We start from the raw sequence: 288358 nt of genomic DNA, 5'->3' as shown, positions 1-288358 counted from the left end.
AGCTAAAGTTTGAAACGTGACAACGAGCAAACTTTTTCAGTTTGTGCTGTTGTTTAAGAGCCTGTGATATTGGCTCTAAGACATGTCTGTAACAATAGTGAATCCTGGTCATGTTTTACCAGTGCTCATCTACCAACTCCAACCTCACCAAGCATAGCTAACGTAACCTGGCTCTTCATTGTATTGATAGATGCACGTGAATTGGAATGAACTTCATCACAAACAGCTTAGCCCATGTTTTAGCCTTTAGCTCTTGTTTTAACTTCTTGCCCCGGTTATAGCCTTCTTAAGCTCTAAGGTTGTGTTTTAGCCTCTGGCTCCTGTTCTAGCCTTTAGCTTGTGTTTTAGCCTTTAGCTCAGGTCCCCAGCTGTTAAAGACAAGCCTGCAGCTTTGTAAATCGTTTGGCCTCTAAGATAAGACCCAGACACTTACAGACTTTGAGTTCTTAACTGATTTAATGTTGTGGGATACCACACAGATTAGAATAGTTAAGACAACCTGCTGCTGCATCCTCAATGTATTTTAGTTTGCTCTGCAGTCTCTCACAAACGTCTTGTTTTTGGATGTGCCCGTGAGGTGCAGCAGTTGTTGGGAGCCTCCGTGTAGTACAGCAGGATGATATCCTCCACCTGTTGACCTGCTGTCAAATACCTGAGCGCTTTGGAGGAGGATTAAACATTCAGAGATGAACCCTCCCTTTTTCCCTCCCTCCCTGTGCAGCTCTGAGTTTAACTCGTCCCTCTGCTCGTGCTCTTCTGTTTGTGCTGAGGCAGACAATTTGAGATTTCCCTCTGAGACTTTTCCTCAGGCTATCAGACTGTGTAAACATCAGTCTGAGGTGATTAATTATGCCAGAGAGAAAGAATGAGAGGGACACAGAGGGAGACAGAGGATGGGAGAGAATGAGGGGGTAGGAGGAAATGAAAGGGAGAAAAGGAGATCATATAGATTAGACTCTGGAGTCTCCTTGACCCAGCTTCCCAGTGGTACCTGCTTGTCTTTACAATGGGAAAGGTATAAATATTTCAAGTCAAATAGAAAGCGGTATAAACTGAGCTTTCATCTTTTATTCATCAAAGCTCAAGGATGTGAATGCATATCCTCGAGTCTGGATGCCTGCAGGGCCAAAAGCTCTGACAGTATGTACACTGTGGTGTTTGTGTTGGTGTGAATACACACACAGACACACACACGCACACACAGGCACTCAGCACTGTATGGGGAAAAGTTCTCTATCAATACCAAAATATGAGTTAGTCTGAAGAGAAAAAGAAGAAAATACTTAACTTTACCTGAGTCCTGACACTCCTTCAGTTATTGTTATGGCAACAATGTCCCTGACAGGTTCATTGACTGGATATAGAGTTGACAGCGTGGCTCCGCCATTTACCATTGTACGGTTCTGAAGACAAAATACCCCTGACTATGAGGGACTCTGAGTGGAGCCGGGTGACAAAATAATGATTTTTTCTTTTTTTTTTTTTTTTTTTTTTTTTTACTTTCGAGAGTCTAATCTCTTCTAGGCTCTCCCCTTACATATATTACAACCACAGAAAAAAAAAAAAAAAAAAAAAAATATATATATATATATATATATATATATATAAGAATGGCAGCTGTTAGTAATCCTTAAATGTGACATAAAGCCTTGTTTTTAACCTCTTATAGCAAATGAAAACCAAACTTCCTGGAGAAAAGAGGGCCTGAATACAAGGCAGCCTAGTAATATCTTCAAATCACCACAACAACTGGATGTGAGAAACATTTCTGCTAGGGGTATTAATTTTTTAAAGTTTGACCAAAGCCCATCTGGAATGGCTGGGGAGATAGATTTTTTGACCTATACTGCAGCCAGCCACCAGGGGGAGCAGTTTTTGTGACAACCTCATCTCGAGCGGAGCAAGATGACGTCCATTTGTTTTTACAGTCTATGGTTAGGTTGCATGGTGTGGCTGTCAAGCTGGTGAGGAGGGGGCGGGCCTTCCTGCCTTGTCGAACAGCCAGTGACTGGGAAGCACTGGCTTGATGAGCTGAGTGGGAGGAATGTTTGCACAGTGAGAAGTGACTGTCTGGCCTTCCCTTTTCCATTGTTGCGTGTTGAATGTTAAAAATGATGAACTGTCATCTGGCGGTGAAACGTATTCGCTGGAACCAAGCAGAGTAAGCTGGCCAAGAGATTGACACCTCGCCGCACTGGAAGAAGACTGCACAGGTGGGGTCTGACTCCTCCACCTTAGCTGGCAGCCACAATGATAATGCCATGGTCAGCAAAGGCCTGGAAGCCCTAGACTTAATTTATGAACCCAAATTTGTGTTTGCCGTGACAGTTATCATGAGCTGTGTTTTTACCAGGAAGAGTGGAAGGGTGACGGTCCAAGTGCAACTTAAGTGCTCACATACTAACCCAAACCACCTGACTCTTTGGCACCAAACTTAACTTTCTATTATCGTTTGCTTATTCCAAAATGTGACTTTTGTTTTTGTACTTTAACTTCTCTGAAAGAGAAAACGCTAACGCAGCACAGCCTCACCCTCAGAGTTGCTTGCTTTCCATTATCTCTGAGACAGGGCCACAAATGAGGGTAAGAGAAAGTGAAAATACTCCAAGGAAACAGGCAGGCTTGGTGTTGGGAGACAAAGAAGAAAGGATGAGACTGATGGAGGGTGAGCTAACTGAGAATCCAGACTGGATAAGATCCCTGTCAACCAAATAAAGTCAGTCCCAGCTATTTCCTCCACCGGTGTGGCAGGGTCTAGTAAATGAGCACAGTTTTCATAATGTAAGATTTTTTTGTATTTATTTTTTTTAATAAGAAACATAATCATAAAAAAGAGAGACTTAATGGACATTCATTTTATGGTGCTATTGGGCATTTTATATTATTTATTATTTTTTTTTTTTTTTTTATGATTGTTTTTTTAAGGTTTTCCTTTTTTGTGGTAGGGGCTTTTCCATGCCAAAGGACAGGAAAGTGGATAGAGCAGGAAACAGAGTGGGAGGGCAAACCTCATGGAGTGCAAACCAGACAGCTTGGCCATCAGTGTCCTATGCTATTGGTTGTTTTATTCTAAAGGTCTATCCAGATGTTGTATAATTACTACAGAGTAAACTTGTCCTTTAGCCTTGCACATGTTAATGTTTGTTATAAAGAGACAGAGGTCTTCATATTTTGAAGATTAGGGCTACAAACCCAGCCCTGAGTGTGAATGCAATGAAGCCATATGTTCCTTTGCAGCATAAGAGAGGAATCGACATGCTGAGATCATCTTAATTTGAACATGGGTAGATGAGTTTGTGTCGAAGCCAGAGAAAAGGCCGAGCAGCGGGGTCCTCTGTGTCTGATTGCTGTCTTGGATCAGCGGCACAGCGTGGGCCGGCCTGCCCGCTCTCTGCTGCCAGTGATGAACACAAGGTGCCACTTACCTGCTCCTATCTGAGCGGCTCGCCATCAGCCTGAAGAGCACTCTGACTTTTGGTCTGTCAAAGAGAGAAAAGCTCTCCTCCTCAGGCAGGCTTCAAGCACTAACCTGAAGAGATAAGAGAAGAGAGTGATGGACGGATGTGTGGTCGGGTGGACAGAGATTACACTGAGGAATGGATGGATGGATGGATGGATGGGTGGGTAAAGAGGGAGGTGGATGTTTACCTGAGTGGATGGCAGGATGAAGGATGGACTGGCTGCTTGGCTGATGGGAAAAGAGATGGGTGGAGGATTGGATGAAGCGGCACAGATCTGCTGCTGTGAGTTCAGATTTAAGACTTTGCCTGTGAGGAAAAACAAAAGCTTAACCTTAAAAGCTTTAGCTCATCTAAAGTACAGCATGGAGTTCAAAACAACTGATGCAACACCGCCTGTGTCTTTAGCTGAGAACTCTTCTTCTGAATCTGGGAGAGTCAAACTCTCTCATCTGCCAGTGAGCCAGTGAACGTCTCAAAGTAAGCATGATGAATGCTCAAGTCCATGCATTCTTATCACAAACTTTTATACTCAGACAAAAAACTGCTTCTCAAATGTAGAAATAAATGCCATCCACTATGTTGTGCATAAAGAAGGATAGCCTGTGAATAGTTTGACTTCTGCAGTGAAGGTACACCCACAAGGTCAGCAAAAATAATCAGCTCAAAGACAAAAACAGCACTTCAAAGTCAAATTAAAGGCATCGAACTCAGAATAACCATCCGGAGGAGAGTAAAGGCCTCACAACCTTCCATGCAGACAACAGAGATACTGTAAACACTGCTCACAACGCCCACGCTCCAACAGACAGCTTCAATACTCATCCTCTGCTCCTTTCCCCTGCCATGAAAAACACATGTACAGTTATTTAACCGCAACAACATCAAATAGCAGGAAAAGTTCTGCTCAGTCTGAATGTTCTTTTGAATTTTCCTCCGTCTATCTGGACCAGAACAAGAGTGGGTGCAAAGAAAAACAAAACTGTGGATGTTTCCTCGCTTTTAAGTCTGTGTACATCCAAAGACACTGCTGTGCATCATGTTTATATTAGATAACGGTCTTATTATTTACTGTATTGTGCTTTCAGTGGCAGCTCCAATCTATTTTAAAGCTCTTCCTCTGGCTTACAGTGACAAGAACGGCTCCTGCCTACCTGAGGTCCCTTATACGGGTCTACACTCCTTCTCCCTTGCTATGCTCTGCCTGTGAAAGACGCCTGATGCTCACAGCCCAGCACGGCTCTAAAGCCTTAGTTAGACCCTTCTCCTCTGTTGTTTCCAAATGGTGGAATGAATTTTGTAACTCCATACAATCTGCAGCATCTCTTTCTACTTTTAAGAGATGTCTGGAGACTTATGTGTTCAGAAAACACTTAGACTCTTAATCTGACCCTTCTCCTCTTTGTCCTCAGGGGTAGAATGAGTCAGAAGGTCTCAGCCCCAGCACTCAATGAATACTTAGCACTGATTAATGAATGTTGTTAAAGGTTGAGCCATATTGTTGACGCTGATCTCAACTGTGATTAGCTGTGGCTACAATATTTAAGATGATAAAGATGATTGTTTTGTTTTTTTAAATCAATTTTCTTTATTTACGAGGATAAACAAAAAAAATTAAATGCTGTTTTTCTCTACCAATAGTATAATTAAAAAGATAAAAATAAAAAAACTAAGTATGAGAGAAAAGTATAGAAATTTGAAAATGAAAATATAGGGATATAAAAAAAGAAATAATTAAAAAAGATAAGGCAAGAAAAACAACTTATACACAGTGCAGACCGTGCCATGTCGTGACAGCCTGAGATATGAGATGTTAATGGACAGTAGTGAAAATGCTTTTCAAGGCGCAACAGATTAAAGTTTTTTTGTGTGTGTGTGCAAAAACAACTGACACAGAGTCCTTTTATGGGTGTATTCTGGGAATATACTCTCCTAGCACCGGAAAGCGGCACCCACCTGTGGTCAACGTCTCACTAAGGTTTCCTCCATACTGAATTCATGCTCGTGTTGCATGTTGCCTTTGACAAAAACGTATGCTAGATAAAAATGGAGAACTGTAGAACTGTAATTCCACTTGCTCCAAATCTACCCAAATATCTGCCCTGCAAGTTTGTGGCCAACAATACTTTTACTAGCAGTCAACAGGTTTGTGGACCAGGAGAGGATCACCATTGGGATGGGAATCCAAAGAATCCTGTCTGGAGGTCCTGATAATGTTTCAGACTACATGCTGTTGACAAAATAGAGATCGGTTGTGAGTCTGACGTTACAGTTAACTCTGTGTCATCATAACCCAAATATAAGCATTATGAGAAACAAGAGCAGAATGCTTTTCTTCAGAAGTTGCACTTTCTTCCTGTTCTTTAAATGTTGAAACAGAGGTTAAATAAGGTCATCACAGCACATCATCAGAGGCACACTGCGCTTCCTCACACTCAGACACACATATAAACCTTGGTACCTTCTGCTTCCTCTCTTCATATATTTTAAGTGCATTATTTAACACCTCAGGAAATTGTGCATCCAGCAGAGCCCCATCTTAACTTCCTCAGCCTCTTAAAGCTGAGTAATAATCCTGCACCGGTCTCCTGATTTGTTCTGCTGGAGTCTGAGTTTGTGCGTGGTCTCCATTGTTCGGTGATTAAACTGCTGTGGAAGAAAAACAATGCACAAAGGAGCTGTTTTGCATTTTCACTGTAACACTCCTACAGCACCAGGTAGAGAAACCAGCTCCCAGAGGTTTGAACCAGTTTGTATCTTTATGCAGGAACAGAGCCAGCATGCGCAGAGACTGAGGGGTTGATGCTGTAATATTTTATCTTCAGAGAGGAAAGGGTCAACAGAAGTTTCTCACCAAGTCTTTGAGGAGCTCAGATCCTAAACAGAACAAAAGTTACAGTCTGTAACAGTGAGCACAGTGAGCTGCAATAATGAATTGGACTCTTTATGCACTGCTGATCAATATCTGAACAAAGTGTCAGCGTTTCAAAGACACACTCTCTCTGTCTCTCAGCTTTCACTTGAACTTTCACTTTTTCATCCCTTCTCTCAGAAAATGTTTATTCTTTGGAATCTCACCAAAGATTGACACGATTGTCTTCTAACCTTGGAGCAGAGGAACATAATGTTCAATAAAAATTCATGTTGGCAGCATTTTATCACCATCAAACGGGTCATGCTTCCCACTTTTTTATGTGAATATGTCAGCTCTTGTGTTTTCAATTTTCTTCCAACTCATCTCCCTTCTTATCGGAGATGTGTGACCTTGGAGGTGGCCTGCAGCGATTGATTTCCTTCCTTATGTGTCATGTTTTACAGTCCACCCTGAGGGGACCAGATGGAATCACTGAGGAGCTTCAGGATCTGGAATAAGACAGATATGGATTTTTATGAAGGAAGAGTAGTATGGATGCAAAAAACTATGACCTTCATCTCCATAAATGATATCTGTTACTTGTCTTATTTCTTCCATCAGTCAGACACGGCCAGCTGAGGGTTGAAAACCAAAGCCAAAAACAAAACAAAACCAACAACTATAAACCTCCTCAGTAATGAGGAGCTCCATCATTCCTGTTGATCTCTTCACACTTGATGCAAGTGTTCCCAGGAGGCCAGTGGGAACGTTACTCCAAGTGGTGAAGATGGCTTCATGGAGGGCATCCTCTGTCTGGAATTGATGTCCATTTTTGTAAACTTTCCTCTGCATCCATCCCCAAATGTTCTCAGTGTGATTTAGATTAAGGGAGCACGCAGGATGGTCCCAGAGACTGAGGTTATTCTTCTGGACAGTGGAGTGGCGTGGGGATTTTTTTTGAGGAAGCCAAGTGAGACAAAGCCTCATATCTGTATGATTTTTAGGGAGTGGGGTACATAAAAGACTATGTTACAGTTTGTATATTGCTATTCCATGTAACAGAATGACCTGTTAGAGCGCCCAGAGAGCACTCATTTTACTTACTTGGACACCAACACACGCCCTTTCACTCTCCCACCCTCAGTCACTCATTCACACACATACACTGGCCTCTTGACTTAGCTTAAATATCTTATTAATTTACTCAACCGCCCACTCAAATACACAACCGGCCGCTTCATGCACACTGATAATGTGCTTATCTCCCTGATTTTATTTGGTGGCTTGATGATGACGATACTGTGATTTGATTGGTTTGAGGCCAAAGACGGGGTGGCTTCCCTTGACACAGTCTTGGCCAATCACAGGTGAGCAGTGTCATGACCGTAGCCTCATCTGATTGGTTAATCATTCTTGTTTTGTTTTTTTTTTCACCAAGGGACGCCAACTGGGCTTGGCTTTCTTGCAGACAACAGTGTGCAATATTTTATTTTCACCACGCATTTGCCACATAACCTTTATGAGGGCTGTTTTACACATCGTAAAATGCTCAATAAGTGGAGGAGAGAAATGAGGAAGAGATGACAGTGGCGAAACACAGAAGAACTATTGAAAATGTTAAAAAGGAGTATTTTCATTAATTCACAGCTATAGTCAGAAAAAAGAGAGGAAGCATGGCTTCCCTTGGCCTCTGGGAGAAAACGCCACTGCTTCTGGAAAAAGTCCTTTGTCAGGCAGCCGTTGTGAACTGCAGCATTGTCTTCTTGATAAACCCAGTCATTACCACACAAACCAGGGACCTCAGTCATGAAGGTGGCCCTTAGCAACATCTCTACATAGCCAGCCATTGTTTGATGCCTCTGCACAACCTGAAGCGCCATTGTTTTATTAAAAGAAAAAGCCCCCAGATCATGATAGCGCCCCATCCAATGTGCTGCACAGAAAACATCACCAGTGGGATCTCCTTGTCATGCCAGTAACGTTGGTAGCTATCAGGACTGTCAAGGTTCAATTTTTCCTGCTCAGATAATACAACTTTCTTCCACCTTTCAATGTCCCATGTTTGGAGCTCTCTAAAAAAGTCCAAAGAAGTGAATTTGTGTTGTTGAAGAAGACAAAGTCTTTGAAGTTGTTTTTTGTTCTCAAAGCCCTTCTCTCTCAGATGTCATCTGATGGTTGATTGGCTGCACTCAGCACCAGTAACAGCCTTAGGCCCCATTTACATGACAACGCTTCATCTGCAAACGTTAAAATGCTGTGAAAACACAGAGAAAAAAATCTGCGTTTACACAGAAACGCTTATGGACTGAAAACGCTGTAGTAAGCATTCCAGGCCTGTAGGTGGTGCTATAACTGTCTTGTCCAGAAGCCACTTTTGGGAGATCTCCACCAAAGTCGAGTTGAGCTGGTCATCTGGTGTACTGGGGAATACTAAGTTAAAAAGTGGAGCAAAAGATGCAGATTTTGTTGAAAGACAGTTAGCAGATACAGCAGATTGAGCAGCACAAGCACAACACGGTAGTTCACGACGATCGTAACAACGGTACTGTTGTCCTGTTGTATGCGAGAGCACGCGAGGCGAGTGTGACAACAGTGTTTCCACTAAAAACGCCAGCTTACCGTTTACACAGCAACGGTGTCGGGGGCATTTCAGAAAAATCCCACTCTGGAGGCCGTTTTTAAAAGTTTGCATTTTAGGTTGGCTGAAACGCCATTTCTGTGTTTCACCCTAAAACCTTTGTTGCGTAAACAGCCCCTAAATTTGTGTCAGGGAATGTCCCTTGTCTTGACGGACACCCAATCAGATTCTCCAATGTAATGGGTCTAAAGCTTGACTTTTTTCCCCCATAACCCTCAGGATCTTTGAGGAAATTGTAAATGGCTGTCTTTTTGCGTCTAACCTCAGCAGCGATGGTGCATTGTGAGAGGCCTTGCTTATGCAGCTCAACAATCTGACCACATTCAAAGAGAGAAATAGGTACAGTGCCATAAATCAACATGACAACATGCAGATAGTCAATAATTAGTCAGATACTGACTGTACATTGAAGGAAATGAAAATGGATTTCATTAAATAGTTAGTGAAAAAAACAATGAAGAGTGAGAATGAAAAATCGCTCCTCAGGTTGTACTCACAGAAGGCTCAGAGGAGAGGACTGACCAATGTTAAAGCTCCTAATGTGGCTCATGAAGGAGCAGCCTGTTTAATAAAAGGGTAAAGCAGGATGGATAAAAGTCAAATTAAACAAATTAAAGACCTTGTTTAAGTCAAATTAAGGATTGAACAAGTGAGGGGGAACTGTGGAGCCCATACGAGCTCACACAGGACCACAGCAGACAAATCTAAGAAGGAGTGGAGCAATAAGAGACTTAAAGGGAATCAATAAGGTGAGAAAACACACGGGGCAAATGTACAGCCTGCAGCCGAGGCTACAGCCATAACTTTTGATTAAGATAGCTATTAAAACCAAGGGAAAGTTATAAAAGGCCAAGATGAATTCCCTGAGGTTTGGTACATATGGCTGAGCTCAGGTTGCACCTGCTGTGACCCACAATGGACGTCTGTCTGCAGTGTGCTTCTACTGTCAGGATCTTCTGTAGGTAGATACAATATTAAATCAGTGTACTCTGAAATTAGCCAGACCTTTAAAACTAGTCATTGGAATCATGGACACACAAGTCCTGTATTTCTGATTGTTGTGAATCCTTCTAAATTATTCTTAGGGTCAAGCGCACACTGAAAGGTATGAAACTTCTTTCACAGGACGAATGCATTTTTGGATGAATTCATCTTTCTGTCGGCAAAGGAGAATGTATTTTTTTTGTAACCTGAAGAGATGTTATCAGCAGATCTTTCTTGGCTTCTTGGGAATTGCATAAGAATTGCAAATGAAGCAGAATTGGAGCCAATTTCTGAGCCACACAACTGACTCTGAAGCTGAGCTGCAATTCAACTTATTCTGCAGCTTTTTCTGCACAAACTCCTCAACAGTATGAGCTCCAGAAGGTTTCTTTTGTTGGATCCAACAACATGGTCTAACCAATGGCAGTGGTGATTTTCTTCATAGAACATTTTATTACAGGGAGGATAGAAAATAGCAAAAGAAAACGGTTCAGAAATCACACAGAAAGAGTATGAAGAGTCAAGTCCAGAAGGAAAGTTTTTCTGCCAATGGACGTATTTAATGCTTACACTCTGAATATTCAGTAAGTCTAGAAAATAAATACATTTTCAGTTTCTTATCAGAGAGAAAGGCTGCAGAAACTGAAGCTCCTTCATTGGATTTTGGTTTGGTTTGGTTTTAGGGTCTGATCAGGTGATATTCTGTCAGTAAGTCAGAGATACACTGAACCCTGGGTCCTCATGCACTTCACTGAGCCTTGGTTCCTTCCATCAGTTTTCTGTCTTTTGACCACTTTTGGTAAGTTGGACCATCACGGACTTTGAGCACCCATCAAGGGCTGATTTGGAGATGCTGTGACCCAGAAAAAACAACAGTCACAGGTTGTCACTTTCCAAGTCAAAGACACTGGTCGCATTCTTGCTAACGTTGCCAACTCAGCAACTTTAGCCCAGTTTCCACTCAGTAATTCAGTTTGGTTTGTTTCTGTACGGCATGCATTTTGTGGCATTTCCTGTGACTAGAAGTGGAATAAGTCCCAAAATTCCTGTCCTGTACTGTCCCACTTTTTGGTACCTTTCTGTTGGAGACCACTTGTTGGAAATGGGGCTTTTGTGGCTACATTTGATGAGTTTTAAGACCCCTCTAGCAGCTCTTCAACTGACTTTTCCTTGAGTTTGGAGACTGATGTGATGCCCTGTCTGTTATAAAGTTATACAAATACTAACGGTCAAAGTATTGTTAAAGAGTAATTCATATCTTTGTTGTTGTAAGCCATTATAGACAAAAATAAAATTTATTTTATTAATTATATAAATATTTTTCAAATCAATCAGCCGATTAATTGTCAGATCGTTTTTTTTTTTTTTTTTGTCTATGAAATATCAGAATTGGCCTCAAAAGGCATTTAATTCTATTCCTCCATACACACATTGACCCTTTGCTGAATACTTGACTTGAATGCATCATCACAACGAATGTCATGAAACACCATGGTTTGTAGAGACCTGAAGAGTCCCTGTAGATGTCGGCCTGGATAAAATGATTGGCAGTTTTTAAACACACCCTGGGAACACCACACCAGCTCCCCTTTTAAATCTTTTCCTTGAAATGTTAAATCTCTGCATGGAAGGAGATGGATTTAAGATTCAATCCATTTCACGTTCCAGCCCACCTATTCCTCGCTGATTTCCTCCTTAAACCCTCACTGCTGAGATCTGCAAGTTTACACAAAGGAAACACACTCGTCTATTTCATGCTTTATGCCTCTGTGAGGAGAATATCAATCCTCTGCTGATGCACAGGTGCTCACACTGTTATCTCTGTTTGGAGCTGCTAAACAGGAGAGCGCAGATATAGACGCTCATACCAGCAAATTGTTTCACACTTTCAGCAGATCTACAGGAGCACAACCAGCACAATGTGAATTTAATTACTGCACATGTGAAAGTATGTAATTAGTGGGATCGAAGAGATTGAAATCTGCTTAAAGTCTTAATCTGTAGGAGAAGAACGGTTTAAATACAGAAGGCAGGACTAATTGCATTGAGTCCATTAATTTTTAATCATTTGTTGGCAGATGCTACTGAGATGTTAAGAGATAAAGCAGCTCACACGTAAATACAGTCAGCTGAGTGGAGTCAGAAAACGAAGTGAGACTAATTACAGGAACTGTGTAGTGTGTGCAAAACTCTGCAATGTGGGAATCATGGAAGAATTTGATTTTCAGATACACTGTGGATCAAAAGTTTTAGAACAGCCACATTTTCATCCAGTTGCTTTTTATTTAAATTTAAGCAGTTTAAGTCCAATGAAGAGCTTCAAATAATACAAAAGCAAGAGCTGAACAGCCAGAGGATAAGATAAAAGGTAAGGTAACCCAAAACTAACAGAAAAATCACATTTCACAATTAAATGTGAGAACTCGAGAGTGAAATGGGGCAAATATTAGTTTGGTTTCACAATATAATTTGTCTTAGGTAAAGACCAGAAATGCCGCCTTGAGAATTTCACAAAAAGAATTAGACAAAAATAATTTTAGCCACCCATGTTTTCAAGAGATCTTTTAATTGGACACACACACACACACACACACACACACACACACACACACACACACACACACACACACACACACACACTAATGTTTAATTATACTAAAGCAGCCACAGAATAACTTCAGAAATATCTATCATTGTTACTCCAGATGATGTATTTTTCTGCCATTTGCTGAACGTCTATATATGATGTCTATAGCACCTTCCTAAAGGGAAAAAAAACAACAAAAACAAAAACAACAAAAACAAAAACAAAAACAAAACAATGATCATCTTTGCTGGGGATGGAACAAGCATCCCTCCAGTTGCAAAGAACCAAACACTAACAAATGTGTTTTACATTTTTCACTTTAAACCTGTGCTTAGTAAACTGAAGCAACAGGAAAATTAACTGCAGCAGGATTATAAATCGCCGTTTTAGAATGGAAAATAGGAAATGTTAACAAACAAAATATTAATTTATTCAATGATGTTTTAAATAGACATTCAAAAATGACGCTGAAAATCCAAAATTGGTCTTGGACTGACTGTCGCATTATAGGCTTGATCTGCTCGTTAATTAGACGTCTAACATAGGGGATGCTTCCAAAACAACCAAACCCTTGAATTTACAAAAAAGAATAAACCAAAACCAGTATTTGATAGAGAATATAAGAAGCTCATTAATTAATAAAGCAAATAAAAGTTAAACAAAATAAAGAATAACTAACTAAGTCAAATATATGGAGATACAAAATCATTCAAAGGTACAAATTTAACTCAAAATATGTTTCCCTGTGAACCCAAGGCAAACTAAATAAATCAAAGACTGTAAGAGGGGGAGATGTTCCTCTCCCTTAAAGCAGTGCGCTGGTCCAGATAGCAGAGGATGTTTATTTCTAACAAACACGGTTCCCTCAGTTTCTCTTTAAACACCGCTGCAGAAACCCAGCAGCAAGGAAATCCGACCCTTGTATATTCTGGACATAATCACATCTATGGTCTGGTGCTCCTGTAAAGCCCCAGGCACTGCTCTGGCACAAAATCATTCCCCTCCGGGCTCTTTGCCATCTTCTTATTATTTAAGATACAGCACAAACACTTCAGCTGGGCATCCAGGCGGGAGCTATTCAATGAGCCACGCAGTCTATTTTGTCTCTGTCAATAAAAACCCAGCGCCTGTGACGTGTGACTGCAGAGTGGTAAGGAATGAATAGTAAAGAAATCAATCATTCAGATAAAATTACATAGCAGGAGAGGAGCTCTAAGGTCTTATTAGGACTGACCGACTAAATCTGAAAATTAGCGAGTAGAGGATTCATCCAGATCAATTTCTTTTGGAAAGGCTGTGGAACAGAAAAGCTAAACAACAGCAAATATAACAAAAGCACCATTAGTGTGCTTTTTGTGGAAAAACTGTTTTCTTTTTACAATTTTTATTTCAAAGCTGCTTGCGCGACACAAAGCTTTTCATTCATTTAGTTTCTATTTCTTCAAAATAAATGCAGCTGGATCATCTCTTATTATAATCACAGATTTGTGGCCTCTGATGAATTTCTCTGAATGATTGTTGAACACTGGAGTAAAACTCAGTTGGAGTTGCTGTTTTATGACAAACATTGTGTTATATAAGCTTACAGAGGCTTAGATCTATCACCTGCTTTGTGTTTAAAAACCGCAATGAAATGTTCTTCATTCATCTTTTTGCCGAGCTGCTTGCTTTTATTACTGCATTATTCAGTCTTTGCAGGATGATAAACGATCATGTGGATTACAGCTGATTTTCCCAGCTCACTTTTCAAGAATAAAGGAGAATAAAACCTTAAAGATACTGTGCGGATATTTTTTTCTATAGTACATGAAAGCGGTTGAACTTAACATTAACACTATTTTAATAACCAGAATTTCTGTATTGCAATTTTTGATGCCCATAACTTCTGCAACAGGGAAGATATTGCAGAATTTAGGCTTGTTAGGGGGCGAAGCTATAGGCAGAATGTGGTGCAGAAGCTGAACCCCTCCAACATATGGACCAGTGATGAGGTCCTCATGTGAGGTGACCTCATCACTTCAGCAAGATCTGGTGAAGATTTGGTGCTTCTTACCCAAGCAGGGCCCAAATCAAAAAGCGGCTTATGATCCCAAAGTGACGCCTGCCAATCGCTCAGCAATGCCTACAAATCACCAAGTGACACCTGCCAATGCATCGGCAGCACCTGCCAATCACTTAGTGACACCTACCAATTGCTGTGACACTGGCCAATAGCTCAGCAGCACAGCTATGTGGAAGTCTGAAAATCTGCCTGTGCCAATTACCTGTGTTTATGAGTTCTGACCAATCAGAATCAGGTATTTAACAGCTGGATAATTAAGCAAGGTGGTTAGAATTTAAGCATCCGTTACAAATGTACACTGCATCATAAAGCTGTGTTGATGCGCAGGTTTTACTGGTACAAATAAAGACCTTATAAACTGGATTAAGTAGGGATTTACTGTATCAGCTGATTTGAGAGCTTAATCCACATAAAATATAAGATGTTAGTCATGAAATGAACTCCCATTCGAAGCAAGTTTGGAAATAAGTGCACGCTGAAAAGTGTGATGGCACAGGAAGTGCTGATGCAGAGTCCTGCCAGCTCAACAAGCAGCTCACTGTCCCCCCACAGCTGGAGTCCAGCCTGACAGATAAGCCGTCCTGTCAGCCCTGTATCCATATTTTTACAGGAAACAGGATGTCAGGAGCCTGGTAATGCTTTAAAAAAGTAAGTCTGTGTCAGAGGGTTTGCATGATGGGAACAGCTGTGAAAGAAGAAGTCTAGATATACCTTCCTAGGAGGGACAAACCTGAGGAGAGTTATACAACACACTCCTGTATTGGAACACTTTTACCCCCCAAATTACACTAAAAAATGCAAAAAATAGGGAGCCTTAACGTAAGTTAACTCACTAAATTAATGAGAAAATATCCTAAAACTAGTGAAACCATCTGTCCATGCAGCAAGATAATTTTACCTGATTACGTAAAAGAGACGAAAAATGTAATGAAACCGACAAAGAAGAGAGAGCTGCTGCAAAAGGCAGCCATAGCCAACAGGGCAGCGCCTAGCAACCAGGGAGCCATGTATGGGGAGCCAGTGAGGGGAGGCTTTAAAGAGGGGTGATTCTGACACTGAGGATGTCCTAATATGCACCCTGCACACTTCCGTCCTGCAGAAAACTAAACTGCCTAAAGCTGCAGAACTTTTAGGGTGAAAAACTTTGAGAATCAAACCTGAGGATGGAGCAGATTTTGAGAACGTTTCACAAATCCACCTCTCTGCGTGATTTCTCTTTCAGCTTTGAGTCACAGTCCTGACAGTAAAGTTTCGAGACATCAATAAAAGCTTCACATGCAAACAACAACATGCCAATACCCCTGTCAGACAGCGTAAACAGCAGTTCTCCGGACCTGGTCTCTCTTTCATTCTCCTTGCCTGCCTGTCTTCCTCTCCTCCAGAGTCTTGTTATCCTGGTCTTTGGTCAGTGGAGGATGTCAGAGAGCCAGTGTGTGTGAGAATAGATCGCCCATCAACACTGACTTCAAAACAAACTAACAAGCAGCACAATCAAGCCCCAGTGAGATCTCAAACCCCGCCATGCTCTCCGTGTTCAGATAGAAACAGCAGCCATGCAGCGCTTCATGGACTAATGAGCCTGAGGAGCCATAAAGCAGCGTGTTAGCTCATAAGTAAGCAGCTCTTAATTTTAAATACTCATCCTGAGCATGTAGGAAATGACTGAAGTCTTATCTAATAGCCGTTGCGATTATGAGGATCAGACAGAAGCAGCCTTGGTGGAGCCGTATCTTTAGTGGTTTTTTTATTCCTTTCCTTTAAATGTGAAGCCTTTGAACTCGGGGCTAACAAAGAGCAAGGGCTGCATGAAGCTCCACACACAACAGAAACATCCACACCTTCATTAAAGCCTGAGCACCATCACTGAGAGCATTGAAGGAAAGTCTAAATAATGAGGATTCAGAGGGAGCCTACAGGAGCACAGTGTGCAACTGTTTGTGTGTCTCATTTAAAAATATGTATTTGTGTGCGTGTGTGGGTGCGTAACTGTGATAAATGTAAATATAAGTGAGGGCGTGAGTGTGTGTAAAGTTAGAAGGCAACATTAGGAAGCAGACAGGGTGAAATTGGCGTCAGGCACAAAGCTGGTCAGCCTCTTGAAGGGCCATTAAAGTGACATGGAGGAAATTGCAGCGACTCACTGGAATGAATCGTGGCTTTCTGCCTCTAAGTGCGGCAGCGGCAGCTGTGTTTCTCTGTCTGCAGCTTGGAGTTGATATTGTTATTTATCTGCAGAGAAACTTTTATGACCATCTGGAGCTTGAAAATCATTCAAACACACCGGGCATCAAGCAAGAGCTACTCGAAGGAACACATCTGTTGTTGTGCGGCGTGGGAATGATTTAAGAGGACGGGTGGTTCGTCAATTTTCATGTCGGTACAGTTTTCTCTGAGAGCTCAGAGAAATGGTGTTAAGGAAGAAAAAAGAAGGCTCACTCACCTGTTTGACAGCTCTGTCTGAGTTCACTCCCAGGGCATCAGTATTTATTAAAACACAGCTTATGGAGAACACAGAGTCATATTTTAATAAAATGTTCCCTTAGGCACGATTAAGAGCCTTCACCTGACCTAAGCCCAACCTTTAAGGAATAAAAAAAAGGATTTTACTTTGCATAATAAAAATCCTTTGCATCTTTTCTACTTTTTTGCATCAACTTTCCATGACAGCTTTCTCTGAATAAGAACATTTCTGCACAGCATTAATTTTCTTCACAGCTTGAGAATTTCTGTGCAACTCTGCAGTTTCATGCCTTTCTACAGCATGAGCATTGGATTAACTGTCCAAGCTCTAAACTTGGGAGTACATGTCATCCATCTCTTTAAGTAGATGGGCATAAATAATTCTGTGGTTTAAGAAAAGATGCATGAACTTACAGGAACTCCTGTTTTCATTGCTAGAAAGTGGAAAACAAATCAACAAAGAGATAGTTGGCTTTGAAGAGTAATAACCCTTGTGTTGATCTTTACAGGGAATGTTTTCACACCTTCTTATTAAAAGACAAAATCTGTTGGTTCATAAAGAAGCTCTTTTAGTCAGAATGCACAGACAAAAATGATAAATTCCACCTAGGAAACCTGACAACATAATTTATATCTACACCATCGGCTGTAAACTAAAAAAAAAATGGATGTCAACTTGCTCAGTTCGAAAAGAGGTCGCCGCAAAAACTGCTCCCCCTGGTGGCTGGCTGCAGTATAGGTCAAAAAATCCGGCCCTCCAGTCATTCCAAATGGGCCGTGGTCAAACTTAAAAAAAATAATACTCCTCATAGAAATGTTTCTCACATCCTAAAGTTATAGTGATTTGAAGATACCATTTGGCTGCCTTGTATTGAAGTCCTCTTCCTTTCTGAAGAGTTTCGTTTTCAGTGGTTATAAGAGGTTAAATATTAGGTTTTACGTCTCGATTAACGATGATTGACAGCTGCCATTCCTGTGTATTTTTTGGGGGGACTATAAAATATGTTGGGAGGTAGAGTCAAGAAGTGATACAATTTTCAAAAGAAAAAAAATATATAATATTTTTCTATTTTGGACCTGCACAACTGCACAAGGCTGCGCCTGTGACAGAGGTATTGTGGCTTCAAAACTGTACAATGGTAAATGGTGGAGCCACGCTGCCCACTCTATATAAAGTCTGTGATCTACAATGAAAGAAAAAAATGATAAAATGAAAGAAAAAAAAACTTTCAGAGTAGATTTTACTTGCATATGGTTGTTTGTTTAGTTTTTTATTGTTATTGTTGTTGTTTTCCGAAGAGACAAACTCAATTCAATATTTTACATCAAATTTTACTCTCTTCATCAGCATTTTCTTCCCATAACTCCAGCTGTGTTGTTCTCTGTCACCAAACTTCAGAGAACTGCTCCTTTACATTTTAAGAAAATGGCTTTAGCAAAGTCATTTTTTGTTGTGACTGTTGATAGGAGACCCTGCTGAATGTTGAGATGTCACTGTTGGCATAGCATGACTGTATGTCCTCAACAGCATGGGCCGCCTGGCTATGCTGCATATGGCACAGACTGGCCAACTGTGCTCCATGTCATGGACTATGTAATCATTTTTTCATTTATGTTTCTTAAGTGAATATAGTATTGATGAGCTGTGCTCTGTTGGCCTATTAAAAAGTAAAGCGTAAAAGAGATACATTGAGTTCTTTCTTTTTTTTCATTTAATTTCAAAGGAACACTACAGGGACAGGGATTTAATTCAGTAAAGGAGCAGTTTTCTGAAGCATGATTACAGAGAATAATACAGTCTTAAATGTTAATGGAAATACTAATAAGCAAAAGAAATTTAATCAGGAGTTTCTGAGTAAACTGTCGTAAGTTTATGTAAATACCACTGCATGCATTTGGGTGCAGGTATTAATTTATCAGTTTTCTTCAAGTTTTTTAACCATTGCATGCTGCAGCCTCTTTGAATCTTGCAAATAGTAGAAACATGTGGTCCTCTTACTTTGTCTAAAGTATTTCATGTTCAACAGTTAAATCTTGTAGACTGTTCACCTGAAGCATTGTAAGAAAGATTTAAAGTTTGTGCTTGTGAAGTTTTAGCTCATTTTATTTATAATAAGTTTAGGAACCAGTGCAAATGTTGAGTCTATCTCACTAATGTGCAAAAATGGGATAAATACAATGAGACATATCAGTGGGACTTTGTGAGGGTCAGTGGCGGACACAAAGCTTGTAATCTATCTACACAAGAAAAGTTTGTGATCTCAGTTTGGTGCCCCCTGCAGCTGAACAAGTCCACAGCTTCCTGAGGAACTAAAACCAAACCGTTGCACTTCTTAATAATTGTTCATTCAGAAACTGTAAACGCTGTCACTCGATAATTCAAGCATGGATTCCACTAATATTGCAGGAGTCCTCTCCCGTACACACACAGCACTCCACTGACTGCGCAGCTCCACAGTGATTCTCCTCCTAAATCAGCTCATTTGAATGCAAAGCCAGAGTTTTCTTTCCAATTACACACTTGCACTGGAGCAAAGTAAATCTGGGGAAGGGTTTTTAGAAATTACAGTTATTAGATTATGACGAGCACAGTTCAGTTGAAAGGCTTAAGCCTCTGCAGCTCACATGGAGAAGAAGGAGTGCTCCATTCTGCACTTGCATTGCACTTGGAGCAGAACCTGTATAATCACAGTGTGCACATGCAGAAAGGGTTAGAATTACTGCTCTCTGTCCTCAGTGTGAGGAGCAACATGAGAGTCACAGGAATCATTTTTATTTAACGATTGATGATTCAGGATCCTCTTAGTGAATTTATGCAGCATCATTTCATGCATTTACAAAGTCCTTTCCCACCTTGAATTGATTTTCTATGAAACACTCATATTTAAATCTGTCTTTGCATTTCTTTTCTGTGGGAAGGGTATGGTAATGCAATGTTATTCCACCTCAGAGGAATGCTGTCCCTGCAGACGGCTGCAGCCATTACTCTTCACACTGTGCTTCATCCCTTGTGTGTTTTATTTCACAACATCTCGGTTGAATAAAACATTGTTTGAATAAAATTGTAGAATCATAAACATTTTTTTTTCCACTCTACACCTCAGAAACAAATGCATATAGATTTGGTTTTAAACAATTAGGCATAAACTTCAACCCATTAACTTAAGGCTCAATCATTTGGTTGGTAGAGCAAATGAGTGGTGAAAAATTATACATCCCTTCCTGATTTCTTTTTTTTTTCTTTTGCATGTTTGTCACACCTAAATGTTTACGAAAAAAAAAGTCAACACAAAATGCATTTTTAAATGAAGTTTTAAAGTGAAGAGGATTACTCCTATCGTCCACATGAAATCGCTGTTTTACTTTACTGTAAAACGATGCTTTCTGAAAACTCCAACCAGAGTGAAGATATTGGAAAACTCTGGATCAATGATTTCATGTGGACAAAAGTATTTTTTAAAATGAATGGGTTTACTTTTTATGAAAAATACCAAGCTTTGTGGGCTATGTGTGGACATGGCCTTTGTCAAACAGGTCCTATGCGGGTGATTTCTTGATTGAGAACAGGTGTGGCAGTAATCAGGCCCAGGTGTGGCAACAGAAATTTAACTCAGGTGTGATTACCATGGCAAATACTTCTTCACACAGGGCCGTGCAGTTTTTTGATTTTTTTCTCCTTTAACAATAAAAACATTCATTTAAAATGATTTTTTTGTTTACGTGTGTTGTCTCTGCCTTATATTTTAATGTATTTGATATGAAATATTTTGGTGTGACAAATGTGCAAAAAGACAGAAAGAAAGACATGAAAAAAGAAGGAACTCAGGAGAGAAATTATTTTTGAACTGAGTACAACTCTACATCTTGAAATATTTTTTTCTGAATTTTTTGTTTTTTTTTTTTATCTTAGTGCTTAGCTCAAACAAACTAAAAAATACAAAAAATAAAATAAAATAAAAAATAAACCTTAAATTTATTATTGTTTCTTGGATGGAATGTTAGAGGGTTACTCCTTGCATTTAAAAAGTGAAATTTAAATGGCTAAAATTAAGTTGTATTTTTCAGCATCATCCACTCAGAATTCTTTAATCCTTTGCATTGCACTAGAACAATAACCCATTTAGTATCCCTTGGTGTTTCAGTTTTTATATTCAGTATTTTGACCTTTTTTAATTGCTTTCTTTCCCTCCTCCAAACCTTCATTAATAAGTGTCAGCCCTTAGTTATTTTCCAATTCAAACACAAACATAAAAATAAATGAATGAAATAAACTTCAAACATTAGATGTTGGGAATAAAATATGACTAAACAGGGTGGAAAAATGCACCCACCCACACACACAGGGTTAAAAAAAATTATTCATTTGCTCAACTCTGCCACCTGCTAACCACCCTGCTGTGAGGCACTCTGGTGGAAAATAAGTTAATCTATTCATGAAACACAAGTTGAAGCTTTTTAAGCCAAACTAAGTTTCTTGACTATCTTATTTCATCCAAGGAAAGGACAAATATTCTGACCACATTTTACAGATTCAAACTAAGAGTCTTTCAATAATCTGGTGATGATATTCTTTTACTCATACGGTTAAATGTAGTAAGTCGTCAGGGATGTGACACGTTGACTTTTTAAAGAGGCAAACACATCACAAACTTAAAACTAAGAGTTTTGTTGTCTACTTTTTCTCAAACTATGCCTCATTAAGAGTCACAGACTGAGTTCCCTGGATTCCCACCCCATTGATCATCCTCTCCTGCTTCATGCTGGGCTGCAAAACCTCAAACCTGTTGACATCTGGTTTGGCTCTGCTCATTATTCTGGTTTGTTGTTGTAGTCAAGATAAACACCAACTGGTTTGGACACACTTTGTTAAACTTTGAAAGTAAGTGGGTGTTTTTAGGTGGTTTCATGACTTCCTGTCCTTCTTGATCTGCTTTTGGTAGATTGATGCACCGTAAACTCCAACTTACTAGAGCTGATAAGCAGCCAGAAACTCCACCAAGCAGACATGGGTCTGGTGTGACTTGGCAGTGATAATCTCTCATTTTCCCTCTGAAATATGTTTTAAAAAGAGGAAACCTCATATCAGGGGGTAAGCCTTGTGACTCCTAACCATAGGTGGCGAAACTTGGCTGTAAAGCCAGTGACTCCCTCATGAAGCAACCCATTACTCACAACTACATTTCCAGGAGGTTTAAAAATGGAGAGCTACATTAATTGTGCAGAAAAGGGCTGTGTACTTATGATGCCTTTTTATCTGTAAAGAAGACACTCACTCGATACCTCAAGAGTTGGGGAAAAAATGGGAAAATGAGACCTTTTTGGAATCAAACTTTGGTAAACTTCAAGTAAGATTTTTATGTAAATCTGATACTACTGTAAACCAATGAGAAACCTTTTGTTAACATTTTTTGGGGGTCAGTCCATATTTGTTGCCAATTAATTGTAAATAATGAACAGGCAGATATATAAAGGTCCACACAGAGACTTTAATGAGATCTTTAGCTACAGAGAGGTGCTCCACAGTCTCTCAAACTGCTTTCAGTGAGCTTAAACTGAGGGGATATCATCTGGAAGCTGGAGCTTTCCTTCCTTAATCTCAGCCTTTCTTGCAGCAGATGTCAAAGGTGCAGAAACAATCCCTCACCAGCTTCCCTTGGAGGGCCAGGATCCCTGTTTTCATGAGCAAGCTGTACAAGGAAGGTTCACATGTGGGATTACATTTCATAAAGCCATGTATGGGTTCAGAAGGGCGTGTGGAGAATATCATCCTGCACCTCAGCTTTAGCTGGTTCTAAAAAAAAAAGTTCTTGGTCTCTTGGGTTGAGAAAAGATGACTTTCACCTTCCTTGAACCACAGTGAGCTGGATGAACTGGACCGAGGCGAGGAGTGAGGATTTCAAACAAAGCAGTGTCTAAAACTGTGGGCTCTTTTTATCCACCTACCTGAGGAACGGCTCGAGTTATTAAAACTGAAAAGTGATTCAGTAAATCTCTCCCTGGATAATTTGCTCATCATCCTCCTGCATCCTTCATTCTCACAACGACATTTTTTAATTCAATTAACCCCAAACTGCAGAGGATCTTTGAGGGCACCTTAAGCTTCTCTTTCCAGGGCTGTGGATGAATACTCGGATGCTTTGGCACGGCACCAAAGACTAAAGCTGCTAATTTATTCTTTCAGCAAAATATTCCACTGCCCTCATGAACCGTATCACATCCGACCAATCTCTCAGAGCTCGGCAGGAGGATCTGAAGCTACTTTATGGGTATTATGAAAAGACTGATGAAGGTTACTCTGAAAGTGATGATGAGGAGGAATTTTCCCTCTATAAAGTGTGTTTAAAAGCTCTTTTCTCCTTCTCCTGGAGAATAATGAGTCTTCAGATTAAGAAGGATGCCATACTGCTGCACACTGCATGAGCCAAAAGAGCCATTTACTTCCTTCTACATCACTACATCACTGACGCAGCTGCATGCAGACTGTCCAGTGGATGTTTACAGAAAATGTAAATGATTATGTAGGAAGATTGACCTCTCACCTCAAACTAATCGATCTGATCTGAACAACAACAGTCGTCAGCTCTAACCCCAGAGTTTCTGACCACACTATTGTAAATCTCACCCTCATGTCTCTGGGTGAAATGAAAAGGTGAAAGCTGTTTTCAGTCCAAGATCAAAAGGGCAACACCACTGTAACATCGGGGGGCAGAGGCATAAAAACAAGCATTATATTGCTTTCCTCTTCCTCATGTGGCTGGTTTCAGAGGTAGTTGTAGCCCTTTCATCATCTCAGAAACATCGTGAGGGTACATATTTATATCAAATTGCACATTGTGTGTGTGTGTGTGTGTGTGTTTGTGTGTATTCTTAGACAGATGCTGAAATTATATCACCAGGTTTATTGGTTATCATAACTCTCTTTTTACTGGTTTGCCAAAAAAATCTGTAAAAAAAGCTGCTACTAAAGTTTTTAGGGGTAAATAGAAAACAAATCACATCACTAAGCTTCTTTTAAACCTTCTCTGGCTTTCTGTGTCTAGAATAAAAGTGTAAGTCTTTGTTCTTGTTTATAAAGCCGTGCATGGCCTTGCTGTCCTTGATTGCTTCCCTTTTAAATAAATGTTCCTCATGGAATTACTTCCTTTTAGGCTGCAGAACAAGCCACCAATGGCTGCTTGCAGCTGTTACACCGCATTTTTTCTGGAGTACACTGAAGAAACGTGTGAACAGGAAAAATGGTGGGAAACTGGTCTGAGTATCCATAAAGTGAGTCACTGACTGAGTGGAGACAAGGCTAGACCTGACTGAATGTCCCCCTTCTTGGTATGTAATGGTACGTTCCTCACAAGTGATCGGCTGCATGGCTGCCATGCCATCAATCAAAACACAGTTCTGCCTTGAGTAGGTATGAGTTGCTGAGGCCATGTACACACATAGCTGGGTATTTCCAAAAGCTAATATCCCCCCTCTCGTATGTTTTTGAAAATACTTTCATCCACACGCAGCAGGCAAACATGCCGAGGAGTGCGGCTTGATGCATGCTGTACCCATATTTGGCAGTATTTTTTGGATAGATAGATTCAATGCCACTCAATTGGAATGAACCGTGAAACCTGAGTTTTCCAGAATCTTCACTTGGGCCAGAGTTTTCAGAAAGCATAGTTTTTTGTTACGTTAAGCTGTGGTTTGGTGCTGATGACAGGCCTAAATGTATAAAAATATATGCAGTTTCCAAAACACCCGGCTACGTGTGTTTTGGAAATGGACATGGCCTGAGTGAGAGCTGAGCAATAAAACGAACAAGGAGGGGGCCAACTCCCATCAAGTGAGTCGGCTCCTCTGGTTCGCAATGAAGCACTGGCTCCAAGATCCACATCTTTGGGGCATGACACATCAGGGATGGCAACAACTCCAGGGATAGGAGATCTCTCAGGATCAAACATTAATTCAGAAGTTAAACAAACATGGAGGACAATCAGCATAACCCACAGCAAGAAAAAGAAAATGAACCTGAGTAAAAAACGCTGCAAGCTGCTCTTCCTCTTTAGTCCTGTTATCAGCTTAGTTCTCTGCAATGATCGTGAGCTGAAACATCCAGCTGGTGACACTTCACCATTAGCTCCTCATATTTGTTACTGTAGGTAGTCCAACCACGAATTTTCAATGCTTGCAACCTTAAACTGAAACTATATCACAACCGGGGGTCATTAAACCTCTCAAGACCCAGCTACCACATATGTGGACATTACATTTCTGTCTCTCAGACCCATGATACTTCATTTTTTTAAAAAAAGACCTATGAGCCACATTTAGGGACACTGCCCACATCATCCTTTGTTGTAATCAAAATATTAAACCCATTTCAGGGGAAGAAAAAAAAGTTAAGTTCAATAACACTACAACAAACAACTTATAACACAAATAATCAAGTTTAGTTATTATACTTTTTAGGTCTTACTTATCCCAAATAGCAAGGTGAATTAAAAATAGCACACTAGACAAAGACTCAGGTCTTAAGGGGTTAAAAGGGATTTTGACCCTACACACTTCAGGATTGTTTGGACAAATGAGTATGACAAGTATGACAAGCCACAAATCAGGACACACTTCAAACATGGGGTGGAGGATCAGGTCATAAATGTGGCCTCAAATCATCTAGGTTGTGGCAACCCTGTATAAGCCTGTCGAGATATTTTCCTAATATTTGGAAAAAAGGGCTGAAAATCCAGCAAAAATGTTGAAAAGATAAAATATTTTTGAAATTGAGCTTCAGCCAAATAGTTTCCTTTGACCCGATCATTTAATCTGAGAAGGTTTTAAAGGAGGCAGAGTATTTTACAATATTATAAGAAAAAGTTTACAGCTTCTTTATTCTCATACCTTTAAAAAAAAGAGACAGAAAGAGTCAGAAACCTGGCAGAGACCTGGCCTGAAGCTGTTTCTCCACGCTCACTTCTTCTGCCAAGTTTGCAGGAGAGCACAGATCAAACTGAAGAGCTGCTCCATGGAGCTCAATCCGATTCAGATAATCAAATCCCTGTTGTTTGCTCTTTTGTGAAACATAATTTCTGACTAACAGAAAAAAGTCCATGAATTATGCATGTGCTTCAAAGCCAGATAAGACGCCGTGTTAAGAGGAGTGAGGGGATGGAAATGAGTCGTAGGAGGCTCAGATATATAATGCCCTCCAGAGTTATTGGCACCCTTGGTGAGGATGAGACAAAAATCTGTAAATGTAATGAGCTAATCTTTACCAAGGCCACCAATAACTCTGGAGGGCACAATAAAAAACTGCAGTAACACACTGAATTGAAGCCGTGCCGTCATGGATATTATTCATTTGTGCAATGGGGATCGTTTGCAGGCATGCAGAGGAGAAAGAGAGAAGAGAGACAGAAGGACTAGTGTGAAGAGTAAAAGAATGTGTGTTTTTCACATCATTACCACCGTTTCAACTTTCTGTGGTGAAACATCAACCATCAGGCCAGAGACGGCTCCTGACTGGATTGATGAGGGTAGAGGAGGGAGAGCAGTGGATGAAGTTTTAGCGTCTGTTTTTCTAAGAGCAGCGGTAGCTGGTCTGCGCGGCTGAGGAGCACTGAGCAGCCCCGTCATAACTACAGTCCTTACCCATAATTCACATGTATTCACACATATAGTCTGGTTCTCGGGCACCTGCCAATTCAAACTGCAGCGCAGCGCCCAAAGCAGCTGGATACCCGAGATCACAAGACCTCAGGAGGACCACATATTTCTGCAGGAACCCCACCCATGACAACGTACTTCCATGGTGCTAAATGAGCATATTAAACTCATCTGGCCCTCCTAAAACTTCAGCATATTCACTCCATGCCTTCACCTTTCTGTTGGTGTCTTTATAGAAATGATGTGTTGTTTTGTATAGAATTATTACCGTTTTCATCTCCGAGAATAACTTTCCTTGTCCAGATGGTCAGATTCCATCTGGATCTGACTTGCTAAACACTTCTGGCCATGTGTCAGTGACAAAGTTTTGATAAACAAACAAACAACAACATTTACGATCAGGAGCCAGAGCAAATAGCTTTATTTTGAAATGACCGAATGCTCTGATCGTTCATGTGTCTGATTTTCTGTTTGGTACAATCTGCGCTGCAGAGATTGACACGTGCAGTGCATTTCAGCAAAAAAAGACTAGTAGCGAAACAGCCACGCTCAGCCATTGGTAATCGCAAAGCTGGCAGACTGTATGAATGCACTGATTGACTAGAGTGGTTTCTGTGCCTGGTGTAGGGTGTGGCGTGGCGTGTCACTCATGCTTTATGCATGAATTGGGGGTTCAGAAGAGAGTCTATGGTGAACAATGTGAAAGAGAAGTCGAAGACCGTAGGCTGGGGCTGGCTCCGGTGCAGGGTGCGGAAAGGGCACTTGCGATAGTAGAAGCTCCTGTGGGTTCACGTTCTTATCTGGACTTCTCGTGAGAACAAGCTAAACGTATTTACCTGTAAGACTGCACGCTCGTGTTGTCTAGTGCTTTTGGAATTGTTATTTCCTTCTACAATGAGTAATTACACAAAACTTTATTCCTCTAATGTTAAGTATTTTAAATAAAGTTACTTTTTTCTTTTCTCGTTTTATACTTATAATAAGTATGGGATGTGTCATATAAAATGAAATGACTTTCCACTTCAAGGATGAGTCTCTCGTTGTCCATTGTTGTCTTAAAAATGAATGAGGAGATGCTGTGCTACTCACTTTTGCGACCTCTGTCACCGGGTGTGATGTAATGTTTACATTTACTACTAGCCCGACTGTGCCGTCAAAGAAGAGTCAAGTTACATTTGTTTGTACACTGATTTTATTTTGAAAAACAACGGATCTTCATGCCATCCGGCAATTCACTTCTTGTATAGCACGTCATATTTCATTTAGCAGAAGCAGACTCTCTCTGGCGTTCGGAAAAAATTGACTTCTTACGGATTCTTTCTGTTGTGTCGTGCAGCTCCCGCAACTGAACTCGCACTGCACGGGGCTAATGTGAGCCTACAACAGTGATTTTAATGATACCTATTACATGCGGAAGCCACACCGGACCCGCACAGGATTTAGTGTGAGCCTGGGGTTAAACCTCAAATCTGTTGACTCCTGGTCTGGCTCCGCTCATTATGTCCACTTGTCATCATAGTCAAGCTAAATACGAACTGATTTTGACATGGTCTGTTTTATTTTGAAAGTCACTTGGTGTTTTTAGGTAGTTTCTGGTCACAACCAGTGCGAGTTGACACATTGATTTGAATGAAACCTATTTGATATGTTTGCCGCAACGAAACAGAGATGCACTGCAGACGCAATCGGTGTATTTTAGTGGTTACTCTCTGAAAGGCACACCTTGTACAAGCTTAACTTTTGTGGAGATGGTTCTAAGCTGTGGTTTGCATCATGTTTGTAAATTCAAACCCTGTCTGATGTCTTTTCCCTCATCTCTGTTTCTCCCTGTCATCCTCTTCCCTTTCATCCTCCTCTTCTGTCTCCTCCTCCTCTCCTCTCTTCTTTCCATTAGCAGAGCAGGAAATGGGCCCTTTGCTCCCTGGGGAAAGCCATTAAAACATAATAATGTGCCTTAACTCACCTCACCTTAAACGAGCCTCTGCCTCCAGCTCCTCTTCACAGGTGATTAATTATTGGTCAGGCGGAGAAGAAGAGGTAACAATGACCTTGTTAAGAAAGCTGGAGTTGAAGACTTATTTGTACTTCAAGTTGATAATAGAAATGTTTAACAGCTATTTCTAACAAATCACAGCTGTAGTCACTTTCTGTGGAGCAGCAAAGAAAACAACACATTCGTGTAAGGCAGGTAAGTATATCATTGAGAAAGGCCAAGTAGCAATTTGTACTGACAAGTCCTTCTTAAACAGTAATTATAACAAGTGCATTGTGGGAGCAGCGCTCTGCCGCAGTGGATACAGATGGTGTGTCTGCATATGCAAACAGCACCTCGTACCCCGCGGCCTCATAAACACACAAACACAGGCCTGCTAAGAAACACAAAGGTAATGAGTTAGCAGACGGAGCCCAAACCAGCTGCAGACACATCAAGGTGGAGGTAATGATGCCGAACGCTCAGGCGCCGCATCCCTGCCCCTCCACCCCACCCCACAAAGATTCATCAAGAAAACTAGACGTGGATGTAAAGGAGATGCAGGAGCTCATGCAGGCAGAACAGGGAGCAGCACAAGGTGGGAGCAGGAGATATTTGCTGAATCCAGTCCAAATACAGAAGGTTTCTGCAAGAAGTCACTTTTAATCCCTCCTCCTCCTCCATCTCACACCACCACTAAGCTCCTCCTCATCTTCCTTCTTCTCCCACCCCTCTTACCCGCACCATCACCACACTCCTCTCCCTACTTCTCCAACTAACACCACCTCCTTCTCCTCTTACTTTCCCTCTTCTTCCATCAACCAACACACCCACTACACCTTTTCCCCTTCTCAAACTTCTCCTTCTTCTCCCCCTCCTCAATCACACACCACCACCACATTCCTCCTCCTGCTTCCCTCTCTCTCCTCCTCCTCCATCAACCCCAACCACCACCAAACTTCTCCTAGGGTTTTGTATTTTCTTTTATGTCTCGAGTTTCTTGGTTGTTCTTTGTGATTCTTGTGTTAATCTTTATGATTCTTGTGTGTTCTGTGTTTCCTGTTTTTGGCTCTAGTTCTTGTTTCTTGTGGTTTGGGTTTGGTTCTGGACATAAGTCGGTCTTTTTGTTATGTTTATTCACTCACTGTTTATGTGTTTTGGATTTTTCTAGTCTCTGTCTTTAGTTTTCCAGTGTTGTTTTAGATCTCCCTCCTAGCCTTGAGTTCCTCTCCAGTTTAATGTCCCTCATGTGTTTTACCGATGTCTCGTTTCACACATGTGTTGGTTGTCCATGTGTGTGTCTAGGCCATGTCCACATGGTGTTTTTGAAACTGAGTATATTTTTGTACATTGTCGTCTACACAAAGCCGCAGTTTTACATCTTTGAAGACAATGTTTTCTGAAAACTCCGGCTAAAGTAAAGATTTTGGTTTTGTGTAGATGCGGGAAAACTGAGTTTTTGGTTCTCAAACATCAGCTGAATAACGGGGGTTCACCCTGATTGGATGGCATGGCACTTTTGAAAAACAGAAGTTCACAAAGTGCTTTGACAGCCGAAACACTAAAACAAGCCTGGTGTGAATGGACGACAGTATTTTTAAAAACGAATGAGGGGGGATATCAGTTTTTGAAACTACCCAGCTACTACCCTGATACGTGTCTACGGCCTTAGTCTCACTTTTTCTTGAACCTTTGTCAGTTCATTGTCTACTGTCGCCCTGTCTGCGTATCCTGCTGTGACTTCTTGGTTCTCAGAGAGTTTTGCTGTGTTTAGGATTTCTTAAGAGTCAGGGTTTTTTGAGTTTAGTTTAATAAACCTTTTAGTTTTAATCTGCTATTGGGCCCTTCTCTTGATTTTCTCTGTGGAACTTCTCCTCCTCTTCCTTCTCCTCCACCACACCACTCACCCCCTCCTTCCCTTCCTCCATCAAGCCACACCACCACACCGTTTCTACTCCCTTTTCCCTTACTCCTCATACATCTCCATCAACCTACACCACCGCCACACCTCTCTTCCTCTACCTTCTTTTCCTCCTTCTTCTCTCCTTCTCCATTAGCCCACACTGCCACTTTGCTCCTTTTCCACCTCCTCCTTCTTTCCTTTCTCTTCTTTTCTTCCTCTGTCATCATCCCCCAACACACCTTTTCTCCTCCTCTGTCTTCTCCTCCTACTCCATCAACCCCCCCACACCTTTCCTCCACCTCCTCCTCAGAGAAGGCAGGTTTCATTAAGATCGACATACTCTCCAGCTCCCTCCCAAACACACACCCTCCCCACTCGGTCTGCTCCTTTGTCTTCCTCCTCACCTAACGAAGCCTCATCATTAGCTGCAGCCTTGCAGACATCAGATGGAGCGGGCTTCGTTAGGGCTGGAGACTGGCATTTGCTGTCCAAGGGGCATCTCTGCGTTTCTCTTTCTGTATCTCATTCTATTTGATTTTTTGAACTACAGGCGGCTGAACCTCAGCTCACAGCATCCACTGATGAATGCATTCTGCCCAGAACATGGCAGCATACAGATGTAGCCATTATATTCACCGTTTCCAGAGCGCTGCTCACTCACTAAGCTGTTTCTGCATCTCTGCTCCAGAAGACTCTGATAAAGAAGAGTTTTTCTCTTTTCTGTCTTGAGTAAAAAAAGGAGAAGAAATGTCTCTGTCTTACTGTTTCAACATTATCACCTTTTATCTCTTGTTCATTTCATGACATTTAAACTCATAACTGGGGTTTCTCAGTGATACAGCCAGCTGCAGTCATCTCTGCACCATCATGCTCCCACACAAATTTCCAGAAAACTATAAACAGCAGCATAATTCCCAGCAGCTCTCAGCAGACGGTAAATATTTCACCCTAACTGCACGAGGCTGTTAGTGCTAGTGTTTGTGAATTAGGCCTTATTTGTAATGAGGCTCATTTGAATAAGTAAAGGCCTGTTCTTGCTCCAAATGCATGCATAAAGAGTAGTTTAGAAGAAGGCTCACACTGGCCAATGAGACATTCTTTGCTCTGCAGTAGTTTGACAGTCATGTATCTGTTAGTGCATGCACAATTTGTGCAAAAGTGGTAAAACGGCAGTACAACTATGGATGGGTTTGCAAGACTATCAAAACCATCAATAGCAATACCTTAACAACACCCTCATCCCAGCTCTTCTGAAAGACAAGCCCTCCCAGATCAGCGTCCCTGACTCCACCTGCTTGTCCAGACTTTATGACAGGAGGCAGCATGAGAAGCAGGGAAATCAGGTCTTTGACTGTATCGCTACTGGTTCCCCAAGGGGCAACATCTGGTTAGTAAGAATGAAGCCTATGCCGCAGTGCTGGAAGTCACTGTTCACTGAGAATCCGCTTGAGGCAGGCTGCAGAAAAAACGGAAGTCACGTACACACCCAGCCGTAACAACAGACTTTCGCGGCATTGAAAAGCATATTTACAGCCTTGTTCAAAAAATGGCTTGGGTCCAAAATGCTGATTTCTCTATCGGCACACACTGTATGGTGAGTGATTTTTTTTTTTTTTTTTTTCTGTCTCTGGATTGTTTGATTTTCCTATCAGAGGCACAGCTCAGATCACGTGACCAGCAGGCGCCCTGTAGCTGCTGGAGGAAAAACTAACAGCTGGCATTATAGCAAATGTGGCTGCGTTCGCGGATTGGCTTCATTTTACGATTAAAGAAACAGGGGGCTACATCCATGTTTAATACAGTCTATGAAATTCGAAATTTCTTCAACACTATTTATTCAATCAATGTTTGAACCACATATAAGTTTAAGTTCATAAGATCAATATTATATCCTGTAGGTTATTAGTTTGCATGTTTTCCTCCCACAGTCCAAAAACATGCTCATCAGGTTGCTTTGTCACTCTTAAAACCCCATTTCCTCCAAGCAGTCTGGTTTAGATCAGTACAGTTTGGTACGGGTTGCCTCAGTTAATCTTGGTCCTGTTCGCGTTTCCACGGACAACCGTGCCCCCCGCCCCCTGTGGTAGGCAGCTGGGCAGCTTGTAAGCTGGATGCTGACAGCTGCAACAGTAACATAACAGTGTGACGCCATAGCAGTACAACACAGTGTACCCCGCTAATAAATCCAACAAAGAAGGAAAACACAATCAAAGAGCAACAATGAAAGACATTGTGATTGCCATGTTGCTCTTTGGTAAAACGTGCAATCCAACTTTGTTTCAGAGAAGACTGTGAGCTGCCAGTAGAAATACAGCCGCTGTCACACGGTAGGCGACAATTCTTTCGGCCAATCAACAGACTGCAGTGTTATAGCTCCACCTTCCATGATCGGATCGATTTAGTCTGGCACCCCAATGGATCGTTGCCAAAAAGTGGGACGGCTCATCTCGGTTATTTGGGGGTCTGTCCTGGGATTAGTCAGTGGAAACACTGTAAAATGTGTGCCATGGTGAAATGAACTGAACTAAACCACTTGGTGGAAACCGGGTTTAATTGTCCGTAAGTGTAAGTGTGTGTGTGTGTAAAAGGTTGTCTGTCTATGTGTCTGCCCTGTGACTGACTGGCGACCAGTCCAGGGTGTACCCCGCTGCTCACCCCATGATAGCCGGGATAGGCTCCAGCCACCTACAACCCTGAACAGGATAAGGTGTTAAGAAAATGAATGAATAAATCAAATGAATTTAAAAAAATTAATAAAGAAATAAAATAGCATTGTGTTTGAAGCGTAGCAATATTGCTGAAAACACAGAGGGACACAAAGAAGGAAAAACCAGAACAACAGAAATTTTGTCAGTATTAGCAAATCTATTATTGAAAATAAGTTTACTGGTTTATATCTGTTTCTGAAGACTGCAGGTCACAAAGTGTCACTTCTCAGTGTCATTCACTCTGTTGCATACTGACTGCATGCTCTCTCATCTGTCAGCTCACACAGGCTCCATGTTTAGTCAGTCAGTCTACCAATTTCTGTCAATTCCCTGCAGTTATCGGCATTTAGCTTGACTGTAAATTTTCTGGAAGCTGAAGTTCCACGGCATTTCTCTGAGACGATTGCAGTTGAAAATCATGCTTTTCTCTGTGCATCGTTACTTCAGCATCCGTAAAAAATTTGCACATGATTTGGAGATCAGATCCAAAGTGATCCAATGTGGTTTCAATAGAGCAGATGTGAGAGTTGGAATTGAAGGTAAACAGCATTGTGCTGCTATTCTTATGAATTGTTATGTTTTGGGGTTTGACCTTGCACATCGGATTCCAGCTTCTTCCAGAGATGCCTTCATAGTGCAGGGAAAGCTCTCAGCAGATCTTTTTGTTCCTCTCCATTATGGATGAACTCTGAACAACTGTTTCTTAAACTGCAGGGGAAACCGGCCCACAAACAGCAGACATGTCTGAATTATTGCCAACATCTCCACAAATGTTCAGAGGTCTGGGATTGAAATGTCAACACATCTTCCAAACGAAGCACTGATGGTTTAATTAGCTCATTTCTAATTAATAACTTTATCCTTTTCTTGGTCTTTGAAGTTTGGAGCCAAATGAGACATCAGCCAACTTTTGCTATTCCCTCTTCGGCAGAGATGATCAATGTGGGATAGATGTGTGAGAAGAGGAAGATGTAGAGTGGCTACAGCTCCTCAGGTGATTTACCTCCTCTCCCTCTCCGTCTCCTCTCCTACATCTTTCCTTTCTGATCTTTCTTTGGTCCTATGGCTCATTATTACCTCTCTTTCTGTCCATCCCTGCCTTTCCTACAAATTATTTCCTATATCTCCTCATCTCCCCCTGTCCTCTCCTCCCTTCCTCTCCCACGTCTCCTCACCTTCATCTCTGTCATGCAGATGGTGAGGCTGCTGGTGGTGATAAGACTCTGCTGACGGGGGCTTTCAAAAAAAGAAAAAAAAAAGGGAGAAAGCAAGCAGAGGCATTAATAAAAGTGTCCTGAAACCAAAGTTTTCAGTGCAGGTTTTCTGACATAAAATTAGATCAGCAGGACGTCATGTTATTAAGCTGTCATCCTGTGCTAATCAATCTGCGTCTCTGAAATCGGCTTTTTAATAACGCACAATAAACAAATCTACAGTAGGAGCTTGCTGTTTCTATTTCTCTAGATTCTCCAGCTCAGGACAGTGAATATAACAAAATATAAACTTATTTCTAATGGAATTGTGAACTTCAGGTGTTGCCGTAGAGGTCTTTAAAATGCAGAGACACCATCAGCATGACCAATAGCAGCTGAAGAGGGCAAGAGGAGCAATTAGGTCTCATGGAAAAGATGCCTACAGAAGCATCTGCCGGTTTAATAGAGAGATTATTCCAGTCCTGGTCATGTTCAGCTTTACAATTACTCCCTCTGAGGCCATAGTATCCAGCCTTAGAGAATATATGATGTAAATATTACAGGCACTGTAGGAGGGAGCGTACACACATAGACCCAAACAGTCAATGTGTGCTTCTCTTTCTGAGCTAGCTTACTTCTTTGATGTTTCAGATTTAAAAAGTGACTCTGCTACAGAAATGGTTACATTTTGAGTGACTAACATGGAGTTTTACAAACCTGCTTTCCAAGAATCCTCCTTTATTTTAAGGTACGTTGTGTAGAAGTTAGCAACATGTTGCCAAACAGAAAAGGTGGAAATCAGATATGTTTATGTATATAATTTATTCATATTCATATGAAAGTCTATATAGTTGAATGTCTTGCTTATGGAGGTAGACATAATGAACATGTCTACAGCAGGGGGGCAGAGAGAGCAAAACACGGTACTCAATACGAATGTAACTACTGGTCAGATATATATATATATATATATATATATATATATATATATATATATATATATATATATATATATATATATATATATATATTCTCATTATTTTTTATCTGATGTATGATGTTTGAAAACAAATGGTAAACATCTTAGTATTTGCTACTGTTATGTGGTTACAGACTCAGACTGTCTCAACCCCACTCAGAAACAATACAAGGCGTGACATCACAACAGTGACACTTTTGGTTGGATGCTGTAAAGTAGAGCAGAACATGGCAGGATCTTTAAGCTGGGAGTACAATGTATCAGAGTAGAAGTATCGGATTGGGACTCAGTATCGGCAGATACTCAAAATTAAATGTCTCCGACCCGGATTCAAAACTACCTGATTGTGACATCCCTACCTGAAAGGCAGACAAAGAAGAAGAAGAGAGGGGGCAGTTGTTGTTGTTGAAGAAGAAGAAGAAAAAGAAGACTGCATCTTTGTTGTTTTGCACAAAAGATTTGGTATTAGAGTATTTTAGGCTGGAGAATCACAAACATGTTGAGATGAGGGGATAGAGGAAACAAACATGATTATGTACACTAACCAGAACAGCGGCTTGATCTAGTTGAAAGTTCTGGTAAAAACCCCAAACAGCACACAACTCATGATAAAAAATGAAAACCAGTAAAATGAGCATGAGGCAGAAACCGGCAGTGATCAAGTGACTAAAATGTGCCTCTTTGCTCAGTAAACTTTAATGTGTATTAATAGATTTATGGCAGAGAGGTTTGTTAGAAGCAGCAGGAGATGTTAAACAGGGCGCAGGCTCAGACTGTGCCGGCTTTGTTTACGCGATTAAACCCTGACGGGGAGCGTACAGGAAAGAGAGGCCGGTCGATTTAGCACAAAGTGTCTAATTTGCTGCAGGGTGAAAATAAGCAGCTTAAGAGCATATGAAGTCGCACTGTGTCGGATGGCTCTGTGTTTGTCAGCAGGCTGTAATTACTCTGTCTGGACTTTATTGCACCAACCATCCACAGAATGAAAAGAGGACTGATGGTAGAGGGCGGATGGGGTTTAAAAGACGGGTGGAGAGAGAAACATGATGTTCTGGTTTGGTGTTTACAAGATACAAAGAAAGGTCAGTTGTTTTTTTTTTTTTTTATACCTGTTGATGTAAAAGAAAAAGGATCAGCATGATGAGAGGATCAACAATGGCCCCTTTAGTTCAGATTTTTCCTGGTGGGGTTTGCAAAACGACACAGAAGCATTCACAGAAGCAGACTGAAATATTTTAGTTTGAATCCTGTTCTGTGGTCAAAAAGATAATCTGTTTTCACCCCCATAACTTTGTTGTATGAGGCCATCCACTGAAGCAATTGCACATGCAAACTTTAAACTTAAATTAATTGCAGCCAAGCCATAAAGCCGTCTGCTGGAGGAGACATAAACAGACGATTACTCGTGTTGTAAACAAGCCCCAAGGTGAGTTGTCTGAGTTTGGAGGAGAAAACAAAGTCAGACTGTAAAATTAATATCCAGATTGTTTGTTGTAAACATCCTGCTCTGCTGACCTAGAATCCAGCAGCACACAGTGTCCCTGTACGAAGAGGGATTATTAGCAGCATCCAGGTGCATTGCTCCACGTTTAACCTCTGAAAACAGAACTGATATTATCAGCTACACTTTCAGTTTATTCACAACTTTTCTCCTCTCTCTTCTCGAATCTATTCCTCATCAGTTTAAAATTTCACTATCAGCTGACGGTGCATCTTCAGCTGTCATTTGCTGGCTGTTTGTTCATGCACACTTTCTGAGGAGCTGTCAGGACAAAGTCTCTACAAGGTCTGGATGAACAAATTTGGTTGCTCCTTGGCAAGGCGTCCACACTCTCCGGAACGTGTTGCCAGAGCATGTCTGACACTTGCTTTCACAGCGAGGGACGTGCAACAGGCAGTTGGAAAAATCAGGACCTGAATGTCCTGTATGAATCATGAAGTGTCAGGAGGACGTGTGAGGAAGGGGAGCATTTAATTGTGGAGTGATCCCAGCTCTTAATATCTTAATATTTGCACATCTGGATATCGGAAAAATAATAAATACAGAACAACCCAACATTACACAAACAAATTACCACAACATGCACCCATCACACATTACCATAGCAGAGAAGGGGCCTAACTCGCGTGCCCTAAAGCACTAAAATAAGAAGTGAAAAAGAGAAAAACAAAATAAAGAAGAAAACTAAGAAAGGTTTCCTCAACTGAACAGCAAGGCTTTACAAAGCAAAGAGGAAAAATACTCTGCAGAGCAATTCACAGGTAGCTGAAGTATCATGAAGAAAACTCAACAGAGTCTCAGCGGCTACTATAATGTAACACTTAACAGTTGATGTATGAGAAGGTTTGGACGATAAGTTTGTGTTATGTATAAATACATCAATGTAAAAAAAAAAAAACATTCCTTGCAAACTAACTATAAAATACTGGCACCCCTGCTGCCAGTATTTTACTGATACTTTACAGCTGATACTTTACAGCAGAGTAAACAACACATGGACATCAAGATGCTGAGTGTTACTGCTGCCACGACTGTTGTTGTTGTTGTTGTTGTTGTTGTTGCTGTTACAGGACACTCCAGAATTTAGAAGAGCAGGGAAATCTGTGTGATGAGATATACACACGGCTTGAGAGCCAGCAGTTTCCTCAGACAAATCCTGAAGAGTGTCTGTAACCAAGTTCTACTCGTGACAGCAGTAACACTCGAGCATCCATGGGCATTGAGTCACAGCTCAGACATTTACACCACTGAGTATTTCCGACTCTATCTTGATGTCCAGTGTCCGTGGATGTTTCCTCTGTATTCCCTTCAGTCTCCATCTGTAGCAGCTCTTCTCCTGTGTGCTCCGGTTCATACAGGTATCCTTTTGGTTCCAAAGTGAATGGAACTTCATTGTCGCTGTCATAGTCACTCATTTTGAATTTCCTACACTGCCTCACAATCCTTAGAGTACAAACAAAAGAATTACGATACTTGATCAAACTTACACGAAGCTACAACCGGCGCCCTAAGCGTAGCTTGTTTACATTCCCTACAGCTGAAAGGAGGAGGGGGGACGGAGCGCACTAGCGCTGCGCGGAAGGATACATGACCAGTTAGTTAGGTCCGGATAAATGTTTATAATTCCGAAGACTTAATGCACTTAAAAATATTTTATGTAGCGTACTCTTTAACTGTGGTATTACTTTTTGATTTTGGTTCTTGTAGACGGAGAAAATACCCTTTGAATTTGGTACCGTCTTTCCCTGTTAGCGCCTATTTCCTCGTCACCATTGATTACAGTCTGTGTCTTACTGAGCGAGAGGAGACAACTTTCTATTGTATCTAATGTCCTTAGTGGTCACATAGAGCTCATACAACCACACTTCAAAAAAACTGAACTATCCCTTTAAGGCTTTAATTAGATCAATCAATTACACCACAAATTGATGCATTAAAAAAAAGTAATGTGATCAACCCAGTGCATCTTGAACAATTTTTTAAGACCCAAATAATGTTCTTTTCTATGACTATGTTAACACCAAAACTGACAAAGAAGAGTGGACACTTGTCTTTTATATCTCTCTTCCTGTTTTTGATCCAAAAAAACAGACAAAACATACTTTTTTGATCATGGTTAGCTCCATCCTTTGATTCTCTCCATGATCCCCTCCGTCATCTTTTCTCATGAGTGCACCGCTCTTTCTTTCTGAGCTACCTCGACACATCCTCAGTTCAAGCGTGAACTGCCTGAACTTTCTGACTTTCTACTGCTGGATCTCTCATCCAAAGAGTGCACTGCTCTCACCCACAGTAGTTTACGAGCATTATTTTGATTGACAAGCTGCGCCAGACATCAATGGCAGCAAACATGGACATTTCAATACTGGCTGGTTGAAAAAAATGTGGGTTTACAAATCCTCTGTTCCTCGGGCACTCGATTAGTCATGCACTACAACATTTTAATGTCCTAGAATTCAAATTCTTTATGGGGACCTCAAGCAGATATGAGATTAAAATGAGATTAAATAGATTAATTAATTACAAATCCTGTAATTAACTAGATTAAGTCTTTAATTGCCTGACAGCACTTATTACAGTACATGCACTTTAAAATAACAAGGATTTAATGGCCATCCCCGTTGCCAGTATTTTACAGCTTTTATGCAGTGAAATGTTCTACAGTTCATAGAAATTTTATAATGCAAGAGATGCTCTCTTTGTGCAGAAACTGGTAATTCTATCACAAAAATAACACCTTTAATAGATCCAGACCCTTAATGGAAGGAGTTAGAATTCTCCTGTGAAATGTAAAGTTAGTTTGACAGATTCGATTCAGGGAATGTTTTAGAAATCAGAAAGAACTACAGGTGATTCCTGGCAACCAGCTCAAACCACAAACCACAGACCTGAGAAGGAAGGGAAGCTTGGAGTTGTTGAGGTCATTAACTCTTTTCTGAATAAAGTCACTGAAAATATGGGCTGATATAAGTAAGAACACTAAAACACACAAAGAGAATACAGGAGTTCAAAGACAGATAGAAATATAGAGTTAAGAATTCATGAAAGTCTTCTTCTAAAAGTCTGTTTCTACTCCAAGCATGAAGCACTCCTCTCAAACTTTACTCAACATGCTGTTTCAGGCTAAAATGTGATTGTTGTGTACTCTGTAAATCAACTGTTCATGATCTTAACTCAAATATCTAAAGTGTATGAAGTACATATTGAATTCTATCCTCCAAATGTAAAATAAAAGCACATTTTTTCTGATGTCTGTAGTCCTGACGTGAAATCCCCAGCCTCCTCGTTCTTCTCCTTTCAGGCTTTGTCCCTGACACATAAAGAAATGTCTTTCCTTCCTTTATTTCCTGCAGCCATTCCCTCTATTCTCTCCTTTTGTGACCCGTGGTGCAAAATCAATCCAGCAGGCGTGTGGGGAAAAGAGGGACTGGCACAATGGCCCCATCATCACCTGTTGTCACATTGTCCTCCACGCTCTGCAGCAGATCGTTCTGTCCCGTGCATCCCTGGCGTCCTCGCTTCATTTCATTCAGCGCCGCTGTAGGAAGGAGCTCCTGGTTGCTCCCTGAGCTCTGGACCATTATGTAGTTTGGCACTGCAGAGCTTGTCACACCAGTCAGAGCCCTCAGTGGTGCACCAGGGTTAATTGGTTCTTGGCTCGACAGAGCACCTTCAGGCAAGGGAACAGGAAGAAGGGATGCAGTGAGGTTCTTCTTTGTCTCCTCTCCCTCTGTGAAACACACCAACAGGACACCAGACACACACTTTGTCAACCTAACCAGCAATCCTCAAGACACATTGTAGAGGAATACAATTCTTTATGCGTCATCAGCCTTAGATTAAACTGGAACTGCTAATCAAGGTCAGGAAAAGGACATTATTTTTTGTAAGGTCCTACCTTTGGAAATATTTGTGCATTCTGTAATTGGTGACTGCAAACTGCCTGAAGATGTGTGTGTCTTAATTGTTTGGATTGGGTCTGTCTACATCAACATGTTAATTGCAATGCAAACTTGTTCTAAAATTGCTGAATGTTCGTCTCATTTCCTAATCTTGTCTCTTTCTGCTCACTGCCCCTGCTTCCTGCTGACCCAGGATGGAACATAACCACACCTCCATGTTTCCAACCACGCAGTTTAATTTAAAACACCCAGACACTGCAGTTGAACAAATTAAAATATCATGAACTCTATGTCAAATGCAATTAAGATGTCATCAAAGTACTTTGAGTTTGAGCTTCCACAAATGAGCTCAGCATGCAGGTGCAGCTAACAGACTGATATCAGAGAGCAGCTGCACCACAAAGGCAGCAGAGCTTCATTCGGAGTGTCGCCACAGACCAGTGGATGAAATCAAATGAAAGAGGCTTCTGGTTCATTGACAGGGACTAATCAACACTTTCTGACCAACCATACCAAGTCGATATAAATTTTTTCATTTCTAAATATTTACAGAGCAGAGACACAATCACTTATGACACTCCCTGCTGTGTACAAAACAACAATGGCCGAGAGCAAAAGAAGCACGGCAGCATCAACTCCTCACATCTGTATTTAGTACCTAAAAGAGGAGCTACCTCAGTGATGTGGAGATGGTTTGGCTGACCAAAGATCAGACACGCAGCAAAACACATTACAAAATGTGCAGGAGAAGGAGACTATTACTGGGAAGGGTGGCAACACCACAAACAAGTTCCACCACCTGAAGCTGAAACTCATAGATAAATACAACCAGGCTATGAAGACACGTGAGGAGAACATGAAAGCTACGTTGTTATCAATGGATATTTTGCATCTGGGATAGATGTGTGGTGAAGCCAAACATCCAAACACAATATCAGCATTACCCCTGATTCACACATAAAGTGTGAGTGCGCAGCGCATTTCCATAGATTTTTGTGCACATGCCAATTCATACTGGATGCGTCTCCGGAGCGCCGCGAAGCACAGGGCAGCACAGCGCCCTTAGCAGCTGGATACCTGAGATCACAAGATCACAGGAGAACCACATGTTCCTGCAGGAATTCCACCCATGACAACATACTTTCATGGTAATTAATTACTATGTTAAGCTCATCTGGCCCTCCCAAAGTTTAAAACAAAAAAAAATAAAACATAGACTTGTGTCCCGACCAACTGAACAAATTGCAATATACCATTAAAGTATGTATGTATGTATATATATATATATATATATATATATATATATATATATATATATATATATATATATATATATATATATATATATATATATATATATATATATATATATCAGAAAATTTGACGCATATTTTTCTAAATACAGAAATATGATGGCAAAACAATGATGTGTATTCAATGTAGGTAGCAATGTAAGCAAATGTGAACTGGAAAATAATGTTTTCGTTGTACAAGCATTAAATTGGGCTTCTGCAAACACACTGGACGAAGGATTTTCTGGTTTCAAGATTTTTTAGTTTTGTTGAATGAACTACTTTTGTTTAAGGTCTGCACTTTGGTCCTCCTCCACTCTTGGATTTTTCTCTTTGGCCAAGCTTTTTGTAAGTCTTAAGCCCTTTGCACACTAGACGCGCATTTTTCACACAAATATTTTGCAATTCATTTATTTTTTCCAGTCCTACTGTTTTTCAATGCAAGCTTTCACACCAGCAACATTCTTTTGCTAAGCAAATTTGGGGCTTTTTCAGATCGAGGTCATTTTTTCAAAAGTTTCGCTTGTGATGAGTACACATCCAACCAATCAAAATGCTTGTTGTTGTCAAGTCCCATACCAAAATGTTCGACATTGTGTCCCAGCACCAGGTTCTTTAAGGCAAAAGACATAAAAACTACAAAGACAATGATTAAAAAGACATCTTTTGGAGAAGAGTAGCTGTAGAGGTTAAATATGAGGCCTCCAAATTTTCACAATTTTGTGCCGTTTATTCGCATAGCTGTTGGTGTGCAAAGGCCTTGAGTCAAACAATCCTTCCTAGGTCTCAATCAAGACCCCTTCGGTTGTTTTAACTTTTCTCTTCTTCATGAGTGTTGCTGAAAAGTGAACTGTAAGGTAAAACTAGAGTCACCCTGCTTTTGTAAAAAAGCATGTTATTTTTGCCTCGGTCTGATGGTGTATACACAAACAAAAGATGAAGAAGGGCAAACAAAAAATACATTTATAATGAAAAAGTTCACAGAAACTCGAAGAAAACAAAGTATAAAACATTCTCTTTGAGTTCTGAAAACCTGTGAAGCTGTTAACCTGACAGATACCAGCCCCAGTCCACTTCTTCTGAAGTGTCTTAAAGCTGTGATCAGTCTTGTTGCTAAAGCACATGTAGAGCAGATGGAAGTCCATTGACAGAGTGATGTTATTTATGTGACCTTCAAAGGATAAAGGCTCATGAGGATGACACCCAAGCTCTTCACTTTGGGGGAGGGAGGGACCGTGTTGTTAGTTCTTTAGAGAGCTCATCACTCAGCTTCATAACTGACAACCAGGTGGTGCCAAATACTTGATTTTGATTGCTCAAAACTTGATAAGAGAGGGTTAATTCAACGGCACAATTCACCCCTGGCTGTTGAGACTGCTGGCAAATAATTGACCTCCTCACCCTGCTCTGGTTTTAGTTTGCATATCCACCTGTTCATCATACTTCCCTTGACATAATCAACCATTAGTGCAGAAAACATCAGCAGAATTAAGAGAACAAAGTGAGTTTGAAGTTGTGATTGTGTCCACAGTAAGCAGATAAACTTCTCCCTGACTTTGAGCAGTTGAAAAGAAAGTTTATCGTCAAGTTTTTTTCTCTGAAAGTGGAAGTGGTCCACCCGGCTTCACATCCAGCTAATGAGCTTAACTCAAAGTCTAGACGGCAGAGGAGCTGAAAACTGGATGTACTAACAAAATTACCCATTCCCTCTATTTCCTTTTCATACTTTGCTTTTTCAGTGGTTCAGACTGCTAAACTTTGCACACTAAACCAAATCCCCTCCAGGTCAGGAAGGGTTGAAACAGCAACTGTCAATATTAGCTGCATTAAGCCAAACTGTGACCTGCAGTCACCTGTGAAAGGTGTTTGTAGCGTCAGAGCAGGAAAGGCAGAGTTGTACAGTCACCACATGGTAGAGTCAAGGTTACATCCGCAGTACGCAGCGACAGAAGGGCTTCCAGAATAATCCTCTGCAGCTCCTAGCTCCAACTTTAGATCTCTGAAAACAGACAGTGCCTGCAGTTAAAGAGCTCTGACAGCGAGGCGGAGAGGATGAGGAGCAGGGAGTGTCTGGCACGCCGATGGGACGATGCAGGGTTTTGGCGTCACACCTTGAAGAGAGGATGAAGGGTGGAGTTTGACATGTAGCGTGCTGAGACGGAGATGTGGAAGCAGAGTCACAGTGAGGACAGAGGGAGAGAGTGCAGAGCTGAGAGGCTGCTGCAAACTTGCTGAAAATCGGCTTAGCTGTAAAAAGTCTCTAAAACAGAAAATAGAATTGGCTTTCAAGCTGTAGAACTTTTTAATGTACAAATAAACTGAGTATGTGTCAAGTAAATAAAACTGGGTTGCGAGCTAGCACAGTATCCGCCTGGTGTTATTAAAGATAAGTCATCCTGACACGTGCTGGAGCTGGGATTATTTTATATGAACATCAGAAGAAACCACAATTGACTGTAACAATCCCAGCCAAGCTCTCAGAGAGCACTTAAGGCTTTAATGCTCTGCTTTATTGCAGGAGGTGCTTTGTAAGACGCAGGAGGAAATATGATGCACTCCATTAGCATATCAAATCCACAAATGAACACATGCCCTGTCAAGGTAAATGCACGAGCAGGATGTAGGCTATTAGCCATTTTCTACGGCTGATGTTGCAGCAGGAACTCACTGATAGATGAGTTTCTTTTAGATACAGCAGGCCCAGGTCTGAAGTGATCCATGATAACTCTCAGACAGACATGTGCATTGATAAAACATCTGGAAAAAATTAATAAATACATAAATATTAAACTTTCACAAAGTATTCTCAGTCATATATCAAGCACCTAGCTGGAACTCTTTTGTCATGGAGTAGATCGGCCTGCTGAGGTGTCATGGTTAAATGTTCGAGACTATTATCAGGTCTGTTTTCTTGGATCAGGTGTGTCTTATCTTCTTTTTGACAGTGTCCCACTGAAGCTCCAAGGAGTTCAGATCAGGCGAGTTTGCTCAAGCAAAGACAGAAAATTTTAAAACACAACAGACTGATATCAGCCACACAAATGGCACCCTAAGCTATGTCATTCCCCACTTTATCCCCTGTCCTGTCCTCTCGGAGACATAATAATCCCCAAAATATTACTTTAAAAGTAAATAGATTACTACAACAAGTAGTAGTGTACACAGGGGAGCAGTTGTTGAAAAGCCTTTTGCTAACGCGTTCTCCGGGAGCAAAAATACACACTTAAGTGGCCTCTTTGGGATCAAAAAGCAGGCCAAAGTACCCTCTTGAGAGCCAAATGTGTGCCTTGTTTGGGAGCAAAGTCTATGCCAAGTGCCCTCTTGGGAGCAAAATGTGAGTCAAAGTGCCCACATCAGAACCAAATGTGCACTAAAGTGCCCTCTTGGGATCCGAAATGTGTATCAAAATGCCCACTTTGAAGCCAAATGCTCACTCAAGAGCCCTGTTTAGACTGTTTAGATCCAAAATGTGTACAAAAGTACCCGCTTGGGAGCCAGATGCATGTAATTCCCTTTTTGGGGACCCAAAATGTGTGCAAAAATGACCTCTTGGGAGTCAAACACCCACTTAAGTGCACTCTTGGGATCCAAAATGCATGTCAAGCTGCCCTCTTGGTTCATTAAAACATGTTAAACATGTTTAAATTCCCCTTAAAAACACATGATGATTAATGCCTCATCAGTTGCGAGAATGTGCTGTAAGGGACTTTTTTTTTTTTTTTTGCCCCTGCCCTTTAAAAAGTCTACACACACCACTAAGCATGTGCAGCAAGAAGCAACACTGAGCCTGTGGAGTTACGTTTTACAGCAAGCCAGATTTCCAGTCCAGAGAGCTTGGATTCTGGCTGTTGGTGATCTCGGCCCGTGTGCATGTCAAGCCATTAGGGGGGAAAATGGACCATTGATACAAACAGCAAAAAAAAAAAAAATAGATTAGTGGCATGCATGAGCCAGGTTAACAGCCAAAAGAATATTAAATTTAGATTTAAGAGGTATATCCCAACATTACATCGCCTATTCGGCTGTTTAAGGATAGACATCGCACAATGAGTTACCGTTTGAGATGAAATGCGCAAAGACAGTGGACAATCCTTTGGGAAGGTAGCGATGTGTAGCCATACAGCAAATTTAGATTGAGAAGAAACCACATTTTTCAGTGAACAGATGAGATAAGGGAGACAATCAAAGTCTCAAATCGGCGATGCTCGCTGCTGCCAGTTTTACAAGTTTGATTCGCTCTTCGCTTTTATACGTCTGGGTCCTTCCAAAATATGTGTGCTGAAATGTTGATGTACCCTGGATTCCCACCCTAATGGTGATCCTCTCTTGGTTTATGCTGGGCTGTAAAACCTCAAGCATGTTGCCTCCTAGTCTGGCTCCACTCATTTTGTCTCTTTTGTAGTAGCAGTCAAGCTTAATACCAACTGGTTTGGACAGAGTGTGTTTTATTTTGAAAGTCACCGGCTGTTTTGATGTAGTTTCCATGCAGCACTTCCTGTATCGTCCTGTTTCTAAAGCTATTGGTGTATTCGTTTTAACAGGCTTTAGCACAAGTTCAACACACACATTTCACTCTGTGGGTGGCATTTCATTTATAGCATCAGAAAAAGTACGCACAGGTCATTAACTTAGGTCAGCATTTTATGAACTACTTTAATCTCTCTCTGAGACCGTGACAAGACATGTTCATAGAAGCACACTGCTCTTTGGTGTTACAGTCCCTGAACTCCTTTGACTTTCTTAGACCTGCCCATCAGTGTGTGCGTGTGCGTGTGTTCTGTGCAGGAATGTGGATGCATGCCTCACACCTTTCTTTGCCAACACAAAGCCCGGAGTTGTAATGTATATTTCATGCTTTGTTGGCCCTTGCTGCACGTCGAGCCTCAGCAGCCATCAAACATTTATACAGCAGAAGCACATTTACATATCAAGGGACCCTGCTCAGCCAAATCTAGCAGGAGCCACTACCTCTCCCTCTCTGTCCCGTTATCACCCTCTCCGTATGTTTCATGTCTAAGGCGGCCTTTTCAGTCCACGGCCTGAGCCCCCCTTACTCCCACCTTTTTTGTTCTAATCCTCCTTTGTTAAAAGCCTCTTTGTCTTTCCTCTTTGTCTTCCTCTTTCATGTTCATTATTCATCGCTCCTGTGATTGCTCTAAATAGGAGGCGAGGCTGAGCGAGGCAGTGTTCTCCCCGTGCGTGGTGAGTCAGGAACCTCGCTGCTAAACCTGCAAACACGCGTGAAAGACAAGCGAACAAAGAAAGGTGACTTCGCAGCCTTCCTCTGCAGAGAATATCTTTGTTTAAACATTTCTCTAAGAGCCTGAAGTACTTTTCCTCACCCATCCAAACCAGCTGCATTGACACACATCCACTTTTTATTAGATCATTCTTTTAGTTTCACTCTGGGGACTCTTGTGCGTCACATCTTCTGGAGTTTTTTGTGCAACTAAAAGTTTATCATCTCTTTTTTTACGGCCTAACAAATATGAAGGTACAATGTGGGGGTCTGAGTGTGCTGAAGATGTGGTTTTCCACTTCTCTGCATCCTTGTCTCTCCTCCCCTTCCTGACATCCTTTTCCCCTCCACATTTTCAGTCTATCTCTGTCTAAACTACTCCTGATGTTATGTCCTTCCTCTCTCCCACAGAGCCACTGCTGCTCTGTCTCTCTCTTTTTATCTGCTGGCCCTGCCCGCCTCTGTGTTGGTTGTATTTTCTGCTCCTCCTGTCCCTTTCATCCCTCCTTCTCACCATCCCTTCTCTGATTTACCTGCCTACTTTTGTATTCCTGTGTCTGTAGTTTCTGCTCCACACATTCTCTCTATCCTTTAGAGCCTCACTGTTTCACACTTCTTCTGCAACTTTACACCTTGTCAGCAGCTTGTACATTAAAACTGCAGGGACCAACACCTGAATGATGCACTGCCCTTCCTACATCTGTCCACAACCCCCCTTCTCTGCAGGTGTGGCTGTCTTATAGTTGCAGAATGCATGGAGGACATCACTTGCTTCAGGGTAGGACACAAACACAGGAGGTCTGTTTTCTACAAGCTCCCTGGTGGCATCAGACTGCAGAGGGTGACTCGTGACACTCTCCAGAGAAGAGTCACTCTAAATAACTGCAGACATGCATCATCTGGGAAAATACTCACAGAGGAGCACACAGAACAAAGACTTAACTACACTTCCATCACATTATCTGTTGTCATGTCTTCATAGCAATGGGGGGATTAATCAAAAACCCAGATCTGAGGACAATGCAGTGTTGTCTTGAGACTGCAATATCCTCCGAGCCAGCAGAGGGCAACATCACATACAATTCCCCTATGCGAGTTTCTGATCTTCTTTTATATCAAAGCAGAATTTGTTTCAGGGTGAGAAGAAACCTTAAATGTAGAAATATACTGCACAAAAAAATGAAATAAAATAAAATAAATAAATAAATAATGCAAAACCTTCCTAGCTTCTCCGGGATTTAGGTCATAGATTAAAATGCTACCTTTCCCTCCTTGGTGGTGGTGGTGAAAACCTGGCAGTACCAGAGGCCTCTGTGACGTTACACATACATGTTAAGTTCGATCCTTCATTTATAATGTTGTTTAACACCAAAAGTGTCTATTAGTATTAGTTTTTGGTGCAGCTTCACATGGAAAAATGACGTGTTTTTGCCCCCTTGGGCATGTCCTTTTCAAGTGGAAATACCCAGGCTGCTCCTAAACAGGAGCCCCTAGTGTCCAAATTACAAACATCCTGGAGTTTATATGATTCATCACACGGATGTCACTGAGAGCACCATGAATAGAAAAATTAGTAAAACAAAAAATTGTCGTGAACAGTCTTAAATACTTCATCTACTCTAATTTAGTTCTATGGCAGGCTTGTGGCTGAGGTACACTGCCCCCTGCAGTTTGGAAATAGATGCCATGGGGAGTGCTAAAAAGTTAATCATGAGACTATTAAAGGCTAAAAACAGATAACAATCCTTCTTTACACTTCCTTCTCTTGCTTCTTTTTTTTTTTTTTTTTTTTTTTTGCAGCCAATCACTGTTCTCAAAAATCTGATGTATTGCCCTGTCTCGTTTGTTCTGTTCTGCTAGAGAAACACAACTGTAAGTTGGCAGCCTTGTCCTTATGTATACATCAAATGTTCATTCTTACATCACAAAGCAATATGATTTTTTTCTCAGTTATTGATTAAAAACTAACTCAAAATAATTTATTCATATTAAATATTGTTTTCCTCGTCTCTTGTACTTCACACTGCACCTTAACACTGAGGATATTCCTACAAAGACACGTTGATGGCCATTTCTTCAAAGCATGTCTCTCGCCAAAGGTCATATTATGAAAAAAAAAAAAAAAAAAAAAAGACAATAACCAAGGGGATTTTGGTTATAATCTCTTAAGACCCAGCATCCACATATGTGGACATTACACTTCTGCCCCTTAGACCTATGATACTTTATTTTTTTCCAACTCCGACAGATTAGCCACATTTAGGGACACTGCCCACATCATCTTGTGGTGAAATCAAAACATTACCCATTTTAGTGAAAAAAAACCAACAAACAAACAAACAAAAAACATATTTAAGTACAATAACACTGCTAACAAACAACTAATGGAGAACTCATAACAAAAAAAATCCTGTACAAAGACCAAGTTTCGTTATCATACTTTTTAGGTCTTACTGATCCCAAATAGCAAGGTGAATTAAAAACTGCACACGAAACAAAAGCTCCGGTTTTAAGAGGTCAGGGAGCCCACATGGTTTGAAAAAGTTATTCTCATTAATCCTCTCACATTGCTCATTTGCTGATCAACCAAAGACCTTCAAGTCCATGAATACAGACGCTTCAGAAAAAGTGATATGGTGTGATACCTCTCAACAGTTTCTTACTTCTGTCTTAAAAAAAAAACAAGATAAAGTGCTCAGGAGTGATCTCTATCTGAAAAACCTCTCAGGTGAAGCTCTGAAGCTTGCCCCTGACCCTCCTATGACACACCTACAGTGAGTTTCTCTGCAGGCTGCAAACTTCCCTCATCTACTGCACAACATTTAGTCTGCAGCCCATCAGCCAGCAGCCAACAACCTAAAAACAAGTGTAGCTAGCTCGTGTGAGGCGAGTGCAGAGGTCCTGACAAACAGCAGCGAGCTGAATTTCCAGCAGGGAGAGTGACATGTTGTGGACTGCAGGGGCACACACTCAGCGGCATGGAGCTGCAGGGTCCTGCTCTCTACCTGTCAAGGCCAAATAGAGGTGAAAATGGAATTATTCAGCGTTGTGTCTGCAGACAGCTGGTGGCAGAATAAGAAGTGAGGCCGAGGAAATAACAGGGGAAGGTTTTAGGCTTCACTTTTAGGATTCACTGCCTCTCATCAGTCATTCTCCTACAGGTAAATCTACCCTGCACACTCCTCCAGTCACTTTTTGTCAAGTTGCTGCAGCACAAATAGCTCCTTCCTGTCTCATTCTACCTTTTCTTACTTGTCTGCCAGCTCGCCTCCTGCAGCCTTTCAAAGATGCTGCATTGCCTCTTACTCCTGTTATCTGGTCTTGTCTGATTGTTTAAGGATAACTTTTAAAAACCGCTATTCAATGAGTTTCCACAGTACAAACAAAACCCAACAGATTAAGCTGTAAAGCTTGCTGAAAAATCTTTAAACAAAGTTGAGATGACTTCAGCTCCCATATATTTAGTGGATGTCTTATTCCCCAAAGTGTCTGACTCAGGAAACCTCTAAACCTGTCTCCTCTCTGCTATGGTCTACAGCTGCTCCCTCCTCTGTCTCTTAAAATTCACACGCTCCCTCCACCTATATATTAATCCCTCTCACCAACACTTAAACTTAGAATCAATATGTGTCCCTCTGTGGGCTCTCTGAGGAGGATTAAAGCAGAATATTGAGTGTCATCAGTGAAAGAAGGATGTAAAAGCGTTTTATGTGTGAGACGGTGTTCTTCTTTAGTTTCCCAATAACATCTAAACCCTCGTTTTCCCTTTTGAAATCCACCCAAACATGTTGACTCAAGTTTAGATAAAAGAAAACCATGCATTGTGTTATTCTCATGATTTTTGATCAGTTGGGCTTAAGAACTTCTTCTTGACATATTTTACAAGTATCTGATTATTTGAAATCATATCTCAATGAAAGGAAGTTGTTTAACTCTGCTGTAAGAGCTAATAACCCTGAAGTGGCAGGGCTCCACTTTTGGGCCCCAATTGTTTAAGATTTCAATGCGTCCTTTGGGCCAAATTAAAAAAAATATATATATATATATATATATATATATATATATATATATATATATATATATATATATATATATATATATATATATATATATATATATATATATATATATATATAAATTTGCTTCAAGTGCATCGATCAGTGTTAAAATTATCATCAAAGGAGAACCAGGGGTTTTTGTTTTTAACCATCAACCGGCAGCTGGTCACAGACTGTTTTGACTTGATTGGATTACAAAGCCTTACTGATTTTTATGAAGATGAGGCTTTACCATATATCTCCAGATATTTGCAGAATTAGAGAAAAAATGATCATTGTCATTGCGTATCACAAGGAAGTAGTGTCTACAAAACTTGACCCACAGGTCCACCTTCTGGCCCAAATACACCAGATGCATCTCCGGTCCCACTCCACCCTGTCACAGCACGAGATCATAGGTTTGTATTCAAGTTCAATGTTACAACTTAGACTGGATCCGTTCCGTTGTGGTCCAGCAGCAGATATGGAACAATCCTATTTGTACTGGATGTCAGAGCAGTGACGTGTGAATTTAGCGTAGAGCAAGTACAGGAAGTACATAAATTTGTGCACTGAAACCATGTAAAAACATCCAATGACTTTATCTTCATAGTTGTCTGGAAGTCCTGCAAAGTGCTGAACTCATCACACAGCAGGTGTGAGCTGATGTATGCAGTCAACATGCATCAGAGGGGAGCCAGACCACATCTGTTGTACTTGAGCCATCATTCTGCTCACTTTGGGGTACCTCAGGGCACCATTCTGGGTCCTCTTAGATTTGGGTTCCTCATCTAAAGGTGAATTATTTCCATATACTAATGGATGAATGTAAAAAAAGACGCTTTCAGTGTAGAGGTGATATATTTCTTTGAGTATACAAATCTGTAGAGTGACATTTCCGAATGTTTAAAACCAAAGTTTATCAAACTAATGTCGAAGGATGTGACTGAAGGTTGCTCACTACTTCATATTCTTTACTCAGGGTTATTTTGTGTAAATTGACCACTCCTTCTTTGTCCTCTCAGAAATGATCTCGGCCTTGCACTCAAAGACTGGTTTTAAGCTTTATATTGAGCCGTCTATGGTTCCTCTCTGTGTCCTCCCTCACTTCATTCTTTAGTTCTTTAGTTATCTATCTACAGCTCTACTGAAGCGAGTCCTTTCCTGTAGTCTCTTCCTTAAAGATGAAGTGTTGAACAGAGTTTTGACAGGTAAGATTCTGCAGGTCTGGGCTCTGACACTTGGAGTCCCATAGCTTAATCATAAGGTTGTAATCTACATTCAGTCACTGCTGGGAGAACTACTCCACTACAGATACAGCTCCCTGGTGGCTGACGGCGTCAAAGAGCTTTTTGATTTAATAGCAGTGGAGATTTTAACAACTCCTTTGACTCCAGAGAGCTTGATGAGAAGCTCTTGAAGGGTCTGGTGTTAACTGATCCGTAACCACTTATATTTCACTCCTTTCATCCAGCAGGGACCTGGAATGTAAAGTACATCCCAAAGCACCCTGTGGGACTAGATTAGAGATTCATTGCCTGACAGTTAAAGCAACGGTCCAGCCCTGTTGTTTTTGTTCAATTTCACTCTTTCTGTCCCTCTCAAATCTCAAAAAAAATACAACTTGTCTGTATTATTCTGGACTCTTCTTTGCAGGTTATTTCAAATAAATGAAAATACATGGAAGTTATTTACGTCCTACCCATGTTTTATATTAAATGTCTGATTTTGCTTTTTTTGGAGCTGATTGCATCTAAAACCAGACACAGCAACCTAAAATTAAACCTCTTTTTACTTTTTAGCCACTTTAATGACACAGCACTTTAAAGTTCTGCTTCCTCTAGAGGCTAATTCATTAAACCAAAACCAATTAACATTCCTTGTTAAAGAGTGGCTCGTGCATTTGGAAGATTAAACATTTTTCTACACAGTACCCCGGTTTCTTTCCTTTTTTGCTATTCTATAATTAAAGCTTTGGTTTAATTGTTTTTTTTTGCTTTTTTTTTGAAGCTGCTGAAAAAAAAAACACGAAAATAAAACGACCAAACCTGGTCAAAGCACAGAAAACGCACAATATTCCCAACACCTGACGTGAACCCTGCAGAGATGACTAACCTCATCTTTCATCTGAGACAGGAGCTGTGGTGCAGAGGGACACCTGTCGTCGCTCAGGAGTGGAGACTTGAAGTGATGTGGATGCAAAGGGAGGAGGAAGAGGAAGACAAAAAGGAGGACAACAGAGAGAATAAGAGAGGGACACAGAGGAGAAGTCGTGAGACAGGAGAGAGGAAAAGTATGGTGGAGGAACAAAGGGAGAAGTTTGGGAGGAGAGATAAGAGATTTAAAGGGAATACAAATCACTAAAAGCCAAAAGTATCCTCAGTGACAGTTTGCTAGTCTCTGGCTCTTCTTTTCCAATCTGTACATGACAAGAGATTTCCAACAAGGGATTTGTTACATGTTCACTTTGGATGTTGTACCCTGGAAATTATTCAGTGCTGCAGACATGTGGATGCTGTCAAGAGAGACATCTGTCATTTAAGACAAGTTTCAGACCAGCAGGGGGTGGATTTACTCTCAGACAGTTAACCAGACTAACTCTGAAAGTAGCATTAGCTCCACAAGGAATGTTCTTGTTGGATTAAATCTTCAAAGAAAAATGCTGAAAATGTTCCTCTGTGTGTTTTGTGCTTACAGAGACTTTTGTGCATGCTTCCCCTGCAGGGTTCCATGTTGCTGATGTGACCTAATTATCATGTGCGGCCTTGGAATTACTCACCAACAACGCTGCGCTAACTGAAAGACTCACCCCATCACTGTCTGAAGCTCAATTCATAATGAAATGATTCATAACTTCATGAACTAAGCAGCAATTTCAAACACAATCATTTTCTATTCACTGTAAATCACTTTCTCCTGGATTTATAAAAGAAAGAATGACGCCAGGAACCATGCTGTGTCTTTGTCTGCTTGAGCGCAACAATTTCCAAAAGAGTTCATTTCAAAGCCTCGACGTGACAATAAGACATTAATGAGCAGACAAAATAATTACACTGAACTTCATGTTTGGTTTAATGGAGCTCTACGGAATTTCAGCTTTTATTCTGGTGAAATGGACTGCATCAAAACCAAAGCCTGAGTGGAAGGTAGGAGAGACATGCAAAGAATGACAGATGATTGAACTTAGACGCCTCAGTGGCACCGTGAAACATCCGATTGATGAGCACAGGTTTGGGGATGTGCTGCCACTGCCATAGATCCACAGCTGAAGCACTGGAAGCAAAGAACAAAGAACTTAAAAGAAAAAAAAAACTATGCTGGCATTAACAACAAAAGGAAAGTAAGATTAAAAGAACACAAAATGAAACTGGTCAACACAAAATTACACTGTAAAAAAATCACTGTAGTAGAACAGTGTAAAAATACTGGCGGAGGAGATGTTCAGTAATTCCCTGATACACTCAACAGAGGTCATAGAACCATATACCCCAATTTTTTTTGTACAGTCAAATAGCAGCAACCCTGCTGCCAGTATTTTACCATTATTTACTGTAAAGTCATTTTTGTTGTAATAGCGTTTTGTAACCATGAGCGAGGAGGGAATGCAGTGGATATAAGACCCTGTTGTACATTAAAATCTCACACTGCGGGGGGAGCAGGCTGTCTGCGGTCAACATGAGAAGCACCAGCTATTTGTGCTCCACATGGCATGGACTGGGTGTCTATGATCCCATTTATCCACTGCCCCACAAGTGGTACTTTGAGGTTAAGTGGACAAAAACAAAACTAAAAAAAAAAAAAGAAAAAACAGGATTCACTGCATCTTAAAACTGGCCAACACACTATCAAAATCACTGGATTCATGTTCCATGCCATTGAGAGCACAGACAACCGTTCATGCCACTGAGCAAAGATAGTGAAACCGTGCCATGTGGAGCACTGACAGCTGCACTGTCCCATTGATTGCGGGCAGCTGGTCTTTGTCTTGTGTAGAACAACCAGCTAGTCCATGTCATTTGAAACGCAGACGGCCAGTCAGTGCCACGTGGAGCAAAAACTGCATCAATGAACTGTCAGGGAAATTTTTTTAGTGGTGTATTTATACAAAGCAGGATTTTACCGTTTACATCATTGTTAATTCACGTTAATTTCTTCCATTGTACCAGCCATATAAAAACAGGATATGGAATCAGTTGTTCAAGAAAGACGTCTACTATGTAGAAGTGCATGCTAAAAAAAAAAGAAGCTGTGCATGCTTCTGCAACACCTTTTTAGTACAACTTCAAAACAAAGTTCTCCTTTCCTATTTTAGTCCCCCTCATTGTTATTTTAGCCTTCATGTGGATTAATCATAGCCTGTCACTACTACTTAAGTCTTACAAATTGCAGCTTTACTCTTGTAATTGAATAACTTTCTTTTTGTTCCCTTAGATTTGGGACTTTTCCCAAAATCTTATGACTTTTATCCTCTGGGGTATTTACATGTTCAATCTTGTAGATGTTGAACAATTTCCAGTGAATTTGTGAGAATGTTAGACTACTGCATTAATGTCATATTACATACATGTAGGACTTTAGTTTCTTTCGTTTAGAAGTATATTCTCATCATTTTTCAGGATATGCTCAACTTTTCTCTTCCCACTTTATTCTCATAAATTTCAGGAGTCCCTATCTAGAACCATTCAGATGGAGATTCTGCATTCAGCACAAGTGGAGAGGGCATCTTGAGAAGGTTTTAGTTTTTATCAGTGGGTCTGTTTGAAATTCCTCCAGAGTTGAAAACTTGTCAGACTCATCCATGACAAGAATCTAAGCTTTATTCTCCATTAAAACACAAAACTCTGCAGCCGCTTTGAGCCCACAGGGGCCGTGTGTTCACACTCCACAGACACATTTTGGGATGAATGTGTGTCTCACCTCGCAGCTGAAACATGAGAGAAGAGAACAGCGCTGGCAGCGCAGCGTCTCCCCGAGCGGGGATTAGACAGCTGTGGCTGCGAGAGAAACAACAACAAAGGCTGAATCTTGTTAGCTTATCTACTGTGGTGTGAAATTTGCCTTTGAGAACATCAGAAGATGCTATGTACAACAGATAACAGCCCGAGCATATCAGAACAATTACTCAGTAAATTACCCTTTGATGGATTTTACACACTTTGAAGGGAGTCAGAAGAGAAACATCTTTCACAGAAGAACCTCGGCAGTTTAACCAAAGTTTAATTGAATTTAAAGAATTAAAATTCCATCAGTAAATGTCAGAAAGCATCTGTGGTAAACTTTGGTCCATGGAGTTAATCTTTGTGGAAGGTCTTTAAAGACAGCTATGGCTCAATGATGGAGCAGGTTGGTGATCTGCCCCCAGTTCACACACTCTAAAGTGTCAGATGGAAAAAAAAAAAAAAGAAAGATAGCAATAAAAAACACTGAAGACAATCTCTCTTTGTTTTCCTTAGTTTGTTTTTTTTTTCTCACTTTTTTGTTTATTAGGCAGAGAGAAAGCAGTCACCACCAACTCCTCAGGTGAACTCTTAACAAATAAGGGGTGTTACGCCAGAAACACACCAAATATTCTGTCATATACATCAATATGTTGTGATGTCACAGGCTTTCTGTGCTCCAACTAAACTATTGCCCATTATGGTAGCATTGTAAAGTTAACTGGAAAAAAAAAAAACCTCAGTTTACCTTGTCTCCATTTTGAAATTGGCCAACTCACTGTAAAAATTATTGAGCACAGACAGCCTGTCTGTGCCCTGTGGAGAACAGAAGTACAGACCATCCCATGTAGAGCACAGACAGATGGCCCGTGACATGTGAAACACAGACAATCCGGGCCCCCATGCCTCATATTATTGTACAGCGGCATCTCATATCCAGGGCGTTCCCTCCTCACTCACAGTCAGTCACAAAATGCTATCACAACAAAATTGCTGTGAAATCGCAGAATACTGGCAGCAGGGCTGCTAGTAGGGACATTTTTTACACAACTGTATTTACACATAACAGGTTTGAAACATTGCAATTTCCTTTAAATTTTACAATAATTTGTTACAGTTTGCTTTTATTTGCCTCAAACCTCTCATTAAACCAGTCAAAACTTCTGCCTAACTTAGCATCACCGCTCCATCTCCATCATTTCAGATTCACAACCCTTTGCTCAACTTATGATGCCAACCTCACACTCAGAAGACTCATTCACTTCACCAAACTTTCTCCACCCCAACACATCACGAATCTCTGTCTACTTCTATCCTTCTTTGGATGTGATGAATGCATGAATCAGGGTTTCAGATGCAAAGTCCTTGACAAAGTTCTGTTACATTCAGACTCACTCCTTCACCCATAACCACATCAACCCTGTCCTCCAGAACCCTCATTGGCTCCTTGTTCTCTAATGCATCCAGTTCAAAGTTCTTCTCTCTGCAGTTTGTTCCTCAAACATATCCATAACTTCTCCAGCTAACCAAGTTAGAAACTAAAGCTCAGAATTGTTCTTTGTATGACTTTGAGCTCAGTTTTTTGCATGTATCAAAGAAGCACCAAGAAACCTTGGGTAGAGTCACACCCTTGTAGCTCTTGTGGTTCTGTACAAGAGTAAACAGGTCTTCACTCATTTCCCCCAGACTGTTCCTGACCTAAATACATCCACCCAGGTCCCCTGTGACCCTGGCCTGCTGCTGCCACACTGCCACAGCTGTAATTTTCCATTAGTGTGAGACAGCAGGGCCGTTTATAACAGCCGAGCCCTGTGGAGACGCAGGTTAGCTGTAATTATTCAGCTGATGGGGGACGAGAAGAGCTGGCCTGTCACACCTCTGACTCTCTGGACAGAGAGAACCACAAGCCAGGAGCACGTCACACTTACATCAGACTTTAAACACTCACCTTCTGTTCTTTAAAGCTTCACAAGCAAACCCTGGTATTTCATTCTGACTTATGTTGGCTGAATAATTTCACTTAAACATTGAGTAAAATGCTGTTCTCAATCCACGGTCTTCAGAAGTATTTCAGAGGCAGAGACTTTGGTGGTTTTACAAAGAGAATGTGAAATGAGAACAATGTCAGACACAGATAATTCCCTCCAACTCCGAGGATAAATATGCTACCAGACAAATTCTCGGTTAACCAAACAGTTTGAAAAGTCTGTTTAAAGTGCTGAACAAAAACAAACTTTATTCATGCTTTTTCTGCACAAGTACACAAACTGTCAGATGCTTGAGATAAGCCTCATTTTTAAAGCCAACATCGTGCTGTTACCTGGATGTGACTCACACAACCTCTAATCCTTCACACATCATTAAGTCAAAGAGGCCATGGTGTTAGGAGGAGGAGGAGTGTGAGTGATGCTGAGTGGACTGGTTTGATGCTAATGCATTAAAAACTGTGATGAGCTGAAAAGTCATTTGGTTGCATAACAAATTAAACACAGCAGGATTAAAGATGTGTTGACAATGTGACTTTCACTGACTGAACTCAGCCGAACACAAATTCTTCCTCCAAACCTCCAAAGTAAAGTTCTGTTAGTCTGAACAAACTTTAGCTCCTCAGCAGTCAGTCCGATCATTCTGTATGTCAGTGTGTGTGTGTGTGCGTCATGGGTATTTCAGGGATTAATTTTCAAACGCTGGTTTCAGACAGGACTTCCTTTGTCAAAAACTGTCAACATCTGTCAGCAGCTCCACTTTCCTCAGAATGAAGCCTCAGAGTGACAGACTTGGGTGGAAATGACAGACCCGTAAGAAGAGTTAGCAGAGCTGCCAAACACAAGTCAGGCTTTCTTAGAGACGAGCTGCTGGAAAGAGACAGAGAGAAACCTGAGCTCAGGAGAGTCAGGGAACACAATACAAGTTCCATAAAACTTGTTCTGTAACAGAGTGAAGCAGGTTCCACATAAAGTGTCCTAAAAGAAATCCTTGAGGAACTTTTCTGCACAACAGGCCTTGTGGTTTAAGTGTGCAATCATTTACAGAGGATATAGTCTGAGTACCAACCATTTCCAGTTCAGCTCCAAGGCCTCTGTCATGCTATGTTAGTTGTCAAGTTTGATTTGTTGATGCCTGTCTTTGAGTCTGGTGTTTGTCGGCTTTTATTTTGTTGTTCAGTCTGTTTGTGTTGTTTTGAGTTTTACTTCCTGTCTTGGTTGTTCATCCTGCCCTGATTGTTTCAAGCTGTGTTCCTTGCATTGTGTGTATTTAGTATTTGTGTCTGCCTAAGTCCTGTGCCAGTTCATTGTGTTATGTCTCTTCATGTGCTTTACCAAGATAATACGCAACATTTTGTGAAGTTTTTCTGTTCTGTAGTTCAGTATACCAGCCTTTGCTGTGATTTTGAGTTGGACTTTGCTTCCCTTTCTTTTTTTTCTTTTTTTTTTCAAATAAATCTCTGAGATTTTTGACACCTTTTCTGAGTCTGGCATTTGGGGTTTTACTCTGAGCTTGTCAGCCTCAACCATGCATGCTGCACATCTACTCCATATTTCTTGTTTCTCTTCAGCTATTTCATCGAATTAAAGAAATAAAAGTCCCCACACCAAATCATTACATGACGCTTTTGGCTAGTAGTTGGACAAAATCAATCTTTTCAATCAGCCTCAATCATTAGATTGTGAATGATTGTGGTGAATAATGGCCTAATATTGGCCTAATTGTCTGTGGGGAAAAAAGTCGGAGAAATGTGGGAACAGTGAGCTATTGGAACATTGGGCTGACCCCAAAAAGTTTTTTGATAGACTTCAGTCTGAACCCTTTTATATCTTCACTGCAAAAAAAGTCAGATCTTTTCAAGTGTTTTTGTCTTATTTTAAGTAAAAATGTTCTTGTTACACTTGTTATGAGCCTTCTAACTAATCTAACTAATCAGTCCAGATAAATGTCTTGTCCCAATTTGTTTTAAGACAAAAATGAGCTCTGAAAATCTAGAATAATGTCTAAATAGAAGTAATTTCTCCTATGTTCCATTGGCATTTTTTTTTTTACTTGTAGCAAGCAATTCAGATCTCATTTTTGTCTTTGAATAACTTGAAAGAAGACATTTTTCAGGACTGGTCAGGTGAATGTGGCTCATATTAAGTCTAAAAAGACATTTTCTACTAAAAATAAGACAAAAACACTTGATGAGATTTCAGTTTTTTGCAATGTAACATATCTTAGTCCCAGACTCAGAAAACTCTGCAAACTTACAGCCTGTTTAAAGTTCAAGTTTCTTCTAATTCAGCTCCTGATTTAAATTAAAAAAAGAAAATTCATGAAGCAGAAACCAAAGGTGCATCTGTTTGCTCTCTGTTTTGTCTTTTTTGTTAGATTTAGGCTCAAAATATGATAGCTAAAAACAACAACTGGAAGGTTTTCAGTATAAACTCACAACTTGCAAAACATCTTTCTTTGACCATCTTTTTTTGACAGTTGATGTTACTGATAATGCTTCATCCAGCATCCCAAACTTCTTCCTGTTTGATGCCGAGTTTAGATCAGATCATCATACTGATAATGAAAGCTAGACTTGTGTACTTCTGTTAATACCAAACATCATTAACTTTACCAAGCACAGACTAAAGCTGAGTTTGAAGGTCTCCACTCTAGGAAAACATTACATCAGAAAACTGACTTCAACAACGAGGCTCTCAAGACTGCTATGAGGTAAAGAGACATTTTCAAACAACTGTTTTATATATTTATAAAAATAAAAACTTCAGCTGCAAGCATGCTGTGTTTTACAGTCCAGAACTTATTTTCTTTCAGGAGTTATAAAAATGATCTCTTATCTCATGAGTAGGTGTGTTTTTCCCACCGCTCCTGGCAGCCAAACGTGCGTGTTTCCCACCTGTGCACAACAAACAGAGCTGATTCACAGACCCACTCTCACCTGCTGTTGTTTGTGTATTTTAGACATATTGTCTTCATAAATAAAAACATGTTGACTCGTCTTAATCATCCCTCATGTACTCCTCTTATGAGCTGCTGCAGCACCAAACAGCAGCTTGCATGGAAAGACAATTTCATTATTCACACATCTTAGTGAAGCAGCTCCTGAAATGTCACTGTGAAAAATGAGTTTTTTAAATGAAAATACACTTTAAACCTGTAAATAAAATTCTACCTGAGCCATAGAAATGGCTTTGCAGATTGATTGTTGATGCCATTTCGAGAAAATTGCTGTCAGAAATGTTTTCACCCAAATGATTTCAGAGATTGAGTCACTGTTGATGTTTTTACCTCAGAGGGAATCAGACCAAACAGACATTTCCTCTCTGCTCTGACTCTTTTTTGAAGGGTGAGTGAGCCTAATGTTACAAATGAGTCAGAATGTGAGGAATGGAGACTGTAAGTGTTCAGCCTGTTTCTTTCTGTCTGATCCAAAGCCAGTGATTTTATATTAGAAGACACTACCAAAGAATACATGCTCACTGGAATGCCAACTTACAATCTACATGTGAACAAACTCTTTATCCTAAAAACAGCACCGCACTCTTATTACACATGCTGCCATCAACGAATTAATGGTTTGAAGTTACAGGAAAAACTGTACAAATCCTTAGAAGACCACTGGGGAAAATAATACAGAAGGTGAAGGGATGAGTGACAACTTTCAGGGCTGGCAGTTTTTGAGCCACTTTTTGACTAAAGACAGCCCACTGAAGCCAGGAAGCTTTCAGAAATAAGTAAAAAAGAGAGGTTGAACCCTGAGGGATACCTCAACTCATCTATACTGACATAAAACTCTGTCAGACTTTCTTTTTGACAGCAAGAGCAAAAAGTGGTATCTGGCATACCACTTGCAGTTGAATGGATTATACCAGATCTTATTGCAAGATTCCAGTTTTTAACGTGGCCTTACAGTTAATCAGTGGTATAACAATTGTCTCAGACTGGCTTATTCTGTTTTCTGACTTTTGTGTTGTGTTTTTATTGACCATATAATTTCACCAGTCATGAAAATGAAGGTATGTATTCTATGGTTTAGGGGTATTGTTTACATGTTTGTGTCAGTAAACAGTCCTACAGCCAAACCTTTCCCTCAGCTGTCTTTTCTTGTATAGTTTAAGTGTTCTAAAGATGCAGCCTATTATCAATAGCCACGTATACATGGACCCAAATATTCCACTTGCATTCGGTTGATTTGCTCAAACGGAAAGAATTTAACATTTGTATACTCCTCATTCCGAAAGAAAAGTGCCAATCCGAATGGACATTTAATCGGTTTCACAGAGGTGGAGTATTCCTTTTCCCAAACCGGTTGAGGTATCATGTATCCACTTAAACAGAAAGTTGTCAGGGTACGTTCTTTCAGCGCATGCTCAGTTATGACGTAAGACGAAACTAGAGACATTCCTCAACTTTAAAAATGGCGGCGAGCCTTCAGCACTGGACTGCTGCAGAAAGTTTGTTTTTGATCCAAACTTTGAAAGAAATGAACATAATATCAAGACTGGACGGACGACAAACTGGCAATACGGAGTACTGTAACACCGTGATAAACGAACTGTCGTCCTTCAGCTTTGATAAATCTTGTGATGTTTACGTTTTTCTGCGCATGCCCCATTGACTATTCTGTTTGATTACAGCGGCACACCAGAGATTGGAAGAGATTGGATCGGAAAGATTCCATTCGGAAAGATGAAAAACTCCTCATGTAACCATGGCTACTGTGGCAGTTGGTATATGATTGTCATTGATCAGCTAACTTGGTTGGCATTAGCCTAGCCTAGCCTCAACGTCCAGTTTAAATGAACTGAATGCAGAGCTTGACAGATGCTTTGACAGGATCGGCACAAAAGGACCCAAACGCAAGACTCAACAAAAAGCTCTTTAATGAAAACTCCAAGCAAAGAACAAAAAATCACAGCAAAGCTGGCAACCAAAATCTTCAGAACAAAAAACTCAAAGGCAGTATCTTCAACGGATAAATCGCATATGTGGCTCAAACAAGGACATAAACATGAGACAACACAATCTGGCACAAGACAAGGGGAGACACAGACTCTTATACATGAGGTAATGGGGCACAGGTAACAATGAGGGGTGGAGCTCACAATCACAACGGCGGGAAAACATGAGGGCAGGAAGTGAAGTTACCTGAAACGAGAGGAGAACAGTGACTACAAAATAAAAGCTGACAAGGCAAAATAAAAGACAACACAGCAGTAAAAAGTGCAAACTTAACATTTCTGCTGAGACATTACATGCTTCTTCTCTGACTGCTGCTTCCCCTCTGGCTATATGCTATTAAATCATAATCACAATCCAAATCCACTTTATTTATATAGCACATTTTAAAAACAGACCAATGTCTCCAAAGTGCTGTACAAAAGCAAAAAGCATATAATAAATAAAGCATAAAAAATAAAATAAAAAAAGATTATGGTCAGTTATGTTATTTGCCTATAAGATTGTCAAATAGGGCAAAAGTAGTACACTGTTGCCTAGTTATTACGTTAACTGCTTAGTTATTACATTTTTAAAGGGCTTTTTTTGCATCAGGCCCATAACATGATAACCGGCCAATAATGTTATAAGTTATTGTATTATTGGTCAAAAGTTATTATGTTATAGGTTCAGGACTTTAATTACGTTATTGGTCAGGTATTACATGTTGGGCCTATTACATTTTAAAAAGGCCAAATGTATTACTCTATGGGTCGTTATTATGTTTTGGGCTTCTACAACGTGCTTATCAAAGCGCCGTAATGCAGTCGAGACTCTTAAAAACTACACATGTTGATCATATAGCGCACACTGGTACATGAGCCAGATAAACACTTAGCGGCAATTAGCCACACATGTTGTTGATGCTTCGTGGCTGTTCTTCCCTCTGGAAAGTGGGCAAGAACATGAATGAAGATAGGGAAACTCTCCGTCTTCCAGCTATGATTTCTGACCAATGAGAGAAAAAAGAAACGATCCCAACAGACTTTTGCTTTGTGAACACAAACGAACCAACCAATTGACAACCACTACAAATGTCTAGGACTGCAGCAAGATTTTAAAAGCCAGTCTGTGCTCTTCCTACCTTGGCTGGCTTCTGTCTTTATTATTATTCAGCCAAAAAGTCAATAACAGTTTCTGTCTTCCTCTGGATGCTTCCAAACTCTTACCTGTTCATCTCTCCAGATTAGCTCCAAAAATGTTGACCTGCGGTAGCTGTTTGCAAAAATAATTAATTAATTTGAATGATGAAGTATTCAAAAATTATTTCTCTAATCAAATGCATTCATAAGGGTTCTTCAAGCTTCAGCAGGTGCATCAGCATGAAACAATCAGCTTAATGTTTTCAAAGTGTTTGTTCACAAATTTCTTATTTTGGCACTGAATATTTTATCTTTCTGACAAATTAGTAAAAAAAAAAACAAAAAAAAAACAAAAGGAAAGCATGGGGTTTGAAACATGGGAATGTCCTTTCATTCTCTGCAGATTGGCGTTGAACATTTTGTAGCTGCATGGTGAGGAAAAGCGCTACATGTTGATGTGATCTGACAGTTTTTCATCTCCAAATTCTCAGTGGTATTGATTTAGGAAATGAGCTCATTCTGTTAGGAAAATAAAGTCTGTGTGCTTCCATCAAATCCATCTCCTTCATTTCTCTAATAAACTCACATGTCTGAGACAGAATCATCTAACGGAGAACATCAGGCTGGTTTGTACCTCATCACAGCTTCAGTCTGTTTACTGTTTGCTAATTATTTGTTAGAACAAGAGGAGACGGCAGTAGCTCAGCTCATATCCAGTGTTGATCTTCTATATAAACTCAGTGTGAGATGATATCACAGATGGGGGATTATTGATTTCATTATTTCTTGCATTAGTGCAGATAAAGTCCTGGTTGGCTGAGTGGTGAAGAGCAGCGGCAATGCTCTGTTTGTTTAGAACAAACAAACTGTTATTTGATTTTTGAGGAAATAGGTTCTGAGAAATGCTCTGTGCACGTCTGCAGAGGACACACAGAGAGGGAGAAATATCTGAGATGATGCAGAGAAGTAGAAAAGAAGAATGGATGGAAAGTCATCATAAATACACATTAATCCACAGCCAAGGAGCCACCTCTGAAAATAGGAGTGGATTGACTTCAGCAAATGCAACCCCCAAGGCCTCTAGTTCTCCAGTTGGTCCCTGACCTTCTGCAGTTCACTTTCTTTAAAGTGCCTCAAGTAAGGCGTAATACTCCTCCTAACCTTGTCGCCATGGTGCGAGTCCCTGACCCACCCAGAGGAGGGTCACAGGAGAGTTGGAGATGGAACCTTCAGCTTCACCTTTATGCTCCTGACGGGGAATTTGTCATCCTGCAGAGGAGCAGAGGGGGAGAGGGGCAGAGGTAACCACAGCACACAGGGAGGCAAAGTCACACAGTGGGGTGCAGAAAGGGAGTCATCCCATCCACTCTGTCCTTTCATTTCATCACTTTAATGGACAGATAAAGAATAAACCTGAATATAGACTTTGTTCAGAAGTCTGCACCTGCATCTTTGAGTGGATGAAAGGTATCAGCAAGAGGACATGGCTTTGTTCAGACTGTGAAATATAGACAAGAGAGTACTGATGAAGGTCCAGATATTTTCAATCTTCTGACAGTTTAAATTGAAGCGTTTATAGATGATAACTTGTCTGAATGAACGGACCTGGAAAGTCCATTCACCGCCTGGCTTTCCCTTAACACTGCACTTTGTGTATTCAGTATCTCTGGGAAAGTTGTGCGTAAACATCTGGTTGTGACAAAAGTCTTTGATATCTTTTTTCTTTTAAAGGGGTGTGTGTAGCCACTTTTTCCTGTATGGATCAGAACGGTTTGGTACGGGTCAGATAGGTTAAGTTTGATCCTGTTTGCTTTTCCACAGCTAACCATGCCTTTCTTGGTAGGCACCGTGTAGGCTGGATGCTGATAGTTGTGTCAGCCACATAACATCATGATGGCATAGCAGCACAACACAGTAGCTGTGCCCCAATTCAGGGGCTGCAGCCTACGGAGGCTGGATTTGAAGACCAAAGATTCATTGCGCATGAATGCTGAACATGTTGGACACGGCCGAACTCCAAAAGGAGTCCTGTTTTATCCAGATATGAAGGATTTCTGGCAAAAGCTATGTGATTGTGTTTCTAAACCATGAAAGAATATTTTGTTTTTCTGTGTAAAAATGTGTTGTTTGGGCTCTTTTCAAGTAATATACTGAGGAAAAACAGTTCTTTATAAATCTTTTTATTACTATATAAAAATATGTTCATAAATGTAAATTCTCTTGGGAAAAAATCTTACTTGGTGTTTTTTTTTTTTTTTTTTTTTTTTTTTTTACAGGGAATTCAAAAAAGACATTAAGTCATTTTAGCATCTTGTATTTTATACTTTTTTATTTATCATCTCCCCAGCACTTGATCAAATGTTGAAAATGTACGTTGTTGCTTTACTCTCATGTAAATGGTGGTTCTATACTATATCAATAGTGATAATAATAATAATGATAATAATAATAATAATAATAATAATAATAATAATAATAATAATAATAATAACGCAAAGTAATAAAAAGATAGTAAAAATCATCCTGTTTAAATGTGAGGTTTTGGTTTACGTGTGTTTAAAAGTAATGTAAGCCTAACAGGTGAGGGCGGCGCTGTGTGACGTCGAGGCTGACAAACAGGAAATGCTTCGTAGACCAGACCGTCTCAATTCAGTTTGGCCTTTGCGGTCTACACAGGCTACAAAGGCCGGGTCCTCCGAAGGCTACAGCCTCCGTAGGCTACAGCCCCTGAATTGGGACACAGCTAGTGTATCCCGCTGATAAATCCAGCAAAGAAAATGTGTTACAGTTTGGTTTTGACAGCAGTTTCACGTCGTTACATGAGGCAATTTACCTCCCAAAAAGAGTACTCTTCACAAGTTGACTGGACATTTAAACACGGTAGATATGTGTTGTTCTTTATTTCCGCTGTCACAAAGGAAGTGACGATTCTTTCAACCAGTCACTGACCTGTCCCGGTTTTGGTGACAGGAAACGCCACAAAATGCGTGCCATGAATGCCATGCCATACTGGGACAAACTGAACTGAACTACTTGGTGGAAATGGGGATTATGTGGCTTCTGTAAGGAATCTCGGGTAAAAACAAGGAGGACCCAAATGCAGATGCAACAAAAAAACTTTTATTTTAACTAAACTCAAAAACTGAAAAACTCGGGACAGAAGGCACAGCATACAGAGACCGCAAACAATGAACCAACAGAGAACAAAGGAAACACAGAGACTTTATAGACAGGGGAGTGATCAGCACAGGTGTGAAACACGACACAGGTGAAACACAGGAAGAGCAATCAGCAAGGAGGGAAACACAAGGAGAACCAAACCAAACACAGGGAAACTTAAGACAGCAACTAAATACATTAAAAACGCTGAAACACTAAAGATAACCACCAAAAGACATAGACATGATATGTCTTCTTGTCATGATGTGACAAGAACTAAATCAAAACCAACATTTACACAGGTGACACAGAAACACAGGAAAAACACAGAACCACAAAGAAACAAAGGAAACCCAGAAATACACAAACCAAATAAACCCAAACCACGACAGCTTCCTTGGCATTTGGGGCCAGGCTCAATTAGACACTGAAGGAACTGCAGTTTTTAGCACCTTAGCTTTATTTCTCAAAAACAGACAAGCTTTGTTAAGACGCACAAGGTTCATGGCAGCTTTATTTGAAAGATGTCCAGCTTCAGCTAACTCTAATATTCAGCGTTTCTGGTATTATCTGGCATTAAGAGGAAGGTAAAAAGAGCAAGAAGACAGGTTCTTCCATCAAGGTCAAGACCTCCTAAAGTATCATGTTTGATAAAAAAAACTTTTGAAATAGATGTTTTATTTATTTATTTATTTGTTTGTTTTAAGCGTGAAATTACAAGTGTTTTTTGTGGTTTTTCAAGAGGAACCAGAGCCAGAATCTTTCAACAAAAGTCCTGTGATATTACAGACATCAAATGCCTAATAGTACCTCTATTTTGTGTCATGACATAGCACAATCAGTTATCTTCTTGACCTCAGGCAGCACTTTTTCTTTTTCTACATTATGTTCAGAGCTGAAAACATTTCCACGTTGTGCAAAGCCGGCTTTTCAAAGAGAAAAGGAACTTATTTTTCAAGGCCCTCAACCTGTTGTATTTTCCGCTGTTTCACTGTTTTGCTTGTATATCGCTTACTGTAAAGTAATGTATGTCAGAGCATTCAGATAATTGTTCCAGTTTTGGCCCAGCTGATCCAAAGTCTGTTGCATTTATGTGCAGTGGGAAACTACAGCTTCTTAGATTTCCAGTTGGCTCATGAAAACAAAAGGAAAAAAACATTTAACACCCTTTTTTTGTCTCTGTTGATTAGATTCACATGTTAAACTCAGTCGTTAAGTGCTGCAGATCTGGACCCTGCTGAAAACCAGTTTGACATGTCTACTGTTAAAAAAAAGTGGAACAAATCTGTAACAGCTGCTGAATTATTTTGTGGACGTTTATTGGATTAAAGAAACTGATGAGCACTGCGTTATGAAGTAGGATTTCCAGCCTGGCATGCCTGTGATCATGAGTAAATAAAAAGAAGCATCTGATGTGTAATCCCAAAATCAAATTAGAAATAATTTCCCTCTCTTAAAATTAATGAGCTCTCGTTTAAGGGGGAGTTTTATTTGATCTTTTCAAGCGCTATTATGGCCTGTGGAGAGGATCAAAAGTTCCCTCGACTTCTGCAAATCCACTCTCTGAGAGCGCTCCAGATGCATGCAAATGTATTCGGAGTGGGAGTGAGGGGAATTGCTCCTTAATGTGATGTTATTAGGATGGGGCTCTGTCTGCGGTTTGGGGAACCCTGACCATTTGTTCCTAATCACTCCATCATTTCAGAGCACAACCTAATGGAAGGTGTTGTCTGAAGGCAGAAGGTGCATTTTGGGATAAAACAGGGTAATTCCACTTCACAATAATCACAGGGGTCCTATCAAGTTGATAACTGCATTTACAGCCAATGGCTTTCAGCACAGACTGGGCAATTTTCTCGCCTGCAATCGCCGGAAACCCATTTAACTCCAGGAGAGCAGGGAATTTGTGGGTGCTGGAAGGGAAATTTCCCAGGAGAGCTGCGACATATTGTGAAAATCAGTTGTATTGGAATGTTTCCAACAGATTGTCACTCTGAGGACAGCAAATTTGGGAGCAATATTGTGTGCACTCACATGAACAAATGTGCTCCAGGGTCGAGAGGGGCAGCTATTACAGCTCATCGCCAGTTTAAGGGATCCTGTGATTGGCTTCAGATGTTAGTGTTTAACAAAGCTCTTAGGCGGTTTCATGTTCAGATGGTGCGGTTATGAAGCAGGTTGATTGCTTCAACTTGTTGATAACTTCCAGTCATTTTCAGAGGTTGGCTAAGCTCTTACCATTCATAAAGTTAAGACTCCAAGGCATTACCAGCGTACCACTGAAACCTGGGCTTAAATCACAAACTAGAGAATCAAACTTGCAACTAAATCCACCAAATCTTTGGTCTTTAGTCTTAAATTTAGTCAGATAGAGCATCAACTTTTTTGTTCTGGTTAGCCAAAGGGATGAAGCAGGGTTTCATTGGTTGCAGCCGTTTCTAAAAGCCCTGGACAGCTTGAAGTGGAGAAACAGGGGACTGACTGCTCCACTGTCTAATGCATGACGACGGCAGAGATGGAGCCGTGGATTAGCTTCAGAAGGAGGTCATTGATTGAGGACTTTTAACATAGGTATATCAAACTGAACTAGGTTGCATTCCCCAGGACTTCCTCTATGTTTCAACGGTTGTTTTAAACTGGATATCCACTGGCAAGTTCAGCCAAAGGTCTCCAGTTCAAGGCCCATTTATGCTCGATGTTAAATATGCATTCAGATCCATACGGTGCCTTTTATCCATGCACTGCTTTCATTTTGTCTGTATTCCAGCACTTTTCCATAAAGTTTATGGATATGGACCTAACGGAGCAGTACCTCAAGAAACAGCAGATGCAGTGTAGCTCTGGTTTGACACAAAAAAGAAATAACAGGGTGCAGGCGCAGGGTGACAGCTATTCACTTTGCCTCACTCACTGTGCGACTTGTGCTGGATGTCGGGGCAATCCTACAAAACTAGTTATCGCTGAAAATGATGCCTGTTGTCAATTTGTCTCATTGGCGGAACTAGGGAAAGAATCCTCCATCCTCTAGTAGTGATGTATTCAATGGTGACGTATGGCGGTATGTAAGCAGTGATGGTAACATGTTTGAAAAGGAAGTATGCGTTTTCATACGTAAGGGAAGATAAACGGGTCTCTGGAACGTTCATTCCCCAGAACTAAATTTGGACCCTAGTTCCAGGGGAAAGTTCCTGTAGTCTATGCACTGATAGTTACAAAGACATTCATCTCCAAACTGCTCCAAGTTTTCTGTTATCTACAAATTTCAGAACCTCAGAGGCAAATCTTGTTCTCACCAGAGACCCCATACAAACACCTCCACCACTCTTGCTATGCTGTATTTTCTTTCCATCACATCTTTAATGTGACAAATGTCTTTTTGACAGGCAGGCGTAATTTAAATGATAAGCATTTCTCTCTCCAACAGCATTAATTCAGATATGTATCTGGCAAGCATAGCTGTGCAATCTAAGCCAGGCAGCTGGCCGCCAGCCAAAGTAAAGCACCCATTATTTTCCAATTAAACTCAAAGATATCTGTCAAATTCACACAGCAGGCATGTCGCGTCCAAGTCTTCCTGATGTGGATTTTGTAGAACTGTTGTACGCTTTAATTAAAATGTTTTTGTGATTTTTTTGGAGGCAAATAAAATGAGAGTTACTCTGAAGGGATAACTGTAAATATGTAGGACTCATTTCCAGGAGAGTGGTTTAGATTCATCCCCACGTTCATGAAAAACTAAGCAGGAAGTATTCCTGTTAAATGCAGAGCAGGTAATTGGTTATCTATATCAGTCTGTTTTATTTACACCAACAACTCTCAGTGATTTAATTCATGTAGTCGCTTCTTTCACTGCTACTAAGCCACAGAAAGTATTTCTTTGGACCTGCTGAAACAGATCAGTGGAGCTGCTTTTTTTTATGTGTTTTTTGTTTTTGTGTGTGTATCTCAGTCATTAAGGCAAGTGATAATGAGTTTCGGGGGCAGAGGCATTACAAAAGCATCCTTTTATCAATGATCCCAAGCTTTTTGTTTGTTTGTTCATCATGTGCAAAGCTGTCAGATTCATCTCAGGAGCTCAATTAAATCCAATCCACTTTAATTATATAGCACATTTTGAAGACAATCAAGTTTACTAAAGTGCTGCACAGTAAAATCAAAGAAGCCTCAAAGACTGCAGAGGTCAAAACTTGAAGAGGAAAGACATAAAAGCAGGCAAGAGCATCAATGAAACAATTAAAATGGATTCAAACTACAAAAAAATTATGGTATGTGAAATAACAGTAAAATACTGGCAGCAGGGTTGCCAGGTTGCTGTCTGTGCTCCACATGACATTAGAGATTTAAAACTGTGGTTTTAATTGAATGGTGTATTCATATCTGGATTGTTTGGGTCAGTTGTTCCGAAACAGTGAGCAGCCCCCCCGAAACCCCGGTTCGTTTGGGCATATGCTGGACAAAACAAGCGGGCCGAGATGGCCAAAAATAGGTGGTCTCGGCTTGCTTCCCAACTGCCTAGCCCTGTAGCGGTTCCTGTGCAGTGAGAACACAGATGCCCTAGCAACCAACACAACTGACCCATACTTGTGGCTCACACTGTAGTGATGGGGGCTGTACTCAACCTGGTAGACAACTGTACAGTCAAAACAGTAGAAGAAGAAGGAGTAGAAGAATCAACCACAGCAGAGGAAGAAGAGAAGACTGAAGAACTGAGGAAAATGAGTTGTGGGCTCATGTGAAAACTACTTATGGTGATCATATAGCCCACACTGGTACATAGGCCAGAAAAACTCTATGATGCTAATTAGCCACAAACACGCGGTGCTCCATGGCTGTTTTTCCCTGTGGAAAGCAGGCAAGAACATGAATGAATGAATGCTTGAAGAAAAGGAAACTCCTCTTCCGGGTGTGATTTCCAACCAACAAGAGAAAAAAATTGATCGCAACGCGTTTCCAGACTTTACAGACTGTAACAGACTTTTGCCTTGTGGACACAAACGAACCAAGTGACAACAGCTACAATTGTATCTTTTTTGCCCCTGAATTGGAGCAAAGCAAACGAGCAACAGGTGTGAATACACCATCAGGTTCCAGGTCCCTTAGAGGTGCTTTCCTGGGCTCCCCTTTGTCCCAAAATGATCAGCTTTGTTTTATTTCAGTTAGAATTTAAAATGTCTTTAAAATGTTTAAGAGAGCAGGTAAATCTGAGTGTTGTTTGCAAACAGATGGTAAGATATACCATGCTTTTTGATATAGGCCAAGAAGAAGGGGTAAAAGGAGAAAAGGATGGGACCGAGAATAGAACCTTGGGGAACTCCACAGACACGTGTATCATGAATCCAACTGATTTTGCATAAACAGGAAACGTGTGCTTTGTGAGAACATTTCTACACATTTCTTAGTGAATGAGTCCCATTGAGTCCTGCTGCAAGATTTCAACTCCTGCAGAAAAATCTGCATGTAAACCCTCACTTTCCTGTGCTTTATGCAGACTGATATCAACAGAAGCAGTGAGGGAAGAGAGGGAACGATGAATCAGAGCCGAGCTGCCGTCACATGATGTTTCTGTGTACTCTCTGGGTGATTCTGTAATCACTGTTTCTGAGGCGGCTCCAGGTAATGATGTCATTTATATAAATTATGATGAGACACAAGATAAGGTGGCGCTGGCTGTCAGGTGACAGCAGCAGAACATCAAACGTACTCCATCAGTCAGTTTACACATTTTGATTTGCAGAGGAGTGAATTAAGAAGATCTCCGTGATGCATGGCACTGAAAACACTCAGAGAATTTACGGCTGTTTTCCACGCAGTGCAGGAGGAACTCTGATGGCTCTGTAGAGAAATTACCTCCCATAAGTTAGAGAAGAATCTGTGCACCTGTCAGCGCCCAGACTGAGTTATTACTGTAGAGAAACAGAGTCAAAGCTCCCACTGAGTTCCTCCTCTGTCAGCTCAGAGATCAGACAGATTCATCACAATGAAAAGAATTGATCTTCCATTAATAACATTGATGATATCATTCATTAACCTGGGTGCTCTGCAGTCTGTCTTTGAGATACGGATGGCTTTAAAGAGAGGTGAGGTTTACTAAAGCAGCAAATCAATGTTTCCTTTGTCACTGTGACATTGAAGTAAGCATGCTTATGGAGGAGAAGTCTATTAACATGTACAATCTGAATGAAGACCTTTTTCTCATATTTATTACAGGTGTAGTTGTTGTGACGAAGCAGGAAACTGTTCTCAACATAGGAATGTCTTTAATGTCCCATATGAAGGTATTTTCAGTTTACAACAAGTCTGAGTTGAGTTTGAGATTTTGGATTTTGACCGTGACTACATGGACACACTCACTAGCACAGTAACCACCTGCAGCACTGCATTTCTATGTAGAAGAGACTCTAGAGCTGTACACTTTGACGTTATTTGACATGTCCCTGGTTTGAAGAAAGCCATCTCGTGTCACTCGTTGTCCTGAGCTGCTCTCCAAGTGCCTGATTTTATGAAAATCCCGCAGACTTTACCTTTAAAAAGACAAGTTTGAACACAAGTTCATTTATCGTTCTTTACGGTGTTGTTTTACTCACTTTTTGCCCCTCCTGTCTCTCTTACAGCATCTACAATAATTAAATGCAAATGGACATATTTGCAAATTAAGAGATGACAACATTTAGCAACTTTTGGGACAGCCAGTAGCTGCTTTCCACAGTGGGGACGCATTCTGCTGTTGTGTTTGTGTCATGATCGACTACTCCTGCTCCGTCTACGTATTCTTCTTCCTCACAGTGACTCAGAACTTGTCCTGTTTTATTTAAGCTGATACATGTTGATGTTTATCAAACAGATACTATTGCAAGAAAGGATGGAGAGGAGACAAGGGATGGGAAATGTGAGTGTGACAAGGGGAGGTGATCTTGGAAATGTTTTAAATGTAGGAGCCTGATACACGGGGCTTTCAGTTTGTAAAATTTTGACTTGTAATTAAGTTTTTGAGGAGGTGCATTTTAGCTTTAACAGCTTTGCACCAGATCCATGTCTGTTCTATCTAGAGATGGGTATCACATTAGTCTGTAGTACCTGCTGATTAATGCAAAATCAAACTGTACAATGTTAAGGTACTTAAATGCATTATTGTGACTGAAGTGTAGTGGAAGAGTAGGTGATTTTCCATGGTAGACATGAACAAAGCATTACAAGTTTCTATACAGAAAAATAAAACTGAAAAACTTTGAGATTTTATCATCAACCAATTATTATTTATTAACACACAAGCACACAAAAGTCCGGAAATTGGTACTGTTGGTTACTGTTTCATATGGAGGTAGATTCTGACCTCAAGCACTCCTAACGAGCCTCTCACTCAGCTCACCTGTTCTCAGTGCACCCAGCTGGTGCTCAATCAGCCGAGGTAGGTTTTAAAAGGAGGCTCTTTCCCTCATTTTGGTGTGTGACACCAAAGAGCCAACACCTTCAGTTGGTTTTCTTTTGGTTTGTGTGAAATGAGTGATGTGAGAGGGTGTGTGGTTGTGCGTGTTTGAGGAAAGTGATTTTGATACACAAGTTGGGATATTTAATCTCTTAGGATGAATTTTTCATTCAATGTTAACCCCCCACCAAGCAAACTCCACTATTGTTAAAAGCCTATATTTAAGTTTGTCTACTCTTTTGGTAGAATCAGTGGGTGGTTGCGGGGAGTCATACCTCCACTCCACCTTTTACAACCCAAAGGCTTTATTTGTTTGAAAAAGGTGCAGATTTTTCTTTTTGTTAGTTTCCTTGTCCTTGACCCCTGTCCTTCATGTGATGTGACTTGCAAAAATGTAACAGTTACTGACACCAATTGCCAGGTATTGAGTATTGGTACTGTATTGTTTCACATGTAAATGGTACCCATCCCTTGTTCTATCTCGGCTCTGTTACTATCTGACTGCAGGTTTTCTCCTCTATCTCCTAACTCTGGCTGCATGTTCAGTCCTGCTCATAGTAGGACCTTCAACTTGAGAGTCAATTAAATGAAGAGTGAGATTTTCTTTTACTCTTTGTGAGCAAATCGGTCAATATTTTTGGCTTTTTCCTCTGACATTTTTCTTGATTTGCCAGATTAATCTAGCTGACAATAAGTATTTTTCTTGCTAAAAAAAAATCAGACAAAGACACTACCCCAGCTCTGCTCTGTTGGGTGTTAGCTGTCTGTAAATTAGGATCTTCAGACAGCTGGAGTGACAGACCAGGGAGTTCTCTGGAATCCCACCCCAATTATGATCCTCTCCTGGTTCATGTTGGGCTGCAAAACCTCAAACCTGTTGACTACTGGTCTGGCTCGACTCATCATGTGGGTTCAGTACCAAGATAACGTCCATCTGTTTTGGACATGTTTTCTTTTATTTTGAAAGTCACTGGCTCTTTTAATGTGGTTTCCATGCCACATGTTTCCGACTTCCTGTCCCGCTCAATCTGCTCTTTGCAATTTGTAGCTGGATCTGGTGTGATTTGGCCTTTCAGAGGAGGAGGAGAATGTAGGGGGCCATGGTTGGGTCAATAATGTAATTAAAATAGTTTTCTTCCACGTTTACTGTGGGGAAGTGACCTGACTAAACTCCCTGTGAAAATCTTTTAAAGATTTAAGAATCCTGCCTCATCTAACCTCAAAAATCAGATTTAAAAAATCTCTCGTCCATGCCTGAGTCGTTGAAGCTCGTGTGTTTTTTTGTCAGTGGCTTGAATTATTCACACTGAGGGCCTTTGGTTTGGAAACAAAGGGATAAGGTCATACCGAGGTGCGTTTCTCTCTGGAAGTGAAGCCCCTGAGCAGCAGTGGCCATCTGGCTACCAAACCAGTCCACAGGCTATTGTCTGCATGAGAGGTATGACTCAGCAGGAAGGAGTCAAGCAGAGGTCAGCGGAGCCGCAGGCAAGGTTGCCTGCAGGAGAGGACAAGCTGGCATGGCTTTTAAACCACACACACACACACACACACACACACACACACACACACACACACACACACACACACACACACACACACACACACACCGAACATGCACACACACATACACGCAGCAGCAGATGGCTAAACGGTTCCCTCAAGCTTCTGTCGATTTATCTGAGGATTATTCTTATCGTTTTTAAAAAAGGTGATGATATTGATTTTCTGGGGTTTGGCTGAGAGTGTCTGACTGATGCTTATCTCAGTATGCAGCCCATCACCTGTCTGTCAGTGTCAGGCTGCAGGAGCAGCCAGTGCCAGGTAAAACCCTCACCAGCCGATAAATAAAGATTATCATCATCTTTAACCTCACAGGATTCAGACCAGATTCAAGCTTTGCTCAACGTCAACAACCTGAATACAACAACACATATGAAGCAGATTTTAATAAAAGAAAGAGAAAGATCTATAAGAAACTAAAGTCACACACAGGCACTGAGCAGTATTTCCATCTCCAGGGGAACTGTCTGATTGGTTGCTTCAAAAACATGCCAGGACTGCAGGGCAGGAACATAATCACCTGATGGCAAACACCCTGAGAAATCATGCTAACATCTGTCAAACACTGATAAAAAAAAAAATAATAATAATAAATAAGAGAAAAAATAAATGAATGAAAAATAGAGGTGTTTAAGTTACCATAGAAAAAAATACCCTCCAGGGAGTTCAGACTTTCTGGGAAAACTATTGGCTACAGTGTTTAACTAGTATGTTCATGTTTATATTTCTAAAATAAAATGATAAATGACATTTAAATACTTTATTTATTGATTCATAAATTTAATTTTGACATTCTAAGTCATGTTGGTGCCATAGCAACCTACATCATTGTTTAATACCACACACCAAATGTACTGTCATTTCCTTTTGGCTTTTGCTTCAGGTCCATCCAAAATGTGCATAAACATTTCCAAGAAATACCATTTTAGCTGATCCATGAAGAACTGAAGTTTCCAGACCTTTTAGTCAGAAAAACTTCCTCTCTTTGAGCAGATTCTGTGTGAAATGAACAGATGAAAGGAAACGTCCTTCTGCATTTCGTCCAGCCTGACTCACATTAGAGTTTTCACCTCACAGTTCTGCCTGTCAGTAAAGAGAACTCAAGTCTATCTGAACCTTCATTTTCTGCATGTTCGCCGTGTCCTGCACACATCCTGCGTGGCAAAGTGAGATTTTAATGACTTTTTAGTGTAATGCGTCTGTGATGGAGCGAGGACAGAGTTTCACAGAGGAGCAGACACCCACTGAAGCAGGCTGTTAGTCTGTAAAGAGAGAGCGCTTCATACTGGAGCTGCAGGCCTGGAGGAGGGAGATAGAGGCTTTAACTAACACCTGTCAAATAAATACTGTGCGTTTATCATTCCTCCCTCTGTTTACACATGTTCTATAATTATATATATTTAATTAACTCTCCTTTCCAAGCTTATCTTCATGTGAGATGCATTTACAAGGCTCTGTCCGGGACACTCACTCCATAAACAGCCCGGACTCAGAGCTGCTGTCTGTTTTAGTGTGGGGATGTGTTCGCTGCAGCAGTAAAGTATTGAACTGTGAGAAGTTGGTGTCACACAGAAACCGGAGATGCTAGTTAACCTGCCATGATGAACTGCCTCAATGCCATTTGTCCGGCAGCCGAGTGTGAAGCCCGGCCCGCCACTGGAGGCAGAAAAAAAAAAGAGGGGGGGAGAGAAAGTCAGTCAGACAGCACTAAATAGTGTAGAAGGTCAGATTTATTTCAAACATACATCACTATTACAAGCAGCCAACAAGAAAGTGGAGCTCTAACTGCCCTCAGCACTTTCTGTGACGGGAGGATTTCCACAAATTACAGCACAAAGTTCATCCTAGAGCCAATAAAGCTGTAATGTATGGATAAGAGAATGAACATAATGAACAAGAGGTTCTAATGCAGCATTAAAACCATAAAATACCACTTATACACACAGAGAGGAGGCTGAATCTCTCATTAGAATACAGGCTGAAAACAGCCCAAAGAGTGTTTACTGAGGGTTTAAGAAGAAATACAAAATAAGAACAAAATATCATGATGGGTGGAAAAAGGATTATATTTGCAGTTCAATCCTCACGTGAAACTAACTGCAGGTCATATGTCATGCAAATGTGCTAATGCCTTAAAACGCTAAAAATAGCGTCTGATTCAATGTCAGATTGGCTGCAGCTTGTCTACCGAACATTTCCTCTAAATGCTAAGACCAATCAGAGCTATAGATTACTGCATTTTCCAGATAAGCTTCATAGTTTGCAACATCTCTAAGCACATTATTTGCCCAACCAATGAATGAACTGAAGTGAACTGAAGTGTCTGGTGTGTTTCGTGTTCCAAAAGCCTCAATGGAGTACTGGCAAAAGTTCTCAGGGGTCACAAAAGCAGAAATCTCTCAAGCTTTATCAGTGAGGGAGACTTGAAAAAAAATTAAGAATTTGTTTGTTTCCACATCAGCTTTAAACCAACCCCTTCACATACTCCCTGAAGTTCAGATGAGCCAGCTCAAAGGACAAACCAGTGTGCAGGTGCAGCTAATAACCCATGTGGAAACCAATCTCTGTACGCAGTATAGGACTGCAGCACAGCTGGTTTCATTTGACCCCTGTCATCAGTGTGATTGATTTGGTACTTCAGGCACAGGGGCTTAATCTTTAACTCCTACTCCGCTGTTCACCTTGTGCCTTAAAGAGCACTGAAAAATGTATTTACTGATAGCATCAATCAGCTTTTCTCTCCAGAGTCTCAGAAATGTTCTGCTAATCCACCACTCACTGCTAAAGGCTTATTTACTGCCTGCATGACTGCAGAGTTTCAGCCTAGGAGTTTAATTGCTGTTTCACATCGGATCTAGAGGCATAACACTGTAAAAAGTAGAAAAAAATTCTTGCAGTGAAAGCAGTGCTCAATTTCAGCACCATGGACAGAGGCAATGTCTGCCACCACAACTGAACACCACAAGGCAAACCCACATGAGCTGAGACAGATCCTTAGGTTACTTTTCACTGAGGCCACAAACAAACCACCTGAACACAAGTTGAGTATTTTACACCAAGAAGAAAACAATCGAGAAATTGATTGTTGCTTGAACTCCTGCATATTTGTACACTTCAAATTCCCATTAGTAAGTCTCTGATTCCTGAAGTCAAAAGTTGCAAGCAGTGGCTTTGTTCAAGCTGAAGAATCTTTTCTTTGTCTTCTTTTTTTTTAATAACATTTCAGCATCTTAAACACATCTGAAAACCTGTCTAAATCTAATCTGGTGTAACCCCTTTTACAGCACAGGAGCCAACACAAGTGGCTTGACGTGCACCTCCTCCCAAACCAAGCCCCTGATTGGTCCACTGTGCAGGCTCGTGCTTCCTGTATTTACAATATTAGTTTCCATGTGTTTCTGAGGTTTTGTAATAACTCTCCTCCAGCTCTGTAAATATAGAAGGACATCAGCTTAATGTGACTGGCTACTGAAATACATCCTGGTCAACTAAATGATGCATGTACTCAACACTTACTCACATATACATATATACAATACATGGTAGTAATCTTCTGTTAGTACCAAAGTTGACATTCATACTTAACAATATTCTGCACACTCACACAATAAATATTAAAGCAGGCTACAGGTGATTAGACAACTTATTTCCAACACAACGGGTGCGGCAAAGACTTCTGATAACCTCAGAAAACTTCAACATAAAGTCACTTATTTGCATTGACAGAAGTCTGGTTTCTCTCATCCACATTATCCATCTGTGTTACTTTGTTTAGACACTGTACCATCACTTTTCCTCACCTGTAAATACAGAAGCACATCAGCTGAACGTGGCTGAATACTGCCATACAACTTAGTCTGCTGAGCGACGTCTGGGCATCCTTGCATCCCAAAGGCCCTCAAGCTGAAGATTTAACCACCAGTAAACCTACTCTTAACACTACAAATGCCTTTGTATATGAGGGGGTTACATTGTACATATACATGTTTCACATTACAGTGGGTCCCACATTGTGGTATTTGCTGTGTGATAAATATCACATGTATCAGCCTCAGTATAATACAGTACAATCAGGGTTACTGTAAGTGTATGGGAGCTTACAAATGTGTCAGCTGAGGTGGAGTCAATGCAAAACCTTGTACCAGGATTAACAAGTTTGCAAACTTGACAAGTTAAGAGTAAATTTTGTTATTTACAGGGTTCATTTAAAGACAACTCCTTAAAGTGTCAGCATAAAGCAAAAAACACATGTTACTATGTTCTGGTCACTGCACAGAGCTATTGATTACCAAATATAGCTGTATCGCTGTATTATCTTCGTAACATAATTAACATTGTTTGCTCCAGATGTAGCTTAAAAAAATGAATGACTTGAGTTTCATAAAGCAGCTTACCTTGGTTTCATTATTGCACCAGTCTGTAAAAAAACAGAGACCCTTTTAAAATCATGTTATGATGCTTCACATGTATACTGAAAGGTCTATTACACCATTGGGTCAGTCTCAGGCACATAATCAAAGGAATCTTACACCTCACTGCTGCAACACACCCTGGCACGTACAAAGCTGTATGGAACCATTCATGGTTGCTGGCAGCTCTGATTTAGAGCTACTCTTCTTGGATATAATGCATCAGATCCAGGTGGCTGGATGCTCCTGACTGCAGCTTCAGCACCACGGAGAGAGACGCTACCTGCCTCCAGTCTGCACCACACAGAGAAATGGATTTAAAACCTGTATTCAGGTTCTTTGTAAGCGTGATTTATGAGGCTTCTTCGTGTCATCTTCTACAGTCTGTGTATACTTCCAAACCTGCAGTTAAAGGTCTTTATTCATGGCACTTCATGCAGCTCTGACACACATTATTATTATTTTTACGGAATTACACAATCAGTTTTAAATACTTTACAAGTGTTTTGCAGTCTAGTGCACTGTAATGACACAGCCAAGCACAGCTAGAGTGCACAGAAAGAAAGAACCTCTCTGAGTACCTGCTTCATATGAGAGTGAAACTCAGGGTTGGTTCAGCTACGCTGTAACATGTTGTTCTAAATTTATGAGGACATTTCTACAGAGAAATCATGTTATTTTGAAATACTGTAAAATAATTTTACTGTAAATACCAGTAAAATATGAGCAATTTACCGTTATTCAAAGCAACGTAATTTTTGTTGTGACTGTTTTGGAACCGTTAGTGAGGAGGGAACCCTGTGGATTTTTCAGTTCACTATAAATTACCACAATGTCTGTACATGACTGGTATTCTTTAGACCAGTAGTATCAGAAACAGCAGCCAATCATGCGTTGGTTACATGGCATTTTAATGCATGTGGAAAAGTGTGAAACAGAATAAAAAACAATGTGAATGTCTCTGTGCATCTGTGTCTTACAGCAGCCGACAAATCCCCAACAGTGACAAATTAGAAAAACAAAGTTCGGCAACTCCAGGGACAAATACACATTTTCTGGGTGACAATTTGTCATTTAATTAGCGAGTGCACAATACCAGCAGGAGAGACACCCGCCTTGGCTGAGCCATCCATCATGAATGTGCCATCAGTATTGTATTACCACAATCATTGTCTGCAGGGAGACAATGGAAACACAATAGGCCACCTTGCATCTCTCCTTCTCGTGGAGGTAAAGGTTCTCCTGCTGCTTCCTGTTGCCATTTGGAGGACATCTATTATGGATATGTCACAGCATGGGGGGGCTGGGCTCCCACCAAGAACCTCCAGCAGGCAGACAGATATGAACTTTGTAGCTGCACTTTTCTCCCTCTCTGCTGTCACACTTCTTGTCTAATAAAGTAGAGGTGGCGTGAAAAACAACCTTTAATAACACAGGTGACCTTTTAATGGGAGAGTGTGAGATGGTGGGTGAAAATTGTCAGGCTCATGAGCTCAAGTAGCTCCTTCATTTACCTACAACGTGTTAGGCTCTAAAGATGTATGAGGAGTCTGAAGGTGAGGAGAGGAGTGTGATGGAACAGGTTTTTCTTTGACTGCAACTAAGAGTTGCCTGCTTTAGACTTTCCCTGAGAAACTTTCCACAGAGGGTGGGTGTTAAAACAGGTGGGTGACTGTCTTTCTCAATAATACTGCTCATTATTGTTTGTTCCTCAACTTCCTTTTTATTTTGCGCCATGTTGTTCTGAAGCATTGTGTAACTTAAAGAAACAAAGTTTATAATCAACCTTGCACCTGCTTATGATGTATCTGAAGGCATTTAGCATTTGTTTTAATTTTTACACATCCCTGAATCATGTAAGCGTTTCTATAGCTACTATTTAAGACTCTTAAAAAGCCTTTTGCCTGTGTTTTGGCCTTTATCCCATGGTTAACCTTAAGCCTGTTTTTTTTTTTAGCTTTAAGCCTGTGTTTTAGCCTTTGGCTCATGTTAAAGCCTTTTGCCTGTGTTTTAGCCAATAGCCTGTGTTAAGCCCTGATCTTGTGTTTTAGCCTTTAGCCTGCCCTTAGCCAGTGTTTCAGCCTTGAGCCTGTTTTAGACTTTAACTCGTGTTTTAGGCTTTAGCCTGTGTTAGGCCTTTATCTCATGATAAAGTCTTTAGCCTAAGTTTTAGCCTCTAGTTTGTGTTGTAGCCTTTGCCAGTGTTTTAGCCTAGATCCCATTTAAGCTTTTAGCCAGTGTTGTAGCTTTTAGCCAGTTCTTTAGCCTCCAGCTCATGTTAAAGCATTTAGCCTGTGTTAGTCTTTATTGTGTTTTTAGCCTGCATCTTATATTCAAGCCTTCAGTGTTTTAGCCTTTAGCCAGTGTTTTAGCCTTTATCCCATGTTTTTGCCTTTAGTCTGCTTTTTAGCATTTAGTTTGGGGTTTAACCCTTAGCCCATGTCTTAGCCTTTATCCCATGTTGAGTTTTTTAGCCTGTGTTTTAGTCTTTCCCTTGTGGTTTACTCTTTAGCCCATATTTTAGCTTCCATGCCACGTTTAGCTTTTAGCCTGTGTTTTAGCCTGTATCCCATGTTTAGCTTTTAGCCTGTGTTTAAGCTTTTAGCTTGTGGTTTACCCTTTAGCCCATGTCTTAGCCTTTTTCCTATGTTAAGCTTTTAGCCTTTGTTTTAGCCTTTAGCTTGTGGATTACCCTGTAGCCCATGTTTTAGCCTTTATCCCATTCTTAGCTTTAGCCTCTTTCGCCTTTAATCTGTGTTCTTACATTCATCTGTTCAGTTTTGTTGTGCTTTGACCTCTTTTTTTCTATCCAGTCTTCACCATCACTTCAAACATCACAGAAATCCTTTTCAGTGAAGAAAAAGACAGATTTCTCCACTCTCTACATTTTTCTCTTGACTTAGTGTCACCACTTTTGTTCTGTGCCATGAATAAAATCATGTTGGACCTGACTATAGATCCTGTAAAATTACAGTAAGAAACTTTGTCGCTGATAATCCCATACTAATTTATGGATTGTGAACAGGCAGACATCAGAAGCGAGACCTTTAAAAGATCACTTAAAATCTCCTCCTTGTGCATTTAAACATTGAAGGTGCAAGAAAGAAAGCATTGTGCACAGTCTCTAATACCAGTGTTTTAGGACTCTGCAGACTCCTAAAATCTCAATAATGCAACAAAAACAGCTTTTCACAAGCAGTTTTGGACTATGAAAGGACTGCATGCATAAGGGAACATGCAAGCTCCTCAGAGAAAGGCTCTTGCTCGACTGAGGCCTAATTCCAGGAACCCTCTTATAACCACAGCATCTGTGCAGCTTCATGGAAAACTATCAGATCAAATTAAGGAGGGAAAGGAAAAGGAGCAATTGAAAACAACATTCTGAAGGAATGGATTTAATAAATCTGAATAATTGACCGTCCCTCTTCCTGATAGTCTGGCTTTCCCGCTCACAGCATGCTGCTAATCACTCCATCATGTTATTAATAACATTAAAAGCCGCCTGCAGCCAGAGTTGCAAAAATACCCCACTGAAAGCAGACACACAGGATCATTTAACAGCAATAAAGCAGCCTCACATTAGGTTACTAGAGCCACACATTTCCCCAGAGGCTTTAAAAAAACTACCACAGTTATAGAAAATAAACTCCTGCACTTTGTTTGCTTCAAATCTTTAATTTGTCTTATTTTCCCTGCAGAAACTTCAGCTGAGGTATATGTTCTGCTCGTTTTTTCAATCCAGCTCTTTATTGCAAATTCCTGCTCTCCTCGAGGCTGGTCATTGGCAGTAAGAGCGTGCTGCTAATCACTTCATCAAAGCCAGAGATGCATGTAATGGCTTCCTGAAGGGAGGGCAATAACAAAATTAGATTTATCCAGTAAACAAAGGAAGTGAGGCCACATGCTGCTAAAGTGGGAGGCAGTGAGGTGAAGCAAATTTGTTTATTTCCCTCCAATTTTCTTCCAGCATTACCGTGAATTTTGTTGTTTTCCCTGCGTGCTGTGTTTCTTGTCTTCTACAAATGTCCAATGTTGTTGCTATAATTACCTCAAACTGTTGCCCACTAATGTAAAACCTGCTGGAGACATTATTCCTCAAACACTAAAGACATCGCTGTGAGGTACTGGCTTTCACCTTAGCAGAGCCTTTTTGCTTCTTGTTGCTAATTGCTTTTCTTTACACTCGTGCTTTCATCTACTGAGGGTTGTTTACAGCAGCAACAGAAAGATGTTTTAGCAATAAAGCGCTTATGATACGACTTCTGTCAGCAGCAGCAGGTGGCAGACAGATTAGCCTCCAGCGGGTGACGGCGGTGGAACATATCACAGCTTATGAGATGGAGGCTTTCAAAGGAGTCACTGGAGCCAAAAGGAGACTGGAGTAGTCACAGGGTGGACAAATACAAGATGATGATGTTGATCCAAGTCTCCAAGGTGCTCCAAGTTTATCAACAGGCAGAGAGGGAATGACACAGACTACTTTCTGCAAGTTGATGTGACCTGTGATTAACAACTTAACCCCTTGATGCATGTTGTCCTAAATTTGCAACATACCCTGCCAGATCTGGGTACAGCTGAAATGACCTTTGTATCTCATTATTACCTATTGATTCCTATTCTACACATACCACAGATTGTATCGGATCCACTATGTCACAATATATCGGTCAGCGAATGAACTTCTCACGTCTAAATCTATAATATGACTTAGCTATAACTATTGTGTTTACAATACTCAAAATATCTCCACTCAATTTAACATCTGTAAGAATGCAAAAACACATGAAAAAACAATCTATTTTTAAAATTGTTAATTTATTCAGGCAGTAAGGGGTTTGAAGGAAATTGATCAAGCCTTGGAAGTTGGTGTGAATGATTCCTATAGGTCCCAAGTTTTCCTGATTCTTTTGAACCAAGCAGAGCTTAACACAGTGGTACCATACCCTCATGGGTGAGCATTATTGAGCAGTATTGTGCAGCAGAAAGTTGTGTAATAATCTAAAAATGAGCAGCTGAAGACAATTCATACACTGTTACGAATAACTGTGAATTTTTGAGGAAATTTAAAGGATAAAATCCTTTTATGTTTAAAAACAGCACAGTGAAAATGATGGGGAAATACTGGCAACCCTGCTGCCAGTATTATACCATTATTTTACAGCAAAGTATATATATATATATATATATATATATATATATATATATATATATATATATATATATATATATATAAATTCCACTTTGGATGTTTTCAGAAGCTCGTGTTTGAGGTCGGCTAAAACGCTATTTCCATGTAAACGCAAGGCCACAACGCAACAATACTTTTGCGTTTCACCCTAAAACCATTGTCAAGCAAATGGCACCTATAACTAGTGTCACAATAAAAAAAGAAATCACACTTATCTAAGACAACAAATATATCAAAACATTTATGTGCAAAAATCTGTAATTAATGACTGCTGATGTCAAGAAACTTCATTTAGAAGACTTCTTATGACCTCTTGCTTATCTCTTCTTCTCCCTCAAGCTCTCTACATCAATATCCTCTGCCATGAAGCTTCCCGTGAAGTTTACTGACCCTGGACCAGGAACAGCACAGCTCTGCCTCCAGGGCTTTCTGCCAGGAAGCCGTTCCTTTACTTCTCCCAGGAGATTGAGCCCACACAGCCCAATATGATGCAAATACAGGAGTTAAAGTGGCATCACTCTGAGTTTGAGGCGGTTACTCAAAAGTAGAACAGTTGCATAAGGTTTGAGAGTATTTAGAATTTGCAGAAAGGAGAATTGTTTTTAAATGACTGAATATAAAGCATGCCTGTGGAGGGGGTGGTTACTCAGAGCATGCGTACTCATCAATCTCACTTTAGTGAAGTTTTTCGATCCAACTTTTGTTTCAAGTCTTTCCAAGAAAGTCCATTAAGTTCCAGGAGCTGGTGGAACAGATGCTTGCTAGGCGAGTGGGCGGGACTACAGGGGCACATAACTCTGAGAGTGATGGGCGACTGTGTTGGGCCTGTAAAAAAGTTGATTTGTTGAAGGCAGAGTGTGCGTGCTTAGAGCAAGCCGGCCTGAGAAACGCTGCCTGAGAGAGACTTTAAATCCACCGTAAATCTCTGTCTCTGGCAGCACCTGCCTCTGATGGAGTAAATATTAGACAGTGAATGAATCACCACGGTGAGGAGAAGCTGTGAGGAGAGTCTTGTTGAATCAGAGCCCCTAGAGAGACTGTGCAGCCCGCAATCTTCCAGAACAATGACACGCCAATGTAAATCATATGAAGAGGTAAACATATGACAGGACAGAGAACAGCAAGGGAGAAGGAGAGAGGAAGAGGAGGGCTGCTTGGAAATGTCATAACAGTGAAGGCGATGGTTCAGCTCCCCGGCTTGTTTAAGTGTCGAATGGTAGAGCAGAAGTGACAGTGGAGGCCTGCCTGCTGCAGAAAGCAACTACACGCTCTGCTAAAGTCTGCAGACATAATGCAAATCTAATGGCTGTGCCGCGACGTGCCGCTCCCTGCAGCATAATAGCTCAGCATAATGACCTCGATGTACAGGAGCCGCCGTCAACCACCCACCAGATGTAATGAGTCAAATGTGAGGCCCCCCATCCTCGTTCATTCACTCCAAATGAGGGGACCCATTACTGCTGCATTGTAGCACCGCTAATGCAAGTCATGGAGTATGCAACTGCATGCAAATGAAGCTCACATAAACTGAACATCCTCAGGTTTGACGTGCAGATACTAACATCTGCGCAGACTTATTTAACCTGGAAAAGAAGGGTTTTTTTTATTTCACTGTGGAAGCAGGGGTGTTTCAAAGACCTGACAAATGAAACAAAGTCATCCAGAGTTATTTTCACACTTTCACGATGAGTTTGTACTTCTGTGACAGGTTGCTGTGGAAACAGAGAAGCTAATTCAGTATAAATGAGTGTTTCAGCGCCTCTGTGTCTCAGTGTCAAACATCCAGCAGCGGATGATTAATTTACACTTTACATGATGTCTGTCATTGTCTGCTCAGTCCTTGATATGTGTGCCATTTATAGGCTTACCTAAGAACACCTAAACTCTTTCCTGACATTTATTCTCTGAACACATCATCTAAGTGTTCAGGGGGTTTCATCATTAATGCAGCAGAACAGTTTGAAGAAGCAGAATCAGTCTTGTGCCTGCCTTTAAAATGCTCTGTATTCACTAATCTGTTTATTTACAGCTGCCTTTGTTTACTTTTCTTTGCTTATGAAGTGTGCTACATTGAACATATCAATCTTTAAAATAATTAAAGCTGCAAGCAGCGTTAGACGGGTCCTCGGGCTCCTGCCGGTTTTCCCTCCGATGTGTCCAACAAAATGAGACGAACATTTTGGCGTTTGTTTCATCTCTGTATGACATTCCTAGCCCCAGTTAGGGCTGTTTTGGTGTGTGTGGGGTGGAAGTGAGCCTAATGGCTCTGAGAGAATATTATGGGATGTCGGGGAGTCAGTTGATACCATGGCAACGTATCCTCTGCTATGCTGAGTGACATGAGCAGCTGCATGCTTGGAGTTCTAATTAGCGTGACACGAGTGTGGACGGAGTTTTTATCAGGCATCTTATGTAAAGAAATCCTCACAGAGTCCACAATTTTACCCCAATCTGTGTCAAAAATATCATATTTGATAGTAGAGCTTGTCAGGAATCCATTTTTGGCATTTTTAAAGCTGTACGAGTTATACTTTTTTGTCTAGAAGCCCAAATGCGTCACAAAAACGCTGTAAAAGCGCTGGAAAAGTGCTAGAAATGGATTTTTTACTTTAGAGAAATGGCCGAACTACTTGTCCTGTAGGCCACAATGTTGGCTTAATCTGTGTAAAAATATCATATGGTTGTAGAAAATTTTGTCAGGAATCCAACCATGTAATTTTTAAAGCTCTATGACTTTTAGTTTTTTGTCTAGAGGCCCAAATGCGGCACTAGTAGAATGTGTGTTTTGACCTGAAATCTTTTCTCCTCATCTGCTAACATGGAGAAATCCTAAATCGGCCAAAAGCGGTCGGCGGCTTTGAGGGCTCGCCATTCGAAAACCGGGCCAGAAATAACAACTTCCTTCACAACTTTTGGAGAGCAGGGTCTAGTCTGTCATGTGATGGTAGTCTCAAACCTGTACCATTTTTGGTTTCAGAGGGTATAATTTCTAAAGAAAGGCTAAAAAAAAAAAAATTTTTATTTTGGGGGGCAAATTGCCGGCTTCCTGTTGGAGATGGGTCCAGGGTAGCAGCGTATGATTTTTGCGTCTCGATCATACGAACATTTTGGTGTTTGTTTCATCTCTTTACGACATTCCTAGCCCGAGCTAGGGCCCTTAGCGTGTGCCTAGGTGGCGCTATTGAGCTTATTATGGGATGTTGGGGGTCATGTTTAGTATCAAACGAAAATTTTCGGCATCCATAATCTGTGTGCCAATTTTGGTGAGTTTTCGAATATGTTAAGAGGACCTAATAAGCGATTTACTGGAGGAGGGAATAATAATAATTAAAGCTGCAAGCAGCATTAGACGGGTCCTCGGGCTCCTGCCGGTTTTCCCTCCAATGTGTCCATCAAAATAAGACGAACATTTCGGCGTTGGTTTCATCTCTCTACGACATTCCTAGCCCCAGTTAGGGCTGTTTTGGTGTGCATAGGGTGAAAGTGAGCCTAATGGCTCTGAGAGAATATTATGGGATGTTGGTGAGTCAGTTGATACCATGGCAACGTATCCCTCTGCTAGGCTGAATGACATCACCACCTGCATGCTTGGAATTCTAATTAGCGTGACAGAACCCCAAACAGAGTGGAGACTGAGAGTTTATCAGCCATCTAATGTAAAGAAATCCTCACAGAGTCCACAATTTTACCCCAATCTGTGTCAAAAATATCATACTTGATAGAAGGGCTTGTGAGGAATCCATTTTTGGCATTTTTAAAGCTGTACGAGTTATACTTTTTTCTGTAGAAGCCAAAATGCGTCACAAACCGGTGGAAAAGTGGTGGAAAAGTGCTAGAAATGGATTTTTTATTTTAGAGCAATGTCCGAACTACTTGTCCTGTAGGTCACAATGTTGGCTTAATCTGTGTAAAAATATCATATGGTTGTAGGGAATTTTGTCAGGAATCCAACCATGTCATTTTTAAAGCTCTATGACTTTTAGTTTTTTGTCTAGAGGCCCAAATGCGGCACTAGTAGAATGTGTGTTTTGACCTGAAATCGGTTCTCCTCATCTGCTAACATGGAGAAATCCTAATTCGGCTGAAAGCGGTCGGCGACTTTGAGGGCTCGCCATTCGAAAACCGGGCCCGAAATAACAACTTCCTTCACAACTTTTGGAGAGCAGGGTCTAGTCTGTCATGTGATGGTAGTCTCAAACCTGTACCATTTTTGGCTTCAGAGGAGAAAATTTTTGCAGAAAGGGTTAAAAAATTTTTTTTTTAATTTTGTGAGGCAAATAGCCGGCTTCCTGTTGGATATAGGTCCAGGGTAGCAGCGTATGATTTTTGCGTCTCGATCATACGAACGTTTTGGTGTTGGTTTCATGTCTCTACGACATTCCTAGCCCGAGCTAGGGCCCTTAGTGTGTGCCTAGGTGGCGCTATTGAGCTTATTATGGGATGTCGGGGGTCATGTTTGGTATCATTACGCAATTTCACGCGATCCTGATGTGTGTGCCAATTTTGGTGAGTTTTGGAGCATGTTTAGGGGGTGTAATTTGCGTTCTCGGGGCGGGTGGTATAATAATAAGAAAAAAGAAACGAACGAAAAACAATAGTGTCCTCCGCCTTCGGCGGAGGACACCTTCTAGCCCTGCTAGAAGGTGTCCTCTGCTCAGGCCGAGGACCCTAATTAAAGCTGCAAGCAGCGTTAGACGGGTCCTCGGGCTCCTGCCGGTTTTCCCTCCAATGTGTCCAACAAAATCAGACGAACATTTTGGTGTTTGTTTCATCTCTCTACGACATTCCTAGCCCCAGTTAGGGCTGTTTTGCTGTGCATAGGTGGAAGTGAGCCTTGTGGCTCTGAGAGAATATTATGGGATGTCAGGGAGTCAGTTGATACCATGGCAACGTATCCTCTGCTATGCTGAAGATAAAATAGCCAACTTCCTGTCTGGTAAAGGTCAGGGTGTCGGTGTATTTTTTTTTATCTCAATGAGATGAACATTTTGACGTTGGTTTAATCTGTCTAGGACATTCCTCCGGGCTGCTATGGCTGTTTGAATGTTGTAGATGTGGACAGAGGGAATATTATGGGATGTTTGGTATTATATTGAAGAGTTTGATGCTTGAAATGTGTGTGCCAATTTTGGTGAGTTTTTGAGCATGTTGAGGGGGTCTAATAAGCACTTTAATGGAGGAGAGAGTCTTTGTTTCCTCTGCTGAGTCATGTGACCAGCTGTGTGGAGCTCCTAATCAGTGTGTGACATCATCACAGATGAGATTCCCAAATGACAAACTTCTCATCCTGTAGGCCAGAATGTGGACCTAATCTGTGTCAAAATATACATATCTTATATGAAATTCCGCGAGGAATCCAACCATGTCATTTTTAAAGCTGTGCGACTTTTACTTTTTTGTCTAGAGGCCCAACTGCTCAGCGAGGGCTGCTCTCCCATCTGTTAACATTGCGTGGTCGGCGACTTTGAGGGCTCGCCATTCGAAAACAGGGCCCGAAACAACGAATTCCCCCACAACTTTTGTAGAACAGGGTCTGGTCTGTCATGTGAGCCAATTTTCATGCCGGTACCATTTTTGGTTATTGACAAGTTAAATTTTGTAGAGAGGCTTAAATTTCAGAAAACTCTTATTTTGGCGGGCAAATTGCCGGCTTCCTGTTGGAGCTACGCGAAAATACCTCCTATATTTTTTGTGCGTCTCAATGAGACGAACGTTTTGATGTTGGTTTCATCTCTCTATGACATTCCTGGACCGAGCTAGAGCCATTTTTGTGTGTTTAAGAGTGGTTTTTAGAGGTTTTTTGGCTCTAGAGAGATTATTATGGGATGTCGGGGGTCATGTTTGGTATCAAACGAAAATTTTGGGCGCATAGAACATGCGTGCCAATTTTGGTGAGTTTTTGAGCATGTTTAGGGGTTCTAATAAGCGATTCACTGGAGGAGGGAAGAAGAAATTAAAGCTGCAAGCAGCGTTAGACGGGTCCTCGGGGCTCATGCCGGCTTCTGTCCCCCCACAGTCTGTAATACTGTGTGTCTCAATGAGACGAACATTTTGGTGTTGGTTTCATCTCTCTACGACATTCCTACTGGCCACTATGGCTATTTAGTGTGCCTAGGTGGCGCTAGACAGCATTTTATGGGATGTTTGGGGTCATGTTTGGTTCATGTTCATGTTTGGTATTTTTCTCATTTTTTGGACGCAAATAATGTGTGTGCCAATTTTGGTGGATTTCTGAACATGCTTAGGGGGTGTAATAAGCGATGGGAGAATGTCAAAAGGGTGTAGCAAGGGTAAAAAAAGTACCGGCTGTGGTGGCCACTTTAGTGTGTCCAGAGAGGTCTGGTAAACAACACTCTAGGTGATGGATTTTTTTTTACAAAAAAAGAAAAAAATGTTTGTTTTTTTTGTTTGTTTTATTTTGCATTATTATTAATGTACTAAAAAATTATGGGCAGATGTCAACATCCTATTTATTTTGTTTATCATATCACAGTAGAATCATCATATTTGACTTTTTAATCTTACACTCAAAATTACAATGTGGAAGGGATTGACTTTTTATTTTTACAGCTGGTTCAAAAATAAACATTTGGTTAAAACGAGTATTCATTGGTTTGTATGGGCTTTAATTAATTAGTAGAATTAAACACCTGTTTTCCAAATGAAAGTTACAGGATTTACCAGTGTTTGGCATCACTTCCCTTGTATTTCAAGGACTGTGTTGTATTTATCATGGCAACTCATTCCAGTAGATAGCGGTAATTCAGTAATACTTGCCACAGGCGTTAGCGCCATGCATTGTGGGAACTGTATGCCAAGAACAACTGTCAGATGCAGACACAGATAGAAACGTTCTCTAGTATCAGTGGGACATCCTGGGATGTATACAGCAGATTTACAACTTTTACCATTCTGCCTAACAAATACTGAATTTGGGGCAAAATAGCAGGCACTACTACTGTCGTACGCGGTTTGTAAAACATCCGCGGGGATCAATGGAGCGGCGGGGGATGACGTCACGCGACCTGTCAACAGTATACGGTCTGATCTCACCAAAACACGAGCGGATGCAGAGGAAGATATGAGTCTGTTTCTCTGTCGGTCGGTCAACTTATTGTACACAGCTGCTTTGCTCCAGCACATGGGAGGAGGGAGAGGATTCACCGTATCCCCAGAGATCCCGCAAGATGACATGAAGTGGATTAGACTGATTGAAACAGGGGACAAGCCAGGAGAGAGCGCTAACCTCGGGAGCTCTCAAACAACGGATTCCGTCTGTGGTTTGAACAGGTACGGAAAATTAAAGTTTCTAGGCTTCAGTTATGTTTATTTTACTACCTGTCATCTTAGTTATCAGCAGTATTTTTGAACGTGAAAGGCAAGTTGGACCGTGTAGCTAACAGAAGCTAACAGAAGCTAAACGTCTGTTGCTCACTTAGTTACAAGCAATTTATTGTAGAAAAGGGGTGGGAAATATAATTGTGGTGTAATGCAAGACTATACAAGCTTCTGCATTTAAAGGGGGATTATCAGTCTACATATCATAAAGATGCGCACGTATTTTGCTGCATTTATCTGCATTCATTGAGACGACATGCCATTTTTAAACAATAAATTCAACCTGGTAGCAGCATCAAAATGTACAGTTGTTTCGTGGTGAGTTACCAGAGATTGTACTTCACAACAGAGGCAACGTTGATCAAGTTTTAACGGCTACCGAGCAACCCAGTATTTTGGAGTTAATCGCGACCGTATAACTGGTGACTCTTGGACAAATACTGTAGATGTGGTGCTTTGTTATTCGTTATAGCTGACTCTAAAGACGTTAAAAACACTACAGTTGCGTTAAATGCATGATTAAACGATTCGGTTATGTTCAATTACGTTTTGTGTGGTATCATTCAATGTCAATATGATTAGAATGCACAGCTAATGGTAGCATTCTCTGCTGCGTCTTCTGCCGAAGAGGGATGTACGTCAGACTGACGTGACGTACCAGCGGGGTATAAATAGATCGAGCTGGCGTCGTCTCGTTCTTCTCACAGACTCTGGAGGTAAGACCCATTTCGTTGTCTCTTAATTTGATGTAAGCATATGTTGTGTTGAACCTAAGCAATGTTAAACGTGATTTAAGGTGAAATATTAGAACGATATCACGTATAAGTAAGATTTTGCTGCTCTGGGGTGAGATTTAAAACTTTCTAGAAGCTTTTGTGAGGTGTGTTTTCTGAACTACTTTGATAGTGAAAGGATGTTAGCCTTTCTATCAAATAAAATATACATAATTAAGATGGTTTGATACATTTTTGGCGCATTTTGAGTACATTTTGATGACTTTTTATCAGCATTTGTGGGTGGTGCTTCAATGCTAGACGTATGCTAATGTTATGGAAATCTCAGCCTTTGTTCTTTTAGCCCGCTAGCGAGGCCTGCTCCGTGTGTGGTTTTGTGTCCTGTTGAGAGAAATGCTCTGTAGTCTTTACTCCAAAGACGATAATTGTCCTAAATGAAATAAGTTTTATATATGTAAGATATTATGTTACATTTGTGGTGAATTTGAAGAACATTTTGATGACTTTTAGTCAGCATTTGTGGGTGGTGCTCCGACGCAAAACGTATGCTAATATTATGGAAATCTCAGCCTTTGTGCGTGTTAGCCCGCTAGCGTGGCCTGCTCCGAGTGTGGTTTTGTGTCCTGTTGAGAGAAATGCTCGGTAGTCTTTGCTCCAAAGACGATAATTGTCCTAAATTAAATAAGTTTTATATATGTAAGATATTATGTTACATTTGTGGTGAATTTGAAGAACTTTTTGATGACTTTTAGTTAGCATTTGTGGTTGGTGCTCCGACGCTAAACGTATGCTAATGTTATGGAAATCTCAGCCTTTGATCTGCATTCAGCCTGTGTTAGCACGCTAGCTACTCTGTGCTGTCTTTTGTGTCATGTTAACACAAATACTCGATGAACTTTGATCATGGTGCAGTGGTTACCCTTTAAACAAATAAAATGTATATATTGATGAAAGAATTGTACATTTTTGGTACATTTTGAATACATTTTGATGGCTTTTACTCGGTTGGCAAAAGTTGTGTGCATACATATGCTAATGTAAGCTCGGCCTTTGTTCAGTAATTGCTTTGTGTTAGCCACGTTAGCCTGCTCTGTTATATTAAGACAAATGCTTGATATTCCTAAACCCAAGTACAATAATTGGCTTCTAAACTAATCAAATATATGAATTTTAGATGCTATGAAACATTTTTGGTGCATTTTGGAGAGTATTGCTTGGTGTGATATTTGCTTTGTGGGTTTAGCTTTAATAATGCTGTGTCATAGCTACTAGTTAGCCACCATGGTGTGCCAGCCTCGGCCTGCTCAGTGCTTGGTTTTGTGTAATATTGAAAGAAATGCTAGAAAGTCTGCCCTTAACACAATTAAGATATATATTTAAGATACTTTGGTACTTTTTTGGTGAATTTAACAAGATTTTTATGAGTTTTACTTGGTTGGTTGGTGTGTTGCTTTTCTGTAATACTGAGAGAAATGCTTGTTACCTCCAAGTACAATGATTGGCTTCTAAATAAATTAAATATATGTATTTAAGACACTGTGAAACATTTTTGGTGCATTTTGAAAACATTTTGAAGATTATTTCTTGGTGTGATATGTGCTTAAAGGTTGTAGATGTGGCTATGCAGTGTCCTTATTCAGTGAACAGAGGTCATAAATAGGACTGTTGCTCTTAGGGTAAAAGGATATGGGCTCTGAATTTAAACATTCAGCATTTGTGTTTAGAAAATGATGACAGCATGCTGTTTTTGCGGCTTTAATATTCCTGTAGTGTTGTTGTCTTGTTTAACATTAGGAAAAATGTTTTTAAAGAGTGAACACAGGATATTGAAATATGAAATAACAAGTTGATATTAATATAAATTATTAATGATAGTAGTAATAAACTAATAAATGAATATTCAATGATTTGTCACCATGGAAACCTTCTTCTTTGTTGTGCCTGTTTACTTTCAAATTTGTGAAATAGATATGTCATAAGGATTTGAGCTTAGGCTTCTGGAACTCTTGACAGAGGTTCCAAATAGAAGTGGAACTCTCAGAGGGCAGGCTAGGGCTCTGTTTGTTTACATTCAAACTTAAAATTTTTAAATGTGGAAGTATTGTCTTCTTTGTCCTGCTTTTTCACATTTTTATTCATTGAACAGAGGTCATTAATAGGCCTGATGCCCTTAGAGTTAGAGGTTATGGGCTCTGAAATTCAACATTCAGCATTTGTGTTTAGAAAATGACAGCATGCTGTTTTTGTGGCTTTTTTTTCTCCCACAATAATCTTGATTACTCTTAAATAGTATTGATTTGAAGATTCCTTAGCTGTGTGATCTTATGCTCTCCTATTCTTTTTATTGGGGCATTTTGAATACATTTTGAAGATTATTACTTGGTGTGATATGTGCTTTAAGGTTTTAGATATAGCTGCGCTGTGTCAGCCTTTTTTTCTGTGAAAGCTACTTGTTAGCCACGTTAGCTGTAGCTTTTTTCTCCTTGTTTGGGTCATGCTGAGAGAAAAGACTTATTGTGTGAGTGTGTGTGTGAGGTTTTTCTGCCTTTGTTTTAAATCTAAGCTTGAGCTGTTGATCAGTTGTGTATCTGTCCTGATTAGCAGGCCAGAGCTAACTGGCATTTCGTGAGGGTTAAAGATCCATAATGTGTGAGTGATTAAAGTGATTGTTTGGGACTTTTAAAGTTGTGTTTTGTGGCATTCCTGGCATGATCTAAATCTGTAGATTACATTTGCATGCATTTTTTGATGGCTTTTATTCTCCTCAAATTTTCTTGATTTCTCTGAAATAGTATTAATTTGAAGGCTCCCTACCTGTGTTCTCTACTTTACTCTCCTGAGGTTTTTGGGTGCATCTTGAATTATTTTGAAGATTATTACTTGGTGTGATATGTGCTTTAAGGTTTTAGATATAGCTATGCTGCGTCAGCCTTTTTTTCTGTGAAAGCTACTTGTTAGCCACGTTAGCTGTAGCTTTTTGCTCCTTTTTTGGGTCATGCCCGGAGAATAGGCTTATTGTGTGAGAGTGTGTGTGAGAGGTTTGTCTGCCTATGTTGTTGTTTATCCAAGTTCAAGTTGTTGATCAGTTGTGTATCTGTCCTGGTTAGCAGGCGAGAGCCGACTGGCATTTTGTGAGGGTTATAGATACATAATGTGTGAGTGATTAAAGTGATTGTTTGGGACTTTTAAAGTTGTGTTTTGTGGCATTCCTGGCAGGCTTTTAATGTGTAGATTAGATTTGCATGCATCTTGATGGCTTTTTTTCCTACCATTATCTTACTCTTAAATGGAATTGATTTGGAGATTCCTTAGCTGCATGCTCTTCAGTACTCTCCTGTGCTTTTTGGTGCATTTAAATATATGTTGAAGGTTATTCCTTGGTGTGATATGTGCTTGCTCCTTTTTTGGGTCATGCTAAGAGAAAAGACTTATTGTGCGAGTGTGTGTGTGAGGTTTTTCTGCCTTTGTTTTAAATCTTAACTTGCGCTGTTGATCAGTTGTGTATCCGTCCTGGGTAGCAGGCCAGAGCATACTGGCATTTTGTGAGGGTTAAAGATCCATAATGTGTGTGTGTGTGATTTAAATGATTTTTTGGGTCTTCTAAAGTTGTGCTTTGTGGCATTCCTGGCATGATCTTATTGTGTAGATAACATATGCATGTATTTGATGTGGCTCTTTATCATAATAATCTTGATTACTCTGAAATAGTATTGATTTGAAAATTTCTTTGCTGTGTGATCTTATACTGTCCTGTGCTTTTTTGGTTCATTTTGAAGGTTATTACTTGGTGTGATATGTGCTTCAGGGTTTTAGATATAGCTGCGCTGTGTCAGACTTTTTTTCTGTAAAAGCTACTTGTTAGCCATGTTGCCTATATATTTTTGCTCTTTTTTGGGTAGTTCTGATAAAAGATACATTTTGATTACATGTACATGCATTTTTTGATGGCTTTTTTTCTTCTACTATAATCTTGATTACTCTTAAATGGTATTGATTTGCAAATTTCTTGGCTGTGTGATCTAATGCTCTCCTGTGTTTTTTATTGGGGCATTTTGAATACATATTGAATATTATTACTAAGTGTGATGTGTGCTTTTAGGTTTGAGACAAAGCTATGATGTGTCTGCCTTTTTCCCTGTGTTAGCTTCTTGTTAGCCATGTTAGCTGGAGCTTTTGGCTGTTTTTTTAAGTCATGCTGAGAGAAAAGACTTATTGTGTGAGTGTGTTTGTGAGGTTTGTCTGCCTTTGTTTTAAACTTTACCTTGAGTTGTTGATCAGTTGTGTATCTGTCCTGGTTAGCAGGCCAGAGCTTGCTGGCATTTTGTTGAAGTTTTGATCCATGATGTGTGAGTGATTAAAGTGATTGTTTAGGACTTTTAAAGTTGTGTTTTGTGGCATTCCTGGCATGATCTTAATGTGTCAATTAAATTGGCATTTTTGATCGCTAATTATTCTCTGACAATAATCTTGATTACTCTTTAATGGTATTGTTTGAAGATTCCTTAGCTGTACGCTCTACTGTACTCTCCTGAGCTTTTTTGGTGCATCTTGAATTCATTTTGAAGATTATTACTTGGTGTGATATGTGCTTAAAGGTTTTAGATATAGCTATGCTGCGTCAGCCTTTTTTTTTCTGTGAAAGCTACTTTTTAGCCACGTTAGCTGTAGCTTTTTGCTCCTTTTTTGGGTCATGCTGAGAGAATAGACTTATTGTGTGAGTGTGTGTGTGAGAGGTTTGTCTGCCTATGTTGTTTATCCAAGTTCAAGCTGTTAATCAGTTGTGTATCTGTCCTGGTTAGCAGGCGAGAGCTGACTGGCATTTTGTGAGGGTTATAGATCCATAATGTGTGAGTGATTAAAGTGATTGTTTGGGACTTTTAAAGTTGTGTTTTGTGGCATTCCTGGCAGGCTTTTAATGTGTAGATTAGATTTGCATGCATTTTTGATGGCTTTTTTCTCCTACTATAATCTTGCCTACTCTTAAATGGAATTGATTTGGAGTTTCCTTAGCTGTGTGCTCTTCAGCATCTCCTGTGCTTTTGGGTGCATTTAAATATATGTTGAAGGTTAGTACTTGGTGTGATATTTGCCTTAAGGTTTTAGATATAGCTATTCCACACCAGCCTTTTTCCCTGTGATAGCTACTTGTTAGCCACATTAGCTGTAGCTTTTTTCTCCTTGTTTGGGTCATGCTGGGAGAAAAGACTTATTGTGGGAGTGTGTGTTTGAGGTTTTTCTGCCTTTTTTTTAAATCTTAATTTGAGCTGTTGATCAGTTGTGTATCTGTCCTGGTTAGCAGGCGAGAGCTGACTGGCATTTTGTGAGGGTTATAGATACATAATGTGTGAGTGATTAAAGTGATTGTTTGGGACTTTTAAAGTTGTGTTTTGTGGCATTCCTGGCATGCTTTTAATGTGTAGATTAGATTTGCATGCATCTTGATGGCTTTTTTTCCTACCATTATCTTACTCTTAAATGGAATTGATTTGAAAATTTCTTTGCTGTGTGATCTTATACTGTCCTGTGCTTTTTTTGGTGCATTTGAATATTATTACTTTTAAAGTTGTGTTTTGTGGCATTCCTGGCATGATCTAAATCTGTAGATTACATTTGCATGCATTTTTTGATGGCTTTTATTCTCCTCAAATTTTCTTGATTTCTCTGAAATAGTATTAATTTGAAGGCTCCCTACCTGTGTTCTCTACTTTACTCTCCTGAGCTTTTTTGGTGCATCTTGAATTATTTTGAAGATTATTACTTGGTGTGATATGTGCTTTAAGGTTATAGATATAGCTGCGCTGTGTCAGACTTTTTTTTTCTGTGAAAGCTACTTGTTAGCCATGTTACCTATATATTTTTGCTCTTTTTTTGGGTAATTCTGATTAAAGATACATTTTGATTACATGTACATGCATTTTTTGATGGCTTTTTTTCTTCTACTATAATCTTGATTACTCTTAAATGGTATTGATTTGCAAATTTCTTGGCTGTGTGATCTAATGCTCTCCTGTGTTTTTTATTGGGGCATTTTGAATACATTTTGAATATTATTACTAAGAATGATGTGTGCTTTTAGGTTTGAGACAAAGCTATGATGTGTCTGACTTTTTCCCTGTGTTAGCTTCTTGTTAGCCACGTTAGCTGTAGCTTTTTGCTTCTTGTTTGGGTCGTGCTGAGAGAAAAGACTTATTGTGTGATTGTGTGTGTGTGAGCTTTGTCTGCCTTTGTTTTAAATCTTAGCTTGAGCTGTTGATATAGCTATTCCACGCCAGCCTTTTTCCCTGTGATAGCTACTTGTTAGCCAAATTATGTAGCTTGTTCATCTTAGTTTAAGCTGTAAACTAGTTGTGTATCTGTCCTGGTTAGCTTGCCAGAGCTCACTGGCATTTTGTAAGGGTTAAAGATCCATTATGTGTGAGTGATTAAAGTGATTGTTTGGGTGCTTTAATGTTGTGTTTTTTTGGCATTCCTGGCATGATCTAAATGTGTAGATTAGATTTGCATGCATTTTTTTGTGGCTTTTTATTCTCCCACTACAATCTTGCTTACTTTTAAATGGTAGTGATTTGTAAATTCCTTGGCTGTGTGATTTTATGCTTTATTGTGCTTTTTGGTGCATTTGAATACATTTTCAAGATTATTACTTGGAGTGATATGTGCTTTCAGGTTGTAGATACAGCTCTACTATGTTGGCCTTTTTTTTCTGTGAAAGCTACTTTTTAGCTACATTATGTGGCTTGTACATCTTATTTTAACCTGTTAATCAGATGTGAATCCGTCCTGGTTAGCAGGCCAGAGCTCACTGGCATTTTGTAAGGGTTAAAGATTCATAATGTGTGAGTGATTAAAGTGATTGTTTGGGTGCTTTAATGTTGTGTTTTTTTGGCATTCCTGGCATGATCTAAATGTGTAGATAAGATTTGCATGCCTTTTTTTTTTGGCTTTTTATTCTCCCACTATAATCTTGTTTACTTTTAAATGGTAGTGATTTGCAAATTCCTTGGCTGTGTGATTTTATGCTCTATTGTGCTTTTTGGTGCATTTTGAATACATTTTCAAGATTATTACTTGGAGTGATATGTGCTTTCAGGTTGTAGATATAGCTCTACTATGTTGGCCTTTTTTTTCTGTGAAAGCTAATTATTAGCCACATTATGTGGCTTGTTCATCTTCGTTTAAGCTGTTAATCAGTTGTGTGTGTGTCCTGGTAAGCAGGCCAGAGCAAACTGGCATTTTGTGAGAGTTAAAGATCCATAATGTGTGAGTGATAAAAGTGATTGTTTGGGTCCTTTAATTTTGTGTTTTGTGGCATTCCTGGCATGATCTAAATGTGTATTGGATTTGCATGCATTTTTTGTTGCTTTTTTTTCTTCCCACAATTATCTTAATTACTCTTAAATGGTATTGTTTTGCAGATTCCTTGGCTGTGCGATTTACTTCCCTGTGCTCACCTGTGCTTTGGAGACTACGACTGCTGCATTTCTGAGATCTTCTGTTCCAGGACACACACATCTTGACACTCATACATCTCTTTAAACCAACACACACCTAGACTAACTGCTAATCTGCACACACTTTAATTGATTTTATACACATCCACTCTAGCAGACACACACAGACACACACACTCACACACACAGACACACACACTCACAGACACACACACACTTGCCCTCAGCCAAGGTGAGTTAAAACATTTCTACATTGTAATGTTAGGTGAAGCGTTGCTATGTGAAGCCTTGTGAGTATGATTGGCACAGATTGACTGGTGTTTTCTCTGTGAGCGTGGACTCAAAAATGTTTCTTCCTCTTCCTGTTCAGATGCCTAGAGCGAAAGGCCATAGGAGGGCGTTGGCCTTGAAGAGGAAGAGGGCAGAGGACCACCCCTGGACTGCCCTCGAGCCTGTCCCCGAGTTCGTTGCTCGTATGTGTCAAACTTTCATTTCAGAATGTTCACTGATATGGTTTGGATGTAATGTCCCTTAATGATGTTCTGACAAACTTCAATGTCCTTTACAGGGCGCGGTACCGGGTACCGCCACCGAACGCGGAGATGGCCAACCTCTGCACTGACCCACCGGAGCTGCAAGTTGGTCACTCCAGCGCGTCGTTCGGACCAGAAGGTACGATTTTTGTTGTATTTATTGAAAAATTGCAGCGAGTAAGGTGTCTGTTGGTAGGTTTCTCTGTTGTAAAACAACGTGTGTGTTGTTGCAGCTGGTGTTCGTCGTTGGAGACTCCCACCTCCGGGCCATGGTGGACGGCTTCGTGCCCATGCCGGTAGGTTCTCTGTCCTTTGCTTTTCTGTCTGTTCCAGGTGCATCAGCAGCCGAGCTGAGGACAGAGGCCCTGCACGCAGACGTCCCGTGGACCCCCGACGCCGTCTGCGTGCTCGCCCCGAGCAACAACCTCACGGCCAGCCGGACGGTTGGCGAGGCAGCGTTGGACTTCGGTGCTCTCCTGACCTCCATCGCCAGCCGCTGGCCCAAGGTGTGTGTTTGTTTTAAGGTTTTGTTGCTAACCGTTTGGTTTTGTGTCAGCAAAGCTGCTGTGAGCAGCCTTTGTATTGTCATGCACTTATTTTAGAGAAATGAATGCGATCTGCTGACAAAGGTTTTTTTTCTGTAAGGTGTTCGTGCTGGACTTCCCTCCACGCCTGAACATCCACCCGGGCCTGCAGTTGGCGCTGCGTCAGGAATTCCACCGAGTCGCAGCACGCATGGGTACGTTTCAATCGAGTTTTTCTGCAAAATCTGAGATTTGAGAATTTCATATGTGCTAAAAAACTGTGACGGCATGCATGGATGAACATTTACATGTAAATGCATGCGTTAATGTTTACTTTAAGTATTTAAGTATTTTTTTGTGTGTGGTTTGTGACACTTATTTCAGGTTTCCCCTACGTGTCTGTGGCTGAGCACCTCCCCCTCCATCGGTTGGAGCTGTGGTGCCCCGACGGCGTAAGTATTGTCCTAATTTTTACAAGACATTTTATGTGACACTAAAGAAAACATCCAACTAACAAGGTGAAATGTCTGCTGTGTCTGACTGGTTTTCAGGTGCACCTCAGCGACACCGATGGGACCCCTGTGCTGGTGGATCTGCTGTGGAACGCTGCTGTCCAGCAGCTGACCCAGCGTCCGCCCTCGCCCACGCCTGCGGTGTCCCACCGGACATCGCCGCGTGCCACGGTGTCTCCCAGGCTAGTTGTGACAGGTCACCTCCCCGTGACCCGTCACAGCGACCCCTGGGAGTGGACTGTGGTTGGAAAGGAGGACAAGGTAAAGTGTTTTTCTGATTGAGTGTGTAGAAGTTTGTGCAAAGCCTGCATGTGAAGTTTTTTTTTAAAACAATGTTTGTTTTTTGTTTTGAAGGCCGGAACACCTGCTGTGGTTCGGCCTGTCATCCCGCCCAACCCTGTGTGGTTCAGCGGTGACATGTTGGATGCTATGGAGAAGGTCAGTCCTTCTTCTGGCTCCGGCTGCATCGCTGAGCCACCAGCTGGCCAGGTAAAGTGCACACAAGCCATATGACCAAATAGTTGATAACGCAAGTGGTAAACAGCTGTTATAAAGGTTTGTTTTTCTTCCTCTAGGCTTCGCGTGCGAAGCGTCGGCCACGAGGTGTTGCCACGAAGCGCAGTGGAGGAAAGCGGCAGGTGTGTTTTTTTTTTTTTTTTTGCTGGTTTTGAAGAGTGACCAATGCAGTGTGATATATGTTTTGATTAGAGTTGCATCTTGATCTTTTTTTTTTTTCATGTTTTCCTGTTCTTTATAGGTGGCGGCAACACCTTCACCTGCCCAGGAGACCGTGTCTGCCTCCGGCCCCAGTCCAGTCCAGCGCCAGGTGCGTTTTTGTCTAAACATATTATGTGACTTATTGTTTTACACCTGCATTTTTCCGCATGGTTTGTCACGCAGTTAAACTGAATTTTTGATTTGTGTCAGGCGGAGGCAGCAGCCCAGGAGTCCGTGGTCCAGGAGGTCGTCGTGGAGGAGACATCGCTGGAGTCCGAGGTGCCGCAGGTCGTCGCGGAGGAGGTGGCTGCGCCGTGCCCTGCTGTCGCCGAGGGAACCCAGAGGCCACGGAAGATCAGCAAAGCTAAGGACCACTTTTTTTCTTCTGCTTGTGTTTCTGATGCTGGGTTAGATTGTGACAGTAGTGATGTAGCAGCAGAGGCTAGCAGAGCTGGGAGGCCAGTCAGGGTTGTGCGCGGGTCGTGTCATCAGGCTGACGAGCGCTTTTTTTACGGAGGACAGCAGTGTATGGCTATAGCTTTGGTCAGCTTAGCCAAACACACGCTGAGCAGTGTTTTTTCCTGGGACAGACGTCAGCTTGATCGCGCGGTGATTTGCGGCGACGAGTTGTACAGTAATTTGCGCGATCGAGGCATCTTCAACCACGTGACAAATCTGCTCTCTGTCCCAGATTTGCCACAGCAGTTGATGATTGATGATGCGGTGGTTCGCTTTGTTTTTGGTGACTCGGCGTTCGGCGATGTCGGCGTGACTGAGGGTGAACACATCGACAGCGGTGTGTTCATCAGTTTGCGTGACGCACTGAACAGGATCTTCGGTCAGTACCACACATGTCTTCTGACAATGTGTGGCAACACTTCTGCCATAATCTGTGAGGATGGACAGTTCGCTGTGGTAGACAGTCACTCACGGGGTAACGAGGGCTTGTTACACTTTAACGGTACAAGCGTGGTTTTGCATTTTGCGTGCCTGGATGACCTGCACCACTACATCTGTCGCTTGGCCGACAGTCTCAGTTCAAGGGAGAAGCTCTTTGAGCTGTGTGGCGTCACTGTCCATGTGGGTGCAAGTCCAGTGCTGCCTGGTGTTTCTGTGGAGGGTAGGGTCACAGGGGTGACTGCTGCTCCAGCACCTGAGTGTAGTGTTGTGTCTGAGCGTTGTGTGAGTTCAGATGTTAGTCCAGCACTGTCGGGCGTTTCTTTGCGGTCTTATGCCAGTGTGGTGAGCGGCGGCTCACCGGCAGGACCGAGCGTTACCGGTGGCAGTAAGTGGGGCATTTCTTCTGAAACTTGTTGGTCGAAGAAATCAAGGCGATCCGGCTTTCGTTTCAGGTATGATGAAGATTTCCCTCCGCTTGGTCTTAGTGCTTATGCAGATGTCAGTCCGGTGCTGTCTGGTGTTTCCGTGGAGAGGCGGGTCACTGAGGTGAACACTGCTCCAACACCAGAGTCTAGTGTAGTCAGTGAGGGCAGGTTAAGCGATGTGGTTTCTGAAGGCAGTTGCGAGCCTGAGGTTTGTGTTAGTGTAGATGCCAGTCCAGCATCGTCAGGAGCGTCTTTAGCTAGCGAAGTTAGCAGTGTCTCAGCAGCAGAGAAGCGTAGGATTGCTTCTGGCCCTCGTGTGTCAAAGAAATCCAAGCGCTTTGATGTTGGTGAGACTAATTTAGATGTACAGTTTGTAGATACTGTTAGAAATGCAGAGCTAGCCTTCCGTCCTCTCAGCGTAGATGTCTGCAAGGCTGTGTGCAGTAGTTTTAACTTAGAGTTTGTGAAGATTGGTGGACCTGTGTCCACACGTGTTGGTTTGTTAGGGGTTCCTTGTAGAAATGAGAGGATCGTGGCCGATGGTAACTGCTTCTTCAGAGCCATCTCTCAGGCTGTGAGTGGTTCTCAGAAGCACCATCGTAGGGTCAGGCTTGCTGTTTGTAAACATCTTCAGAGGAATGCTAGTCACTATTGTAGTTTGATTAGGAGTGAGTACTCTTCAGTGTCTGAGTACATTCAGCAGTCCAGAATGGCAAATGTAAATTCTTGGGCCTCAGAGGTGGAGATTCAGGCTACAGCAGATATGTTAGGCGTTAGTGTTTGTACGTTTTATGATGGCCGTTGGCTCAAGTACAGCTGTAGCAGTGCGTGTTTGTCGGCAGAGTGCATTTACTTAGAGAACATCTCAGGGAGCCATTTTGAGAATGTAGTTTGTGTTTATGAGCCTGGACTGCAGAGTTGTTATGGTTATTGTAAAGTCAGTGAGGTTTCAGGTTACAGCTTTAGGGCTCGATGTCAGGAAGGTGGTGTTGGTAGGGAGGAACCAGCACTTTGGTGCAGTGATGCCATGGAAGTTTCAGATTTTGGTTTAGATGTTGAAGAAGCTGCAGACGATGCTCGTGAAGCAAAGCCAGACAGTTGGTCGGTAAAATCGCGGCATATCAGGCGTAAGGAGTGGGCACAGACAAAAAAGAATAAGTTGCTTAGGGAGAGAGGTCAGTTGAAGTTTCGAGAGATGTATCAGGAAAATGTGATTTATAGGGAACAGAAAAAGTTAAGGAGTGTTGAAAAATACAGTAAAGAAGAGTCACACAGAGAGAGAGTTAAAGATTTGAGTGTAAGCAAGTATAGAGAAAGCTCTGAGCATCGAGAGAGGGTAAAAGTTTTTAGTGTTAGTAAATATAAAGAAAATATGAAGCATAGGGAGGAAGTTAAAGCCAAGCTTAGGGCACAATATAGGGACAGTGTCGAACATAGGGAGAAAGTTATAGACAGGATTATGGTTAAATACAGGGATAGTGAGGAGCAGAGGGAGAAAGTTAAAGCTAGGAGTAGAAAATCAAGTAAGAGTCAGTATGGTAGTTCAGAGCGTAGGCAGCGGGTTATTGGTCGCGTTAGGTTCAGCAGGAAACAAAGGGTAGAGAAGTCAAAAGACTTTGGTTTTGTTATGAATCAGTTTTTGGAGCAGGTTAGAGATGGACCTGATTTCGTGTGCTGCGTTTGTCACAGGTTGTTGTTTAGAAATCAGGTCATTAGTTGTGACAGGGATGCCTACAGCAGAACAAGCAGAACTGCTGAACTTGCTGAGGAGTGTATTAGTGAATGTTTCCTGCATCAGTGTAGTGATGAGTGTGTTGTGCCGTGTCAGTTGGCGATTTCTAGGGGTCAGCTGTGGATTTGTCACTCTTGTCAGGCTAAGATTAGTAAGGGTGAGATGCCAGCTGAATGCTGGATCAATAACCTGGAGCTGGATCCCATTCCACCTGAACTGGGATGCCTGAATAGTTTAGAGCAGCATTTAGTCGCGTTGCATATTCCGTTTATGAAGATGTTGGCACTGCCTAAAGGGGGGCAGAACGGAGTGCATGGACCTGTGACATGTGTTCCAGCCGACATCGTGCAGTCGACTCGTGTGTTGCCCCGGTCCAGTATGGAGGGGTCGTTAGTACAGGTTAAGCTGAAGCGTAAACTGACTTATAAAGGGTATTATGAGTATCAGTTTGTAGATACGTTGCGTGTAAGACAGGCGCTAGATTATTTAAAGAGGACCAATGCCCTTTATGCAGATATAGAGTTTAATGAAGACTGGGTAAATGAGTTTTGTAGAGTAGAGGATGAAGAGAGGGAAGAAGCAGATTCTAGTGAGGAAGAGGCTGTTGCAGAACAAGGTGGTGTTAGTGCTCAAGGAGCTGATGAGGTTAGAGCAGAAGCAGAGTTTGTTGAGGGAGATGTAGACAATGCTTCAGACATAATACAAGATGAAATGTTACATGACAGGCAGCAGCACTGCATGTTTCAGGACACTTGTCTTATGCCTGTTGATATTGGTCAGGAAGCATTAGATCAGTATTTTGAGGATATAGTTAATATTGCGCCTGCAGAGGGAAATTGTCCAGTAAAGATGCTTTCTGACCAAACGAATGAGGCGAAATGTTTTCCTGTGTTGTTTCCTCGGGGTGGTAAGACCTTTCATGACACTCGATCAGCTCATCTGTCGCTGACGCGTTATTTCAATAACAGGATTATGCATGCGGACGGTCGTTTTGCGCGTAATGTGGAGTACATATTTTTTGCGCAGTACATGTCGGAGTTAGATCAGGTAGTGTCGAATGTTTCTGTGGCGTTGCGTAAGGGTAAAGTAGGTCAGAGGTCTCAGAGAATCACTCAGGGTATGTTGAAGGATGAGGAGGCTTTGAAGCAGTTGTTAGAGTTTGATGATGGTTTTAAGTTCCTGAGACCAATTAGGGGGACTCCGGCATTTTGGCAGACTGTTCAGAAGGAAGTGATGGCTTGCGTTCGTCAGTTAGGGATCCCGACGTGGTTTTGTTCATTTTCGTCTGCTGATATGCGCTGGCAGAATCTGCTGACCAGCATCCTGAGGCAGGAAGGCAGATCGCAGACGGTAGAGGATTTGGAGTGGGCAGACAGGTGTCAGTTGTTGCGTCGTAATCCGGTGACGGCTGCGAGGATGTTTGATTACAGATGGCATTGTTTTTTGAAAGCAGTTCTCATGTCTCCAGCTGAACCAATTGGCAAAATCGCCGATCACTTTCATAGGGTCGAGTTTCAGCAGCGCGGTTCTCCTCATGTTCACTGTTTGTTTTGGATCGAGGGCGCCCCCAAAATTGGTAAGAACACAGATGAGGAGGTAGTTGCGTTTATAGATAAATACGTCTCGTGCGAGTTGCCCTCTGACGATGACACATTATTGGACATTGTGACATCGGTTCAAACACACTCCAAACGACACGCCAAGACTTGTAGAAAGTCAAAGAAGAGCAAATGTCGTTTCAATTTCCCAAAACCTGCTACGAAGCGGACATTTATCTGTCATAAAAAAGAATGCAAATGTGGCGGGAAAGATGCATATAGCACAGAGGAGAGATCTGCTTCTAAAACCATGCCAATCTGTAAGTGTTTTGACGACGACGATGAGATGTCCAAAGAAACAGCGGGGGCAATTTTAACAGCTGTTAAGAAAGCTGTTGAAAATGAGGTGCCTCCTGCATCTGTAGATGAGTTGTTTGCTAGTTTGGGCATCAGTCAGGAAATCTATGAGCAGGCGTATCGACGTTTAGAGAAGAAGACTAAGGTAGTTTATAGGAGAGAGGTAAACAGTGTTTGGGTGAACCAGTACAGTAAGAAGTTGTTGAAGTGCTGGAACGCCAACATGGACCTTAGCTTTGTCACTGACGCCTACGCAGTCGTCATTTACATCATTTCATACATTACAAAGTCAGAGAGAGAAATTGGCCTTTTATTGAGCAATGCCCAAAAAGAAGCTTCCCAACAAGGAAATCTCTCTGCTAGAGAAAGCTTAAAGAAGCTGGGGAGTGTATATTTACACAACAGAGACGTCTGCGCTCAGGAGGCAGTGTATAGGCTAACGTCCATGCATTTGAGGGAATGTTCCCGAAAGGTTGTCTTTGTGCCGACAGGGAGCAACATAGTCAAGATGAGTTTACCTCTCAGTGTTTTGCGGGAGAGGGCGTCATCACATGATCTTCGCTCGGATGACATGTGGATGACTAGCATAGTGGACAGGTTTAAGAACAGGCCCGACGACGAGGTGTTTAGCGACATGTGTATGGCGACGTTTGCATCTGAGTATCGTGTTCTCTACAGCAATGAAAAATCAGAAAATGCTATTAAACTGAAAAACAATTTGGGCTTCATTCTGAGGAGAACACGATCACAGTTTGCCGTGGTTCGGTACATGCGGTTTAACTTAGAGAAGCAGGAAGAGGCTCATTTCCAGAGTCTGTTGCAGTTGTTCCTTCCTTATAGAACTGACTCTGAGCTCAAACCTGAGGGCTTTGAGTTCTTCAGTCAGTTCTATGAGAACGGAGAGGTCAGGTTTAGGGACGGCACCATGCACTCGGTGCAGGCCGTGGTCGAGGAGAACAGGGCCAAATTTGAGTTTGACTGTCCGGATTTGGAGCGAGCTCAGGAGATTGCTGAGCTGCTCGGTGGTGTTGATGAGGATGTGTGGGGAGAGTTGTGTCCTGAGCAGGAAGCGGAGCGCATTGAGTGTTTAGAGGAGAGGAGGCAGCAGCAGGCAGAGGAGATAGAGGGAGAGCAGCTAGTTGAAGGTTTAGAGAACATTCCTGATTTGATGGGTGCTGCTAGACAGGTTGTTAGGTTAGAGAAGAACAGAAACACCATGTCTCGTAGTGAGGGTTTGTGTTTGGTTAGGTCTCTGAATGAGACACAGTTAGCTGTTTTTTACAGGGTGAGACATTGGTGTTTGCAGAAGGTGATGGGCAAAAACCCAGAGCCTCTGCAGGTATTTGTGACAGGTGGAGCAGGAACGGGGAAGAGTCATTTAATCAGGGCCATTCAGTACGAGGCAGGGAGGCTGCTGTCAGCACTATGTCATCAACCAGACGATGTCACAGTTTTGTTAACTGCTCCTACGGGCATCGCTGCATACAATTTAAATGCAGCCACAATTCATCACACATTCGGCATCGGAACACATGCTAGTTTACCTTACACCCCTTTAGGTGAAGATAAACTAAACTCGCTCAGAGCTGAATTGGGTCACCTCCAAATTCTAATCATTGACGAGATCAGTATGGTTGATCACATCCTGCTGGCTTATGTTCATGGTAGGTTGAGGCAGATTAGGCAGACAGGCGACTTTTCCCCTTTTGGCGGTGTGAGCGTGATAGCCGTTGGTGACTTCTATCAGTTGCCTCCTGTTAAAGGGAAGCCTCTGTATAGCAGTCCCATCGGGGTGGATCTGTGGTGCAACTTTAGCGTAGTGGAGCTCACAACGGTAGTCAGGCAGAAGGATAGCGTGTTTGCTGAGTTGTTGAACAGGTTGAGAGTGCGTTCTAAGGACACGCCCCTTTTAGAAACGGACATCCAAATTTTAGAGTCACGCGAGACCGGTGAGGAGAGCTCAGCCTTGCATATTTTTCCGACAAATATGCAAGTGTCTGAGCACAACCTGGAGCAGCTCTTTGCCTCGTGTCCTGATTATGTCACTATTGATGCTCAGGACTACCAAAACAGTAGCAAAACAGGCAAATTGGAAAAGATGGCCGGGCATCATAGAGCAGCATCAGACACGTGTTTGCAAGAGCGGCTGTGTTTAGCGAGGAACGCGCGTGTCATGTTGTGTAAGAATGTAGATGTCGGGGATGGTCTGGTCAATGGAGCATGTGGCACCGTCACTCACATTGAGTTTAAGAATGTGAGTGACAAGTTTCCTCAAACAGTTTATGTTAAATTTGATGATCCTAGAATTGGCTCACAGAGGAGGAAACAGCGTGCACATGCAGCAGTAGAATGCAGGGATTCTACTGCTATTGATCCAGAGCAGGAGAAGGCGACGAAGTGGGGGGGTTTGCGTGTTCAGTTTCCTCTTAGGTTAGCGTGGGCTTGTACAGTACACAAAGTGCAGGGTTTGACTGTGGACCAGGCTGTGGTCTGTTTTAAGAAGGTGTTTGCACCCGGGCAGGCGTATGTAGCACTTAGTCGAGTCAGGGCTTTGTCGGGACTGATCATCAGGGATTTTAATGAGAAGGCCATTTTCAGCAAGACCACCATCAGGGAGGCACTGGAGGGCATGCCTCCATTTTTGATTGGACAGCAGAAACCTTCATCAGATGCACCGAGCTTCTCTGTGTATCTGATGAACGTTCAAAGTTTAAGCCGGCACTTGGTGGATCTGGTGTCTTGCACACAGCATTTACAGCCTAACTGTATTGCTGTCACAGAAACGTGGCTCACTGCACAGTCCTCATTGGACAGTGTTCAAATTGACGGTTACACTTTCCACAGTCGTCCTCGTGGTGTGTGTTACAGCAGCAGCAGCAGTCACGCCAAATTGTTAGAGCTTCAGCAGCTTGAACATGGTGGAGTTGGTTTGTATAGTCAAGACCAATTGGACTGTGACGTTCTGCAGGTACCCGATTTGAATCTGGAGTGTTTGGTGTGCCTGTTTCCAAAAGTAAACGTAGTTTTGGCAGTGATCTATTGTCCACCATGTTATCCAAATTTAGTACTGAAAGAAAATCTGGGGAAGTTACTTGATTGGTTAAATCCAATCAGTAACACAATTGTAGTGATGGGAGATTTTAATGAAAACATCTTGAAAACCTCATCAATTTGTAAATTTATGGGCACAAAAGGATTCACGCAGCATGTAACACAGGAAACCACAGAGAAGGGGACTTTGATTGATCATGTTTATGTTAAAACAGCACAGTATGATGTGGAATGTGCAGTGATGCCCACGTACTTCAGTGATCATGAAGGAATTCTGTGTAGTTTTAGTGTTAAAGATGATCAGGGGCAGGTAGATGTTAGTGTAGGTGAGTTAGAGGAGCTTTTTGATGCAGACTTTAATCTAGATGATGATTAGTGTGGTTGGTTTGGCAAAGGAGGCACACAAAGGATTCACAGTGGCAGTGTGAGTTCTTTGTCTGAGTCAAACACAGCTACATCGCTCTGCCATGGTGCAAATATTAGTGGTTGTTGTGTTAATCTGTGGGGTTTAAAGAGGAAACTGGTGAGTAGTTTTTTGGTGTGAACTTTTTACTTCCACCATGGTTGTAGTTTTGTGTCTTCATCCAAAGTCTGCCCACTCACATAGTGAACACCATTTTGGAATTTTAGTGGTCCATTGTGCTCGTTTTCTATATTTGTATATTGTATTTATATATTTATATATTTATTCATTTATTTATGGTGAGGTCTTGAATTGTCGGTATTTGTCGTGTAAATTTTGTGTAGTTGTAATTAAAGATGTAAATAGTAATTGTGATTTGATTGTTTCTAAAATAATCATGTATCTCAGCAAAAGAGGAAAGTGTTCTTTTATTAAATGTTGTTGATCATGTAGGCAGGTGTTTTTAGATTATCATGTGTTATAGTTGTTAGTGTTTTAGCTGTTAGTCTTTGCTTGCTGCACATTAACTGTCATTTTCTTCATGTTTTAAAGTGTAAATATGTGTTATTGAGTGTATGTTTCAGTTTAGTCGTGTTTAATCTTCATAAGTTCACTTTCAACAGTTCAGATGAAAACTGTTTGTGAACATGAAGTAAGAGCAAATCTGTTCTGGCACCACAAGGCTCAGACTCCCCATTCTGCATGCCTGACTGCCAGGACAGGACAGCTTTAAAAAGAAATAGTTATTGTTGTTATTGTTGTCATTTTACATGCCTCCTCCTCTCCCTTTGTGTTTTCCAGTCTTATGTTTTCTCTCTCTGTCCCTCTGAAAGTTATTACAACATTCTGGTCATGTAAATCTGTATTTAGAGATAGTTAAGCTGACGGTGCACATGCTCAGATGATTTTGTTCTTAAAATGAATCTTTGTGTCTCTGAGGTGAACTGTTTGTTGGAAGATGCTGCAGTGATCCCAACCACCACCACCACCTCACCAGCAATGAGCTGTGGATGTGGATGAAGCAGCGAGAGACTTTTGAATTCACAGCAACACATGTATTTGTTTTGTCATCAGCCGGAGTCGTTCAGATGAACTGTAGTCAAAGTATTTATGTCCATGACATTAAAATGTAAAAAGTTAAAGATAAAAAAATAAAGATATCTTGATGTAAGTTTGAAAGCAATGAGAGAACTAATGTGTGGATTTCTGATAAGTTTTGGATGAATTGCAAAATAAAATGATTTGATAATTTTGATAATCTTGATGCTGAGTAACTTTTTCATATTTAAAAGATAAATGACAAGTGAAATGTATAGATACGATTAAAGTATCTGGAAATACATTTGACCTAGAAAGCAGACATTTTAATGTGAAACTGTTTTTCAAAATAAACTACAGCTAAACATCAGTGTTGTCTGTCATGATGTACATAGTTTATCAAAATGTTTTCCATGTAGTGTGAAAAAACAATGGTGAGTGATGACTGTTCTCCTGGTTTACAGTGTAATGTAGGTGGGTCAAACTTTAAAGTGTCAGCTGAGTGATGATGAGAAAAGCTGAGATTTGACTGTCTTTGTCCCACACCAGTCACCCAGATGTGAGTTCATTAAAAAAAAATCTGTTAACGTAGTCTCGTTGAAAATTTAAAAGTTATCCATGACTTGGTTATAGAGGAAATGATGTTCCTTGTTAAGTGTATTTTTTATAATGATAGGTAAGATTTCAATTGTTTTATAGGTGGTGAGTTTTTTAATATAAAGTTGTAGGCATGAGCTACAAAGTGGTGAAAGGGTGACTGATGTGATGAGAAAAAAGTATCTGTAGTGAAGTACCTGAATGCTTTATTTAAAATGAGAATTGCCCATTCATTCAACCCAATCACACCCAACATGCTTGTTTCACACCTGTACTTGCAGCCTTGTAGAAAAAAAAAATGAATGCAACCAGAGACAAAAAAACTTCATTTCAATGGGTGCTTTGAGTTCCACTGTTAAGTGTTTTCGTTTATGAAAAGTATCTTAAAACAAACTGTGTGCATTTACATGCTAGATCAAAATTCAGTGGAGACCCTGTGATCTTCTTATAATTAAACTGATGTGTGAAGCTGCAGCTGTGAGTAGATCCAGCTGTACATGGACTTTAAAACATCCAATCTACATGTTTGTGCTAGTTGTTTGTGATTAAGATTTATCACAGTGCCCTCAGGGCAACAGCCCTGTTTTGGCTTGCCTGTTTTAAATGACATTTTAGTTTCACTGATTTTTTTCATCATCTGGTTGTGTTTTAGTGGTATTGGTGGGTGACAATGGAGAGCATATATTGGAATTTTTGGGGGGCTCAGTTTGATCATACCAAGAAGAGACAAGCCTTTTAGTTCGCTAGTTTCAAATGTAAATTTTTACCCCTAAAGTTTCGAACTTCCTAAGTTGTACAAGTTGTTTATGTGCTAATGTTTTAGCTATATTACAAGGAAGTCTTCAGAGTTTTCTTTACTCCTAAAGGATGATCCCTGTTTGGGAGGGCATGGACATACAAATGCCCAAAGGACATAATTATAGTATCTCTTCGTGTTCAAGAGACATGACAGTTAAAGATTTTTTTTTTTTTTTTTCCAATATTCTCCTTTAGGGATGAGGACATAAATTTGCAGATCCCAATTCTTCATGAATGTGATTTGAGTAAATCATCGTAATCATGGGTGGCCTCCTCTCAGTTAACCATGAAAAAAACATAGGAGAACACTGGACTTTTCCTGAACCAGATAACCTTGTTTTCTTTTATTAGTGAGGAAGTGTGATGGCTGGATAGTATTTTAAAGTGAACAGCATACAAGTGAGCAACATAGTTATTTTAAAAAGCAGAGTCTGTTGTTGATTTTTTTTGTTTTGTTTTGTGGAAACGTGGCTGCAGCTGCTGCTGATAGCTAATAAGCCTGGGCCAACTGTTTACCAGTGTTTAAATGTAGAAATGTTTCCGCAAAGGTGCAGAAATTTTGACCAAATGTCTGTAAAAGGTTGGTACTTTTGTAGAAAATTTTGTCCAGCATCCACCCATGTCACCTGTAAAGCTGTGGAAGTTAAACTTTTTTGTGTAGAGGCCGAAATCCCACATTTAAGCATACAATTTGTGTATAAAACATTGTGATGATGATTCTATGTCTGTATGACATTTCTACTGCCCATTACAGGCATTTAAGTGTGCCTTGGTGACACTAGAGAGCAAATTATGGTATGTTGGGGCTCAAGTTTGGTATCATATAGAATTTTCTGCCAAATATGAGGTTTGTGGCAATTTTGATGAGTGATTGAGCATGTTGAGGGGGTTAAAGAGCAGAGGAAATGATAAAAAGCTGTAAAAAGCATTGTTCCGGTCCTTGCACCATGGCTGCTCCTTTTATGCCCTTCCCTTATGCCCGTTTCACTTCCACTGTCAAAGTTTTATCCCTTTGTAAGCGTATTTGAGGGAAGAAAGTTGAGCTGATGTATGATATCCTCTTAGTCACAGGAGCAGCTGTACTGAACTCCAAAAGAGTTTGTGATATGATCACACAACTTTATCAGAGCTAAAAAAAAAAAAAAAAAAGAGGTGCAGATAGATGGCACAATTTGAGAAAGTGTGTCTAAAAAAAGATGGGAGCAATGTTGGATAAGTTTTGATGCTCTTGCCTGTCTGTCATACTGGTTTCCACTCAACAGTCAGTTTCATCCCACTTTGGCCTCTTAGTGCTATGACAGTTAATACAATGTCTCATTCCCTCTGCTGTGTCATGTGAAGACCAGCTGCAGGGAACTCCTAATTAGTGTGAGACAGAAATCAAGTAGAGTGCAGACTGACAATTTATGAGAAATCTTTGGATAAAAAATGATATTTTAGTAATGTGTTGTTATGTTATTTTCAAAGAGAAATAGACAACTTCCTGTCTGGAAAAGGTCTGGGTGTCGCATATATTTTTTGTGTCAATGAGACGAACATTTTGGCGTTGGTTTCATCTCTCTACGACATTCCTAGCCCCAGTAAGGGCTGTTTTGCTGTGCATAGGTGGAAGTGAGCCTTGTGGTTCTGAGAGAATATTATGGGATGTCGGGGAGTCAGTTGATACCATGGCAACGTATCCTCTGCTATGCTGAAGAGAAATAGCCAACTTCCTGTCTGGGAAAGGTCAGGGTGTCGGTGTATTTTTTTGATGAACATTTTGACGTTGGTTTAATCTGTCTTGGACATTCCTTCGGGCTGCTATGGCTGTTTAATGTTGTAGATGTGGACAGAGAGCATATTATGGGATGTTTGGTATTATATTGAAGAGTTTGACAGCTGTAATGTGTCTGCCAATTTTGGTGAGTTTTTGAGCATGTTCGGGGTGTCTAATAAGCACTTTAATGGAGGAGAGAGTCATTGTTTCCTCTGCTGAGTCATGTGACCAGCTGCAAGGAACTCCTAATCAGTGTGTGACATCATCACAGGAATGCAGCAGCCCTGGGAGAGAATCAAATTTCCAAAATGCCTAACTACTCATCCTGTAGGTCAGAATGTTGACCTAATCTCTGTAAAAATATGATTTTCTTGAAGAGCATTTTGTGAGGAATCCAACCATGTCATTTTTAAAGCTGTGCGACTTTTACTTTTTTGTCTAGAGGCCCAACTGCTTCAGAGAAGCTCTTCTCCCATCTGTTAACATTGTGCGGGCGGCGACTTTGATGGCTCGCCATTCGAAAACCGGGCCCGAAATAACAACTTCCTTCACAACTTTTGTAGAAGAGGGTCTGGTCTGTCATGTGAGCCAATTTTCATGCCAGTACCATTTTTGGATATTGACAAGTTAATGTTTGTAGAAAGGGTAAAAATTCTGAAAACTCTTATTTTGGCGGGCAAATTGCCGGCTTCCTGTTGGAGCTACGCGAAAATACCTCCTATATTTTTTGTGCGTCTCGATGAGCTGAACGTTTTGGTGTTGGTTTCATCTCTCTGCGACATTCCTGGCCTGAGCTAGGGCCGTTGAAGTGTGTTTTTTGGGTTTTTTGGCTCTATGGAGATTATTATGGGATGTCAGGGGTCATGTTTGGTATCAAATCGCAATTTCACGCGATCCTGATGTGCGTGCCAATTTTGGTGAGTTTTCCAGCATGTTTAGGGGGTGTAATTTGCGTTCTCGGGGCGGGTGGAATAATAATAAGAAATTAAAGCTGCAAGCAGCGTTAGACGGGTCCTCGGGCTCCGGCTGCCGGTTTTCCCTCCAATGTGTCCAACAAAATGAGACGAACATTTTGGCGTTTGTTTCATCTCTCTACGACATTCCTAGCCCCAGTAAGGGCGGTTTTGCTGTGCATAGGTGGAAGTGAGCCTTGTGGCTCTGAGAGAATATTATGGGATGTCAGGGAGTCAGTTGATACCATGGCAACGTATCCTCTGCTATGCTGAAGAGAAATAGCCAACTTCCTGTCTGGTAAAGGTCAGGGTGTCGGTGTATTTTTTTTTTAATCTCAATGAGATGAACATTTTGATGTTGGTTTAATCTGTCTAGGACATTCCTCCTGGCTGCTATGGCTGTTTGAATGTTGTAGATGTGGACAGAGAGCATATTATGGGATGTTTGGTATTTTATTGAAGAGTTTGATGCCTGAAATGTGTGTGCCAATTTTGGTGAGTTTTTGAGCATGTTCAGGGGGTCTAATAAGCACTTTAATGGAGGAGAGAGTCTTTGTTTCCTCTGCTGAGTCATGTGACCAGCTGTGTGGAGCTCCTAATCAGTGTGTGACATCATCACAGATGAGATTCCCAAATGACAAACTTCTCATCCTGTAGGCCAGAATGTGGACCTAATCTGTGTCAAAATATACATATCTTATATGAAATTCCGCGAGGAATCCAACCATGTCATTTTTAAAGCTGTGCGACTTTTACTTTTTTGTCTAGAGGCCCAACTGCTCAGCGAGGGCTGCTCTCCCATCTGTTAACATTGCGTGGTCGGCGACTTTGAGGGCTCGCCATTCGAAAACCGGGCCCGAAACAACGAATTCCCCCACAACTTTTGTAGAACAGGGTCTGGTCTGTCATGTGAGCCAATTTTCATGCCGGTACCATTTTTGGTTATTGACAAGTTAAATTTTGTAGAGAGGCTTAAATTTCAGAAATCTCTTATTTTGGCGGGCAAATTGCCGGCTTCCTGTTGGAGCTACGCGAAAATACCTCCTATATTTTTTGTGCGTCTCAATGAGACGAACGTTTTGATGTTGGTTTCATCTCTCTACGACATTCCTGGACCGAGCTAGAGCCATTTTTGTGTGTTTAAGAGTGGTTTTTAGAGGTTTTTTGGCTCTAGAGAGATTATTATGGGATGTCGGGGGTCATGTTTGGTATCAAACGAAAATTTTGGGCGCATAGAACATGCGTGCCAATTTTGGTGAGTTTTTGAGCATGTTTAGGGGTTCTAATAAGCGATTCACTGGAGGAGGGAAGAAGAAAAAAGAAACGCAGCAGGAACAATAGTGCCCTCGGCCTTCGGCCGAGGGCACCTTCTAGCCTTGCTAGAAGGTGCCCTGGCTCAGGCCGAGGACCCTAAAAAGAAACGCAGCAGGAACAATAGTGCCCTCGGCCTTCGGCCGAGGGCACCTTCTAGCTCTGCTAGAAGGTGCCCTGGCTCAGGCCGAGGACCCTAATTAAAGCTGCAAGCAGCATTAGACGGGTCCTCGGGCTCCTGCCGGTTTTCCCACCAATGTGTCCATCAAAACGAGATAAACATTTCGGCGTTTGTTTCATCTCTCTACGACATTCCTAGCCCCAGTTAGGGCGGTTTTGCTGTGCATAGGTGGAAGTGAGCCTTGTGGCTCTGAGAGAATATTATGGGATGTCAGGGAGTCAGTTGATACCATGGCAACGTATCCTCTGCTATGCTGAAGAGAAATAGCCAACTTCCTGTCTGGGAAAGGTCAGGGTGTTAGCAAATAATTTGTTTGTCTCAATAAGATGAACATTTTGACGTTGGTTTAATCTGTCTAGGACATTCCTCCGGGCTGCTATGGCTGTTTGAATGTTGTAGATGTGGACAGAGGGAATATTATGGGATGTTTGGTATTATATTGAAGACTTTGATGCTTGAAATGTGTGTACTGATTTTGGTGAGTTTTTGAGCATGTTCAGGGGGTCTAATAAGCACTTTAATGGAGGAGAGAGTCATTGTTGCCTCTGCTGAGTCATGTGACCAGCTGTGTGGAGCTCCTAATCAGTGTGTGACATCATCACAGAAGTGCAGGGGGATGAGATTCCTAAAGGGGACAAACTTCTCATCCTGTAGGCCAGAATGTTGACCTAATCTGTGTAAAAATATGATTTTCTTGAAGAGCGTTTTGTGAGGAATCCAACCATGTCATTTTTAAAGCTGTGCAACTTTTACTTTTTTGTCCAGAGGCCCAACTGCTCAGCGAGGGCTGCTCTCCCATCTGTTAACATTGCGTGGTCGGCGACTTTGAGGGCTCGCCATTCGAAAACCGGGCCCGAAACAACGAATTCCCCCACAACTTTTGTAGAACAGAGTCTGGTCTGTCATGTGAGCCAATTTTCATGGCGGTACCATTTTTGGTTATTGACAAGTTAATCTTTGTAGAGAGGCTTAAATTTCCGAAAACTCTTATTTTGGCGGGCAAATTGCCGGCTTCCTGTTGGAGCTACGCGAAAATACCTCCTATATTTTTTGTGCGTCTCAATGAGAGGAACGTTTTGGTGTTGGTTTCATCTCTCTACGACCTTCCTGGCCTGAGCTAGGGCCGTCGAAGTGTGTTTTTTGGGTTTTTTGGCTCTATGGAGATTATTATGGGATGTCGGGGGTCATGTTTGGTATCATTACGCAATTTTTCGCAATTGTGAGGTGCGTGCCAATTTTGGTGAGTTTTTGAGCATGTTTAGTGGGTCTAATTTGCGTTTTCGGGGTGCGTGGAATAATAATAAGAAAAAAGAAACAGACGAAAAACAATAGTGCCCTCCGCCTTCGGCGGAGGGCACCTTCTAGCTTGCTAGAAGGTGCCCTCTGCTCAGGCCGAGGACCCTAAAAATAAAGACAGCGAACCTAAAGCACTCATGAAAGCAGAAGACACCGGACTATTCAGACTGTAGCTCAACACCACCACACTGTCTTTTACTTTCACACTCTCACTTCCTAAAAACAGGTCATGTGACTCCACTCTCTATCACTCACTTCCTGTAACGTTGTGCTCACAACAGTCTATGATACTTCCTCCATTCAGAAGTGCCAAAAGATTTAAATCTTGCAAAAGAAGAATGATTTTTTGCAAATCCAACTCTAGTTTGTCGTCATCCAACAAGGTTGATCTTGATTGCACTGTGAGGTGAAGCCGTTCATGCAAGTTGAGGCAGCTGACAGATGACTGGTTTCACAATTTAGCAGATAATCCAACCTCAGAGGGAATCAAACCATTCAGTCATTGGTCCCTCTGCAGTTTCCCTCAGGACAGCTGGTGCTTAGAGTCCTCAAAATTCCATCTGGTAAAGAAAATGAGAGGAGTTCTTGGGGTCAAACTGTCTTTTCTAATTAGCTACGTTAAGTTTGTACTTTTTACTCCCATCTTTTATTTTCTTGTCACGTCACTCCTCTCGTTTCTGGTCATTTCACCACCTGTGCCACATTATCTCTTGTATAAACATCAGTGGCTGTGTCTTAAGCACTTCTGTTAGTACACTTACATAAAGTACACTATGTACCTGCCAGAACAGTGCACTAATGTGAATAACTCTTTATAACACTTTCTCAGCTCAAAGTCACAAAGTGCTTCACAAGAGATAAAAAATGGAGGGTAAAAAAATACAGCTAGTAAAATCAACAAGACATTAAAGGTGCCAAATACAGCAGTCACTTTAGGACAGTCCTAACGCCTTCCTGAACAGATGGGGCTTTAACTAGCCTTTAAAAATGTGCAGAGGCAGATGTTCACAAGACCAACGGCAGCGAGTTCCAGAGGTTTGGAGCCACAAATTAAAATGTCACCCCTGGTTTTCAACTTTGTCCACGGTGCAGCCAGGAGCCCCTGGTCAGGGGACCTCAATGACCAGCTAGAGATATGGGAGAAGCTCACAGATATATGCAGCTCAGATGCCTCACCATGGAGGGCTCTGCATGACAGCACTAAGGTTTTGAACTGGTACCAAAAAGCCACAGGGAGCTAAAGCAGGAAGGCAAGGATAGGAGTGATATGATGGGACTAGTGTTGTCTAAAATCAAATAATGCCACTTTGCACTCACTGGAGACGACGATCTGATCTCACAACCGCTCAGCAGTGTTCTTCACCTAACCATTAATTAATCCAGCCATCAACCATTGTTTCATCCATTCTCACCTCTTCCACTATGCAGATAAGACTGTGACCACAGAGGGTGAGAAGTGTCAATCAACTTTCTGACTGCTTTGAGTGTGCCAGCTGAGGAATTAAAGCGTGCTGTGTTTTTCTTTATTGTCAGTGTGAGTGCACTTATGCACTCAAAACAGAAAGTATAAGAGCAGACATACGTCATTTGAGGTACAGTCTGTTTCCCCTCCCCCCTTGTCTTGTGACAGATTGCTGTTTCCTGTACCTACTAAGTTTGTTTCTCTTTCTGTTTCCCAGCTCCAGGAGTAACAGTGTTTTTTTTATTATGCCCTGTTAATCAAGCTTTTTTAGATTCTCTGTTTGTACTGAGTTAAGTTATGGTCCTTTGTGCTGATCATTGTCAGAAACAAAGGGGTAGTCAGGAATGGGCTTATGGTGCTGTTGCGCTGAATTTTATCCCCAGCCCTGAACGTCAGACTCACTTTTTTATCCCTGCCTCCCCTGTTGGGGGTGGTATGCTCCTTGAGCCCCCCGCTTGGCAGAGTGGATCCTTCGCGTTTAACCCTGGTCCATAACTGTCTTGTAGTTTTTGTTAAGTCGGTAACATTAAATAAAAAAAAGGCTTATGTGTGTAAAAGACAAATAAGAGCTTTTAAGATGGACCACCATGCTCTGCTGGATTCATGGGATTGAAACCTTAACAAATCCTCAGAAGATTTGCTCAGCCCTCAGTGGAAGATTTAATTCCTCATCCACTCCTGACATGATAATGATGTTGGTTTTTGTCTCTTTGAGAAAAATGAGGAGTCACAGAGTGTTTATGGGTTTAATAACAGCCATAAAAAAAAACAGAATGAACCCAGCAGTCAATTCACACATCTATTCTAAGAAAGAGAGGAGAAGAAAGGGAAAAGGCAGCAGGAGGTTGATCTGAGAGAGTATTAACTTCTCATGAATAACTGTCTGTGCCAACGGCCAGAGATTAGCAGATAATGTTTCCGTGTACCAGCAGGGAGACACTGCTTTCTCTGAGCACAGGACTCGGCTTCAACAAAGCGCCTCAGCTGCAGCTCTGAGGCAAATTTTCACCAAGCTCTGCTGAGAATGGGTTTTTATCTGTTCCACTGAGCTAAGAAAAGTAACCCTGCTTACTGTTTTTCTGATGCTGTTGCCGAGAAACTGAAACTGAGTGAGAAGAGGAGAGAGCAAAACAAAGTGGGTAGTGACAGCGGAGCACAGCTGAGGCAACATTACAACCAGAGAAACTTCATCAATGAAAACCACATTTGAAAATCATTAAGTTTCCTGGGATTGTATTTAAAACACAACCTAAAGGCTAAAACACAGGGGCTGTGTTTGTGATAATGTTCATTTCAGCCCACAGTCAGCAGTTATTCTGCAGTGGTTTGTTCAAACTTGAGAGTCTATCAATAAAATGAAGAGTGAGGTTACCTTAGCTCTGCTTGGTGAGGTTCGAGTTGGTAGATGAGCACTGACATAACCAGGATTCGCTAACGTTTCATGTTACAGACATGTCTCAGAGCACTGGCTGTGAGTAGAGCTAAATATAGCTGGCTACTAAACAACAGTAAAAACTGACAAAGTTTGCTTGTTGTTGCTTACCTTGTGGTGCTGCATCTGGTAAAAAGTTGTCTTGAACAGAGAAAAGTGGGTTAAAAAGAAAATCTTATCTCCATTCATTTTCAAAACAAACACACGCCATTGTTACATAGTTGAGTCTGGGTGGGGGTGAAGTCCATGGGCTTACACATACACACACATGAAGTCACATGGCACACATACTACCTTGGACTCAACAAATTCTTTGGCTCTGTTACAGTTCAACTGCAGAGGGTTGATGCGCATGTGCCCGAGTAAGGCGGTGTGCGCGCCCCTCCATGGCTGAGCAGTGACATTTGTGCAAGTCTTTGAGTTTTTGTTTGTTGTTATCATGTGCTTATATGCTGAGGTGTTTTTTTCTCAATCATAAACTACGCCCCCTGTTGGGGAATAGTCTGGAATTGACGTTTTTTCCCCCTCTCTTCTCCTAATGTTGTTATTTCATATCTATTATAAAGGGGTGCTGGGCACGCTAGCAGCTCCTAGGTTTCTCCCATTCCAATATTTCCCATGTCACTGTCTGTTTTCTTACATGTCTTGAAAGGGATGTAACTGAAATGTAATTTCCCCTCTGGGTTCAATTGTACTCTGATTCTGATTGATCAAGAGTCACATCTTCACGACAGTGTGCATGTGACTCCGGGCCAAAACGGTGTCCCTGCAGTCCAAGTAAAACAGATAGTCCTCACAGTCCCAGATTCACATCTTCAAGTAGATCAACACCCAAGCGTGAATAAACAGGTCATACCCAAATTTTAGATTTAGATAACAGGCACCAGGTTTTTTTTCTCTCTCTCTCTCTCTCTTTTTTTCAAACATGTCCAAAATTATCGATTTAGAAAAGTCTCAAATTTAGGTCTATAGATTATAGTACTTGTAACAGTTGGGTCCTTAAGACGTCAGGTTTCAAACTTGGGTGTTCAAAAAAAAAAAAAAAAAAAAAAAAATCAGACTTCAAAATGAACAAGTCCCAACTTATTGTCTATATAGTTTCAGACCAAGGTTCTGGACTTAAAAAAGACCACATCCCAAGTTTATGGATATAAGGCCAAGTCCTAATACTGTCTTTTAAAGGACAGAATCTCTAATTTGGGGATATGAATACACCTAAAATATCCTTATTTTTAACTAAGGTCTTTTGGAAGATGAAGTCCTGATATCAGGGCTTGGAAAAGTCCAAGTCTCCAGTTTGTACTTTCAAAACATCAAGCCTCTATTTTGGGAATTTTGAACTGGGTCTTAATAAATACCAAATCTGCATAATGGACCTTTATTTAGACCACTATTTTGTGACTAAAGAAGACTCAGATTTGGCACTTAAAACATAATTGTTAGCAGCAGCAACTTTTTTTTTTTTACATGCCCAGAGCTTTCCAGTGAAGACTTTTTTTACATTTCATGAAATCAAGTGTTCTGTTTCCACACTGTCAGAAATGTTTGAACCTCGAAAATGATTTCAAATTATAAGAGTATTTGATGGTTTGTTGTGCACTACACATGGTTATCTAAGGATTTAGATCTCATAGAAAAACAGTTGGTTTCTGTTTTCATGGTTTAAATCAGCTCTTTGTAACAATTTCCTGATGCATCTTTCTCATTTCAAACATGAGAGTAAATTTGAGTTGATGTGATACAACGGCTCTAAATTCTCCCTTATTTGCTTTTTCTCCATAAGGATGTGTTTATTTCAGTAAGAGTTTCGGGGATCCGTTGACTTTCTAGGTTCTAAAGTGTTTATTTAATGACTGGTGGAGAGGTTTCCTATTTCTGTCGGGCTGAGTCTGTATGGAGAGTAAATGTGCCTTTAAGCTACACACTCAGCCACAGTGCATGAATGAATCTCTACCTTGAATCACTTAACCTTGTGTATGCTAATGTGTGGGTGTGACGCCTTGACGCAAAAGACCAATTATACTGTGGACCTGAAACCCCATGTGGTTTGAGAAAAATGCCTTTAAGCACGTATACGGACAAATTGCACAAATCAGATTGAAGGAGTTAACATCATCTCTTGCCTCTCCATCAGTGACTCAGCTCTTATCCTAATCACATCTTTTATCTTCAGCGAAAGCCTGAAATACCCCGAAAACTCATCTGTTTTATCTGCCCTGCTTTACTTTCTGTGTTTTGGCTGATAACACCGCTGTGCTGTGTTCACCATGACTTGTGCTTTTAATCAGATGTAGCTTCCAGCGCCTTCATTAGCATTCATCTCGCTCACCCCGCTGCACTGCTGGCCGCTCTCGTTCCCACTCGCAGCGCTGTCTTCTTCACTGTAGGATATGATACATAATGCATGTACTCCAATGACTCCCCACTCGCTCCTTCTTTTCCCATTCTCTCTCCATCCTGTGGTCCGGGGAGAATAATGGGGTAAAGGAGGAAATATTAACAGAAAGAAGGAAATTCAAAACCTGCAAATCCAGCCTGCTCAGCTGACCCCAGTTCTGCGCAGCAGCACTTCAGCAGATATATAAATTACCTTTATGCAAATGTTGTTTGTGTCAACACAGGCTGCTCTGAGATAACCTGCAGAGGATGAAGTGATAAAACAGAGTTTGGAAAGAACATCTGCTTTGTGCACAAAGTAGGAAAACAACACCAACAGCATAAAGGTGATGCAAAGGTACTCAAAACATCTCGCTTTTCCTCAGAAGGAATGTTTGAGCATCGTGGTGGGAGGCATGCTTTCACAAACCCCTTGATATTCCAGAAGAAGTTTGGCTTCAAAGCTGTTACACTCTTTAAATGGCTGTTCTCCAACATTACCAGCAGATGTGGTTCCAGATGACATGTACGTGTTATTAAAAAATGAAACACAGTTAGATTTACATGATTCACAGCTCACAAAACATCCATATTTTTCTCTCTCTGGAATAAAACTTTTTTTTCAGCTTCTGTCTGAAACATTTTGTTTTAGGTGCTGTCACTTTAAAGCTCCCTGCGTCACAAACCCCTTCACTCTGACTGGCCAGCCCTCTGAAGGTACAACTTAATGATTGAGGCCCCACCTTTTCATTATTTCATGAACCCAAAATCTGGACATGTTGAAGATCTGGTCCAACTTTTAGAATTTTTTTTACTCCAGATGACGCCTGTGACGGCCCTCCCACTAGGGCCTGCTGTAGTGTGTGTTTGTCTTTCCCGAGCTCTGTGTCTTGTCCTATCTGTTGCAGGTTGCTGGTGGGCGGGGTTTCAGCACACCTGGGAGTACCTGGCCAGTCTCCCAGGTGGATTTAAGCCGTGGCTGATCAACCACTCTCTCTCTCTCTCGTTCCTTCCAGGCGCTCTGAGCGGCAGCATGGTTTTGGTTTGGTTGGCTTCGGCCCTCTTTGTGTTTTAGTTTTGCACTTGGACAACATGCCACACACACATTCACTTCACCCACACCAGACATACTGATCCACTGACGCACACACCTCATTGTTATATTGATCATTTAAACTTTTGCATATTCTTTAAATAAATATTTGTTTAAGTTAAGTTGATCGTGTGCTACCCCTTTATTTTTGTTGTGACCTATGAGCCAGGTCGTGACGAATTGGGGGCTTTTCCAGTCGTTGTATCTTGTGATTCAGTCATTGGGTGAGTAGTGTGTGCTTCAAAAAATTTGTGAATGAAGTCACGACATTGTTTACTACGGATAGCTGCTTGTGGGCGGATACGCTTAAGCGCTTTGTTGTGTAATTTTTGAATAAAAGGTGGAGTATATGATCAGCTGTTTAAACTTAAGTAGTGTGGTGTTATCTGTGTCGTTGTTTTGCGTCGGTGAGAATATAGTTGATGGTTTCGGTCGGGAACTGTGAGGTTTTTTTTGTTTATTTCTTTTCTAGCTTTCGTCATCCTCAGTAGAGCCCACAAGGCTGTGCATGGTCGCTAGAAAGTCACTGTACCTCTGTCCCTGCTAGGCTGCAGGGTGGACTCCCTTTGGAGGTCGTCAAGGGGGGTTTGGTTAGTGTGGTGTGAAAGTTGCTGGAGCACTTCCACTGCTGCGGGAAAGTATGATGGTTGCTTTCCGGGCTGACGGGCTATCGTCATTGCAGGTACATAATTCTGATTATTACTGGCAATGCAGTGCAAAAAACCCCACCATAAGTACCACCTGAAGACTAGGGAGGGAGTTTAGTAAGATCATGGCCAGGCAGGTAGGCAAAGTTTTTCACTTTTTACTTTATTACTGTAGTAATGGGGAAAACAGTTCTTTTCAGCTTTCCGAATCTTCAGAATCAGTTTACTAAAATGATTTGTTCAAAAGATTTGTACTATAATTTAACATGCTGAAATGCAGCTGAATGTTTAGTTCTGCTTGTGATTGGGCTGAGACTGGCTGATGAGCTGAGAATTTCGTGGGACAAAGCTACAGTTTTCAAACTGAAAGCTGCTAAAACAATCACATATATTTCCCTTTAATATGTTCAGTACACAGATCACTTCTTGAATGTTAGACTAAGAGAGATCAACTCAGAGACAGAGCTCCCACTCAGTACGTTGGGACAATGAAGGACTGATATAGTCCTGGTCTTTAAAAAAAAAGAGAGAAAAAAAACAGCAAGGGAAGGTACATAGTTTACATGGTTACCACCTTTATACGGCTTTTCTCTCCAATGAGGTAATAATCCTACATTTAAAGAAAACAGTGGTCTACCACTAAGAGAACAAAACTTGTGAGGTGCTGGTTTCATTAAAAAAATGTATTGTAGAATGGCAGGAGTCTGAGTAAATTGGTCGCCTGCAGTGAGTCCAACTGCACCTTGTCGATTATCAATGGGCCGTTTGCTAGCAGGGTGTTGATGAAACTTGTAAAGGCTGCACACCTGCTGAGAAACTACATGTTGCTGGGTTTGAAACTAAAAAGCAGAAAATATGACTCAAATGTGAGGTAAACTAACAACAGCCTGTTCAGTCTCTCCAAGGTGACGGTCCACTGGAGTAGAACCACACAAGTAACAGCTACTTCTCCTCTTCCTGTTACTGGAATAAGAGCAGATAAAGGAACAAAATCAGCTTCATGAGAAAGACAGGCCGAGAGACAGCAGCTGCTGGATGTGCTCTTGATTGACGCCTGCTTTAAATACATCTCAGATCCAAATATTGCCTCTTCTTTCCCTCCTCAGAAAATTGAAACTGTTGCAGACACTGAAGCCTCCCCCATCTGCAGCTTCTCATTTAAAGAAGATCTATTTCTGTTTGAACAGAAGGATGAATGTGGATCCATCATAAAAATCTGGGGCTGAATGTTTGATGATGGACCGAGGACGGAGGAGTAACAGATGTTTCCTTTGCAGTGAAGACTTTCAGACATCCAGGTAATGTTAGTTATAAAGGCGTTTGCACACTGAGTGCGTTTTTTCGTCCGAAAGTTTCACATGTTAAAAAATAAATTAGATCCCATGTTATGTCAATCATGTTTGCACACTCACTCCAAAACTTTCATCCATCATTATTTTTTTTGGAACAGGTTCCATTTTTTTGCGTTTTTTTTTTACATCCACCCAGCTCGTTTCCTGTATAGTTTGACTATCCAGAGATGCTGTAGGCTCACATTTTGCCATTTTCTGACATATTTTCTCTACACTTTTTGGGCAATGTTTAGACGATGAATAAAAACTTGTGTGTGTGTGTGTGTGTGTGTGTGTGTGTGTGTGTGTGTGTGTGTGTGTGTGTGTGTGTGTGTGTGTGTGTGTGTGTGTGTGTGTGTGTGTGTGACAGTGTGTGACAGTGTGTCTGTGCGTGTGCACGCCGACCATACCTCAAACATACTGACAGCTGCTGCTCAGGATCAATCGCTTGATCACTGTTTGATGATTCCATTTTTCTCGAACTGCAAATTTTCGCCAAAATAAACGCATCAGATTTGGTGTGCAAGGTGTCTGTGCATGACGGTTTTCTTTTTTATTTCGGATTACGGATAAAAAAAACGCATCCAAAAAAAAAAAGGACTCAGTGTGCAAAGACCTTAATACAACAAGAGTAGTTGAAAATGACTTTCATGTCACCTTGAGGCTAATCCCTAAACACTGATATCAAACTCCAACAATCCAACAGCAGCTTTAATTTTGATCAGGTGCCGAATGCATCATTCACATCATGTGATGTATGTCTGGGACCCAACCAGGGGAGCAAAAGGGATGAGAGAAACCAGATTCTGTTCGTGCAAATTGGTCACTTCATGTTGCAGTGTGTATGTGCAGAGCAGAGTAATCATTTGTAACCTGCTGTAATTTTAACCATGATAGTGCACAAGATATTGTAAAGTTAGAGTGTGAGCTACAGTGCTGGCAGACAATTAATGGAGTAAGCAGGAGCGCTAAACACGTGCATCCTTTAGGGTAAAGTAGTCATAACTCAACATATTCCTGGACCCCCTTACTGTCCTATTTGGCTGCCAGCCATTTTCAGAGGTTTTGGACCGTTCTTTCAAGACACACAAGATATTGTGTTATCTGACTGCCTAAAAAGTAAAACTACCAGACCAAACTTGAGGTTAGTCACAGGTGTAAGAAAGTTGGTGGGCTTTTGATGTTGTACGAGGTTAAAATAGAGCATATTTAGTTTAACAAAATGTTAACGCATGATTTTATTTAGTGTCAGTGTCTTTAGTCATCAGTACCCCCTGTAAGAAAATAAAGATTCTCAATTTAATTTATTCTTTATCCTCTTTCTACCTGTTGGAATAAAGGTAACCTGAACTCTCAGAGCTGATGCTAATGGATGATGGTCTGTGGTAATTTTGGAGTGAAAAGGTGTTAATCATCATTGAACCACAAAGTGCTGCCATAACTTAGTCATAGAGTACTTTTTGTCAAGCAGCTTCTGGCAGAAATCAGTCATTTATATTTCTTCTTTCTGGTTTCCTGCCCATATTTTCTTGCAGAGAACATTTCAGGAAGAACATGTCTTTGCTGACCGCCTCCTTTCAGTGAGTGATTGACATCAGCGGATGCTATTAGATTAATGGATTACCAGCAGAGGAAGGACGCTGACTGTGCTTCCACCTCTGCAATGCTTCAGAATAAAGGCAGAGAGATACTCATCTGTGGAAGGAAAGGTGGAACAAAGAGGAATGAGAACAGAAAGACAGACACAGAGCATCGAGTACGTAGCACCTAATTCCCTTCAGATTGGAAAATCCATTACAAAGCTTTCCCTTCTTTCTCTGCCTCAGTGTTTCTCTGTGTGTCTCTCAGCCTTCCCACAGCTTCTCTTTAAATAAACCTCATCAATCTACTGCAACAACAAAGTGTCCACAGTCTTCAGAGACGCTCCACCTCATGCTCTGCCGATCCTCAGACACCACTTGGCTCCGGCCCTGAGGAGAGGAATCAGGCCGGCAAAACGTTTCTCTGACACATGAGTGAGAGCATGTTTCGGGCCAAGAAACTTCAATTCAAGGCTGCAACCTGCACCGAATAAAAGCTAATCTGCTGCCCGAGGATGTTCACAGGGTGACTTTACAACACTCACACTGAAAAGAGCTCTCAAACAAACACAAACGCCAGCTCTCTTTGGTTTCTGAGATGGGAGTAAACAAGGTTTTAAAGAAAGCTCTTTATCCGTCTACAAAAAAAAATCAGCTTTCTCTCAAGAGGTTTTAAAATTTCTTCAAACTAACCATCTCTTATCGTCTGGGGACAATGGGCCTCGTACACAAACTTCTGCCTAAATCATGTGTACAAACGTTTGACGTATAAATCTGTGATTCGTCAAAGTTTTCTAACTTCACTTTGTTTTTACTCTGGAAAAAAATGTAGAACCTCCTCAGACGATGCATGTACACAAATCATGATGACCAGCTCTCAGAAAATTTAAACACACAATATAATGACATATTTAGACTACTTTCAGTAAAGGAAAAAGACTTAGAACTCAAAAATAAAAAACTGTGAATTGACTAAATGTAATATAAAACCATAAAATTGACTCATATTCACCCTTATTATACAGCTTAAATTTAACAATCTCTAATTTAATACTAAGTTTCAGAATTTAATTGTCATTTCTCAAAAGCAAGTCTTTGTGTCAATAAGTGTCATCAAGATGAAGAGTCTTAACACCAATATCAATGAACAACACAGTTAAATGGCTTTGTCATGTTTTCATTATGACACTTTACTCTGATAAGTAGTTTCAAATGAAAACTAGCAAGAGCTAGAAGGTGCCCTCTTCCTTTGGCTGAGGACCCTAAAAAGTCAGAGAAAACTTGAGGACTTTTTTCTCTGTATGATATTGTTTGCTTTCTTTTCCTTTTCCAACTTAAATTGTGTAACATTACAACTTAACTCTGAGATTAGGGGAAGGGAGGGGGTTCCTCTCTTGAACAGTTAAATATTATATTAACCAACACTTGTTGTTGTTGTTGTTGTTGTTGTTGTTGTTGTTGTTGTTTTGTTTTGTTTTTTGAGATTGTGAAGCAGCCGGGGTGAAGATCAGCACCTTTAAGTCTGAGGCTATGGTTCTCAGTTAGAAAAGGGTGGACTGCCCACTCCAGGTTAGGGAAGAGTCTTTGCCCCAATTGGAGGAGTTCAAGTATCTCTGGGTCTAGTTCACAAGTCAGAGATCTGGACGGCATCGGCAGTGATGCAGACTCTATACCGGTTCGTTAGGGTGAAGATAGAGTTGAGCCAGAGGGCGAGGCTGTCAATTTACTGGTCAAGATGGACAGAACAAGAAGCGGCTGAAATGAAACTGCTTCATACCACTAGGTCGTTGTACTGATTGTCTATCAGACATATGACTGTAAAAACTTGACAGATAATGAGCCGTATGCATCCCAGCAGCTCATTGAAGGCCACCAAAAACTGACACCAGTCTTTGCAAATTGAAAATGCACTATGACGATGCAATATGTGATGGTTGCTCATAATGTGAAAAGTGCACCAGCAGTTATAATGGGTTCTGTAATTTTGGTCAAGATTAGGAAAACAATCTACTTAATCAACCAAAACTAAAATAAATGTGAGACAGTTATATTGTATTTTAACTAATAACTAAAAACTGGATTTATTCTAATATAGTAAATTCTAACTTTAAGACCAGAAATTCCTGTCACTGTCAATCTATTCCTTTACCTCCTACAAACACATTCTGCTACTTACATGTTAAGAGAACTTAGAACCAGTATTGTTACAAAAACAGAATTTTTTCTCCTGTCAGTATTGTTTCTGCTGTGCTTGCATCTTACATCTTTAATAATCTTTGCTCATTCCCAGATTTCAGAGAGACGACACTGTAAGAAGCTTCCATTCCCTCCCTGGCTTCATGACTTCATGTCATTTATATTAAACCTTACAGAGGAGTAAAAGGAAGTAAATTACAAAGAAATGGACCTTGTAAGAAAACAGCTCCACACTCCAGAGAGAGTAACAAAAGAAGAAAACATCTTTCCTCATTCAGAGATACGCTGAAGACACAGACAATAAACCAAACAGGAAACAGTCTGCATGCTGTACTGAAACACTGGTTGCTGTTGGAGCCTTGAAAACAAACTTGTCAAGGTTAAAAGCATGAACACAGAGTGTATAGAGAGTAGGGGGAAGCCTTGGTTTTTAAGACCAGAAAGGTCTTAGACTTGAGTTCTCAGGAATGTCCAGTAGGGGGCATCTACAGAGGTTAAAAGTTATGTATTCATGCAGAGCTCTATTTGAGATCCTTTAGACTTGGACTCCCAAACCCGCCGGCGGGTTTGGAAAACTAATTATTTTAAATGACTGGCATTTACAAACTTTGTCCTACTCAAAAGCTGTAAAAAGTGGATTTATCAGATTCTAATGCATGATTTATTACCTTAATAAGCAGCGGGGGTGTAACAGAATAGTTAGCTCACAATACAATATAAAGCATGATATAGGGCTCATAGTAAATAAAAATAACTTTTGTTCACAATACCACAGAAAAGATTCACATTCAGACATTCAGCTTTTTTTGTTGGGCTTTTCACTACTTTCTCAAGGAAGTAATTCTTATGTCTGACAGACTGAACTCGCATCATTCTCTTTAGAATGGGGAATAACAGGATTTCTAATATAATCATTGTATTATAGCACAATAAATGTGAGCTTGAACTGTGAAATTAATGGTCTATACTGATGAAAAATGATGTTCATCCACAATATCTGTTCCCCGAACAGAGCAGACCGAGTGAGAAAATGAAAAGCACCCTTCCTACTACTGTCTGTGTTTATAAAGCAGCTGCCAGCTCTGTGGATCAGTATAAAGACAAACAGTGAATTCTCCTGTTCAATATTTACAAATGCACAGCAAAATGATTTGTGAACTTGTGTGCGTGTAAATGAATCCATAAATATGTGAACTGATTTACAAATGTGTAAACAGATTGGCAAATGTGTTAAATATTTACAAACGTGTTCTCAAATCCACAAATGTGTAGATTGGTATATAATATAAAACCTTAAATGGCTAAAAAGTTAAAGTGTTTAAGACCTGAAAATACAGAAAAATCATCAGTTGCAACTGACTCTACACACGTGGTTTTTGAAACTGTCCTGACGTAGAAAAAATTTGTCTGTAAGAGGCACATCTCTTTGTAGTACCATGCCTCTGTCACTTAACCTGACACACCAGACGGACAGTTTCATATATCCGCCACGGAAATATTTCACTAGTCCAACTGGGTAGCAGCTCTTCAGATTTGTTTTCAGAGGCAGGACCTTCAAAAAATCAGCAGCTGGTGATTGGACGACTGTTCTGATTGACACACTCACCACAGGCCAATCCACATCAAGGCACGGTATGACATAACTTATATGTGCTGGTGCTGAGGAACAATAGACAAACAACCAAAGAAACCCAACTAACAGCTGTGATAATGGCGTTAAACGACTGCTGCCATTTTTGTAAAGTTAACTTAAGAATCAAAGGAACGCTGACAAAAGGAAAGTCTGCCAACGTCTTCTCATCACTTACGCTGCTCCCGCCTCTCTTCCCTGATTGGCTCGGTCAGAATTTAGCTGAGTAAAATCATTGGTCAATGGAGCCTGGCAAGATGGATCTGCAGGATTTCAGAAACTGAATCAGGCAGTTCCATCTGCTCTGCAAGGTTATCCGTCACTATGCATTTCACACCCTCTGTTTCGTAGCCTTAAAATTTCTTACTGTTACCTCATTCCAACAAACCTTGTTAAGTTTTCTATTAAGTCATAAAATTTCTAGTAATTTCAACAAAACAGAGTTACATAAAATGAACATCACTTTTTCATTTCTTAGAGTGTAAACATCATGCCCTTTTTTGAGATGCAGATGTGCAAATCCTACTGTAATGAAAACAACATCTGTAAACTTATTTCTGCTTCATGCACTCATCCCTACGTGAGGCTTTTGTTTGCATCATTTTCTCATTGTTACATTGTTTTCATCCAACATCTGCTGCAGGTTTTCTTTAAGACACAAAGGAAAGAGTTTCTGCATTGCATTTGGATTTTAATGCCTCTCTGAAATCTCTGGCTATAAAAAAGAAAAAAAAGAAAAACCTCCTTTTGGCTAAAAGCTGCTCCATGCAGAGGTATTAAATGAGTGACTTAATGAGATGGTGAAGTATTATTTACAGTAGAAGCTGCTCAGGAAAGCAAACATCACATTCCTCTGATGACTGAAAGGCAATTATTCAGTCAAATAAAATGTCTGCTCTTTATTTTCCAGAGCCACAGTGACTCTTTGCAGCGCTCCGAGTCACTGTGGCACTAATGGAAGCTACACGGCCCACTCATGGACCCTCACTATTAGAAAACGGCTTGTGTAATTCTCATTAGCATTCATTCCATGCAGGAAGGAAAGAGAGATAAAGAGAGTGAGGGAGAGGCAGGGAACATAAACAAAGAGCGAGTGAGCGGGCAAATTGGAGGCAGAATGGTTTAGCAAATGAGCTGACAATGAGAGTTTCACCCATCAGCTGAACCGGGCCTCGGAGGGATCCTGCTGTCTGAGAGGAGCTGCTGTGAAGAGAAATACAGGCTGTAATAACAACCAGCAGCGCTGAAATAAAAAAGAGACACTGAAACTGTTAACGTGTCTTGTCTGCTGGTTTTACTCGACCTGAGACGGCTTTTATTCCAGTTAGAGGAAACTAAAGGCTCCTGCTCAGGCTGCTGGGGTGAAGACTCAGTCTCCTTGTGAACACAGTGGAAGTTTCTGTGGTGTGAACGTTCACTGGGAGGTCTACTCACATCCCCTTGTGGTTACAGTGAAGTAGAGGAAAGACTTGTCATGAACGGTTCGGGTGTTGGGGGATCACACTTCTCAGCCTACCGGGTAAGATCCACTCCGAGGTGCGGGAGAGTCCGATGGTTGGTCGAACCTCAGATTCAAGAGGAACAATGTGGTTTCCATCCTGTCCGTGGAACACTAAACCAGCTCTTTACCCTCGCAAGGTAGCTAGAGGGGGCATGGGAGTTGGCCCAACCACTCCACATGTGCTTTGTGGACCTGAAAATGGCTCTTGACCGTGTCCCCCAAGGTATCTTGTGGGGGATGCTCTGGGAATAGGGAGTCGATAACCCACTGTTAAGGGCTTCTCAGTCTCTGTATTCCTCGAGTGACAGCTTGGTCTGTATCGCTAACAATAAGTCAAACTCATTCCCGGTCGGGGTTGGACTCCGCCAGGGCTGCCCTTTGTCACAGATTCTGTTCGTTACATTTATGTACAGGATTTCTAGGCACAGTCAAGTGGCAGAAGCAGTCAGATCGGAGGTCTCAAAAACCCACCTCTACTTTTTGAGAGTGATGTGGTCTTATTGGTTCCATCCAACACTGACCTCCAGCTCACACTGGGACAGACTTAAAGTCAGAGGCCCTGGTTCTCAGTTGAAAAAAGGATTGACTGCCAACTCCAGGTTGGGAGAGAGTCTTTGCCCCAAGTGGATGAGTTCAAGTATCCCGGTGTCTTGTTCATGAGTGAAGGGAAAATGGAATTAGAGATTGACAGATGGATCTAGATGGCGTCGGCAGTCATACCGACGCAATACTGGTCTGTTGCTTTGAAGATAGAGTTGAGCCAGAGGGTGAGGCTCTCAATTTACCTCTCAATCTACATTCCGACCCTCACCCATGGCCACAAGCTGTGGGTCCAACGGAACCAGATCATAAATACAAGCAGCTAAAATGAGCTTTCTCTTCAAGATGTCTGGGCTCAGCCTCAGAGATAGGGTTCAGAGCTCGGACATTCCGCATCGAGAGGAGCCATCGGGTGGCTTGGACCTCTGATGAGGATGCCTGGGTGGGAGATGGGGAGGTGTTTCGGGCATGTCCAACTGGGAGGAGACCCCGGGGAAGACTCAGGACACAGTGGAGAGATTATATATCTCAACTGGCCTGGGAACTGTCTAAAGTTTCAAGGTCACTAAAGTTGTCCAGTAGCACTTCCACTTTTCCAAGTAGTGACTGTTAGGCATAGTTATGACTTCTTAAGAAACCAAGAGAACTGTTGAGACATTTTTTCCTCAGCGTATGAAACAGCTCTACTTGGAAATTGCACCTAGATTGGGCTGTGGTGACATTTTCTGACTCATTTGGACTTTCGCTATTGCTGTGGACAAAGTATACATCAGTAGTCCTGCCCTTAGTCAGCTCTGAACAATGGATGAGATGGAGTATAACTAGGAGCACAAAGGAGACTCAGTGTTAAAGAATATGTATATCTCTGCTAGTATGGCAAAAAAACAAATAAGCTTTCTGTTGGGAAAGTTAAGCTGAAAAACTTCAGATAAGAGCCTACACCAAAAAAAAAAGATGAGTCCTTGAATCACAGTCTCAAAATTACACAGGAGACTTGGCCTCGTCTGCAAAAATCTGTAGTTGATGTATAAAGATTCTCTTTTCATTTTCTAATCATAGAGGGCTCCTTGGTGTGAATCCTGGAAAGTACGACTACCTCTGATATGTAACTCTTGGAACTCCTTTTACAAAAAAAAATAAATTATGGTAACCTTAATGTGTGTCGAGTCATATTAAGACAAGAGAAGGATCTGCTCTTATCATAAGCTGTATGTAGGACTTGAGCTGTAGGGAAGAAGCCATACATTTGATCAGATCCATACATTTGACCCAAGGGGTAACATCTGGATTTGAAAAATAAAGCCTATAAATAAAGCAGAAGTACTTAAGTTGCAGTGTATCAAGAATCCACTTGAAAGCTGCAGACAGACCAGGGACCACATATACACCAAGCCCCCAAAAAAATATTTCCACAGCATTAAAAAACACTTTATAGCTTAGGTCTTGGCTTTTTTTTTTTTTTTTTTGCTATCAACACACTGTTTGGAGGTGAATATTTTTCTAACTCAGTGGTTTGACCAGAGCTGTACCTAAGAAACTGTGAATAAGAAATGGCGTCAGCATGGAGTGTTCTGAGAATCAACAGAACCTTGTGTAAACTCCTGACTTCCTGTCCTGTTCCACCTGCTTTGTGCTGAGCTTTGCCCTCCCTGAATAAAAAGGCTTGACTTGAGTTTTCAAACAATAAACACACGGAGGCTCAAACTTCATATTTATTGGGAGATTTTGCCTTTAACTGTACACTTAAGAAGAATTAAAACGACCTTGTGCTACTTAAATTCTTTTAGCACAAACAGCCCAAGGTTTCCCTGTGTGTGCGGGGTTTTTAAACAGATGCACCTTGAAACTTAAATGGATTAGTCTCACTCATCAAGCCGTCCGCTTGCTCCACTTGCCAAGATACATGTTTATCTTTTAGCAGGACAAAGGTTATCAAGCGAAGGGTAAATTATTTTACCTGTGGCTCTGCAGCTTTATGATTGTATTCAAGGTGAAGCTGAATTGAAATTCTACATGCTGCATTATGGTGGTTTATGCACATAGCGAGGTCAGGCAAGGGTTATCAGGAAGATAAATCACATGGTATGAAAACATTCAAGGAGAGGGCAGCACGGCCGTCCTCTGGGAGAAAGTAGCAGACAGAAACTTTGCTTTTAAAACCTCACACCATCCAATTTGATGCGCCAATACTGAGCTGTGAACACATTTCCAATGAAACACACAACACCTGCATCCCCAGAGGGAGCAGAGACACAAAGTGATTGAATAAATGGATGAAACCAGGAAGGAGGAGAGACAGCCCGCTTTGGTTTAACTTGTGTTTGCTGTTGTAGAGATCGCAGCTCGTCTCTTGTAAGCAGAAACCTCTACAAAGTGAAGACAGAGCAATAAATATAATCAGGACCAACGCTGGAGTGATTTTTAAGCCATCACTGTTCAACAAACACAGCACAGCGAGGAGGTGTAGGCTCTTCAGGGAGATCTGGATGGAAAGTAAGGAGCACAGATGTGAAGGTCAGACACACTCTGCTCCATGTGTCCATCTCCTAAACGCACATTTTTATACACAAGTTAACATCCGTTAGTCAATCCCCAAACCCCGTCACAAAGACTCCTTCAATTAGCCCTATCCTTAAGTTGAAGCTACATCTCCTCAACTATTACCATCAGTGCTCTCAAGCTGCAGGATTACTTAACAGACCTGATCTACTAAAACCATGAAACTTAAATCTGCTCCCATCAGGTCTGGCCTCTGCGACACAAACCTGGATCTACAGGCAGGATAAATCTCTGCATTATAGTTTGGGATCCCACCGACAGCTCCCTCTGTGCATAAAGAGAACATCAACATCCAGCAGACACAGAGATAATGGTCTTTAAAGTTTAAAAAGATCCAGATCAGCTTGTGCACAGCTGAAGAAACGCAGCTTATTTGCAGAGGATGCTTGCTTTAGGTGGGGGTATAGAGCAGTGCAGAAATATATTATAACCTTGAGCAAACAACTCAAGATACAAAGCAAATAAACTGTATTAGGTGCACAAATGACTTCAAGTAGTGTGAGATTGAAGGTTTGTTAAGTATTAACCTTAATTTTCAACCATTTTTAGAATTTGCTGGTGAAAAAAAGGTGCTGAAGATGGTTGAATGAAACAGAATTGGAGCAAGGCCTGGAGTCAACAGGTTAGAGGTTTTCTGAGGATTATAAAGACCACATTTGAAGAGAGGCTCATTATTTAGGGGAGAAGCGCTGGAGATCCCTGGTTTTAATACTGTGGTGTAAAATACTCTGCACTCTTCAGGATTAAGGATTAACATCTTCATAAGCATTCTACTTTTTTCCCCCTCTGAGTTTACAGGAAATGTTTAAAATGTGCCTTTCTTGTCTCAGTTGGTCAGAGGATCTGAAAATTGTTGAAACTGGTTTTCTCACCATTTTTTTCCTGCTGTCTCAGCCAGGTTGTATAAGAGATTTCACATCTCAATGAGAGTATTCCCAGTAAAATGAAGGTTATATAAATGAATTTTTTTTTAAAAAATGTATTGAAGAGACATTTTTACACATTGAGTGGCTCAGACTTGTATAAAACCATGTCAAAATAATGTGGAGCAGAAAAACCACAACTGAACTCCTGATACAGTCACACAATGCCATTGTTAGGTGCTGCTGAGCAATTGGCAGGTGCCACTCAGTGATTGGCAGGTGTCACTGTTCGGTTGACAGGTGTCACTGAACAATTGGCATGTGTTATGGAGTGATTAGCAGGTGTTGCTAAGAAATTGGCAGAACACCAATTGAGCTCCTGATACAGTCACACAATGCCATTGTTAGGTGCTGCCGAGCAATTGGCAGGTGTCACTGAGCGATTGGCAGTTGTCGCTGTGCAAGTGACAGGTGTCACTGTGCAAGTGGCAGGTGTCACTGATTGATTGTCAGGTGTCTCTGATTGATTTGCTGATGTCAGTGAGTGATTTGCAGGTTTCAAAACAACCACTATGTGTTACTTAGCAATTGGCAGGTGTACCTGAGTGATTGGCAAGTGATTGGCATGTGACACGGCAGTTGGTAGGTGTAACTGAGGGATTGTCTGTTGGCACTGAGCTATCAATGGCATACCATAAGAAGCTGTTGGATCTTGGCCCTTTTATTTTTTACTTTTTTTTTTTTTTTTTGACACTTTCTTTAAAACGGAAAAAATATCTTGATCATACTTCTTCTACACTGTATCATTTTTTACCTTGATTAACTGATATTATTCTTAGCCCTAAGTATCCATTTGCTTTATTAAAAAAAAACAAAAAACATATTAAAATGTTTTGTTTATTCTACTTTAAAGCAGTTGAAAATACTTCTGATCCAGTTATTATCCAGTTATTTCTAAACAGACAAATAATTTTACAAGTTTAAGACATTCTCTCATGAATTCAGTCTTTATATTTCTTGTGTTAATGTTCCCTATATTTTTTTCAGTGCAAGATGCTTTATTTAGGGACTGAACACGTGGATGGCTTTGAGGTACAACACATTATGTTTGAAGCATAAAGAAGGTTCCATCGACCTGGATTTCAAGAAAAAGGCTTGGACATTACTTAAGTATGTTTACTTTTTCTATAAGAAACCCATACAGCTTCTCAGATCACTTCTCAGATCTTTCTTATGGAAATCTGCTCCCAGTGATGATTGCAGATGTGATTCACCTAAAGCTTCAAGTATACAAAGAGACGGTAAGAGAAATAGTTAATCTTTGAATTAAATCTACAGATTATTATTTTGAAACACTGACGTGAGACAGTACTGGTCGAGCACATCCTCTGTCACAGATTATCTTTTCTTTTCGCCTCAGAGCAGCTGAATCTGATCTGATCTTTCAAACCTCACAGAAGGAACAGAAAGGCTTTAAAGCTCCAAAGAGACAAAGCAAACCTGTCATGTGAAAATAACCTGATTTGGTCCGACAGGGCGCTGGAGTGGAAACAGTTTTTGCTGAAGTCTCAAACTTTTCCTGCTGTCTCTCTTCAAGCAGACAAAGAAAGTAAACTGGCTTTTTGGACCCACCTGAAATCAAAGTTTTCATGCTGCTGATGTTTGTTTCCTGTTAGTCCTCCATCTGTATACTTATTCACATGAAGTCCTGTGTTTAACAGCAGGGATTGTTCCCTGAATAAGACGTTTTCCAGACTTCCTGGGGGCTTTTATTCCGTTTCCCAGGTGTTAGTAGTCAAGGGTCTCCTGTAATCAGATATCTGCTGCAGACTGTTTGATATTCAAGAGTAATCACCACAAACAGCCTGCAAAGCTCCATTTCATCCATTTCACACAGAGATATTCAGCGTTTGAAAATGGGACGCCTGCTCCAACAAAATGATTGTTGGCATGAAAATGAAAGTCTGGGTGGCGGGGGGACTGAAGTGATTTGCAAAGTGGGACGCTTTAGTCACAAAGTGGAAACACTTTCAAAGCCTCAAACCTCTGCTGAGCTGAGCTGTGTTTCCTCATAAGCTGGAGTCAAATCTTTGGTGATGAAATCCTTCCTCTCTCAGGCTATTCCTGCCTCCTCCTGTAGACTGGATCCTGAGTTTAATGAGGGAGCAGGTGAACTGGGACCTCATGTTTATAGACAATATATCTGATGATATGCAGGTTAAACAGAAAAAGATGACACGAACCCTAGGTCCACAGGACAAAGTGCTTAGACTGTGCTCAAACTGCAGAGGGTCGTGGCTGGTTTGTACCAAAATTAGCCTCCAGACTTAGCGCCAAACCTGATCTGTGACCTTTTACTGGTGGCTTCACAAGATGAGGATAAAGGATAAAGTGTCCTTTCAGTCAAACCTCTGCATCGTACATCAAGACAAAGCTCAGAAACAATCGTTTTTCTGGGATTTGGTGATTTCCTCCTTTTGAAAAGAAAACGGTTTCATCTGGTCGTCTGCATTAATAAAGCTGTTGGTGTTGTGGATCTCATCTCTCTAGTCCCAGGCAGCAGGCTCCACACTGCAGCAGTGAACACAGCTTTGTGTCTGGCAGCCATTTTTTATTATTATTATTATTTTTTAAACTACAAACTAAACATCAAGCTTGAGTTTGAAGCCTTGAATTTGAAACAGTTTTTTTTAGTTATCCATTTATCTTTTTTTTGTAGATTTTTGTTTCTCAATCAGGCGAACAAAAGGCAACCTCTGGTTCAAGAATATGAGACAATGGGAAAGTGCTAAAATCGAGTGTCCATTTGGGGCTGTCTCTGGAAGTACCAGAAGTCACATACACACCAAGCCAAAAAAAAGTGACTCTGACTCACTGATTTCACTATTGACACACACTATTTATTTATTTTTTTTTGGAGGGGGGGGGTGTCTAACTCAGCAGTTTAGAGGATATTAAGACTGTAAGCTCGCCCAATCAAAGTCACAGCTCAGGTGACGTGACTGGCGGGCACCCTATAGCTGTACAAAAATCAAAAATCTGTGTCAGAAACAGACCGGTGATGTCAGGAGACTACATTCATTAGTTATACAGTCAATAGAGGCAAAGAACAAGAGCAGCTGTTGTAGGCTGGTACTGATGGATAGTGTCTGGTGTGGTAACTGGATACACCCTTAATCTTGGTTGTTACTGAAGACGTAAGGGCCATAGCCATAATATACTTAATTACAAGTTGAGTTATCACCCAATAAAACCATGAGTGACAGCAATGCATGATTAAAAAAAAATAATAATCAAAAACTTTCCTTACTTTGATATTCATTTTTCTGTTTGGCTTTGTCTACTCTTTGCCTTAAAGAGGGGAATGATGCTTGATTTCAGTCTTCATTTTGTCCCCCTAGCACCCCTGTAGTGTCTTTACATGATTAACAGCTGCAAAAATGAATCTTGATTTTTTTTTTTTCTCTTTCTGCTGTTTTAGAAACCTTGCAAGCCTGTTGGGGGTGGAGCTAGCCTTGGTGTTTGAGGTCCATTAGAAGATTCTGATGAGAAGACCTCGTCATTTCAGCAAGATCTGGTTCACCAAAAGAGCTACAACATCACATGAACTCATCCAAACTAAACAAGACTGATGGATGTGGTTTGGGATCATGAGTCTGCCTCCCTCCTTGTAGACACACTGATATGACCTTCATCTACTCCGTGGGCCCAGTTGATTTTTTTAAGTATGGCTGAAACTGCTAAAAACCTCAAACTCAGTGTGTGTCTTTGCCCCGCTGAGCGCATCCTCCAGCTTGTTGATTTTCACTTTCTGTGAGCTGATGTGTAACCTGGACGGGGCTGAGCGTTGTGTTTAAGAACCAGCTGCCACCTTCGCTCTCTGCCACATGGAGCCGGACCAAGGCTGCTCCTGGGCCCAGAGATTAGAAAGAACATGACTGATAACGGAAAGCTAGAGAGGCAGAGAAGACACACACACACACACACACACACACACACACACACACACACACACACACACACACACACACACACACACACACACACACACACACATACACTGCAAAGTGTTTGGGCAGATAGAAAACAAGAGCAGAGGACGACAAAGGATAAATAAAAAGTGGAGGAGTGATCCAGCATGGATCTGCAGGGATTAAAAGTCTCAGCGTGCTCAGAGGAAAAGTTTTCTGTCTATGTTTGTGTTTGCTGTTGGAAACACTGCAGTCTCTGATATACAGGCATGTAATGGTAATTGTTGGAGAGAAAAGGCCCCATCGAGCGTCTGTATGAGCTCTTGTAAGTGTTGTTGTGGAGAAGATTGTGCTGCTGTGGCTGATTTGAAGTTTAAGCCCACAAAGGGAACAAACACTGACTCTTTAAAAAAAAATCAATACCTAGACAATTTCAGAAAACAAGTTTGGAGGAAAATAAAAGTCCAGCAGCAGCTCCACTCCCAGTGATGATTATTCCTGCCTTTGTCCTGTTGGATGTGAAGAGTGAACATTTGCAAAGTATCTCCATCTCTTCATCTCTTTGACTTTACTCCTCGAATACTACCTGTAAACTTCTCCAAATTCATCCTAGGTCAGGCAAAAGTTACCTCCATGTAGATAATCTTCACAACATGTTTTTAAAGTTTGGATTAAAAGACGAAAAGCAGCTTTTATTGATCTTTTGAGGCAGCTGGGATCCAGTTTACACCAGACTTCCAATAAAACCACATCAGATCCATCCCCACTTTTTGTTGGAGTTTTGCTCCATCCTTCTTCGTCTGTGAAAACCCACAGGTCACATTGCCAGGGTGCTGTGTTGAGCAGGTATATGGGCTCTGTTGTTCCTCATATTGAGGTGTCATTTTAGGAATAATATTCTTTTTCTCATGAGGAGGAAACCAAGAAAGAGAGGAGACATACAGGGATGGGGCTGCTGGTTGTCATCCAACCTCAGCTGTCATCTTGAAGGCTGCAGCCTCTGTCCATGGAGAGCACTACTGCAAAAAAAAAAAAAAATCTAAAAACATATAACATCAATGACCGCTCCATAGCCACCTCCTTATCATGGATGAAGGGTTTGAGTGCCTTTATGATCCTCGAAGCTATGTTGTCCGGCGCAATTGGCCTCACTAGGGTCTCCCAAGGCAAACTGCTGCTTGGTGAAGGGGCAGAGAAAGTGTGGTCAAAGACCCCAAATGATGAATTACAGTAGGAATCAGTTCACCCTGAAGAGGGCCAGAGGGTTACCCGAGCCTCACCCTAGAGCCAGGCCTGGGGTTAGGGCCTGCAGGCGAGCGCCTGGTGGCCAGGTCTTTACCCGTAGAGCCCAGGCAGGCTGAGCCTGAATGAGAGACATGGGTTCATCAGCCTGCTGACCCACCACCTTCAGGAGGAGCCATAGGGGTCCAGTTCATTGTGGATTGGGCAGCAGTCGACGGCGGAGGATCCTTTGGTATGGAAACTGGCATTTTGGACATGGAACGACGCCTCTCTGGTGGGGAAGGGACCTAACCAGTGGGAGAGGTAGAGAGACTTTAGCACCACATTTTGTAATAACACCCTGTTGTGTAAAAATATAATATTCTTTTTCCTTCGTTATGTAAAAACTCCATATTTTGCAAAAGAAATTCTTGAACACAATATGTTATAAACTTTGCTGCACACTTAATAATGTCTTGCATCAGTAATTAGAAAATGGAGGTGTTTAAAAAAAAAAAATGTAAGAATTAGGTGCATTGTGTAATACCCCACCAAAATGAATTTCATGGTAAGAATTTTTTGTATTATTATTTCTATTTTTTAGAAAAAAAAAAAAACAAAAAAAACATTTAACTGTCAGATTGTCGATGACTTTTAGCACATCAGCATGAATTGTAAATGTGAATTTTAAAAACTGGTAAAAAGTTCCATTGGTCAGTCTGAATCAAACATAACCAAATTCATTTAGACTGTGTTTAAAAGCTTATAGAGACAAAAACTACACTAGATGAGTGTTACTGGCGCGTACATTATCGCTAAAATGTTGGAAGACATCTAGATTATGTTATGCAAATATTACATTTGGTAGAAAGTCAAAACGTGAAAACAAACATAGAACAGGAAAAACCTGGCTCCATTTCATGTCTTTAATGTAACATTGATATCTTTTCCTATTAAGAAAAAAAAATGACCACCAAATCTAAACCAACTAAAACTACCATAAATAATTTTGTCATTAAACAAAGATTAATCTCTAATCACGTTATTTTAAAAGAAAAGTTGTAGACAATTGACTATAAACAAAAGCTTAATGTGGACTCAGTGACAAAAAAACAGCACAAAAACTTTCTCTCCTGGCAACAGTTGAAAAACTGTCCCTCTAACATAAACTCTTTTTGAAACAACCAGTATTAATGTACAATAAAAGATAATCAGCCTGAAAATGTTAGAACTATGTACAGCAGATTCTTGCCACAGTTTAGTCAGCTCCACCAGCGCATCCGTCACCACCACCTACTGCTCCCATCCTGACAGTGTGTCCCTGTGCGTGCAGGAAAATAGCTTTCTAGACCACTTTATGATACGTTTCACAGCTTTTCTTCCTTAGTTCATAATCTGAGGAAAACAGATGAAAACTGTTCAGTTAGTTAACTTTGTGGACTCCTGGTTTGATGGAAAAACTTCTCAAAGTGTTGTATTCAGAGCTCAACTCCTGTAAACCCCCTGAACTGTGGTGGATTTTGCTGAGATCATCACACAGGGCGACAATTTAGACCTGAAAAGCAGTTTTTACCTCATAAAATGGTGCGGCTCTAGAGAGCTGAAGTTTCCTCCCCTTTGTGACACTGACACTTTAAAACATTCAGACTTTTTCAGGTACGGCAGAGAGGATAAAAACATGTTCCAGTATAACTTTCTCCTCTTCGTTTTGGAACATATTCACACTTTTCAAATGATAATTTACACTTTCTCTGACCTCGCTTCATCTCCTCTATCTCCCTCTCTCCTCCTCCCTCTCTTCAGTGCCTCCGTGTCTCTGCACCAGGAGTGATAATTCGCCCACAGACGGCTGTTGACACAGTCTGACGGTTTGAACAGAAGGAAGTGTCTCAGAGGCAAAAGTCAAAACTCCCTGTCTCAGCAGAAAGAGAGAAACCTCTGATAAGAAGAGAAGACGAGACGACGGGGAGAAGTTTGAACTCCTGATGAGTCCCCGAGCAGGAAAGTTTGGTTCCACCTCCTGGAGCTGTCAGAAGTTTTCATTTGCTCGTTTGTAAAGACTTCAGGGTTGTTTTTTCAGTGGATTTGAATATAAAATGATGATTACATGGGAAATAAAGTGGAGGTTTGGGATGCACTGACACAAACACAAAGCTTGATGTGCTGTTTTGCATCATCACTTCAGAAAGATGACGCAGTAGGAAACTACAAGGTAGCACTTAAGCACTGCATGTTATTTACTTGGATGAGCTACTTCTCCACAACTACAAGTTATTTTTCATTTTATCCTCCCACAAACTGAGGAGAGTCAGAGATCTCTGAGCCATATGCAGCAGGAGCTCCTTTTCTCTGACAGCAGATGGATGGAGGTGAAGTTTGCACCGCTGATGACTCAATGAGGAACAGGTGAGCAGGCTGATGCAATCAGGAGGTAAATGAAGGTGAAGAGGAGGAGGATGTCAACACCAAGAGACAACAGTAGCACATAATCGGTCTAAATAATTCCAAGTGTGTGGATACATTCCAATCTGGTAGCAGTGGATGTCATAACGTGAAAAGTTAGAATAAGCTCTAATGTAGGATTGGGTAGCAAAAACTGGCTCCAACCACTGTTACGCGAGATGTGCGGATTGATTATTTCAACTGGTTTACTTTAGCACAAAAATCAGCTGATTTTCAATCAGAGAAATCATCTCCAAGTGTTCAAATCAAACTTTTAAAAACTAGGAATGTGTTCCTTGGAGTATCTCAAGTGTTTTCTAGCTTTTATTCATTCTCACGTCAAAGAGAAGTAAATATAAAGTTTGTTTTGCTTTTAAAGAATAAAAAATGCTCCACTGGTTTTAAATATTTGTTGGCCTGAGATGTGTTTACTTGAAAACTATGAAATAAACATTTAAGAGGCACAGAAACAGATTTGAAACAGGGTTTAAATCTGTTTGTGGTTTCTCTCTGCAATGCTCGGATGATTAATTTATGACTTCCTTCATGCACTTTTCCACTCACAGAGCCGCGGCTGCAGCATTAATATGCTAAGTGTTTATATGTTTGCGCTCCCTGCCTGATCGGCTGATAAAAAGTCTCAGCATGAGAAGGAATTATTAATCAGATATCAGTTTGTAAGAGTGCTCCGTCCTGTTGTACATTAACTGTTGGATCACATGTTTGTGCTTCAACTCCTCGGGGTGCTGTGCCGACAAAACATCCTGCAAGAGGAGAGAAAACAGTGCAAAAGGGATTAATTTCTCTCCTCAAAGTGATTTTATATAAAGAAGGGAGAAAAGTTTGTTTCTTTTTTCAAGGATGAAAGGAAAGTGCTCCTGAACTCAACAAGCAACCAAAGACAGACCTGTAGACATTCAGCTTTGTGAGGATGATGACGGTGACATGGAGGACACAGCTGATCAGTTCAACAGTTTATTGACGTCCGGTCTGCTGTCAGTTTTTGTTCCACCTCAGCAGCTTTGTGATGTCGAACAAAGCTCTGGCTTTAAAGTCTTTAGAGAAGCATCTATTGACACAACGGTCATCGATTCCTCATCAGACCGCCTCGTTCCTCGTCCTGCTCACTCAATTGGGTCAACGTCAGCTTTGTCCTCCTGCAGGAGAATCATTGTCTGCGTTTAGATGCCATCAGTAACCCTTTCATATTTAGAATACTAGCAATAACCCTGTTGTGCACGGCCATGTTGACTCTAAGAACCTTTTTGAAAAGGGTATTTTGTTTTTTAAAACCCCCCAAAACAACTTTAGGTCCTTTTCTAACCAAGGAATTGGCAAAGAATCCTGGTCTTTTGAGTGCAGGAAGTACACTGTTCTGCTGTTGTTATTGCTGCTGTTGCTATGGATACAGGAAGACGAAGTGGAAATGATGTGCATTGCGTCATGAGATTCTCTGTGCGTCTCTGTTTTGATCGATGTACCATGTAATGTTTGCTCATGCATGTAAACAGGTTATTCCGAGTTTGTAGAAATCGGAATATTGACCTAAACCTGAATACTGACTGCGTGTAAAAGTAGCCACTGTTTCCTCTGTCTCCCTTATGGGCCTGCATGCTTTGCAGAATGCATTTGAAGGATGTGTCAGTCATAGTCCACATAGACCAACAAAGATGAATTGAGAGAGCAGAGGATTTCCTGGTGACCTCACTAGTTCTACACTTTAAAAAAAATTCACTGTAATATAACGGTAAAATGGTCAGTAATTTCCTGTTATTTCACAGTGCATGTACTTTAATTTATTTTTACAGTATGATACAGTATATTGGATTACAGTAAATGACTGTGAAACAACAGTAAAATTCTGCCACCTCTGCTGCCAGTATTTTACCATTATTGCACAGCAATGTAAATTTTGTTATGTTTTTTTTTGTAACCGTGAGTGAAGAGGGGACAGAGTGGATATGACACCCTGCTGCAAATTAAAATGTTACACTGCCCCACAGCATTAACAAGCAATTGGTCCACACTTAATCCCATCATCACAGCTCAGTGATTAACATAACACATTAAATATTCTATAGAAATCATTGGGTACATGGGCCCATACTATGTGCCACACAGTCAGTCAGTCCGTGCCATGTGTGGTACAGACAGAGGTTCTTGCTGTGTAGAGCACAGACAGCCTGTGCCCCCCGTGCGACATTTCAGTGTACAGCATGGTCTCCAGAGTTGGGTATATAACTACAAGTAACGAACGTTACAAGTGGCTGAATTACTTTTGATAGGAACAAGTAGTGTAACGGCACTACTCCTCATAGATTAGTAGTTAAACTAGAGTTACAAATGAACCACCATGATTGTTACTTTTACAATGACTGCAAATAGAGCAACCAAAATATAACTATTTAAGCAGAGTTTTTTTTAATTACCACCAGTAGATTGAACGGTGGCCATACAAGCAACTACTCGCTATCTCTTCCGGGTCAGGGCTGCTGGAACTGTCACAGTAAAATTGGTTGCCTTATATAAATCTGTGCCCCACTGACAACATTGCCCTCCCTCCCACTGTGAATACCCCTTTTAAAGGATAATTTCGGTTTATACAGCTTTTACATTGTTTATAGAATGAAGTAGAACAAAATGCTCACCCTGAGCATGCGCAGTACTCTCTGAAGAGCTGACTCCTTTCTTTGAGGGGCAAGCGTAAACAAAGTTTTCGTAAGTTCAGAGGTCATTACAGCCACACAGCACTGTCTGGACTGACACAGACTGCAGCAGAGCACTAACCTGGAGCGGACCATGATGGAATATTGGTGGAAAACACTAGTTTTTGGACGATTAATGCAGTTTTAGGAGCGGCGCTGTCTATGCCCCGATGGATCCCGTTATACGGACGTCCGCTGCACAATTTTGGATCTAAATATCTCCCGAAGCACTGCTTGGCTCAGGAAAGCCTTGAGTATTTTGCTCTACTTCATTCTATAAACAATGTAAAAGCTGTATAAACCGAACTCGTCCTTTAACTGTTTTTGTATTTTTTACGTGCTTTGACAATTTAAACAGACGTTTTCTCGTGTCAATAAAGCTCATTAGAATTGAATTGAAAGAAATGCACACAGACTGTGCTACCACGATAAGACACCAATTTGCATGTAACATACACTTCCGGGGCATTTCTGTAGTCAAGTCAAAACAGTAAACAGTATGGAGGACGACAGAGTCGAAGCGGCTCACACCAAGCCCTCGGCTAGAAAGAAACCAAGGTTTGAGGGATGGCGATATGCACATTATTTGGATTTTGTAGAGCATAAGGAGAAGAGCGTGACCGTAAAATGCAAGTTATGTCCAGGAAATAAGAGGCTGAATACTGCATGGAACACAACCGCAAATCTCTTGAAGCATATAAAGATGTATCACGGGGGATAAAGTAGTGTAACGAGTAGTGTAACTACTTTACTATTTCCATGGAGTAATCAAGTAGTGTAAGGCACTACTTTTTTTCAATAGTAATGAGTAACGGGTAACTCTTTACTTTTTTGAGTAACGGACCCCAACTCTGATGGTTTCCCATCCATTGTGTTTCCCCCTCACTCACAATGTCAATACTAATTCATTCATTTTCTCAATCGCTTATCCTGTTCAGGGCTGCGGGTGGCTCAAGCCTATCCCAGCTGTCATTGGGCGAGAGGCGGGGTACACCCTGGACTGGTCGTCAGTCAATCACAGGGCTGACACAGAGACAGTCAACCATTCACGCACACACTCACACCTACGGACAATTTAGAGTATTCAGTTAACCTGATGAGCATGTTTTTGGACTGTGGGAGAAAACTGGAGGACCTGGAGAGAACCCACGCATGCACGGGGAGAACATGCAAACTCCACACAGAAAGGCCCACCAGCCAAGCTGGGATTGAACCAGTGGCCTATTTGCTGTGAGGCTGCAGCGCTAACCGTTGCGCCACCGTGCAGCCCACACCAAAAATTACTTTGCTGTAAAATATCAATAAACTATGGCAGCTAGGTTGCCAGTATTTTACCATTTTCTTACTGTGAAAATTTTTACATGGCTTTATTTAAACATAACAGGGTTTTACTGTTGAAAATTCTTTGTTAATTTACCTTAATTTGTTACAGTGTAGCATCACTCCTGTTCATGATTCCTGGCTCTTAGTTATTCTGGAACCAGATACTCATGTATTAGCCTGTCTTCCTTGGCAGCTTGAGAGTCCACATCCCACACACTAAATCCCAGGACAGGCTGAATGCTGATTGATGCATCCATGCACCTGGAAATGAAAGAAGTATTGGTCACCGCACCTTGACAAGTCTTAGTAATGAGGCAGTCATTTTGAGCCTCTGTGCTGCGGTGCTTCTTGAAGGATACAGGCCCTGATTGTGAAACAGCTCTGACCTCATGTGAGCTGACAGGTCACTGCGGCTGACGTCCTGCTTCATCATGGAGGAGGAAACCAAACTCAGACAGCAAACCAAAATGCAGAAAGTCTTCCTCTGCTGAATCAACATTTTACCATATTACACTGCTTCACATATTTCTGGTGGAGAACTCAGCTGGACACAGATCCATGCTGGAAACCTGGGTCCAGATGAACTCTTTTCTCTGTAATCCACTTTTCCAGTCCGTTCACCGTGTCCTGATCATGTTAGCCCGTCCTTCACAGCAGACACTCCACTCTCTTCCCTCTTGTATTGTATTTCAGCCCTGTCTCTACACATGAGCAGCAGCATGATGAATGTTGTTGTCATTTCTCCACAGCTCTGCACTTCTGGCAGGAGGAGAATCAATGTGAAGCCCCCCGAGACTCATCCAGCTTCTTCTATACCTGCTGAACACACACATGCACACACACACACACACACAGACTCTGACCACAGTGTGCCATCCAGACCTCGTTCATCATGCAGTCTGTTTGTGTTTAGACTGAAAGAGGAGGAGAGGAAAAGTCCTTTTATTCACCTTGATGTTGAAAGACAAAGATGTCAGGAACTTTCCAGCACTCTCCTACAAACTGATTCCCTTTGACCGACCCTGGACACCTTGGACTTACTTGTCTCGTCTCTGAGTAGGCTGGTGCCTTCAACTTACGTCCCCAGCTACGAGTTTCCCCCTGCCTTTTATGGAAGCTACCTGTTTGCTCTCACGGTAGGGCTGCCAACTTTGAGGCAGAGAGATACGGGATGGGTGTGTGTGTGTGTGTGTGTGTGTGTGTGTGTGTGTGTGTGTGTGTGTGTGTGTGTGTGTGTGTGTGTGTGTGTGTGCGCGCTACTTTCTTGCTGCCATACAGTCTATGCTCGCTACACAGTACAGCGCGCACGCACTGGGACTGGGTCACAGGACCGTTAGCACAGGCAGCCAGACACACAATGCATGGCACACAGAGAGAAAAAATATACGCATCTTGCCTTAACCCATGCGGCCGGGACAAACAACGTCCCGTACGGGACGCGCCTCTTTTGGCTCAAATACGGGACGACCCAGCCAATACGGGACAGTTGGCAACCCTATCTCACGGTGGATCAGTTTTTCATTGCACCACTCAAGAAAAGTTAGCTTGGTGTTTTCTAGAGTTGCTGACTCAAGCTGCAGGTTGATGATTCAACCTTAGAAATGTCTTAAGCCCTGTTTCCACCAAGTGGTCTGATATGGATCAGTAGAGTTTGGTATGGGTCGGATTGGTAAAGCCTGATCCTGATTGCATTTCCATAGCCAACCGTTCCCCTTCTTGGTAGGCAGCATTTAAGCTACATGCCGATAGCCGCACCAGCTAGGTAATAGCCTGACAGCATAGCAGCACAACGCAGTGTACCCCACTAAACAGTACGGTGAACAAAGACCAATGATTGAAGACATCTTCTTTATAATTGGCATGTGGCTTTTTACTACAAATCTCAATCAAGCTTTATTTCTTCATTACCATTGTTGCACAGGAAGTGACAATTCTTTTGACCAATCAACAAACTGCTTCTGGCTCCACCTTATGGGCTCCCCAACAGAGGGGTTCCAAAAAGTGAGAGGGTACTGGTCGGTTATTTGGGGACCTGTTCCATTTTTAGTCAAAGGAAATGCCACAAAATATAAACTGTACCCAGACAAACCGAACTGTACCACTTGGTGGAAACAGGGCTAAAGAAGCAGCCCCAAAAGAGTCATGTCAACAAAGGCTCTTACAAAACATTTCTTGAACAGAATCTGGTTTCATACTTGTGTGCTGTCCACAGATGAATCCTAAGATACTGACTCAGGCCAAAAGTTGTTCAAGATCAATATCAGACTGGTACCTTCCAGGTCCCTGTAGACATTTGACACTCATCTAGATCCCATACCACTTGAGTGTATGGAAGACTACAAGTGCCAAATGAGTTATATAAATAATAAAATAATAACATAATTGAATGTGTCATCAAGTCATAAAGATAGTATATATGGTGTTTGCATGACATGATAAATAAAAGCTACAGTGGAATTTTTCGACATGACTGCAAACACTTTGATTTGAATCATTTTTTTGTTCAGGCTTGCTCAGTTTCCAGCTCCTGATGTTAGTGTTGCCACTCTGGATTTATGTTTAAGGGCCAAAACACAGAGAATTCATGTCTGAGCTGGTACTGGTTTGGTAGAAAAGGGGCTAACAAACTCCTCATGGATTGTTACCTCTGCCAATGAGGTTATGTTTTGGGGAGAGTTTGTCTGTTTGTCTGTGAACAACATAACTCAAAAAGTAACAAACAGATCTTGATGAAATTTTCAGGAAAGATTCAAAATGGAATAAAAAGTGATGAATTTTTTGGAGGAGATGTGGATCACTGTCTGGATCCAGGATTTTTTTAAAGGATTCTTTATCATTGTGAGATAGGGCCGTTTTCACCATATGTGTATATAACTCCATGATAAATGGTCAGATTGCTTTGCAAAACAACACAAGACAAGGTCACCATAATTTCTGTTGGATGTTAAAGTACGATCCAGATTCTGGCAATCGTCTGGATACCAAGATCTAGAATATGAAATATGGGCTAGGTCATCATAATTTTCAACACTGTCAGGTAACAAATTTTCATACAAACCTGCAACTAACACCAAATTCTAGCAGACAGTCTTCTGAAAGGGAGTATAACATTAAAGTAGGACTAAAGTGTTGGTGAGAATCACAATATGCTTGGCAGAGGTCTAAGCTCTCTGAGTGCTTTTTCTATTTGTGCTGTCTTGTGTCAGGTATGTTTGTTTGGTTTATAGGAAAGAACAGTCTGAATCCACAGCTGCTCCTGGACACGTGAAAAGATTAACGTTTCTGCAGAGCGTGCACTGACGCCAACAAGCTGTATGGTGAATTTGGCTCATCTGAGGCTGTAAAAGACAACTGTCCATCCTGATCCTCCAGCCAGCTTCTCCAACCACTGATGATGAACATTAAACACCCCAGCTCTTCAGAAAGCTTTCCTTTAATGGAGAAAAAATCATTTCTGTTTCAGTGTTTTCCTCGGATGTTTTTATTTTCCCTGTAACATCTGACATGTTAACATGACTGCATTCCGTCTGCATTCAAAGAGAGGAGCTCTCATTTTGAAGTCATGTCCTGTGTTTCATTGTTTCACGGCTAATTCAAAGACACTGTTGGTTGATTCTGCTTCCTACCGACAGGACAATTAAAAAATAAGATGAATCCCAGCCTCGTATCTCTGAGTTGACTTTGAAGATGACGGAGCCTGCAGCCAATTATCTGAGTCCAGCATAAAGACCAGAGACGGGGACCAAAACAAGCTGCTGTGGCTGTTTGAAGAGAGGAAGAGAAATAACAGCACGTTTCAAACTCTGTTCTTTCTGTAGATATGTTTAAAGTTGGGCCAGTAACGCAGCTTTAAACACTGTTTCAGGCAGACGGACTGCAGATTAGAAGAAAGGTTTAGATTCTAACTTTTAAAGCTAAATGAGGAAGAGCCCACAGTTCCTGGAGGTGACCTGGAAGACCTCCTGCTGTGTTAGCTTTGTGAATGATTATTTATACACATCTCCTTTTCAATCCAGCCGCGTCTTGTCTGTCTCCTCTGACAGGCCTGGACTCCTCAGATGAAGAAAGAAAACTTTCTTTTGCCTTGAGCTGATTGATGTTGACACAGAACGGTGCTGTCTCTGGTGCCTAACAGCTGCTTCCTGTTTTATATCAGCACTGGGCTCCTCCTGAGTCTGAAACCTGCAGTTTGGGTCTCATTAAAGCAGATCCTCCTGTGATGCTGCTGGTTTTATTTTGGCTCACAGGGAGCGAGGTGTGGACCTGAATTCCCTGCCCCCCGGCTGTGAGGTGTGTTTGAAATGTAGTGAGAGATGGTAGGTGATCTGTTCTGACTGACTGAGCTTGTCTCACCCTTCACTGACCAAAGGAAATCTTCAGGAATCAGAGGAGCTGCTCACACACATACCCAGAGCTGTCCAGCTGGAGGTTCCTCTTTAAATGTTAGTATTTTCAAACCCGCGCTGAGAGCTTCATGGGAGGAAATCCTGAACTGTAATGCCCAGAAAGCCTGCAGCGTCTCCTGAGTAAACTGCAAACAGCTCGCTCATGTTTACTCACCCGACCGCTCTGTTCCAGAGAGACGAGGAGGAAAGATCAGAGCAGCTCTCTCTCAGCGGGAGGCTACTTGCTGCTGATTGGAAAGCAATTTAGTTTCTGATGTTTGTGGGAAAAGAAGGGCTCATAGCAAACACCACAGACTAAATGTAACATGAATGTTTTTGACAGGGTCTGACGACATGCTGGATTAATTGTGTTATATAAGACATGCATCCCTGCTGAGCCCAGCTGTCCAGATTTATGATTTTTAGCTTTTTAAGTTAAGCTTTACACCCCTCTGCTTTCTGTATCAGTGAACCTTTATTCATTTTTTATGAATTTATAAGGGATGATGTATTGACCAATCCTGAGAAACACAGGAGGTTGAGGAGCTACAGCTGCTGTAGTGGAAAAAGCCCCCATGACCAGCATACATTTGAATGAGAGCAGTCAGAAGAATCAATAAATGCTAAAGATTTTTGTTTTATCACTGTAAAAAAGAAATAATACCAACGCAATCTGGAAGGACATGAGCTGTTTTAGGCTGCCATAACAGTAATGGGAAACGGAAACTTTTGAAACAAAGTGAGTTTTTTGAGCAAAAGGTTATTGATCTTATTTGTGGATTATCACCAATGACTGGGCCAAAGTTTGGAGCATAAGTTTGTCAGTGGCTACATTTACATGCAATTAGTAACCCTGTCATATTCTGTATATTAGCAATAACCTGGTTGCGTACAGCCATGTAAATTCCAATAACCCTTTTTAAAAAACAGTATTTGCTCATATTTTGTTATAATTGTACTGAGGAGGCCATAACGGTCAGCAACAAAAAATGTTTAATAATAGTATCTAGTAAACCACTCAGAGAGCACAGACATCTGCCAAGTATATTGTGATTGTCACAAAACACTTTAGTCCTACTTTAATGTTATACTACCTTTCAGCAGGCTGTCTGCTACAATTTGGTGTTAGTTGCGGGTTTGTATGATAATTTGTTACCCGACAGTGTTGAGAATTATAATGACCCAGTACATTTTTCATGTTCTGGATCCTAGTATCCAAAATATTGCCAGAATTTGGATCATACTTTTACATCTGTCAGAAACTATGGTGACTTTGTCTTGTATTGTTTTGCAAAGTAATTCAACCATTTATGGTGGAGTTATATACACATATGGTGAAAACGGCCCTATCTCACAATGATAAAGAATCCTTTAAAAATAAATCTTGGATCCGGACAGTGATCCGGATCATCTCCAAAATGTAATCACTTCTTCCTTATCCCATTTTGAACATTTCCTGAAATTTCATCAAGATCCATTTTTTACTTCTTGAGTTATGTTGTTCACAGACAAACAAACAGACAAACTCTCCCAAAAACAAAACCTCTTTGCCGGAGGTAAAAATCTGCAAATTTACTGGTCCCACATGCGAATAGATAAAAAAAAAATTACTCATATATCTCACATTTTAGGGGCAACAGAGGACCATTTAGGGGCCATGTTTGAGAGAAACCAGACTCCTGTTCATGCACATAAGTCACTTTATGTCAGAGTTGTGTGAGTTAATCTGTCTCCTTTGAAATATTGAACGGGTTGTTGTTTGATAGCTCAGAAACAAAAGGTGTAGCCTCCTGTTCTGTAGTCTGCTGATCTTTCTCTGTACTTCCAGAGACAGAGGCAGGGTCAAAAACCCATACAAGCTTGGAAGTCTCCTTGTGTGCATTATAGATCATTTTCAAGATGATCATGACTACACATGGCATGTTTCCATGGCTTCAGGACAATGCGGATACCATGTTGACCAAAGATTTGCTGAAATGACTGTGCCGTTCTCAGCTCAAACTTAGAGCATTCAAAGGTGAAAAAAGTTTACCTTAAGAGAAGATGTTTTCACTGCAGAGGAGAGAAATGACTCGGTGGTTCTTCCTTTAAATTTAAAGGGAAAGAAAATCGAAATCTCATTTTAAAATTCAGAGTTTACGTTATGTAGGACGAGTGTTCAAGCTCTAAAATCATCTGGAGTATAACGTAAAGCTTAATATCCACACACTCTCCCTTTCTCTTCTCTGAGCTGCTGTGACAAGTTGAGCATTACATGACGTCCCATGAGACTCAGGGAGATGGGCCTCGCTGCAAAAGCAATATCGCTTCAGCTATGAAAGCGTCAGCGATAGCTGTGGACGATCGGAGCTTGCAGGAAGCAGAGAGAAATGATTATGGGATTAACATTTAGGGAAAGTGTGTTTTAGCTGCATCAGTGAGGGAGACCATTAGAGTAATATAAAAACCTACAACAAGGAGTGACAAGGGAGGGAAATTAGAGAGCTGTGGGCAGCAGAAATTCCCAGAGAACTTATATTAAGATGCTGATAACGTTGGGATTGATGGAAGGAAACAGGAGGAAGAGAGAGGAGAATTAATTACTTTCAGACACAGAGGCAGGGAGTGAAACGTCATTTTACCAACACTGTAGTTTCCTAGTGAGGTTTCCTAAGGAGGATTAACCCGTTTTGCCCAACCAGCAGCAATTGTTGCTGAAGTGTATCACTGTCATTTCCTACTCATAATAAAAAATCTTTGTGTTTCTAATGCAACTTTTTTTCACATATATGCTAGTTAACTATGCAACGATTTTGGTTTATAGAAACTAGTTTCCTAGTGGTTCCTGTCACATGACATCATCTGCTTCCTGCTTCTTCTGGCGGAAGACATGGCGGATGCAAACCATCCTGGAAAAAGCCAGTTTCATAAATTTCTTCTGATTTCCCCCCCAAATATATTGATAATAATGTAATCATTCAAATCTAATTGCAGCTATATACTGAAAACATTGACCATAAACGTATTTTTTATCAGCATATTTATTCAAAGACTAACCCTGAACAGAGTTGTTCAGACCCAGATCTGTCTTCAGAGTGTTCATGGCACCAAATACAGTCTCCAGCACTCTTATAAATGTGACCCATGCATGCACACATCAGTTACCTGCTGTGAAGTTTTAATTTGCAGCCTCCTCAATCATCCCCCTGATCTGATTCTGCAGCACCGACACATCAGCTCTGCAAAAAAGGTTTTCTGGTTATGTGGACTGATAGAAACGTCTGTGGTGAGTGATGAAGTACAGCCAGCAGACATCTGCTCCGAATGACTTGATCATTTCTTTCCAAAAATACAGGGAGTGTGGAGAATTAGAGATAATACCAGCTTACAGAATAGGACTGCTTTTTCTTTCTGAAACACACTTTAAATGAGATTTCTTTGGCTTCAGGTTGAATTCACCTTTTCTAACCTTCATCTTTAATAAAGGCACACAGACGGATCCATGAAACGAAGAGAAACAGAGAACTGTGTTATGAATTAAGGTGGAATCTGAACAGGCTTTGGTTTATAGATGAGGGATGCTGAAGCAGAAGAGGCTGATGTTTTTTTTATTTATAGGGGAATGTGTTTAAGTCTGAGGATGAGGTCCACCATCATCATTTGACGTCACTGCATGCACTTTCTTATCAACTCATTAGTGTTGAAGTGTGCGTGCTAAAAGAAAAACAGTGTATGTTAAGTGCACGCCACGCCACACCACACCACGTCAAGAGGAGCCTCAGTCAGTCAGAGAGACCCAGAGAGAATGAGGGAGTCTGATGATCCATCGCCATGAAGCGCATCAGCTGTGCGGTAAGTTTGATTGTAAAAATAATAAAGGGGGTGATTGTATGTGCATAAATAAATCATAAATAAACGTAGCATTTGAAATATACAAACCAAAGAAGAGGAGAGCATGACAACTCCAAATAAAAGCGTCAACCCAGAAGACAGCAAAGGCCTGCAGTTCTTTGCGGTTTCAATTTACAGTATTTACCCATTTCTGCACCACCTCCCGTGGTGGTGGTGGTGGCTTTCACCTTTCCAGTGTTTTATGGACCAGGTGGAAACGAGGATGATGCTGGTTGGTTATCTTGGGGAAACTAAGAAACCTCTTCAGGTGAAAGGAAAGTTTGTTAAACTCTGTTTTTGTCAATAACTTGGAGTTTCGCTGGAGAAAAACATCCTGTGCTTGCACTGATTTTACTCCTTTTGGACATCTCTGCACTGTAGCTAGGAAAGATGTGTATCTTAGAACCACAGAACAACAGGGACCTGGCCTCTGTTGTTAGCTTTAGGATGTGTTTCTTTGCCTGGAAAAAGTGGGTCTGAGAAAGAATGGACGTAGGGTTTATTCCGTTTTTACCTCTGAGTAGCTACTGTGTTGGCTTTGTCTACAATCAGGGGGAGAGGAAAAGGGTCTGCTTCAAAAAGTTCTGTAAGGAATCTTTCCATAAACAAGGATAGATGCTGGCCTTCAACTGCAACTGTCGGGTCGCACATGTTTGCCGAGCTCCCTGACAATCGAGCCTTGCAGAAGTGTGTTGTTTGGATGGTCCTACATGAAATTAGCCTTACAATTGAAGTATTTTAACAGAGGGAGTGCCAAGATACAACTTTAAGAACAAAACGAGACCAAATACTTTCCAGAAATTGAAGTCTTGTGTGCTGCCTGTGCAGAAACAAATGTCTCAAGGCTCAAACGTGACATCTCCATGTCTCTCTTGTTTTGTCTTCAACAGCTTTCAGATAAAAATACAACACGATTGAATCCTCCAGCACTAATTGGATCTCAGAGGTCATGACACCTGCACAGTTCTTCTGATCACCATGACAACTTCACTGATGAGACGATGAAGCTCTCACCTGCAGAGGAGAGCAACCTTCAGGTGTCTGTTCAGCTCGTGGGAGAGGAGATTAAAAAAAATATAAACCAGAGCAGATAGAGGCTACAGGAGAAAGAAAGGGATTGTTTTATTTGTTCAAGCTTTATTGTGAACCATGTGGTATCACACATCTTGTTTGCTCTTCATAAAGAGGCTTCAGTGTTCATTTCAACCATTCAGAAACTCCTCACAGGAAATTGAAGGCTTTTATTTTGGTGTTCCTGAAATAAAAGACAGACCTGCCCATTGAGCTCAGTGTTCAACGTGGAAAAATCACGGCTCTTCTTTTGCACCACAGGGCCTCAGTAGCCAAGGAGAAACACAGGCCTTGTATAGATTTATACATAAAACACAGCACTGCCAGCATCCATATTATATCTGCAAGCAGCGTGAGTGCCGCTGAGCCCTCTGCAGCTCACAACGAGGTGCATTAAAATGTCATTGGAGAGCCAAAGTGCAGCGAGAATGCTGGCTGTTAAATCAAAGAGCTGCACTGCTGAGAGGAAACTGCAAATGACTGTTTGCTTTTCATTTAACATAATTTCTTTGTGTCAGAGTGTTTGTATAAGAGGCTGATTATCCCATTTACATCCACTCAGTGCTGTTATGACATCTCTGTGTCTGGCTCCGGGCCAAGCAGGCTCTGTTTGGGTTTTTCTGGATCAGGGCGGAGGCCCAGGAGACTGAAACCTTTCACGATTTAATGTGTGTTGATCATCTTACACAATAAAACATCTCTGAAGCATGTGCAAGCTAATCTGTATTCATGCTTTAAATGGAAAGTGTTTGCTAAAGCTCTGCTAATTAGAAGGCATTATACACCATAAATAAATCAACAGGTTAAAGAAAAGAGCCAGTTTGAGTAATGAACTTTAAATTAACATATTTAACCTGTTTTATGTCATTATTTTAGGTTTGTTAGCACGTATACCTCACTGGCAGTATGTTTTCTCCAACAGCTGACAGACACAGAGTGGTTATATGTTGAAAAAAGCTCAAGGCTGTCTGAAGATTTCGACCCAGACCTTAAAAAAAATGCAAAGTTGTGACAGTAAACAACTGGAACTCAAAAAGCCTTATTGTACAAAGCCTCTTTAAAGTCCCTGTCAGAACTTCACAGTTTTTGTCCTTCCATCAGAGGCACCCGCTTCCCCTGGAAGTTGAGTTAATTTTATTTTTCATAACGCTCCAGAAGCAATGTAGTTACCTCTCTCATCAATCAGGTCAAAACCTTTTTTTTTTTTTTAATTTCACAGACTAAATAGTCTTATGTTAGTAATCTAATTTACATCACAGGATGTCATTTGTATATTGTAGGGTTTGCATTTCCCCCTGTGCTCTTTCGAACATGGTGATGTTCCGCCCTAATGCGCTCCGTATTGTAGACAGAGAGACGAAAAAAAAAAAAAAAAACACCACAAGAAACATCTCCAAGCTCCTTTTCTGTGAAGATGCAACACACACTCTCCTGCATTTGCTGCAATAATTGCTTCACCAAGCGGCAGCCTCCAGTCTAAGAATATGTGACAATGCAGAAGTGCTAAAATCTGCTTTTCTCGAGTGTTTGCTTGAGGCTGGCTCCGGAACTACTGGAAGTCACATACATACCAAGCCAAAAAAGCAATTTTCAAAGCAGAAATTAACGTATTTACAGCCTGGTTCAAAAAACGTCTCCTGTCTGAGTCGCTAATTTTACTACCAGCACCCACTGTACGGGGGGTTAATTTTTTTCTAATGCTGCCGTTCAGAGGATATTAAGATCACAAGCTCCCCCAATAAGAGGCACAGCTGAGGGTCACGTGACCGACAGGCATCCTATGGCTGTAGGCCAAGCCCTTGCCACTACCAATATGGCCGCTATAGCCGATGTGCTTCATTTTCCATTTTAGAAACAGACGGGTGACGTCGGCGAGACTACGTCCATGTTTTATACAGTCTATGAGTTTCACCCAGCAGCCTGCGCCTGGGAGCCTGAGCTCAGGGCAAATTGATCCCCTTCTGATAGATGTATTTTTTCCCAAGCATTTGCTGATCACTCACAGACAGGACTGTGACAAAAATAACGTGTACATGGACAACCAATTGGGAGGCAAGCCTCAGTTGTAAAGGGTGATTTGTGCACATTTTCAGGTCTTGCAAAAAAAAAAAAAAAATATAGACTTTTCAGCCATTTAAAACTGTACATTTATTCGCAAATTAGTTACACATTTGTGGATTTTCACACACATTTGAAAATATTTTACGCATTTGCAAATCTGTTTACTCATAAATGGATCAGTTTACGCATTTGTGGATTGATTTGTGGATGCATTTTTACACACACACAAGTAATTTTGCTTTAATAAAGGCTCCATACAACCTGCTTACACACCGTCTACCAATAAGGTCATGGCTGGCTGTGGAAACACAAACATACTCAGGCTTCACTGATCAAACCTGTAGCAAACTCTACTGATCCATACCAGAATTGAGGCTTTAGAGGTACTGACTCCTGCAGAGCTGAAACATCCCATTGTTCGGAGACGCTCTGTTCCATGAAGTCGATGTAAAATGAGTGAAACAACAGTCTGTTGAACTCTGACTTTTGCCTCTGTGGTGAGATCTGCAGATTTTTGGGGAACACAGAGAACAAATGTTATTTTTTCTCTCCTCCAGCTCACAGAAGAGAAATACAGAGTGTGAAAGGGGTAAAAGAAAGTCTGTTTCATTTGTATCGTGATGCCCCAGTCTTCACCCGCTGACTCTCTCTTCTCCGGTGTTTGTTGCATCAGTTTTATACCTGCTGTCTGCGAGCACCACACCAAAGCTGCTCCAGTGTCTGTGCATGCAACCTGCAGAGTTATGGATTTGAAAAGTGCTCTGCAAAAATCAATGCAGGTCCAGACCAAAGAAGTCTGTCTGACACACAAAAGGCATCAGATGCATGAGCAGGAATGAAACTCCGCTTTGACAAATACAGAGATTCTTCCACACTGTGTGCAGCACTGTGAGTTTCATACAGGAGTGTGTGAAAGGAATGTGAACTGGAGCATCTGTTTCTGTGTGCATACTTATGAATGTGTTCAGTAAGAGTGATTAAACAAATGAACCACCATGAGTATTGGTTGGATTGTTGAGCTACATAACCAAGGCCTCTCATAATGTGCCAACACTGCTGAGGTTGGACACAGTAGGACAGTCATTTTGAATTTCTATAAAGATCTTGAGAGTTATGGAAGCAAAAACTCAAGTGGTACACTCAAAAATGTGAGCAGGAAAATCTGATTGGCTTTTCCTCAAGACACGAGACTATCCTCAACCTGAATTAAGTCCATTATTGGAGCCAACTACAGCCCAATAACCATCTGACGACATCTGAAAGAGAAGGGCTCTAAGAACAAATAACATCTTCAAAGGCTTTGTCTCCCTCAAAGCCACAGAATTTTCCCGTTCAGACTTTTTCAGAGAGCACCAAACATGGGACATTGAAAGCTGGAGGAAAGTTTGATTCTCTTGGGAGAAAAAAAAGAAAATTAATGGTCCCGATGGCTCCCAACATTACTGACATGACACAGAGATCCTACTGTAGATGTTTTCTGTGCAGCACAGTAGAAGGGGCGCCATTATGATCTGTTTGTTTTTTTTTTCCTTCAGTGGAACGATAGAGCTTCAGGTTGAGCAGAGGCATCAAACAGTGGCTGGTTATGTGGAGATAAAGCAGGGAGCTTCTTTCTTGACCAAGGACCCTGGTCTGTGTGGTGCTGACTGGGTTATTCAACTGGACAATGCTGCAGTTTACAATGGCTGCCTGACAAAGGACTTCTTGTAGAGGAATGACCTCGCTCTTTGGGACCATCCTGCGTGTTCCCCTGATCTAAATCACACTGAGGACATTTAGGGATGGATGCAGAGGGAAGTTTACCAAAAATTGGACATCGGTTCCAGAGAGTGGATGCCCCCTTTGAAGCCATCTTCACTACTTTGAACAATGTGGTGTGCATACAATGAGACTGTTCAATATCAGAGCTATTAATAAAGCTATTAATAGAGCAAGAAACTCTTTTAACAAATGAGCACACAGAGCATCAACACGTGCATTATGACTGCTTACAGGAGAAACACATAACAAAAGCTTTTTGTTCTTAAAGTTAAGTTAAACTGACCACAGAGCATTTCTCCAAAACTGCAGTTCAGTCAGGACCACTTTGTCAAAATAATCTTTAACTTGCACAGTTTCATTTGGCAGTATTGTTCTGTTCTGGGACTCCCTACTCTTCCACAGGCTTGTGTGGAAAGTCTGAGGCAGAGAGAGCACACCTTCCTGCCCATCATGAACAACATAAGCAGGGAGCCCAGCAGCAGAAATAAAACCCAGACAGAGCAGAGCAATCAACATGAATACATTGACAGGAGGAGGCAGGGTGGAGGTGGGTTGTGGAATGCCAGCAGAGGAAAGAGAAAGGAGGCTGGGCTACAGCTGTTTAAATAGCCCGCCCTGAATGCAATTTTCCGATAGGAGGCGGACACTGGAGTCAGCAGAGCCATCAGCTGATCTGCACCGATGATGACAGCTAAGCTGTTAGAGCTTGACGTCGTGGCCTGCCTGAACTAACGCTACGCTTGATCTATCAAGGGATACTCCCAATTCCAGTGGGATCAAGATCTAAGAGTGGTTTATTGTATGCCTTCGATCACTCAGTGACACCTGCCAATCGCTTTATGACACCTACCAATCGCACAGCTAGACCAACCATTTCTTGGTGGCACTTTTTAGTCACCCAGTTACACCTGCCAATAATCAGTGACACCTGCCAATCGCTTATCACACTTGTTATTCTGTTTGTGACAAATACCAATCATTCATTTTACTTTATCATTAGGTGCCAATGTTTTTAAAACTACATTGAACATGATTTTAAGATGAGCGGATGTTGCTCATTGTGGTTGTCGGTCTCTGGTAGCCTTCGATGGAAAGGTGAAACAGTCTTTGCATCTTGAATGTTGGGGGGATTGTCCGGTTTCTTCTTGCACATCTAGAATTCTGTCTACTGCAGTAAAACTGAGCATCTAGGGTATCATGGATAAAAGTTTTACATCTCTGCTGCAAAGAAGACGTCATCAGCTGACTGGGTGATGAGGATGTGGCTCTATTTCCATATTGAGCAGCTGTAAGGCCTGAATTTAGGCACAGTAGAGCCTCAAGCTGAATGCAACTCATCTTAGATAATTTTAGCATGCTGACATGAGGAAATTAGCCCAAAGCAGAAAATAAGAGGATAGGGGTGATCATTAGTTCAGCTGATATTGTGTTGAATGTGCAGATATTTGTAGCTTTTGGTTTTAACACCTGGAGATGGTTGGATGAGAGCTGGCCAAGAAGTAAAAAAATTGTTCAATATGCATCACTTTCTGTGGTTAGTGAGAACATAACTCCTGTCTCTGTTTTTGTTATGTTTTCAAACTGCATGAAAATATCCACACAAATCGATAGCTTTTATTTACCCGAGCCCAGCTGCTCTGTCAGAGCACTGTCTGCCGGAGCGGACTGATGCTTACTAATTGTTATCAGCCATGACTCGGTGCCAGGATGAACACAGCTAATGGCTTTCAGCTCACAACAGTCAATCACAGGAGTGTCAGCAGGGGAATAAAGGCTAACAGGATGCTTTGCTTTCATGCACGGCAAATTACCTCCATTTTTTTTCTCCCTTAACCTTTCTCAAAACCACACTGAGCCTGCGACGCGAGCAGGAGGCAGGGCTGCTCCATCAACGTAAATCCAGGGTTCATCCATAATTCATACAGGACGGCTCTGAACAGATTGAATTGTCACAACTCAGACAAGGAGAACGAGGCTGGAATGAGCTGATCTCTGTTTCTGCAGTGGAGTCCTGAGCGCAGGATTAGTACAGAACACATCCTGAGTTCATGTCCACTCTGGTAATGTGGCTAATCCGTGCTCCCAGTGACCCAGAACACGTCCTTGTGTCAAACGCCAGAGTTAAAGTAGGCCACAAGGCACAAAGGGTGACTTTATGATACCCGGATTAAAGAGGGAGTGCACGATGAAATGAACACTTAAAGATAAATACCAGAACATCCTTATCATTCCTGACTGGATAATGTGCAGCATAGACTTCTTCCAGGCTTAACGTAAATCTCCAAACTCCAAACTTTACACTGAAAAACTTTATCGAAGTGATTAGGAATGCTCTGACAGGTCTGTCTGCACAAGAAGATGAGCTAACAACTTTTCAAATCTTCATTTTTTAAATGAAGCTTCTGATGCAACCCCATGTCATCCAAGAGATCATGGCGCTGAAGAGCTCTCACTTAAAAGTCAATTTCTTGCTGCAGTCAAAAATTAGTGTCGCCAACTGCAAATGAATCTCTGTGCAATGACTCTGTAACCTCTCTGCACCAAAAACTCACCTTTTTCACCCAAAAGAAGAATTTATGCATAAAACCGTGTGTGTCCTTTTTCTAGAATCTGTTTACAAGCCGTCCCCGTGCTGAAACTCAATTGCCATCCACGCAGACTTTGAGTCTGCAGAGTTAATTTCCTAAATATATGGTTTCTTATTGGCATGTTGTTAAAAACAAGCCTAACCAGGTGAAAAAGCCTGTAGGGATTAAAACAGCATTCATCTGTTGGGGAGTGACAGGAGTTGCGCATTCAACACGTTTTCAGCATATGGACAACTCACATGTAATAGCAGCCAGTGACACAAATGTGGGGAAGAAGAGAGTTGCGTGTTTTTTTAGCTGGAAATACAGACAAAAATACAGTCACTGTTATGAGTTTATTTCAGTTAAAGTTGACAATATTATGGTTCATTGTACACTCTGTGCTGGCAGTTAGTTTAAGATTCTTTACTACAACATTTAGGAATCTGCTCTAGAGAGATCAGTGCACTGTGGCCATAAATGCTTGAGAAGGTATTTGGCTTTAACCTGGGGGAAGTTGAGTCGTATCTTTCACCGTATCTACCTCTATTGCAAGCACCAAACCCTCAGTTTGGTACAAATCCATCCGTTGAGGAGCAGAGCAACACAATGTAGGCAACAACGAGGCACCCGGTGGCAAGCAAGCAGGGGGGTGCCCAGACTTTTTAGCCTTCGATGCCCCAAGCAGGGTGAGGGGGATTATGTGAACCCACAATCCAATAAAATGTATTTTTGCTTACTGTATTATGAATACAGGATCAACAGACTACAGCTTTAACAAAAAATTAAACTGATAAAAAACAAATTCAACTAAAACAAAGCATTAAAAAATAAATAAATAAACAAATAAATAAACCCCAAATCTAACTAAACAGTGCAGTAGTTCACCAAAATAGTACCGTAAAAGCTTTGTTTAGTTGTATTTTGAAATTCAAAATGTATCAAATTAATATTTTTGTTTTTAACTGTAAAGTACGGGTTGTACAGCTACCAGTTTCTACATGATCCTTTAAAACAAAACATGTAGACGCGTATTATTCATTTTAATCCCAATCGCACAATCTAGCCAAATCATGCACCTGCAGGTGTTGTCGGCAGCTGCTGAATATAACTAACATAGTAACTTTTAATCTGATTTAGATACTTTTAAAAATCAGTAAAGTAACTAAGTTAGTTTTTAAAAGTAATCAGTAATTGGATTACTTTTTTCAAGGTAACTGTAGCAATACTGCTCAGGATGTAGGCTATTTCTGTTTTCAGAATGTGATGAAGAAATTGGAAGTATCTGCAGAAATTCTCATTGGGCAGTGAGTTCAATACCTGAGGCAGCAAGTGAACACTTTTTCACAGAATCTGCAGGGAAGGATGTGGGCAACTTTGAATTCAAGATAGTGAAACGAGTCAGAGCATGTCCAAAACTGTTGTTCATAGTCTACAGTGATCCAAGGCAAGGAAAACAGAAAACCAGTGACAGGGTTGTTGAGCTTGTGGTCAGATCCAACAGAAAATGCATCTTTCTCCTCATGTTAAAGAGGACGTACAGTATGAAGACCTATCCTGACAGTTTGCTCCTGCATATGCTGCAGATAACCTCTGATGCACCCGGCCAAGCTTTTCAAACCTCCCCTATGATGGAGCATGCAGCCGCCTGCCCATTAAAGCCGAATAATCTGCTTGATATTGATGCAATAAAAAGGCCACAGTGGAAGTGCCTGATTAGATTGGAACATCTGCTCCATATGGCCGGTTTGCTGTGAACACCGTCCTCTACTTTCACTGTCTCAGTGTTTCACAGCCGTCTCCACTGAAAGTGGCAGTTCAGATTTACTGCTGGCATCTGGACTTCCTGTTATCTGACGGCATGGTTCACTGCAATCTGTGTCGGGGGGTTGTGAGCTGAGGGACTCGGATCAAATTATTTATGTAGAAACAAAAAGTGCATCCATCTAAATTTCATCAACCTATGTCGTATTGATTTATGGAGCAGAGGCTGCAGCTCACTCAGAGTGATATCAACATGAAGAGACACAAACAATTAAGGACCTGTTTCTTTCCTTTTGAACGCACAGATTATCTCATGTTAGTCCTCCTCTGCTGGTGTTGATGATTCTTCAAACAGGATATCAAAAAGTAAATTCTGATTGTTTGTTCACTGAGATTGCAAATGATGAACGCAAGAATATTTTTCATCTTTACTTGAAACAGGGATCAAAGCAGAGTAATCTCTAAAGCTCTTTCATCATTCAAACCTCAAACGTATTTCCTGTTTCTTTGAATTTGGTGGCATTTGTTTTGTTGCCATTGGCTTCTCGGTCTTTGTAATTCTTGGCTCACAGCTGAGCAAAATAAATATATAGATATATAAAGTTAAATAAGCACACACCTAAATAACAGTAAGTAGCAAGTAGAATTATTCGGTGAGCATCTCTTCTCAAGACATAAACCAAGGCTGGACTGTTGGCTAAGCACAGATTAAGAAGGCGGAGGCCCCTGGCCAAAGATTCTTGGAGCCCAAATGTTGCTGTTAAACACCTGTGGCTAATGCAGGATTTACATAGACAGGCTGAAACCAATTATCATTAACACATGTAAATTTCCTCTGTTGTACAGGATTTAATACTTTAGTAAGCAGCAACTAGGCAATAGTATCCATCAATCGCACAGGCGCAGAGAGCAAACAAGCATGTACATCCACAAGTACTCACAAGCACACAAAACACACACTAACACACACATGCTATATTTCTAAATACACAGAATTTTGTGACAGAGACGTATGAGGACAAAACAACAACAAAATGTTTTCCCATAACACATAGCTTAAACAATGACAGTCACCAATGTGTAAATAACTTGACAGAAAAGTTTGATACGCAATGGTCTTTTTTCTTGCTCAGTGCGTCCTACCATTCCCTGGGCCACACAAGCCAATCACACAGTGACAACTTCAATTCCCCAAGCGACACCTGCCATTTGTTAAGTGACACCTGCCAACTCCTCAGCGATGCCTGCCAACTTTTCAGTGACACCTGCCAATGGCTTGTTGACACCTGCCAATGGCTTGTTGACACCTGCTGATAGCACAGTGACACCTGCTAATCGCCTCGTGGCATTTGCCATATACTCAGGAACACCTATTAAGTGCTCAATGGCACCTGCCATCCCATTAATTAAATCTGTCTAACTCTCGCTGGCACATGCCAACTGCTACCTGATCCCTGCCTATTGCACAGTGACACCTGCCATTTGCTCTGTGACACCTGCCAGTTGCACAGTGACACCTGCAAATCCATAAGTGACACCTGCCAATTGCTCAGTGACACATGCCATTCTTTTAATGAAACACCTGCATATCACTCAGCGACACCAGCCAACTGTTCAATGACACCTGCCAATCCATTTTTTTCCGCCTGCCAGTCACTCACTGACACCTGCCAACTGCACACTGTCACCTGCTAATCCAAAAGTGACACCTTTCTAATGCTTAGTGACACCTGCTAATTTCTCAGTGATACCTCCCACTCTGTAAATGACACCAGGCAGTTGCGCAGTGACACCTGTCACTTGTCATTTACTAGGTTGGACATCCTCATGTGATGAGATGTGATCAGTTTAAAGACAGATTCAAGGATTTCTACAACATATGAAAATGTCAAGGTTAGATTCATGTCTACATTATGGGTAAGCAGCATAAAAACTTTTAAATGATTCTGAAATATTTCACCTTCCTCATCTCTACTGCAAATTTTCTCCTGCACTGGTTGAACTTCTCATTCTAATCTGAAAACGATGAATCATTCAGCCTTTTCTCTCCCTCCACATAAAGAATGAGAATAAGTCTGCACGGACACAAGCTTAAAGCACATTCAGGCTTTGAACTTGGCTTTCAAAATAGATGTGGTGGCTGCTCGGGTTTCCATCAGAGACATAGATAAACTTTGTTTTCTTCGTCTGCTGGCTGTGGCTCAGCTGCAGACGAGGAAACCTGGAGGAGCAGATGGTTGTTGTTTGGACTTGACTGGATCAGTAAATTCATCCTTCAAAAGCTGTATTTGCTGACATTTTCAGCACGCCTTTATTGCCCACAGATTTTACTCTGGATAAGTGAAATACCTCAGTCAATTTGGCTTCTGGCCATGGAAATACCAAGCCTATTGTACATCAGATGAGTATTTCCTGAATGCGGAAGTTATTTTGATTCAAGTTTTAAACCTTCTCAATTGAGAAATTCACAAGCTGTGTTAACAAAAGCAGGAGTGATGAGCTGAATACCATACCATCACACAGCCATACAGAGGGTTTTCTAATGTTGTCACTGATTCAGTCTTTCTGCAGTCAAAACAACATCTTATGGTAAAGAGCTGCTGCACATTCATCTGCACAAATAACTCCTCTTTTCCTGACTGCTGAAAAAAGAGCAGAAACATAATTTACATTGAATAATCCATTCATGCATTTTTTCATGACGTATAGATCAAAAGCCATCACGCCACATGTTTTGGAGTAATCCTTTAAACCAGGCCTAAGACCAGTGTGACAAGGTTTTCTCCTCTGAATACAAGAAACTAGTTCTTCCAGCTGAGCCAAACTGGTTGTGCCGGTTATGCTGACCACATTTTCTGACACCAGTCATGGAAATAAAAATAGTCCCACAATTAAATGAATTTCAAGACAGAAGACTCAATTTCTGTCGTTTGAGCAATCCCCTAAAAACTGCAGAATCCCAAAAACCCTTTAAGAGTCACACAGGGACTTTCATGTGAATGAAAATGGATCATATACATTTTTTTCTCCACTTTAGCCATTTATATCCTTCTGTTAGTTCAGATTCCTATTGTGAGGGTTTACAAGCTTTAAACTGAATATAATCTCTCCTTGAACAAACCACATAACCTCTTAAAACAATAGTTGTCTCATTTCCAAGGTTTACCTGAAGGCAGCACATGTTGTCATGAGGTCAAAGAACATCATCAGGAGTTTCCACCTGACTTAAGATTTCTCCATCCATGTTATCCTGCCAAACACATGCAATACAGCAATTAGTTAAACATATTGTGTTTTTTTTGTGCTAAGCTGACACATCCATTTAATACTTTTGAGTATTACAAATATTTTTTTTTTTAAAAATCCATTCAGAACTTCAATACATGTGCAATAAATGAACAATGATACCCATTGTTGTCCATGTGAACTTTAAACTGAGACCACTAACCACTTTGTCTCTGACTGGTTTTAAAAGGTGGACTAAAAGAAAAGAAAAGGTAAGAAACTTGTATGAATATAGTTAAAAACATGTCTGTTTTTATTCTTCTTTCAGCACAAAAAACAAAAACAAACAATATTAATAATAAAACTGCTTACATTTCAGATTCACAACACTAAATTTTGCAATGAAAAAAAAATAATAAAAAAAATAATATATATATATATATATATATATATATATATATATATATATATATATATATATATATATATATATATATATATATATATAATAAATTAAATATGTCCATGTAACAACTGCTGTTTTAAAACTTTTTGAACATGCTTTTGAATGTTGAATATAGGCCTACATATTCCTATATACATATTTACTTTAATAATATTTTCACTTTGTAAAATCCACTGTTATATTTGAATTGAAAAATATTTATTGATTTTAATTCTATTCATTTTACACAGTTTTATTTTTCCACTTTGATCTATTTGTTCATGTATGTGATACTGGAAAAAAGAACAAGAAATATAAAAATACATTAACAAACAAACCCGTTTTTATCGTATTATATCTTTTCAATTCACACTTTTTACACTATCTTTTTTTCTTTTTTTTACTTAATTCGTGATTCATGTGATTCATTGCATCTTATTTTAAACAGTGTAAGTTTCTATCTTAACCCCATCACCCCCTTTCCCACTCCGGCGGAAGCGAAGCAGTTCGCTCCCCCTAGCGGCGGACACGCAGCCGTGGAGCGTCAGAGCGCCGGTGTCCGTCCCCCAGTCAGAGTGAAAGTTGTCTCCGCCTGGAAGAGCGGGGGATTGGGACTCGCTGGTTTCCACCGCCGCTGCTTCTCACGCTTTCTCCGGAGATATGAGGCGGAAAGAGAAGAGGCTGCTTCAGTTCGCCGGGCTGCTTATAGCGGCTCTTCTTTTCCTCCCTAACGTCGGGCTGTGGTCTTTGTACCGGGACCGAGTCTTCGACAACTCGCCCGAATCAGTGGAAGGTCCGGGCGGCATCCCCCAGATCCAGGTAGGAGCACGGCTAAGGGAGGCTTCTCTCGGGGCTGGGTGTCGGTTGTTTCACCGTGAGATCCTGAACACGTTAGTTTGAAGCTGCAGAGGAGGCGCAGATCGCTCTGTAGCTGCGCAGTTCTTTCACCGCTTATACTCATTACGCCAACCGTCACATTCCCACACTGTGTGTCAGCGTGTGTGGCTCTGTGTGCTAGTACGTGTGTGTGATGAGAATTGGACCGTTTCACAGCACCATGTCAGCATGCTCAGTCAGGAGTTTGAGATATGGATGAGCAGCCACGTCGCTGACCCTTAGCTGGGCGGCTCAGTGAACTCACCATATCACAGACTTCAGGAAGTTCTGTGGCTATGAGTCGCAGCAAGCGGTGCTGCGTTCACAGGTCCACAGGAAGACGTCAGCACTTAGGGTGCTGCGTTCAGGTGCAGCATAAACACACGTTTGCACTGTTATGGATGTAACTAGACGTCGATTTTTGACTATTAATCCCTCGGACATATTTTTGACGTTTAAAGTGACATCTGAATGCTCTGTCTGTTAAATATTTCTAAAATCGGTCATCGGTACAGCAAAATATATTTTTCTTGTAACAATATTTTGTAACCATAAGTGAGAAGGAAACACAGTGGACATGACCCTGCCATACACTGCATTACATTACATTAAATTTAACATTAACAGTTAACACACAGTGCCACAATGATAAAACTTGGCACGCAATAAATTCAACATTTTCTGACACTAACAGCATGGTTTATTTTACTATAGGTCGATGTTTTCTTGGGTTGTTGCTGTGGCAGGACGTCCGGGCCTTGGGCCATCTTCAAACCCCTTTACCCCCCTTGAAATCAGCTGCCAACTTTTTCACTGTTGATAAAGCTTAAGTATCAACCCCTAATGTACTGTAGCTACCATGCTAGTATGAATGTCCTTGGGGGTGAACTGCTTTTTCTTCAGATATTTGCTAACACCAAGGTGCCAATTTTTATCCACATTCACAAGATGTCTCTGGTTCTACTTTTCAAAGTCCTCAAACACTACATCAGCATGACTTAATCTGAAAACTAACCATGCCGTGTCAGAAAGTGTTGAATTTATGCATGCCAAGTTTCATCACTATGGCATAACTTTTTCCTAGTCAGGCTATGAACTTTTCAGCCCTCCACTTGTTAAAATAACATCTTGTACAATATTTTTTTCTCCTGATGTGATTCTTCTATGATACTAATTCGATTTCAATTGTGATTCTTTGGTAATTCTAATTCTTATTTTGCCTTTTTGACCATATGAAAAAGTTGAATGATGATGATGTCTACAGACAATATCAGGAGCCATATTTTCCCCCAAAAATGCACATCACGTGAGTCAAAAGTTCGTTTTCTGAAAAAAAAAAACATTCTAGTCCTCTGCTGGAGAAAAGCAGCAACTGTCTTCCAACCCAGCTCATAAACAAAGAAAAATCAATTTTTGAACCAAAAAATCTTGAATTTTGAATTAATCTTTTTAAAATCTTGAGTGATCTAATTTAAAAAATTGCTCTGCTGTAAAATAACGGTTAAATACTGGCAGCAGGGTGACCAGTTTTTTAACATTTTGCAGTCCAAGTTTTTTACAATGCTGTATTTGAACATAACATGATTTTACTGTCGAAGTTTTGATGTAAATTTACAGTAATTTGTTACAATATTGATACCAAATGATAAGTGGTCAGTCTTCTGCAGTGTTATGTGCTTTGTAAACATCAGCAAATTCTGCCTAGAACAAGGAAAAAGTTCTCTTTTAGGGGGCGATAAGGGCAAAATATGTCAGGATGTTTTAATGGCATGCTGGATTTTATCAGGATTATTTTTCATATTCAGACTATTTTGATCTCAAACTACATCTTTAGACCCAAATATTTCTGATCCTGCTGTCTGAACTATTTGAATGCATCTTTTGGTATTTTATGCCAGTCCAAACTGACTATACTGAGACAAAGCTTTCAAGAAGCTTGTAAACAGTGCTAATATAAAGTTAAACTTTTTTTTACTTTTCAGCTTGTTTTGCCAGATTGAGTTGAATAATCAAAGCAAATGTTTAGAAAGTGAGAAGAAAAGATGCGTCTCTTTGAGGCTGCAGCAGCCGAACTCTGTGTGTGGTTTTGTTGGTCCTTGTGGGAATTCAGAAACCTCCCCAGAACGGACCCTATTAGGCAAACAATACTCGCTCCTCTGATTCAAATGAGGCAGATCGGCTGAATGGAGGCTTTCACTGATGGTGTGTGAATGTGTGTGTGGATGTGTGTGTGATGATGTGAGGTTTGGAGGCTGCTGGAAACCTTTTGCTGCACTGATTGTAGACGTTCAGAAAGAACCAGGGCTTGTGTTGTAAAATGCGTGTTACATGCATCTCTGCAAACATCAGCCGAGTTATCGTTTCATCTGTCAGTCTGGGAAAGTTGACAAATCCCATCAGAGGGTCCTCAGTGATGTTTCTGTGCCTGCTTGTTATCAGCTCATTTGCAGGCTGAATCCTGGATGATAAAGCCAGCTTATTCTGCACAGATCTCCTCCAAGGATTACGTCTCCTCAGCTCCAGTTTGACATCTTAAAATGACAGGAGCTGTTATGAACTGGATTAGAGGACGTCTACAAGGCCGGGGAGAGCCTGTTACACATTAGCAAAGTGTGTGATAAGCGCTGTCAAACTCCAGAGCGGGCTGATGGATTGATCAGAGAGGCAGGGGATCCTTTCACAGACCAATGGAAGCAGAACCAGGAAAAGAAAAGTTCACTCGTTTATTTAAAACGCTGCTTCCAAAAATAATGTATTGAGTAATAAGGACGTGCAGCTCTTGCTCAGTCTGTCCATCAACTGTCACCAATCTCAGTAAGACAGACACGATCTGACATCTCATTACGGAGGTGGTTACCAGATGGAGGTGCAGTCGCATTCCCAGCTAAATATGCAGCCTTTCTTGGGGACTTAAGACCTGTTTCCACCAAGCAATTCAGTTTGGTTCGTCCCAGTACAGCACACATTTTGTGGTGTTTCCTTTGACTAAAACTGGGAAAGATCCCCAAATTACCAGTCAGTACTGTCCTACTTCTTGGTACCCTTCTTTTGATGGCAGAAGGTGGAGCTCGAAACACTGTGGTCTGCTGATTGGTTGAAAGAATTATCACTTCCCATGTGACCTCGGTGATGAAAAAACAAAACAATGAGCTTGTCAGCCATGTTTTACCCTGTTACACGCTGACTTGTGGTCCATTTGCCTCTTGACTTTGCGTGTTTGTCCCTCTGTCCTCATCCCTGAGCCCTCAATGCAGTCTGAGCGGTACCTCGTCTGTCAGCGCTGCTGCCCACGCTGCCATATTTGATTATCTGGAGTGAGAATGGTGAGTGTTGAAAAGGCCACAAGAGACCGCACACATCACAGCTCACAAACATCACACTCAGCTCCTCTCTGGTGTCTGTTGCCCTGATTCTCGTGCACTTCTGTGACTTTACCGTTTGGTTTGTAACGTTTTTGACTGAACAGACATCAGAGCAGATATTTCAGGCAGTGCCCTGATCCCAGTTCGACAGAGGAGCGTCTTTAACCCCACATGATGTCAGGAGTAAACAGGAGCTGCGTCAGAGAGTCCTGGCTGTGAATGTGACAGGTCATTAACACGTTCCTGAGTCATGTTAAGAACACCTGTTGAAGCTCAGCACCCACCTGCCTGCTCCAGCAGCTTGGGTTAAGTGGAGGTGAGAGCTGCAGGTGAAATAAAGAGGTGTCAGAGGAGGGCTGGATGGTGGATTGTATGTTTGCTGCAGTTGTTTCAGGCTTAGGTGAACATATCAAAGGTTGATAGATCTATGCATAACAGACAACACATAGGGCAAATGGTCCTGCTACCGTCAGCTCCTATTAAGTGGGTATTCCTTGTCTGTTGTGATTTGTCAAAGGTCTGATACTGCTGAACAAGACAAGTTCCAGAAAGGGTTGGGTTAGTTTCTGTATTATTGATAGGTATGTGCTGATAGGTATGTGTTCTGTGCAGATGTTGGTGTTCCTGAGCCTCTGTGAAGGCATCAGAAAGGCTGTGAGCGGGTCAGAGAGCAGCAGGAGGGAGGGTGAGTTAGAGAGTAAACAAGCTGGAGATGATGATTTTCAGTCAGTGCTTTGTTTCTACCTGTTTTGAGTGTGCGTGGTCAGGGCCGACAGTTTTATTTTGAGGAAAAATTCAATGGTAATCAAACTATTGAGTGACTGATGCTGAAAAGCAGTGTCTTGCTATCACAAGGTGTCCGCGGGGTCTTAAAAAGAATTAAAAGTTGATAAATCAGTTGTGGGAAAATTAAGGCCCTTAAAAAGTAGTCAAAAGTCTTAATCGTAATGTTATGAGGTATTAAATTTTATTGGTATTCAAGCTTTGACTCCAAATGTATCCATGAATATTTATTTTCCTCCTTGCGACTGTTACAAACTAACCTGACACGCCAGACAGACAGTTCCATGTATCCGCCACTGAGACAGTCCGTCTGGTTCAAAAATGTTTTCAGGGTCTGAACTAGAGCTGAACGATTTTAAGAAAAGATTGAATTGCAATTTTTCTGGCAGATATTGTGATTTCAATTCGATTCACAATTTTCTTCAAATCAAGCTTCACATGTAGGGCTGAACGATTTTAGGAAAAGATCTAATTTTTCTGGCAGATATTGCAACGATTTTTTAATCATCAATAGTGATGATAAATAATTTGTTTTCATCAATTTCTACTCCTAAACAGAGGCTTTGTGTTGTTGACCTGCTTAACAGCACTTTTAACATTTAGATTGTCTACAGATTTGTAAAACAGAATGTGTATCATACTTGACACAACAGATCCTGAGTCAGTCAGGAGCGCTGCAAAAAATTGCTGCTTTGGCGATCTCAAAATTGCATTGTCTAAAGTTGTGATTTCGATCTGAAAACGATAAATTGTTCAGCCCTAGTCTGAACCTTCAAAAATAACCACACCTGGTGACTGGATGACCATTCTGCTCGTCACACTCATCACAGACCAGCGTGAGGATCAAGAAAAAGCCTTAGCATCTCAAAATATTTCTCTCTAGATCACAAGAGTTTCTCAAGCCTCCTGAGATCATTTCTTGGACTTTTGATGACCTGGGATCTTGGATTCTCACAATTTAGAGAAAGCTTCCCCCAGCTTCCCCTGATCTCAGTTGTTCTGAAACAAATTTTCTTTGTTCAAATCAACTTTTTACTGGATATAACGCGATTAGATAAGTTATTTATCCATACAGTTACGTAACCCTGTTGTTTGAGACGTGACAACAAGCAAAGTTGTAATTTTGTGAGGCGCGGGCTACATGTAGCGCCAGCAGCCCAACATATCCGTCGTATCCTGCTAATGTGACAACAAACTCAGTTTGTACAGTAGTGTAGTAGCCGTTTGTATGTAACACTGATAGACAGCAAATATCACAATCTCAAGCACATGTCCTAAATTTTGACAATGCTGAAATAAAATTCTTGTTTTTTTTCTGCAAGTTGGCCTTGAGTAACTGCTGTTACTTTTTGTGGAAATGGAAATGTCAATTAACCTGCCTTTAGTTTTCATTTATTCTTTCAAGCTTTATTCCTTCTCAGTTTACCTAATTTATGTTAAAATGCAAACCACAATCTTCAAAGATTGGTTGCTGAGAAGGAATAAAGTTGCAATAAGGTCGTAAGACATTTTGAAACGTTTTTAAAAAAAGTATTGAATTTAACCTCAGGATTTCAGCATAAACAATGTATCAGGATAAGAGGAACCAAAACACAAGTGCCTTATGGATTCCACAAATCTAGGAAATTTGGCTCTTGGTACAGTTTTTAAATCTCATTTGGAGGAATTTTAGCTAGAAATGTGAAAGAAGATGTTGAAGATTATGAATAAAATGAGAAGCTACCTGGAAATTTGCTACATCAAAAAGATGCCAGGCCAAAAAACTCTGATGGAAGCTTCACTTCTCTACCCTACCTCCTATGTTTAGCCAGAGACCAAAGGATATTTTTCAAGTTTGGCAAGACCGAATAGATCAGCAGGGTTAGTAAACACTATAGCCAAATCATTGGCTGTTTTTCCAAGTCTCTGTCTTTTCTCTTCAAAAACTGTGATGGATATCTTATTTCAGACTCCTTCAGGAGATTAAGCACTGTTCCATCTTTGAGAATTACTGAAAAATTGTTCAGCAGACTTAAAGTACTTTTTGTAGACATGTGAGAAATGTTGCTATACACAAAGTGCTGAGATGTCTCAGTTTTTTTTCAATCTGACAAATATTTCAGTCACTTGCTCTGTCAGTGTTTGGTTGATGCTGTACTTGGGGAACCTGGGCACTGTATCTGGAATCTGAAGAAATAACAAAGAGAAGCACTGAGTTGTGTTTCTTCCAGTTTAGTCAGAAAATTCATGCAGGATTGTAAAGAAGTCAGGAGTAGAATTACATGAGAACACACTATTAGGGTGCCACTGCTGCAGCCATGAAAAGTCTAAACATTCTGCATTAAGTTATAATCTTGAAAGACGTAAGTACGTGCTATCATGTCGGTGACTTCTCATGTATTACGTACATCCTTCAAACCTGGAGGGTAACAACCTCAGGACAGGTACCATTTTAAGCCAGTCTGTTGGTGGTTTTTCCTCTGACTGGGTGAAATCAGCTCTGATTGAAGCTGTGAACATGAAGTGTTCTTCTGAAAGCAAAGTTGGCTCCGGGTCACAGCTCTGTGACAGAGAAATGAGAATCACATGGGCTCCTGTACGTTTATGAGCCACGGTGCATTGGCTGGATTACTGTTCATTCATCACTGTAGAAACCTTGTGCTTTTCGCCTTTGACACACGTACGGTACACTCCCAGACTCCCACACACACACACACACACACACACACACACAGACATACACACACCTATCTGCTGCCTTTAGAGGCAGAGGAAGGTCAGTCTGCGACAGTCTGCTCTTATTAATGAGCTGAGCTCAAAGTAAACAAGGACGGCGGCTGTGTAGAAGAAGTGAGGATGGGGGAGTCTCTGCTGAAGAAATCTCTCCCCTTCCTGTTCACAAACCACAGCCTCCCAGGCCCAGTGATTATTGGAGAACAAACTTGTTTTCTGAATAAACACCCCCAGAGCTTCAGTCTGATTCTGGATTCCCTGTTTGTCTTCTCGGGATGTATTCTTCCCCACGGTCATGATGCAAATCAGATATTTGTGTGACCCGTGTGTCCTCCGGTGCTCCCACAGGCTGCAGGAAGAGTCTGACATTTGTCCTTTAGAGGAATAAAATAAACATTATTCATTCACTTTACCCGCTCAAACCTTCTGAAGAACACACATCGGCTTCAGGCGGCTTTAATTAGGCTGCTCAGACGTGATAAGACCTAATAAGTCACTGAGTGGACTCATTTCCTCCGTGGTGAAGAGAAGCTAATATTTAGAGAGCTGCAGGAAGCCTCAGGACTCTGTCTGTATCCTGGTTTAATGTTTGTTATCATGAGCCGTCAGTGATCATCTGGCACCAACAATGGTCCTGTTTCAGAGAGGAGAACATGCCCAGGCACCATTTCCAAATCATCCTAGCATCCTATTGTCTCTGTGTCTTGTGTAAAACAGTTGAAGCAGTCTTTCTGACATTCTTAGATAACGGTGATATTATTCACAGACATGCTGCAGCTTCCACCTTAAAGTCTCTGGATTCAGTCCATCTCTCTACTCTGAATTCTATAACAGCAGCTCTCTTTGAAACTCATCATTTTATTTTGTCTTGAAAAACTGGTTGATCTTTTCTGACACAAGGCAGGACATGCACGTGTACCTTTGATTACAACATCCATACTGATCTGGACTACTGGACCCTGCTGGACTTTGTTCTCTATATGCCGCTTTGAGTGTCTCATCTTTGAGCTGTGTTTAGACTGTCTGAACAAAGGTCTAAATGTATTTCTGAAGGGAAAAATGGCTCCTGAAATCGGCCCCATCTAGGGAGTAATGCTTTCCAGGGAATTTAAGCTGTATGATTCTGATTGGTGGAGCAGCCACAGTGGTTTTATTTCCCCTCCCTCCGTCCACAATAAGATGACCTCCAGCTGTGATAGACTTGGTCTAATAACCCCTTAACAATGGCCCCTTTTGAGTGGGTTACTATAAATGTGTCTCCATCAGCTCCCGGTGTTCCAGTTAAAAGAGTGACCCTGTAAACTGGAGACCTTCAGCTGAACGTGTCAGTGGATATCCAGTGTACAACAGCCGTTCAAACACAGAAGTTTGGGGGAATGTGTCATAGTTTAGTTTGATACACGTGTCATAAATTCTTATCAGATCAGTATTCAATGATGACCTAAAGCTGTCTGAGAAGAATACATCCCGCTAAAAGTCCTCAATCATCAGGCTCCTGTTGAAACTCAAACACGGCTCCATCTCTGCTGTCTTCATGCTTTAGACAGAGGAGCGCTCGGTCCAGTGTTTTTTTGCTCAAAGCTGTTTGGGGCTTTTAGAAATGGCTTACTGGCTTCAGATGTGGGCTTGAGCCTGTCTCCCTTCAAGTGTCAACAAATCCATCTGCAGTGAAATAAAGCGTGTTCAAACCAGCACAGGCTGAATTGGGGATAGACCGATGATTGGCCGGTCCTATCAGCCAAGTATTTGGCATTTTGAGGCATTTCGGCATCTGCCTTTCTTAAATCTGATGGCCGATAAAAAAATCAACTTAAAACTGTGTTATTTTGGCTCTGATACTGCCACACTGCTCTGACTGAAGTCACTAATCTCTCTCTAGCATTGCCCCACCCACAGAAGCATCTGGTTTTGGTTACATGCAGAGCCATGGCACAGGTAACAGCCAATCAGCAGTGAGAGCTTTGCATGCACAGTGCTCACACTCACTGCAGAGAGGAGAAAAGGTTTTGTCGAGAGGAGAAGCTCTGGAGAGCAGATACATGTTTCGAAGGCAAGTGTAGGCAGCAAACTCTTAAAATTGTAACATTCCAGTCTCTGTTTTTTTAAGTTTTCATTGAACTTTATAAGACATGCTGCTGAACCTGGGAGCTGTTGAATAAACAAATGCTTCAAGACATTTCAGCAAAGTTAAGTGTCAGAGTTTGTATTATTCAAAAATTAGACATCAATATTTTCACTTTTATTGCAAACAAATATCTGCTCTAAACATCGGTTATCAGCCTCTTTAACTACAATTCCGCCCTGAAAATAACATATTGATGTATCTCTTGGCTAAATATCCTTAACCTTAAAGCAGACCAACAACAGGCAACATCTATTTGGTTCTAGGGAATGTTTTATCAGGAACTAAAAGTTCTTGGTCCCTTTGATCCAAACACAGCTTCACTTTGAACTGGGATAGTCTGGTTTTGTGATCTAGATATGTGGGGTTATTTTCAGCAGACTCATCTAGTGTCCTGGGGACATTTGAAGCTGATTATGTCTGATCGCTTGTTGTCAGGCTGTCTTCTCTGAGTGTTTCTCTTGTGGTTAGTTTGGGTTTGTTTTAAATGCATTATTATATATGGAGGAATGATTTAAGAGGCTTAATCAAAGGTTGTTGGGCTATTAGCTAATGTTTTGCTTTGGATTTTCCTCTAGTGATTGAATTCCTCTCACCAAAGACAAGTAATTCAAGGTCCGGCCATTAAACACCCCTTTAAAAAAAGCCAGTGAGTCTTCTCTGGTGAGGTTTCAGCTGAGCTGCTCCAAACCTCATCTCTACTTAACAGTTCTTCAACATTTACCGTTCATCATGTCTTCAGTGTTTCCCACATGATACCAGGATGAACGGCTCAAGCATCACAGACTGTTTTTACATGTTTTTGAAGGTATCAAGCCCAGTGGTTCCAAAAGTGTGAGGTTACAAAATGCCTTCAAATATTAAAATCAGAAATTATACCATTATTGTTGAACTAAATAAAACTGAGTTTTGAGATAAAAAATAAATAAGAAATTTGATTTAAAATCATGAAAACAGAAAATGTTTGATCTGTTTTTCTTTGTTGAGACCCCAAGGTGACTACAACAGGATAACGATGGTATCACTGGAGGCAGATTTATTTGAGTTATTATTAAGCTCAGGCTTCTTTTTTTGTTTCGCCTTTGCTCATGAGCTGTAGGTAGTGATCGAAGGACAGGATCAGGATTACAAGGGGGTGAAATGAGTTTTCTCCACAGAGTGTCTGGTGCTCAGCCTTAGAGATAGGGTTCAGAGCTCAGACATCTGGGAGAGGCTCAGAGTAGAGCTGCCACCCCTCGGTATCAAAAGGAGCCAGATGAGGTGATTCAGGCATCTGGTGAGGATACCTCCCAGATGCCTCCCTGGGAAGGTGTTTTGGGCATGCTCAAGGAGGATGGAAAGAGACCTCAGGGTAGACTCAAGACACAATGAGAGATTGGAGAGGGAACGCCCCGGTATCCCCCCAGAAGAGCTGGTGGAAGTGGCCCGGGGACAGTGGTCATTGGTCTTCTTTGATAACAATGCTGCCCTCTCCCAAGTATATCCTGTTCCTCTTGTGTGTAAACCACCTTATACCCCTGTTCCAAAAGGCATGTCAACCCACTCTACATAAGCTCTAGATCGAAATACTACGTCATTGAAACTCATTTACATGTGAATCACTTTTAATACCAGGGGAAAAATCTAGAAATGTAGTTAGACAATTCTTTGAAGCTCTGACTCAGAAACCACTCCTTACATGTGTATAAAGCTCTGATTCTTCTGGACACAGTCCTCCCTTCAGCCGAGGTTCCTGCACCTTTCTCTCTGGATTTCATTCGTTGTGTTGGTCAGAGGCGGTGCTCGTGGAAAACTCTGATAAACAACTTCTGAAAGGTAAAACATCAATTGTGCTCATTAATTAAGCTGCAAATGTGCTGCGACATGATAAGACCAAGAAAGCAGTGGGAGAATAATTTGTCTTGTAGCCCGGAGTGTTGAAATAAAATGGCTAATATTTCCACAGCAGCATATTGGGAGGAGACCTTGTTACTCCTCCTGTATATTTAAACATCTCCTCATAATGAATACACTTGACATGATGTGCTGTTACTCAGTAAATGCTTGGTTTCTCCTCCAACATTTCATTCTAACATTTCTCTCATCTCTGAATCCAAAACCTCACATAATCATCCCAGATTCAGACATAGAGTGTAAAGCCGGGTCCCTGCTCTTCCTCTCGGCTTGTTTGACCCAAAGCCTCCTGTCTGCTTCCTCTCTGCTGCTGCTGCTCTGACAAACATTAAAGTTGAATAAGCGTTCACCCTGTGGTTCTGTTAAAAATCTCTCCTTTCTGCTCTATCGACATCGTGTGGGAGAGAGGGGATGATGTTTTCTGCCGATGGCACGCCGTGATTTCTGAGCGCTTCACAAAGCTCAAGGCTGCACCTCCAGGAAGCGCAGATCCAAAGAGCGCAGAAACAGAACAGAAACTGAATGGATCAGGGCTGCCCTCGCAGAAAACAGCTCAGTGCCAGGCACGGCACACATGTTGTAGACAAACTGTGCCTCCTCCAGGCGCCGTTTGGAATCAGGAGTAATTTCAGGCTGCAGTGAATTCTCTGCAAACAAGTGGGAAATAAGAGCGCTCTGCAATTAAGGAAATCACATCAAGTCTGTTATTCCTGAGAGGTTAAGAGCAATTAGAGCGGCTGTGAGTGAAGGATTAAGACGATTTAACAGGGTTTATGATAACAGTCCATTTCTCTGCATGCTGCTCGTATTATACCCTGTGCTGGAAGAAGAACTGTAAGATGCTGGTTTGTAAAGTGCTGAAGATAAAACTCCTCAAGAGGTTTCAGAGAGCTGCATCACTGGAAGTAATAGAGGCCGTGCAGGGCTAAGACACCATCACTGTGTGTATCAAAGTGTGTTTGCATGTTGTGCCTCTTCGACTTCCATAACTTTTCAAGGAATTTCAGGTTACAAATCCAAAATGATACAAATATCATGCCTTGTCACAGAAAAGAGCATCTTCCTCTTTTTCTATAAATAAGCCGTAACTATCACTCCATCCTGAGTTTGTCCTCCATCATTCCTCTAGTCCTGGCATCAAGCGCTGGCTCATGCATCTCTTTGGTTTCTTTTAATACTTCCTAAATTCCTGCTGTCAAACTTCTCTGCTTTCTGTGAACCTCCATTCATGTCTCCCTCATTTGTGTCATTGATGGAAATATTAAGTAGTGATGCAGAAAGTCAAATGAATGAGAAAAGCTGTTTGGAGACTCTTGTTTAGCGAGTTGAAATATCAATACATTGATTGAGATGTAACGATGCATCTCAGACAGTTAAAAATCTATAAAAATATGTAACGATTAAAATTGGCTGAGAAAAAAAAAAATCACAGTGCCCTATTTCAACAGCAGATGGTTGATTTTTATTTAAACAAAACATGAAAGTCCTAAACTAGGAACACATGCAAACCTGAGGTTGGAGGTATTTTGTTTGTTTATATTATTCCTTTAGTTATTTTGATGTCAGATTTATTTAAAAAGTCGTTTTGTCTATATATTTTTTTGTTATTCTAATAAAATATAATTTCTCTTGCACTTTTGAAAAAGAACATACTTTGTTTCGCACAGTTTAACCAACCTCAAAACATTAAAAAAGGGATTCTCTTCAATGTTTTTATAAGAGATAATATATTTTGTTGTTTTTATACATTCAAGTATTTGTGTGTTTTAAATTTTGCATTCATTGCATGGTTTGTGTTTTGCAGTTGCAGAAATAATTAAAAGAACTTTTTTCAGTCATAGTTTTTCTGCAAGCTCATTCTGTTAAAGAAATTATGAGAAAAATGCATCTTTAGCCTAGTATCAGGAATCGTAATGAAGTGTGAGTTGAGTGAATCGTTACATTCCTTTATATTGGTCAACACTATGGTGCAAAGTAAGTCCACACAAGTCTGTTATGATAGTGCAAGATCAGTCTCAACAATCAATAACATCCAGCTGCTTTCTGCCCCTTGTTCAGTGTGTGCTCACAGAAAAATGATCAATTCAGACTGAAATAATGCTTAAAACCAGCCTGCAAATGGGTTTATTTCCACTGTAAAGATCGGCTTTCTGAAAAGGTGTGTATGAGGTTTCTGGAACTTTTGGAGTCAGTCTCTAGTGGACGCTACAGGAACTGCAGACACTTCAGCATCAACCCAATGTTTAGGAATTTTTGTCTGGTAACTAAAGCTTTTTATTGACCCTCTCAACAATATAATGATTCAGATATTCCACTGATGTGTATTTTAGTGTGGTTTGGTGACCTCTAGATAACATGAGACCATTCTGTCTCCAAAAACAATATTGCATACTGTGAAAAGTCTCCTACTGTGTCACCTGCCATAGCACCTGTCACTGAATGTTCATAGTTTGAGTGCAGGGGGCGTGGCTTAGCTATAAGTCAGTTGCTGCATCATGGCATTCCCATTATTGCTTCATATTGCATTGCAAAAAGTATTGGGTAATGTTTCAGTTTCATAAATTTTGTTTCTGATTCAGGCTCTGAAAGATTCCTCATTTGGATACCATGGTTTTTGGGGAGAAAATACTCAGTCTCCAGTTCTGCAAAAATCCCTGACTGCATGTGAATACTCCAAAATCATGTCTTTGTATACAGATTTTAATAATGATTTAATCATTTTTCATATTGTTCAAAGGTAGAAAAAAGCCACATTGTCAACTTTGATTTTTTCAAGGTAGTGATTATCAGACTAATTCTGTTTTCAATCAAATATGAGGCATTCAAGTTTTGATGAATTTGGTCAAACAAAACCATTCTAAGAGTGTATTCAATCCTCAGCCAACCCCCCAAAAAAGAGTTATTAAAAAGAAAACAATCAAGCATTGGTAATGAAAATTATTAGTTCCACCCTGAAACTTCTCATCCCAACACTCCCTGTCAGTCAGAAATGTGTCCAGGCAGGAGTGAAACCTGAAAATTAGGATTTCTCCCAGAGCAGAGTTGTTATTCAGGCTCTTCTGTCTGTTCCCAGCAACAATCACATCCTTTACTTTACCACATGATCAAGGTTAGGTACGTGTGTTGGTGTGAGGTTTCATCACAGCAGGGAGCAGGAGTCATCCAGTGATCAGGAGACAAGCTGTTACCGTCAGTACCTGAAGCAGTCTTACTGAGCTGTGGCCTCGCTGCTCTGCTATGCTGGGAAATGAGATTTCACCTTTAATGTGTAAAGCCTCTGGAAACCAGCGAAGCTGAGGGATGAAAGTCATTTACAAAGACAAGTGGAGTAACTGGCTGCAGACTTAAGTCGCTGCACTCTATCAGTCAGAGCTGAGAGGGAGAGGAGATGAACAGCTCGGTGAGGGAGCGGGTAAAAGACGTGTTTGTTCACAGGCTGACTTTGTTGGAGAGCGTTTCCTCCCCAGGTTCCTCACACAAGGCAGACGTTGACTCGCTGCTGGCTGTGGCAGCCACTGAGCGCGTGCAGAAGCTGCTCTGTATGCCTGTGAGGGATGTGCTGGCCCAGATCAGAGCGAGGAGCCAAATGAGGGACAGGTGCAGCAGACAGCCTGTGGATACGGAGCGAGGAGTCAGGCTTTTAATTACAGACACGAGGGTTAGGAGCTGCTGTGTTTCTGCTCAGAGGATCAGGCTAATCCCAGGATGCTAAGCTAAGGCCAGGTCTGTGTGGAGGACACATTCATTCAGTTATTCAGGTGTTTGTGAGCAACATACAGCAACACTATCCTTTTTCCTTTCAATCACGTAAAGTCCTGCACGCTTCAATTGCTCTGTGTGGAAAATGTGAACAGGAGGTTTCACTAGAGGCTTCCCAGTTACAGGTTTCAACAGCCAGAGGCGATAATCAGGGGGCAGATCGGTGGATGACTGATGTATAAAGTTAAGACCATTTTGTGGTTTTTCCTTTGACTTAAATTGGGACAGGTCCCCCAAATTACTGACCAGTACCGTCCCACATTTTGGTACCTCTCTGTTGGGGTGCCAGACATACCAATTTGACCCCAGAAGGTGGAGCAAGAAACACCATAGTCCATTGATTGACTTGGTGTGCAACAGCAGTAGTAAAGTTGCTCTTTGTTTACTCTGCCAAGTTTTTCTTCTTTGTTGGACTTATTAGCAAAATACACTGTGTCGCGCTGCTATGCTGCCACGCTATCACATAGCTGATATGACTATTGGCATCTAGTTTACACACCACCTACCAAGAAGGGCACGGTTGGCTTTGAAAACATTAACAGGATCAGGCTTTACTGATCCTGCCCATACCAAACTGTACTGATCCATACGGGACTACTTGGTGGAATTAGGGCTTTAATCGAGTTCTGGGGGACAAATGGCCCTGCCTGGGGGATGGTCAGTATCTTGTTTTGCATAGGGATGGGTACCAAGTGAAGTACTTTTATAGGTACCGACCGAATTCTGTCAAAAGTACCGAGTACCGATTCATGTAAAACCAAAAGGTACCATGTTGCGGTAACTAACTGCGAGTAGGTGATTTTCCATGCTGGACATGAACACAGCATTGTAAGGTTTTATATTGAAGAATAAATATGTTAAATTGGAAAATTTTTACATTCTATTGTTAAACAAATTAATATTTTTTACCACAGAAACACATTAAGTACTGTAAATTGGTACTGTTGGTTACCGGTACCGATTGACAGGTACCAGGCATCAGTGCCGTATCGTTTCAAATGTGAAAGGTACCCATTCTTAGTTTTGCATGAACCTGGGTCTTTGGCCCTGTGATTGAAATGCAGGCAAAGTGCCACAGGACCAATTTTGTTCTTGGAATGTTTAAACATGAACTAAAAGTTCCTGGAACCTCTGGTAGCTGTAGCTACTCATACAGTTCCTAGTCCCTAGGGAAGTTTCTTTGGTTGAAAAGCACCAATTGCGCCACATTAACCACGCTGACAAAGCCATCACAATTCTGTGATGATGCGGAGTGTTGATACCAGTTAATCAATCTGTATCTCACTGTATCCCCACGTATGTTCTATTTGTTTTCAAGATTATATTTAAAAATAATAGTCCAAGCAGAACCACATCAGTCTCCTGTATGGATCAGTGAAGATTTCCAGAGACTTCTGAGAGGTTTCACGGATTTTACAGCCATTAATGGATTTACTTCTCAACAAAGAAGCACTCACTCGAAAAGATTGTGGCAAAATATCTTAATAACTTTAAAAGGAGGAGCTCTCTAAAGCCTCACAAGAATGATCTGCGGACTTCAGATTTCTAACAAAGCCCCTTCTCTCTCTTAAAATTCTGCGCTTTTTCTTGGAATGGTTCAAAGTCATTTTGTTGAAATGTTGTGTTCAGTTCAGTGAGTTGGAAAGCTCCCAGGTTGTGCACTGAAGAGTACTAACGCCTTGTTTGACTGTAAAAAGAGTAGAGACATTTATTTTGGACTTGCTGCAGGATTACCTTTCCTTTCTGCTCATTGTGAAGGTTTCTGCAGAATGAATAACTCTTTTTCTGCAGAAACTTCTTCCTCCCCTCCTCCTGTGTAACTTTGCTCTCCCTGTGCGTGAGCTGCTCTCTGTTTGTACGCTCGGCTGTTTTAACTCCGTACCTGACCTTTGCACTCCTCATTATCGCCTGTTGGTAATCTTGATGAAGCAGGAATTAAAGGTCACCTGCTGCTAACTGCTGTTATCATTACTGCTCCTCCTCTGATAAATTCCTGAACTGTAAAATGCTCCTCATTAACTCTTAGCATGAACATGTTATTAGCTGCAGGCTGATGAATGGCTCTGCCTCCTCTTCTTTGTCTGCAGCTTTATTACTCTTTGCTGTGCAGAAGGAACTTGTGCTTGATCATGGATCCTGACCTGAGAGTTTATCTTGCTGAAGGAAGATGCACGGCTGCTCGGTTTTTCTTGATGCATGACGTTCAGCTCAAACTCTGATTGTCTGCAGCATTTACAGCCAGTCTGCTGTGGGTTTGGGTGGATGTGCACAGAAAAGTGTTTGAACAGTAGTTATGTTCAGCTGATTAAGCTCAAAGCAGTCACAGCTTGATTATGACTGCTGAATTGAACAGATGTAGTGTTTCCCTTGAGACAGGTTTCTGTGTCTTTGTGTCTAGCAACAAACACACCTGACATCATACTGTGTCCACATGCTCTTCAGGAATCCGGTTCATGTCCTCTTTGAGCAATAAGTTGATAAAGTGCAAACAAGACTTTACCACATTTCAAAGTCAGTGCCCAATGAGGAGATCTGGATGAATGCTGCTGAAAAGTCACTCTGAGCTTGGCGCTTAAGTGCATGTGAAGACAAATCTGATAAAAAACTAGAAAAGCACTCAGAGAGCGCAGACCTCCACCAAGTGTATTATGATTGTCACACAACACTTTAGTCCTACTTTAATGTTATACTCCCTTTTAGCAGACAGTTTGCTTCAATTGCGGGTTTGTACCATAAGTTGTTACCTGACAGTGTTGAAAATTATGATGACCCAGTATGATCCAGAAAAGTTCTAGGATCTGGATCGTACTTTTACACCTTTCAGAATTATGGTGACCTTGTTTTGTGTTGTTTTGCAAAGCAATCTGACCATTTATAGTGGATTTATATACATATGTGGTGAAAATGGCCCTATCTCACAATGATAAAGAATCCTTTAAAAAAAACCTGGATCCAGACGGTGATCCGGATCACCACCAAAATTTAATCCGTTCTTTCGAATCCCTTTTTGATCATTTCCTAAAAATTAAATCCAGATCTGTTTTTTAGTTTTTAAATTCTGTTGTTCACAGACAAACTGACAGACAAACTCTCCCAAAAACATTACCTCCTTTGGGGAGGTAACAAGCTAGGTCAATACATTCTCATAGTCAGGTGACTTGGGAGCTGTGAGCAAACATGCAGATTAGTGCAAAACGACCAGGGCCTGTATGCATGACCAGCCATTGGCGTGGAAAACTGACCATTTGTACCAGCGGCGAAAAAAATAAATTGATTAGCAGTATACATGAGCTAGGTTAACAGCCCAAAAGAGCATTAAATTTAATAGAGGTATACCCATTATTACATGCGCTAACGGCAGGATTACAGCTCCTGTGGGGCTGTTTAAAGGTAGACATCGCACAATGCGTTACTGTATGAGCCAGAATATGCAAAGACAGTGGATAATCCTTTGGAAAGGTGGAGATGTGTAGCCATGCAGCAAATTTAGATGTAGGAGACATAACATTTTTTCAGTGAACCAATGAGATGAGGGAGGCAATTGAAGTCTCAAACGGGCAAGGCTTCTTTCAGAAGTGTGTGATGAAATGTCGGAGCTCATAAACTGCTTTAAGGGTTATTTATCAAGTTTCTGGGCGTTGCTGTGGTTCTTGTTCCACAGAGCAGCTTTCATGTTGCTTATTTTATTTCTGAGGTTTTCTATGTGCTTGGACACAACGCACATTTGCTCTGTTCAAGATCGCCAAACTTTCTATTTCTCTTTTTTTATCTGATTGACTGTCAGAGCTTGCTGCAGTACAAAAGGTGTGCAATAGCTGGGGAAACAAATCCAAATTTTTCTTTTTTTAAATTGTCCACAAAAAAAATGAATTAACTACTATAATCGATTTATCACCCAGGCTTACCAAGCAGGCTTATGAAAACAAGGTTCCTGCAGCGTTCATTGAATTATTCAACTTTATTTCAAGGAAAGTGAGACCACTGTACTGAGAGGTGATGCTGTTTCAGAGATAAGTTGTTGGGAAACTACTTCAATGAAGTGTCAGCAACAAACACAAAAGTTAAGACCGCAGACGGATATAATACTGACAGAGGAAGAGGAGAGAACCTCGCCTTCCTGTGTTTCCACACACTGAGCTTCTGTCTCGCCATGCAAAGCAGCTTGCAACACTCCTGGTCTTAGCTGCAGCACCACCCACACTGTGTTACTCTATCACTGAGCTTTAACACCACAACCTGAGTGTAAAGTCTGCTCTGAGTGTACTGACTTCAAGAGAAGTACCATGAAGTCTGATAACTTCGCTGAGAGCACTGGCTGTCGTCAATAAGCACAATAACTGTGACTCTGTCCTGCACATCCTGCAGAGCAGCAGCTGACTGACGTCCGTGTCAGTGTTGACATCAAACACTACTGTCTTCATATCTCCAGGATCTGGAGCAGCTTTCAGCACTTACAGCTTCCTTTATTTATTCTTCCAACCGGAAACTTGTCTGCATACAAAACTTTTACCAGCCTCATCAACACTGGTGAAGATTATGATTTTATGATAGATTTCTTCTGACTGATCCAGGATAGAAGCAGGTGGAGGGAAGATGTGTGTGTCTGAAATGATCAAAGCCTCGCAAACGCTAACAGTGACATCACCTGCTGTTCCTGCAGGGAACTCGGCCACGGTCTAACGGAGCAAAAAATGCACCAATTTCTTCCAGGGACAGCGCGTCAATCCTGAAACAGCTGTTCAGGAGAGCCGGAGTGGCTGCAGTCGCATTTCTTTAAAAAAAAGTGCCTTAAGACTTTCAGACCCGCTGCCACTGTTCATCTGTTCAAACCCTCCGTCTCAAAGATTTGGGGCTCTGGGAAACTGCCCCAGCGCCTCGATCTGTCAGAATGAAAGAGATGGCACACTTCACAGGGGCAGCAGAGCGGCTGTGACCTAATGTGGAGAGAAGAATGGGTTGGTTTGTGGGAAAACTTAAACTTTACCTTCTGAAGCTGCTGAGGACAAAAGTCTGTGTGGTCCAGTTAATAACAGAGAAAGGAGGAGTCATACCCTTTTCCTGATGTTAGTCAGAAAGTTTTTAACCAATCAAACTGATGACTAACGAGAAATGAATGTCTAATTTTCCCAGAATTAATCTGTTAGGTTAGTCAAAAAGATTCTGGTACTGTTATGTATTAAAACCTGCATAACTTCAGCCCTTTGAACAACAGTCAAACATGTCCATACTTTCAGGACAAGCTGAGTTAACAGAATGTATCTGCTTAAGTAGTGTCCCATGAACATGAAAGTATTTTTATGACCACAAAGTCCATTAATAAAGACTAAATGTAAATTAGATCTCACAGCACTTTATTCACATCTAAAGTTTGGACTATCTAAATGCAAAAACTGTGAGGCCTACTGTCTCTTTAATTAACATCCACCACTTGTGTATCTTTGGCGGTCCTGCATGAGGGGCTACTGTCAAGCTAACAAGTAAAGAATAAATCAGCACAAGACTGGTTGAAGAACTGACTGAAAGTCATCGTCCTTTCTTTGAAGGGTCAAGATGGAGCAACATAGATATGCATAGATAAGTGCACTGTAAAATGTGGCTAATTTTTTTTTAATGTAAAAATATAATGTAAAGGGCTGCTTTAAAATTTTTCGTGAGGTTGTCACAGAGCGCTCTGTGACGAAGGTCAAAAAATTGTTTTGATGTTTTAACACCAACAGAAGTTATCTTGATTAAAGAAAATGTCTTGTGTCAACTCTCGTCTTGGTTCGGTTGATTTGGACTGGTTTGTTGACTTAACTTCTTCAGGTTTAATATTATCTATTTCAACTCAATCAAACTTTCAGTGATGAAAACCTTGGAATTCCTCCGGCAATTTGTCGATGAACTGCAGGGTCTTATGTTTCCTCCTCACTCCCTGTGACAATAACTGTTAGGTTATAATTCACAAAAGCATTTTGGGTAATAACTTGGAAGCTGTCGCTTTACTAAACAGGCCGAAGGGGCTAAGGTGTGCAGAAAATTAGAAGACAAAGTGCAGCAGCAGATCCCTGATGGTGGTCTTCAGCTGCAAATTGTAAATTACTGTATTACTGTAATTGGGAGTATTTATCCATTAGGGCCATAAGCAAGTGTTAATTCGAAAATATTTATTTATTTATTTATTCATTTATTAAAAAAGTTTTACCTTCTGATGAAAACACTGCTCTTGAGCAAAAATATGGACGTTTCTTTGAAGTAAATGTTGTAAATGAAATTAGTAAACTTTCAACTAAAAAAAAAAAACCTCTCAAAATCATGTGATGTGATGATATGGGCATTTTAATCCCACACCCATCTGAATAGCTTCATTGTATAGTCCACATGTATCACTGATTTATTCCACAAGACCCCTCTTGGGTTGTTTGATAGAGATTTATAGAGATAGATGTTGAGGTTTTCAAGTTGAAATGTATTTTGTAGAGACAATGCCAACTTAAAATTGTTATCACAACAACTTCAGAAATCTTTTGTCATTTTTACAGAATGATATGTTAGAATAACAAAATCATATTTACAGTGTGTAGAAAAGGAAAATAATCACATAATCATGCATTTCTCAACCGACGATTTGCCGCAAAATGGCTCAGAAAGAATGCCAACCTCAATTGCTGGATTAACCCTTGATCACTGAAGTATCATCCAGGACTTTATTTTTAAATTGTCCTTAAAAGAGTCAGATCAGAGGTCATGCTCTGAAAGCTCATCTTCTCCTCTTACAGAAATCGTTTAAATATTTCCTCTTCCCAAATAGTTGAAGAGTCATAGTAATAAGAACATTTTGCATCAGTTATTTTCTATGAAACGTTGCTTCACGTGGATTCCTCTGCAGTTCTGTAACTCCCTGGATATCATTGTAGATCCTTCTCTGCGTTGCTTGTTGTGTCTTTCCTGTCATCTATTTTCTGGTCAGACAGCTAGAAACCAGCTAGAAACCACAAAACCAATGTTCTCTGATTCATGACGTCTGTGTCTCAGATTTAGTAGATCTGATCATTTCGAACCATCTGCTCGTCTCTCCTCACCTTTAAGTGTATCCAGTGAAATATTCTGCAGGATTGTAGCCAGCTAAGAGAAACTTTGAGCCAGATTTTCATTCCTCAGGTTATTATTTTCTGAACCTTATTCTCAGACTGTCTCCAGCAGAGTAGCTGTGGAGGAATAAAACCTTTTTACACTCTTCAAACACTGCGATCTGTTTCATGCCTGTGCGGGGAGAAACTTCTGAAGTTCACTTTGTTCAGTTCAGACAACAGAAGTTCTGACAAATTGTTTCTGCTGTTTGTTTGTTTGCTTCGTTTCTCTTTGATCGGATGTTTGCATTCAGTTTGAAGGACAGACACAAAGTCAGACTGGAAGAGCTGAAAACTACCAGAAGCACAGATGATAGAATAAATACCCAAACAGCCTGGCTCACATTTTTAAAGCGTATGCATAAAATCAAACACAGCTCTGTCTTTATCTCTGCTCTATCACTGCTGCCTTTGTGATGTTGTTTAAGTTATACTGACAGCCTCAAACCTCAGACGGCGTCCCGTCTGCTATCTTTACAGCGCCATAAGATGTCATATTTACTCTCAGAGCTCATTTATGGAGGAGCGCTGGATGTCAGCCTTCCAGAAAATGTGACACTCCACTAATTTGTGACTCAGTGTTGTCGCCGCCTGTAGAAATGTGATTTTCACTTTTTGCTTTTAAGCAGCGATGTGTGACTGACGTGTGAATTAAGCTCATGACGAACACGTCACGCTGAGGGAAAAATAACTAAATCCCCTGCTGCTGTGAAATGCTCGCACGCTGACTCTGAGAAGACTGGAAATGTCAGCAGTCTCAACAAGTTCCTGATAGTACGAGCTGCAGACCAAACTTCTGGAAGAGAAACTAAGAAGGAGAATACTCAGATTATTAATACTGAGAGAAGATTCTTACACTCTGCTATGCTCAGGTTTGCTCACAAAGTTATAAGTTCACGTGCTGATAGAGAAATGAGAGATGACCAGACCAAAGTCATGTTGACATTTTTATTTCTGCTGTAAAGATCAGCTTTTTGAATGGGTGTGTGTGTGCGGCTTCTGCTGTCTCTGCAGACATCCTCTAGTGGACACTCAAGGAACTGCAGTTTCTACTCTTTAGCAGCTTCTCTCCTTGAGACCTAAGGTTGCAACTTGGAACAGAACAGCAAAGTGACAGACTCTAAAGACAAAGCTGAACACTGGGAGCTTCATGTAACCTCCCTTTGAAAGCGCCAAAGCTCTAAGAGTTGACTAGCAGGCTCAGGGATTTGCATACTACTGTGTTATTTGAATGGTACATGTTGGATAGGCATCAAAAGCTTTAAAACAAACTGTCCTCTTAGAGAGCTGACAAAGAGAACAAAGAGCAGCACCTGAGTCATAGTGCTCAAGTCAGTGTTGAAAAACAGGCTGGTTGACGTTTGTCTTTTAGATTATGGTCACGTGATGAAGGGCTGACAAATCAGGGATGGACTCATCATGACTTTAGTTGAAACATAATGTAGGAGAGAGGATGGAGTACACAGGTCTGTGTTGCTGAAAAACACTGAAGTTAAAACGTGAGAAATCAAGAACAAAGTGTGAGCAGACAGCAGTCAGTGAGGGATTCACTTTTAAAGAAAGGAGCACAGCTTCAGTTCCCCGTGTTGTTCTGACCTGATTCACAAGAAATGATTTGAAACCCTGACTCTAATCATCTGAAGCACGTCCTGTCAGTTGACTGTGATGTCTCTGCCTGGTTGGATCAGCCCAGACAGATTTCTAAGTATAAACCGTCTGCAGCTCGTTCCTCTGGAGCGGATGAGGTCATGAATGAACCTTTTAAGAGCCGTTGCCTCTTTTAGTATCTGAGTCTCAGATCTGATGACTCATTTCTGCTGCTATTGTTGGAGCTCTCTGCTCCTCAGGTGAACTGGTGCCTGTCATTAGTCTCTGTTAGCAGCGCTGACGTACGAGGGCCCTGAAGTGACAAAAACAACAAAAACAAAAATAACAAAATGAGCATCTACAAAAAATAAACCATAAGGAAAAATAAGAACATGACTGCTGAAAGAAAACACGTTAATAAAAAAAACAAAAACAAAATCACCTATGGTCCTGAGTATCTGGTGCCTAACTCACCTGTCTGAGGGTGAGAGACGTGGTACAACCAAGACTGGTTGACAGTCAGTTGCAGGACTGAGACAGACATCCTCCATGCACACACTCACACCTACAGTGACTTTAGAGTGATAGATTAACCTGATGAGTATGTTAACAACACAAAAAGGACACAAAAAGGAGGTCTCTTTTTAGTTTATTATTTATTTATTTTTTATCTATATTTTTTTACTGTGGTTTTGCTCCCAAATTGATGCTCTGTTTTTTTTTCTTGTCTTGTATTTTTCTTCTTCTTTCATTTTGGTGATGTTTTCTATTTCTTCTTTGGTTTTCTTTTTTTTTCTTTCTTTTTTTTTTCCTTTTTTTTTATCATGTTTTCCTTCTTTGTCTTGTTTTCATTTTCCTATTTGTTGTAGTGGTTTTTCTATTTTTTGTAGTGGTTTTGTCTTTGTTGTTGAGTTGTCTCTTTTGATTTTAACTTTTTCTTGTTGAGTTTTTTGTGGGGTTCATTTTTTTGTTGTTTTTGAGTTTTCTCTTTTTCTTTTTTTTGTAGCCATGTCTTCCTTTTTTGTTGCTTTTATGGGATCTTTTTTGAATACTTGCGTCTTTTTTTTAAATTTTGTTGCAATTTTTATTTTAGTTTACTGTCGTGTTTTACACTCCAGTGCCACCGTAATGTCCTGAGACAGCCTGTTTTAACATATCATTCTGTTAAAAGCTGGGCATTGAAAATCATTTTTTCTAGCAGTAGTCCCTGTGTTCTCTCAGGTCCCATTATTCAACATTAATTTGGTTTATTAATCTGGTTTATTGGTCTGCCAAACTAGGAGCGATCATCCTGTGGTCTGATCGTCTCCCTCCCACGATTGTTAGTAATTGCCTTCCAGTGGAGCTGTAAAAGCTCTCCCTGCTGAGCTCATTGGAGGGATGGCGCGGCTTGCCTACAGCTCTCTGGCTCGGCGCTGCACGCTGAAGCCTGATGCTGCAGGACCGGGCGGCCATTGGGAGATATATGCAGGGATGCGAGCTGGATTAGACCCGCCGGGAGAGCTGATTTGCTGATCATTACGTAAGCCACATCTGTCCTCCGTTCCCTCGGTGGCACCGGGCCTCCCACGCTCAGAGCTCGGTGCTGCCAAACTCAGCAGCCTCATGAAGAGACGGGCTCTGAACCGGCCCACAGAGAGGGACCAGAGGGAGAAGGTGAGAGGATAACACAGGGGGGAGGTGAGCTCAGTGTGGGCGTTTAGTCACTGAGCGTATGATGGGAGGTTAACTGGAAGGAGAGAGCTCCTCTAATGACACAACGGGTGACCAGCCAAACACTCAATCCCTGAACAAATGCCTTCAGACAGACGCCGTTAATCATGTTTGCAGTGGACAAAAGGATCACAGACATTGTTCTCTGCATTGTTCATCCATCTCTGAGGAATTACTCAGTGAGCAAACTGTCTTAAATACCTCATAAATCCACACCAGGCAGTCCCAGCAGTTAATACTGAAAATCTGCAGTAAACAACCAGAAACAAACACCATCAAACACGAAGCTGCTGCCCTGAAATGTTTGTTGGTTTATCGTGATGAATTTTGGACCTCCGTATTTTCAAACATCATGTTTGTCCCTGCTTTCTATCAGAGTATTTCTACAGCAGACTCAGGATATGTTGTTTTCTGTTAACGCTGACAGAACTTTTTATCCAGCCAACAACAATCTCCTCTCAACAGGCTGGCACAAACTCTTCAACTCACTGTGTGTGAGGAGTAAGCAGATTGTTTTTATCAAGGTCTCTGTGACATCCAGCATCACAGCATGCCTTTTATGTAGCTTAAGCAGATGAATGAAGTTAAAATGAGTATGTCTGAGAGTTTTCAAACCTTTCTGTGGATAAACTTTTCTCCTTTAGAGTTCACGATATCAGAATGTGGAACTTTGATACGGTAGAAGCACAAATGGAGTGGTATTACCACCTAGTTGGTGGCCAAAAATAAACTCCTGGGTTCCTTAAAGTGGCCAGTTCATAGGAAAAGTCAATGAAGACGGACCAAAATTTGACATATTGATTAAACTATTGAAAGGCAAATAAATATGATATTTCTAAAGATAGTGCGTAGACAAGTGGTCTGTTCTTTAAAGGTTGATAACACTTTTATAATCAGAGAACAGGTCGTGTTAGGGAATGGAAAAATACATCAGGTTATGCTTTAGATGTTTGAACATGACTAATATTAAGGTCAGAAGCAACATTAAATAACACTTAAAAACAGCCAGTAGCAGTTATATATTTGATGTGTTGCCGTTTAATGTGCGTTAGGTAATTATTATGCATTGAAGTTTATCTCAAAAGTGCAATGGAAACACCTTTTTCTCATAACATGTCACCAGACATGAATAACAGGCGCACCTCCCTCACCTCCTTGGCCATGATCCTCTCCCAGAAGTCCCTAGTGCGTGTCCACTGCCACACATGCAGACTCTGGCGTTCATATTGTAACAGCTTTGGTGTTTGCTATGGGTTCAGTGCAGATGTTAGTGTTTCTGACTGTCAGGAAAGGCATCAGGAAGGGTGCGAACAGGTCAGAGTGCAGCAGGAGGGAGGAGTGGAGGTGTGTGTCAAGCGGCAACCTCCGGTCTAAGAATATGAGACAATGCAGAAGTGCTAAAATCTGCTGTTTCCTGTGTGTCGGCTTTAGGCTGGCTCCTGAAGTACTGGAAGTTACATACACATCAAGCCAAAAAGGCAGTTTTCAAAGCACAAACCAGCACACACTGTACTGGCAGGTTTAGAAGATATTTAGATCGCAAGCTTGCCCAATCAGAGGCACAGCTCAGGTCATGCTCTATAGCTATACACAAAGCCCTTGCCACTTCAAATATGGCCGCAATTCCCAATTTGCTTCATTTTCCGTTTCAGAAATAGACAGGTGACGTCTGGAAGACTACGTCCATGTTTTATACAGTCTATGGTGTGTGTGTGAGTGAAAGAGTCGGCGAGATAGAGATGATGTTTTTCATTTAAAGTTTTGTTCCTGCCTGTTTTGAGTTGCCATGGTTACTGGCCAGTGAATAGGAACACAAGTGTTCACAAATCGCCATCATTGCAGCATCTGGACAGATGTTGTGTTTCGAGGCCCTCTGCGTTTGTCTGTTGACACCATTAGCAACAAAAGTAACGCCCATCAATATGACAGCTCAGCTCTTGAAATGTTTGGAGTATCAATGGTTACTGTAGGTTACAGTCCTCTTTCTTCCTTTTGCATTCCGCAAATTGAATCTCACAAGATGAGATTTTACTCAAGTTGTGTGTTGTTCAAGTCATAATGGAAACTAGGGGTGGGAGAAATAATCGTTTTACGATATATTAGGATTTTTTTGACAATATCAAAATCTGGATTCTTTGTCAAAAAAAACAATTTTTCTTTTTTTATCAAATTAAAATTCTTTGTTTCACTCTTTGTTTTTTAAACTGGATTGGAGAAAAGTTACCAATTTTCTCCAGCAGGGGATGAAATGTTTCACTCTGACTCAGGTGATGTGCATTTTATGGTAAAATATGGCTCTTGATATTGTCTGTGGATATTGTCATCATCCTTTAACTTTTGTCCATGGTCTAGTGTTAAAAAAAGAAAACTAAAAACCGTAAACATAGAAGAATAGCAATTTAAATCAAACTGGAACCCCAAAAACCGTAATGGAATCGAATCGCAAGAATAAAGCATAGCTCAGAAATATTGCTTTGATTTGAGAATAAGTGTCCTGGACACGTAGCTAATGTAAGGCTGCCTGTAGTGTCTGCAGACGTTTTTGTTTATTTATATATATCCCCTGTCAGTGTGAGATCTGCCACCCTCAACAGCTTGTCTTGACAGTTTTCTTTGACACCTAAAGGCCCAAAGGTCAGTCCCTGAACCGTGTCCCCTCAGCAGAGGTCTGGACCTCGAGCAGGCCGCCCCATGTCTCAGCAGTTAAGGTCCCGTGTTGAGTATTTCTCAGCTCCTCTCCCTCAGACGGCATGATAAGGAGCTTATTGGAGCACGCTCGGCTCAGATGGGTTTGGAGTGGAGCCAGAGGAAGCTGTGACCACGGCGACACGGCACAGCTGTAAATTACTCTTCACACATCCATCACGCTATGTCTCCTGGTTAGAAATCCCTTTTTAACTTAAACACCATGCTGTAATCTCTCTTTGCATAATACTGTGTGAGGTTTACTGCTGTACCCTGGTCCAGCATGGAGGTGATTGTTGTCTCTCCTCTTCAGATAGATGCTCTACATCATACCCATTGTTTTAACATTCCTTAAAAAAGTTTGTGTCCGGAGAGGAATCAGACTGGGATGAATGTTGTGCTTATAAATATTGCAGTAACTTCTGATAGAAAGAAAGAGCTCTCTCCTTTTGCTGTGCAGCAGCAGCAGCAGGCTGGTGAGGGTTTGGCAGTGTTTGTGGTTGGCATTAATGGTGGAGGAGATAAACACTGACTCACAGTTTTCTGCTAAATAAACATCCTGCGAGGGGTGAAAGTGTTCACACAACATGAAGGTCTTAAAAGTGCCAGTTATTTTCGCGTCTGCATGTCATGAATCCAAGAATTAAGCAGAGCTGTGCGCCTGCAGGAGCCAGAGCGGCAGCCATCTGTCATGGCCTTTGTCCAGTCCTCTGCCTGCTATCTGTGGCTGCAGCAGAGCTGTGGATAATGACTCCTGTAGGGAGATGAGACGCTGTGTGGCAGCCCTGCTGGGCCCCTCTTCCAGGGAGGTCTCAGAGCCTCAGTCTTGGCTTCAAGATCCACAAACTTCAGCAGCAAAGAGCAGCAGAGCTGGAGCCCTGGAAAAAAGAGATTTGGAACAGATCTGCAGTTAAAAACTCCCAACTGGCTTTTTCTCGAACTCGGTATTTCTCCGGGGCTTCAGAAAATACAACACCAAACAACAGAGCGGGTTTAGCTCTGCAGTTGGCGCCAGAAGACGACTTCTTATCGGTGTCAAAAGGTTTTTCTGGGAACTTTTTCTTCCTTCAGTCTTCTTTCTCTCTGCTCTGTTTTGAAGATTTTGCAGCCTCTGTCTGTCTTTTCCTTCCTCCATCTGAAACATCACATCTGCGGGATGATAACTCATCTGAAGTGAAACATTTCACCGCCTGCTGCTGGCTGTTTGACTTTGCCTGGGGCTGGCTGTTTTTCAGTCACTGTTTGTACTTTTACCTACAAAAAGTGATGCTGGATATATTCACAGTTTTATAACCGAGAGATAATTTACAGCTCTGACCTGCTGTTTTGGCTTTTACACAATTTAGGGCTCTGTGCAGCAGAATTAACCACTCAGAAACAGATTCAGTAGGGGTGAGTGGTGAACTGGTTTCAGAAGCACTTTTCCACACAGCTACCAAAAATTTAACAAGCTTTTGAGTTGTTGTTTAGAAATGCACACATGATGGAGGTTTACTTTCATTGTCAAAGGTGCAGCCAATGAGGAGGATGGCAAAAAGAGAGATTTGCGAAGTTAGCAAAACTCAACCAAGTAATTTTTCTTAGCCTAAACCTGACAGAACAGAGAGCTTAACTCTCATCCTTTGATTGACTGTTACAAAACGTGCTAAATGTTAACTGTAAACTGACTTTAGTGTGACTGCAAGAGAAACCACACAGCTGCAGCTGTAGCTGCAAGTAAAGAAAAGTGAGTGGATATGTGCTCTGTCTCTGTCTGCAGCAGACATAAACACAGTGTAGAGAGAGAAATAAGATAAATAACATCAAGGCTATTTAATCTGTTAGATGAAAGAACAAGGTAAAAATGACAAGCCATTAGTGAGGAAAACGGATTGCTTGTACAGAGAAAAAAAATTGATTAGTGGTATGCATGAGCAAGGTTAATGGGCCAAAATACTGTTGAATTTAATCGAGGTATACCCCACCTTTACAGGCGCTACCAGTAAGATTACAGAGCTTGTTCGGCTGTTTAAAGGAAGACATTGTACAATGCATTACCATTTGAGGCAAAATATGCAAAGACAGTGGACAATCCTTGGAAAGGTGGCAATTTGTAGCCATACAGTAAATTAAGATTTAGGAGAGATGACATTTTTTCAGTGAACAGATGTGATAAGGGAGACAGTTGAAGTCTCAAACCGGCGAGGCTCGCTGCAATCAGTTTTACAAGTTTGATTCACTCTTTGCTTTTCTGCGTCTGGGTCTTTTCAAGATGTGTGTGGTGAAATGATGGTGTTCATAAACTGCTTTAAGAGTTATTTATCGAGGTACTGGGACATTGGTACAGTGAGTTAAACCAAGCAGCTTTCATATTACTGATTTTACTATTGAGGTTTTCTACTGTGTGGTTGGAAACACCACACACATTTCCTCAGTTCAAGATCACCAAATTTTCCCTTCCTCCTTGTTAACCTGATGGACTCACTGAGAACAGCTGTTTGTACATGTGTGTTCTTGTAATAAAATCTCCATTTCTCCAGCTGAAACATTTTTTCTTGATATTCTCTTAGTCACAAAGTTACCGCTTGCCTGGTTTATTGCTGTTTATGAGTAGTACTAGACATGCGCAGTTTGAGTTTGTTTGATGGGGTTTTCCAGGAGGTTCGAGTTTGTTTAATGACTGGACATGCATACGGGCCCAGATCTATAAGATTATTATTTTTTTAATTTAGATTTATTATTAATATTATTATTATTATAAATATTATTATTATTATTATTATTATTATTATTATTATTATTATTATTATTATTATTATTATTATTATTAATAACATTTTTTGTCTGAGTCATCACAACAAACTGTTTTGGCCGTGTTGTTTTTGTGATAAAAGCCTTTTGGTCAAAAGTCTTCAGTGGCCGAATTTCCAGTGTATCGCTGCTAAATAAATCAACAACGACAAATGATTTAAGAAATATTCTTAGACCGGGTAAAGAATCTGAAAGCAGAGGCTTCACACATGCAAAAAGTGGGTCTGAAAAGTGTCTAAATACGGCCATAAATTTGCGACACTGCTTTCCTGTACTCTTTGCAAGAGCAGCTAGAGTCACAGACCGTGGAGTTCTCTGGATTCCCACCCCAATGATGATCCTCTCCTGATTCACTCTTGGCTGTAAAACCTTAAACCTGTTTACTCCTGGTCTGGCTCCACTCATTATGCTGGATTGTTGTTTTAATCAAGGTAAATACCATCTGGTTTGGACTTGCTTTTTTTTATTTTGAAAGTCACTCCGTGTTTTTTGGTGGCTTCTGCATGACTTCCTGTCCCACTGAATTTTGCTTTTTGTAAATTGGTGTGTCACTGCTGCATCCTGCAAAAAAAGGAGGCTTGTGTATATGGTCTAAAGGACCTGCTGGTGCTTGGACACAGCCGGAACACATTTGAGCAGAGCTGGATTAGAGACACATCTGGTGCGTATTTGGGTCGTATGGAGATGTGGAAGTGTTGCTCACTAAAAAAAAATGTAAAAAGACAACTCTTTATCTGTGATCCTGAAATAAGAATAAGCAGCTTTCCCCCCAAAGCATCACTGTAGTTGCTCAGAGTCCAACAGGTGTTGTGTTTTTGTCGGTGTGGGCGCAGGATGCCTGTTGGTGCTCTTCTACTGTTTTTAGAAAGCCAGCTTCAGTAGCGTATGTTTCTGCTCGATGAGCCAGGACAGCGGTGCTGCATTGACTTGTCTGAGAAGCGGTTAGGAAGAGGAAGCGGGGCAGGAGGAGCACTGGGTGAGGTGGAACAGGAAAGACAGGTAATTGTGTCTCCAGGGGGGTCGAGCTGGATCTCTCTCTGATCTGGCACAATGAGAAAAAAAAAAGATTCTTCTCTCTCAGAGCTACTGTCAGCTCTCAGCAGGAGGAGAGGAAGCAGAAAGGGAGTGTTGACCCAAGGTGATCTGATTTGTCCTCCTCGGAGAGTGAATGGGAGGCTCTGTTCTTATCAGACACGCTGCCTCTCCTCTCACACTGGCCCATCAAATTCGCCGAAGGCGGCCCACACTCCTGAGCTCCACAGAGGAGAAATATGGGTCATTCCTGTGCCACGGATAAAAATGTGAGAGCCTGCTGCATGAAATCTAGGCGGCTATGGCAAAGAGTGCAACCGAATATTTTTACAATGGAAAATGTTCCATAAATTCTCCCGAAGCTTTTCATACACTCAGATATTCTTCCATCTACGGTTCAGTATTAGCCCTGAGCTGTTCTCTGCTTCTCTTCCAAAACAAAGAGACACATTTATCACCACGCTTAGCTGTGGTCCAACGCGGGATGTAAATTGTTTCATAACACCTCAAATGTGATTGTATGCTTAAGAGAGCAGAAAATCCGAGACCATTCTTCAGCGTTGCTGGTTTGGAAATTTCAGTCCTCGAAGTAAAGCTTACACACGACTCAGACACGTGAAGGATCTGCTGTCACTTCCTGTTTTCAGGAAAGTGTTAGCCTTTAGTTTCTTTTAGACCACAGCAACTTTCCAAACCCAGCTGTGAATGACTTGTTTTAATACCTCCTAAACAATGGTCTTTGAGCCTGATAGTATGAATGTGTCTGTCAGGTCCCGGTGTTCCTGTTTAACTGTAAATTGGAAGGCTCTTGCTGAATGTGTAGGAGGACTCCTGGTTTAGTTTGATATGTGTATAAAATACTTGTCATAATCCATTTTCCTCATCAGATTAGTATTTAATGATGATCTAAAGCTGTTTGAGAAGGATGCATCCCGCTCAAAGTCCTCAATCAACTCCTCCTTTTGAAGCACAAGTACACAGCTCCATCTCTGCCATCTTCACGCTTTGGACAGAGGAGCGCTCAGCCCACTATTTGTTCACTCAAAGCTGTTAGGAGCTTGTAGAAACGGCTTTGTCTCTGGAGCTTGTCTCCTTTTAATGGCTAAAATACACCGGATGAGTCTGCAGCGTGTCTGTTCTGTTAAGGCAAATGGATCAAATAGGTTTCATTCAAATCAATGTGTCAGCTCACACAGGATCTGTTTTTTGCAGTCCATCTGCATGGCTGGTCCGTCGTGTTGCAGGTAATACCATCATATTTTTGATGGACGTGGAGCTGTGACGCATAAATTTAGCGTAGGGTAGATTGAGCGTGACGGGAAGTTGAATTAAACAGACCGTGTCATAATCAGTTTGTATTTGGCATGACTAAGATGATAAACAGCCATAATGAGCCGAGCTAGACCAGATGTCAACAGGTTTGAGGTTTTCAGGCGTAAGAGTCAACAATGTCATCTGCAGTAGATTAGATAGGTGTGATGGGTAATAGATGAGTTTCCTCTTTGTCCTTAGGTAGAATGAATCAGATGATCTTAGACCCAGCCTTTAGTGGATATTTAGTTCTGCTTATTGAATGTTGTTGGAAGGTTGAACAATAGTGTTGCAGTGATTTTAATTGTGGTTTGCTATGGCTACATTGTTTTGCATGGAAGAAAAAGGCAATTCTTGCTTCTTGATGGCAGCAACTGCAGCCAAATAACTTGAAGTACTTTGTCGCACTGACTAAAGTTTTTCAACCAGTTTAAATTCTTGCTTGTGTTGTACGTTGCTTTGAACAAAAATGTCTGCCAAATGGAAATGTAATTGTAGAATTGTTAAAAAAGCACCATTAAAAACCAGCACATCTTTCAGAATGCTTTTTACTGCCCTTTACTGTCTGTGTTGCAATTACTTTAACTCTATTTCATATGTTCCTGGACTGATGTACACAATCTGAGTTCTGAGTCTTTGGTTTTGCAGTAAAAACGCAGACAAACAATGGGCCACAGGAATCATTTAGTTCCTGGGAGGTTCTGTTTAGGACTAGGTGGTACAGTCCCTTGGTTCGTTTGTTTATCTCAAATTTAACTGAGGAGTTTCAGCAGTGGGAACTTGGTGGCACTGAGGAAAGAGAGAGGCAGCCACTCAGCCACCTCCAGCTCTAGATGTAGACTATTGGGCAGGAGCCAAGGGCCTCACAGGGGGGACTCATGAGGACTCATCAGTGACATCCCACCTGTATGATGGCATGATCAGTTTATTGGGTGTGAGTGGTGTCCACCTCCATCCGGGGTTGGCTTGACATCTTGGGGCTTAGGGGAGGTATGGAAACCCTAGTTAGGGTAATGGGTGTGGGATTTGAGGGGTGGTGTCTAGGGTTTTGGAGGTGGGGGCTCACCTTCCTGCTTTTTTTACCAGGAACAAAAAGTTCTAAAAACCCTGGATCTTCTGGTTTCTGACAGAAAAATAGTATAACTGAGAAAAATCAAAGTGTTTTCCATTTTTTGAGAATTGCTTACTTTGAGCAACTGGGATCATGTGCTCATTGTTTCAATCTGTGGAATTAATGAAATATTTTATCACCATTAAAACAAAGATCTAAAGAAGCTCTTGTCTGTGGATGTAAACATCAGACATCAGGCTATCAATGTTTCACTGTGTTTGAAGGCAGCCTGAAAGTGAAAACTTTTACATCTCTGAAAGAATTTGAAAAGTCTGATTACCTGTTCCCAAACCACCAGGACACCACCTCCGTCTGCTCTTCTCAGTGAGCAGAATGAGCTGCAGGTGTCCTCTTCACACCTGGAGGATTCATTCTGTAGTAAACGCTGACGGTGTGAGGCAGCAGGACGGAAAATGAATCTGTGAATGAAAAAACGAAACATGTCTAACTCTGCAGAAATCTTTTTCTTATCTCTTTCCTTTCAGCAGCATCATGCAGGTGATCATTCATGGGTGACAGCAATATTACCTGTGTCACTGCAGCTCAAAGACTGAAAGAGAGAGCACTCTCAAAGACAGCAAGTATTTGTGGCTGATTTTAGCTGGAAGGACAGAGTCTGATTCTAAGAAAAAACCTTGGATTTAATAAGACCCTCGACACGCAAAGAAAAGGCAGAGAGGTGCAGCAGAATAGACGCTGTGCTGATACAAAGTGAAGTGGACTGATCATTGAACCTGAGAGAGGCTCTTTGTATGACAGTCAAAGAAAACACGCCTGTCGCAGAACCTTGTCCATGTCTCTACGACCAGTCTGCATAATCGCGTCATGTCCCACAACAGCTGCCAGGAGTCTGAACCCACAGCAGCAGCACCAATCCCACCCTATCAGAGCGAATAGCAAACATAATCTGCTGTTGGGCAGATTAACAGGAGACCACAGCAGCATGGAAATGAGGTTAGGCAGCCAGCGTTTCAGAGAGGCTCGTCCTAATCTGCAAATCCCTCCATCCAGGTCACCCAGAGGAAAACCAACGGACCAGAGACGGACTGCAATTTCACTTCAGACTACAATGTCCTATATCAAGTGGTGTCCACTTTTATGGGCTGAAAGTGTCTCAATGAGGTCTTTACATCAGTCACATGACTTCTGTACATCCCATTTTTTACTGTTACGCTTATGACACTCATTTCTGTCTAACCAAAATCTCTGGATTTTTATGCAACAAAACTAAAACTCTAGGATAGGTAAGTAACTAAAATCTCAGGGATATACGTTGGGAATTGTTGAATTTGGATGATCTAATCTGCAGCTGCTGCTCTCTGTCCTTTAGCTACCTCCAAATGTCAGTCTGTCAAATATCTCAGAGCGGTTTTTGACACCTCGTTCAAACTTGATAAAGAGATCTCCTCGGTTGTTCAAACACACTTTTCCAGCTGGAACTCATAGTCATGTATCTGTGACCTAAATTCTACAAAGAACGACTCATGTCTTCATTAAATCATGGCTGCATTTCTGTAATTATCTGTATTTTGCTTTAAATCAACTTGTCTTTGTGGAGGTCCTGCAAAAGATTTCTGCTCTCAACTCTTGGGTCTGTGTAATCCTACATCACCAATTCTTGGTGCAACCTTTTGATGTGTTTGACCTTAAATCCTATGACTCCACCCACTCCTCCCCTCATGCTGCCATGTCAGCCTTTCAGCTGTAGGCTACGTCTCCCTCCTCGTCTGAAGCTAATTTGTTGACATTTTGGGATTATTAAAAGTGTCAGATCAGCTGTTCAACCTCCTGTCTGTGATCTGACTCTGGTTGCACCAACATACAGCACTGCGAGGCCTTTTACTGTGCTCTGTGATTGACACCCGAGATGATGATATCCTCAGGAGGAGTCGGTCACATCCAGTCTAAATTTATGGATCATGACTTTGTTTCAAGCTCTGAGTTCTGACTCAGATGAAGTAGAGTTTGGATGTAGCTCCTATTGTAAGTTTGCTTTTAGTCTCTTCTTTTTTTGGACCACTAAAGTCACAACTCACAGGGTCCACGTCCACATGCTTTGTTTTATTTTGAAAATCACTGGTTGTTTTTGGGTGGTTTCTGTGTGTTGCTGAATCTGTTGTGAATTGGTGCATCACAGCTAACACAGAATAGAATAGAAAATAATAGAATAGAAAATACTTTATATTTCCCAGAGGGGAAATTCAGGAACAATCAAGAAAACAAAAGTAAGAAAGTGTATAGAAAGTTCAAAAAGGTCCATAAGAAAATAGATAACAACAGCTTGTCCATCATTCTCCATCAGCCTCCACCTCACCACAGGGTCCAGGACTGAGCTTCTTCAGCAGTCTGTTCAGTCTCTGTTTCCTGTATCCTGTCGGCTCACAGCAGGTGAAGTTCTTCCAATGCAGTATTGGTGTCTGGTGTTAGCTCCGTTAGCCATGTCTGTGAATAGCATGATGCTGCTCTGCCTTCTGGTATTCCCTCTGTTGCTGGGTTAGCACAGCTAGCTCGTCTATCTTATTGGAGATAGAGCTTACGTTCCCAATAATGATGGATGGAAGGACAGGTTGATGTTGTCACTTCTTAGCTCACAACTAAGAACCAGCATGTCGTCCTCACCTCCTCCTCATCTTGTGGGAAGACATCAGGCCTTGCACTAGTTAGCATTAACATGCTACAGGCTGCTAACAGCTGATTTCACATGAAAATAATGCAACCATGGTTACATGTAGGATCTCCAGACGAACATAGGGGAAAAAATAGTAAAAATATCACAGCACCAGTTTGGTGTTCATGACCACCAAATAATCCATTGATCCACTTCAAATACAAAGATGACAAAAAAAAGATGAAAAACTTACAAGAAACGGACAGAGAAGAGAGAGCTGCTGAAACAGGCAGCCACAACCAACAGTTCGGTGCCTAGCAACCCTAGCAACCCGTTTCTGACCCTTTCACCTCAAGGTGGAGCTGCTTTTTACTTCTTGTTCTGCAGAACATTTTATTCACAGTCCCTGAGCCTTAACAGCCAAACCATATTTTTAGAAGCTCAACACAGATGATCCACTTCTCTGTTTGCAGTTTGAAGGCAGCCACCTGCTGCGTCACGTCTGTGGAGCATGTCTTTATGGAGCTTAAAGAAGAACCCGATTGCACCATGATTACTGGCTCTGTTGAGGGTAAATAAGCGGGATTTGATGTGCACATTTCAACATCTGTGTCTCAAAGTTTCCAAAACCTTGGATTAGGCTCATGGCGTTTGCAGCTGAGTCTGATTCAAGTTCTTCACCTTAAATCTTTGAACCAGGAGTCTTTACTTTGTGAAGTCCTGATCGGCTTTGCAGCCACCTGAAGAGTGTGACTACTTGTGGAGTGATGACAAACTTTTAATAGAAGGTCTATTGTCAAGGATCAGTGTTAAACCCTCATTTGAGTTTGATTAGTCAACACTAACACACCCATCTCCATGTGTTACACAAACACACCCTGCGCTTTGTAACTGACACACTCCGTCTATCTTCTGTGGATCCTTGTGCAAACACTGACTGACATGTGGCCTTTTGTCAGCAGTTAAACAGAGCACTAAAAGGCTGCATTAAATTTAATGAGGGCTTTCAGCGCCAGGTGACAGAGTTACAGCCCAGCCCTCTCAGCTCTCCTCACATTATGCTGACGTCACATTTCAGATGTCTCAGGGCTGTTGATGACATCCTGGATGGAGACCATACAGCCCAGATCCTACATCCCGCTCATCTCTGCCCTTTCAGTGTGTTTACTCTGCGTCTGGAATATTAATAAAGCGTAAAAAGTGCCCGGAGTGGGACGGGTTGGTGGAGCTTTCTGGTGATGGTGATTAGCAGAGAAGAGGAAGGAAACAGTCTGCTGTGTGCTTCAGTGCAGAAACAGATGACTGTGTTTGGTAGAGACTTATTCCAGCTCACTTTCAGCGGCTGCACGTGATTTGGCAATGATTCGGCTGGATGAGGGAGCTGGGAACATTTTCAAAACTTGATGTACAAAAACTAATTTCAAATTTAGATTTTTCATCTGAGAGGCTTTCGTAGAAGTATTTTAAATAACTGATAAAGTCTCTAGCATGCATTTGCTCTTTTAGCACGCTGACATCAGTTCAGCCAAAGTTTAGTTTCACAGCAGCTTTCAGAGGTTCGAGTTTCTTTTTTAAAAAAATGAGCTCTGGATGAAAATTATTTTGCCGTTTTTTTGTTGTTGTTCAGAAACTGTGATGGACAGAATAGGGGATTTTTTTTAACAACCAAAACACATTTTAGTAAATCCTGCTCAAATCTCGCTCCAAGACAAAAATGTGGCTGGGTAAAATTATTGCTAGAGTTAAAGTTCTGTCTGACAAACTCTCAGTGTGCTGTGGTCCATCAGTGCCACAGGATCACACTGGATCCATCTCTGAAGTGGAATGCACTCCATGGCTGCTGGATGCACAGAATAACAAGATCACAGGAGAACCACATGTTCCCGCAGAAATCACATCTATGACAACGTATTGTACTGACCCAAATATAAGACAAGATTTTTTTTTTTTTTTTTTTAAATACTATGAAACAGTGCGGTTGTCTTCAGTCGGGGTCTTACCATTGACACATGTGAATAGTTGTGTAGAAGGTGCCAGCTTTTTGTAGTCAGTGACTGCTGCCTCAGTCATCTATTCATCACAGCAGAGACCCACAGACAGATGAGAATTGGAGAGGCCTATGTCACTACCCTCATCGTGCCACCCCAGTCTGAAAGTCTAGACAAATCCCTGCACAAAGGCACATAACAGTTGTGGTATGAAAGCTAACAGGCTGAAAGCCTAAGCTGGAGGAAAACTCCTCTTTTAAATTTTAAAGAATGAGAGCAAAAATAGCCAAACTACGACTTCTGTCTCAAAAGCCGCATTTCCACCAAACAGACCGATTCGGTTTGTCTCGGTACGATGCGCATTTTGTGGCGTTTCCACTGACTTATCCCAGGACAGATCCCTAAAAACCGGGACGAGCCGGCCTACTTTTTTGGGACCCTTCTGTATGGGTGCCAAACTGAACCGATCTGCTCTCAGAAGGTGAACACATTGCAGACCGTTGATTGGTCAAAGGAATCATCACTTACCCCGACAGCAGCTGCATTTCCCCTGATGGCACACAGACTTCTCTGAAACAAAGCTTGATTGCACTTTGTATCAAAGAGCTGCATGCCAATCACAGAGAGGACAAAATGCTGCATGTCTTCCATCTATGCTCTTTGTTTACTGTGTCACGTTTTTCTTCTCCGTTGGATTTATTAGCGGGGTAAACTGTGTTGCGCTGCCATGGCGTCACGCTATTGTTTAACAGCTGGGGTTTGCAGCATCCAGCTTACACCCCACCCACCACGAGAGGGCACAGTTTGCTGTGGAAACGCAAACGGGATCAGGCTTAACTGTACCACATCAAGCCAAACCGTACTGCAGAAACAGCAGGAGGTGACACCTGAAGAAGCAAGTGGAGGATTAACGATCAGGGGGCACCTGTGCTGACCTTATATGTGGATATACACCATAAGTAGCGATGGAAACTAATTTTTTGCCATGACTCACGGGATTTGGGATTTTGTTGTGAAGTAAAATATAGTTAAGACGATAACATATCTGTAAACTCTGGTTCGTAGCAAGTGCGTAATGGATTTTCTCCGCCAACTGTATCTTATGTGCCCATTGGAGCAGAATTCTGAAATAACTAAATTAAAAATACAAATTTACAAAATCTCTTCAAATAAACAAACAGGTTAGCTTGGGTTCCTAGTTTATGATTTACATGTTTTTCTAAGGAAAAGCAGCCCTCTGCTGTTTAAACAGGGCATCACATTTATTTTTTATCAGCCGATTTGAATGGTCACACATTTGTTTTGATTTTTTAACTGTCTCGCGATGCATCGTTACAGCCCTACAAGTGTCTTTTACAGGAGAGTGGGTTTTTAATTAAAGGAGAGTCCTTCCTCCACTTCCATATCTGATAGCATCCCCATCTGTTCCTCCAGATTACTCTGTCTTCTTCTTACTCATCTTCTCTTACTGTCTATCTCAATTACTTTCAGCCGCCCACGCTCCACTTCCACAAAACTAAACATGTGCACACATTAGCTGGGAAAAGTTTCCTCTCTCCTTGTCTTGTTTTTCAAGGTCTTGTTGAGCGGCGAGGAAAAGCCCCAGAGGAATATCATGGCGACGTGCGCTGAAATTTTAATCAGGGGGAAATGGGGCGGCACAATCTCGCTTCTTTTTGGTCTAAATTTGCACAGATGGACTCTTGCTGCTTGTCAGGTCCTTGTGTGACACACTGAGGGCATCTGCCTGTGACAGAACGAGAGGAGACGAGCGGAGGAGGGGTGGAAGAGGGAAAGCAAGCTGAATGGATTTTCAGATTTGACTCATATATTCATATATCTCTCTACCCGAAGCAAGGCCAGAGAGGGGATGGAATAATAGGTTACACATTCATCTCACAGTGTGACACGGGCTGAAGGATTTCAAGGTTTTCTGTGTTTGGAAAACCAGACAGTCTGACACTACAGAGAGGGACAATACAGAAGTGAATGCATACACCTTAGCCACACATCTTCTTTCTTCAGATCAGATCCAAAACAGCCCTGACCTGAAGACACAAGAGGAACTTTTCCACCATGGGAACCAGGGACTTTTTAAGCACCATCAAAATCAGCACATCCTTTCAAATTTCCTTTGTCATTGTCTTATTGCCCTCTACACACCCTCTCTACTGCTCTGGAATTGTATTGCAACTACTTTTATTTCTTCTCCACATGTTGCTGGTTTGATTTGCATAATCTTCAAAGACTTGAAGACTTGAGGGATTTAGTCTCCCAGGGTGAGTAGTTCTGGCAACTTTTAACTTGTTGAAGAGCACCTTTAAGCCCTGTTTCCACCGAGAGGTTCAGTTGGGTTTTTCTTGGTGTGGCACGCATTTTGTGGCATTTTCTTTGCCTAAAAATGAGACAGGTCCCCAAACTACCAACTTGTCTGGTCACACTTTTTGGTACCCTTTTGTTTGGGTGCCAGACATACTGATCTGACCCCAGAAGGTGGGGCTAGAAACACTGCTGTCCGTCAATTGGTCGAAAGAATCATCACCTCCCGTGCAGCAGCGGTAATATAGAATGATACATCACCCTGCCATGTTTAAATCTCCATTCGACTTTATGAAGATAACTTTCTTTTTCTGCAACAAAACTGTGTCATGTTTTCCTTCTTTGTTGGATTTGTTAGCAGGGTACACTGTGTTGCACTGCTATGCTGTCACGCTATTATGTAGTTGTTGCAGCTATCGGCATCCTGCTTACATGCTGCCTTCAAAGAAGGACACCGTAAAATCCATGCCAGCCAATCAGAATGAGCCCATGTCATTCAGCTATGACGTTTAAGAACCGAAAACTCTGTTTATCGGCGTCCATACGAATCCCTAAAACCAGAGGTTTCCAAAATCTTCACTTTGGCCAGAGTTTTCAGAAAACATTGTTTTTAATGGCGCAAAGCTGTGGTTGTGTGGATGACGGGCGTAAACATATAAAAAAAAATATGCGGTTTCCCAATTACCCAGCTGCGTGTGGACATGGCCTTATTTTGAGATCTGGTAAATTTGGAGGCCAAGACAACACCTTGAACTTGTAGAAATGTTAGAGGTTCAAGGTAGCTTCATTGTCGATACTGCAATATGTGTAACATACGGAGAATTTAAATTGCAAAATTCAAGGGCCTACGGTGCTACAGTAAACATTTTGTATAGAAATAGTAAATGTCAGTATAGAAATGAAGAGTTTAGAATAGAATAATTAATTTAATGTAAAATTCATTTTTAGTTGGTTCTGCTGAAGAAATGTCACCTTTAACAAAAAAATGAAAACAAAATGAGTGAGAAAAAAAATCCTTACAACTCAGTTAGGATCCAGACAAAGCAGAAGCATTCAGGTCCTGTGTGAATCAAAGCTCTACATGAGTTAACTTGAAGGGATGTTCTTCAGAGAGACGGCTCCCTGTTAATAATTCACTGCAGTCCACTGTAGTCGTCAGTGACGCTGTTTGTGTTTTAAGCGTTTGTCTAATTGCTCGTCACCCAGTGTGCCCATTATTCCTCCATTGTGCTGTGATCCTATATTTCATGTTGCTCACTCAGAAACAGCCTCTGCATGCTGATCTGATGTGTGTCTGTCTGCTGCATGTCTGTGGTGAGGTTGTGTATATATATATATATATATATATATATAAGGCTTCCTCGGATCCCAGCGTCACTGCATTGATATTCTCCTCACAGGGTCGTCAGGCATGAAATAGAGGAGCAGACTTTCTTTGGAGACACCTCAGCGTGTGCTGCACAGTTCTGTTCACTCTTAAAGCTGCACACACTCAGATAATTTCATCTTTTTATAAAACCAGAGCATCATTGTTTACCTCCTCTCCTGAAAGTTTATGGTACTTCAGAGTGTGCCGAGCCCTTGCAGTGGGAGTTTTTTGGGTGGGAGAGGAGCGCAGACACATCTGGCACTTGAGACTTGGTTGCAGAACAGTGAAGCATTCAGGAGCTGATTTTAGCTGAAAGATAATCCATCATTACACTGATTCACCATTCAGGCTTTTCAATTCATCTAAGATTGAGAAATTACTGATGAAAAGAGGGATGTAATTGATCCAATGAGGTTTATATTATCAGGTGCTGTCAGAATCTTGAACTAGAGATGTGGCTGGTGATAAGATGCGATTTCACAACATGATCACAGACATTGACAGGATGCTGCATTCACAGACACAACAATATTTGAAAGAACTTAAGATGTAGAGGAGGCTTTTTAAAGTCTGACGCAGTTTGACATCTAATTTAATCTCTCTGTCAACATCCTCTAAACTCCATGAGTTCTGTGTTAGTTCTCTGTACTCAGCTGTGAGCTGGTCCAGGAAAGTAGATAAAGCTTTGAAACAGAGCAATCATTAAAATCAAGACAAATGGATACAGGGCAAAAAACAGCTCCATAACATGGTAAAAGCTTTAAAAAAGGTGTGCAGCGGAGTTCTGGATGTTGATCAGTTTTTGGAGGATTTTGGATAATGTACCTTAGAGCAGTGATTCCCCTATGTTCCGTCAGTTTTACTTTATTTTTTGCAGATTTTGTGTCCACTACTTAGAGTGTGCTTTTCTGTTTGTCTGTGTGTGGAGCAAAGAAAGGAGAGTTGTAAATGTGCAATGATGGACAGACAGAAATTACATGCTGTTAAGTAAATAAGATAAACAACGCGAGGCTATTTGATCTGTTAAATAAAAGAACAAGGTGCAGACCTGATCTATAAGAGAGATTCCCTTAAATAACTTCTCATGCTATTTGGGATGGGTACCAAATTAGGTACTTTCATAGGTACGGACCAATTCAATTTAAAATCAAACAATATCATGTTTCGGTACCTAAATGCATTCTTGTGACAGTAAGAGAGTGGAGGAGTAGGCGATTTTCCATGCTGGACATGAAAAGAGCATTGCAGGCTAATATACTGACAAATAATTGTGTTAAATTGAACAACGTTGAGATTTTATAATTAAACAAATAAAAATGTATTACCACTCTAAAAAACTGAAAATTGGTACCGTTAATTACTGGTACTGGTTACCAGGTACCGGGCATTGGTACCTTATTGTACCACACGGGAAAGGTACCCATCCCTAGTTCTGATCTAGAGCTATATAGAAAATAAAATTAACATTGAAATATTTTGACCACATGATCTCATTAAAAATAGGCTTTATTATACAAAATATGTAAAATTTTCTTGGACTTTTAAAAATTGTATTTATTTATCTATTTTATTTTATTTTATTTTTGGTTTGTAATCTATACACAGGAAGGAACAAAGAAAAGCATTATGATTCACATATGGGGTAAACCAAAGAGAATTGGAGGTGTGGGGGGGTTGCTGCCTTGTCACACACCATTAGGGGGGTTCCGGGGGAAAAAGTTTGGGACCCACTACCTTGAAGGATGTTGTTGCAGTCGCCAAGATGAGATGCAATTAGTGTTTCATGGGTGGAGAAAAACAGAAATGGAGGGAGGCAGGCAGGCTGCTGATTGTGGGACTGAAAATTTTGGATGAGATTTGTGAGGGGCTTGGGTCAGGCAATTATGAGATCAGTTTGTCATAGTGTAGCATCCATGTTTTTCAAGTGTGTATACGGAAGTAGACAGCTGGATGTCATCTACATAACAGTGAAAATGGAGCCACATAATGTTACCAAGCAGGAGCAAGTGTATCATGAACAGGAGGGGACCAAGCACTGAACCCTGGGGGACGCCTTGAGACAAAGGGGCTGTCTGCAGTTAATAATGTGAATGAAATGTTAGTTGGTGAAGTTGTATAAATGTGTCTCACAATTGGCGTGCTCTGACATTAATTTGTAAGATCCACATCAAACAAGCTTCAAACTGAATCTGTGAATGTGTAGCTGATGACCCCCTTCTTTTTTTTTTCCTTACAGGGAATAAACCGGGCAGGGAAGGATCCTCAGGTGGGACGTGATGGCGTGCGGAGGAAAGACTGGCACGACTATGAAGCAATCAAAAAAGATGCCTCCAGATCTGGTAGGATTTATTTTAATGCTCATAGAACAAAAGAAAACATCCAAAACTCTACACAGATCTTCATCCATGAATGAAAGCGCTACACCATGTCTCCATCGTGCTCACAGTGTTTGTAGTTCAGCTTAAATCTCACATAATGAAGAAGTATTCTCACATTTCTGCTCATGTATCTCTTCAAACACAACATCTCTCCCCCTCTCTGGGACTTATAGCTCCACAGCTCAGCAGCAGCAGCCGTGTAAATCTGAGCTCTGGATGCAGCTCTTCTGTCATAAATATTCTTTATATCTGTGAAAATAATTGCCAGCGCTTTTATTTGCTGCTCAGGGAAATCAGCTCCTGAACAAACACTGTAAATTACAGCGTGTTGGTTTTCTCCTGAAATGAGCCGTGAAGAGCTGAGAGTTATTTTACTAACTGGTTACCTTGAAAAGGTAGAAAGGATCATTTCTGCTCAGAGACTGGAGATGCTTGTTTTTTTCTTTAAACTTTGTCCATCAATCTCTGTCTCTCTTTAAGTCACCTGAAGACAATTATTGCATTTAGAGTTAAACAGGTATCATAATTTTGGTGCAGGGTGGTTTTCAGAGCAGAGGCTATTGTCCTCATTACAGTGGTCGCTGGTTCAACTTCTGTCCTCAAACCTTTGCTATAGTCTCCTTAGACTCTCTTCTTGCCACATTTCCATTCAGCTGTCTTATCCAGTTAAGGCAAGACGTTTCCAGAAAAGACACCACAATTATATGGGCAAAAAGGAATAAAACAGCGAAGCTTCAAGTGGAATTTAAAATTCCAACTAGACAATTTCCACGGAAATAGTGAGGGCGGCTCGGGTGGCAGGACTTCTTGCAATTATCACACACGGTAAAGTAATTCAGAAAGACAGGAGAGATGTCATGAAATCTTATTCACTGTTTAGGACTGACGTCACCAACACTTCCACACATTTCTGGTGTCGGGTTTGACGGGGGTCACATTTACCTTATACACACTTATGTACTCTTTGAGCGCACCCTTTCATATATTACTCTAGCTCAATGTAATACACATAGACTGTATATAGAGTGGATAGCGTGGTTCCACCATTCACCATTGTGTGAATTTGAAGCCAAAATACCCCCGTCACAGGCACCGCCATTGGCAGCCATTGTGCAGCCAGAGTCTGCACATTAGAGGCTATGAGATAATCTGAGTGGAGCCGGGTGACAAAAATAATAATTTTTCTTTTTTCTCATGAGAGTCTATTCATCTTGACTCTACCTCCCGACATATTTCACAATCCTGGAAAAAAATACACAAGAACGGCAGCTGTCAATCACCATTATCGTAACGTAAAGCCTCGTTATTAACCTCTTCTAACTAATGAAAACAAAACTTTTCTGAAAAAAGAGGACTTGAATACAAGGCAGCCAAATGATTTCTTCAAATCACCACAACAATCAGACGTAAGAAACATTTCTACAAGGTGTATTCATTTTTTTAAGTTTGACCACCGCCCATCTGGAATGACTGGGGAGATGTTTTTTTTTTTACAGTCTATGGTAATACATCAATACTCCCTTTGTTATAAGCAGGACAATTCAGGGAACATTTTGATGTATTTATTATTATTATTATTATTATTATTATTATTCTAGATTGAAGATTCTGAAACTTATGACAATTTATCTGAGAACGTTTTAACATCTCAGCAGCAGCCTCTTTCACTATGTCTGATGTCACGCACTGCAAGAGCAGCAATTTTTGTAAAAGTTTGTGTTGCTTAAACTGCGAAATTCAAAAAAACTGTAAACGATTTTTTAGAGTTAAATCATACATTAATAGCCAAAATATTTGTAGACATTTTAAAGCAAAAATTGAGTCTGTTGGTGGAAATATGCTGAAGTGTTGACATCTTAAGGTTGAGGGAAGTTTAGGGGGAAGAGTCAAAGTTTCCCATTCATTTTCAATGTGACTTTTTTTTTCCTTTTTTTTTTTTTTTTTTTTTTTTTTTTTGCGAATAACTCAGCCAAAAATTTGCAAGATAACAAGATAAGTCATGGTACATTAATCCTGTTTAAACCCCACATTTTGATATATAATATGTGAGGGGTTCTCAAAGCCCTAGGAGAAGAATTTTCTCAAAATTTGGTGCGGTAGATGAAGAAATTAAGAAATTGAAAAAAAAAATAAACAAACGGAATAAATATGGTGGCTCATGGCTTGTTGCAAGCCCAAGCCCCTAATTAACAAAGGACATATTAGATACTTTATAGCCCAATTTTTCGTTTGAAGGCCTTACCTTTGGTTTGTTAAAGGTGTTACTGGAAACACACCGACTTTTCACCTAATCTGTTCTGACTTCACAAGTCTGGTTAATACTTCTGCTCGATGATTCGGTTCCTTTTGTCATTATCTGATCCACTCTGATCCTGAAAGTGAAACCTGTGTTTGATGCCTCCAGGTAACGGCGAGCAAGGGAAGCCTTTCCCACTGACAGACGCTGACCGAGTGGACCAGGCCTACAGGGAGAATGGATTTAACATTTACGTCAGCGACAGGATCTCCCTGAACCGTTCCATCCCCGATATTAGACATCCAAAGTGAGTCCAAGGTTTTGCTCGTGTCCTAAAGGGTTAGAGTGAACACATCTTTTACAATAATCAGAGTTTAGAAAAAAAATACAGTCAAGGTTCACATATCTTTGGATCTTGCTGGGTTTTGGTTTTCATTTCAGGATGTTTCATTTATTTTATCAAAATCTGATGTTTTTGTTAACACACAAATACTTTCCTCAATCAGAGGGGAAATTGGATAAAATATTTCAGAATGGTCCAAAATTGAACACAGAAAGAACAATCCCCCAGGACAGCCTTCAAGTTTCAGAGTTTTGATGCTTAATTATGAATTTATATGAGAAAGATAACCATGGATAAACCAAATGATCTCTGCAGACATGTTGACCATCACAGTGACAGTTATTAGTGTGTAACAGCTGATTCTTCTCTTTTTATTTCCAATCATTTTGATTTTGATTTTTTACTGCCTGTACTTGATGAAAAAAGATTTATGATGACTGGATTTTATGACTCAAAAATTGGAAACAAATATTGGCAACCTGCTGTGAAGTCTCATCTCATCACTGTGGTTATTTGCTGTGTTGACTAAATGAAAAATAATCTACCAAAGTGTTCAGTAAACTTCTGAAAAAAGCACCCCCCCCGAACACTTTTTTTCTCCTGTTGTGGTGTGAGTGTTTTCATGCGAGCAGGTCTCTGGAGGCTGAGAGTGTGCGGGTTTTCATCCCATCCAAAGACTGCAGCAGGTTATTTCACAGATTGGCACTCCATCAAGTGCAGAGCAGAAATGAATCACCTGGTGCTCTCTTTGGCTGGGCTGAAAAAAGACTCCCGGCCCTTGGTAGCAGATGGTTGTTTTTCTCCAAAAGAAAGGTTGAAGATTGGACGAGAGGTCGGTCTGAGTGCAGGAGCGACCGGGGAAATCTGTTTTTTTAGACGAGGAAGAGATAACCTGAGTCACGTCACGGATACTGCTCTGTTTTCTGTTGGTTATAGAGAGTTGGGTAGCAGAGATGTCTTCTTCTTCTCTTTTATTTTGTTCTTATTTTTATTTTTACCACATTGGTTTGAAAGACCAGATTTAGACTTAGAGAGTGGTGCCTGACCTATTCGCCCTGAACTGGACCGGTTGGCTTTGAGAATTGAATAATAGAGTAAATAAAAACAACCTAAGTTTGCTCGCTTTATGATCTCTTTAAAGGAGAGTCATGATCCAGATGCACAGTTAGTTTTAACTCTCGAAGCTTTTGGACCTTTATATATTTTTCAAGTATTTGCCTCATTTCGCTCTCTCAGTTGGTCATTTTGCGTTTAAGTATTTGCAGTAAATCAGAATAAGATGTCTATGTCTGAGCAGGGGGTTAGTTAAGCATGAATATGTTTGAAAGAGGGCTGGGAGGTCTCTTTTCTACATCCTTCTTCTGTATCACAACTGGAGCTCCAAACATGTTCAAAGTTTTTGACGTTAACCCAAAATTTGTTAAGAGCAAATTTCTTTTACAAAGTCATCATTCCAGATACTTTGTCTCTGCATGTTTTGGTCATTTCAGTTTATTTCCAATGTGTCAAAATCCTTAAGTCTGTATGAACCCGAAGGTTGTCAGAAACCAGTTTAGAGTAAGAGTTAAGATTACGTTACAGAAGTCATGCAGGCAGTAACTCTGGAAGGAAGTGGAGAGAGAACCACAGAGACGCAGGTTGAGCCCCATCTCTACCGAGTGGTTCAGTTCGGTTTGTCTCTGGATAATAATAATGATAATAATAAATTTTATTTGTAAAGAACTTTTCATCAAAATGATCTCAAAATGCGACAGTAAAGCAGGGTTAAATGCTTTCAGAGAAAGCTTTTTTTAAAAAGAAAGGTTTTCAGGCCCTTCGTGAAAGAGTCTGTTGCTTGTGGAGCCCTCAGGTGCTCAGGGAGAGTATTCCGCAAGCGAGGAGCGGCTGAGCTAAAGGCCCGATCACCCATCGTACAAAGTTTAGTCCTGGGGGGCAGAAGGAGGTAGTTGTTACCCGGGCAGAGGTGTGATGAGGTTTGTGGTGTGAGGAGTTCTATTAGGTAGGTTCCATGAGGCGTTTTCTTTGACTAAAACAAGCCCAAATCTCCAAATTAATGACCTGATCACAAATAAAGTGTACAGCGCTGGTCCTGAAAGAATGAGCTCCGAGATCCAGGAGCAATACAATTCTGTCTTTTTAGACTTAAAATGAGCTACATTCACCTGACCAGTCCAGACCAGAAAAATGTCTTATTTCAAGTTATTAAAAGACAAAAATTAGGTCTGACTTTCTTGAAACAAGTAAATGGAACAAGAGAAAGGATACTTGTATTAAGACATTATTCTAGTTTTAAGGAAATTTCTCTTATTCCATTGACAGATTTTTCTACTTGTTAAAAGCAATTCAGACCTCATTTTTGTCTTTAAATAAACTAAAACAAGACATTTTCCTGGACTGACCAGTTGAAAGTGGCTCATATCAAGTATAACAGGACAATTTTGACTTTTTTGACACTTGATAAGATTTCAGCTTGAGTTTCACCAAACACCCGGGAGTAATTGACCAACAAACATGATAGACACCAGTGTCTCAACCCACAGCTGACAGCGGGTTCGGCAAGATGTGCTATCCCAGTGTGTGGCTGTTGAATCATAGCATGGAGCTAGGATTAGATTTGTCATTGGTCACTTCTCTGAAAAGAAACAGTTCTTCGTCAGGTCTGAACACTTGCTAAAGATGGTCACAAAATGGTTTGACAGGAAACTCTGCTGTCAGGATGCAGACTTATTCCCCCAACACCATGGATGACATCCATCAAGCCTTCTGAGACAGATGTTAGGACTAACACAAGATTAATTATTCTGTTTTACCCAGTTTTTTTTTTTCCCAAAGAACAGTTCACACCTCTCTGCTTAAAGCTGGCACTGCTCCAGCTCATCACAGCAAGCACTGTCTGGAACAATTGTTCCAATTATCAAGCTGCCCAAACTGTTCACAGGAGAGACTCAGCTTCACACTGACACAACGACATGTTGGTCTAAAGCTGCTTCTGACAGCAATTATCAGTGTCAGTGATGCCCCTTCCTCACAACACACTGGTGTTTAAGGTGTGAAGAGCAGATGATGGATTGTCCTCTCACAGTGGAGCAGGTTTCTTTTGCAGATATTGTTTTTACAAAGGATGACGGCTTTGGGGTGAGATAGCATGGTAGAAGCAGTCAAATGTAGGACAAACAGAAAACCTCCTGAATAAGACCTCGTCAAAAGTCCTGCCCAGTCCCCCCTTTTTTTTCCTCCTGTATCCGCCTGTTCTGCCAAACGAGGCTCTCACAAAGCGACAGTATTTGGCCAATCTGTGATGAGAAAGTGTTGGACATTCATCAGATATGGTACGACCCGGTTTATCAGGAGATTCTGCTCATAACCACAGAAACATCTGGAGCTCTGTGGAGCTGTGGATAAACTCCTCTGAGTCATCACAAACACTGAAAATAAACACAGCAGCAGCAACAACAACACTACAAAAACCTGTCTGCTCAACAGCTTCAGACCTGCTGACCCGCTTCATCACAGATCAGCCTTCAGTACGCTTCCTCTACCTGACACAGACCTTTGGCTGACCCTGTCACTTTCATGTGGAAAGCAGCTGTAAATGTGTTTTCCTCTCCCAGCGTATGTTCCCTCCTGATCTATAAACTGCTGGATCCTGTGACCTTATAAAGCCCTCACTACCACACAGGTTTACAGTCGAGTCAGGTCCAAGCAGAGAAAACTGTTGAAGTGGATAAACTCTTAGCTGTTGGACAAATATGAAAAAACCTGCACTGCAAGAGTCTGAAATCTTATCAAGTGTTTGTGTCTTATTTTCAGTAAAAAAATGCCTTATTATACTCAATATGAGCCACATTCAACTTATCAGTCCAGAAAAATGCCTTGTTTCAAGTTGTTTAAAGACAAAAATGAGGGCTGAATTGCTTGGAACAAGTAAAAAAAAATCTGCCAACGGATCAAGAAAAATGTGCTAGAAAATTGGCTTGAAACTAGAATAATCTCTTAATCCCAGTTTTGATGTCACAATTGTTTTTATGGTCACAGTTCGTTCAGTATGTGTCTTCAGTACATATTTCACAAGTCAGTGAATACCTTCATTCCTAGGTCACAATTGGCTACACATCTTACTTTTGAAATCACAACTTGATTCATACTTCAATTTTGAGGTCAAAGTTTGATACATACTTAAGTTTCAATGTCACAGTTCTCTCTATACCTCAGTTCCCAAGCCCCAATTAGCTACATCTTAGATTTGAGGTCACAGTTCGGTATGTACACTGCAAAAAACTGAAATCTGATCAAGTGTTTTTGTCTTATTAAAAGTAAAAATTGTCGTATTACACTTGAAGTGAGCCATATTCAACTGGTCATTCCAGAAAAATGTCTTGTTTTAAGTTCATTAAAGACTAAAATGAGGTCCGAATTGCTTGTAACATGTAAAATAATCTACCAATGGAACAAGAAAAAATTGCTTGACAATTTGCTTGAAACTAGAATAATGTCTTGATACAAGTAACTTTTCTCTTATTCCATTGGCAGTTTTATTTTAACTAGTTACAAGCAATTCAGACCTCATTTTTGTCTTTAAATAACTTGAAATGACATTTTTCTAGACTCGTCAGGAGAATGTGGCTCATATTAAGTCTAAACAACATTTTCTACTGGAAAACAAGACAAACACTTGATAAGATTTCAGTTTTTTTTGCAGCGTGAGACCTTGTAAGAGGTGAAATATCTTCAGTTTGAATTTAGTACTTTATGAAACCATCTATTTTTTCTCAGCCCGTCCTCCATGTGAGGGGACAAGCCAGAGGAGCTGAAAAGAGAGACAGGTAGCTCTCGTTCACAGATTATATTTTGGACATCTTTGTGATGGAAATTGAAATCTCAGCTCAATTATACACCCAGCAGCCCGAGGCCATCAGAGTCTAACAGGACAGGCTAATATCCAAACCGTCCAGCCCTGAAATCCTCTCTCAGAATGATTTGTCAGGTCGACAGCAAGCGCCCACCCTCCTCCTCTCTGTGGGGTTTGGGAAGGGAGCAGGACGGATGAGGAGAACAGGTCTGTGTGTGTTTGATTGGTCAAAGTGACAGAAGAGTGACAGATGTCTGACAACCAGGCCACACATCAATCCTCCCAGGGCCGAGACCCCCAACTGCTCCCATTCAGGGGTTCAGGACAGAGACAGACCTGAAAGAGGCAGAGATAATTAGTGTCTCTTCAGATCCTCCTTCACCCCTCAGCGAGAGAAAAACAAAGACAGAAAGGAGAGGAGGGTGAAGGAGCAGGTCGCTCACTTCATTAGGTCTTATTAAAAGAGGAGCACTCTGTTAGGGTTGATGTTTGAGAGCACAACACGATGTGAAATGAGCATTTCCTCTGCATTCTGAAGCTTCTATTCTATTATTCACTGGCTGCGTTCCCGTGACACTTTCTCGCAAAATAAAAGTGATAGTTCTGAAGTCTCGATGAAATACAGTTGCGCCTTTGCCAGTGTTTCCTTTACGACTAGAAATGTGCACAACTTGAGTAAAATATTCTGCAAGATTCAATTTGCTGAATACTGGAGAAGGAAGGAGGATCGTAACCAGCAGTAACCATGGGTTTCCCAAACATTTTAAGAGCTGAACTGTCATTTTGATGGCCGTCACCGTAGTTGCTGAAGTTGTCAACAGGCGAAAGCAAAGGGACGTTAAAATATTGTAACGTCTGTTGGGACGCTGCAATGATGGCGATGCCAACTGGCAAACACTTTTGTTTTTATTCACTGGTCACTGTTGGCTATGACCACGCCAACTCAAAACAGGTTGGAACAAAATATTGAATGAAAATCATCATCTCCAGCTCTCCTAGTCTCTAACTCACTCACACACCTCAGGCCCTCCCTCCTGCTGCTCTGTGACCAAGAGGCAATATCCAGTTTAGAAAAATGAAGCCTATGTGAAAGTGCTAGAAGTTGGTGTTTACCAAAATCCGCTTGAGGCTGGCTGCAGAAAGACCAGAAACCACATACACCCCCAGCAAAAAAAAAAAACAGACTTAACTGCATTAAAACTAGAAAAGCACTCAGAGAGCACAGACCTCCACCAAGCGTAACATGATTGTCACATGGCACTTTAGTCCTTCTTTAATGTTATACTCCCTTTCAGCAGACTGTCTGCAACAATTTGTTGTTAGTTGCAGGTTAGTACAATAATTTGTTACCTGACAGTGTTGAAAATCATGAAGAACCAGTACATATTTCATACTCCGGGTCTTAGTATCCAAAATATTGCCAGGATCTGGATCGTACTTTTACATCTGTCAGAAATTATGGTGACCTTGTCTTGTATTGTTTTGCAAAGCAATCCGACCATTTATCATGGAGTTATAGACACATATAGTGAAAACGGCCCTATCTCATAATGATATAGAATCCTTAAAAAAAAACCTGAATCCAGACAGTGATCCAGATCACCTCTAAAATTTTATCACTTCTGCCTTGTCCCATTGTGAACGTTTCCTGTAAATTCCATCAAGCTCTGTTTGTTACTTTTTGAGTTGTGTTGTTCACAGACAAACAAACAGAAAAACTCTCCTAAAAACACAACTTCCTTGTCGGAGGTACAAATCATGCACAACCTGGTTCAAAAAATGGCTCTGAAATGATAACTTTACTATCAGTACACACTTTATGAGTAGGGGGTTGTTACTCAGTGGTTTAGAAGATAGTGGGATCATGAGTTTGTCCAATTAGAGGCTCAGCTCAGTGTCATATCCAATGTGGCCTCCACCAACAATCAGCTTCATCACTCTGCATCAGGAACAGACAAGTGATGTCACAGAGACTATGTTCATATTTTATACAGTCTATGACTGATCAACACACAGCCTTCCTGATGCCTTCACTGACAGTCAGAAACACCTATATCAGCTGAACACACAACTATCAGAAGAGCTGATAAAATATGAACGCCTGAGTCCATATGTGTTGTGGTGTACTACAGGCTTCTGGGAAAGGATTGTGGCTGAGGAGGTGAGGGAGGTGTGTCTGTTGTTCACAGACTGGGAAAAATATGTTTCCATAGCACTTTTGTGATGAGCTTCAATATGGAGAGACTTCTGAAAAACTACCTCATGAGATCTTAAAAACTTTTTATCCAAATGTGAGAGGTTTTTAGACATGGTGGTGTTTCCGTTACTGTTTTTTTTTTTTTGCAATATTTAGGTTTTTGCACAATCCTAGGTGTAATGAAAATGCGACTACTGTCACTTAGAATCTGAACAAAATCAAATGCTTGTCAAAAGGATTTGGAAGAATTAAAGTATATATTTTGATCGTGAAGTGAAACAAACAGGACATTGTGGTGTTTTCTTTGGAGTGATTCTGTGAAGGAGAGTAATAATTAATATTTCACTGGGCCAAAATAAAGCCTTAGCCAACATATACTGTGTAACACTCCCCCGAGCCATACGGCTGAAAATCTGCTGATTGTTGAACAAGATAATGAAGCCAAGTCTTCCTCCTCCTCCTCCTCATGTCTTTACATGCTCTCATGTGTTTCTGTAGCTGTAAACAGAAGCTGTACTCAGAGAAGCTCCCCAACACCAGCATCATCATCCCGTTCCACAATGAGGGCTGGTCATCTCTGCTCAGGACGGTCCACAGCGTCCTCAACCGTTCCCCCCCACAGCTCATCGCAGAGATCATCCTGGTGGACGACTTCAGCGACAAAGGTACAGAAGACACACACTCACTTGCACATACTCACACAGCTCCTGCTCTGGGATAATAACTGTTGCATTTTCTTTCCACTCCTTCCACAAACAGTGACTCACTTGTTTGTGTGGTTGCACAAATAATGAGCCTTCCAGGATGAAAAATAACCAGAAGAAAGCTCCTGCAGCCATCCAAGTGTGATCTCAGCACACTTAAGTTTTTTGTACATCATCATAAAAACACACAGACAGAGAAAAGAGTGAAAACACACAAAAACACACCTGAGAAATGACTCTGAGAGGCTCAGTCTGACAAGTTTTACCTCGACTAGAGTGGAAAGCAGTGCTGAGTGCACAGCTCTGCTTTAACTGTGTGTGCATGGTGAATTTATTGAACCTCTTTATAGTACAGGGGTTTTTAATGACACATAAAGTGTGTAAATATGGAAGGTGTGTTAGCAATATAGCATTTTGGTTTTGGAAGAGGTGTAATGAAGCAAAGGCTGCAGGATGCAAACTGTCATCAAATGAAAGCGTAAAGGAGGAGTTAAACCCCGCTACCTGTCAGTGAAATCAGCTGCTTCCTATTTAGTAAGCTGTTATCCTTCTTAATGTAATCCAGATGAGCTCCCCTTGTGGATGGATGTGGGTACATGAGGTAGAATCCCATCGTCCTGATTGTTGGTGGATCTAAAAGCCGCTCTGACCTCTGAGCAGATGGTGATGATGGGATCACCGTGTGACTCTGTGGATTTGTATTCTCATCAGACTGAACTCTGTGGCCTTACATAACAAATCGAAGGGCAAGTGCAATATCATCAGCCAGGTCTGAGAACAGGAGGGGGAAGAGATATTTATCATGAGGCCTGGATCCACGGTCTGTGAGACGCATAATTTCCTGCTCACTTCTCCATTTCCTTTGATATTAAATTATGCACTAAAAATATATGAAGAAAGAGAGAAAGAGAGGGGTGTGTTTTTATTAGACTGTCTGCTAAAGTGTCAGCCTCAGCCTATTGTTGGATGTCTTTATGTGTTCCTGCTGAAGTTCACCTGCTTTTTTTTCCATTATTGTTCACCAATGCAAAAAACAACAGACCAGGATGTGGATCACATTCTATTTTATTCTGAATATGTTGATCATCATTAATCTGAAACAGATGGACCAATTAAATCAACACCTAATAACAGACAGAAGGAAAAAAACTGAAGTGTTTCCAAGATGGTGTAAACCCACAGCTCCACCAGTCTGTTACTGAATAAAAACACACATTAAATACTTATTTTTATGATCAAAAAATCAAGATCTTTGTCACATTTCCATCTATACTGGAAGTAAATAAAGTTGTTGTCTTAGAAGTGTGCTCTCCCTGCCTCAGGCTTTGGCAATGTATTGTTGTCATTTGTGCATATTCTTTTCTGGATCCTCAATGTCTGTCCTGCTCCACGGCAGGCTTTTCATGAATGATAGAGAGTGGAGGTGTGCTCTCCCTGCCTCAGGCTTTGGCTTTGTATTGTTTTCACTGATGCCTTCTCTTTTCTAAACCCTATGAGATCTTTGTTGATGCTCTCACTGCCCTCCCTTTTGGTATATTTGCAGAAGACATGGAACAGGTGCAACTTCCTACATCAAAAGCTATTGCATTCTACCCCTGTCACCGATGATAAATGTATTACAAACCTGGTGTTCTTTGCTGTTGCTCCACCTGCCTTTACTTTTGAGTAAGTGTAGAGAGATGTGCCCTCCAAAATCTTTGCTGCTGCTCTCCCTGCCTCAGGTTTCTCATGCATGAAAGAGAAGGGAGATGTTCTTTCCTTTTCTCAAGCTTTGGTATTCTATTGTCATTACTGATGCTCTTGCTCATCTGAACCCAGGATGTCTGCTGCTCTCCCTGCCCTTGCATTTGGTACATGTGCTGGAGGATGGGACAGCTGTTCTTCCGTAATCACTCTTTGGCATTTCACAGTTGACACTGATAGATAAAGGCAGTGCACTTGGCTGCTGCTCTCCCTGCCTGGACTTTTTGGGTCAATGTGCACACCTCAAAGTCATGACTTTAACTGACCATTTTGTTTATTCTTGGGGCTCTCCGCTGCTGCTCTCCCTGTTGCAGACTTCTCTTGAATAAGAGAGAGGAAGTGTGCTCTCCCATTCTCAAGCTTTAGAGTTCCACTGTTAACATTAAAGCTCATTACGTTCGCTACCCCCAGAGTCTTTGCTGATGATTTACCTGTCTTGACATTTTGTGTTAGCACATGAAAGAGATCCTTCTGCCCAGCTGCGGGGTTTCTCATGTATGGAAAAGAGGGAAGGTGTGCTTTCCCTGCCTCAGTATTTGGCATTCCATATCAGCACATGGAAAGGCAGGGAGCTCCCAGATCAGATCAGTACTCCTTAAGATAACTTATTATTTGATGAGAGTGATCCTGGTCTTTATAAACTTTGTTTTCATACTCCATCAAACAGACCTCATCCTCTAAAATACTTTTTTTCCGTCTTTCGTCTTTTTCCACCTGAACGCTGTGAGCTTTTCTCTGACTCTCAAAGTTATCTCAGGTCATTAACCCTGACACAGTGGGAGCTCTGCGTGGTGCTGGTTGCTGTGCTGTCCTGAATAAAGGACCTGTGGTGTGACGACGTGAGCTGTAGACTCACATTTCATCAAAGTGTCTCTGTCACTCGTGTCAGTGCTGATGAATTGTCTCTGGCGGTAATTGATGCCCTGTTTCATTAATTAATGCTGTTTCCTCTCATACCTCACAGCCACCATGAGGAAGATAAACTATTGATGAGATGCTTTCAGACTGCAGTTTTATTTTCTGAGGTGCTAATTAGTACAGAGTCTCTACGTTGTGTAATTATAGCCTCGCTGCAGAGCCGCGGCCTCCTCTCTGGCTTTTAAAGTCATAATTAATACAACGTTTCATATCTGACTCCAAAGAATACCTGATGATTTATATTTGTCTGCTGAAGTTTCCTCTCTGTTCTATTTATGCAGAAAACTTTCCTCTCTGGGCTCCGGAGCCTCTCTGGAGGCCTGTGGGTTATTTTACCCTCTCATAATCAGAGGAACATGAGAGCTGTGAAGGTGTGAGACAGAGCTGAAGATGAGTTTTTAGGTGAAAAGAAACACAGAGAAGAGGGGAGCAGAGCGTGGAGCTGGTGGTGTGTGCAGGATCATCACATTCATGGCGGGGGTCAGATAGCTTTCATCTGGAGCGTCTTCTATATATATTTACCTCCCACTGTGCTCCATCTCTTTCTTTCTCTTCAGTTTAAAAAACTCCTGAACACACTGCTCGTTCAACTTTTAGAAGAAATTTTAACCATTTAGAGCTCAAGTTACAAAAGAACAGGTTTATATCTAAAAATGGATGCAGAAGTTACAAAAAGATGCATAAAAATATCTGTTTTCAGTTAAATAATCCTGCTGGAGTGAGTGTTTCCTACATGCATGGCCTCGCAATTTAATGACCTTTGATAGTCTGAATAAATTGGGGCCCTTCTGTCATAATACCCAGCATCTTAACTGCAGCACTGGGTTTCAGTCTGATTGGAAACTTCTTAACTTGAGCTCCTCAGTTCCCTGATATTAAGGAACTAGTTTTCATTATTATTATCAAAGTTATTTTTATTTTTTTTTTTATAATTAACACAAACACTCCTTTTTTTAATCACTCATACCAATAGTCATTGGGAGAAATAAATGAAAATGGATATATCAGGATTTTTTTTTCACAATATCAAAATTGGGATTCTTTGCCAAAAATCAATCTTTTTCATATGCAAATTTGTCATCTCAGTCTTTGTTTATAAACTGGATTGGAAAAAAGTTACCACTTTTCTCCAGCAGAGGGTGAACTGTTTCTCTTTGACTTGCATGAGGTGCATTTTATGGGAAAATATGGCTCCTGATATAGTCTGTAGACGTGATGATCATCGTTTAACTTTTTCCCATGGTCTGGTGTCAAGAAAGCAAACTAAAAATTGCAAAAATCAAAACTATAGAAGAATCGCAATTTAAATTGAATCATCCCAGCCCTAGCAACCAGTGAGTTTTAGCGGGGTCTGTTAATGACTTTGAGACAGCCTGCAGTTGTTGAGCTGCGTCTGAGAGTATATTCATGTTCTAATGATGTGAAACAGAAACTAATCCTGACTAACTCACTAGTTTGAAGGTCAGGATACCACTTGGGGATATATAAGATGGAAGAGGGTTTGCAACTTCCCACATTTGCTCTTAGAAAAAAACTAAGCAGGCCAGTATCATCCCCACACTTCAGTAATCATACAGATGTTATGACTGAACACAATCACCACTTTGTTAAACCAGCTTGAAAGCTCCTAAATCAAACAGCATCTCCATGCACCGTGCAAATCTCCAAGCAGCCAGGTGAGACTTTATCTATGTGGTGAAATGAGGAGTTATTGTACAGGTCCTCCTCTCTTGAGCTTCGTGGATTAACTACATTCTGTCTGTGTTTGTGGCTGGCACAGGAAGTAAAATAAAACCAGGAGGTCAGGTTAAAAACACTTTTGTCAGTTTTGCTTGCAAGGGATATTGATAACACTCTTTTTCACCTAGACTGTGGTTGTTAATGCTGCATTAATTGAACTGCAATTGAACAAAAGGCTGTGATTTGTGATTTTGGTGGCTAAATGTTTCCAAATGTACCAAACTCTCTGCCGCCTGTCTGCTGCACTGACTGTGCGTGCAGGGTGATTATGACAGTAACACTGAACTAAAATGTTTTTGTGCCTTTTTTAACACCCAGTGCCCTGACACACACCTTCCATACTCTCCGCATCAGCAGCACAAAGGTTTTAATATGAACCAGACCTCATATCAATTCATTCAAGCCCTTTCCTTCAAGTACTCTGTTTTCTATCTGGCACTTTTAAGGAGTTCACTTAAGATCTTTTATTGAAACACTTATTATGCAGGGAGCCTTTTTGGTTCACCTGCAGAATATTTGTGATGTGATTGACACACATTAAAAATCTACTGCTCTTCAAAAATAACACACTGATCATTTTTAGATTTGGATAGTGAAGAAATTATTTTTCTCAGAACATGCCCAGTCTACTGAAGAAAATCTCTTTTCAGTAATATAGATGGATCATGATTTGTGAATACTGACTGCAGAGAGGGAGACAAGTTGCTGATTAGCAATCGATCAGGGTGCACACTGCATGGACATAGATGTTTGAGAAGTTGTTTGACTTTTGCCATGGAAAGTTGAGTCCTGTCTTTCTCTGGAACCCTGTCAATTACACCAACATAACCCTTTGTTTAGCATTAATCGATCTGTTGATGGTGCCTCGACCAGGGCACTGCCAATGCAGCAGGAGAGCATGAAATGTGAGTCCACACTCAAATAAAAAGCATTTATTTGCAAGTATTAAAAATACAGGATTAGCATACAGAGCTCCTTAAGGGATATAGGCAGCAAAAAATAAATAAAAACTTTCACACAAAAAAACACATTTTTAATTTTTCCACTTATGTCCCTTTAGGGGCTCTGTATTAACAGGCTACAGCTCGAACAAAAAATTAAACTGATGAAAACCTGACAAGATTAAAACTAAGGGTGATTGCTCCTTGAAACATTTATGAAAGCATCATTATTGAGACAAACTCTACAAACGTCATCCCTGCAGCTCAGTTCAGCATTTCTGCAAAACAAAGAAAGGGAGAAACAAATATCATCACCCACATATGGTCAGGCAGCAGATGAAAACCCTCTTCATTGTTGTTTTTAAATAGCTCAGAATGAAGCCAAATAATGCAACCTGTTAGGAGGAGGAGGCTTCACACACTCTCCTGAACAATCTGCTCTGATTCAGAGCGTTTGGAAGAAATCTCACCTGAGATTGGAGAGATGAGTCTGATTATCTGTTCCTCCCACAAACGTACACCAATGTCCTGAAAGTACTTCCTGTTCTTTTTTGAAAAACATCCTTATTCCTCTTCTCTCTGCTCATCCAGGCTGCTGTCTGACTCACAGATATCATGCAAACCCTGAAACCTGCTGTTTTTATCTCCTCTTAGATTTATTTACATCTATTTTTGCTCCTTTTCTCTCCTGCTTCTTTTAACCTGCTGTCTCCAGTGCTTCCATCCTTCTCGACATCTACACTGTGTTACATCCTCCCGTCGAGTTTCTTCCTCTCCTTTTTAACACCTTTTCATGTGTGTTTGTCCATAGCTGTGGGAGTGTTTTTTGCTTACAGTCTCCGTGCTGAGCTGGAATGTTGTTATTGGTGTTTTTGTGGCTATTTGTTCAGACCTTTGTTGTCCTCCTAATGATGTGTTTTCTCTGCATTTCGACTCTAGTCCAGTTTATTTTTAACCTTCAAACTTTCTCATTAAATGTCAAAGGTGTTTCAGGGTTTGCACAAACTGCAGATTGTGCAACATCCTGTTATTAGGTGATTTTTTGGTTGTACGAATGAAAAATATTTTTATGATGGTGGGTCGTAGGTGGGAGTTACCCATCCCCCATCCTTAACAAACCCTCAGTGATGATACCAGCTGTGCTCACTCACTAGTTGGGTTGTACTCCCCCACATCACCCTCCTCTCGCTCTGCTTCCTCTCCTCCTGAACAGGCAGTGTGTGATCTCCACCTGCAGCAGGGATGAGATCAACAGAGCTCTTAAAGCGGACTCTGACAGATCCGTCAGCTGCAGAGGCTGCTGGGATTGCTGGCTGTCATGTCACTGACCCAGCTCCTACTCTCCTGCTAATCTCTGCTGCTCTGATCGACTTTACTCATAGGACCATTGTTGGCAGCGGTAAATGTCACTGTCAGTCTCTCAATCAGAGAATGAGCTTCCACCTTTTTTTCTTCTGACATTCAGCCGTCATCAGGGCAGAGATCCATCAGTGGAGGGGCTGAGGACTCACTTCTCCTCTAACAGACGTCGGTATGGTGCAGCTTCTAAAGAGCAGAAAGCTGTGAAGTCCCTCCTTCCCATCAGGTGTCTTCACGTCTTCAGTCTGATGAATTTAAACAGTAGTCAGTAGGGATGGGTACCGAATTAGGTACTTTTATTGGTACCGACCGAATTCTGTCAAAAGTACCGGGTACCGATTCACATAAAACCAAAAGGTAGGTACCTCAATGTATCCTTGTGACTGTGAGGGAGTGGAAGAGTAGGTGATTTTCTGTGTTGGACATGAACACAGCATTGCAAGGTTATATTTTGAAGAATAAATGTGTTAAATAGAAAAAGAATTAACATTTTATTATAAAACATACTGATGTTTTTACCACATCAACACAAAAAAGTACAGAATATTGATAGCATCGAGTACCGATACCGATTGCCAGATACCGGGAATCGGTATCGTATTGTTTCAAATGTGAAAGGTACCCATCCCTAGTAGTCAGCCATCACCAGAATTCATCTTCAACCCATTACCCAATATGGTTGCCTCTGGCTCTAACATTGGCGGCATGTTTTCCAGAATTGGGGCTGATATTGACAGTATTCAAACTGAGATAAACTGAAGGAGAATGTTATTATGGCTGCATCCTTAATTATAAAGTTTATGGAAGGAAGAGGATGCTGGGAAAACACCTCTGAGAATGTTTCAGTGTCTCTTAATAGAGTCAAAAAGCTGCTAATTATTAGATTCATCAATGAATCCAATCCTTGTGATCCCTAGCAAAGACTAACCAGGCCTTCCTCTGCCTCTTGTTGATTAAGAGCTTCTCTTGTGCCCTGTGTATGTATGTCAATCAGTACAGTCTCCCAATCACCCGCTGCTGATTTTTTTGAAGGTCCCACCTTTGAAAACAAATCCGAAGAGCTGCTTCCCAGATGGACTAGTGAAATATTTCTGTGGCTGATATATGAAACTGTTCGTCTGGCGTGTCAGGTTACTCTTATACACCCTAAGAGTACAATAAAGCTTAAGCATGTCAAATATGACATTAAATATTATGTAACCAGCTGCATTTTTTATGTTCATTGTATTCTTCAGGTACCTTTTGTGGTACCAGGCATTAAAATGAACCAGTAAGAAATGGTCTAATGATTTTTTTTCCATGACTCTATATTGAGCTCAAAAACTTGCACGACCCAAAAACATGGGGGAAAAAAATCTAATAAATTTGATTTAAAGAAGTTCTGACAAGTTGCATGACCTCAAAGCAGAAATTAGGATTAAAGGGATGCAGCAGAACTCCTGATGTTAATCCAGCTTTGGGAAATTATCTGGGACTGGACTCACTGAACACAGCTTGAAATTCACAACGTGAATTTTTCAGTAAATGTTACACTCAGCTTTTGTTGACTTGGAGGTTTGATGTGGTGAGGACAGCTTCTGAAGTCTGTACCTGAACACATCAACACTCATGAACCAGACTCTGTTTGTCTCTCAGGATTTAAAAATGCAGCTGGGCTCAAGGCAAGCAAGACTGTCTTCTGTAAATATTTTTAATGATGCTCAGTATTTTTCAATAGTTTATGAACCAGTATGAAATATTCCCTCTTCATTCAGTGTAAGATATATCCAGAGTTCACAGAGTAAACACTTGCCTGTGTTATTAGAGAATCCTGAAACTCTCATAAATCTGTTGTCTCCTAAATATTTAGCCTTCCACAGACAGCTCCATATTTCCCTTTCATTTCTGCTCTCTGGCATGTTATTGGGCTTCGACGTCTTCATGGCAGAGTTTCATTAAAGCGGGGACAGAGCAGGCCCAGATGGATCCATCATGGTTAACTGTGCTGTGTGATGGAGGCCATCCCTCCCTGCAGCCTTACCTCCTGCCTCAGAAATCCTGTCACTGCGTGCAGATTGATCGTCCAATTATCGCGCCACTGTCCGGCCCCTGATGGGGTCAATTAGACCCATGTCAGGGGAAACCACAGGAAGAGATGCTTTTTCTGAAATAGAGTCCAACAAATGATCAATATACCAGCTCTGTTATCAAATTTAAGGGTTACAGCCATAGATATCTCAATCTGTGATTACTTCTGTATACTTGGAAGCCCACTTGGTGTTTTTCTTCAGAAAGATGAAATGCAGTCACTGTGGAGGAGATGATTAATGTGCAGGAGAAATAATGAAGCCAGAGAGGGAGAGATGAAGTAATTAAGTTGCGGGGAAAAAAAAGGGTGTGACTTGTAATAGAAATGTAAAAGAAGAGATTCAGGTCATATATTTACTCCTCACTGACTCTACATTCTTCTGAGCTGGACATCATCTTTCTGTAAGAGTCCAGAGCCTGAAGCTCAGTACTGCAAGCGGCAGCAATGCATGAGACCTTAATCAGATTATTTCTATCATTTTTCATTCTGTGTAGGAATAGGAGCTGGTTTCTAAATAAGAACAGGAGCTGGATTGTTAAACTTTTGGCAGCAGTGATGGAAAAGCATTCAGCAGATTAGCTCACATGACGTTTGAGATCTGAACTGAAGTTTGATTCAGTTCAACAGTTGGTCATACACATACGTGTTTAATGTGTTTTGCAATTTCAGACATGCTTTTAAATTACCACTGCTGATAGAAACCTTCAGGAGGTGACCTTAGGCTCAGGGGGGTTCTTGGAAAAGTTGGTACATACTGTTGAAGGAGCATATTAGCACATATGCTATCATCACTCCTGTCCATTCTTTCCTTTTTAGGTTTTATGGTTTTATAACTGAACTTTTCAGATTTTTTCTTCTAGAGGTCTTCCCTCTGGACTGATTTTCATGGTGGAGTTGCAGACTTTAGCTTGGACTCTGTTGCTATTGTTGATGCTATGTTTACACCATGTTCTGAGTCAGAGTACCACTCATCATCTAAAACCTCTGGAAATTCCCTGTCAATGTTTTCCACGCACATGGGCGCAGAGGTGGCAAAAAACTAAGAGGGAAAAGAGCTGTAGCAAGACAACAGAGGCATTAAGAGAGAAAATATAAGTTGTGTTTCAACCTGAGAAAAGCTAATAGGACAAGCCAGGAGTCAGTTTAGGGGATACAGCATGGCGTGCCCTACAGAGACAATGAGCTATCAGGATATTCCTGACCACACTGTCACCATCCACACCTTCAGGCTGTCCAGACTGATCAGATCTTGTGTCATGTTTTGGCCTTTTTGATGTGTGTGTTTCTTTGTGTCGTAAGTTATCTGTTACGTCTTCTTAGTGATCCTTGTCTTTTCAGGTCAAATCTTGTGTGTTTCCCGTTTTATGTTGAACCTCTCGCTCCCTGTTTGTCTTGCTTAGTCTAACCTCCCATCCTTGTGTTTCTCTCTTGTCTAGATTGCCTCTCATGTGTTTCTTTGAGCTGATTCCTGTCAGGTTCTTGGACCAACATAGAGGGTGGACCCAACTGCAGAAAAACTAAACATAGCTATAAAACCAAAGTAATCCAAAATACCAAAAACACTTACATAGAGCAAACATGGCAAACATGGCAGGAATGATGCAAAGAGGATGGAGAACAGCTATCACAGACAAGTGAGGAGCAGATCTTGGCAAGGTTTCCAAGCAAGGAGTCTTGGCAGGACCTCTGAGATAGGTCGAGGTCTGGACAAGGCCTTGGTGCAAGTAACCGGTCTTAGCAAGGCTATGGGGCTTTCTACTGAGCAAGGATTGCATCTCAGCAGGGCCTCTGAGCTGGGGAGAGGTCTAGAGAAGGCCTTGGTCGGGTAACAGGTCTTAACAAGGCTATGAGGCTTTCTACTGGGCAAGGATTAAGTCTCAGCAGGGCCTCTGAGCTAGGAAGAGGACTGGGCAGGGCCTTGTTGCAAGTAACTGGTCTTGGCAGGGCCTTGGGGCATGCTTCTGAGCAAGGATTGAGTCCCCACAGGGCCTCTGAGCTAGGAAGAGGCCTTGGCAGGCCTTGGAACTTGCTTCTGAGCAAAGATGAGGGGCCGTTTACATGACAACAGTTTTAGGGTGAAATGCAAAAGTTTTGTTGCATTTCAGCCTTGTGTTAACACAGAAACGGTGTTTTATCCAACCTAAAACGCAAACTTATGAAAGCAGCCTACAGAGTGGAATTTTTCTGAAACACTGCCGACACTGTTGCCATAAAACAGTAAGCTGGCATTTTCAGTGGAAGCACTGACGTCACACTTCACTTTGAGCTAGTGCATACCACAGTACACCGTTGTTACAATGGTCGTGAACCACCATGTTGTGCATGTTCCCCTGAGCGAGGAAGAGGTCTGGGCAGGGGCTTGGGAAAACAGGTCTCAGCAGGGTCTCTGAGTTAAGAAAATGTCCTGGCAGGGCCTTCAAGGTAGGAACAGGAGTGGGTCCATGCCATGCATTGTGCCAGGCAGCTCAGGTGGGAGAAGATGTGGTAGGCCTTGTTGGTCACGTATCTGATGGTGGCCTCCTTTGGCACCAGGGAATAATACCTGGTCCCATCCTAAATAGTATTGCTTTTGGGCCATGGCTGCAACAAATCAACTGACGTTTTAACCGCTGCTAATCACAGTTCACCATGAAAGCCTTTTAAGTCCATGGTGATATTTGTGTGTTTATGCACTTATAGGATACTGAAATGCTGAATCCAAAGCTCTAAAAGCAGTGCTGTCCACTTGTTGGTTTAAGAGGGTTTTTGTCGGAGAATCTGGCAGAAAAACAAGTTCATTGATGGATTGGCTTGCTGGCATGGAGTAAATCCCCTTAAAGGCTGTGATGATGTTTTTGAAACAGAGCCCTGCTTTTTAAATGAGGGGCTCCAGATGACAGAGGTTCAGAAAGTTTTATAAAAGGCCTGATCCCTCTGAGTCAGAAACCACTGCAGTGAAACATTAAAGAGTGAATGTGCAGGTGGACGTAAAGAGTCTTATAGAGGAGATAATCGTGTTAAAATGTGAAAGCTCATCATGAAAAGGACTGACAGGAGCCTGAAGAGAAGAGAGCAGTTTAATAATTACAGGAGGAGGTGAGACGAAGATAGCAGCGGTGTCGGTGGAAGCAGTTACACCCGCTAACCTGCTCAGCTCCAGTCATGATGAGCTCCAGCCGGCTGTGAGGCGTGAGGAGAGGAGGAAGATGAGGCGTGAGGAGAGTGGTGATGGTGAGGGAGGTCAGCTCACTCTTCATTAGGCTGTAATTGAATTTCCTCAGCTCATGCACGGAAGATGTTCAGGCCTGGCTCTCCCTGCAGGGGAGCGCTGGCTCGCTCCGACTCCACAACCTCCTCCGTACTTTCAAGGTTAGCTCTGCTAATGGGGCTGCTCCCTCCACGGATTCCTCGGCTCACCATCTGTCAATCTGCATGTCTGAGCATGTAGGCGCCCGCCGTGAGGTGCTGCTGAACGAGAGTCAGACAGAGCAGCAGAGTGTCTGATCAGAGCTGCAGCCAAGCACCTGTGGACCTCAGAACAGCTCACACATGTTCTGGTCATTTCTTAACAAATGACCTGCAGGATCTCAGATACAAAGCTGAGCGTACAACAAATTATTGGCAAATTAATTTGTTATTTCAGCTTTTAGTGGACATTATTAAAAAAAAGAGTCGATTTCTCTGAGATGTATCTGTTTGTTGAAAAGGGTCAGGTTTGTGTTTCCCTGTGTCATTGAAAGCAGCTGAGACGTGTCTCATCACTCGTTCTTCCTCCTCACACACGTCCTGGTAAACATTTCTCAGCTAATTCAGTTTCCTCTAATAAAGCTGTGTTCTAAGGGCCGGGAGGTAAAACGCTGTGCTGGTTTTACACAGAGAAGGCAGCCCGGCACGTTATCCTGTTGGAGCGGGTGTTTATTTTCGCCATCCTTTTTAATTGGAGTGTACTTTGGAGATGAGAGCTGCTCTCCTGGGAGGCTGACTTCATTAGCACCTGTAAGTGTCCGGGCGTGTTAGCACGCAGGAGGAGATTGAAAGAGAAAGGCATACAGGGAGAGTTGTCTTTCATGAACGCTTGTTAAGGGATATTTGGATGAGCAAACACTTCTGTACCCCCCTTTCTCTCTGCCTCATTGAGCGCAGCGCTCTGTTTTTACAGCTCTTATCATAGTTTCATCCTCATTTTAACACCGCAGACAAACACAACTTTGCAGCCGTCTGTGTTTTTTTCTTGTTGCTGTGTTTTGTTATTTCTCCAATTTCTCTTTCATTGCGGTTTGAATGGAGGATAGAATTCTCCCTAAGGAGCGTCATTAGCTGCAGTAATATGTGGCGCCCTGCCAGCTTAATGGAGCAATCTTTGCACCAAAACAATCATAAATGCACTTTAACCATTAGACACCAAAGAAAGCGAGGGAAGAGGAGAGAAGTGAAACGAGGGATGATAATGGAGAAGGCCATTAAGAGCTAAAGACTCTGTGTTATTATGTTTTAATAGTCTCACCCTGAGAGCAAAGCGGACATGTTGGCCTGGGAGGAAAACCTCTGAAGGATCGACAGAAGAAGAGGAGGGGAGAGGTTGAAGCAGAAACATACTGCTGTTTTTATTTATTTTAAGGTTTCTTGATGTCAATTTGGCTTCATGGGTTTTCTAAAGCCTGCAGACTGAAAACGTTCACACATCATCTCTGAGGCCTCTTAGTTCCTGTCTTTTTTATTTACCTGTCATCATAACCTTTATGCTCAGTATTAACATAGCCTGTGTGTTGTAATCTCTTAAAGTAGAAGTAGGGGAGTTTGAAAGTGATCTTGAAAAAGGCTCCCTTCTAGATATATGCCTAATCATAATCAACACTTTAAAATGAGATTATGAGCCCCAGTATTGCTTGTTACATGTTATTTTCAAACGACACTTACTCTCTGCTATTTTAAGTAGAGAGAAAAGATTAAACATAGAAATCTGTGTTTTTCTCTGGTGAAGATGATTTTTGTGATTAATTTTCTAGTGATGGGGGACACTGGAGCCTAACTGTCAAAAAGAAAAAGGTCAGAAAAGCAGAAGAAAGCTAAATGGCAGAGTGATACAGCCCGAGTTAGTGCCTAATTAGCCTTTAGCTTGGGCTGTATCCCCCTATTACATAAGGGCTAAGCTGTTTGTGATAAAGTTCGTCCCAACCCACAGTCAGCAGTTATTCTGCAGTGGTCTGTTCAAACTTGAGAGTCTATCAATAAAGTGAAGAGTGAGTTTACGTTAGCTCTGCTTGGTAGATGACTGTCAGGACATAGCTAACCAGGATTTACTAACGTTACACATTACGCTTATGTCTTAGAGCACCAGGCTGTCAGTTGCGCTAAATATGAATTGCTGCTAAACTACTTACAAACTGACAGTGTTTACTTGTTGTCACATTGGCCTACAGATGTGTCAGAGCACCAGGCTGCCAGTGTCGCTAACAGAAAGCCGGCTTGATGTAACATTTCATACCATAGCACAATGTAACTGTACTGATGAATACCTTACCTGAGCGTGTTGTATCCAGTAAAAAGTTGTCTTGAACAAAGAAAAATAGTTTTGATCCGATCTCAATTTACTTCCAAAACAAACACGCCTCGTTAAAAGTAATTTATGACAATGTGTGGAGACTCTGGGCCACAAGGTGAGTGAAAGCAAAACAGATCCTCCTCATAGCGTCTTTGAAGGGTACCAGACTCATCTTATTGAATCTCTTTACGAGGTTGAAACACTACTTATCCAACAAACTATAACCAGTTGTCACTGTTTGGGTTGTAAAATATCAAGCATGTTCAGCAATTTTCTCATCGTCAACCTTCTCACTCTTTGATATATTGAGCATGTTCCAAATGTTTCTGTCCCATTGAAATGAATGGAGATGATCCACCACCATGAAAACCGTACAGCACTTTACGTGGCCCACGACAGCTTAAAAGGTCTGATTGTCATATAATAGATAAGTCAAAAGTGTGCATTGACCATAAACTACGTTTCCCATAATGCCTTCTGATTATGTTATCCACAAAGTGATGGCATCCTGCCACTAGATTGCTGTGTTTTTAATCAGTGCCATTTTTTGAGAAGTGACAAATAAAAGTTGGAAGATTGGAAAAGAAAAGTTGATGCAGATGGAAGGCTGTTAAAAGAAATATGGGAAGGCCAATTTATGTTTGTGCTTTAAGCAGAGAAATTGGTATGTCTTTTGTGTTATGAGGCTGTGGAGGTTATCAGAGTATATTAAGGAGTAGTTGTGTTTGCTTTACAGTAAATTTATCTAACTTTTATTCTGTCTTACAGTTACATCTGGCCCTTTGAGGATAACCATTATGCGGATGTGGCCCTCAGTGAAAACTAGTTTGGCATCTCTGGTACGCTTAGCCGAGGGCTTAGCATTTCAACATTACAGCATTTGCTGCTAAGACGTGAGAAGAGAGATCTGTGTTTCTTTCCTGCTGTTGCCATTAGATAGCCATGATACCTGTATGTTCACACGTTGCACAAAAGTACAAAATCCTTTCAAGGGCAGCATCACACTTCCCATCTGCTTTTCAGTAGCTGCTGATCTAAAGTCTGAACTGGTGTTTTGATAATGTGTGGAAATCCAGAGCTACCTGCCGCTGGCTCTGGATCCCGCTCAGAGATCTCGTCTGTTTGATGTTAGCTGTGGATTCAAAGTCTCAAACAGGATGGAGCAGAGTTGTTAAAGCTCTTGCTCTTTTCCTCGCCCTCTCAGATCTGAAGTCCCTGATGTGACGGTGACTGTGTGGAAACTTGAACTCGCAGGTCTGAGCCGACAGGCTGCTTTTCAGACTCTGACAATGACTCTCTCTCTCTCTCTCAAGGACTGGAAATCCTCACAGGGATGTTTTTACAGCAGCAGACACACCACTGCACGACAGGATGAGCTTCAGAGGTTTAGAGCTAACACAACAACAGAGCTGCCGAGTTCACGGTGACGAACTCTGACTCCATTTCTGTGAAGCCAACGTGACTCTGCTTTGACATGCCCTCAGCTTCTTCTTTCACCCTTTTTATGGAATTCCTCTTTGTGATCACTCTTCCTCACCTGTTCAGATCACTTCTCTCTTTGTCCTTCTGTCATGAAGAGCTGCAGGTAGTGTGCAGATTTCAGGCGATGGCGACAGAAGGTGATCAGAGAGTTTGTAAAGCAGAAACTGAAATTCTTTGAATATCAACACAGCATAAGCTTTACAAAGCCGCTCCTTTTAACCATGGTTGAGGCCCATGAAGGAGCATTTATCCAGTCTGTGTGTGCACAACCAAATAATCTATCATCCTCTTTTTTGTTCTCTTACATACTTCGGTTTGATTTTCTGCCTGGTTTAGCTTAGGGTTCACCATTCAGAGATGTTCCTTGTTGCATAGAAACTGATGGGGCTGATGTCCCTCACTGGCACTCTAATCTGTGCATCTTTAGTTTTTATGTATCTTTAAGCCTTTTCTGCACTCGTGTCCTTCTGCCTCCCCAATGTTATGTGCAATATAGAAACTTTCCTGTAAAAGCCCCAAAGCAAACACATAAAACATGCTGGTAGTTATTTGAGAATTAGATTGATGGATGGAAAAGACAAATATTAGACTTTATTTTGGTTTAATGTTGGGTGGAACAAAAGCAACAAGGTCCAGATCAGTTTAAGCTTTATTTAACTCAATCTGTGAGATCAGAATGTCAGTTAAAGTTGAGTCATTGACTTTAAATCAGCTCTAGATGGTAGAAGGTTTGCATATGTTAATGCAACAAATCCGACAAATTTCCCCTAACTTCTCTTGAAATTTTTTCAGCTGCCGTAAGAACACAGAGCATGCGTCTTAATTGATGCAAATATTGAAGAAAGTCCCATTAAGGTTAAAAAAGTTTATACCAGGTTGAGGAAGGAATGACAATTTCAGGATGATCTAGTAGAGATATCTGCTAATGTATCTCATGATGAGTATGATTCATGGGGTTTCTGTTAAGTTGCAGCCATCCTGCTGGAAAAAAAAAAAAAAAAAAAAAGTGGCTTGTGTTGTTGATGCATCGTTCCACTCTTTAAGACCTACTGTCCTGTAAAAATAAAGTAAGCAAAGGATGTCCTTTTAATGTCATTTATTGACATCTAACTTTGGTCTCCCAAGGGTGCAGACTGTTCCTTTAAAGTCTACTGAATGTCCGTTTATGTCCACAGTACTTCCTTACAAGAGCTACCCACAGCGCAAACAGATGTTCAAAGGACGTCCTTTCTATGTCAAATTTTGAATCGCATTAGAACAAGAACTAATTCACTTAGCAGATGCTTTTCTGTCCAAAAAAAAAAAAAAAAAAAACATCTTTGGTCCTTGTTTGAACCAGCATCCCCCCCAGTTTCAAAGCTAAGTCCCTGGACTGGCCTGTTGCCACTACTGCTGCAACTGCAGCCATTTTAGGCACTGTTATTGTTTTTATACCACTTCAAGTTTCTGTGCATAACTGTCGTCCAGTTTCAGAAGGAGGCAAACTGTTCTTGTTCATTCTCCTATAGCTTCATTTGATTTTCTCAGCAGCAGACGGCTAATGCAAATGCATACAAAGGTGTTTTACATTTCCACTTCAAACCTGCTGCTGAGCTAATTGAAGCTACAGGAAAATTTACTGTTACATGATAATAAATCACCATTTTAGAATGGAAAAAAAAAACAATGAATGTAAACAAAATATTACTCATATATAAAACATATGCTTAAAATTTGACATCCAAAAGTGACACTGAAAGGACGTCATTTGAACGTCTGTTTAACGTCTGCAGTGAGCTACTGTGGACGCGGTAAGTGGACGTTCAGTAGTCGTCTGAAAAGCATGTTGTTTGGAGTAAAATTACTTATGATGTTTTAGTTTATTGATAAAGTTTGACATCCAGTTATAGTGTTTCAGGTATTTCCTTGATACAGTTCAGTTTAAAATCCAGTTTTGAAAAAACCTGAGGTGAAAAAATATTTTAATGTTACAGTGATGTAGTAACTGTTTGTTTTACAAAATATGTACACACTAATGATACAAATTTGAGGCAATACCAGATACCCTTATGCATATTGGATTGCTTCCTGTCAAAAAAAAAAAAAAAAAAAAAACTTTAAACTAGATTATTATTATATGTAGATTGATATTTATATTAAAAATGTGTTTTGGGAATGGATTTATCTCCTTACACTGGCACCTTAGATGTCTTAAATACTGAAAAAAGTATGCCCATATACTGATTTGAATTGAGTAGTGACACAAGATCCTGATTTGTGGAATAAGACAAAAAAAAGAGTGCATAAAATGGTCTTTGATTTTTACTAAGAGTTGTATCATGAGAATCACCCAACACTCTGTGCCTTCAGGAGACCAAAATTAGATGTCCAAAAATTATGCTGAAAGGACATCCTTCAAATGTCTCTTTATGCAGTGGGAACATTGCAAACAGAACCCCACTGAAACCTGAAATTATCTTTGTAATTTTGGTGTCAGTGTTCAGGTTACATGATGTTTACTGTCCTGGTGAGTTAGCCAGCAAGCTACCTGTTCTTTGGCTACAAGGGTGGGGTCATCCGTTGCTGTTGTCAACACGAGAAAAGAATCCTCTTTGGATCAGACTATCTCAGTCCAGACCAGTCTTAGCAGGTTCTCACAGACTATGAAGATTTGAACCCCTGGATTTAGGCAGGATATCATGGATAGTGAAAAGTTGGTGAAATTGTTTGAATATTGAAAATCTTCTATTAAAATGAGAAATCCAGTGAATGAGCTTTGATTTGAAGTTCATCTTTTACCAAACATCAGTCGTCAGCCTAAGCTGCAGTCACTCTGATAGAGATATTAGTGCAGTGGGTGTACCATGTGTCAGCATCAAACCCTGCTTTCATCATATTAGCATGAGTCTGCAGCATGCACATCTATATTATCCCCCTCTCTGCCTCTGAAGCTATTTAAACTGTGGAGAGGAAGGGGAAGGAGGGGAGTGTGTCTTTTAAAAAAAACTCCATCTCTCCCTGCAGACCAGCTTATATCATCACACACTCTCTCTTTTTTTAATGACAGTTGCAGAAAAAGCAGCTTCAAATGTTTCCTGGTGCTGGCAGCTGACAAAGACGGAGGGAGGATGTGTGGTGGAGTTCACAGGAGCCGCTGAATATTCTGCAGGAATAAATTAGCAGCTTGGCTCTTTGGTGCCAAGCCAAGACTTCTGGGAAGTAATCCAGCACCTTGGAAAGACAAAGATTTGGATGCCATATTGGATCCAATGTAATTTGAGGTTAATTGAATTGAAAATCTCCCTCCATTACTCATCCAACAAACAAATAAATAAATAAATCTGCAGCAGGGGGTGATGTTGATAATGAACTGTTCCTACGACAGAAATCAACCACGAGGGTTGTCACAGTTTTAATTCCTCAGTTCAGAAAGTGACGGAAATGAGTTTCAGCTTCTATCCTGGAACCAGAGGAAGGACTGACAGCTCTGTTTCTATTTCTTCCTCCTTGTGCAGACATTTAAAAGATGGCACGGTATACCAGCAGCCTGCAGCGGGCTTTTTTAAACTCTGAGGACTGCCAGAATCTGTGTCGACAAACAGAAACTACTTCAACAAGAGCTCTCAGATCCTCTTTCCTCCAGGCATGACCGCAGCTGGGACATGAGACTTAATGTTCTGAAGGTGACGTTAAACTGAGTGTTTACATGCTCAAAGCGTTCAACTTTTGACCCCAGCTTAGACAGGTAAAGATTTTTGTTTACCTGTTTTTATAGCTCATAAAATGTGTCCTTCAAACCCGACTAGGATGATGACTTTGGATTTATTCTGAGCTCTTTAAAGCCTGTCTTCTCATAGAATAAGGTGTTTGCAGCTGCATGCATGGAGCAAAATTTGTGGCTGTAAATTTACAGTTAATCACTGCTACTACACTGTAAAAAAAAAAAAAAAGGTCACGGTAAAAACAGTAAAATACTGGCAGCGGTTATGGGCAGTGATTTTACTGTTATTTTGCAGTGCATGTACTGTAATTTATTTTTACAGTATTATCCTGTATATTGGATTACAGTATATGATTGTGAAATTATGGTAAAATACTGGCGACCATGCTGTCTGTAGGGATGGGTACCGAATTAGGTACTTTTATAGGTACCGACCGATTTCGGTCAAAAGTACCGGGTACCAATTCTCGTATGATCAAAAGGTACCATGTTTAGGTACCTAAATGCATCTTTGTGACCATGAGAGAGTAGGAGAGTAGGCGATTTTTCATGGTGGACATGAACATAGCATTGCAAGGTTATTTATTGAAGAATAAATATGTCAAATTGAAAAAAATGTGGTATTTTATTATTAAACAAATTGATGTTTTCTACCACATAAACACAAAATAGTACAGAAAATTGGTACCGCTGAGTCCTGATACTGATTACCAGGTACCAGGTACCAGGCATCAGTACCGTATCGTTTCAAATGTAAAAGGTACCAGTAGTTTGCCATTATTCTAACACAAAGTAATTTTTGTTGTGATGGCTTTTTGTAACCGAAAGTGATCAGGGGCACCTGCTGTCTGTGCTCTAATCTACTGCCCCAGTTGTGGTAATTTAAAATCAACTTAATAAAAAAAAAACCTCAGTTTATCTCTTGTACGCTCCACTTTGAAATTGGCTAACACACAGTAAAAATTGTTGTGTATATGGTGTGTGCCATTTGGAACACAGAAAGCCAGTACTCCCCTTGGTGTAACATATCAGTGTACAGCAGAGTCTGATATCCATTGCATCCCCTCCTTGCTCACGGTTACAAAACGCCACCACACCAGAATTACTTTGCTGTAAAATCAAGGTAAGGCAGGGTTGCCATAATTTTACTGTTATTTTACAGTAAAATTTGTCATAGTGCTGAATTCAAACATAACAGGATTTAACAGTTTAAATTTCCTTATAAATTTACAGTAATTTGTCACAGTGTACTATTTGTATTACCTTCACAGTTATTTACTGTACACTTCTCTCAGTCACTAACTGTACAAGTTGACAGTTAATTACTGCTAAAGTTCAGCATTTATATCTATACAGTCAACATGCTCATGGATTTACAGTAAAAACCTGGACATTGATAAGACATTAGTTTATATTGAATTATCACAGTTATATATTGTTAAATCCTGGTAATATTTTAGAAAATACATTGGCCATTGAAGTTATACAGCAATAAAATAGAACGTCATGTCCAGCCCTGGATTTGCAGAAGCATGGCAGGCATGCAGCACGTCTTTGGTGTGTTTGGAGCTTCTTCTTGCACCGAACATTCAGTCTTATGTTGAACACACCTTCCTCCATGGTTTGATCCCTGTAGAGTGCTGAAGGCAGTTTTCTGCTCTGTGCTGCTTTTGTTAGCTTTCAGTCTTTGTGACTGGATTCTAATTAATGCCTCAGACTCATGAAGCGATGCCTCGCAGCAGCCGCAGCAGCAGCAGAAACAGATGGAGGGCAGCAAATGCTCGGCTCTCTACTAAATGGGGGTCCACTGAATTGACCTCAGCATCGATGCTGTCTGAGCCCCCATCATGTCCCGGATTTCACAATCTAATAATGACTAATGTGTTTGCAGGCATCAGCCCGCACTCGTTAGGGTGATTTATTGGCTCCAGGATTTTTGGTAAACCAGAGGAGACCTTTTTCAATTTATGGGGGTCAAATTAAGCGCTGATAATTAGACGCTGTAACCTTTCTGCTCCCTTATCCCTCTCCAAATGTGCCCAACATGCAATCCAAATGTTCATTGTTTAATATGGCCGGTTGTCATTAAGGAGGTTATGCAAGAATCCTCTCATGCAGAGGTTGGAGCTGAGAAAGAATCAATCTTCTTCTGGTTAATAGCTAATGGGCTGATTAATGGCTGTTCCATGAAGGTGACGGCTCGCCCTTTCCTCTGAATGTGACTCCGACCCTGTGGAGCTCCTCAGCTTCTGTTTCCGCGTCAGAGCCGTGTGGGACACAATCAGTCTCCGATAAGGCTTTAACGAGGAGGAAGTCAATAGCCGTCAAGTATGGAGTGGATTACTTTATTCCATCTTCACTCCACTAGTCAGAAAGTTTGGTCAGACGACACAAGGCAGGATGGAGTTAATGCAAGAAGCAGAACAATAAAATATCAAGAACACAAAGTAGAGATGTTAGTTAAAGAAAATGTAAATAAACAAACAAAACATGACTATTCCAAGTCATTCCTTTAAGACACCTTCAACATCTCTCCTTTCTAAGGGTTTATGATAAGCGTCCTTTAAACATTGCTGCAGTATCTGTGCTATCACATGTCTCATTGTCCTCAATCAAGCCGTCAATCCTTCCTTTAATCAATCAATCTGTACATCCATCCATCCTTTCTTCAGTCCCTCAATCAATCCACCCATCCATCCATCCATCCATCCATCTATCTATCCTTGAATTCCTCTATCCATCAATCCCTTAATCCATACATCCATTAACTCCACCATCTGTCCCTTTATTCTTTAATCCTCCATTCCATCCATCCATCCATCCATCCATCCATCCATCCATCCATCCATCCATCCATCCATCCAACCATCCAACCATCCATCCATCCAACCATCCACCCTTTAATCCCTACATCTGTCATCCATCCTTCAAAAATCCATCCGTCTTTCAGTATCCATCCATCCATTAATCCATCCATCCATCCATCCTTTAATTCCTCTACCTATCAGTCCCTCAATCCATGCATCCATCAACTCCACCATCTGTCCTTTCATTCTTTAATCCGTCATTCCATCTACGCATCCATCAATCAATCCATCCTTTAATCCTTACATCTGTCATCCATCCTTCAAAAACCCATCGGTCCTTCAGTATCCATCCATTCATCCATTTATACATCCATCCATCCATCCATCCATCCATCCATCCATCCATCCATCCATCCATCCATCCATCCATCCATCCATCCATCCATTATTACATCCATATATCCATAAATCCATCTGTCCATTTTTACAGCCACCCATCTACCCACCTCTACACTAATCCATCCATCCATTATTACATCCATTATTACATCCATAAATCGGTCGGTTCATTGTTACATGCACCCATCTATCCACCCCTACACCAATCCATCCATCCATCCATCATCCATCCATTCATCCTTCAAAAATCCATCCTAAAAAATCTTTCCTTCCTTCAGTGTCTATCCATTCTTTAATCTATTCATCTATCCACGCTTAAATGAATCCTTTAATCAAGCTTTCCTTTGATTTTAGTCCCATCCTTCTTCTAGTTAATCCATCCAATGTCTCCCCCTTTATAAAATTAAAGGACATCAGTCCAAGAAATAAAACCCAGACTGCCCTCTCCTTAACAAATCCAGATCATATATATTATTGATGTGAAGGATCTGCAGCTCTCCTCTTTGCTCCTTCTAGGTATTCTGGCCTGGTCTAAACTTGAGCCAGACTCCCTATGGAGGAGATTGGTTTTGGTCCTTGTACCTCATTCTTTCAGTCAGAACCCAAAGCATGTGACTATAGGTGAGGGTTGATAAACTAGTACATTGAGAGCCTTGCCTTTTAAGTGTTTTTTATTTAAGTGTAGCTTGGAGTCCAGTCTAACACTTCTATGGGGATTTATTTGAGCCAGACCACTTCAGTCAGTCCACCTCCCAGAGGGGTTTCTGGATTAAGCATCAGAGGTCTGTGTGACAGTTTGACAGACAGCTTTCCTCACCCTGCCCCTGATTACTCTTCTTATGTAATTCAGCTCACTCAGCTTTAGTAACCCCTGCTCTGTCATCAAACACTCAGCTCGTCCGGGGAAGTAATGGAAGGTTAGGGTGAAGTTTGACTCCAGGTGATGGGCTGTCATTTACTGAGACTCATTAAATGTCAGAGAGACAAAGAAGAGACCGATGGAGTGGGGACAAAGAGTGAGAGGTGCAGTCCACATGCTGTGACCTGCTGGCTTTAAGGTTTGTTGGTTGTAGCTGGTCCGGCTGTCTGCTCACAGAACAGAAAGAAGAGAAATGAGAAAGGAAAGGAACAGAAAGGACGAGAGAAATGGCTACGTCCTCTCTCAATCCTGTCTCCATCTGTGTGCACAGTTTGCTGCAAGTCTGCCCTGTTTTACTCAAAACTATATTAAACATCACAAAGGAAACTTCTTTTTGCACCTAGAGGCTTTTGATTTTTGATCAGCTGCTACATTAGCAACAGGTCCTGCTTTGTCCTTTGCATCTTTACAGGTGGTTTCTGAGGTGAAAGTATCTCTTGTGTACTGGTAGTTTTTTTTTTTTTTTTTTTTTTTTTTTTTTTAATGCTTTTACTTGGATAGGATAGACAACAGTGGATAGACCACCCACATGAGGGCCAACCCCATAGAGCATATCCTAAACCAGTATGCCATCTGCGCTCCTACTTTTGGATTGTTTTTGGTTGAGTTATAAAGTGATCCATTTTTGCTCATAACAATGTCAGTGTTATCATCCAGCCAATCATGTTAAACCTAACAGAGCCAGCACAAAACATGCTGCTGATTGGCATAGCAGCAACAAGGGTGAGCTTCCTCTGTCTTCAGGAGCTACCCATTAAACATTAGATGTCTAATGGACATGCAGATCACGTCTATATCACGTCTGTCAGTCCAGGACCAATTCTTGACCTACACAATGACCTACACAATCTACACAATGCCCAAATTAGGTCCACTATTGACGTCTCACCACACGTGGAGGTCATTGTGCAGTTCACTATTTGAACGTAGGGATTTTGGACATCAAGTAGATGTCGAGGCAGGAGTGAGTGAGCGGGTAAAACCACTGAGCAAAGAAACATTATAAATGGACGGTCAGTAGACATTGGAAAAAGACCTTGTCTGTGCCGTAACAGTCCGAACGTTTGGGACACCAATTCTGGACGTCCAAAAATGACTTTTGTAGGACGTCCTCTCAGCGTCTCTTTGCACTGGGGCTAGGAGTGAATGCTGAATGAAAAAGCTGCTGAGTCACCAAATGCATGTATTTCTGACTGAAAAATAAAATTTCTGGCTTCCATTTTTCCATTAATGTGAGTGCAAAAACATTAACAAGAATACATATTAAATACTTGGGAACCAATCAAGAAATTTGCCTAATTAACCACAAATGTCTTGGACCCCCAAGGGGCCACAGACCCCTTGGTGAAGACCTCTGGTCTACTGTTAACCTGACTCAAGTTTCTGTGAATTATTGTGTTGTATTGAATAATAGCCCAGTCTGCAGAGCATCAAAATTGCACAAAACAAACAACCTGTACTGTGACCAGTGGATCTGTTAGTTTTCTATATTTGAAAAAAAAATTGAGCCCATCAGAACTTATTGAGGAGAATCTGAGATTCTGGGGGAGACAACTATTGGAGTATTTCCAAACCTTTTTTTCACCTGTGAATATTTGAGTGGAATTGTGAGGTAAATAAATGACATCATTGCCTAAAAGTCCCATCCAGAGTCTGAGAGCATCATCCAGGATTGATCACAGAGAAGATTTAACGTCCCTGTCTCTCTGCAGACGACGGCCTTGGTTAGAATTAAACAGTTTGTGTACCAGGAGCAGATTGATTTAAAAACTAAAAGCTGCTGAGTCATGTCTCTCCGTTGGACACGAGCGTTTAAACATCACGTTCTGAGCGGCGCGTTCTCTTCAGACATCTGTTGTGCATGCACGAGGTGGGCGTCAATTTATGTGGGACCGTTCAGGTTCGAGCCGTATGGTGTTTTATACCAAACTCCTCCAATCAAGATGGCATTAAATGCAAATTAACTCCAGCGACATGTTAGGAATTCAAAGACGCTGGAATACAGGGAGGCGCAGACGATAAAAAATGGATGTGTGAGCATCAACAAGAGAAGGACATACGGAGGAGAGCAGAGGAGAGCTGCTGGAGCAAAACTTTTAAAAGTTTAGACTCTGTACATTTCACAGGATGTGGAGCATGCAAAGAGACTTCAGGAGGAAAACATGTTCCTCTAGGAACCAGAATCAAATGGAGGGGCTGAAAATGTTACATGCTATTGTCAGGTTTGCAGAGGGATGTAAACAGCCACCAGTACATACCTACCGGCACTAGACTTTGACATCCATCCATCATCTTACTCCAGCTCTCTGTCTTCTTTTGTGTTCTTGTGTGTCTTAAATATCCAGAGTTCTGCAGAAATCTCTGGAGGTTTGAACAATGAAGCTGCTGGTTTCAGAGCAAAGCATCCCAAAGAAAATACTATAAAAAAACAAGGTAAAGGAGAAAGAAAATGTTACCAGGCTGCAAGCAAGGTCGGCACATACACACTCGAACCAGAAAGGTAAACCCACCTCTGTGTTGTAAACACAGTGACAGCAAACTGTCTGGATGAAACATGGCCTTGAATCTGGCTCCATGCTTCTTTACTGACCTGTCAGCAGTGACTCTATGTCTGAACACAAAGATTTACAGGCTCCATTTAGAGCAGGATTGATTTCTGTCACAGGCTGCTCAGAGGACGGACTGGAGATAAATGTGTATGTTTCACCGTCTCTTTGATTGATTGATGCTTTACTTCAGTTTCTGATCTGCTTCTCTCCTCTCCACTTTTGTGTGTTTTCACCCTGAAGTCTGTCCTGGTTGGGGTGAGCTTTATCATTTTCTTGAGATTTTAAGACCTGAAGATCATTACTGTGAAATGTTGCAATAACAACTTTAACTTTCAGCAACTTTCAAACCAACTTTGTTTAAGTCTAACATTTTCTTCTTGAAATTAAACCAAACTATGTGTTTGGTAAATTCCTGCATTTCTAATTCCTCAAAGGACATGAATTTGTCTGATGAAATGTTCAGCAATGTTGCAAGTTTGGGCAGCAGCAAAGTTTTAGTGAATGCATGTCAGAGGTGAGGCTTGTATAATTCATTTTTCAGTTCTTTTGGTTGGATTCTCTCTCCTCAGGGTAACTTCATGCTCAAAGTCTGCAGGAGAACATACATTAGACGAAATGTCGTCGACCTGTGCATGCAGCTGTTCTCCTGTTTTCTGTTTTCTGAACACTATGCCCTCTTCCTCTGTCTCTGCAGAGCACCTAAAGGTGGCGCTGGAGGAGTACATGAGGCGGCTGCCAAAGGTTCGTATCCTGAGGACCAAGAAGAGGGAGGGTCTGATCAGGACTCGCCTGCTGGGAGCCGCAGCCGCCAAAGGAGAAGTCATCACTTTCCTGGACTCCCACTGTGAGGCCAACGTCAACTGGCTGCCTCCACTGCTGGGTGAGGAACAGAGATGTGCATATTAAACTAAACATTTTTTCAAATGGTCCGCTGCCTCCCCTACAGACACATGACGTATAATGTCTGTAGTGGACTCATTAAATATGAAAAATTACTCATTGAGTTTAAGATTTCAACTCAAGGGTGACTGGCCCAAGTGTAGAAACATACAGATTAGGACTGAAACTGTTCACATAAGTCACAGTTCAGTAATAACTTTAAGTAAGTAATAACAGTTTTAAAGTCACAGTTTGCTACACATCCCAGTTTTGATGTCACACTTGCTTTTATGGTCACAGTTTGGTCCATCACCATTCAGTACATGTCTTCAGTATGTATTTCACAAGTCAGTTAATACCTTAGCTCCTTGGTCATACTTGGCTATTTATCTTAGTTTTGAGGTCAAAGTTTGATACTTACTTCAGTTTCAATGTCACAGTTCACTACATATCTTCGTTTTGAAGTTACAGTTCGCTCCATCTTAGTATTGAGGTCACAGTTTGGTATGTACACTGCAAAAAACTAAAATCTGATCAAGTGTTTTTGTCTTATTTTAAGTAAGAATTGTCTTATTATACTGGAAATGAGCCATATTCAACTCTTCATTCATGAAAAATGTCTTGTTTTAAGTTATTTAAAGACCAAAATAAGGTCTGAATTGCTTGTAACAAGTAAAATAATCTGCCAGTGGAACAAAAATGTTGGCTTGAAATGTGCTTGTAATTAGAAGAATGTCTTAATACAAGTAACTTTTCTCTTGTTCCATTGGCTTTTTTTTTTATTTGTTACAAGCAGGCCTCATTTTTGTCCATAGATAACTTACAAACAACATTTTTCTGGACTGGTCAGTTGAATGTGGCTTCTATCAAGGTAAAAAACTTGATAAGAGTTAAGTTTCTTGCAGTGTACCTTTGTTTTGAGGTCACACTTCACTACATATCTAAGTTTTGTGGTCACAGTTGGGTATGTACCTCAGTTTTGAGGTCATAGTTTGGTGTTTACATCAGTTTCAAGATCGCAATTTTCCATAGTTCTTAGTTTAAAGAATACTGTTTGGTGCATTTCTCTGTATCGAAGTCACGATAAACATTATCCTAGTTTTAAGGACACAGTTCATTACTAACTCAGTCTTGAGGACATGGTATGGTATGTACTAGGGTTTTTGGGTGATGGTCTGTAGTAATTTGCACTTGAACCTCAAAGCCTTTCCTGTACATGACCTCACAACATGACTTAATGATTTCAAGGCACTATTCGTCTCTATGCAGCTCATTTCATCCGATTTATTCTGCACCCTGCCTCTCATTAGGTCCCAAAACATGGTTTGCAACCCTATTTTCATAATTGCTAAATTGTTAAATGCCAAAATTTGCACTGAAGTCATTACAAAGATCAGGAGGCATGCAGATCTCCACAATGGGTTGAATTAGGGTCACATGTTTTGAAAACCTTTTATGGTTTTTCCAGATTCTGCTGCATGTTGCATCAGCAATGATCCATCAGAACATTAAAATAAATTAGATTGATCAGTTGTCTTTTTGTCTGACCTGACAAAGCACAAGCTTCTTTAATTCTGCAAATCTGCATCATGATGTCGTTCAGTGCCCCCTGCGGTGAGGCCTACCCCTTGGCACGTGTTGTGAAATATTGGTGACTTGTTACCAACACAGACTCGAAAGTCTATTTAATATGAGGAAGAAACATGATTCTGCTTGGAAATTTCTCACTGTATCCAGACATCAGCAATCTGTGGGGAGTCCTCAGCAGACATGGCAGCCAAACACAGTCTAAAGCCAGGAAACTTGGCAGGCATTTCTCAACTTTATCGATCCTTGATTAACTGACTCTGTCTCTGTCTCTCAGACCGGATCGCTCAGAACAGGAAGACCATCGTGTGTCCAATGATCGACGTGATTGACCACGACAACTTTGGCTACGAGACGCAGGCGGGGGACGCCATGAGAGGAGCGTTTGACTGGGAGATGTACTACAAACGGATCCCCATCCCTCCTGAGCTGCAGAACGCTGACCCCAGTGAACCCTTTGAGTGAGTGCAGTTATTATTCCGACCACTTCTGATGGATTAGTTTCATCCTGAGTACCTGATTGAGCCATGAGAGCATAGAGCTGAGTGATATAACAGAGTGCACTGTAGTCGTATTGAGGATGTCATTCATCTGTCTACATCTGCAGGCAAAACAAGAAAGGTTACTTAGATATATCTCACAACAGATCTTCAAATATCAAAATACAAGATGCTCTTGCTTTTGAATTAAGTGGTCAAATCCCCTGATGTTGGAGGCTTATTTATTTTTTATTTATCTAACCAGATATAAAAACCCATTGAGATCTAGATCTCTTTGCAGGAGAGCTCAGTCCTTCCACTGCCAGTCTCAAGTGCTGCGATTGAAAACAGGTAGACAAAAGCGGGACAATACCACTGCAGCATTTTCTTCTCTGTACTCAAAAATTTGGTGTACTTTGTGTCCATCAACTGAAACTTAAAGTATACAGTCATTTGGGATTTTAAAGAAGTTGTGCTTTTTCAGGCTTTATTCTGTCCCTCTGGTGCCCCCGTAGTATCTTCATGTGATTCACAGCTCAGAAAAATCTGTTTTTCTCTGGTGTTTTAGAAACTCTTATTTCAGCCCCTGCCTGAACAGCATGGCTGACCATTGTACGGTTTTGAAGTCAAAATACCCCCATCAAACTTTAATGTCCCCCGAGGGGAATTCGCTTTGCAGGCAGGCAAAAAACACAAAAATATAGTGTCACAGGTGCCACCATCGTGCAGTGCAGTACAGAGCATGAGGGACTCTGACAGAGTCTGAGTAGAGTTGGGTTAGAAAAACTTTTTTTTTTTTTTTTTTCTTTTTTTTTTTTGAGAGTCTAATCTTTTCTAGTCTCTCCCTCCTGATGTATCTTACTATTCCCGAAAAAAACAACACAAGAACGACAGCTGTCAATCAGTGTCAAGTCTGATGTACAAATGGGAAGTCCACCCTTTTCTGACTGAGATTCATGGACTCAGGCTTAAAGTGATACTCCGGGATGGAACAAGTTGGGTCCTATCACAAGGTTTAGGGCAGAAATTACCCCTACAGCAGTGTTTTTGTGCAGCAGAAGCCCAGGGTGCTCGCACCAAACACCTCCTCCCTGCTCATCTGCCAGTTTCCTATGCACTCAGATGGGGCCAATTTTTACTTGACCAAAAACACAAATAAACGGACTCCCACCAAAAAAATCTGATATTGGTCTCATTCACGCTTTATTTAGAGAATTTTCAGCCCGTTACTTTCACACAAAAACGCAGGTAGTCTGCCAGGACCTTATTTAGCGGTGTTTTTGTGTAAAAGTAACGGGCTGAAAATTCTCTGGTGGTAATTTCTGCCCTAAACCTTGTGATAGGACCCAACTTGTTCCATCCCGGAGTATCACTTTGAGGCTGATTTATGCTTGACGAGTCCGCGGGGTCTGTACGGCTTAAAATGATGTCACTTTCTAATCTGCCGGATGGTGGTCGAAGGTGTCGAAGTGCAGAAATACAGACATCTGTATGACTCTTCACACAGAGATCACCGCGATAACCGCGTGGTAAAAAACTTGTTGCGTAAAATTGCGGCCACTCTAGGCAGAGAAGAGGAATCGATTAAAAGAACCTGGAAAAATCTCTAGGACAAATATGTAAATGTGTTGTAAACAAAGCCAGACTTCACTGACTCTGGTAGACATGCGTTTGTGATACACCACCTCCTGCAGTTTGGGAATGGACACCAACGGATGCCATAAAGGAGAGCCTCACATGCACGGAACTTGTGTGTCTCATTTCTGGGTGTCACGTGTGGAAAGTTTAAAACAGCCTTTAGAGGTGTCACTGTTCAATGAGGCCAGTACGACCACATCATCTGCAAAAAGCAGAGATGATCCCCAAAACTGACTCCCTCCTCCACTTGGCCGCACCCAGACGTCTCGTCCATGAAAGTATCAAACAGAATTGGAAAAAAAAGGGCAGCCCTGGTAGAGTACAACCCTGACTGGGGACAAGTTTGACTTACTATTGGTGATACAAACCAAACGCTCACTCTGGAAATACAGATGAATTAGCCTGTAACTGCCATTTACTCCAAATTCCTGGAACACCCCACAAGATACCTTAGGGGGACACGGTCAAAAGCCTTTTCCAGATCCACAAAGAACATGTGGACTGGTTGGTCAAACTCCCGTGCCCCCCCTTGCACCCTTGCAAGGGTAAAATGAAATGAAATTGTAGAATTGTAAAGGGCTGGTCCAGTGTTCCACCACCAGGACAAAAAATGCATTGTTGCTGAATCTGATTCTGAGGTTCAACTTATTGTCGGACTCTCCTCTCCAGCACCCTAGAGTAGACCTTACCACTTACTAATCATATTTTTGTCCGTAAAATTTTGTTAGATTTTCCATCCACTATGACCCTTTCTATCAATCAGAAAGGTGTCTCATATAAAATGAAGATGGATTACGACTCCTCTCAAAGTTGATAGATGATCTTCAAAGACAAACAAAAAGACTCAGAGCTACATCACCATCTGCTCTGGGACCCACAGCTAATTTAGCTCCAGAGCAAACAGGAGCGATGTTCCTGACAGCAGTGTCCTTCCAGCAGCACAGGTAGGTAACCTTTACGTAATGAAAGCCAGAATAAATAAAGCAAACCCAGAGAAACACTTTGCAGGGCCAAATAACTCAGCATGTGATGCCAGACACTCCATTTGTAAAGCCTGAGGGATTAGCCGGGCAGCATTTTTCTCTGTGTGGGTGCCAGAGACTATCTGGGTGTCCTGGGAAAATACAGTAGGTACGATCAGGCGGGCCGGCGGGCTGTGGTGCAGAGAGATAAGAGGCTAAAGAAGAAGAAATGAGCTCCAGAACAATCACAATCAATCCTCATTTGGAGAATTAGTCTGCTCTTCTCTCCCAATGAAATGACCTTCATCAGTGCAAATCCAATTTGAGTCGCAAAGATTTTCATTTTCATTCTGATTGACATTGCTGCAGCGGAGAACGAGGCTTGATGGGACGGCACAATCCATACTGGAGTTGTGTGTGTGTGTGTGGGTGTGCATGATTTCATCCCTTCTCTCATGCCCCTGTCACTGTCTCTTTTGTCAATACAGTCACCTATCCCTCCCTCCCCCTCCCTCTCTGTCAGCCTCCTTCAGGCGTCAGCACTGAGCTCAGACTCTGACTCTGCCTCTCCTCAAGGTCAGCAGACTGAAATGGAGAAGATCAGCCTGAGCACGGCTAATTAAATCTCAATTGTAGTCAGGAATATTCATGGCTCGTTGAGTCAAAGCCTTTCTTTTCTCCAGTGGACTGACTCTTGTCAAGAACAGGAACGAAGAAAGACCTGCAGGGACTTGAAACTGATAGATTTACACAACAACAAACTTTTCTCAAGAGAACTAGTTTCAGACAAACCAAAAGATGGTCATAACTAAAAGGTGTTAATTTAGGAATTTATTGACACTGGATTTAAACCTTGGGCTTTATGAAGGGGTGGATGGAGCACCTAGGTTTGGATGGAGCCTCTTGGTTTTCCAACACAAGCCTCTTCCAAGGAAGTCTCAGGAACCTTGGGGACTAACTTCTTGTCTGGCCTAAAATCCCATTAGCAACTTGAAAAGAGAACTTTAAAAAGCATGATGACTTTAGCTCCTTCAGTTAAGTCTGCATAGTAATCTTAACCATTTCCTGGTTTGATGTATTGCCTGCCTCTGCTTGTGGTGAGTCTCAGCTTCACTGTAAACCAGTGTCTCTCCTCCCAGTTCTTGTTGTCTCTTCTGAATGACATAAATTCCTGCCTCCCCCACCATCAGCTATTTGTAACCGATGAAGCTTCTTTTCATGGGAGGTGACACATCTTCCCAAACTCTGACAATCTAGTTGCCTATTTCCGAGTCTTCTGGACAGACAATTGTTCGAGTCCCTCTGATTTGAGTCCCAAGCAAGTAGCAATCGTTTTGTTCAAGTCTCAAGCAAGTCTCAAGTTTTTCTGTGGTGGGCAAGTTAAGTCGACTCAAGTCACAAGGTTGTCGAGTTTTGTCCATGTTTATATCTAAGTTTTATATCTTGAAGAGAGAAACCTTATCTTCCTAAAGTAAATGTCAAAAAATACCATGCAGGTTAGTCTGCAACTCTGCATGGACTCAATCATATATTTTGATATCATAATGGAGAGGTAAAATGATATTTTGATATATACGTATCTATATAGCGAGCAGCAGAACTGGCTACAGGCTCGGGGGCAGTCACCATTATTAGCCAACAACAGCACTGTGTTGTGTGTGCCCATTGGCTGCTTGCATGCTTGTAATCTCGCGACACACCTGTCCCACATCAATTAATCAATCAATCAATAAAATTGTGAATCTAAAGCGTGGTGAACATGCTACAAGTAGTCAGAGTCAGCTTGTCTGAAGTCGAGTTGTGCCTAAAGTCATCGTCTTTCAAGTCAAGTCGAGTCTCAAGCTTTTTACCCTCAAGTCGAGTGGAGTTGAAAGTCGTCAAATTTGCATCTCGAGTCCAACTCAAGTTCAGTCTCTATGACTTGGGTCCAATTGTCTGCTTCTGGAACCCCCCCCATTTTCCCCCCTGCTTATATATGCCTCTTTCTCATTCACTGACAAGGAGTCAGTTGTAGTACCAATTATTTCTTGACTGTGATAATATTTTATTTCTCATAAATCTATTTTTTTTATTTTTATGGTAAGCATCTGAAATCACTTTGTCGTATCAGAAACATCTTTGATGCTGTCATCTACAAACCACTTTGTGGCGTCACACCTGCTACGTCAACCTTTAGTTCTGTCTTCTTTTCTCAAATTGAATCCTAATGTCTTTGGCACCATGATAGATTCCTTTAAAGACACTTCAACACATCTCTTCCAACTCTTCTTCTATCATTTCAAAAGCACAAAACTCTTCCTGAGTGAAGAGTAATAAAAGCAAAAAAATCTGATCGAGCAGACGTGTGGGTCAGCTTTAATAGCAGCTCTGAGGTCTCATCTACACATTCAGTGTTCCTCTTCCTCTGTGTTGTATTTTCTGGTTGTTTTCAGAGCCGTAGAGCTGAGTTCAGTCGATGCAGGTCAATATTAATTCAGTGGAGCTGCTCTCTGGCTTAAAGCAGGAGTCTGCTCTTGTACTGTGCAAATTCAATTTAGCCCTGTGTTCCTGGAGTCACTTCTGTCTTTAAAGAAACATTAAACGTAGAATCAAAATGTTAGAGAAGTCAATAACAGACGCTCAGAGCTGCAGTGTTACTTACTCTACTCAGGCGATGTAAGAATAAATGTTGAAAATGAAAGTGTGCACAGGTTATGCTGCCACCGTTCAACAAATTTAGAGATAAAATCTCACCAACTATGATGAAGATGATGATGAATAGATAGTCAGTTAATGAGTAAAGCAATGACAGTTTGAACCCAGACAACAGATGACTCCAAAGTTATTAAAGATAATAAGTGAAATATGAGTCTCATAGTGCTGCTTAACACCCTCCAGCTCAGATAAATGGACAGATGAGTAAATAAATAATTAAATAAATGAATAAATCCTTCACTAAAAACAGTTAACGGCTAAACAAAGCAGCTCCTTAGCAACAGAGCAGCTGCTGTCAGAGCTCTGACCCCAGGTCAGCTCATCAGTGTGTGTTCACACTGAGAGCTTTCAGCTACAGGTGTGTTTATCTGCCTCTGAACAGCCTCTCCTGCTCTGACAGAGGAGGAGATAGAGGACCCGATGCTATTTTACTGCATGTTGTTTTTAATGTGACTGGACATTGCAGGAAATCAATAATGCATGATCATATGAGGAGGACACAGTGGGATGGAAGTCTGCAGATTCCAGTATCAGATGTGGAAACACCTCACACAATTTTATCATTGTAACATGTTCAGCAAAATTAAGTTATATCCAAAATCAGTGCATGTAGAAAACAAGATTTCAAATAGAATATGAATTGAAATTTATGCTGAAAAACACAACTTACAAACCAACAAAGACATTGCACGAATCCCTTTGGGTGGGATTTCACAGTATCCTTACAAGTCTTTAAATCCACTGTACGTCCCTCATTTTTCCCCACTGTGGGTGATTTGATGCATGAAGATGTAGTCTCAGTTAGACCTTTTCCAAGAGGGGCCGTAAGTTTTACGCTGACAGTGAAAAAAGTAGCTATTGGCTATCCTTGAAGTTGCTAGATGATGTCATTACCTCATTTGCATAATTCACAGTGTTTATGTAATTGTAAGGGGGTGCTGTAGGAGACAAGGGTAGCATCATTAAAGAGACAAAAAGGAAGGAAAAATCCTTTAAATATGTTCAAAACTTCCCATGTCCTTTATTATATTTCTATTCTATTATATCTTGTTTTATTACTTTAATTCTTGCTATAGTTATTGTTTTAACTTATTTATATTTTTTAATTATATATTGTAAAGCACTTTTGGTTTAGCCATGGGTGGTTGTAGAGGGCTGTATAAATAAATAACATTTACATTTACATTTACATGTGCCAAACACCTTGTGTTATTTGGGGTCAAAATGACCCCACTAGGGGGATACAATAAAATAATTGTCATTGGTTCTGTGTTATACCCTTAGTCTTACTTTAGTTTAACCATTGCCATGATTTTTTTCCCTTCTTGTTGGAACTTAGGGCTGATAGATCTCACTTGTGAAAATATCTACGTATTTTGAAGGCAAGGGGTTTAATTTGGGGTCAAAATAGCCCCAGAGGACAACGCAAGGGTTACACCAGGGACAATCGGCCAACAGAGCTTCACACATCTGCGTCTAGTTGTGTAGGGTGGAGCTAATCCTGTTCTGGCGGCTGGGAGGAACCACTTTGTGAGGACTGGACTGTCAGAGTAGCTCGTTGAGAAGCAGCAGAAGAACCTGGCACACGTAACCTTTAGCGTCTCCAAAAGTTTCCTACAACTAAATATACTCGTTTGAAAGGGGGTCACTAGAAGGGTCTGAAAACTGGTCATGGTTTGAATCCTCTGTCAGGCCTTTCTGTGATATCTCCTCTTTCTGTAGAACCACCAATCATTTTTCTGAAACTGGACTGGTACCTTGCTTTGCACCTTAGACTCCAACCTCAGCTGCAACTTCTGGTCTAAAAATATGAAGCTGATGCAAAAGTGTTATAAACTGCAGTTTCTGAAGTGTCCACCAGAGGCTGTCTGTGGAAACAGCACAAACCATATACACACCCAATTGAAAAGCCAATCTTTGCAGCAGAATTAAACTTGCTTACAGCCTGGTTCACAATATTATTTCAGTCTGAATAGATCATTTCTCTATTGGCACACACTGAACACTCATTTAGACAAAATGAAAAAAAGAAATTAGTGTTTGAAAGAGGTCAAACGGAAAGCAAATTGGTTAGTGTTAAATCTTCTGTCACCTCTCTGCTGGGTGGTCAGCTCCTCCTGAGTTGTGTTTTCATATTTGTCTTCCTGAAGCCACTGTTTCCTTCCACGGGGAGCTGATGTGTGTTTGTGTTTTCTCCCTGTGGCGAACAAGAGCTAACAATCACCACCCCACAAATCAGAACCCACACAGCGTCTCCTCTCCCCACTCAGCTCACACACTCCACTGACCATCCAACCGCTTGCAATTTGTGCAGCTCGTTGTTTATTCTTTGTCTCCTGTTGAAAGTCTGCCCACTGCATTTTATTCAGCTCCACGGTGTGTGTGTGTGTGTGTGTCAGCTCTATGCTTCCTTCACTTTTCCCCCCTCAGGCATACACCAGTTAGCAGTCATAGACAATAAACTGCTCAGACACACGGTCACCCAGCCAGGCACATCCAGCCAGCCCCTGTGACAAACATATTTTAGGAGTTGGAGGGGGATGTCTGAGCCTCCAGTGGCTGCGCTCTGACATGCAGGCTTCCAAAGCACGCACTGCAGCCTCCTACAGATTCAAAACACACACCTTTTCACAGATTGATACAGGAAAAAACAGAGAACACTGAAACAACTGAAGTGATTGTTCAAGGCAGGGGAGTCAGGAGAAACATGCTGTAATATTTAGCTTTCATATCGTGAATTTTGGGTTTAATGTGACATCAGTGTTGAGGTCACTCTTTTACACCTATTCCATGTTTTTTTATGAACATGTAAACATTTATCAGGTATTTTAAACAAGACTCACACACAGCTCTATGTCACATTATCTTGGGATGTTTTCAAACAGATGTCAGAAAGCACATTAGAAAAGGTGCATCATTGCCCAACACCACAATTTCAGAGCTTGACATATCTTCACACGATGCTCTGTTCTAACCTGGATCAATCAGTAAAATCACTTGACTTTACATTAATAAAGTATATGAGAGGCTGTAACTTTTAGAAAAACTGAGCAAATGTTTCTGTTTCTTCACTTTTGTTTTCAGGTTAATTTATTCGTGGCTGCACTGAAACAACCGAAATCTACTCAAGGGTTTATGTCTCAGGGCCAATCCCATTTGTGTCCCTTAGCCCTTGGTTTTCAAGTTCACATCTGGTGAATTGGTATCTCGGTCCTCTGTAAAGTTAAAGGGAAAGGCTATACAGCCCTTAAAACAAAGATAAAGTGGGACCTCACTTAAAAGCAAGGGGTGCGACAAATTTTCCATGACATCAAAACTGCTGGGAATAATGACACTTGTGTATTTACCAGACTTCAAATTCTTTGCTACCCCACATGAATGTTAGCCATGTTTTGAATTATTGGTTGAATTTTGAATTTGCTCCTTATGACAATTTGGCTAAAGCTGCTATAGCCACAGCTATAGCTAATAATAGCTACTGAGCTACTAGCTGATGTCAGAGCATGGTGACAGATTCATGGCAAACGGACTTCGCTACAATGAACTGCATTTCATGGATGATTCAACAGCTGAGCTGCATTCAGGAGCTGTGTTAGCCACATGAGCTATGTTAGCTAACATTACGGTATTCAGAAGCTACATAATATTGCTTCTGAATACTTTAATGTTACTTAACATTTACTTTTCAAAAGTTAGCTGTCTCAACAATTGTGTAATGCAGTACATCGTAGTGAAGTCTGTTTGCTGTGAATGTGTCAGCCTGCTGTGATGCTGTTTGTTGGATCTTCAGTTTAGTTGTTAGTAACTGATTTTCTGAACATTTTTTCATCAGTAAAATAACTACCTCGAATGACTGCTGAACTCTCTTATTGGCTGATTTTTGTAATATACTTTTCTTAAGATAAGATTAATTTTAAATTTGTAAAGTGGATGCGTCTCAAATTAAGTCTTTAAGACAGTTTTTACCAAAAATAAGACACAAACACTTATTTTAAGTTAAGTTCTCGAAAGGTATAAGTAGAAACTCTTGAAGGTCAATCACATCAGTTGAACATCAAATGTTGTGTCAGGTGGGATTTGGCATCCTTCATTGTCTGTAACTTGTTATTTTCTGTGTGTTGCAGGTCTCCAGTGATGGCGGGCGGGCTGTTTGGCGTGGACAGGAAGTGGTTCTGGGAGCTGGGAGGATACGACACGGGTCTGGAGATCTGGGGAGGAGAGCAGTACGAGATCTCCTTTAAGGTAAAAACACAATAAGACTCAGTCTACAGCTTTCGGGTCATGATGATCGTACAGATAAAATAATAATGTCAAAATCAGCCCATATTTTAAGTTCCTTTTACTTGGTCTACACTAAGAAACAGGATATTGAAAAATTAACAAACCATCATTTATTTGTTATCATTTTAAAAAGGAAATAATGGATAACAGAAACAAAAAAAAATCAATATTTATTTTTTTTATTCTTAATTGAATTTCAGTTGAACCAGTGATACACTGATTGTCCAGGAACTGTTATTGAAGTGAAGGTATCAGTATTGGTACAGGTAGCAGTATCAATTTTTGATTGATACCCAGCCTGTCTGAGTTTCCGGGGACTCCTGGAGTGTATCACTGAGACGCGTGTTTACAATCAGAGGTTTTAAAGCAGACAGCAGTGTGTGCGCTCTACGTCTCTCTTCTGCTGCGTGTTGATCCACATATAAACATGCTAAACCAATGAGACATTCCTCTTTATGGTCTCTGCTCTTGTTTCAGTGATTTGATCCAGACACGCGTGGACGATTCTCCACATTAATCATCCTCAGAGCAGAATATTGGATTATTCTTTTGTCTACTCCTTCATCATGAATTATTCCACATTTATTCCACAGTGCAGCTTTAAACGCTGGTAGCTGCCCGGCCTGCTCGGCCTGCTCGGCCCCTCCCCTGTAGTCAGAGTCAGCGCGCTGCGGACAGACAGGACGTCACAGTAATTGAATTCTGCTTTGAATGAGTAAGGACTTTTGTCGTCGCACTCAATTAAGCACAAAGGCCTCTGCTGGTGGGCTTGATGTGATTGGACATATGCTGCAGTGTGATAGTAAATGTTGTTCCTCAGAGCCCCGTTTCCAGTAGAGTGGCTTTGTTGTTCATGAAAATTGAACATCCAAATCGAATTAGCTGTCAAAATTGTTTTAGCTTCCACTTCCTCTTCATGGAAACTCCCCTTCTCTGACTCTTTTTTCTCTAATTAGTACTGAAATCATATTGATTCAACATATGCATGAACACGCATGAGAGCTTTTCCTATCAAGGAGGAAAAACGTGTCTGTAGGGCCTTTATCCTTTAGGAGAGGAAAGACAGGAGTGTGAGGGAGCAGAAGGTGAAGGCAGTATGTATGCAATTTTAGTTATTTTCTTTGAGAGGAGCACTACATCCATTTTTCATATCTTCTAGGTCAGATATAACTCACAGGTGCAGAAAGATATGTGATTTGAGCAGTTTACAAAACCAGTGTCCATGGCTTGAAAGTATTCCCTGCAAGGGAATCAAAATACGTCCTTCAAAGGTGCTACTTTCTGCTAAAGGGAGGAGAAGAAAAGAGTGTTTGTTGTCGTGCACACAAAATAGTTTCAAACCTGATCATCAGCTGACTGTAGTACCTAGAAAGAGGGGATGCATAGTGTATGGGAGCTGTTTCTGAAGGTTATTCTTCAAGATGCAAAGAAAATAGTTTGGTAGATCATTCCTTCTGCAGACAGCTGCAGAGGAGAGCAGCAGGTGTCCTTCACTGCTTCACTGACGAAGCAAAGCAGGAAGGAGGGAGCTGCTATATTGCTGTGTTGCAATCAAGTAGCAGCTCTTAAAGTTTTTAAGTTGCATTTTGTGTCTTCATCAGAAAAATAACAAAAGAGAGGAGGAAAATAATGTTTTTCAACAAACAAGACCAGATTATGAGTCACGAAAAGCCTTTGCACACTGAGTCAGGTTTTTTTGTGTCTGAAATCATAATAAAGTCATAATAAAAAGAAATTTGATCTCATGATATATCAATCTTGATTTACACTGATGCTAAAATGTTGTTCTTAATTTTTTTGGGGATGGGTCCAATTTTCTGGTTTTTGTTTGTTTATTTGAATGTTTGTCTGTTTTGTTTATTTATTTATTTTATCATCATTTATTTAAATTATGTATTTATTTATTTATCTTTTTTTTTTTTTTTTTTTTTTATTATTATTATTTTATTTTGCATCTGTCCAGCTCATTCCCAGGGTTTTTTTTTACTTTTTGGAGACGCTGTAGGCTTCTTGCGACATCACATTTTCACATTTCAAAGCTATGTTTTGATGTTGACTAAGGACTTGTGTATGCAGAGCTGGCCCTAGCCTCCATGTGGCACTAAGTAAAATTTAATTAGGGGCCCTTTATTTTGGCGCTATTGGTGCTAGCACACTAGGTGACGTTTCGGTTTGCTACTAAATGTTAGCAAAACTTCGTTTGAAGCTAAAAAAATATATATAAATATAAAAAAAAGACAAAATAAATAGAGCCAACCAGAAGAATCAACTCAAAGTTAAGCTGAATATTACACAAATACAAACAGGTTAACATAAATATGAAGCTTTTTAACTGATCAGTTGAAAGGTAATTTTCTCTCATTTTTAACCTGCTAGCTAATTTGCTATTAACAGCTTAAACATTCCAACATACAAGAATGAGCAAGACAACTTCTGTTTTAATTTTACATGTAGTCTGCTGAAGGCAGGCACCTGAAAACAAGTCCATACGCTTTGCACTGCCTATTTGCAGTGTTCCCGACCAGGTTTGAACCTGTTTTCTTGTGTTATTCTCTTTTTGCCGAACCTTTGTTTAAAAATTTCAAATAAATGAAATCTTTATTTTTGCATCATTAGAAATGTCTATTATTTGATGGTGTGTTAAAGAAACAGTTTCTAAAAGCATGCTCACAGAAACCTCTCTCTAAAGTCTGTATAATTTCACCAACATTAAGTAATCCTCCCCAGCAGTACGGTTTCAGTCGCTTGGGTTTAAGGTGGGCTATGGAAGGTTCTGTCTTCAACCTGCGATAAGACTTCCAATTTAATCTGCAGGTGCTGAAGAGGAGCTCCTGATCCTCCAGCAACCAGCGCTCCTCCTATTAAGCTGAAGTGTTTCAGTCAGCAAGGGGAGGGGAGCAGCAGGTCAGACCTCCCCTGCAGCGTGGTGTGAAGAAGAGGGGATTCAATCTGTTATTTCCCTCTGGACTCAGTTTGTCCAAACCGGAGCAGGGCAACAAACTTGAGGAAGAGTAATTGGATTGAAATAGCGAGCAGCTGATGTCCACTCCTGAGGATCAGAGAAGAGTTGAAAACCAACAGACTGGATATCATTGAGTCACAAACAAAGGTCACAAACAGAGACACGTTTCCCTCTGATTATTAACATCAGATACAGCCCCCCCGGCTGCTTCATCTCTATCATCAGACGATCGTCCTTCAAAAAGATACAAAAAATTAATCTGAAGTCAGCAGAGCTTTAAAAACAGTCTGATGGTTTCTTCAAAGTTTCTTAGGTCTCAGAGCGACATGTTGAGTCATCAGGCATCAGTGGATCGTAAGTAGGATGTAAGTAAAGTTTTAAAATGCAAAAAGGAGAAACAGGAAGATGAGGTCATTCGTTGAAAACTGCATTTAAACTCCGACAGGCTGTTAACCAGCTGATCGGAAGCTTTAAAAAGTCTAAATCACTCTGTCATGACCTCCCTTGGTTTCTTTGAACATGGTCAGATTGTTGAGCTGCAGGAGCAGGGCCTCTCTTGCCGTCGCTGCTGAGGTCGGATGCTGTAAGATAGTCATTTAGAATTTCTTCAAAGAAAAAGTTGAACCATGACGGACCTGATAGCTTCCATCTTTACTGGCATGACTGGGAGGTCCCATTGGAGATGCTTCCTAGGTGGCACAGTGGAGGGGACACGATATTGATCAGAGGGCTTTCTCCTTCTATGAAACTATAGAGCTTCAAGTTGTGGAGGTGCCTCAAACGGCTGCTGGCTGTGTGGAGATGTTGCAGGGGGCCTCCTTCATGACTGAAGGCCCTGGTCTGTTTGGCAATGACTGGGTTTTTCATCCCCCTGATCTGAATCACAGTGAAAATATTTGGGGATGGATGGAGAAAGAAGTTTACAAAAATGGACTTCAGTTCCAGACAGTGGATGCCCTCCTTGAAGCTATCCTCACCACTTGGAGTAGCTGGAACGCTCGCATCAAGAACAACAAAAGTGGAGGTCCTCGTTACTGAGTCCAGTTCTTTTTTAGAGGGCTTTGGTCTTCAACTTTTGATCTGCTGATGATCCATCTGTTTTCACTCCTCATTTTTCCTTCTGTGTAGCTCTGCAAAGTGGAATCATCTTAATTTGTCTCCCCAGTCTTAAGGTTTTGTCCTGGAGTGTTTCTGCTATCCATGGATGAATGCATGAGTTTGACGTTGGAGGAGAGAGTCTTTAAACTTAAAACATGGTGAAAACTCAGTCAGAGCACTCTTCCTCTCCCTCTCTGACTCCCTGACCTCCTGACCTGAGTGTACTTGGCTCTAACTTAAAGGAATATGTCACCTTAAATCTATCTTTGAAATTCAAATCCCCCCACCCCGTAGACTTGAAAGGTGGCGCTGCCTCCCGTAAGCAGCAGGACAAATCCAATTTGAGTCTTTGTCATTCAGCTAAGCATGATTGACTCGCCTCGATCTCTCTTTGAAGTGGTTTCCTCTCTCTGGTGTCTCTGCAGTCTGCAGACGGAAACAAATTAACCTCATTTTCTCTTTTTTTCAGCTTTTACTTCAGTCTGAGCAACGTTTAGCTCTCTGACTACGTTTGAGGATCCGACTGTTTACCCCTGACTCTCATATTTCCTTTATTTCCCTCTCCTTCCTCTTGATTTTCAGAGTTGAAGCTCCTATCATCATCTCTTAGAGCTCAGTGAATAATAACCCAGCCTCCTTGTTTTGGTTTCACCATACTCTGAGGCCCCGTTTACACGACGCCGAAAACGGTCGATTCCGCAAACATTTCGTTGCGTTTTGGCCTTCCGTTTAGACGAGACCACGTTGCGTTTTCAGTGAAAACGCAAACTTTTGAAAACGCTCCCCAGAGTGGAAAGATCTGAATCCGCTCCGCCATCCAGCTTCGTGTAAACACAGAGCGGAGCGTCTCAGGGTGAAACGCTGACGTCACCGCATGCGCACTCGCAGTTTTAGGTGAAGGCTCCGCGCTCAGCCACATTTCCAGTTGAGCCAGTAGTTGGCGGTAATGCGCGTCATGGTTGGATTGCCGACCGTCTCACACAACAAAACGGCAGAAAAAGAAAAAACAGAAGAGGAGACTTCTCCTCCTGGAGTCGTATGAACGCGGATCGTTTTCACGCCGTCCTCATGTAAACGCGGGTGGCTTTTGAAAACGCAAAGGAAGAATCGTTGCGGGAGTCTCCGTGTAAACGGGGCCTGAGTTTTATCATCCCTTGTTGGTGACCTTGTCTTATTCACACCTCTGTCACACCCCAGAAACCCCTCTGATCCTCATTATCACTCCTAACTATCCCTTTCTCTCTCTCTCTTTCTAGGTGTGGATGTGTGGAGGAAGGATGGAGGACATCCCTTGCTCGAGGGTAGGACACATCTACAGGAAGTACGTCCCCTACAAAGTTCCTGGTGGCGTGAGCTTGGCCCGGGTGAGTCTCTCAGGGTTTCACAGGATGTAAATATGAACACAAGGACATTTAATATTCTTATTTGTCTCTATCTCTTTTATTTTGCTTTGTAAATGTTGTTTAAAATTTTCCACCTCTGATTTTGTAAAGCAGCAAACAATGAATATTCTACATTTACGTGGAGCGAAGATGGCCTAGCGCTTTAGGTCGTGCTCCATGAGGTTTGCCCTTGCGCAAGTGGCCCTGGTTCAAATCCAGCCCGTGGCTTCCTGCATGTCATTCCCCACTTTGACTCTATTCCCTGCTCTATCTGCTGTCCTCCATACTATCCAATTAAAGGCATTTAAAGCCCCCAAAATAAAATAAAAAAGAAATACATTAATATTTGAAGGTTACATATCTTATACACTGCAGAAAAAAAATGTACAAAATGTGAAAGACTTGCAACAAAATTGTGTTTGGTCAACCTTGAGGAATCTTTTTTCTGTAAGGATGTTTGTTTATGGACTGAGAACAAACACTCAGCTGCCTGCACATCTGTCAGTTTTTACTTCTTTTCCCTTTCACAAATCAAAATTTTGCCCTTTCTATATCCAGGGAAAAAATGGTGCGAATTAAATATCTTATTTGTGACAGCAGCAGAGTCAGCACAAGTTCCTGACAAACATTACCAGACATACCTACAGTGTTCAAACATAGCAGAAGAGTGTGATACATCTAAAACTAAGAATTACCCCAAATTATGACATACATCTTCAAAGCATTCAATGAGAAGAGCTCCTTTTGGCTTTTTGTAGTTTTTTTAAGTACAGGAGCAGAAAATTTGGAGGTTTACTTCTGAGTTCAGCTCTAACATTTGGAGCAGACATCATGAGGAAGTGATCATCTGATACTGGCATATTTTATTGATAGAAAGATACAGTCAACATTGTCTCATTGTTACTGTACATTATCACGATACATTCATGCAAACATATCTGTCATTTACAACACCTCTAACAACGCTTATGTACTGGTGAAATAAGCAAAGAAGGACTATAGCCAGTTAGCAAGATGACTCAGCATGACAAATTAGAAGCTGATAGCCAGCACAATAACAAACCTGCTTACCACAAATTACTATCTGTTAGCACTAACATGCAAATTGCCAATATGCTCATGGTTAGCCAAAGCCAATGAGGTCTTCTGAATCAGCATAGGGAGCCTTTCCTACAAACGATGATGGCTGCAGGTGCTGCCATTAGGAGCAAGTTTTTTGTTTGTTTGTTTGTTTTGGGGGGTACAATAATCAACAAGCCAACAAAACACAATAAATTGCTGCAATAGTATACTTCAACCTTCAACAACATTCAGTAATAGTGCTGAAAATTCACTGAGAGCTGGGTCTCACACCTATTGACTAATTCTGCCTCTAAGGGCAAAGAGGAGAAGGGTCATATTAAGTGCACAAGTGTTCCCTGAACAGATGAGTTTTTAGACATCTCTTAAAAGCATAAAGGGACTCTGTGGATTGTATAGTTAGGTAATTCATTCAACCAACAGAGGACAAGAGTCTGGCTAGTGATTTGGAGCCACGCTGGGCTGGGAGCACCAGGCATCTTTCACAAGCAGAGCGTAGTGGGCGGGAAGGAGTGTAGACCTGGATGAGGGACCCCAGGTAGGCAGGAGCTATTCTTGTCAATGTTTTGGAAGCTAGAAGAAGAGCTTTGAATATGATTCAAGCTGCTACAGACAGCCAGTGAAGCAAGATTAGCAGCAGGGTGACGTGTGCTGTTTGGGGCTGGTTAAAGACCAGACGTGCTGCTGCATTCTGGATTGTCTGCAGAGGTTTAAATGTACACGCAGGAAGGCCTACTAGGAGAGAATTGCAGTAGTCGATGCATGATATCACATGGCCTGTACCAGAAGCTGTGTTACCTGTTGTGTCAGGTAGGGTCCGATCCTCCTGTTGTTATAAAGGGCTTGACTTTGTCATGAACCCTGATGCACTTAACTGGACTTATACCAAACAATCACAAGTCACTGTTATGGATTTGATGGGCTTTCATTAAGGATAGAAACACTGTGGTTTCGAAAGACGTTAATGTTGATGAGGCTTCCTCCAGAGTCTGACACAGACTTCAGCAGCTTTTGCACCTGAACCCTCAGTGTCATCCTCCTCTGAATCCATAATCCACAACAGTCCCAGTTTTTCTCCTCTGCTCCCTGTCAGCTCCAACACTCCCTCACAAACAGCCTGTCCAGCGTCTGTCCGCTCTCTGTTCATTATTCATGAGTCGATCTGACACCTGGCTCTGTTTGGCTCCGTTTGGCTCTGTTTGACGAGTAATTAAACCTCTCAGCCTTTGTTTTGGGTTGTTGCTCTGACCGAACGTCTCTCACTGAGACAGTGGTGAGATCTGGAGTCAGACCGGCAGCAGGTCCAACAGATCACAGACATTCAGGCTCACACAGACTGATACAGATTGTGTCTTTCTCTCACTGCACAGAGGTTTGAGAGAGTCAGGCTGTTTATTATCAACCTCATTTCAACCATAAACAACAACAGTGATGCTTCTTAGTGTCACAGTGTGGGCTGAACTCACTGTCCTGCTGTTGAATATACATTTCATCTTCTTTGACAGAGGAGATATTTCAAAAAGAGACAAAAGACAAAAAGGAACAAAAAGAAAAAGTAAAGCTGTTCCTGAGGTGAGAAAACGTTTCTTTCTTGCTGACATACGCACAGAGAGGAGAGAGGAGAGAGATCTCTGAAAACCTCTTAAAAACACTCTGACACAGAATGGAAAAGAGAAACTGCTGCACCTGTAGAGCTTTTTGAGAGTGAAGGACGGCAGAGAGAGGCTAAGAAAAATGTTGAAGTGATTTCCGGTCATCTGAGGTGGACACGTGCTGAACCTTCAGGATGGTGTCAGATCACCTGTGTGATGATCGCTCTGCATGTTACTGAAAGCTCTGTGGTTGTTGGCAGAGAGTGATGGTTGTAGGGACACTGTGTTTGTGGTTTTGACGGCTGCACCTGCGCGGATCAGAAAGTCTCCTCCACATGCAGACAACTTCAGTATGGTCAGCAGGGGAAAGATGAATCCACTGAGCTCTGCTTTACCTGGAAAGCCTGAGTATCTCTACAGGCTGAGCCGTGCTGTCAGTGTGTGTGTGTGTGTGTGGTGTGTGTGTGGCTGCAGGCGTTTTGCCCTCTACATCTGAGCCTGCAGATTTGTATTTATTCTCTTCCTGGAAGGCTTTCTGGACCCGTACTCAGCTCCCATCTGTATTCTCCGTCATGCAGCCGGACCTCAGGGGCCTCCAGGCTCTCTGTTTTTATCCCCTCACACCTCAGAGGCTCCTGATAGATGGATTTCCCACCGCGCCGCTGTAAATCCTTCATGTTTGCTGTTGTCTGGACATAAAGAGCTGCTGAAGAAGCTGTCTGCTCTGCACTTCTCGATGCCAGCAGTTTACTCATCGTCTTAATTCCTCTATCATCCTGAAATCATTCACTTTCATTAAGACTCAGGAGCCAAGTGAGAGAAATACGAGGAGGGCTTTGTTTTATTGTTTCTGTACACCATGGACTGGCTTTTAAATCCAGATTTTTTTTTGCTGTACAGTCCAGGGAAAGGGTTTGCTGTGTGATGTAAAAGTATAAAATAAATCTGCAGACTCAAGAGGAGCCAAGTAGAGTAGCTGAGATACCATCACTCAAAGAGTGCTCGATAAAAAGCTGCAAACACACAAAGTGCTTTGGGACGTGTTTTTAAAGAGGGGTGGCTGATTGTGCTTGATTATCTCTCCATTGGTGGACATTTATCATTTTAATTTTTGCTGTTTTTTTTATATGTCCACAAAAGATGTTCAGGAGCAGCCAAACTTCTGAGCTGCCTGAACAGACATTTTAAAATGTAAGCAGCCAACTTGTCTAAGGGTCAGACAGTTTTCAGATATGAGACCCTGCTGTACATTGAGATGTTGCACTGGGGCATATGCTGTCTTTTCTGCACATGGCATGGACCAGCTAACGATTCTGATTGGTCTTAACCTTTTGATGATGGTTATGGACAAACTCGTCGGATCAGCCCACAGAGGAGAGTCCTTCTGATTGCTGATTCTAAATACAGTCAAGAAAGCTAAAACTGTTAGCTTTTGTTAGACTCCATTATCTGTGACTGTTTACATCCAGGTAGTAGAGTTTTTTAGTATCATGGCAGTAGCTGCAGCCCCACCTAGTGGTGAGAAGCTGCACTGCAGATTGGACCCAGCACAAAGCCAGTGTTTCACACGATATCAACACACTGATACTTTGTCTAACCAGTGAGTAAATCAGGTCCTGAACAGTGGTAGAAATGACTTTTAATTAAAGTGTAAATGAATATGAACAACACTATCCCCTCGAGGATAAATAAAGTATTTTCTATTCTATTTACTAAGGAGCACAAATAACAGGAATAAACCTTGATGATGCAGCTTATGTTTCCTAAAGTTACCAAAGTTTCTGTAGAAAGACGTACAAGTTTATTACCTCTGACAAGGAGGTTATGTCTTTGGGAGAGTTTGTCTGTCTGTCTGTCTGTTTGTCTGTGAACAACATAACTCAACACATAACTGACAAACTGATCTTTATGAAATTTTCAGGAAATGTTGAAAATGGGATAAGGAAAAAGTGATTACATTTTAGAGGTGATCTGGATCACCGTCTGGATCCAGGATTTTTTTAAAGGATTCTTTACCATTGTGAGATGGGACTGTTTTCACCATATGTGTATATAACTCAACGATAAATGGTCAGATTGCTTTAAAAAAGAATAAAAGGTCACAATAATTTCTGACAGAAGTAAAAGTACGATCCAGATCCTGGCATTATTCTGGATACTAAGATGCGGAATTGTGAAATATGTACTGGGTCATCATAATTTTCAACACTGTCAGGTAACAAATTATCATACAAACCTGCAACTAACACCAAATTGTAGCAGACAGTCTGCTGAAAGGGAACATAACATTAAAGTAGGACTAAAGTGTTACGTGACAATCAGAATATGCTTTTCTAGTTTTACTTTTTTTTTTTTTACACTGACATAAATCCTGTACCTGATTTTTTCAACACTGCTCAGGACCTCCTCAATTTTCTGGATCAAACTTTGAGAAACTATCTTTCCTAACGTCTGCTGTTGAGTTTGGTGTCTTTGACTTTGACTTGGACTCCTTCATTTCTAAACCCAAATGAAGCGAGCTCCTTCAGCTCTCTGATTGGATGTGACGCAGTAAAAGGCTCCATGTGTGACTTGTCACAGACGAGCACAGCAGAGACAGGACAGGCTCTCTGTCTTTCATGAAGCCTCTGTAAACTCAGCTCATAATTGAGTTGACTGGAGACCACTGGCTTCTGTTTTTCATCTCTGGCCCCTCTGGGACATAATGATTTCACCACAAAGGTCCTGAATGACAACCAGCCGCCTCTCTGCTGAGCAGCTTTGATCACTTTGTCATGTCAGATCAGTCAGAACATCAAGGACGGAGAGATGTGGGGATGAGGGCTGGCTCTGTGTTTAAAGGAAGACTTGATAACCAGAAGCTAGCTGAGTCAGAGATGCTCATTTACAGGATTTTACATTTTGAACAGTCAGAAGGAAGTCTTTAGCAATAAAAGTGGTCAGTGTTTCAGGTTGACATGAGGCAATGTTCTCTTTGGAAGTGACGTCAGGTTATCAGTTTTGTGATGTGAATGAAAAACAGAATATGTTCCTCTGATTTCAGAACCTGAAGCGAGTAGCAGAGGTGTGGATGGACGAGTACGCCGAGTATATCTACCAGCGTCGCCCGGAGTACCGCCACCTGTCTGCAGGAGACATGACGGTCCAGAAGGAGCTGAGGAGCAACCTGAACTGCAAGAACTTTAAGTGGTTCATGAGCAAGGTGGCCTGGGATCTGCCCAAACACTACCCTCCTGTGGAGCCTTCTGCTGCAGCCTGGGGAGAGGTACGCGCAAACCTCACTGAGTAACAACAAAGTCATTAGTGGTGATGTGGAGATGTTTGAGCCGAGGATTTAGTCACTTTTTACGTAACTGTCACTGACGTCATGAAAATCATCCAGTACGAAAACACTTCATACATCAGCAAAGCAGAGGTTACCTCAGAGGACAGACTTTAATCTTTAATCTCAATTTAAATCAGAAGACAAAAGAATAATCTCTGCCTGAACAAATCAGAAGCAGGGTTTGGTTATTAAAGTTCAATCTGTTGTTTAATATTACTGTCCTGAGTGGTTCTGCTTTTTATGAGACCTCTACCAACACTTTCAGACTTATCCGACCTTGTGGTTGGGCTTCTGTTTTCTTTGTGTATCAGATCCGTAATGTGGGCAGTGGCATGTGTATGGAGAGTAAACACTTTGTGTCAGGGAGTCCGATCCGCCTGGAGAGCTGCTCCAAGGGACGAGCCGAGGTCGGCTGGAGCCACGGACAGGTGAGGCTTGTTTCACCAGAAACACCAACAGAAAAAATTGTTACCTGTCTGAGGGAGCGAAGCTACCATGGTGGATGATCAGCTGTAAAAAAAAAACAGTCATGCATAAAAAGGAAAGCTGACAAGAGAGTTTCGGCATTTCCTCATTCAAAACTTAAAATGCAGGAAAAATCGAAGCCTTATGCTCTTTGTCTCATTTATGTGAAGGGATATCATTTCTGCTTCATGTTTGTGTTTTCATATTTCTCCTCTGCTCTTTCTATTGTGCATGGCAAAGTTCCACTCTGATGTGTTCACAGACACGCAATCACACACAGACAAGCACACTCCATGCAGCAGACACCAGGAAAAATAATGTCACAAGTGTAAATAAAAAGAAAATCGGTACCTATTTTTCAACATTCTCAGCACCAACTTAGTTGCCGTCTTCACAGAACGGCCAAGTATGCAGTGACGTACTGATGCTTTATGATGATGCAATGGCGTGGCTCGGTGCTGGTGGAAAACCAAACTGGTTCTCAGGAAGAATGTGATCAGAAACTACTGAGCACAAGCACAAGCACCAAACAAACTCTGGTGGAAAGTGGTACAAGAGGAACAATAACAAACTGAAGGGGATGTGATAAAACCTCAAACAGGTGTTGCTGAAAAAATAACCCAGGAGATTCTCAGTGACCAATAAAAGGTATAATCTTGCAAACACCAAAGTCAACCTCATTGATACTTTAACTCCCACTCCTTTTAACATTTTAACTTTCATTTTCTAAATTCAAGGGATGTGAAAATATTTCATTTTTAACCCTCCAAACCATCCAAAAAACATTTTTTAATCAATTCATTTATTGTATTTTTATGTTGTTGAAGCCCTAAGATCAAAAATCTGAAAATTAAGGAAAAAAACAGTACAAGCTGTAAAGACAACACAATCCGGTCTTTCCACTATAATAAAGCAATTTAAAAATGCTCGACTGAACGGTTGAGCGTGAATTTAAAGGTTAAAAGGTTTCTAGTTTCTGGAGATTTCTTTTTTCTTCTTCTGTCTTTTAGATAAATGGAAACACCTCACCATATCATCCTCTTAAACTTTTGAGATTTCTTCATGTTTTTCATGTTAAGCAAGTACATTTTCCTCACGGGGGGCAAAAAGAATATCCTGTTCTCCTCTATTCTATTATGAGTAGGAGCCACAAGAAGCTGTTAGAAAAGTCTGACCAAAAAGTTTTTATCTGTTCATCTTTGAGTCTGAAATCAAATTTCCATGTGGGTTTATGTAAAATACTTTAAATATGTAATCTAATTTTCCCATGATGCAACACTGATTATTCTTTCTGTGAGCCACATTGTGCAGAAACTGAACTCGACTTTGTATTTGTTCAAATGTTGTCTGTTTGCCTCTTTGGTGATTTAGTGTCTCTGCTAAACATACAGATGTCAGATGAGCTCATACACATAAATACACACACAAACACAAACACACGTGCACTCTCTGCAGCACTTTATTATTTTTGCATCGTGTTTAAGGAGTCTGTTCTTCAACATCACTCTGAAGATCATTAAGCTGAGCTCATAACACCACTTTAATGGATTGGATGTCCTACTCTGTTTGTAGAGCTGAGGCATTGCAGCTCTGACACTTTAATTGCTTTAATCTGAAGATGCATTGTATTTTAATCTGTGTCACAGTTGCGATCTGGATTCAGTGCCAGCTACAAATGGATTCGCTGTAAATCACAGGAGGCGCTTTGGCAGCCGCCCTGATCAAGGCGTTTTGATTCTGTTATAAACCAGTTAAAGAAGTCTTCAGAAAGTCTGAGAGCAGAGCCAAGCCGGGCCAAGCCTAGCTGAGCTTAGCCATCCTTTTTGATGACTGATCCATGTTCTAATAAAAACAAGTGAATAATAGAGATCAGAAACTGAAACCTGCTTTCTGATTACTCAGTGAGTTGAAATAAAAGCGAAGGGACATGAGAGTTATCCAGAAACAGATTAAAAACAGTCTGAAAGAAACTGCATTTCATAAAAACCTGACCTGACATCACAATCCTCTTTGTTAATTTACATTTTTCTTGTACACCTTCTGTGTTGTTTTTTCATCCTTGAAACTCTGGATTAACTATTTTAAGCTTCTAGTCTCGTGATTGCTGCTGGGATTTGAGGATCTTTAACTTTAACAAGAAGAGCAAATCCAAAACAATCTGCTAAATTTGTCTGTGAGTGATTGAGAGCTCAATATGCGTGTAGGCGTCAACCTCTGGTCCCAAAATATGAAGCTGATGCTGAAAAACTGCAGTTCCTTAAGCATCCATTAGAGGCTGTAGAAACAGAAAAAAACATGCATACACACTGATGTAAAAAGCTGATCTTTACAGCAGAATAAACATGTTTACCGCCTGGATGACAGGTTCAACTGAAAAATGTCCCAGGAAAGACAAAAGTTGAAAAGAAAAAAGTTTTGGCTTTGCAGAAAGCTGGTTGGACGAGGCAAAGAGGAGGTAGGAAAAGAGCAAAAAAACTTGATGGAAAGTTTGGTTTAGTTTGTTTATTATTATTTCACCATGCACCAAAGCAGTGCCCAGCCCCATCAGACTTACAAGACACTAAAATGCTAAACAAATAAGAGCAATCAAACAAAGACGGGAGCATCTCATCACGTAACCTATCAGACAGAAACAAAACAAATTTGATATAGTTTTGCTTATTAACTAACCGGCCTTACATTCTCTGATAGGCAGCAGCTTTAGTCTAACATAAACTGTTTTTTTATGCTGTTGAGAGGCATTCAGCACAAATTGTGCAAGTTAAAACACTGTGTGTAAACAAAAATTGGAGTTGTTCTTCGTCAGGCGTAGAAAACGAATCAAGACAATGTACAGGCATGCATACAGAGGAAATACAATAAAAAGTATATATAGAAGCGACCTGTTTCCAGAGCAAGAGGAACAGTACCACTTCTAAGCTATAAACACTTTAATCAGGTTATAAGTTCTTGATTTAGGTTTGCATGAAACTTCCTCAGTTTTCTTTTGTTTATAATCCTCAAAAATATAAGAAGATAAAACCTGTTTCTGTAACTTTAAAGAATCCTTAAAACAGACGCTGAGGACAGAGAAAAGTAGAGATCTGTTGAAGGTATAACAACTACCTGTGTGTTTCAAAGAGAATCACTGAATCTTTGAGAGAGACACAAATCATCAAGAGCACTCAGGAGGTTTGGGACAGATGAGCGCTCTGTCCTCAGATGTAGGACTAGGTCTCTTTCAGCTCCTTTAAACTCAGCCTGAAGACATTTTTACAGCGGCCTATAGCCGTTTGTTTTAACATGTTGTTTTTAACATATTTTAAAAATCTCCCTCATTATAATTTCACTTTCTGTTTTTGACAATTTACTTCTTCTTTGCTTGCTGAGCTCAAACATTCTTAAACTGGTTTTAAAAATACTCTTTCATCTTGTTTTGTTGAACTCAGTAGCAGATCTTTTATGTCTTATGAGAAGCAAGTTTCAGACACCCGTTGTAGTAATTTACCAGCCTTTGAGCCTCTCTTTCACTTAGTTACCATCCTTTTCAGCTCTCCCGTTCTCTTCATGAAGGCAAAAATAATAACATTTGATGCATTTCCTACAGGTTTTCACATTCGGCTGGAGAGAGGACATCCGGGTGGGCGATCCCATGCACACTAAGAAGGTTTGCTTCGACGCCATCTCCCACAACAGCCCAGTCACCCTGTACGACTGCCACGGCATGAAGGGAAACCAGCTGTGGCGCTACAGAAAGGTACTACTAACACAATACATCAGCATCAGAGCTGAACAGTGGGTACTTAATCATAGAGGGTCAGACTCTCTGTCTCCTAAGCCCCGTTTCCACCAAGCAGTCTGGTTTATACTAGGGCTGCACGATTATCGCAATTGCAATCGCAATCGCAATCGCAATCGCAATCGCAATCGCAATCGCAATCGCAATTGCAATGTCAGCACATGCAATTCAGATTTTTCTCCATGATAACCAAGCAAGTCTGTAGACTCATCATGACACAACTTTTTTTATTAAATCGCAAGCACAATCGCAATCGCAATATTGTCCACCTAATCACAAATCGCACCTTTTCCCCAAATCGTGCAGCACTAGTTTAGACCAGTACAGTTTGGTACAGATTGGCTTATTAAGCTTAGTCCTGTTTGCGTTTCCACAGCCAACCATGCCCCCTTGTGGTAGGCGACATGTAAGTTGTATGCCAACAGCCACATCAGTAACATAATAGTGTGGCACCATAGCAGCGCAACACAGTGTAACCCGGTAATAAATCCATCAAAGAAGAAAGACACAACAGGGAAAACAAAGAGCAACAATGGAAGACATCCAGCATTTTGTCTTCTTGGTGGTTGGCATGTGGCTCTTTGATACAAAGTGCAATCAAGCTTTGTTTCAGAGAAGTCCGCTGCTGTCGCACGGTAAGTGACAATTCTTTCGACCAATCATTGGTCTGCAGTGTTGTGGCTCCACCTTCAGAGATCGGATCGGTTTAGTCTGGCACCCTTACGGAAGGGTCCCAGAAAGTGGGACGGCTCTTCTCTGTTATTTGGGGGTCTGTTCCAAGATTAGTCTGTGGACTGCGTGCCATGCAAACGAACCAAACTGAACCGCTTAGTGGGGCTTTTTCCTCCCTCTTTCTCTCTCTGTCTCTTGCCATATACGAAACAACAATCACGCCTCAAACTTCTCAAGGCCCCTCCAATTATTCTGCAAAGTTTTCTGCGTTTGGACAGAAAACAGCCTGCAGCTGATGTATTCAGAAGACCTTGTTATGATGATGTTTTGCATTTAAGCTGACTTATTACAGGAAGCTGTCATATGGAGGGCTGCATGTTTATCCTGTAATGTTTCAATTATTTTAAATAACCCTGTTGAAAGTGTTCACTAAAGTTGCTGACAGGGTCCTTAAGGTCTGTTTGAGACTTCTCTGATCAGGTTTGTGTTTTTCATGCTGCTTTTTATTCAGATTACAAGGTGAAGTGTCTCTCTGTGTCTCCCCTTTCCTCCAGGATAAGAGTCTGTTCCACCCGGTCAGTCATAGCTGTGTGGACTGCAACCCCAGCGAGAAGCGTGTCTTTATGAACACATGTGACCCGTCCTCGCCGACCCAGCAGTGGCTCTTTGAGAAGACCAACTCCACCGTCCTGGAGAGCTTCAACCGACACGCCCACTGAGGCCGTGCAAGGGACTCCTGATGCTTAAGGACGTGGATCTGCTGCTGCTGCTGCTGGGATGTGTTTTTGGACTGACTCTGGTTCCTGTCTGCCTGGCGCTGAGGTGACAGCTGTTTCTCTGTGGGGAGCTCAGAGTGAGGCAGCGTGGGACACGGTGGTGGTTAAACACATCAGCTGGAGGGACACTGAGCTCTAAGTGATGGTTTTTGTGAAAGGGGACTTGATGTGTGAGGTGTGGGTCTTCCTCACTTCCTGATTTTGCTGTTGATTGTTTCTCTGACATTCCTCTCCTCTGTTCTCTTGTTCGTCTGCCTCTTCCTGCCTTTATTTATTGCCTTTCTCTCCCTCCACTGTCCTGCCTTTCTTTCTCCTCCGCCTCCTCCTGCACGTCTGTCTCTATCTGCCTGCATGACTGCATCTCTGCCCACCTTCTCCATCCTCCCTCTCAAATCCCCTGATGTCTCTCCGGCTCTGACATCCTCCCTCGGGGAGGGGAGGGGGAATCCTGCTGAGCCAAAGTCATGCTGACACCTGAGTGAAGCCAGGCAGAACCACTCTGAAATCACCTGCTGAATCCACTCTCTTCTCCTTACGTCTCTTCCCTCTCCTCTCTTCCCCCTTGGCCTGTAGTTTCCTTCTACAGCTGATGTCAGCATCACTGCTTCATATGAAGCAGGTAAACACTGTCCAAGAACAAGCCCCTTCCTCTTTTCTCTCCCCTGTTGTTCTGCTTTGCTGCAGTCAATGAGGAGTTGTCTGCACACTTTGTGCATCATTGTGTTTCATTGTGTTTGTGCATGCTAGATCAAGCTAGCTTGTTTTGTCAAACCTTAAAAGCCTTGTCTCCACCAAAATAACACAGTACAAAAAGGTTCCTCAACCCCGTAGTTGTCCAAGTTTAATCCTGGTCTTCAGACTTTTGAAAATTTGGCGCAGTATTCTCCTGATGAAACAAGAAGCTGTAGCTTTCTCCCAGTAGCATTATGTGCTGCAAAGCCAACCCAAACTCTGTGTACTTCAGGAAAGTACCATGAATCAGGAACCTTTTGGAGAACAAAGTTCCTTCCTATAAAAAACAAACTTCCCTGGCTTAATTAGGACAATATACCCATTAAATATGGGAATTCCTGTCCTAAATTCTCGTAGTTCTTGGTTCCAAAAGTACCTTTTTAATTTCAGAAATTTAAAGGTTCCTCCAGCCCATTACTCTCCAAGTTTTGACCACCGTTTTTAGACCCTTAAATATTCGGCACATTATTGTACTGACAAAACAGAAAACTGCAGCTTGCCTACTCAAGTCAGAAATATTTCATGCTGCAAAACTCGAACCAGGAAAGAACCATGATACAGGAACCTTTTTATGGACCACAATAAAGTGTTTTTTTCTTTTTTTAAAGAAAAAAAAAGTCCCCCCTGGCTTGATAAAGACCATTTATCCCGCGATGCAAACTCTCTGAGTACTCCTATAAGGCTCAAACTAAAAATCATTCATGGTACCAAAAGTTCTGTTTTAGTCCCAGGGACCAAAGGTTCCTCCTGTCTGCTGTCCCTTTTTCCACCCAGACCTTAAAACTCAAGGAGAAAGAGTCTCCTGAATGCGGTAGACCAGTCAGAAAAGCTCAGTTCCTGTTCTTTCATGAAGTCCTCCCTTTAGGGACTTCCTCTGATCTCTGCTTCATGAAGTGTATACACCTGAACCAGTCCCTCGTCCCTGTGGTGAAAACGCAGCTTTGTCAGAGTCCCTCCATACCTCCTGTCCCGCCTCACTTTCTCGATCAGTCTCTGGAACGACCTTCGCTCAGCTAACTGAGCGTGGGGTCACGTCACGCCTCAGAGTGTCAGACAGGACCGGAGCTGGCGCTTGCCTTCCCTCCTGCCTCCTCCCTGGCTGGATGACTGGCTGTGTGAGTGACAGGTCGGCTGATTCACAACGGGGCCGCCTGATTGGCCGGCTGCCGAGCTGACACATCACTTTAGCGGAGAGCGAGAGCAGGAGGAGAGACGGGTGGGGGATTAATGTGGATGTAGCTCTTTGGGATGGAGGCTTTGATGCATTAAGCACTCGTGTAATGATAAACTTGAATGAAATCTTAGTGCCTTGTTCCAAGAGGACGAGATGTGTGTGAGTGTGTGTGTAAATGTGTGTGTTTGGTCTACATCGTCTCTGTCAGCATCCAACTCCTCCTCAAGATCCTGAGGAAGAGTTGAACCTCGTTTGAAACTTGAATCGACCTCCTTGTGCTGCAGGACCTTGAACGCATCTCGAGTTCCTCATGTGGCGTTCTGAGCGAGCTCCTGTGACGCCAGCTGTGAATCCGAAGTTTTTATTGTCCGACCATGTTTTCCTCCTGCCTTTAAAAAGTTCTGTTTGAATCATGACGTGATGCTGTTTCTATCCCTCCTGTGCAATCCAAAGTTTTTCATGGGAATAAATGTTATTTCTGTTTTTATGTTGATAAAATATTTGGTTTTGTGGATCAACTGATGAAGATTTTTGTGGAGTTCAAAGTGTTGATCTGGGATCTGATCAAAGTTTTGTACAGTGTTTTTAATTTAATCATCACTTCCATTTGATGTTCCATGTTAGATTCTAAAGGGTTTTTCTGGTGTTTTAAACAAGGTATGTTGTCTTTTTTTTCTTTTTTTTTTTAACATATTTTGGTGTTTAAGCTTCTCAGTATGAAGAAATGTGGAGATATTCCTGACGGTTTTTATTGGAAAGATGCAAAATGGACTCCGATACTGGTGAATTCTTTCTTAATCCACTAAAAAGTTCCCAAACTGTCTTTACCTCCTTGTAGGGAAGAGCTATAACTCTGTGAATATGATGTCCAGATTAATGGGGAAGTCTTTGAACCTCCTTTTGCAGTCTGCAAGGCAAGTAAACAGCCTGTCAGAGAAACAGTGAAGACAATGCAAGGAGTTTAAACTGCAAAGCAGAGCCAGAAAATAAATTCTTGAAGTCACATTTACCGTCTCGCGCACACATAATCCAACCCCAGCATCTTCCATTCAAAGAAGTTCTACAGAATACGCTTTGTGTGCAGAGAGAGTCGGGAAAAATAATGTCGTCTTGGTGAGGATATCTGTTGGAAAAAGTATTTTCTTTCTGATTCGGAAAATATCTCGGATATTAAATGCTTTGCTGAAGATGGAGTGGTATGGAACAGCACTGTTCATCCTGACTCAGCATTCTGATAGTGAGAGTATAAGGTTTCAAATACTGCCACAAACCTCTGAGGGTGCACCATAGACTGGTGCCTTGGCTACAGTTTGGGATACAAAAGCCTTGTTTCCACCTGTTCCAGTGGTCAAGTTGCTTGTGGCATTTCCTTTGACTTAAACGAGCACAGATACCCAAATTAACAGCTCAAACCGTCCCACTGTTTGGTAGACAAACCGATCTGACCCCTAAAAGGTCTAGCTAGAAACTCTGCAGTCCGTTGATTGGTCAAAAGAATCCTCACATGGCTCACATCCCATACGACAACAGTAATAAAGAAACAAAGCTTTATTGCGCTTTTAAAAAAAAAAAGCCAATCACAAAGAAGACAAATTGCTGGATGTCTTCCATCGTTGCTTTTAACTGTGTTGCGTTTTTCTTCTTCATTGGATTTATTAGCGGGGTACAGTGTGGTCACGCTATTATGTCATGGTTATTGGCATCCAGCTTACATGGCACCTACCAAGAAGGGCATGGTTGGCTGTTGAAATGCAAACAGGATCAGGCTTAACTGATCCAACTCATACCAAACTGTTCTGATCTATACTGCTTGGTGGAAACAGGGTTAAAGTGTGTGTCAGGAATGCTGAGCTGTGATCCAGGAATTTTTGGGTCCTGATAAAGATGGTTCCTGTGGCCCATTGTTTGCCTGCTTTATTTCACTGGAGATAGATTTGTTGACACTTTAAATGAGACAAAGCTAGACCTGGTCGAAATCGTTTCTAAAAGCCCCAGACAGCTTTAGCTCATTGTTAAATACAGATGTCATGAGGAGTTTATGACAGGTATATATACGTATACCTGACTGAACCAGGATGCATTCCCCAGGAATTCTTTTGTGTTTGAACAGCTGTTGTAAACTGGATCTCCACTGACACGTTCAGCTGAACGTCTTCAGTTGACAGGGTCACTCTTTAAACTGGAACACCGGGAGCTGACAGAGAATAATTCACACTGTCAGGCTCAAAAAAGACCATTTAAAAGTTTATGTCTCCCGGAGGAAAGTTTCTCTGGTCTGAACTTCTGCTCCGCATGTCTCTGAGTGAATCCTCGAAGAAAAGTTCACGAAACCTGAGAGAGCCCATCAGACCTTCCTTTGCACAAACAGAGCATCTTTAAGTCCATCAAACTCTCCTCTGGTTGAGTTTGATCCTTAAAGGTTTATTTTGACACCTTGAATAAAAGTTTGAGTGGAGTTAAAGTGCTGAACATCTTTTTAATGTTTGTCAGCGTTTTCA

General features: G+C 41.2%; 2 protein-coding genes across 2 annotated transcripts; both read left to right on the top strand.

Annotated features, from left to right (window-relative positions):
• The first annotated feature begins 102481 nt into the window (after window positions 1-102481).
• On the top strand, window positions 102482-112823 carry LOC141791737 (uncharacterized). The gene is made up of 8 exons (XM_074672379.1): window positions 102482-102718; window positions 102858-102951; window positions 103121-103188; window positions 103288-103509; window positions 103603-103737; window positions 103824-103886; window positions 104006-104074; window positions 104176-112823. Exons 1-8 carry the CDS (start codon window positions 102482-102484, stop codon window positions 112342-112344), a joined length of 9057 nt encoding a protein of 3018 aa, XP_074528480.1. The 3' UTR covers window positions 112345-112823.
• Window positions 112824-172852: 60029 nt separating this feature from the next.
• Window positions 172853-286398, top strand: LOC141791872 (polypeptide N-acetylgalactosaminyltransferase 10-like). The gene is made up of 12 exons (XM_074672567.1): window positions 172853-173141; window positions 217688-217790; window positions 220234-220372; window positions 227953-228119; window positions 254999-255184; window positions 257048-257231; window positions 266668-266785; window positions 272141-272248; window positions 277982-278203; window positions 278575-278691; window positions 282315-282464; window positions 283733-286398. Exons 1-12 carry the CDS (start codon window positions 172983-172985, stop codon window positions 283895-283897), a joined length of 1818 nt encoding a protein of 605 aa, XP_074528668.1. The 5' UTR covers window positions 172853-172982; the 3' UTR covers window positions 283898-286398.
• Window positions 286399-288358: the final 1960 nt, after the last annotated feature.

This window comes from Halichoeres trimaculatus, unplaced genomic scaffold (genome assembly GCF_033239565.1).
Source record: "Halichoeres trimaculatus isolate MK-OKI-2021-1 unplaced genomic scaffold, fHalTri1.1 fHalTri1_scaffold_6, whole genome shotgun sequence".
Lineage (NCBI taxonomy): Eukaryota > Metazoa > Chordata > Actinopteri > Labriformes > Labridae > Halichoeres > Halichoeres trimaculatus.
The sequence above is the reverse complement of the archived record's forward strand: the minus strand, read 5'-3'. Positions and strand labels throughout refer to the sequence as shown.

Coding starts and splice junctions, on each gene's coding strand:
- LOC141791737 (XM_074672379.1), top strand. CDS start 102,482: ATGGTGGACGGCTTCGTGCCCATGCCGGTAGGTTCTCTGTCCTTTGCT. Junction 103,510..103,602: donor TGGTTGGAAAGGAGGACAAG/GTAAAGTGTTTT, acceptor TTTGTTTTGAAG/GCCGGAACACCTGCTGTGGT. Junction 103,887..104,005: donor GCAGTGGAGGAAAGCGGCAG/GTGTGTTTTTTT, acceptor TGTTCTTTATAG/GTGGCGGCAACACCTTCACC.
- LOC141791872 (XM_074672567.1), top strand. CDS start 172,983: ATGAGGCGGAAAGAGAAGAGGCTGCTTCAGTTCGCCGGGCTGCTTATA. Junction 228,120..254,998: donor GGACGACTTCAGCGACAAAG/GTACAGAAGACA, acceptor CTGTCTCTGCAG/AGCACCTAAAGGTGGCGCTG. Junction 278,204..278,574: donor CTGCTGCAGCCTGGGGAGAG/GTACGCGCAAAC, acceptor TTTGTGTATCAG/ATCCGTAATGTGGGCAGTGG.